Raw genomic sequence first — 254,331 nt, forward strand, 5'->3', positions numbered from 1 at the left:
GGGATTGTGGGAGGGATTGGCAGCCTTCTCCACCACCTGTCCAGCTTCTTCCTGGTCAGGGCTGGGACCCCAAGGAATATTATGTTGCTCTGTGTGTGTGTGTGTGTATGTCTCCTTTTAGGGAGCAGGAGTGCATCTGGTAATTGAGGGCGGATGTTGGGTGTACTGGGGAGGGGTCCTTCTGTTTGGTGCTACCCTTGTCTACTCTGCCCCTGGATGGTACGGGGTGCTTTCTCCACCCCCACACTCCCTGCTCAGCTCCTCATGCTGCCCTGCATGCCCAGGCTGGTGAGCCAAGCTGCTTTTCAGGGCAGGGAGTGGCAGCAGGTAGGAGGGGTTACCCGTCAGCCCTTGCAAGTCCCCCACTCAGGCCTCTGGAAGGTCCGGGAATGGACTCTGATGAGAGGGTAAAAGATGCTCAGGGAAACACAGGCCTCAGCTGCCTAGAGGACCCTCCCCCTGCCTTGCAGTGGGCTGGGGTAGAGCAGTATCAGGAGCTAGGGGTGTCTGCTGCCCACATTCCTGCTTTTTGGGGTATCTAACTGCTAAGGAGGGAGTTGGCATCCCCCTTCTGACTCATGTGTCTGACACCAACAACATGGTCTCTGTCCCTCTCCCTGTCTTTTTTTTTTTTTTTTTTTTTGAGACGGAGTCTCGCTGTGTCGCCCAGGCTGGAGTGCAGTGGCCGGATCTCAGCTCACTGCAAGCTCTGCCTCCCGGGTTTTTACGCCATTCTCCTGCCTCAGCCTCCCGAGTAGCCGGGACTACAGGCGCCCGCCACCTCGCCCAGCTAGTTTTTTGTATTTTTTAGTAGAGACGGGGTTTCACCGTGTTAGCCAGGATGGTCTCGAACTCCTGACCTCGTGATCCGCCCGTCTCGGCCTCCCAAAGTGCTGGGATTACAGGCTTGAGCCACCGCGCCCGGCCTCCCTCACCCTGTCTTGACTCCTCCTTTGTCCTCCCCATAGAGCTGGGATGGGGTGGATCCCTATACCTGGGGCAGGCAGCCCCAAAGTGGGGGAGGGGGATGGCGGAGACTGTAAAGGCGCCACCGGACTCTGGCAAGGCCTTTATTACCTCTGCTCCCCTCCCTCCCATCACCAGCCTCAAGGCCTGAGGGGTGCAGGGGCTCCTGGCAGCTACTGGGTGAGGTTTCCTGGCACAGCCTCACCCTTCTTTCTGGCACCACCTCTTTCCCTTTTGAAGAGGCAGCAATAGCAGTAGCAAAAGCAGCTGCTGTTCCTGCTATGAGGGTGTATATATTTTTTACCCAAAGTTCTGGAATTGTACATTTATTTTTTAAAACTCAAAGAGGGAAAGAGCCTTGTATCATATGTGAACATTGTATCATAGGTAATGTTGTACAGACCCTTTTATACAGTGATCTGTCTTGTTCCTGTGGCAAAAATCCTCTATGAACATAGGCAGGCGCTGTGCCCCATGCCCTCTTGCCCTGACAGTGTCCCATGGGCCCCTTCCTGTTCCCTGCCCCCTCCCTGCTACTGCTGATGCACTCTCCTCTCCCTGCGGCCCCCAGCTTCCCAGCCTTCCTCCTGACCCCTTCCAGCAGCCTTGGAACTCCAGCTGCCACCACCCTCTGGGTCGAATGCTGGGACACACTGGCCCAGTCTTTGCTGCTGCTCACCCCAACCTTGATGCCTGCCCAGGGACCCCCCAGCCCCCTCCCCTTGCCCTGCAGCTTTAACAGAGTGAACCATGTGTATTGTACAGGCGCGGTTGTCATTGCAGAAACTGCTGGGTGGAAAAGAAGCCGATAAAGTCTATGAATCAACCTGTCTGCTGTTCTCCATTCTGTTTTCTTTGAGGCTGTGGAAGGGCTGAGGGAGGGGAGAGGGGATGACCCCCCAGTGCTGCCAGGAGCAGGGCTGTTTTGGAGAGACTTTGAAAATGTGGGTGGCTGGGTACAGTGGCTCATGCTTGCTTGTAATCCCAGCACTTTGGGAGGCCGAGGCGGGCAGATCACCTGAGGTCAGGAGTTCGAGACCAGCCTGGCCAACATGGTGAAACGCTGTCTCTACTAAAAATACAAAAATTAGCCAGGTGTGGTGGTGCACTCCTGTAATCCCAGCTACTTGGGAGGCTGAGGCAGGAGACTAGCTTGAACTCAGGAGGCGGAGGTTGCAAGGCTCAATAGCACTCCAGCCTGGGCAACAGAGCAAGGCTCTGCCTAAAAAAAAAAAAAAGAAAAGAAAGAAAATGTGGGTGAGAGGAAAAGAGGCCAACCTCACGACATGTCACATAATGCCTGGAACTCAGAAGAGGGGATGTTTTAGTTCATACATGTTCCAGGTGGCATAAATAGATCACGTTTAATTCTAATCCTGTGAGGTAGAAGATGGAGGCAGAACAGTCCCAGAATAATTACTAGTGAGGGCACTGGCCCCCTAACCCAGGTCTGTCCCTGCAGACAGCATGCACTGTTCACACAACCAATATTTACCAGTACTACTAAGAGTATAGGGCGCAGAGAGCCTAGCGTTAGGCTCAAATGATAGCCTGAGTTCCAGAAGACATCATACACTCAAATAGCTATGCCTGGGCCCTCAATCTTCCGCATTCACATCTGTTTCTGCCTCAATCTTCTGCATCTCAGAAAAATGGTCCTCTCATCCACCCAGGTTTTCTCGCTCTGTTGCCAAAGCTGGAGTGCAATCTTGGCTCACTGCAACCTCTGCCTCCCAGGTTCAAGTGATCCTCCTGCCTCCGCCTCCTGAGTAGCTGGGATTACAGGCACAGGCCACCACACCCGGCTAATTTTTGTATTTTTAATGGAGACAAGGTTTCACCATGTTGGCCAGGCTGATCTCAAACTCCTAACCTCAAGTGATCCACCCACCTTGGCCTCCCAAAGTGCTGGGATTACAGGTGTGCGCCACTGCCCAGCCACCCGCCAAAGTTTTCTTTTCTTTTTTTTTTTTTGAGATGGAGTTTTGCTCTTGTTGCCCAGGCTGGAGTGCAATGGCGTGCTCTCCGGCTCACCACAACCTCCGCCTCCTGAGTTCAAGCAATTCTCCTGCCTCAGCCTCCCTAGCAGCTGGGATTACAGGCCACCACACCCAGCTAATTTTGTATTTTTCGTAGAGACGGGGTTTCTCCATGTTGGTCAGGCTGGTCTTGAACTCCCAACCTCAGGTGATCCGCCTGCCTCAGCCTCCTAAAGTGCTGGGATTACAGACGTGAGCCACCGCGCCCAGCCCACGCACCCAAGTTTTCAAGGCAAAAATATAGGACTCATCATTGGTGCCTCTTTCTCCCACCCCTCATTCATCTCAGCCAGTCGCATCAGCTACAATTCCAGAGCATTTTCTGAGTGATCCACTTCTCTGTGACTCCCCTGTGACCACACTAGTCCAAACCACCTTCATATGTTCCCAGCCTCCTACGTGGTCTGTCAGCTTCCTCTCTCCGATCCATCCCTACCTGCCACCAGTGTGATTTCCACATGGCAGCCAGGGTGTTCTTTCAAAAGCAACAATCACGCTGGGCATGGTGGCTCAAGCCCATAATCCTAGCACTTTGGGAGGCTGAGGCAGGAGGATCGCTTGAGCCCAGGAGTTCAAGACCAGCTTGGGCAACATAGTGAGACCCTGTCTCTACAAAAAAAAAAAAAAAAAAAAATTAATGAGGCTGCAGTGAGCTGTGATGGCACCACTACACTGCAGCCTGAGCAACAGAGTGAGACCCTGTTTCAAAAAATGTTTCCAAAAAAAAAAGAAAGAGAGAGAGAAGGAAGGAGGGAGGGAGGGAGGGAGGGAGGGGGGAAGGAAGGAAGGAAGGAAGGAAGGAAGGAAGGAAGGAAGGAAGGAAGGAAGGAAGGAAGGAAGGAAGGAAGGAAGGGAAGGAAAAAAACAAAAAAAAACAAAAAAAACCCCAGCGTCCTTCAACACATGAATGGACAAATACACTGGGGCATATTCTTATGGTGGAATACTATACAGCAAGAAAAAAGAACAAATTATTAATACGTGCATGAATGAATCTCACAGACTTAATGTTAATTAAAGGAAGCCAGACACAGGCTGGGCATGTTGGCTCACACCTCTAATTTGAGCACTTTGGGGGCCTGAAGTAGGAGGATCTCTTAAGCCCAGGAGTTCAAGACCAGTCTGGCCAACATAGTGAGACCCCCATCTCTACAAAAACTAAAAAATGTAGCTGAGCATGGTGTCTTGTGCCTCTAATCCCAGCACTTTGGGAGGTTGAGGCAGAAGAATCACTTGAGTCCAGGAGTTTGAGACCAACTCAGGCAACATAGGGAGACCTTGTCTCTAAAAAAAAATTAAAAAGAGGTCGGGCGTGGTGGCTCACGCCTGTAATTCCAGCACTTTGGGAGGCCGAGGTGGGCGGATCACCTGAGGTCAGGAGTTCGAGACCAGCCTGACCAGCATGGAGAAACTCTACTGAAAATATAAAATTAGCCGGGCGTGGTGGCACATGCCTGTAATCCCAGCCACTCAGGAGGCTGAGGCAGGAGAACCGCTTGAACCCAGGAGGCAGAGGTTGCGGTGAGCTGAGATCACACCACTGAACTCCAGCCTGGGCAACAAGAGTGAAACTCCACCTCAAAAAAAAAAAAAAAAAAGAGTGAGCAGGGTGACTCATACCTGTAATTCCCAACACTTTGGGAGGCCGAGACCTGTGGATCACGGGGTCAGGAGTGCAAGACCAGCCTGGCCAAGATGGTGGAACCCCATCTCTACTAAAAAATACAAAAGTTAGCTGGGCATGGTGGCGGGCACCCATGTAATCCCAGCTACTCGGGAGGCTGAGGCAGAGAATTGCTTGAACCTGGGAGCCAGAGGTTGCAGTGAGCCGAGATTGTGCCACTGCACTCCAGCCTGGGCGATAGAGTAAGACTCCATCTCAGAAAAAAAAAAGAAAGAAAGAAAGAAGAAGAAAAAGTTCAAGAACAGGCTAAGTTAATCTATGGAGATAGAAATAAAAATATTGCCTACTCGATAGGGTAGGGGGAAGTATTGACCAGGAAGGGGCATGAAGAAGTCCTGTGGGGCGAAAGAAATATTCCATATCGGCCGGGCGCGGTGGCTGTCGCCTTTAATCTCAGCACTTTGGGAGGCCGAGGTGGGCAGATTGCCTGACCTCGGGAGTTTGAAACCAGCCTGGGCAACATGGCGAAACCCTGTCTCTATTAAAAATACAAAAATTAGCCGGATGTGGTGGCGCATGCCTGTAATCCCAGCTACTCAGGAGGCTGAGGCAGGAGAATAGCTTGAACCCAGGAGGTGGAGGTTGCAGTGAGCTGAGATCACACCACTGCACTCTAGCCTGGGCAACAGAGTGAGGAATAAATAAATAAATAAATAAATAAATAAATAAATAAAAGAAATGTTCCATGTCATGACCTGGGGATGGTATACAAGTGTGTGTGTCCAGCACGTTGAGTTGGTCATGTGAGATTCGTACGTGTTATCATAGCTACATTGCACCATAAAGCAATTCAGATTCTGACAGTCTCCTGTTTTTAATAACAGATTTTTTTTTTTTTTTTGAGACAGAGTCTAGCTCTGTCGCACAGGCTGGAGTGGCATGATCTCAGCTCACTGCCAACCTCCGCCTCCCAGGTTCACGCCATCCTCCCGCCTCAGCCTCCCGAGTAACTGGGACTACAGGCGCCTGCCACCACGCCCAGCTAATTTTTTGTACTTTTTTTTTTAGTAGAGACGGGGTTTCACCATGTTAGCCAGAATGGTCTCGATCTCCTGACCTCATGATCCACCCACCTCGGCCTCCCAAAGTGCTGGGATTACAGGCGTGAGCCACCACACCTGGCGATAACAGTTTTAAAATAAAAAAATGCTCCCTTCCTGGCCAGGCATGGTGGCTCACACCTGTAATCCCAGGACTTTGGGAGACCAAGGCAGGCAGATCACTTGAGGTCAGGAGTTCAAGACCAGCCTGGCCAATATGGTGAAAGCCTGTCTCTACTAAATATACAAAAACTAGGCGGGTGTGGTGGCAGTCACTTGTAGTCCCAGGTACTCAGGGGACTGAGGAAGGAGAATCACTTGAACCCAGTAGGCGGAAGTTGCAGTGAGCCGAGATCCCGACACTGCATTCAAGCCTGGGTGACAGACCGAGGCTCTGTCTCAAAAATAAATAAAGGGCCGGGCGCGGTGGCTCAAGCCTGTAATCCCAGCACTTTGGGAGGCCGAGACGGGCGGATCACGAGGTCAGGAGATCGAGACCATCCTGGCTAACACGGTGAAACCCCGTCTCTACTAAAAAATACAAAAAACTAGCCAGGTGAGGTGGCGGGCGCCTGTAGTCCCAGCTACTCGGGAGGCTGAGGCAGGAGAATGGCGTAAACCCGGGAGGCGGAGCTTGCAGTGAGCCGAGATCGCGCCACTGCACTCCAGCCTGGGTGACAGAGCCAGACTCCGTCTCAAAAAAAAAAAAAAATAATAATAATAATAAATAAATAAATAAATAAATAAATAAATAAATAAGGTGTCCTCTTGATGAGGTGTGCTGTGTGCAGTGAAGAATTTAAGCAGTGCCCTTTGAATCCACTAGGTGTCACCACCAAGATTGTTTTCTCAACCTGCCTGGGGATGGGGGAGGAGGCTACAGAGTACAGAGGAGGATAGGGCCTTGCTTGGGGTAATATTGAATCCTTCTGAGAGGGTCTCTCCCTAGGTATAAGTCATATTTGACCGGAAGAACTTGTTTCTTCAGTCTCTCCCTCTCTATGAGCTCTTTCATCTTTAGCGTTTAAACCCTCTCAAGCCTCCATTTTAAAAAACACTTTCCTTCTGTAGTCCTAGCGGGAGGATCACTTGAGCCTAGAAGTTTGAGGCTGTAGTGAGCTATGGTCACACCAGTGCACGCCAGCCTTGTAAACAGACCAAGAACCTGTCTCAAAAATAAATAGGCCGTGTGCAGTGGCTCATGCCTGTAATCCTAGAACTTTGGGAGGCTGAGGCAGGAGGATTGCTCGAGCTCAGGGGTTCGAGACCAGCCTAGGCAACATAGTGAGACCCCCCCCATCTCTACTAGAAAAAAAAATAGGCAGGTGTGGTGGCATATGCCTGTAATCCCAGCTACTCGGAAGGCTGAGGCATGAGAATTTTTGAACCCGGGAGGCGGAGGTTGCAGTGTGTGGAGACTGAACCATTGCACTCCAGCCTGGGTAACAAAGTGAGACTGTCTCAAAACAAACAAACAAACAACAACAACAAAAAGAATCCTAATATTTGGGGGAAAAAAGAGAAAACATTATGTTTAAATGTGTTGTGTAATATTTCAATCATACGAAATGTTTGAAGACTAATATATTGAGCACTTGAGTCTGCACCTCCCAACTTAAGAAATGAAACCTTGGCCGGACGCCGTGGCTCACTCCTGTAATCCCAGCACTTGGGGAGGCCGAGGTGGGCAGATCATGAGGTCAGGAGATCGAGACCATCCTGGTTAACACAGTGAAACCCCATCTCTACTAAAAATACAAAAAAATTAGCCGGGCAGGCCGGCAGGCGCCTGTAGTCCCAGGTATTTGGGAGGCTGAGGCAGGAGAATCACTTGAACCTGGGAGGCGGAGGTTGCAGTGAGCCGAGATCGTGCCACCACACTCCAGCCTGGGCGACAGAGAGAGACTTTGTCTCAAAAAACGAAAAAAAAAAAAAGGAAAAAGAAATGAAACCCTACCCTCCAGCTGAACCTGGTACCTGTCCCCAGTCGCATCCTCTGTCTTTCTTTCCAGAACTACCCTTCTGAGTATGGTATCGTGACACAAAGTAGCAAACGTAAGGAGCCACTTGTGTTAATTCTGCTCGCCAGCAGAATTTCACCAATTCCCTTGGCAGCAGAATTTCACAAAGCCCCTGACTCAGTGTAAGCACAGTCCCCAGCCCAGAAGAATGCCCTGAAAATGATAAGCAGGATAGGGCACAGCTTCCTGTGTCTCTTGCCAAAGTCACTGCAATTTCCGAAAAGATAAGTTCAGTGATCCTGGCCTTTGCTTCTTCCTGTACGTAAAACAATGTGACGAATTAATGATTATACCTCTGTGATCTATAACCAGATGTATCTTCGCACCCAAACTTTGATGAGATTTTGCTCTAATGTAACTTCTGAGCACATACACAACCCCGACCACCTGTGTCTTCACTGTTCTGGAGCGAGTGTTTACTGAAACTCTCTGAAAGTCTCCTCCCAGGTTGGGCGCAGTGGCTCATGCCTGTAATCCCAACACTTTGGAGGCTGAAGCAGGTGGATCACCTGAGATCAGGAGTTTGAGACCAGCCTGGCCAACATGGTGAAACCTCATCTCTGTTAAAAATACAAAAAAAATTAGCCAGGCGTGATAGCGGGCGCCTGTAGTCCCAGCTGCTCGGGAGGCTGAGGCAGGAGAATGGCGTGAGCCCGGGAGGCGGAGGTTGCAGTGAGCCGAGATCGCGCCACTGCACTCCAGCCTGGGCGACAGAGCAAGACTCTGTCTCAAACAAAACAAAACAAAACAAAACAAAACAAAAACCACACACACACACACACACACACAAATGGCTGGGCGCAGTGGTTCACACCTGTAATCCCAGCACTTGGGAGGCCTGAGGCGGGCGGGTCACAAAGTCAAGAGATGGAGAACATATTGGCCAACATGGTGAAACTCCGTCTCTACTAAAAATACAAAAATTAGCTGGGCATGGTGGCGCATGCCTATAATCACAGCAACTCGTGAGGCTGAGGCAGGAGAATTGCTTGAACCAGGGAGTCAGAGGTTGCAGTGAGCTGAGATCGCGGAGCCTGGCAGCAGAACGAGACTCTGTCTCAAAAAAAAACAAAAACAAAAATAGCTGGGCGTGGTGATGGAGGCCTGTAATCCCAGCTACTCGGGAGTCTGAGGCAGGAAAATCTCTTGAACCTGGGAGGCGGAGGTTGCAGTGAGCCAAGGTCGTGCCATTGCATTCTAGCCTGGGCAACAGAGTGAGACTCTGTCTAAAAAAAAAAAAAAAGTAAAGAAAAAAGAAAGAAGAAAGAAAAAAGAAAACAGAAAGTCTCCTCCCAGATCGCAATCCTCAGTGAAACTCTGCATAAAACTAATTTTTATTCTTTAAATGCTTGGTTTCTCCTTTCTTCCTTCCTTCCTTCCTTCCTTCCTTCCTTCCTTCCTTCCTTCCTTCCTTCCCTTTATTTCCTTCCTTCCCTTTCCTTCTTTCCTTCCTTCCTTCCTTCCTTCCTTCTTCTTTTTTTTTTTGGCAGGATCTTACTGTGTCGCTCAGGCTAGAGTGCAGTGGTGCAATCACAGCTAACTGCAACCTTGACCTCCTGGACTCCAGTGATCCTCCCACCTCAGCCTCTCAAGTACCTGGGACCGCAGGCATGCACCACCATACTCGGCTAATTTTTTAATTGTTTGTAGAGATAGGATTTTGCCATGTTGCCCAGGCTGGTCTCAAACTCCTGGGCTCAAGGAATCTTCCCATCTCAGCATCTCAAGTGCTGGGGTTACAGGCTTGAGTCACTGTTTCCAGCCAAAAGCTCAATTTTTCTTTCATCAACAGTATAACATTCCTGTAAACTTGTACTACATTTGTATACATCTCCAAATAGTGTGTTGAAATTTTGGGGATAACAGTTTTATTGAGATGTAGTTCACATACTATGTAATTCACCTAAAGTGTACAAATCAATGGTTTTTAGTATATTCACCAAGCTGTGCAACCATCACCACAGTTTTTTGTTTGAGATGGAGCCTTGCTCTGTCTCCCAGACTGGAGTGCAATGGTGCGATCTCAGCTCACTGCAACCTCTGCCTCCCAGGTTCAAGCAATTCTCCTGCCTCAGCCTCCCGAGTAGCTGGGATTACAGGCGCCCACCACCATGCCTGGCTAATTTTTGTATTTTTAGTAGAGATGGGGTTTCGCCATGTTGGCCAGGCTGGTCTCGAACTGCTGACCTCGTGATCCACTCGCCTTGGCCTCCCAAAGTGCTGGGATTACAGGCATGAGCCACTGCGCCTTGCCAATTTTAGAACATTTTCATTACCCCCCAAAGAAACCCCCTGTACAAGACTGTTCATAGCAACATTATTTGTAGTAGCCCAAAGTAGATAAACTAAAATGTGGTATATTCATAAGAATATTCATACTATTCCATCATGAAAAATAATGTATTTGTCCATTCTCACACTCCTATAAAAAACTACCTAAGGCCGGGTGCGGTGGCTCACACCTGTAATCCCAGCACTTTGGGAGGCCGAGGTAGGTGGATCACCTGAGGTCAGGAGTTCAAGACCAGCCTGACTAACATGGTGAAACCCCATCTGTATTAAAAATACAAAAACAGGCCGTGCGCGGTGGCTCAAGCCTGTAATCCCAGCACTTTGGGAGGCCGAGACGGGCGGATCACGAGGTCAGGAGATCGAGACCGTCCTGGCTAACACCGTGAAACCCCGTCTCTACTAAAAATACAAAAAACTAGCCGGGCGAGGTGGCGGGCGCCTGTAGTCCCAGCTACTCGGGAGGCTGAGGCAGGAGAATGGCGTAAACCCGGGAGGCGGAGCTTGCAGTGAGCTGAGATCCGGCCACTGCACTCCAGCCCGGGCTACAGAGCAAGACTCCGTCTCAAAAAATAAATAAATAAATAAATAAAAATAAAAAAATAAAAAAATACAAAAATACAAAAACATTAGCTGGGCATGGTGGCAGGTGCCTCTAATCCCAGCTACTTGGGAGGCTGAGGGAGGAGAATCGCTTGAACCCAGGAGGTGGAGGTTGCAGTGAGCTAGATGGTGCCACTGAACTCCAGCCTGGGCAACAAGAGCAAAACTCCATCTCAAAAAAAAAAAAAAAAAAAAAAAAAAAAAAAACAAATCAAAAACAAACAAACAAACAAAACTACCTGAGATTGGGTAATTTATAAAGAAAAGAGGTTTAGGCCGGGCGCGGTGGCTCACGCTTGTAGTCCCAGCACTTTGGGAGGTCGAGGTAGGTGGATCACGAGTTCAGAAGATCGAGACCATCCTAGCTAACATGGTGAAACCCCATCTCTACTAAAAATACAAAAAAATTAGCTGGGCATGGTGGTGGGTGCCTATAGTCCCAGCTACTCGGGAGGCTGAGGCAGGAGAATAGCGTGAACCCAGGAGGTGGAGCTTGCAGTGAGCCAAGATCGTGCCACTGCACTCCAGCCTGGGCGAGAGAGCGAGACTCTGTCTCAAAAAAAAAAAAAAAGAAAAGAAAAGAAAAGAGGTTTAGGCTGGGCGTGGTGGCTCACGCCTGTAATCACTACACTTTGGGATGCCAAGGCTAGCAGATCACAAGGTCAGACAATCGAGATCATCTCGTCCAACATGGTGAAACCCTGTCTCTACTAAAAATACAAAAAATTCACTGGGTGTGGTGGCACGTGCCTGTAGTCCTACCTACTTTGGAGGCTGAGGCAGGAGAATCACTTGAACCCAGGAGGCAGAGGTTGCAGTGAGCTGAGATGGCACCATTGCACTGCAGCCTGGACAACATAGCGAGACTCCATCTCAAGAAAGAAAAGCGGGGCAAGGTTTAATTGACTCGCAGGTCCACAGGACATACATGAGGCATGGCTGGGGAGGCCTCAGGAAACTTATAATTATGGCAGAAAGGCAAAGGGGAAGCAAGTAATCTTCACATGGGCAGGAGAGAGAGAGCAAAACGGGAGGTGGCACACACTTTTATTTATGTATGTATGTATGTATTTATTTATTTATTTTGAGACTCACTCTGTTGCCGAGGCTGGAGTACAATGATGTGATCTCAGCTCACTGCAATCTCTGCCTTCTGGGTTCAAGCGATTCTCCTGCCCCAGCCTCCTGAGTAGCTGGGATTATAGTCATGCGCCACCACACCTGGCTAATTTTTGTATTTTTGGTAGAGAAAAGGTTTCACTATGTTGGCCAGGTTGGTCTTGAACCCCTGACCTCAGGCAATCCACCCGCCTTGGTCTCCCAAATGCTGGGATTACAGGCGTGAGCCATGTGCCTGGCCAGTGCCACACACTTTTAAACAACCAGATCTCATGGGAACTCATTTATTATCACAGAATCAGCAAGGGGGAAATCTGCTCCCGTGATCCAGTCACCTCCTGCCAGGTCCCTCCTAACACTGGAAATTACAATTTGACATGAGATTTGGCGGGGGGACACAGAGTTAAACCATAGCAAGGAATGAAGTACTGATATATACTACAACATGGATGAATCTTGGAAAAACTGTGCTAAGAAACCAGACACAAAAGGCCTCATATTGTATGATTCCATTTATGTGAAATGTCCAGCATAGACAAATCCATAGAGACAGAAAGTAGATAGTGGTTGCCAGAGGCTGGGGCGAGAGCAGAATGGGGAGAGGCTATTAATGGGTATGGAGTTTCTTTTAGGGTGATGAAAATGTTTTGGAATTAGATAGTGGTGATGGCTGTACAACATTGTAAATATACTATATACTCACTCGGATACTTTAAAGTGGTTACAATGGTGAGTTTTATGTTATGTGAATTTTATTTGCTTGGCTTGTAGACTCATCACACCAATCTCTGCCTCCATCATTACAAGGCATTCTCCTCTGTGTGTGTCTCTCTGTGTTCTCTCTTCTTCTTTCTTTCTTTTCTTTTCTTTTTTCTTTGAGATAGAGTCTTACTCTTGTCACCCAGGCTGGAGTGCAGTGGCACGATCTCGGCTCACTGCCACCTCCGCTTCCTGGGTTGAAGCGATTATGCTGCCTCAGCCTCCTGAATAGCTGGGATTACAGAAGCCCGCCACAACGCCTGGCTAATTTTTTGTGTTTTTAGTAGAGACGGGGTTTCACCATGTTGGGCAGGTTGGTCTTGAACTCCTAACCTCAGGTGATCCGCCCACCTTAGCCTCCCAAGGTGCTGGGATTATAGGCATGAGCTACCATGCCCAACCTTTTTATATATTTTTATTTTTATTTTTGTCTGAGATGGAGTTTTGCTCTTGTTGCCCAGGCTGGAATGCAATGGCGCGATCTCGGCTCACCACAACCTCTGTCTCCTGGGTTCAAGCAATTCTCCTGCCTCAGCCTCCTGAGTAGCTGGGATTACAGACATGTGCCACCATGCCCAGCTAATTTTGTATTTTTAGTAGAGACAGGGTTTCACCTTGTTGGTCAGGCTGGTCTCGAACTCCTGACCTCATGATCCGCCCACCTCAGCCTCCCAAAGTGCTGGGATTACAGGCAGGACCCACTACACCCGGTCTATTTTTTGTATTTTTTATAGAAACAGAGTTTGGCCAGGTTTCCCAGGCTGATCTGGAACTCCTGGGCTCAAGCAATCTGCCTGCCTCACCCTCCCAAAGTGCTGGGATTACAGGGGTGAGCCACTGTGCCCAGCCCCCTCCCCTTCCCTCCCCTTCCCTCCCCTCCCCTCCCCTCCTCTTCCTTCCCCTGCCCTCCCCTCCCCTCCTCTTCCTTCCCCTCCCCTCCCCTTCCCTTCTTCCTTCCTTCCTTTCTTTTTCTTTTTTTTTTTTTTTTTTGAGACAGGGTCTTGCTATGTCACCCAGGCTGGAGTGCAGTGTCACGATCTCAGCTCACTGCAGCCTCTACCTCCTGGACTCAAGTGATCCTCTCACCTCAGCCTACTGAGTAGCTGGGACCACAGGCGTGCAGCACCAAGCACAGCTAATTTTTTTGGATTTTTAGTAGAGACAGGGTTTTTGTCATGTTGCCCAGGCTGGTCTCAAACGCTTGGCCTCAAGCAATCTGCCTGCCTCGGTCGGCCTCCCAAAGTGCTGGAATTACGGGTGTGAGCCACTACGCTTGGCCAATTTAATGTTTTTATATTTTGTATAAATATTATACTGGATGTGGTTCAGCAACTCCCCACGCACAACACTGTGCCTGTGAGGCTCATCCAGGTCAGCATGTAGAGTGTGGTTTGTTCAGTTTTGCTGTTCTGAGTTTCTCTTTGATTCTCAACCCAGTGCATCTGCCTTTCTCTGTCATCACTCACTGAAGCCGCCTGGGCCAAGAGTATCAATGACTTCCATGTTGCCAAATCCAAGAACACTTATCTTCCTATTGCCGGCATTTGATATTTCTGATCATTCTTCCTTCTGGAACACTTATTGCTGCTTCCAGGATGCTACATTCTCAGGATTTCCCTGTCTTCTCTTTCTCAGTCTTCCTTGCTGGCCTCTCCCTCAGCCTGGTCCTTGTATGTGGAGTGCCCTGGCTCTCTCTGGAGCCCTTTTTTCTTACCTCCATAATCCTGGGCTTAGATTTCATCGTTATATTTGTATTTGGTTATCTACGGCTGCATAACAAAAATTCCAAACTTAGTAGCTTAAAAACAACAACTTTGTTTTATTTTATTTATTTATTTTTTGAGACAGAGTCTTTCTCTGTCGCCCAGACTGGAGTGCGGTGGCATGATCTTGGCTCACTGCAACCTCCACCTCCTGGGTTTAAGCGATTCTTGTGCCTCAGCCTCCCAAATAGTTGGGATTACAGGCAAGTGCCACCATGCCCAGCTAATTTTTGTATTTTTAGTAGAGACAGGGTTTCAGTATGTTGCCCAGGCTGGTCTTGAACTCCTAACCTCAAGTGATCCACCTGCCTTGGCATCCCAAAGTGCTAGGATTACAGGTGTGAGCCACTGCATCCAGCCTAAAAACAACCACCATTTTATAACTTCTCATGATCCTCCGGGCTGATGGGAGTTTAGCTGGAAAATTCTTCTGGTCTCACTAGAGGTCTCTCTTGCTTCAGTCAGAAGGCCACTGGAGGGCCGGGCGCGGTGGCTCATACCTGTTATCCCAGCACTTTGGGAGGCTGAGGCGGGCGGATCACGTAAGGTCAGGAGTTTGAGACCAGCCTGGCCAGAGAGGCAAAACCCTATCTCTACTAAACATACAAAAATTAGTTGGGCATGGTGGCGGGTGCCTGTAATCCCAGCTACTCGGGAGGCTGAGGCAAGAGAATCGCTTGAACCCAGGAGATGGAGGTTGCAGTGAGCCGAGATCGCGCCACTGCACTCCAGCCTGACAAAGTGAGACTCAGTCTCAAAAACAAACAAACAAACAAAAAAAGTCACTGGAGCTAGCTAGGATACTAGCTCACATGTGCTGAGCCCTGGTGGGAACAAAGGGACCACAAGGATGGCTGGGCCTTTCTCTCCATGTCCAGGCCTCTCCCTCCAGGTGGTTTCTGCAGCAGAGTACACGATTTCTCACATGAGAGACGAGTCCCAAAACAAAAAAGTAGAAGCTGTCAAGTCTTTTTAAAATTTAGTCCTCCACCTGGTACAGCCTCACTTCTGCTGCATTCCACTGGTTAAGAGCAGTCACAGGCCAGCCCCACATTCAATAAATACCAGGACTCCTGGTTCACTGGGAACCATCTTTGAAAATTAGCTACCACGGTTTATGAGTCCCAAATTCCTAGGATTACTCTCCTAAGTTTCAGACCCAAATATCCAGTGATCTAAGGAATCTCTCTTCTTGGTCATTCCACTCTGCTCTTCAGGCTCCTCCAGTGCCCCAGCCCCTCCTCCTGCTCTACAACTGTTTCCAGCTAAATGTTAACATCACCTCCACACAAGAGTTCAAGTCAGAAGCTTAGCAATCATATTTGGATCCTCCCACTCTTTGGTCCCGCATTCCTTTTCTTTTCTTTTTTTTTTTTTTTTTGAGACAGAGTCTCGCTCTGTCGCCCAGGCTGGAGTGCAGTGGCGCGATCTCGGCTCACTGCAAGCTCCGCCTCCCAGGTTCACGCCATTCTCCTGCCTCAGCCTCCCGAGTAGCTGGGACTACAGGCGCCCACAACCACGCCCGGCTAATTTTTTGTATTTTTAGTAGAGACGGGGTTTCACCGTGGTCTCGATCTCCTGACCTTGTGATCCACCCGCCTCGGCCTCCCAAAGTGCTGGGATTACAGGCGTGAGCCACCGCGCCCGGCCCCGCATTCCTTTTCTTAAGTAACTCTAGACTTACTCCTCTCCATCTCTGTTGCTGATACTCTAATAGCAATCATGGCTAAGATTGGTGAGTGGTTTCCATGTGTGTAAACACTTGGGATGCATTCCATTTGGGCTTATCTGCTTATTTTGCAGAAGAGGAACCTGAGGCTGGTAGGGATTGGATAATTTGCCCAAAGTCTCACACTATTCAAGAGTGGGGAGAACGAAGAGGCCTTAGGCTCTGCAGGCAGACAGGCAGCCCTGCTTTCAGAGGTTTTGTGGCAAGCCGGTGTCCAGCTGCCACTCAGTGTAGCCAACTGTCATCTCTCAGTTGGCCTTTCCCAGCAGCCTCCCAACTGGCGTTCCTGCCTCCAGCCTGGCCCCATCTGATCCATCCTCCAGGCTGCAGTCAGAGGTAGCTTTCTAGACTACCAAGAGGATCCTGGTCTTCTCTGCTTAAGCCTTTCAATGGTTTCCCTTGAGATAAAATCTAACTTTTCCCAGTACGTAGTTAAGTCCTTCACAAATTGACCCCTGTCAGCTTGACAGTACAGCGTGGGGCAGTAGCTCTTCATGGCAGCATTTTGGAAATGCGATTGTCCATCTGTGACAATGGTAAGAACGTGCTATTGGCATTTGATGGTCAGTGGTCAGGGATACTGGAGTGCTATAATACAAGGGACACCTAACCAAGAATTATCCTTGGTTTCCACAAAACCCTTTTTTTTTTTTTTTTTTTTTTCCAAGAGTCTTGCTCTGTCACCCAGGCTGGAGTGCAGTGGCACAATCTTAGCTCACTGCAAGCTCTGCCTCCCGGGTTCAAGTGATTCTCCTGCCTCGGCCTGCTGAGTAGCTTGAATTATAGGTGCCCGCCACCACGTCTGGCTAATTTTTGTATTTTTTATTTTTGTTTTTTGAGACAGAGTCTGGCTCTATCACCCAGGCTGGAGTGCAGTGGTGCAATCTTGGCTCACTGCAAGTTCTGCCTCCCAGGTTCACGCCATTCTGCTGCCTCAGCCTCCCGAGTAGCTGGGACTACAGGCGCCCGCCACCATGCCCGGTTAATTTTACTGTATTTTTAGTAGAGACGGGGTTTCACCATGTTAGCCAGTATGGTCTCGATCTCCTGACCTTGTGATCCGCACGCCTCGGCCTCCCAAAGTGCTGGGATTACAGATGTGAGCCACTGTGCCCAGCCCTGTATCTTTTTAAAGTATATATTTTTTGAGATGGAGTCTCACTCTTTTGCCCAGGCTGGAGTGCAGTGTCACAATCTTGGCTCACTGCAACCTCTGCCTCCCGGGTTCAAGCCATTCTTCTGCCCCAACCTCCGGAGTACCTGGAATTACAGACACCTGCCATCATGTCCAGCTAATTTTCGTATTTTTAGTAGAGACGGGGTTTTACCACATTGGCCAGGCTGGTCTGGAACTCCTGCTCACAAGTGATCCACCTGCCTCAGCCTCCCAAAGTGCTGGAGTTATAGGCGTGAGTGGGCCCCATCTTTATGGAGGGGGAATCTCCTATTAAATTCCCCTCTGAAGACTGGGTGTGGTGGTTCACGCCTGTAATTCCAGCACTTTGGGAGGCAGAGGCCGGCAGATCACCAGGTCTAGAGATAGAGACCATCCTGGTCAACATGGTGAAACCCCGTCTCTACAAAAAATACGAAAAATTAGCTGGGCGTGGTGGCATGCGCCTATAGTCCCAACAGCTTGGGAGGCTGAAGCAGGAGAATCGCTTGAACCCCAGGAGGAGGAGGTTGCAGTGAGCCGAGACTGTGCCACTGTACTCTAGCCCGGCAACAGAGTGAGACTCCGTCTCAAAATAAAATAAAATAAAATAAAAAATAAATTTAAAATTCTCCTCTGAAGAGGTTTTGGGGTGTTTCCCTTTCCCATGAGACAATGACAAAAGTTCAGGTTCACCAGGTTAGTCAAGTGCCCTCGGAGTAAAAGCTTGTTTCAGTGTTCCACTGACCTCTGGCTGCATCCCCTGCCTTAACTTATTTTATTTTGCCCTGAAAATTCCTTACTTTTTCAGCAGCTCATCAAAGCATTTACAATTTTTAAAAAATTAGGCTGGGCCGGGCGCGGTGGCTCAAACCTGTAATCCCAGCACTTTGGGAGGCCGAGACGGGCGGATCACTAGGTCAGGAGATCGAGACCATCCTGGCGAACACGGTGAAACCCCGTCTCTACTAAAAAATACAAAAAACTAGCCGGGCGAGGCGGCGGGCGCCTGTAGTCCCAGCTACTCGGGAGGCTGAGGCAGGAGAATGGCGTAAACCCGGGGGGCGGAGCTTGCAGTGAGCTGAGATCCGGCCACTGCACTCCAGCCCGGGCGACAGAGCCAGACTCCGTCTCAAAAAAAAAAAAAAAAAAAAAAAAAAAAAAAAAAAATTAGGCTGGATATGGTGGCTCATGCCTGTAATCTCAACACTTTGCGAGGCTGAGGCAGGCAGATCACCTGAGATCGGGAGTTGGAGACCAGCCTGACCAACATGGAAAAACATCTCTAGTAAAAAAACACAAAATTAGCCGGGCATGGTGGTGTATGCCTGTAATCCCAGCTACTCGGGAGGCGGAGGCAGAATTGCTTGAACCCGGGAGGTGGAGGTTGTGGTGAGCCAAGGTGGCGCCATTGCACTCCTGCCTGGGCGACAGAACCAGACTCCATTTCAAAAAAGAAAAAAAAGAAAAAAAATTAGGCCGTGGGCGGTGGCTCATGCTTGTAATCCTAGCACTTTGGGAGGCCAAGGCAGGCAGATCACGAGGCCAGGAGATTGAGACCATCCTAGCTAACATGGTGAAACCCTATCTCTACTAAAAATACAAAAAATTAGCCGGGCGTGGTGGTGCATGCCTGTAGTCCCAGCTACTCGGGAGGCTGAGGCAACAGAATCGCTTGAACCCAGGAGGCGGAGGTTGCAGTGAGCCGAGATTCTGCCACCACACTCTAGCCTGGGTGAGAGAGCGAAACTCCGCCTAAAAAAAAAATAAAAAATAAAATAATAATAATTGTTATCTGGGATTTTTAGTTGTTTTTTGGGGAGACAGAGTCTTCCAGGTACTTGGCCTGGCAGAGGAAGGCATAAACATGAAATACCTTTGCATGTATTTAGTGTGACTTGGTTTTTTCCAAGAATGCAACTATGTAAATTGTTTTATATTGTTCAGAACTTTATCAAAAGTTGTTTACTATTTTGGAAAATAGTAACACTAATGGCGATGCTGTTCTATACAACACCCTTAGGTAAGTCTGCATTTATCTCTACCACATTCTTAGTGATTCTAGGTATGGATGCAAGTATCTGACTACTTTATCTTCCAGTGTAATGGTGCCTGGGTATTTGCATATTGAATCGCCATCCTTCTATTTGTCTTTTTTTTTTTTTTTTTTGAGACGGAGTTTCAATCTTGTTGCCCAGGCTGGAGTGCAATGGCACACTCGCACACTCTCAGCTCACTGCAACCTCTGCTTCCCGGGTTCAAGCGATTCTCCTGCCTCTGCCTCCAGGGTAGCTGGGATTAAAGGTGCCCACCACCACGCCTGGCTAATTCTTTGTATTTTTAGTAGAGATGAGATTTTACCATGTTGGCCAGGCTGGTCTCAAACTCCTAACCTCAGGTAATCCACCTGCCTCCGCCTCCCAAAGTGCCAGGATTACAAGTGTGAGCCACCATGTCCGGCCTAGTTGTCTTTTTTATAATCAAGACATCATATTGATTTGTTTTTTGAAATCATGTGTCCAGGCAGGCTATACTATCTGTTAATTTCACTCTGGGATATTAGTGTTGCAAAATGTTTGTTATAAGAAAGGAACATTGGGGCTGGGTGTGGTGGCTTGCACATGTAATCCCAGCACTCTAGGAGGCTAAGGCAGGAGGATCACTTGAACCTAGGCATTCCAGACCAGCCTGGGTAACACAGTGAGACCTCGTCTCTACTAAAAACAAACAAAAAAAATTAGCTGGGCGTGGTGGTGTGGGCCTGTAGTCACAGCTGTTTGGGAAGCTGTGGCAGGAGGATTGCTTGAACCTAGGAGCTCCAAGTTGCAGGTACCTATGATTGTGCCACTGTATTCCAGCCTGGGTGACGGAGCAAGACTGTCTCAGAAAAGAAAAAAAAGAAAGTGACATTGGATCTGTTAGGGTGCAGTCACTGGCAAGGACATTAAGAATACAGACTCAGCCAGGCGTGGTGACTCATGCCTGTAATCCCAGCCCTTTGGGGAGGCTGAGGCAGGTAGATCACGAGATCAGGAGTTCGAGACCAGCCTGGCTAACATAGTGAAACTGTTTCTAAAAAAATGCAAAAATTAGCCAAGTGTGGTGGTGCACGCCTGTAGTCCCAGCTACTCAGAAGGCTGAGGCAGGAGAATTGCTTGAACCCAGGAGGTGGAGGTTGCAGTGAGCCGAGGTCGCGCCATTGCACTCAAGCCTCGGTGACAGAGTGAGAATCCGTCTCAAAAAAAAGAAAAAAAGAGAAAAAGAACACATGCTCAGCTCAGCGGGGTGCGGTGGCTCACGCCTGTAATCCCAGCACTTTGGGAGTCCGAGGCGGGTGGATCATAAGGTCAGGAGTTCCAGACCAGGCTGGCCAACATGGTGAAACCCCGTCTTTACTAAAAAATACAAAAATTAGCCAGGTGTGGTGGAGCACCCCTGTAATTCCAGGTACTCAGGAGGCTGGGGCAGGAGAATTGCTTGAACCCAGGAGGCAGAGCTTGCAGTGAACTGAGATCATGCCACTGCTCTCTAGCCTGGGTGACAGAGCAAGATGTGTCTCAAAAAAAAAAAAAAAAAAAAAAGGGCCGGGCGCAGTGGCACATGTCTCTAAAATTCCAGCACTTTGGGAGGCCGAGGCTGGTGGATCACCCGAGGTCGGGAGTTCAAGACCAGCCTGACCAACATGGAGAAACCCCATCTCTACTAAAAATACAAAATTAGCTGGGCATGGTGGCGCATGCCTGTAATCCCAGCTACTTGGGAGGCTGAGGCAGGAGAATGGTTTGAACCCAGGAGGCAGAGGTTGTGGTGAGCCGAGATCGTGCCATTGCACTCCAGTCTGGGCAACAAGAGTGAAACTCCGTCTCAAAAAAATAAAAAATAAAAAACAAAAGGACCAGTGCGGTGTCTCACACCTGTAATCCCAGCACTTTAGGAGGCCGAGGCAGGTGGATTGCTTGAAGTCAGGAATTCAAGACCAGCCTGGCAAATACGATGAAATCCCATTTCTACTAAAAATACAAAAATTAGCCGGGTGTGCTGGTGTGTGCCTGCAATCCCAGCTACTTGGGAGGCTGAGGCAGAAGAATTGCTTGAACCCGGGAGGCGGAGGTTGCAGTGAGCCGAGATTGTGCCATTGCAATTCAGCCTGGGCAACAGAGCAAGACTCTGTCTCAAACAAACAAACAAATAAACAAACAAACAAACAAAAAACACAGACCCTGGAGATACTTCTACTTTTGCTACTTACAGGTATGTGACTTTGAGCAAGATGGTTAACCTTGCTGTGTCTGTTTCTCCATCTGTCAAATGGGCTTCCAAATACCTGCCTCAGAAAGTTACTGTGAGGATTAAATGAGTTATGTGAGGTTTTGACAGTGCCTGGCACATGGTAAGTGTTACTAAATGTCAAACCTAACCTATGATGACTTCTGTAACCTAATTTCTTGCCTCCCCCAGAAGTTCTAACTCTAACCTTATCAACATGCTTTATGGGCCAGGTGAGGTGGCACACGTCTGTAATTCTAACACTTTGGGAGGCCCAAGTAGGAGGCTCACTTGAGGCCAGGAGTTCCAGACCACCTGGGTGACAAAGGGAGATGCTGTGTCTTTGAAAAGAAAAAAATTGGCTGGGTGCAGTGGCTCACGCCTGTAATTCCAGCACTTTGGGAGACCGAGGCGGGTGGATCATGAGGTCAGGAGATCAAGACCATCCTGGCTAACATGGTGAAACCCCATCTCTACTAAAAATACAAAAAATTAGCCGGGTATGGTGGTGGGCGTTTCTAGGCCCAGTTACTCAGGAGGCTGAGGCAGGAGAATGGTGTGAACCTGGGAAGCAGAGCTTGCAGTGAGCTGATATTGTGCCACTGCACTCCAGCCTGGGTGACAGAGCAAGACTCTGTCTCAAAAAAAAAAGAAAAAAAAATTTAAAAATTAGCTGCGCGTGGCCACCAGTGCCTGCAGTCCTAAATAGCAGGCTGAGGCAGAAGGATTACTTAAGCCCAGAAGTTCAAGACTACAGGCCGGGCGCAGTAGCTCATGCCTATAATTCCAGCACTTTGGGAGGCCAAGGTGGGTGGATCATCTGAGATGAGGAGTTTGAGACCAGCCTGGCCAAGTTGGTGAAACCCCATCTCTATTAAGAATACAAAAATTAGGGCTGGGCGCAGTGGCTCACGCCTGTAATCCCAGCACTTTGGAAGGCCGAGGCAGGTGGATCACCTGAGGTCTGGAGTTTGAGACCAGCCTGGCCAACATGGTGAAACCCCATCTCTACTAAAAATACAAAAAATTAGCTGGGCATGTTGGCAAGCACCTGTAATCCCAGCCACTTGGGAGGCTGAGGCAGGAGAATTGCTTGAACCTGGGAGGTGAGCTGAGATTGCGCCATTGCACTCCAGCCTGGGCAATAAGAGTGAAACTCTGTCTCAAAACAACAACAACAACAACAACAACAACAACAACGAAAACCAAAAATTAGACAGGCGTGGTGGCAAGTGCCTGTAGTCCCAGCTACTCGGGAGGCTGAGGCAGGAGAATGGCGTGAACCCAGGAGCTGGAGGTTGCAATGAGCTGAGATCGCACCACTGCACTCCAGCCTGAGCAACAGAGTGAGACTCATTCTCAAAAAAAAGAAAAAAGAAAAAGACTGTAGTGAGCCATTACTGTGCCACTGCACTGCAGCCTGTCTCTAAAAGACCCTGTCTCTTAAAAAAAAAAAATGTGTGTTATTGGAATGTGCCATGATTCTTCTTGCTTTGCACAACTTCTCCCTACAATGCTTTTCCCTCACTTCTTCCCTGGTCAATTCCTACCTGTCCCTCAAGTCTCACTTAGAATTTGGGTATGGCCTCACTTAGTTACTTTTTGTTTTCTTTCTTGAGACAGGGTTTCACTCTATTGCTCAGCCTGGACTGTATTGGCACAATCATGGCTCAGCCCAGCCTTCATCTCCCAGGCTTAAGTGATCCTGCCACAGCAGCCTCCCAAGTAACTGGAACTACAGGCTCACGCCACCGGGCCCAGCTAATTTTTTTTTTTTTTTTTTTTGAGACAGAGTCTCACTCTTGTTGCTCGGGCTGGACTGCAATGGCATGATCTTGGCTCCGCAACCTCCACCTCCTGGGTTCAAGTGATTCTCCTGCCTCAGCCTCCTAAGTACCTGGGATTACAGGCATGCACCAACACACCTGGCTAATTTTGTATTTTTAGTAGAGACGGGGTTTCACCATGTTGGTCAGGCTAGTCTCGAACTCCCGACCTCACATGATCTGCCCGCCTTGGACTCCCAAAGTCCTGGGATTACAGGCATGAGCCACCACGCCCAGCCATATCCGGGTAATTTTTGTAGTAACAAGGTTTCACCATGTTTCCCAGGCTGGTCTTGAACTTCTGGGCTCAAGTGATCCCCGCCCCCGCCCCCGCCCCGCTCAGCCTCCTAAAGTGCTGGGATTACAGGCGTGAGCCACCGCACTTGGGCCAGTTAGTTACTTTTTTCCTGAAGCCTATATCACTATCTCCCCAAGTCTGGGTGAGATGTCCCTATATTTATCCCAGTGGCTGCCCTTATCATACAGTGTAAGTGTTATAGAGCATGAGGGTTTACAGTGGGCAGTGAATGCCCTGAGGAAGAAGCATTTGCAGTAAGGCTTGAAAAATGAGGAAGAGGCAGAGGATAGCTTGTACAAAGTCCCTGAGGTGGGAACTGCCGAATGGGGTACACTGCAGTGAGTGAGGAGGGGACAGGCAGGGGACTAGGTTGAAGAGCTGGGAGGCTCTGGTAAAGTGTTTAGATGCATCATCTCCCTGGCTCCATTGCTCCACCTATGGCCATGCAGGATGTGGACAGCTGAAAATCTTTACCTTGTGTCCCTGATCCCTATGCCTGCAATGTTCCCTGCCTTCTCTGATTAATAATAAAATTCCATTCATCCTTCAAGGCCCAGGTCCAAACTATTTACGAAACCTCCTTCCATTCTTTAGCAGGAATTAATTGCTCCCTTGTCTGAAGTCCACAGCACTAATCACATGCTGACTTGTATCTCAGCTAGCTGTTTATGCCAGTCTGCCCACCAACGTAGAGAGTTCCCTGAGGGCAAAGGCTCTTAGTCACCTCTGTAGCCATCTCCTGGTGTTTAGCAGGTACTCAATGTGACATTTACTTGACTAGTGGGTGGTGCTTAGTACTACTCATGGCAGAATAGAAGGAAAACAAAAATAGTAACAATTTATGCTCTATCACGTTTCCCCATTCATTACCTGATTTCGGCCTTCCAACAACTCTATGAGACAGATGGGACAGGCACTATTAGACCCATTTTACAGATAGGGTAGCTGAGGCCCTATGGCACACAGCTTGTAAGTAATGTGGACTAAGTCTCAAACTTGTCCCCTTACTTCGGATTCTGTGCTAGGAATGGAATTAAACCAAACAGTATTTTGAAGCCATAATGGAAAGCGCTTTTCTGGGTGGACTAGGGAGAGATCTTTAGTCAGCTGTCAGGGGTTAACAGCAGCTCCATCAAGGAGGGCACAAGATTTCTCTCTCTGGCCCAAGCAGCTGGAGGAGTCCACAGCACCATCCTACAGCCCTGGAAGCTGGAGGAAACCCCAGCCCGAGAAAGAAGAGACTGGTGTTCGGGTCAGGTGGGTAAGATGACGTAAATGATGACTTGTGAGCAGAGGCCTGCCTCTGTTGCTATGACAACTGGAGCATGACTACTTGGCCTTTGCAAGGTTGGCTGAGGCGGGTTCTTCGTTAATTCGAGATTAAGGAAGGATATTTAGCGGGGAAAGTGTGTGTGTGTGGGGCGGATTAAAGACGAAAGGAGTATATTCAACAATGACTGTTTAGCTCAGTGTTCTCCACCTTGGCAACACGTTACAATCACCTGCCACAATTTCCTGATGCCTAGGCTGCACCCCAGAATTAAATTAGAATTTCCAGGAGTGGGAACCAGGCATCATAGTTATTTAAATCTGCCAGGTGATTCCAATTGCAGCTAAAGTTGCAAACCCAGGTTTTAACTGGTAAGCGGCATTCTTGTGACCTTCCCAAGATGGCGGCCACTCAACCGCTTCCGCTTTACGTGGGCAGGCAGGGGGCGGGCTTCCCAGGGGCGCATGCGTCCCGCGTCTCTTCGCTCCCTGCTCCCTCCTCCTTTTTCCCCCGCCTCCATTTTGTTCGCGGACGCTGGGGACGGTGGGAGCAGATCCATTTCCGGGTTGGCAAAAGGGGCGGCGGCGGCGGCGAGAAAGAGAGCTTGCCGGGGGGCGAGCAGGGCAGGACGAAGCCGGAGCGTAGGCGGCGGAGGATTCGCTCCCAGAGCAGCTGTGGCCAGGTCGGAAAGAGGCCGGGGCGGCTGGGTCAGTCGCTGAAATGACCTGCGGACCTGAGTGGGAGGAAAGCCGGGGGGAGGGGGACTGGGGGCGGGGCTTGAGAAGAGAGGGGGGCATTAGAGGAGGAGCCGGAGGGAGAGAGGGGTCTTGGGGGCGGGGCCTGAGGGGCGGGGGGCCTGGGGACTGAATCGGAAGAACCTGGAGGAGAGAGGGCGTGGGGAATCTGGGGAGGAGTGGTCGGGTATTGGTATGGGGCTAGCGCGGACTGGGAAAATGGGGAGGAAGGTTTTTGAGAGACAGGTAATAAGGGCTCCTGAAGGATTGGGTGAGGTAAGGCGGCAGCTCAGGGTGAGGAACGAGGTAATCGTGCGCAAAGAGGGAGACGGGAACGGAAGACCTGTTGGGAACAGCTGATTAGCAGGATGCTGTGAGTGAGGAGTCCAGTGTGACATTTTGGGGATTGAGTTAAGTGGAAGCTAGCGTTTGGGAAGATGGCTCGGGAAACTGCTTACACCAGAGGGAATCTTGAGAACATTCGTTGAAAAGGAATCAGAATCGAGTTAAAGGTCGGATTGAGAATGTTGAGAAACGCATTGGAACGTCTGGAGTTGAGGGTTCATGTTGAAGTGGTGTGAAGTGAGGGAAGATGGAATATTTTTTTTTTTTAAAGGTGGGGTCTGGCTATGTTGCTCAGACTGGTCGTCTTGAACTCCTGGGCTCAAGCGATCTTCCCACCTTGGCCTCCCAGAGTGCTGGCATTACAGGTGTGAGCCACTGCGCCCGGCCAAGATGGAAATCTTAAAGTGTTCAGCATGAGTGTGTATGGTCGAGTTTTTGATCAGGAAGGAAAGTTCTTAAAGATAACATTGGGGCAAGGAACTGGTGTGTGATGGAATTTTTTTTTTTTTTTTTTTCTTTTAAGAGACGTGGTCTCACTCTGTCGTCCAGGCTGGAGTGCAGTGGCATGATCATGGCTTCTTGAAACCTTGACCTCCCGGGCTCAAAGTGATCCTCCCACCTCAGTCTCTCCAATAGCTGGGACCACAGGTGTGGCCACTACTCCTGCCTAACATATGTGTGTGTGTGTGTGTGTGTATATATATGTGTGTGTGTGTGTGTGTGTGTTTTATTGTTGTTGTTGGAGACAGAGTCTTGCTCTGTTGTCCAGACTGGTCTAGAATTCCTGGGCTCAAGTGATCCTCCTGCCTTGGCCTCCCAAAGTGCTGGGATTACAGGTATGAGCCACTGTGCCTGGCCCAGAATTCGTTTTTGTTTTTTTTTTTTTTTGAGACAGAGTCTTGCTCAGTTGCTCAGGCTGGAGTGCAGTGGTGCGATCTCAGCTCACTACAAGCTCTGCCTCCTGGGTTCACAGCCATTCTTCTACCTCAGCCTCCTGAGTAGCTGGGACTACAGGCGCCTACCACCACACCCAGCTAATTTTTCTTTTTGTATTTTTGGTAGGGACGGGGTTTCACCGTGTTAGCCAGGCTGGTCTCTATCTCCTGACCTCGTGATCCGCCCACCTCGGCCTCCCAAAGTGCTGGGATTACAGGCATGAGCCACCATGCTCAGCCAGAATTCATATGTTTTTTTTGTTGTTGTTGAGACAGAGTCTCGCTTTGTCGCCCAGACTGGAGTGCAGTGGCCGGATCTCAGCTCACTGCAAGCTCCACCTCCCGGGTTCACGCCATTCTCCTGCCTCAGCCTCCGAGTAGCTGGGACTACAGACGCCTGCCACCTCGCCCGGCTAGGTTTTTGTATTTTTTAGTAGAGACGGGGTTTCACCGTGTTAGCCAGGATGGTCTCGATCTCCTGACCTTGTGATCCGCCCGTCTCGGCCTCCCAAAGTGCTGGGATTACAGGCTTGAGCCACCGCGCCCAGCCCAGAATTCATATTTTTTAAAGGACTTGAATAATTTGTTATTGCTTTGGGCTCTCCCAGGGTCCCCATCCTTTTTCATGCTGTTATTTTTGCCTTACGGTTTTGGTTTTTGACTGTCTTACTGAATGTTTTTGGCTATTCTGTTCTCCTTTTACAAATCAGAAGAGAACTTCAGGGAGTAAGGACAGTTTTAGCCTACCTATGGATTTAGTAAATAACTTCAAGGCAAATTATTAAACTCTCATTTTTTTCCCCTTTGAAATATAGGTCTCATCTGTCCCTGCCTCTAAAAGTTTGTGTTAACACATGGGATCTTTAAAGTGGTTGCATAGAAGTGATGTCTGAAAACGAGACTGTGATATTGATATTTAGAAGACACACAATGGTACACCTGTCTGTAATCCCAGCTGCTTGGGAGGCTGAGGCAGGAGGATTGTTTGAGCCTAAGAGTTCAAGACCACTCTGGGCAACATAGCAAGACCCCGTCTCCCTCTCTCTCTTTTTTTGTTTTTAAGATAGAGTCTCGCTCTCTTGCCCAGGCTGGAGTGCAGTGGCGTGATTTCAGCTCACTGCAACCTCCGCCTCCCAGGTTCAAGCGAATCTTCTGCCTCAACCACCTGAGTATCTGGGATTACAGGCATGTGCCACAACGCCCAGCTAATTTTTATATTTTTAGTAGAGACAGGGTTTCACCATATTGGCCAGGCTGTCTCGAACTCCTGACTTTGTGATCCGCCCACCTCAGCCTCCCAAAGTACTGGGATAACAGGCGTGTGCCACCGTACCTGGCCGACCTGTCTCTTAAAGAAAAACAAGACCGGGCATGCTGGCTCATGCCGATAATCCCAGCACTTTGGGAGGCCAAGGCGGTGGATCTCCTGAGGTCAGGAGTTCGAGACCAGCCTGACCAACATGGTGAAACCCGGTCTGTACTAAAATACAAAAATTAGCTGAGCATGGTGGTGGGCCCCTGTAATCTCAGCTACCTGGGAGGCTGAGGCAGGGAATTGCTTGAACCTGGGGAGGTGGAGTTTACAGTGAGCTGAGATCGTGCCACCGCACTCCAGCCTGGGCAACAAGAACAAAACTCCACCTCAACAACAACAACAAAGACAAAAAAAGGAAACATGAGTTTCTTCCTCTCAGCCTTGCTGCTGCTGCTGTGTGTGTGTGTGTGTGTGTGTGTGTGTGTGTGTGTCTGCATGCCAGCCAGGGAAGAACTGGTTTTGATTTGATGCATGTTCAGTGTTTTTTTTTTTTTTTTTGAGACAGAGTTTCAGTCCTGTTGCCCAGGCTGGAGTGGAATGGCACAATCTTGGCTCACTGCAACCTCCGCCTCCCGGATTCAAGTGATTCCCCTGCCTCAGTCCCCCAAGTAACTGGGACTGTAGGCATGCACCACCATGCCTGGCTAATGTTTTGTATTTTAGTAGAGATGGGGTTTTACTACCTTGGTCAGGCTGGTCTTGAACTCCTGACTTCAGGTGATCCACCCGCCTCGGCCTCCCAAAGCATTGGGATTACAGGCATGAGCCACCACACCTGGCTGCATGTTCAGTTTTTAAATTCTTACTAGTGTCAACTTTTAAAAGTAAAAATTTCATATTGTGTTACATTGTGTTGGTTGCCATCAAGATGAAGATAGGGAAGTTAAGAGTTGGGGAAGGTGGAGATGAATGAAGTCAATTGATGGAGACTAGTAGAATGCAGTGTTTTTATTTATTTATTTTGAGACAGAGTCTCACTATATTGCCCAGGCTGGAGTGCAGTGGCGCAATCTTGGCTCACTGCAGCCTTCGTCTCCTGGGTTCAAGCAATTCTCCTGGCTCAGCCTCCCAAGTAGGTGGGATTACAGGCATGCACCACTGGGCCTGGCTAATTTTTGTATTTTTAGTAGAGACGGGGTTTTGCCACGTTGGCCAGGCTGGTCATTTACTAATTCCACCTTACACTTGATACTAGAGTAGTGTTTACCCTAGCTGGTACTGATAAGTTATGTGATAGCACCAAGGTGAAATGCAGGGGAGGTGTGAACATTGGAGTTTTCAGATTTTACTGATGGCTTTTACGAAGGGAAGAGACTCTAGACTCACTAGGTGTTTTTAGAAAAAAAAAAAAAAAAAGGCCAGAGACAGAAGTCTTGTTCTGTTGAAGAGAAAATTATTGGGCCGGGCGCGGTGGCTTAAGCCTGTAATCCCAGCACTTTGGGAGGCCGAGGCGGGTGGATCACACGGTCAGGAGATCGAGACTATCCTGGCTAACATGGTGAAACCCCGTCTCTACTAAAAATACAAAAAAAACTAGCCGGGCGTGGTGGCGGGCGCCTGTAGTCTCAGCTACTTGGGAGGCTGAGGCGGGAGAATGGCGTGAACCCGGGAGGCAGAGCTTGCAGTGAGCCGAGTTCACACCACTGCACTCCAGCCTGGGAGACACAGCGAGACTCCGTCTCAAAAAAAAAAAAAAAAAAAAAAAATTATTAAATGTTCTTTTCTTCTCTGATTGGGAGAGTGACCTGGTATGCTTTAGTCTGTTTTCCTGCTCTGAAATAACAGCAGAATTCATGGCTCTTGGTTTAGGCAGCTTCAGGGTAAAAACCTGCTTAATATTATGCTATTTCAACCTACAGTGTACCTTTTTGGTTTTTTTTTTTTTTTTTTGAGACACTTTTTCTCTTGTTGCCCAGGCTGGAGTGCAGTGGCACAATCTCGACTCACCGCAACCTCTGCCTCCTGGGTTCAAGCAGTCCTCCTGCCTCAGCCTCCCGAGTAACTGGGATTACAGTAACGTCATGAGTTCCCATTTTTCCTATCCTGTCCCAGTTTTCCATTGCTCTGCTTGAGCCAGTCCTGTGTGGAAAATGACAAATTACATATTTTTTCTCCCCTTTCAGTCTCTGGTGGACATCTTGTCTGTGTCACAGTTTGATACTGCCAAATTGAAAGGATTCTTCACTGCTTCAGATGGGGAGGGTGACAGAAGCTGAGCTGTTTCCTGGGTCAGAGAATGGACTGTGTCAAAGCAAAGAATAGTTGTAGAGACACAAACTGGGCCCTTAAAGCTGTGACTAACATTTTGGCAACATGCATCCCTTTGCCAAATAACTTCTTTTCTTCTTGAGTGTGATTGTTGATCTCCTTCTCAAAGTAGGCTCTTGTTGCTACTGTTCTTCACACAACTCCCAAGCAAAAGTTGGCAGAGTTCCGGTTGACTGACTGTGTCTTGAGGGATATGCCCTGGATTAGAGTGGATGGGGCGTTCCATGTCAAAATGAGGTTCATTGGCAGATCCTGAGAGCTGCTCTGCAAAGAAATAGAGGCAGTACTCTTTACTGAATGTTCTTGCAGTCCTTTATCTTTCTTCTAAATTCAAGCCTGTTTCTTATTCATCTAGTGATTAAATGCGGAATCATTGCCTTTGCCTAGCTTCGTGGGCATGGTGGAAGAGAAGACAGTATTTCCAACTATTTTTTTTCTTGTCTCATTTTCTTTTTTTTTTTTTTCTTTTTTTTTTTTTTTGAGACGGAGTCTTGCTCTGTAGCCCGGGCTTGAGTGCAGTGGCCGGATCTCAGCTCACTGCAAGCTCCGCCTCCCGGGTTTACGCCATTCTCCTGCCTCAGCCTCCCAAGTAGCTGGGACTACAGGCGCCCGCCACCTCGCCCGGCTAGTTTTTTGTATTTTTCAGTAGAGACGGGGTTTCACCATGTTAGCCAGGATGGTCTCGATCTCCTGACCTCGTGATCCGCCCATCTCGGCCTCCCAAAGTGCTGGGATTACAGGCTTGAGCCACCGCGCCCGGCTCTTGTCTCATTTTCAAGCCATTGAGCCTGAGGAACTACAGGCTAAATTTATGAGCATTTCTTCATATTATTTATGGAGGGCTACTAAAAAAAGTGCTGAATAGACCTTTATGGGGAACAACAATGTTAATAGGAAAAGAAGGTGATGTGTTTGCTAATGTACTATGTCAGTCTTAACTCTCTTTTTTTTTTTTTTGAGACGGAGTCTCGCTCTGTCGCCCAGGCTGGAGTGCAGTGGCTGGATCTCAGCTCACTGCAAGCTCCGCCTCCCGGGTTCGGGCCATTCTCCTGTCTCAGCCTCCTGAGTAGCTGGGACTACAGGCGCCCGCCACCTCGCCCGGCTAGTTTTTTGTATTTTTCAGTAGAGACGGGGTTTCACCGTGTTAGCCAGGATGGTCTCGATCTCCTGACCTCGTGATCCGCCCGTCTCGGCCTCCCAAAGTGCTGGGATTACAGGCTTGAGCCACCGCGCCCGGCCTCAGTCTTAACTCTCTTAAGATGTTGGCTTAGTTTGGCTTAAGAGCCTGCAGAAGTATGTAAGTTATCAAATAGGAGAGCCAGGAATTGGTTTCTTCTTGCCATTTAGGCTTGGCAAAGTTAGAGCAATTTGGAATAGCTGTCCAATAATGTGTTCTACTTAGTAAATACGCTCTTGTTTTTCAGGGAATAGTTAGCTAGGGAATAGTTAGCTAAGGTAGGGTTATCTCCAATATGTTTTGGGATGGATTGTGAAGATCATTCCGTTTTTATTTTGAGACAGGATCTCTCTCTGTTGCCCAGGCTGGAGTGCAGCGGTACGATCTGTAGCCTCGACCTCCCCAGACTCAGGCTCAGGTGTTCTTCCCACTTCAGCCTCCTGTGTAGCTGGGACTACAGGCGCACGCCACCATGCCTCACTAATTTTTATTTTTTGTAGAGATGGGGTTTTGCCATGTTCCCCAGCCTGGTCTTGAACTTCTGGACTCAAGCAATTCGCCGGCCTCCTCGGCCTCCCAGAGTGCTGGGATTATAGGTGTGAGCCACCGGGCTCAGCCATTATAATTGATTTTCAAAAAAATTTTAGTTTCTTAAGTTTCATGGGTTCAAATTTAGTGCCATTTGGATTTTGAGGCCCCTCAGTGGAAATAATTTGTTTTTAGCAAGTAATTATGATATTTCTAAAGTACAAATTCACTGACCTACTTTCTATGCTTCTGGAAATGCTGAATCGAATAATCCTTTTTTTTTTTTCCTTCCAATAATCCCTCTGTGAAAACATTCTCCATATGTATTCAGATTGGGATAGTTGGTTAAGGGTTAAAAAAAAAAAAAAAAAAGAATTTTCTTTTTTTTTTTTTTTTTTGAGATGGAGTCTCATGCTGTTGCCCAGGCTGGAGTGCAGTGGCACCATCCCAGCTCACTGCAACCTTCGCCTCCTGGGTTCATGGGATTCTCCTGCCTCAGCCTCCCGAGTAGCTGGGACAACAGGCGCCCACCACCATGCCTGGCTAAATTTTTTTTTTGTATTTTTAGTGGAGATGGGGTTTCACCATGTTGGCCAGAATGGTCTCGAACTCTTGACCTCGTGATCCGCCCACCTCAGCCCCCCAAAGTGCTGGGATTACAGGCGTGAGCCACTGTACCCAGCCTTTGGAATTTTCTTCTAAGGTAGTATGCTAGTATGGGATGCAATGTCTGAGATTTGTGGATAAGTGAGTTTTCCATCTTCCATTTCTGCCCTCCCAGTGATCAGCCAGTAGGGAGGATGTTTATCATTTAAGATCCAGGTGTGAGACATTTAAACTGTTTCTTTCCCTGTCTTAGAAATAAGGACAGGCCGGGCGCGGTGGCTCAAGCCTGTAATCCCAGCACTTTGGGAGGCCGAGACGGGCGGATCACGAGGTCAGGAGATCGAGACCATCCTGGCTAACACGGTGAAACCCCGTCTCTACTGAAAAATACAAAAAACTAGCCAGGCGAGGTGGCGGGCGTCTGTAGTCCCAGCTACTCGGGAGGCTGAGGCAGGAGAATGGCGTAAACCCGGGAGGCGGAGCTTGCAGTGAGCTGAGATCCGGCCACTGCACTCCAGCCTGGGTGACAGAGCGAGACTCTGTCTCAAAAAAAAAAAAAAAAAAAAGACAGAACTGTTTTTAGCAAATTTTATTTTTTTCATTTTTTAAATTTATTATTGTTATTATTATTATTATTTTTGAGACTGAGTCTTGCTGTGTCGCCCAGGCTGGAGTGCAGTGGCACAATCGCATCTCATTGCAGCCTCTGCCTCCTGGGTTCAAGCGATTCTGCTGCCTCAGCCTTTCGAGTAGCTGAGATTACAGGCGCACGCCACCACGCCCAGCTAATTTTTGTATTTTTTAGTAGAGACGGGGTTTCACCATGTTGGCCAGGCTAGTCTTGAACCCCTTACCTAGTGATCTGCCCGCTTTGGCCTCCCAAAGTGCTGGGATTACAGGTGTAAACTACCACGCTCAGCCTATTAATTTTTTTTTTCAGACAGAGTCTCGCTCTGTCAGCCATGCTGGAGTACAGTGGCACGATCTGGGCTCACTGCATGCTCCGCCTCCCAGACTCAAGCAATTCTCCTGCCTCACCCTCCTGAGTAGCTGGGATTACTGGCGTACGCCACCATGCCCGACTAATTTTTGTATTTTAATAAGATGGGGTTTCACCATGTTGGCCAGGCTGGTCTCAAACTCCTGACCTCGTGATTGCCTGCCGCACCCTCCCAAAGTGCTGGGATTACAGGCGTGAGCCACCGCGCCTGACCACAAATTTTGTATTTTAAATAAATAATACAAAATTTAAAAGACAAAAAAGTATGTAAGGAGGATGGCGGCCATGGAAGTCAGAATCCACTAAGGAGTATGTATCAAGTCACCTGATAAGAAAAAGAAAGTATATAGTGAATGCGCTTGGAAACATCTACGTTTGTCTTCCTGTCAATTCAGTTCATCTTCCTAGAGGCAACTCATATTATTATTTTCTTAAGATCTGTTCAAGGCCGGGTGCGGTGGCTCACGCCTGTGATCCCAGCATTTTGGGAGATCAAGGCGGGCGGATCACCTGAGGTCAGGAGTTTGAGACCAGCCTGACCAACATGGTGAAACCATGTCTCTGCTAAGAATATAAAAATTAGCGGGGCATGGTGGTGTGCGCCTGTAATCCCAGTTACTCGGGAGGCTAAGGCACAAGAATCGCTTGAACCTGGGAGGCAGAACGGTGAGCTGAAATTGTGCCACTGCACTCCAGCCTGGGTGACAGAGTGAGACCTTGTCTCAAAACAAAACAAAACAAGTAACAAAAACAAATTTGTTCCAGAGATACCAGGTACATATAAAGCAAATATATATATTTCTTGCATTTTTAAAAAATAGGCCAGGCACGGTGGCTCAAGCCTGTAATCCCAGCACTTTGGGAGGCCGAGACGGGCGGATCACGAGGTCAGGAGATCGAGACCATCCTGCTAACACGGTGAAACCCCGTCTCTACTAAAAAATACAAAAAACTAGCCGGGCGAGGTGGCGGGCGCCTGTAGTCCCAGCTACTTGGGAGGCTGAGGCAGGAGAATGGCGTAAACCCGGGAGGGGGAGCTTGCAGTGAGCTGAGATCCGGCCACTGCACTCCAGCCTGGGCGACAGAGCGAGACTCCGTCTCAAAAAAAAAAAAAAAAGTAGCACACTGTTAATATTATCTATGTCTTTTGCGTTTTTTTTTTTGTTTGTTTTGCTTTTTTTAAATTGTTTTTGAGATAGAGTTTCACTGTTGTTGCCCAGGCTGGAGTGCAGTAGCGTGATCTCTGCTCATTGCAACCTCCGCCTCCAGGTTTCAAGCGATTTTCCTCCCTCAGCCTCCTGAATAGCTGGGATTATAGGCATGTACCACCGTGCCTGGCTAATTTTGTAGTTTTAGTAGGGATGGGGTTTCTCCATGTTGGTCAGGCTGGTCACGAACTCCCGACCTTGGGTGATCCGCCTGCCTCTGCCTCCCAAAATGCTGGGATTACAGGTGTGAGCCACTGCGCCTGGCCCTTTTGCTTGTTTTTATGCCTCTTTTGGTGGTTACTCCATATCAGCAATAAAGATACTTGGCACCTACCCTACACTGATAGGATAGTGTTTCCAGTCTTTTACTATTGCAAACTATGCCCCAGTGAAGAAGCATATACACTTGGCTCTTTGCATGTATGACTGTATCTGTAGGGTTAATTCTTAGAAGTAGAATTGCTGAAGCTGATTTTCTTTGATGTTTGTTATTCATTTATTCAACAAGAACTTTTGAGTTCCTGCTGTGTGCCAAGTACTGTGGTAGGGGATGCAGGGGATGCAGATAGGGCAGTGAACAAATTTTCTCGGTCTTTTTTTTGTTTTTTTTTTTTGAGACAGAATCTCACTCTGTCATCCAGGCTGGAATTTAGTGGTGCACACATGGTTCATTGTAGCCTTGATTTTCTTTTTTTTCTTTTTTTTTTTTTTTTTGAGATGGAGTCTCGCTCTGTTACCCAGGCTGGACTGCAGTGGCCGGATCTCAGCTCGCTGCAACCTCCGCCTCCCGGGTTTACACCATTCTCCTGCCTCAGCCTCCCGAGTAGCTGGGACTACAGGCGCTCGCCACCTCGCCCGGCTAGATTTTTGTATTTTTTAGTAGAGACGGGGTTTCACCGTGTTAGCCAGGATGGTCTCGATCTCCTGACCTCGTGATCCGCCCGTCTCGGCCTCCCAAAGTGCTGGGATTACAGGCTTGAGCCACCGCGCCTGGCCGTAGCCTTGATTTTCTGGGCTCAAGCAATCTTCCCACCTCAGCCTCTTGTGTAGCTGGGACCACAGGTGTGTGCACAACGTCTGGCTAATTTTTAAAATTTTTTGTAGACATGAGGTCTCACTTTGTTGCCCAAGCTGGTATGGAATTCCTGGCCTGAGGTAGGAGGATCACTTGAGTCCCAGGAGAGGGAGGTTGCTGTGAGATGTTGCAGTAGCACTGCACTCCAGCCTCGGAGACAGAGTGAGACCCTGTTTCAAAAAACAACTAAAAGAGTAATAGCATAGTGAATTTTGAGGTCAGCCTCTAGAGCTTTTTTTTTTTTTTTTTCCCCTTTCAGTTCTTTTTTTTTTCGAGATGGAGTCTTGCTGGAATGCAGTGGTACGATCTCGGCTCACTGCAACCTCCGCCCCCCAGGTTCAAGCAATTCTCCTGCCTCAGCCTCCTGAGTAGCTGGGATTACAGGTGCCTGCCACCATGCCCAGCTAATTTTTGTATTTTTAGTAGAGACGGGGTTTCACCATGTTGGTCAGGCTGGTCTCAAACTCCTGACCTCATGATCCACCCACCTTGGCCTCCCAAAGTGCTGGGATTACAGGCGTGAGTCACCACGCCTGGCCCATCCTTTCAGTTCTTTAATTTACTAGATGATGAGACCATCAGTATCATAAAGAAGTCTGATGCTTGTGCAGTGAAACAGTTTTTACAAGAACTTTCCTGGATAAAACCTATTCCTTTAGTCTTGATTTCTCTTAGGTCCTGCAAATCAAACTTGGATGGCTGGATTAGCTCTTAAAATTTTAGGATCTTAGAAATTGTTTGGAGATTAGGATTATTGGGGAACAATTCTTAGATTATGGGGGATGATGGGATTATTAGTTTACCAGACTTACTATTTAGGAAACAGAAAACCAATTTACTTTTAGGGGGAGGAGCAGGGAGGAGTGTTTAAAAAAAAAAAGACTTTGGGAAGCTGTGGCGGGCGGATCACGAGGTCAGGAGATGGAGACCATCATGGCTAGCACGGTGAAACCCCGTCTCTACTAAAAATACAAAAAATTAGCCGGGCGTGATGGCGGGCGCCTGTAGTCCCAGCTACTCGGGAGGCTGAGGCAGGAGAATGGCGTGAACCCGGGAGGCGGCGCTTGCAGTGAGCCGAGATCGTACCACTGCACTCCAGCCTGGGCGACAGTGAGAGTCTGTCTCCAAAAAAAAAAGAAAAAACCTATTTACTGTTAGGGAATGTTGACTGTTTTAAAAATAATCTTCATGGTGCTAGAGAGAGAACAGATGTTCTTATTTTGAACCGATGAATATAGTATTCTGTCATACCCATCATCTAGACCATATGTCTTAGCACGACATGTAAGTCTTGTTGGGCACACAAGGTAGCCCAAGGGCCATTATAATTCTGAGTATATGAAAGCGTTTTTTACCTGCAAGTACATTGACTTTTGTTCAGAAATCACAGTACTCAAAACCCAGATGGTCCTGTTTGATTTAGTATCTTTCTTGTTTAATGGGATTAGCTTGCCCTGTTTTTATAACTTAAAGTAGACTCTTGACTTAGCAGCATATCACTAGTAATCAAGGGACGGAAATGTGCAAATTTTCTAGCATTTCAGCAAGGAGCATCTGTGTTTCTGATGGCTTAAGGGTATTAGAATGCAAGAGAAGAGACTCCTTGACAATGGAAGTCACAGCTTTGTTATTAGATTATCTGTGGTGAGTTGGGACTTAATATATTATCTTTGAAATGAGGCATGACACTTCTCTCCATGTGAAGTCTGGATCAGCATTTTATGGAGCATCTGTTTAAGTTTTCTTTCAGGCCTTTTCTTAGTGGAGACTGTCATCACTGGATTTTCCTTCTATCTGACTGTTCTGTCTGTGCTTTTCTTTTTTTTCTTTTTTTTTTTTTTGAGACGGAGTCTTGCTCTGTCGCCCAGGCTGGAGTGCAGTGGCCGGATCTCAGCTCACTGCAAGTCCTGCCTCCTGGGTTTACGCCATTCTCCTGCCTCAGCCTCCCAAGTAGCTGGGACTATAGGCGCCCGCCACCTTGCCCGGTTAATTTTTTGTATTTTTTAGTAGAGACGGTATTTCACCGTGTTAGCCAGGATGGTCTTGATCTCCTGACCTCGTGATCCGCCCGTCTCGGCTTCCCAAAGTGCTGGGATTACAGGCTTGAGCCACCGCGCCCGGCCTCTGTGTGTGCTTTTCTACTTTTATATATGGAATGTGCAGATGAAGGCAGGCTCCTGGAAGTTGGGAGCTAGTAATATGGGATACGGCTAGCTTAAAATCTGAGAAGAGCTCTTTTTTTAGTCATCAATGACTAGGTTTCAGCCTGCCTTGTGATTGTATTTTAAGTCTAAATAACAGTTTCTTAGAACAGATTCTTTGATTTTTTATTTTTTAGCAGTTAGTGGCATTACATTGAAAACAAGACCTAAAAAGAGAGTTAAGGTAATTGATTTTACTTTTTTTTTTTTTTTTTTTTTGAGACAGGATCTGGCTCTGTCACCTAGGCTCGAGTGCAGTGGTGCGATCTCTGCTCACTACAACCTCTGCCTCCTAGGCTCAAGCAATCTTCCCACCTCAGCATCCGGAGTAGCTGGGATTGCAGGCACATGCCACCACGCCTGGCTAATTTTTTTTTTTGAAACAGGGTCTCGCTCTATTGCCCAGACTAGAGTGCAGTGGCATGATCTTAGCTCATTGCAATCTCTGGCTCCTGGGTTCAAGCAATTCTCATGCTTCAGCCTCTGGAGTAGCTGGAATCACAGGTGCACGCCACCACACCCAGCTAATTTTTGCAGTTTTAGTAGGGACAGGGTTTCATCATGTTGGCCAGGCTGGTCTTGAACTCCTGACTTCAAGCAGTCCACCTGCCTTGGCCTCCCGAAGTGCTGGGATTACAGGCATGAGCCACCATTCCTGGCCTAATTTTTGTGTTTTTGTAGATGATTTCATCATGTTGCCCAGGCTGGTCTCAAATTCCTGAGCTCAGGTGATCCACCCACCTCGGCCTCCCAAAGTAATGGGATTACAGGTATGAGGCACCGTGCCCAGCCGGTAATTGATTTTAAGATTCATTTCTCTCTCTTTTTTTTTTTAATTTGAAGTAGAGTTTCGCTCTTGTTGCCCAGGCTGGAGTGCAATGGCGTGATTCAGGTCACTGCAACCTCCGCCTCCCAGGTTCAAGCGATTCTCCTGCCTCAGCCTCCTGAATAGCTGGAATTACAGGCGTGCGACACCATGCCTGACTAATTTTGCATTTTTAGTAGAGACAGGGTTTCACCATGTTGGTCAGGTTGGTCTGGAACTCCCGACCTCAAGTGATCCGCCCGCCTCGGCTTCCCAAAGTGTTCGGATTACAGGTGCGAACCACAGTGCCCGGCCGAATTTTGTATTTTTAGTAGAGACAGGGTTTCACTGTGTTGGCCAGGCTGGTCTCAAACTCCCAACCTCAGGCCTTGGCCTCCTGATCACAAGGTCAGGAGATTGAGACCATTCTGGCCAACATGGTGAAACCCCTTCTCTACTAAAAATACAAAAAGTAGCTGGGTGTGGTGGCACATGCCTGTAGTCCCAGCTACTGGGGAGGCTGAGGCAGAAGAATTGCTTGAGCCTGGGAGGTGGAGGTTGCAGTGAGCCGAGATCACACCACTGCACTCCAGCCTGGTGACAGAGTGAGACTCCGTCTCCAACGACAACAACAACAACAATAATAACATCAGCAAAAAGCAAAATTATCTGGGTATGGTGGCACACGCCTGTAGTTCCAGCTATTTGGGAGGCTTGAGAGGTAGGAGCACTTGAACTGGGTAGGTCAAGGCTGCATGCAGTAAGCCATGATCACACCACTGCACTCCAGCCTGGGTGACAGAGCGAGACTCTTTCTTCAAAAAAAAAAAGAAAAGAAAAACCATTTTTGGTATTTCAAAGAGGATATTTTAGATGTTTACAAGACCAGTGGAGGGCTGGAAGAGCATAGGTCAGGGAAACCTCGTTGCAGGAATTTTAAGAAATTGCTTCCGTTAATAATCTTAGCTGCATTAAGCACCAAAACAGGCAGTTTGCAGAAAATTAGAAATGGCTGCAAACCACATGTCTTCCATCTGTCCGAGGCCACACACGCTCTCATTGCTACTGGAGAAGCAATAATGGCATCTACCCTTCTTCCATTGTGCAAATCTTAAGTGTTGGTAGAATTAAAACCACAATGGCATTGATGGAGGATTCTGATAAATGTAGTTCCCAGGCCTCCAACTTCTCCCCAACGCCAGATAAATCCAGAAGGAAGTAGAAGTGAAAGTTACAGAGGAAAAAAAATTTAGCGCCCAGTATCATGACTGTATCATTCGTTACCTTTGCTTCCTTGTGTAGTTTTTCCCTAGATATAGTAATTGTCATTCTTTTCCTTCCTTGCTTTTTTGTTTTCTGCTTATTTTACGGAAAGTCACTAATTCATCCCTAAACTCTGACAGGTAAAAATCTCTTCTCATCATTGAAGCACATTAGTGGAGCACCTCTTCCAGAGGCTTTATGAAATGAGTCTTTGGAGAGAGAGACTTTTTTTTGAGATGGAGTTTCGCTTTTGTTGCCCAGGCTGGAGTGCAATGGCACGATCTCAGCTCACTGCAGCATCCACCTCCTGAGTTCAAGCGATTCTCCTACTTCAGCCTCCGAAGTAGCTGGGATTACAGGCATGCCTTACCATGCCAGGCTAATTTTGTATTTTTATAGAGACCGGGTTTCTTCCATTTTGGTCTCGAATTCCCGATCTCAGGTGATCCACCTGCCTTGGCCTCCCAAAGTGCTGGGATTACAGGCATGAGCCACTGCGCCTGGCCTCTGGAGAGTGGGACTTTTTTGAGGCCTTGCATATCTGAATTTTCTCCTTTCTGCCTTCATGCTTGGCAGTTTGACTGGATTTAATTTTTTTTTTTTTTTTTAGATGGAGTCTTGCTCTGTCACCCAGGCTGGAGTGCAGTGATGTGATCTCAGCTCACTGCAACCTCTGCCTCCTGGATTCAAGAGATTCTCCTGCCTTAGCCCCGCCCCGAGTTGCTGGGATTATAGGCATCCGTCACCATGCCTGGCTAATTTTTTGTATTTTTAGTAACGAAAGGGTTTCATTCACCATGTTGGCCATGCTGGTCTCGAACTCCTGACCTCAGGGTGATCCGCCCACCTCAGCCTCCCAAAGGGCTGGGATTACAGGCATGAGCCAACTATGCCCAGCCTAGATATAAAATTTTCTACTGGAGATTATGTTTCTTTGGAAATTATAAACCCTTGCTTTGTGGTCTTCTAACCCTTTTTTTCTTTTGAGACAGAGAATTGCTCTGTTGCCCAGGCTGGAGTGCAGTGGTGCAATCTTGGCTCACTGTAACCTCCACCTCCCGGTTCAAGCGATTCTTTTGCTTCAGCCTCCTGAGTAGCTGAAACTGCAGGCACGTGTAGAGATTTAGTTTTGCCATGTTAGCCAGGCTGCTCTGGAACTCCTAGCCTCAACCGATCCTTCTGGCTTAGCCTCCCAAAGTGCTAGGATTACAGGCATGAGCCACCCCACTCAGCCTGTCTTTGTTTTTTTTTGTTTTTTGAGACAGAGTCTCACTCTGTCCCCCAGGCTGAAGTGCAGTGGCGCCATCTCAGCTCACTGCAACCTCCATCTCCCCGGGTTCAAGCAGTTCCCTGCCTCAGCCTCCCGAGTAGCTGAGATTACAGGCACCTACCATCAAGCCCGGCTAATTTTTGTATTTTTAGTAGAAATGGGGTTTTACCATCTTGGCCAGGCTGGTCTTCAATTCCTGATCTCGTGATACACCTGCCTCAGCCTCCCAATGTTTCTAACTTTTAATAGTGGCATTATGAAGTTTGATGCTGTTTTGACTCTAGATTCTTTGTATGGGATCTATTTTTCCTCTGGAAGACTTTAGGATCTTGCCTATATCCCTGGCATTCTGAAATGCAACCATGTTGTGCCTTGGTGTGGATATTTAAAAATTCATCACACTCAGCATTCAGTGGACCTTTTCAGTCTGGAAGCTTATTTCAGTCTATCCTGGGAAATTTTTTTGTATTATTTCTTGTATTGATAATGTATTCTCACTTTGATAATTATTTATCTCCTCTGTCTTTCTGGGAACTCAGATGGTGAAACTCCTAGGTTGGTATTCTTAATACCAACTAGGTTTTTTTTCCTAGTCAACTTTTTTTTTTTTTGAGGCAGAGTCTCACTTTGTCGTCCCAGCTGGAGTGCAGTGGTGCGATCTTGGCTCACCGCGGTCTCTGCCTCCTGGGTTCAAGGGATTCCCCTGCCTCAGCCTCCTAAGTAGCTAGGATTACAGGCGCGTGCCACAACACCCGCCTGATTTTTGTATTTTTAGTAGAGACAGTCTTACCATGTTGGCCAGGCTGGTCTCAAACTCCTGACCTCAAATGATCTGCCTGCCTTGCCCTCCCAAAGTGCTTCAGATAACAGGTGTGAGCTACCACGCCTGATCCTAATTTTCCATTTTTTTTCCTTCATTCAATTTTTGTGAGATTTCCTTAGCTGTTCTTCCAACTCTCTATTATCTTTTAAATTCCTGTTATCAGTTTGTTTAAGTTCCAAGGGCTTTTTTTTTTTTTTTTTTTTTTTTTTTTTTTTTTAGATGAAGTCTCACTCTGTCGCCCAGGCTGGAGTGCAGTGGCGTGATCTTGGCTCACTGCAAGCTCCGCCTCCTGGGTTCAAATGATTCTGCTGTCTCAGCCTCCTGAGTAGCTGGGATTACAGGCGCGCACCACCACGCCCAGCTAATTTTTGTATTTTTAGTAAAGATGGGGTTTCACCTGTTGGTCAGACTGGTCTCAAACTCCTAACCCTGTCTCTGTTAAAAAAAAAAAAAAAAAGCCAGGTGTGATGACGTGCACCTGTAATCCCAGCTACTCGGGAGGCTGAGGCAGAATTGCTTGAACCCGGGAGGTGGAGGTTGCAGTGAGCCAAGGTGGTGCCATTGCACTCCAGCCTGGCAACAGAGGGAGACTCTGTCTCAAAAGAAAAAAAAATAAAAAAAAACTCTTGATCTTGTGATCCACCTACCTTGGCCTCCCAATGTCCTGGAATTACAGGTGTGAGCCACCACCGCCGGCTCCAAGGGCTCTTTTTATTATCTGAATTTTACATGTATTTTTGGACATTGTCAGAAATTCTGTTTTATTTGCTTTGATTCTTTCGTGTTAGAGATCTTCTTCAGTTGTCTGAAATTCTTAGCTGCTTATTCAATTTTTATTATTTATTTATTTGAGATGGAGTCTGGCTCTGTTGCCCAGGCTGAAGTACAATGGCATGATCTTGGCTCATCTGCCTTCCTGGTTCAAGCAATTCTCCTGCCTCAGCCTCCCAAGTAGCTGGGATTACAGGCACCAGCCATCATGCCCGGCTAATTTTTGTAGTTTTGTAGAGACAGTTTCACCATGTTGACCAGGCTGGTCTTGAACTCCTGACCTCAAGTGATCTGCCTGCCTTGGCCTCCCAAAGTGCTGGGATTATAGGTGTGAGCCACCGCACCTGGCCTTATTTATTTATTTACTATTTATTTTTTGAGACAGAATCTCACTCTGTTGCCCAGGCTGGAGTGCAGTGGCATGATCTCGGCTCACTGCAAACCGCCGCCTCCTGGGTTCAAGCGATTCTCCTGCCTCAGCCTCCCAAGTAGCTGGGATTACAGGCGCGTGCCATCACACCTGGCTAATTTTTGTAGAGATGGGGTTAGTAGAGATGGGGTTTCACCACCTTGGCCAGGCTGGTCTCAAACTCCTTACCTCGTGATCTGCCCGCCTCGGCCTCTCAAAGTGCTGGGATTACAGACACGAGCCACCGTGCCCGGCCATTTATTTTTTAAGAGATGGGGTTTTGCTGTGGGGCCCAGGCTGGACTCAAACTCCTGGGCTCAAGTTATACCTCCAGGTAGCTGAGACTACAGGCTCATGTCACTGTGTCTGGCTTCTTTTTAAAAATGAGACACTAAGAAGTTCATCAAGTGGTGGACACTGCTATAGGGTATTGGGATTACAGGCAGGCTGGTAAAAGGACTCCTCCAGTCCCCTGCCTAGAGAGTATAAACCAGTGGCAGGTGTTTGAGTATAAGTCTGGCTGCCAATGTTTTTGGAGCCAAGTGAGAGAAAAGAGCTGGGGACGGAGGAGAGGTCTCACTGTTGACTTATTAGGCTTTCCACTTGACACCCTTATTTCAGTCACGGCCCTTAGCTGTGACTTAATTCCTTTGGACTCTTTGGGTCAGCTTTTCTTTCTTTCTTTCTTTCTTTCTTTTTTTTTTTTTGAGATGGAGTCTATCGTCTAGGCTGGAGTGCAGTGGCGCTATCTTGGCCCACTGCAACCTCTGCCACCCGGGTTCAAACGATTCTCCTGCCTCAGCCTCCCAAGTAGCTGGGATTACAGGCCTGCCACTGCACCCGGCTAGTTTTTGTATTTTTAGTAGAGACGGGGTTTCACCATGTTGGCCAGGCTGGTCTTGAATTTCTGACGTCAGGTGTGCCACCTGCCTCGGCCTCCCAAAGTGCTGAGATTACAGGCGTGAGCGCTCGCGCCCAGCCTGGTTCAACTTTTCTAATTTGCTTGGCAGCATGGGGAAAGATGAAGGAATCCATTTTTTTTAATTTTATTTATTTATTTATTTATTTTTTTAGACTGAGTCTGGCTGGAGTGCAGTGGCCGGATCTCAGCTCACTGCAAGCTCTGCCTCCCGGGTTTACGCCATTCTCCTGCCTCAGCCTCCCGAGTAGCTGGGACCACAGGCGCCCGCCACCTCACCCGGCTAGTTTTTTTTGTATTTTTTTTAGTAGAGATGGGGTTTCACCGTGTTAGCCAGGATGGTCTCGATCTCCTGACCTCGTGATCCGCCCGTCTCGGCCTCCCAAAGTGCTGGGATTACAGGCTTGAGCCACCGCGCCCGGCCGGGAATCCATTTGTTATACAGACTTTCTGGGTTTTTTTTTTTTTTTTTTTTTTTGAGATGGAGTCTTTGTCGCCCAGGCTGAGATCGCAGTGGTGTGATCTCAGCTCACTGCAACCTCCACCTCCCAGGTTCAGGTGATTCTCCTGCCTCAGCCTCCCAAGTAGCTGGGAACTACAGGCATGAGCCACCACACCCGGCTAATTTTTTTGTATGTTTAGTAGAGATGGGGTTTTGCCAGGTTGGCCAGGCTGGTCTAGAACTCTTGAGCTCAAGTAATCCGCCTGTCTCGGCTTCCCAGACTTCTGGGATTACAGGCATGAGCCACAGCGCCAGGCCCAGACTTTCAACCAGTCCTCCTGTTTAGCCCCTTCTACACTATCACCCCCTCTTCCCGAGGTACCAGGTGTCTCTAATTTCTGAGACACTGCAATGTTTATTTTTTTTACTTTTGTGAAGTTATTTATCACTAGTGCATTTGCTTTTTACCTTGCAAAACTTTGTTGACATCTCTCTCTCTGCTGTCTCCTTTCCTAGTTTTTTTGCTTGTTGTTTGGTTTATGTCTTTATAAAAAAAAAATCCCTTTGCTGTAATTTTAATGGTGTTTTATGATGGAACATTGATTAATGCATGCAATCTATTATGTTTAACATGTTATTCAACATATTCATCAGCTTTTCCTTGCCAGTATCCATTCAGACACCATAATGTCTTTATAGTTCATTACTAATACTCCTTTAGAATAGTGTTTTCTAGACTTCTCTAACACCAAGAATCACTCAAAGTGCTTTTTGGATATACAGATTACCAGATCATTCTCCTGGAAAACTTCTGATTATAGTTGGTTTAGATCAGTACCCAGGGATCTTTTTTTTAAAGTGTGTTTGTTTTTCAACAAATGCCCTAAATGTATCTTATCTTCAGGCAAGTTTGGAAATCCTGCTTTAGAAGGATTCTTTTTAAACCATTAATGCCATCTTATATCTCCATGGCAAACTCCTTAGCCTTCCCCTAATACTGCTTTTGTATTCAGACTTTGTTTTAGCCTGTCTAGCTTTGGTCTGGATTTCCAAATTAGCATGTGTGTCTTTCATCTGATTAACTCCCCTCTTAATATTAAATGCTGGCTGATGGTAATAACTTTGGCCTTGTGTGACTTCATGTTTTTTAGTCAGAGTCTCTAAACCCACTGGTTCCTGGGATGTATAGGGGAGGAAATACTAGTTAGGAACATTGAACCACTCTGCATCAATTCACTAAGTCCAGGAATCAGTGTTTTTGGTGAAATGGAAAATTGACTCAGGCTTTGAAAACAGATGGCCTAATCATCTGCCTTGGGTTTATGCAGCATCATTTTTGGAGATGTTGAAGCACTGTGAAGTTTGTTTTTAACTTTACAATCAAAAGGACACAATTCTCCCTTTTGTATTATAGATTCCTAGGCCTAGAAAGGAAAAAGGGTTGTATCATTTCCTGCCAGTCTGTAAAGCATCTGGAAATGTGTTTGCAGCTGCTCCTTGGTTGTTGTGAATTGCTTAGAGGTTAAAAGCCAAGCCAAATAGTACTTGTCCTAGTAATGTTGCAGAGGCAAACTGTGGTACCCTAGTCTCAGTTCTTGGAAATCTTGTGGCTGTTATTACCTAAAATACAGCTGAGGAGGCCGTGTTGGCTCTGACGTAGAGTTGATTCGCATTCAAAGATGAGCAGCTCTATAGAAATAGCTCTAATACATTTTTACAACTTCCATTGAAACAGTTTTTTGGAAGGCTAAGGCAGGAGGATTGTTTAAGGTCAGGAGTTTGAGATCAGCCTAAGCAACATAGTGAGATCCTGTCTCTGCAAAAAAAAATAAATAAATAAAACAATTAGCCAGATGTGGTAGTCCCAGCTACTCAGGAGGCTGCGGTGGGAAGATTGCTTGAGCCTGGGAGGTTAAGGCTGCAGTGAGCTGGGATTGTGCAACTTGCACTGCAATCTGGGCTGTAGGGTGAGACCCTTTTTCAAGGAAGAAAGAAAGAAAAAAAAGCAAGAAACAGTTTTTTTGTTGTTGTTTGTTTGTTTGTTTGTTTGAGACGATTCTCGCTCTGTCCCCCAGGCTGGAGTGCAGTGGTGCAATCTTGGCTCACTGCAAGCTCTGCCTCCCGGGTTCACACCATTCTCCCGCCTCAGCCTCCCGAGTAGCTGGGACTACAGGCACCCACCACCATGCCCGGCTCATTTTTTGTATTTTTTAGTAGAGATGGGGTTTCACCATGTTAGCCAGGATAGTCTCGATCTCCTGACTTCATGATCTGCCTGCCTCGGCCTCCTGAAGTGCTGGGATTACACGCGTGAGCCACCGCGCCCGGCCTGTTTGTTTTTTGAGACAGAGTCTCACTCTGTTGCCCAAGCTGGAGTGCAGTGGCACCATCTCAGCTCGCTGCAACCTCCGTCTCCTGAGCTCAAGTGATTCTGTAGCTTGAGCATCCCGAGTAGCTGGGATTACAGGCACCTGCCACTACCCCTGGCTAATTTTTTTGTATTTTTAATAGAGATGGGGTTTCACCATGTTGGCCAGGCCGGTCTCGAACTCCTGACCTTAGGTAATCCACCTGCCTCGGCCTTCCAAAGTGCTGGGATTACAGGCGTGAGCCACTGTGCCTGGCCAAGAAACAGTTTTGATGAACAGAGTCACAAAAACAAAGCTACATCATAAGTGTTATTGTCTCATTGGTTGTTGATCACTGGCTGTATTATAAGGCATGACTTTGATCTATTCCTGATTTACTGCAATTGACTGTTTTCTGTATATGTCCCCATATCTCCCAGTGCTGTACTTCAGTGCTTTCAGGATAATGAGATTTTCTCTTTGCCTTGAGGGGTTGGGCGTGAGGTCATTCCCTGATACCTGTTTCGAATGATTTTCAGATATTTAATTTACATTGCTTTTGCATTACTTATTGCTAGTCATCTTTTTAAATGAAGCTTTCTTTGCAGCTCTGGTTATTTAATTGAACATAGGAGTAGACTTCTCATTGATTTGTTATCATTTTAGATGACAGAATTCAGCTCCTGGGCTGCCCTGTATCTGGGAATAACCCATAGTATCTATTATTTACCACATAAGGTAGTATATGAAGGTAGACTTCCAAATTTACATTTTTAGGGCTTTAAAAAAATAATCTGGGACTCGTCTGATGGCAGTGGGTTATCAGAGCTTCTTAACATTAGTGTCACTGCAGTTGGTATACAAACGCCCACTGCTAAATTTGACTGACTTTAAAAAAATTCTGGGGGAAGAGGAAAGAGTCACATTAGTGGGGAAAGCTGCGTTTTGGGGATGCGTTATGTTTTTGTTAAAGAAAATATGTTTGAAAGAATTTCATCATTCAGTAGTTAAATCTTTCTTCTTCATTTTCTCTTTCGGGGGGAGTAAAACATCAAGGTTTCATTTGTTGTAGAAGTCCTAGGATTTTTCAGGTTTTTTTTTTTTTTTTTTTTTTTTTTTACGGAGTCTTGCTCTGTTTGTTGCCCAGGCTGGAGTGCGATGGTGCCATCTCGGCTCACTGCAACCTCCGCTTCCCGGGTTCAAGCAGTTCTTCTGCCTCAGCCTCCTGAGTACCTGGAATTACAGGCATGTGCCACCACACCCAGCTAATTTTGTATTTTTTCAGTAGAGTCGGGATTTCTCCTTGTTGGCCAGGCTGGTCTCAAACTCCTGACCTCAGATGATCCACCCACCTCGGCCTCCCAAAGTGCTGGGATTACAGGCATGAGCCATTGTGCCCGGCCTGATTTTTCAGTTTTAATATTCATGATGGTTATGTGATTTTTTTTATTACTTGTTGGATCAGTCAGATTTGCTGCATAGTTGAATTTCTGTGATGAAAATTTCTGTAGTTGAAAAAAATTTTTTCCCTTAAGTAACCTTGGAATTTTAATTAATTCCATCTCTACATGTGATAGAAATCTGTTTCACCAGAGGTTTGACTGAATTGAATTTCAAGAAGTGGTAGCACTTTCTCCATTGAGAGGAGAGGGCTGTGAGCTATAGAAAAAGCCTTTTTTTGGAGTGGTAGTGGTAAAATATGTGTGACATGAATATTATTCTAGTCTGTTTCCTTGTACTTTAGAGAAACCAGAAACGCTTTAGTGGAAACCCTCTGCTGTAGTCTGTCCTCGAACACATGGAGGCAAGTTCTTCATTCCTCTTGACATTATTCCCTGTGTAATTATAGGAACCTGTTTGGCTCCTGCCGTCGGTGGCTCCTGGAGTGGCATGTGAATACTCTTAGGCAGCTCCTGGCTCTTTTCTCATTTTGGGGTTCTTTGGCCTGGGGACTGGATGCCATTATGCCATTGTAGTAATGAGCTCCTACCTCCCAGGCTGGATTGCTTTTCAGGAACAAAGCTGAAGGACAGGTGAACAGGTGGGCAGGTTACCAGCAGGTGACTTTTAACCCTGGAAGGCTTTCCGTTAGTACTGAGTCTCTGGATGAGATTAAGCCTGGAGATCAAGTGTAGTCTGTGGGATTAATGAGATAACCGATCGAACTTCTGGTTTGAGTGTGAAACCATTGGTTCGTTCAGGTTTCTTTGGTATTACAGTGTTGGCATATTGGACAGAGAGGGAGACCACTTTTGGATTTGGAGGATGGCCTATATATAAAGCCTCAGGTTTCATCTCTTCTCACTCTGTTCTAGCTATCCTGGCCTTTTTACTAGTTCTCTAACACACCAACCACATTCCCATGTCAGGATTGTTTTGCTTGCTGTTATTTGTTTTTGACATGCTCTTTCCCAGATGTTTACATGGCATGCTCTGCTCATGGAGAGACTTCCTGGGAGAGCCAGATACTCTCCCCCAGTGGCCCTTTCCTTGTGACTCTATTATTTTATCATTATTATTACTATTTTGTTGTTGTTGTGGTTAAATTCTCCTGGATCCCGAAGCCTGCAACCCTATCTAAAGGAAGACTCTAACCTGGGCACCTGTAGTCCCAGCTACTGGGGAGACTGAGGCTGGAGGATTGCTTAAGCCCAGATGTTCAAGACCAGCTTAGGCAACATAGTCTGGACAACCTGTCTCTAAAAAATAAATAAATAAAGCAAAAGAACATTCCAGTCTATTCCTATACTCTACCTTTATGATTCTCTGTTTTTTTTTACTCCTTTTCTCAGTAACTGTGATACTGAGATTTTATTTCTACCCTGTCTCTTACACTAGGTGTAAGCTCCAGGATAGTAGACGTTTGTCTTGCTTATCTTCTAGTACAGGGCTTAGCAACCTCAGCACTGTTGACATTGTAGACCAGATAATTCGTTTTTTGTTTTTGTTTTTTTTGAGGTAGAGGCCCATTCTGTCACCCAGGCTGGAGTGCAGTGGCACGATCTCGGCTTACTGTAACCTGCACCTCCTGGGTTCAAGTGATTCTCCTGCCTCAGCCTCCTGAGTGGCTGAGATTACAGGCGCCCGCCACCATGCTTGTCTAATTTTTGTATTTTTAGTAGAGACGGGGTTTCACGATGTTGGCCAGGTTGGTCTCGAACTACTGACCTCAAGTGATCCGTCCACCTCGGCCTCCCAAAGTGTTGGGATTACAGGTGTGAGCCACCACACCTGTCCTGACCAGATAATTCTTTATTGTGGGTGGCTGTCTTATGCGTTGGAGGATGTTTAGCAGCATCCATGTTTTCTATCCACTAGATGCCAGGAGCACTCCCTACCCTAGTTGTGACAAATATGTCTCTAGACATTGTCAATGACTCTGGGGAACAAAATCCCTCCTGGTTGACAGCCATTGTTCTAGAAAAATACTTTGGCACTCAGTGGGTGCTTCAATATTTATTAAGTGGATTAAGTGGTGGATACTTAATTGGATGATGGATGCATGAGTGCATTCAGCATATTAAAAATTTTTGGAGCATTGAACAACATGTATAGCCTTGTGTTCTTCCTTTCCTCTTTTCATAGATATCTCCATTCTTCTGTCTCTTTTCTGTTTCTGGCATGTTGATCCATCCTTTGCTGCATTTTCCTCCACCCACATTTGATTGCTCTTTTAGACAGTGCTACTCTTTTTTTTTTTTTTTTTTTTTAAGTCTCACTGTCGCCCAGGCTGGAGTACAGTGGCATGATCTCGGCTCACTGCAACATCTTCCTCCTGGATTCAAGCAATTCTCCTGCCCCAGACTCCCAAGTAGCTGGTATTACAGGCGCGCACCACCACACTCAGCTAATTTTTGTATTTTAGTAGAGACGGGGGTTTCACCATGTTGGCCAGGCTGGTCTCAAGCTCCAGACCTTAAGTGATCTGTCTGCCTCGGCCTCCCAAAGTGCTGGGATTATAGGCGTGAGTCACCGTGCCCTGCCTGTGTTGCTCTTTTTTTTTTTTTTTTTTTTTTTTTTTTGAGACTGAGTTTCGTTCTTGTTGCCCAGTCTGGAGTGCAATGGCATGGTCTCGGCTCACTGCAACCTCCACCTCCTGGGTTCAACGACTTTCCTGCCTCAGCCCCCCAGTAGCTGGGATAACAGGTGCCTGCCACCACGCCCAACCAATTTTTGTATTTTTAGTAGAGATGGGGTTTTACCATGTTGTCCAGGTTGGTCTCAAACTCCTGACCTCAAATGATCCACCCACCTCAGCCTCCCAAAGTGCTGGGATTATAGGTGTGAGCCACTGTGCCCCGGCTAGACCTGTGCTACTCTTATATTTACTTTTGTTCAATTCAGCAAGTGACTCCTGAGCAGCTATGGTATGCTGTAGAATAATGAGAGAGAACCCTAGAAAGATATGGTACTGTCTGTGCTTAACATCTCATTTGTTGGCCGGGTGTGGCGGCTCAGGCCTGTAATCCCAGCACTTTGGGAGGCTGAGGTGGACGGATCACGACATCAGTAGTTCCAGTCCGGTCTGGCCAACATAGTGCAACCCCGTCTCTACTAAAAATACAAGAAATTAGCCGGGTGTGGTGGTGGGCGCCTGTAATCCCAGCTACTCAGAAGGCTGAGGCAGGAGAATCGTGTGAACCTGAGAGGTGCAGGTTGTGGTGAGCCGAGATCGCGCCATTGCACTGCAACCTGGGCGACAGTGCGAGACTCCGTCTCAAAACAAAACAAAAAAACAAAAAAACCCCCAACTCATTTGTTAAAATGGACATAGGTGTATGAAATGTTCCTCCAAATTTTAATTCTTATTTCAAGGTTTTTTGTTTGTTTGTTTGTTTTGAGACAGGATCTTGCTATGTCGCTCAGGCTGGAGTGCAGTGGCACAATCTCGGCTCACTGCAACCTCTGGCTCCCGGATTCAAGCGATTCTCCTGCTTCAGCCTCCCAAGGTAGCTAGGGTTACAGGCGTGTGCCACTAAACCTGGCTAATTTTTGTATTTTTAGTAGAGTTGGGGTTTCACCATGTTGGCCAGGCTAGTCTTGAACTTCTGACCTCAAGTGATCCGCCTGCCTCGACCTCCCAAAGTGCTGGGATTACAGGCAAGAGCCACTGCCTCTGGCCTTGTTTTTACTTTTTTTGAGACAGAGTCTTACTCCTTCACCCAGGCTGGAGTGCAGTGGTGCAATCTCAGCTAACTGCAACTTCCGCCTCCTGGGTTCAGGTGATTCTTGTGCCTCAGCCTCCCAAGTAGCTGGAATTACAAGCGTTTGCCACCATGCCCAGCTAAGTTTTGTATTTTTAGTAGAGATGGGGTTCACCAACTTGGTCAGGCTAGTCTCAAACTCTTAATCTCAAGCAGTCCACCCCGCTTGGCCTCCCAAAGTGCTGGGATTACAGGCATGAGCCACTGCGCCCAGCCTCAGGATATTTAAATTGATATTAATGGGCCACCGTAGGGTTGAGTTAGTAATTGTTAAGTACTTATCAGAATGGGTGAAATTGCTGTCGAATTTAAAATCCAATTTTAACAAAACCTACCCATTCAATTTTTACTTATTTTCATTTGTTGCAATTGTCTTTGGTTTCTTGCTATTAATTCTGTTTTTGTCTAAAACCTGGTTGAAAAATATACAAAGTGGCCTTGGTAATTTTGAACTTCTTGTTCGTTGTGAATGTTCTTGGGGTGGGTTGTTGTATTGAAAGGTTGTGAACAGCTGATACATCAGTTTTTTTTTTTTTTTTTTTGAGACAGAGTCTTGCTCTGTCGCCCAGGCTGGGGCGCAGTGGCCGGATCTCGGCTCACTGCAAGCTCCGCCTCCCGGGTTTACGCCATTCTCCTGCCTCAGCCTCCCGAGTAGCTGGGACTACAGGCTCCCGCCACCTCGCCCGGCTAGTTTTTTTATTTTTTAGTAGAGACGGGGTTTCACTGTGTTAGCCAGGATGGTCTCGATCTCCTGACCTCGTGATCTGCCCGTCTCGGCCTCCCAAAGTGCTGGGATTACAGTCTTGAGCCACCGCACCCGGCCAATCAGTTTTTATTTTTTTATTTATTTTTCTTTTTTTATTTATTATTATTATTTTTTTTGAGACGGAGTCTCGCTCTGTCGCCCAGGCTGGAGTGCAGTGGCCGGATCTCAGCTCACTGCAAGCTCCGCCTCCCGGGTTCACGCCATTCTCCTGCCTCAGCCTCCCGAGTAGCTGGGACTACAGGCGCTTGCCACCTCGCCCGGCTAGTTTTTTGTATTTTTTAGTAGAGACGGGGTTTCACCGTGTTAGCCAAGATAGTCTCGATCTCCTGACCTCGTGATCCACCCGTCTCGGCCTCCCAAAGTGCTGGGATTACAGGCTTGAGCCACCGCGCCCGGCCGATACATCAGTTTTTAAATAAAAATTTAAAAATTCTTTTTTTTTTTTGAGACGGAGTCTCGCTCTGTAGCCCAGGCTGGAGTGCAGTGGCCGGATCTCAGCTCACTGCAAGCTCTGCCTCCTGGGTTCACGCCATTCTCCTGCCTCAGCCTCCCGAGTAGCTGGGACTACAGGCGCCCGCCACCTCGCCTGGCTAGTTTTTGTATTTTTTAGTAGAGATGGGGTTTCACCATGTTAGCCAGGATGGTCTCGATCTCTTGACCTTGTGATCCACCCGTCTCAGCCTCCCAAAGTGCTGGGATTACAGGCTTGAGCCACCGTGCCCGGCCTTTTTTTTTTTTTTTTTTTTTTGAGGTGGAGTCTCTCTCTGTTGCCCAGGCTGGAGTGCTGTGGCGCAATCTCGGCTCACTGCAACTTCCGCCTCCCGGGTTCAAGTGATTCTGGCACTTCAGCCTCCCGAGTAGCTGGGATTACAAGCACCTGCCACCATGCCTGGCTAATTTTTTTTTGTAATTTTAGTAGAGATGGGGGTTCCACCGTGTTGGCCAGTCTGGTCTCAAACTCCCGACCTCAAGAGATCCGTCTGCCTCCCAAAGTGCTGGGATTATAGGCGTAAGCCATTGCGCCTAGCCTAAAAGATACTTCTTATTAAATAGAGACAAGTTCTCACTTTGTTACCCAGGCTGGTCTCTTAAGCACAGGCGATCCTCCTGCCTCAGCCTCTCAAAGTGTTGGGATAGCAGGCTTGAGCCATAATGCCCTGCCTGACTCTCTTTCTACCAAACATTTATGTTTCATCTCTGATACTGTTAGAGAGATTTCATTTGATTTGAACTATGGGATGAGAAGAATTCCATTAGGGAGGAGTGTCTGGAATCTTTTTCTTTTGAAGACACAACTGTCTTCTCCTTAGATTATCTGGGAGATAGAGTAGACAAAGCTATTGTGGTTTTTTCAGAGAGGATCCTGAAATTTGTTTTACCTATCTCTGTTTCTTTGTGTTGATAAATGGTTTATTAGGATATTAAATAATTAAACATACATTTAAGAAAAAAAAAGATGATTTTCTTGTTGATGTCTCAGATTCCTATTCATATGACTGATTCTTGTAAGGAAGAACTGGGACCTTAAGATTTTGCTGAGTGAGGGAGGTGGCCTGTTTTTTTAAGGTCAGTTTTTTCCTCTTGTGGGATTTTGTTCAGTGCTTTGATACAAAAACTGTAATTTACTTTGTAGTCAAAACTGACATCAAAGGAAAGTACTGTTACCTGAGGCATGAAAATAGAAGATAGCATTAAGATTTAGAATTTTTCTTGATTTTCGTGTCTTTTTAAAATAACTTGCAATTGAAACCTGAGTTTTAGAGCAGCAGAATGCCATTTGAATAAAGGCCCCAGATTGTAGTGGTAACTAGGATACCTCTTAGATAATTTTAAGTGTACGAGAAAAGCAACAACTAAACTGGATTCTTCATTTATCACATGTAAAAGGTAGTAGTTGGTGTTTTTGTACTAAGGAAGTCTCCTGTTTTTCAAATGTAGGAATATTTGGAGTGAAACATTAGGAAATTGAAGAGAAAAATAGGCTTTGTCATTTTAAAGACGAATAGAAGGAAGCATTTTTTTTTTTTTTTTTTTTGAGATGGATCTTCGCTCTTGTTGCCCAGGCTGGAGTGCGGTGGCGCAGTCTTGGCTCACTGCAACCTCTGCCTGCGTCCTGGGTTCAAGCAGTTCTCCTGCCTCAGCCTCCTGAGTAGGTGGGATTACAGGCATGCGCCACCAGGCCCGGCTAATTTTGTATTTTTAGTAGAGACAGGGTTTCTCCATGTTTGTCAGGCTGTTCTCAAACTCCTGACCTCAGGTGATCCGCCTGCCTCGGCCTCCCAAAGTGCTGGGGTTACAGGTGTGAACCACTGCACCTTGCCAGGAAGCAATTTTTAAAAGTGCATTACTTGAGTTTTATCAAGACTTATTTCTGAATTCTATGATGAATTTGACATCAGGAAGATTTTTTTTTATTTTTATTTTTTGAGATGGAGTCTCGCACTGTCGCCTGGGCTAGAGCACAGTGGCGTGATCTCAGCTAACTGCAACCTCTGCCTACTGGGTCAAGAGATTCTCCTGCCTCAGCCTCTAGCGTAGCTGGGACTATAGGCACCTGCCACCACGCCTGGCTAATTTTTTGTATTTTTAGTAGAGGCAGGGTTTCACCATGTTGGCCAGGCTGGTCTCGATCTCCTGACCTTGTGATCTGCCCGCCTCAGCCCCCCCCAAAGTGCTGGGATTATAGGCCTGAGCCACCCTGCCCAGCTGGACATCAGGAAGATTTTAAATAATATTCTCTGGTGTTTATTTTTAAGATATTGACTCCTGAGGTTGTGAAAATCTTGTTTTATCTGTTTTTTTTTTTTTTTTTCGAGACAGAGTCTGGCTCTGTTGCCCAGGCTGGAGTGTAGTGGCGCAGTCTCGGCTCACTGCAAGCTCCGCCTCCCGGGTTCATGCCATTCTCCTGCCTCAGCCTCCCAAGTAGCTGGGACTACAGGCACCCGCCACCATGCCTGGCTAATTTTTTGGAATTTTTTTTTTTTTTAGTAGGGATGGGGTTTCACCATGTTAGCCAGGATGGTCTTGATCTCCTGACCTCGTGATCCACCTGCCTCGGCCTCCCAAAGTGCTGGGATTGTTACAGGTGTGAGCCACCGCGCCTGGCCTTTATCATGGTTTTTAAGATGGAAGGGCTTAAGAAAGGAATGAGAATTACTGTGTTGCTGAACTTGAGGCAGCCTCAAGATGTTTCTGAAAATCAAGGTCTCTGAAGAACACAGATGGTGAGGTTTGTAGTTCTAATTTAATAGATCAGAAAGGAAATACTTAAAATTCTGTAGAGAACCTTCTTGTTCTTTTCTAAATTTAATCTCAGGTTTAACCTCAAGGCTGTTAGATCCTTAGCTGCATGTGGTGGTGTTCACTTGTAGTCCTGACTTCTCGGGAGGCTGAGGCAGGAGGATCACTGGAGCCCAGGAGTTTGAGGTTACAGTGAGCTATGATGGTGCCAGTGCTCTTTAGCCTGGGAGACAGAATGAGACCCTGACTCAAAAAAAAAGCTATTAGATTCTTTTTTTTTTTTTTTTTTTGAGACAGAGTCTCGCTCTGTCACCCAGGCTGGAGTGCAGTGGCGCGATCTCGGCTCACTGCAAGCTCCGCCTCCCGGGTTCACGCCATTCTCCTGCCTCAGCTTCCCGAGTAGCTGGGACTATAGGCGCCCACCACATCCAGCTAATTTTTTGTATTTTTTAGTAGAGACAGAGTTTCACCGTGTTAGCCAGGATGGTCTCAGTCTCCTGATCTCGTGATCCGCCCACCTCAGCCTCCCAAAGTGCTGGGATTACAGGCATGAGCCACCGTGCGTAGCCTGTTTGTATTCTGTCACTAAGAAATCTGGAATGAGTTAAATTTCATTTGGGGAAAAATAGAAAATTGCTAAACCACACTAATTTCTAGGGGAGTTTTTTGTTTTCTCCATAGTGATTAGTGAAAAGGAAGAAGTCAGGAGACCTGGATATGAGGCCTAACTCTGCACTTTACTCCTGAGTGATCTTGGGCAGTTGCCCTTTGATGAGTCAGTTTTTCTCATGTACATATAGGCACTCCCACTCCTGGGACTTCAGTGTCCTCACCCATAAAATGGGAAGGATAATGCATCATTATGTAATAAATGGCATTGATAGGAGTGTGTCATGCATACAGTCCCTGTGGAGCCAGAAGAAAGCTTGAGAGCCACTGTTGGTAGTCAACACTAAAGTCAGTCACTTGATAAAGATGATGTTTCTTTGACTTTTTTTATGCATTTAATTTTTTAAAGGGGTCCTCCTATGTTGCCCAGGCTGGACTGAAACTCAGAGGCTGAAGTGATCCTCCCTCCTTGGCCCCTTGAATAGCTGGAATTATAGGCAAGCGCCACTGATGAATCTATTTTTCAGTTAGAGTTTGAATTGAGTCTATTTTAGGAAGGCATCTTTAACTGTATAATATATTGCTTTAAAAAAAAATTGCCATGCTAGAGAATTCCTGCTTTGCTTAAATAAGTGGAGCACACTGACAGGCATAAGGCTGTTTTCTTTAGGTCATTATTCACCTTGTAGCATGTAGATTGGATCACCTATGGACATGGAAAGAGTAAAGGACTTGTCTGAATCTTTTTTGGGTCATTCTAGGGGATCCTTTCAATTATCACAATGGCCAATGGCTGATAGAACTAGAAACCCAGGCCGGATACAGTGGCCGATGCCTGTAATCCAAGCACTTTTGGAGGCCGAGGTAAGAGGATCACTTGAGGTCAGGAGTTTGAGACCAGCCTGGCTAACTTGGTGAAACCCCGTCTCTACTAAAAATACAAAAATTAGCCAGGTGTGGTGGCATGCGCCTGTAGTGCCAGCTATTTGGGAGGCTGAGGCAGGAGAATCGCTTGAACCTGGGAGGAAGAGGTTGCAGTGAGCTGAGATGATGCCGCTGTAGTACTCCAGCCTGGGCAACCAAAAAAAAAAAAAAGAAAGAAAGAAAATAGAAACCCCCTCAAAAAGGCAGGACCTCTGGTGACTGGAATTAGTTGAAAATGTTTGTTTCTGAATCAACTGTTATTTTCCCTGTTTTTTGTTTGTTTGTTTTTTGTTTTGAGATGGAGTCTTGCTCTGTTGCCCAGGCTATAGTACAGTGGCCCAGTCTCGGCTCACTGCAAGCTCCGCCTCCCAGGTTCATGCCATTTTCCTGCCTCAGCCTCCCCAGTAGCTGGGACTATAGGCATCTGCTACCATGCCTAGCTAATTTTTTGTATTTTTAGTAGAGATGGGGTTTCGCCGTGTTAGCCAGGATGGTCTCGATCTCCTGACCTTGTGATCTGCCCACCTTGGCCTCCCAAAGTGCTGGGATTACAGGTGTGAGCCACCGCGCCCAGCCTGTTTTCCCGCTTGTTTCCTACTAGCTTTCTTTGATAATGCTGTGGGCACTTTGGAGTGGAATGGTCACAGTAAACCCAGGGGATTCAAAGAAAAGAAAGGTTTTTGTTTGTTTGTTTGTTTTTCTACTTCTTGTGTTTTCTTTCTTTTAAATTCCTTTCCCTCACCTGGTGATAAATGTTCTGCTTATGATTTACTGTTTTGATCAATTTTTAAAGCCTCATATGTTAAACGACTGGCAAGGCAAGACTGCTCTTAGTTTTGAAAGCAGAAATGAGAAGGTATTTCCCTTGGAGGGAATTTATCGGCTTATTTCTTGAAGTGAGTGCAGACACCGTTCCCCATGGGAACCACCTAGCCTGAGTGCTGTCCAGTTCTTTGTGGTTAGAGCAAATAGCTCTATTGGGCAGCCAGCCTATAGTGGCATCACACTGGCAGGAGTTGGGACTTTGAAGACTTTTACAGTCTCGTTTCTGATCAAATTCTACTCTCCTGCAGTAGTTTTTGGTTTTATAGAACTTTCGGAAAAATTTCCCTTTCCTTTAATCATTCCCAGAGCATTGAGAGAAGTATTAAATTACTCCATTATTGACGGAGAGGTTTTAGTCACCCATGTAAGGAGTTCAGAACCAGACCTTCCCAGTGAGCTGCCATGCTGGTTTGATTTTTTTTTTTTTTTTTTTTTTTTTTTGAGACAAAGTGTCACTCTGTTACCCAGGCTGGAGTGCAGTGGTGCGTTCTCGGCTCACTGCAACCTCCGCCTCCTGGGTTCAAGCAATTCTCCTGCCTGAGCCTTCCAGGTAACTGGGATTACAGGCGTGCACAACCATGCCGGGCTAATTTTTGTATTTTTAGTAGAGATGGGATTTCACCATGTTGCCCAGACTGGTCTTGAACTCCTGGGCTCAAGCCGTCTTCCTGTCTCGGCCTCCCAAAGTGTTGGGATTATAGGCATGAGCCACCACGCCTGGCCTCCTAATCTTATTGGTCACCTTGCTTAGAAGCAGTTCTTCCATGGATTGATTGGTGAGGTTGGTTACCCTCTTGAACCTTTCTTGTCATCTGTAAGTTGTACTCATGGTGACCGTCTTATTTGGCTTCCATTTTTTGGGGGGAGGGGGTAAAAAAATGGGATTTCCTTAAAATGGCTTTGTGGGGGTATTGTTCTTGAGTTCTGGTTTTAGTCTGATCTGTAAAATGAGGATTACTCACAGACTGTAATAGAGGGACAACTATATAGTTTTTGAGTGTTAAAGTGTTTGGTGACCTGATAAATGGCTATCAGATTCCAGGGATGTGACTATACCAGATGTTGGTAAACTGTGGCCCATAAGTTAACTCTGGTCTACAGCCTGTTTTTTTGTGGCCCATAAACTAAGAATGATTTTTCCTTTTTTTTTTTGAGATGGAGTTTCACCCTGTTGCCTAGGCTGCAGGGCAGTAGCACGATCTTGGCTCACTGCACCTCCGCCTCCTGGGTTCAAGCAATTCTGTTTCAGCCTCCTGAGTAGCTGGGACTACCGGCACACGTCGTCATGCCTGGCTAATTTTTGTATTTTTAGTAGACACAGGGTTTCACCATATTGGTCAGGCTGGTCTCGAACTCCTGACCTCAGGTGATTCACCTGCCCACCTCGGCCTCCCAAAGTGCTGGGATTACAGGCGTGAGGCACCGCGCCTGGCCTGATTTTTACATTTTTAAGAGGTTATAAAAATCAAGAAAATGAGAAGATAAACCGCAGACTGGGAGAAAATACTACTTGCAGAAGATATATCTGTTAAAGGACTGTTATACAGAATATACAAAGAGCTTTTAAAACTCAACAATAAAAAAGTAAAAACAACCCAATTAAAAATACAACAATAAATACAACAATAAAAAAGTAAAAACAACCCAGCCAGGCATGGTTCCTCACACCTGTAATCCCAGCTGGGAGGCTGAAGTGAGATGATTGCTTGAGGCCAGGAGTTGGAGACAAGCCTGGGCAATATAGTGAGCACCCATCTCTGATTTTTTTTTTTTTGAGACAGAGTTTCGCTGTTGTTGCCCGGGCTGGAGTGCAGTGGCGCAATCTCAGCTCACCCCAACGACCTCTGCCTCCCAGGTTCAGGTGATTCTCCTGCCTCAGCCTCCGCAGTAGCTGGGATTATAGGCATGCGCCACCACACCCAGTTAATTTTATATTTTTAGTAGAGACAGGGTTTCTCCATGTTGGTCAGGCTGGTCTTGAACTCCCAATCTCAGGTCATCTGCCCGCCTTGGCCTCCCAAAGTGCTGGGATTACAGGTGTGACCCACCGTGCCCGGCCTAAATTTATTTATTTATTTATTTATTTATTTATTTATTCTTTTTTTTTTTTTTTTGAGACGGAGTCTCGCTCTGTTGCCCAGGCAGTAGTGGGAGTGCGGTGGCCAGATCTCAGCTCACTGCAAACTCCACCTCTGGGTTTACACCATTCTCCTGCCTCAGCCTCCTGAGTAGCTGGGACTACAGGCGCCCGCCACCTCGCCTGGCTAATTTTTTGTATTTTTTAGTAGAGACGGGGTTTCACCGTGTTAGCCAGGATGGTCTCGATCTCCTGACCTCGTGATCTGCCTGTCTCGGCCTCCCAAAGTGCTGGGATTACAGGCTTGAGCCACCGCGCCCGGCCCTAAATTTATTTGTTTATTTATTTGTTTTTTGAGACGGAGTCTTGCTCTGTTGCCCAGGCTGGAGTGCAGTGGCCGGATCTCAGCTCACTGCAAGCTCTGCCTCCTGGGTTTACGCCATTCTCCTGCCTCAGCCTCCCGAGTAGCTGGGACTACAGGCGCCCGCCACCTTGCCCAGCTAATTTTTTGTATTTTTAGTAGAGACAAGGTTTCACTGTGTTAGCCAGGATGGTCTTGATCTCCTGACTTCGTGATCCACCCGCCTCAGCCTCCCAAAGTGCTGGGATTACAGGCGTAAGCCACCATGCCCGGTCCGAAAATTTTTTTTTAATTAGGTGGGCGTAATGGCGTGTGCCTGTAGTCCCAGCTACTCGAGAGGCTGAGGTGGGAGGATTGCTGGAGCTCAGGAGTTCTAGGCTGTAGTGAGCCATGATTGTGCCACTGTGCTTCAGCCTGGGCAATGGAGAGAAACCCAGTCTCTTTAAAAAAAAAAAAAAAAAGGACAGAAGTCCTGGACACCTTACCAGAGAAGAAAAACAGATGACAAGTAAGCATATGAAAAGCATATGAAAAGATGTTCAGCATCATAAGTCATTAGGAAATTGCAAATTAAAACAATTGATTTAAACAGATTTGCCAGGCTCTGGACTGTATCACAGTGGAACTAGAAGATGAGGTGTGCAGTCTCTTTCAGTTGTCATGCCCAGTTCTCTTGTTCTCCTGGGCACTTGTATCTAATGGTAAAGCTGTTGTTATTAATTTGTTTCATTTGCAGGTATATGAATGACCTAAAGCTACAAATAAAGACGGAGAGAGAACAGTGCCAACTGGGAGCAGGGCAAGAATGCCAATTCCTCCTCCCCCGCCACCCCCACCTGGCCCTCCTCCACCTCCCACGTTTCATCAGGTAGGTAGTCCTTCCATCAGGCTATCTCAAAACCTTTGAGTAAATAAGTTGGTGGTCCTCACATATTACTATTATTTTTTAACCCCTTTGGTTAAAATTTCTAGATTTTCCTACCCGTAGCATTCCTATTCTTTCATTCTGTTTTTAACATTCCAGATTGTTATTCCTAGCATTAAAGGATACATAGGGCTTCCTTGTACAAGACATAGTGTATAATCAATGACATGTGGTATAGGAAGGTGGAGAATAAACAAGTCCATCTTCTTCAGCTGGTTCTGATTCCTGAGATGTCCTCTTAGGACCATAATGGCATGTCTGCTTTCCTTGTCCTGGTTCACTCTAAATGGAGATTTGGACAGGTGGCATTGGAGTAGGAGCTAGTGTTTTCCCCTAAAACTATTTGCTGTATAAAAGTTAGTTTGTTGTTCCTTTGGCATTTTTGAGAAAAAAGTGGTGAGGAATCTTTTTTTTTTTTTTTTTGAGATGGAGTCTTGCTCTGTCGCCCAGGCTGGAGTGCAGTGGCCGGATCTCAGCTCACTGCAAGCTCTGCCTCCTGGGTTCAGGCCATTCTCCTGTCTCAGCCTCCCGAGTAGCTGGGACTACAGGCACCCGCCACCTCGCCCGGCTAATTTTTTTGTATTTTTTAGTAGAGACGGGGTTTCACCTTGTTAGCCAGGATGGTCTCGATCTCCTGACCTCGTGATCCGCCCGTCTCGGCCTCCCAAAGTGCTGGGATTACAGGCCTGAGCCACCGCGCCCGGCCTTTTTTTTTTTTTTTTTTTGAGACAGTCTCGCTCTGTTGCCTAGGCTGGAGTGCAGTGGCGCGGTCTCGGCTCACTGCAACCTCCACCTCCTGGGTTCAAGAGATTCTCCTGCCTCACCTCCTAAGTAGCTGGGATTACAGGCATGCACCACCACACCCGGCTAATTTTTGTATTTTTAGTAGAGATGGGATTTTACCATGTTGGCCAGGCTGGTCTTGAACTCATGACCTCGTGATCCTCCCGCCTCGGCCTCCGAAAGTGCTGGGTTTGCAGGCGTGAGCCCCCGCACTCGGCCTGAGGATTCTTAGTGGTTGTCTCTTGATACCACTTCATCATCTTTTCTATTCAAAATCAGTTCATTTTAAAGCCAAGTCCATCAAGTCCAACACCTTATCAAGAAGGAAAGGAGTTTTGAAATGTGTTGGTTCAAAGACCGAAAGATTCAATAATAGGAAAAAAAGCAGTGTGGTTTTTGAACCAAACAGGAAGCTACTTTAACCATACCTGGATTGTGATACCTGGTTTCACATGAGAAAGAGGGAACCTGAGGCCAGGCGCGGTGGCTCACACCTGTAATCCCAACACTTTGGGAGGCTGAGATAGGCGAATTGCTTGAGGTCAGGAGTTCGCAACCAGCCTGGCCAACATGGTGAAGTCATGTTTCTGCTAAAAATACAAAAATTAGCCAGGTATGGTGGCAGGCGCATGTAATCCCAGCCACTCAGGAGGCTGAAGCAGGAGAATTGCTTGAACCCAGGAGGTGGAGGTTGCAGTGAGCTGAGATCACGCCACACTCTGGCCTGGGTGACAGAGCGAGACTTCGTCTCAAAAAAAAAAAGGCGTGGGGGTGCTGGGCGCAGTGGTTCATGCCTGTAATCCCAGCACTTTGGGAGGCCGAGGCGGGCGGATCACGAGGTCAGGAGATTGAGACTGTCCTGGCTAACACGGTGAAACCCAGTCTCTACTAAAAAATACAAAAAATTAGCCGGGCGTGGTGGCAGGCTCCTGTAGTCCCAGCTACTTGGAAGGCTCAGGCAGGAGAACGGCGTGAACCTGGGAGGCAGAGCTTGCAGTGAGCGGATATCATGCCACTGCTTTCCAGCGTGGGCGACAGAGCGAGACTCCGTCTCAAAAAAAAGGAACCAAAGGAACCTGTATGCATTCTATTTTTGTAAAATTTGGAAGTAAAAGTAACTTCAGAGAAGAGTAGGCCACGGGTGTGTGTATGCGTGCATGCATAGGTGTGTATGTGTGTTTATGTGTGTATGTTAAGTGTTTAACAGTTGAGAAATTGTACCCTGAAGAGGAAAAGTGACTTGCCTATCTAATTTGTTTCAGAACTAGAACTAGAGTTCAGGTTTACCCACTTCTGTTTGTTTTCATAACCTGTAGTTTTTAGACATTTTGTTTTAAGAATATGTATGAACCGCCTTTTAGATGAAGTTTTGTGTGGAAGCCCAATAAATGAAGTAGATAAAAGCAGAGCTTGGCCGGGCGTGGTGGCTCACACCTGTAGTCCCAGCACTCTGGGAGGCCGAGGCGGGTGGATCAGTTGACGTCAGAAGTTTGAGACCAGCCTGGCCAACACGGCGAAACCCCATCTCTACTCCCATCTCTACTGAAAATACAAAAATTAGCTGAGTGTGGTGGTTGGGAGCCAGTAATCCCAGCTGCTTGGAAGGCTGAGGCAGGTGAATCACTTGAACCCTAGAGGCAGAGATTGCACCCAGCACTTTGGGAGGCCAAGACGTGCAGATCACAAGGTCAGGAGATCGAGACCATCCTGGCCAACGTGGTGAAACCCCATCTCTACTAAAAATACAAAAATTAGCTGTGCGTGGTGGCATTTGCCTGTAATCCCAGTTACTTGGGAGGCTGAGGCAGGAGAATCGCTTGAACTAGGGAGTCAGAGGTTGCAGTGAGCTGAGATCACGCCGCTGCACTCCAGCCTGGGTGACAGAGTGAGACTCTGTCTCAAAAAAATAAAGCAGAGCTTGTATGGTTATAGTCAGGGTAGAAAGAGGAGGCAGTCAATGAAGGCTTTTAGGTAGGTGGTGATACTTGAGCTGAGTCTTAAACCATGAGTAGAGCTTAGCCAGAAAGAAAGGAGGGAGGGAGGGCACTTGAAGCTGAGGAAGCAGCATGTGGAAAGATACTGATTTGGTGTTAATTAATTAATGAATGAGACAGGGTCTCACTGTGTTGCTGGAGTGCAGTGGTTCTGATCATAACTCACTGCAGCCTCTAATTCCTGGGCTCAGTGATCTGCTTGCCTCAGCCTCCTAAGTAGAGGGGACTACATGTGCATGACACTGCACGTAGCTAATTTAAAAAAAATTTTTTTTAGGCTGGGTGCAGTGGCTCATGCCTGTAATCCCAGCACTTGAACCTCTGTCTCAAAAAAAAAAAAATTTTTTTTTTTTTTTGTAAAGGCAGAGTCTCACTTTGTTGCCTAGACTGGTCTTGAACTCCTGGTTTCAAGTGATCCTCTTGCCTGGGCCTCCCAAAGTGCTGGGATTACAGGTGTGGGCCACTGTGCCGGCCTCGTGCTGATTTGTAAGAAAGCATATAGAGGTTTAGATTATTGCTTGAGGGGATGTGGTAGCAGATGCAGCTGGAGATGTACGCTGAGGGTTTAGATTTTTCTTCTGACCATCATGAGGAGTTGTTGAAATATTTTCAGCAGCAAGAGTAACCTGTTTTTGCACCTTTCCAATACAGTTTGGGGGACTGGGGTTGGGGTCGAGCCTGGAGACAGAGGCCTGTTGCCATTGAAAATTTAGGTCTAAGGCTGGGCACAGTGGCACATGCCTGTAATCCCAGCACTATGGCAGGCTGAGGCGGGCGAATCACCTGAGGTCAGGAGTTCAGGACCAGCCTGGCCAACATAATGACAGCCCATCTCTATAAAAATACAAAAAAAGTTAGCCAGGCATGATGGTGGGTGCCTATAATCCCAGCTACCAGGGAGGCTGAGTTGGGAGAATCACTTGAACCCAGGAGGTGGAGGTTGCAGTGAGTGGAGATCGCACTATTACACTCCTGCCTGGGCGACATCCCCCCCCCCAAAAAAAAGAAAAAGAAAAAGAAAATTTAGGTCTAAACTAAAGCTATCAGCATGGATAGTGGAGTCGAGATATTTAGAGGGAGGCCGGACACGGTGGCTCATGCCTATAATCCTAGCACTTTGGGAGGCCGAGGCAAGCGGATCACGAGGTCAGGAGATCGAGACCATCCTGGCTAAGATGGTGAAACCCCGTCTCTACTAAAAATAGAAAAAATTAGCTGGGCATGGTGGTGGGCACCTGTAGTCCCAGCCACTCGGAGGCTGAATCAGGAGAATGGCGTAAACCCAGGAGGCGGAGCTTGCAGTGAGCCGAGATTGCACCACTACACTCCAGCCTGGGCAACAGAGCGAGACTCCATCTAAAAAAAAATAATGTTATTTAGAGGCCAGGTGTGGTGGCTCACGCCTGTAATCCCAGCACTTTGGGAGACTGAGGCGGATGGATCACAAGGTCAGGAGTTTGAGACCAGCCTGGCCAACATAGTGAAACCCTGTCTCTACTAAAAATACAAAAATTTGCCAGTCAGAGTGAGACTGTGTCTCAAAAAAAAAAAAGATATTCAGAAAGTGAAATCTTTTTTCTTTTTTTTTTTTTTTTTTTGTGAGACAGGATCTCACTGTCACCCAGGCTGGAGTACAGTGGCATGATCTTAGCCCACTGCAGCCTCCGCCTCCCGGGTTCAAGTGATTCTCATGCCTCAGCCACACGAGTGGCTGGGACTTCAGGTGTTCACCACTATGTCTAGCTAACTTTTGTATTTTTTTTTTTTTTTTTTTTTTTGAGACGGAGTCTCGCTCTGTCGCCCAGGCTGGAGTGCAGTGGCCGGATCTCAGCTCACTAGCTCACTGCAAGCTCCGCCTCCCAGGTTTACGCCATTCTCCTGCCTCAGCCTCCCCAGTAGCTGGGACTACAGGCGCCCGCCACCTCGCCTGGCTAGTTTTTTGTATTTTTTAGTAGAGACGGGGTTTCACCGGGTTAGCCAGGATGGTCTCGATCTCCTGACCTCGTGATCCGCCCGTCTCGGCCTCCCAAAGTGCTGGGATTACAGGCTTGAGCCACCGCGCCCGGCCAACTTTTGTATTTTTAGTACAGACGGGGTTTCACCAAGTTGGCCAGGCTGGTCTTGAACTCATGACCTCAGATGATCCACCTACCTCAGTTTCCCAGAGTATTGGGATTATAAGTGTGAGCCACCACACCAGGTCATATGTATTGTTTTTCAAAATGTTTTACTTGACGAGGCCAGGTGCAGTGGCCACACTTTGAGAGGCCAAGGTAGGTGGATCACCTGAGGTCAGGAGTTTGAGACCAGCCTGGCCAACATGACGAAACCCCATCTCTTCTAAAAACAAACAAAAAAAATAGCCATATGTGGTGGCATACGCCTGTTGTCGCAGCTACTTGGGAGGCTGAGGCACTAGAATCTCTCGAATCTGGGAGGCAGAGCTTGCAGTGAGCCGAGATCACACCACTGCACTCTGGCCTGAGCAAGAGAGGGAGAGTCTGTCTCCAAAAAAAAAAAAAAAAGATTGTGTCAAACATTATTGCTATAAAAAGATACTTACTTTTAAATATTTGAGAGCTTAATTGGCATCCATTGTATGCTTATATTATCATTGTTTCTTCTGATTTAGCTTTTAGATTATTTTCAGTTTTATGCCATTAGAAATAGTTTATTGCTATTATTAGCATCTTTGTGCACTTGTCTAGTTTTTTTTTTTTTTTTTTTTTTTTTTGTGTGTGTGTGATGGAGTCTCGCTCTGTCGCCCAGGCTGGAGTGCAATGGCCGGATCTCAGCTCACTGCAAGCTCCACCTCCCAAGTTTACGCCATTCTCCTGTCTCAGCCTCCCGAGTAGCTGAGACTACAGGCGCCTGCCACCTCGCCCAGCTAGTTTTTTGTTTTATTTTTTAGTAGAGACGGGATTTCACTGTGTTAGCCAGGATGGTCTCAATCTCCCGACCTCGCGATCCACCCGTCTCGGCCTCCCAAAGTGCTGGGATTACAGGCTTGAGCCACCATGCCCGGCCTGTCCAGTTGTTTTCTTTTTTTTTTTTTTCTTTTTTTTTTTTTTTAGAGACGGAGTCTCGCTCTGTCGCCCAGGCTGGAGTGCAGTGGCCGGATCTCCGCTCGCTGCAAGCTCCGCCTCCCGGGTTCACGCCATTCTCCTGCCTCAGCCTCCCGAGTAGCTGGGACTACAGGCGCCCGCCACCTCGCCCGGCTAGTTTTTTGTATTTTTTAGTAGAGACGGGGTTTCACTGTGTTAGCCAGGATGGTCTTGATCTCCTGACCTCGTGATCCGCCCGTCTCGGCCTCCCAAAGTGCTGGGATTACAGGCTTGAGCCACCGCGCCCGGCCCCAGTTGTTTTCTTAAAATGAATTCCTAGAAGTAGAATTCTTGTGCCACACATGTTCAAGCCTTTTTTTTTTTTTTGAGATGGAGTTTTGCTCTTGTCCCCTAGAGTGCGATGGCACGATCTCAGCTCAGTGCAACCTCTGCCTCCCGGGTTCAAGCGAGTCTCCTGCCTTAGCCTCCCAAGTAGCTGGAACTACAGGCATGTGCCACTATGCTTGGCTAATTTTATGTTTTTAGCAGAGACAGGGTTACATTATGTTGGCCAGGCTGGTCTCAAACTCCTGACCTCAGGTGATCTGCCTGCCTCGGCCTCCTAAAGTGCTGGGATTACAGGCATGAGCCACTGCACCTGGCCTGGACATTTTTAAGGCTTTTCATACATATTGTTAAATTGCTTTCTAGAAAGATTATACCAATTTATCTTACCCTAGGTAGTATAAAAATTCCCTTTTCCCTGAATCCTTACGACTACCATACTTATTCATCCTGTGTATTTAATTTTCATTTTTTAATTTTATTTACTTATTTATTTTTTGAAACAGAGTCTTGCTCTGTCAGCCAGGCTAGAGTACAGTGGTGTGATCTCGCCTCACTGCAACCTCTGCCTCCCAGGTTCAAACGATTCTTCTGCCTCAGCCTCCCAAGTAGCTGAGATTACAGGCATGCACCACCATGCCAGGCTGATTTTTTTTTTTTTTTTTTTTTTTTGAGACGGAGTCTCGCCCTGTCGCCCTGGCTGGAGTGCAGTGGCACAATCTCGGCTCACTGCAAGCTCCGCTCTGCCTCCCGGGTTCACGCCATTCTCCTGCCTCAGCTTCCCAAGTAGCTGGGACTACAGGCGCACGCCACCACGCCCGGCTAATTTTTTGTAATTTTTAGTAGAGACGGGGTTTCACCATGTTAGCCAGGATGGTCTCGAACTCCTGACCTCATGATCCACCCGCCTTGGCCTCCCAAAGTGCTGGGATTACAGACGTGAGCCACTGTGCCCGGCCACCAGGCTGATTTTTGTATTTTTAGTATAGACGGGGTTTCGCCATGTTGGCCAGGCTGGTCTCGAACTCCTGACCTCATAATCCACCCACCTCGGTCTCCAAAAGTGCTGGGATTACAGGTGTGAGCCACCACGCCCGGCCCATCCTGCGCATTTTTTGAGCTTCCTCTCTGTGCCAGGCACTCTGCAGCAGTGAGTGGTGTGGTTCCTGCCTTCATGAACCCTGCCTTCCGTAAGTTTTTACAGTCTCTTTAGTAAAAAAAAAAATTTTTTTTTTTTTTTGAGGCGGAGTCTCGCTCTGTCACCCAGGCTGGAGTGCAGTGGTGCGATCTCAGCTTACTGCAACCTCCGCCTCCCAGGTTCAAGCAAATCTCCTACCTCAACCTCCTGAGTAGCTGGGACTGCAGGCGCATGCCACCACGCCTGGCTAATTTTTGTATTTTTAGTAGAGATGGGGTTTCAGCATGTTGGCCAGGATGGTCTCGGTCTCCTGACCTCTTGATCCACCGCCTTGGCCTCCCAAAGTGCTGGGATTGTAGGCGTGAGCCACCATGCCTGGCCTTCTGATTTTAACCTTTACCAGTTGGTAGTTACTATGTTTTAACTTGCATCTTTATTTTTATTTTTTGAGATGGAGCTTTGCTCTTGTTGCCTAGGCTGGAGTACAATGTTGGGATCTTGGCTCACCGCAGCCTATGCCTCCTGGGTTCAGGCAATTCTCCTGGCTCAGCCTTCCAAGTAACTGGGATTACAGGCCTGTGCCACCATGCCAGGCTAATTTTTGTATTTTTAATAAAGACGGGGTTTCTCCATGTTGGTCAGGCTGGTCCTGAACTCCCAACCTCAGGTGATCCACCTGCCTCAGCCTCCCAAAGTGTTGGAATTACAGGCATGAGCCACCGCGCCCGGCCGCATGCATGACTTTTTTTTTTTTTTAAATCTTGAAGCGATGTCTCACTCTGTCACCAGGCTGGAGTGCAGTGGCGTGATCTCGGCTTACTTCAGTCTCTGCCTCCCAGGTTCAAGTGATTCTCCTGCCTCAGCCTCCTGAGTAGCTGGGATTACAGGCATGTGCCACCGCACCCGGCTAAATTTTTTATATTTTTAGTAGAGATGGGGTTTCACCATGTTGGCCAGGATGGTCTCGATCTCTCAACCTCACAATCCGCCCGCCTCGGCCTCCCAAAGTACTGGGATTACAGGCGTGAGCCACTGCGCCCAGCCGCATGCATCATTTTTTATACTGCAGTGTATGAAGTTCAGGTCAGAGGCATGAGGACGAGATACACATATTTGAAGTTTGGGGAGTTATGGTGGCAATCAAGCCCTGGGACGGGGTGGGTGTGCCCAGGAGCATTTGAATAGAGGCTGAGGATAGAACTCTGGGAAATGAGGTTTAAGAGGTAAGTGGAAGATGAAGAACCTGAAAAGAACCATGTTGTTGAAAGGTTACAAAAATTAGCCAAATGTGGTGGCATGTACCTGTAGTTCCAGCTACTTGGGAGGCTGAAGTGAGAGGATCACTTGGGCCTGGGAAATTGAGGCTGCAGTGAGCAGTGATCGTGCCACTGCACTCCAGCCTGGATGACAGAATAAGACCCTGTCTCAAAAATAAAAAAAAGCAAAAACAAAAAAAGCAATCAGAGAATAGAAAACGCCTGGGGCTTCGAGACAATCAGAGCATTCAAATCTTGGCTGTTTGTTTATTAATGATGTGACATTACCTTTATTTCCTCATCTTTGGAATGAGAATAATATAGTTTACTTTATAACTTTATTTAGAGGTTAAATTGAAGTAATAGGGAGACAGTAGGGTATGTTAGTTGAGATAGGATATGAGTTTTTAGTGTCACTGTTGGAGTTTGGACTCTTGTTTTATCGTTTATTAGTTGCATGACCTTAGATAGCTATTCAGCGTCTGGCCCACCCTTTCCAAATGGCGACAATGATAATAATACCTTTCTCATGGGAAGGTTTCGAGATTTAAATCAGCTAAGGCAAATATTGTGCTTACCACAGTGCCTAAGTCATAGTAGGGACTAAATTTTGCCTTGATGGTGATGATACACATTAACATACATACATAGTGTCTCACATGCAGACTAGCACAAAGATAACTAAGTATTACTGCAGGCCTCCCATCAGAAGCTTCTGAATAAGAAGGAAATGGAGCTCCTTCACAGAAGATAGAACAGGAGGGAAAAAACTGAAAAGGATGATGCACATTGATATTGCTCTTTGGTATATATATCTAATGACGTTAGACAGATATTTCAAGGAATCCGTTTTGCTTTAAGTCATTTATCCCAAGCTTGTGATAAAGGGAACTTTTTTTTTTTTCTTGCAGACGCATTCTCGCCCTGTTGCCCAGGCTGGAGTGCAGTGGTGTGATCTCGGCTCACTGCAACCTCCAACTCCCGAGTTCAAGTGATTCTCCTGTCTCAGCCTCCCGAGTAGCTGGGATTACAGCATGTGCCACCATGCCTGGCTAATTTTTTGTATTTTTAGTAGAGACGGGGTTTCACCATGTTGGCCAGGATGGTCTCGAACTCCTGACCTCAAGTGATCCACCTGCCTTGGCCTCCCAAAGTGTTGGGATTACAGGTGTGAGCCACTGCACCTGGCCGATAAAGGGAACTATTTAGGGTGAACTTACATTTCTCTTATCCTCCAGGCAAACACAGAGCAGCCCAAGCTGAGTAGAGATGAGCAGCGGGGTCGAGGCGCCCTCTTACAGGACATTTGCAAAGGGACCAAGCTGAAGAAGGTGACCAACATTAATGATCGGAGTGCTCCCATCCTCGAGAGTGAGTCTGAGCTTCATTTCCTAGTGAACCGGCAGGATCCCAGGAGTGACTTGAAGACTTGGCTGTGTTGTTATTTTTATTGGGGCTTGAGTGGGAGAGTTTTGTCCTGGGATGTGCTTTGGCTCTCTTCTCATTCTTCTGAACCTTAGAAGTTTCTTCTTGACTCTTGGAGAGCATCTCAGGTTTAAGGTTACCATCTCACTGGGCGTGGTGGCTCATGCCTGTAAGCCAAATACTTTGGGAGGTCAAGGTGGAAAGATTGCATGAGCCTAGAAGTTCGAGGCTGCAGTGAGCTGTGATCACGTCACTGCGCCACTGCACTCCAGCCTGGGCAACAGAGCAAGACTCTGTCTCTCAAAAAGGAAAAGAAAAAAAAAAAAGAAGGCTGCCGTCTCTTATTGTAACTAATACTCATCAGGGCACATCCTTGACTGTCCTTTGAGGATACTGCCACATTCCTATAAACCTCTTGACTGAAACCAAGGTTGATTTTATGATTGCTACAAGTGTCCGTTCCTGTAGGCCTCTGGAGAGTGCTCACATATTGGTCCCTGATCCCTTAACTTTCTATCTATCATCTGAGATGTGGAGAGGAGAGTCCAGATAACTATGTTGCACTTTTTTTTTTTTAGCCTGAGTTTTGCTCTTGTTGCCCAGGCTGGAGTGCAGTGGCGTGGCCTCAGCTCACTGCAACGTCTGCCTCCTGGGTTCAGATGATTCTCGTGCCTCAACCTCCCAAGTAGCTGGGATTACAGGTGCGTGCCACCACGCCTGTCTAATTTTTTGTATTTTTAGTAGAGACGGGGGGGGGGTCTCACCGTGTTGACCAGGCTGGTCTTGAACTCCTGACCTCAGGTGGTCCACCTGCTCGGCCTCCCAAAGTGCTGGGATTACAGGCATGAGCCACTGCGCCTGGCCCCCCAAACATTTATTTAACCCCCTTATCCCTTTGCCCTAAATAAAGGAAGATCAGCCACTTGTTCTTTTTTTTTTTTCTTTTGAGACAGAGTCTCACTCTGTCACCCAGGCTGGAGTGCAGTGGCACAATCTCAGCTCACTGCAAGCTCCACCTCCCGGGTTCACACCATTCTCCTGCCTCAGCCTCCCAAGTAGCTGGGACTACAGGCACCCGCCACCACGCCCGACTAATTTTTTGTATTTCTAGTAGAGACGGGGTTTCACCGTAGTCTCTATCTCCTGACCTCGTGATCCGCCCACCTCGGCCTCCCACAGTACTGGCATTACAGGTGTGAGCCACTGCGCCCAGCCTCACTTGTTCTTTCTCTTTCATCACAACAAAGAGTTTCATCCCTACACAAAGCTGTGGAGCAGAGACGCCTAGCTTTCCCTTCTTTTCTTTTCTCTCTCTCTCTTTTTTTTTTTCTGAAACAGGGTCTTGCTCTGTCTGTCGCTCAGGCTGGAGTGCAGTGGTACGATCATGGTTCACTGCCACCTCGACCTCCCAGGCTCAATCAGTCCTCCCATCTCAGCCTCCCAAGTATATAGGCATGCATCACCATGCCTGGGTAATTTTTGAAATTTTTTGTAGAGACAGGGTCCTACTATGTTGCCCAGGCTGCTCTCAAACTCCTGAACTTAAGTGATCCTCCCATCTTGGCCTCCCAAAATGCTGGGATTAATGACATGAGCCACTGTACCAGGCCTGCTTTTTTAAATAGAAGGGCAAAAACAAGACTGGTTTGTTTGCAACCGATAGCCCAGACAGAGGAGGGGTTTCCCCTCATGATTGACTTGGTCATCAGCTGAGAGCATGTGAAATGAAAACCCTACTGGTATGCTTTCCAGAGCCCAAAGGAAGCAGTGGTGGCTATGGCTCTGGAGGAGCTGCCCTGCAGCCCAAGGGAGGTCTGTTCCAAGGAGGAGTGCCGAAGCTTCGACCTGTGGGAGCCAAGGACGGTTCAGGTATCTGATGAGTACTTTCCCAGGATATTTCCCTGGTGTGTTAATTTCTGATGTCCCAAGTGGGCCATCTCAAGTTGAGGAGTGTGGTAAAGGTCGGGGGCAGAAAGACTTGGGAGCAGGGGAGGAGTTATACAGTAGAATACAGCAAAAGCTGAGGGATTAAATGAAAGCGGATGCAATTTAGATAAAGAAAATGTGGTATATATACACTAGAATACTATTTAGCCTTAGAAAAGAAGGAAACTTCTGTCATTTCTGATAATACGGATGAACTTGGAGGAAATTATACTAAGTGAAATAAGCCAGGTACAAAAACACAAATACTGCATGATCTCATTTATATGTGGGATCTGAAACAGTTGAACTCATTCATAGAAGTAGAGAGTGAAACGTTGGTTACTAGAGGCTGAGGGCAGTAGGTGTTGGGATGGAGAAAGGGGAGATGTTGGTCAAAGGGTACAAAGTTTCAGTTAGACAGGAGGGATAAGTTTTAGTGATCTATTGCAGCAGTCCCCAGTCTTTTAGGCACCAGGAACTGGTTTCATGGAAGACAATTTTTCCATGGATGGTGGTCGGGGATGGTTTCGGGATGAAACTGTTCCACCTTAGATCATCAGGCGTTAGTTAGATTCTCATAAGGGGCATGCAACCTAGATCCCTCACATGGGCGGTTCACAGTGGAGTTCGCCCTCCTATGAGAATCTAATGCTGCTGCTCTTCTGACAGGAGGCGGAGCTCAGGCGGTAATGCTTGCTCTCTCACCTTCTGTGTGCCCCGTTCCTAACAGGTCACTGACCTGTACAGGTGCGTGGCCCCAGGGGTATAATCAGACGACCCCTGATTATACTTGATGTATATTTGAAAATTGCTAAAAGAGTTTTATTTTATTTATTCTTTTCTTTTTTTTCCTCCTGAGATGGAGTCTTGCTCTGGCCCAGCCTGGAGTGCAGTGGCGCCATCTTGGCTCACTGCAACTTCCCCCTCCTGGGTTCAAGCCATTCTCCTGCCTCAGCCTCCCAAGTAGGTGGGATTACAGGCACAGGCCACCACACCTGGCTAATTTTTGTAGTTTTAGTAGAGATGGGGTTTCGCCATGTTGGCCAGGCTGGTCTCAAACTTCTGACCTCAAGTGATCCACCTGCCTTGGCCTCCCAAAGTGCTGGGATTACAGGCATGAGCCACTGCGCCTGTTGTAGAGTAGATTTTAAGTGTTTTCACCATAAAAAGAAAAATAGGTGATGGATATGTTAGTTTGATTTAATCATTCCACAATGTATACATATAACAAGGCATTGTATCCCATAAATACATAAAATCATTACTTGTCAAAAATAAAGTAAAATTTAAAAATAAATAACAATTTATCCTGAGCCTGAAACCATATTAAAACCTAGAACTAGGCCGGACGTGGTGGCTCACGCCTGTAATCCCAGCACTTTGGGAGGCCGAGGTGGGTGGATCACCTGAGATTAGGATTTTGAGACCAGCCTGGCCAACATGGGGAAACCCCATCTCTACTAAAAATACAAAAATTAGCCGGGTGTGGTGGTGCGCGCCTGTAATCCCAGCTACTCAGGGGTCTGAGGCAGGAGAATCACTTGAACCCATGAGGCAGAGGTTGCGGTGAGCTGAGATCATGCCATTACACTCCAGCCTGGGCAACAACAGCAAAACTTTGTCACACACACAAAAAAGCAAAAACCCAGAACTATGCAAGTCCTTTCCCTGCTACCATGCAGGTTGCACTAAGGAGCTGAGTCAAGTAGAGATACTGACCAGTATCTGTCTAGCTCTGTTGACCCCGTGTTTGTGTATTTGTAGAGAACCTAGCTGGTAAGCCGGCCCTGCAAGTCCCCAGTTCTCGAGCTGCTGCCCCAAGGCCTCCAGTATCTGCAGCCAGCGGGCGTCCTCAGGATGATACAGACAGCAGCCGGGCCTCACTCCCAGAACTGCCCCGGATGCAGAGACCCTCTTTACCGGACCTCTCTCGGCCTAATACCACCAGCAGTACGGGCATGAAGCACAGCTCCTCTGCCCCTCCCCCGCCACCCCCAGGGCGGCGTGCCAACGCACCCCCCACACCTCTGCCTATGCACAGCAACAAAGCGCCCGCCTACAACAGAGAGAAACCCTTGCCGCCGACGCCTGGACAGAGGCTTCACCCTGGTCGAGAGGGACCTCCTGCTCCACCCCCAGTCAAACCACCTCCTTCCCCTGTGAATATCAGAACGGGACCAAGTGGCCAGTCTCTGGCTCCTCCTCCTCCGCCTTACCGCCAGCCTCCTGGGGTCCCCAATGGACCCTCTAGCCCCACTAATGAGTCAGCCCCTGAGCTGCCACAGAGACACAATTCTTTGCATAGGAAGACACCAGGGCCTGTCAGAGGCCTAGCACCTCCTCCGCCCACCTCAGCCTCCTCCTCTTTACTGAGTAATAGGCCACCTCCCCCAGCCCGAGACCCTCCCAGTCGGGGAGCAGGTAAGTGCTTGGAAGCACCTTTTTCCCTATCGTGCTGTGAATTGATTTTATCTTTTCCCCAGAGCACTGCTTGAAGACAGTAATTCATTTATTCATTCAATGGGTTTATTGAGTACCTTTTTATGCGTCAGATCTGTTGGTAGGGAAATAGCAATAAATAGAAAAGACAAAAAGTTCTTGTTTTGGACAGTCAAACTAGTAAAATATATAAATACATAGTATGTAGTATGCTTTAGAGAATTACAAAGCAGAGGAGAGGAATAAGATGTACTGGGGCGGAGGTCGGATGATGATAAATTGGAGCAGTAGGGAGAGAGTCAAGACAGTCCTTACTGATAAGGTGAAAATTTGACAAAGACCTGAAGAAAGTGACGAGTAAGCTTACTAGTTATCTAGGAGAACAGCTGTTGCAGGCAGTGGGAACAACAAATGTAGAGGACATAAGGTAGAAGTATTCTTGAAACATTTTGGGGACAGCAAGAGGGCCTTTGTGGCAAGACTAGAAAGACTGAGGGAGGGAAGAGTGGTAGGACTTAGAGGTTGGAAAGCTGGAGCTGCAGGGGAGAACACTGCAGGACTTTGCAAAGACCTTGAATTTAACTTTGTGAGATGGGAAGCCACTGGAGAGTTTTAAACAGAGAAGTAGTATGATTTGACTCACCTTTTAAAAAGATCACTAGCACCTATGTTGATAACAGACTGCAGTAGGACAAAGGTGACAAAAAGAGACCAGTTACTGGGCTGTTGCAGTAAATGGCCAGATGGTTAGGAGTACTGCGAATTTGTGGGAAGATAGGTGTTTGGTTTGAGACAAGTGTGAGATGCCTATTAGGTACTCAAGAAGAGATAATGAATTGGTACTTGGCTATCAGACTCCAAAGTTGAGGGGAGAGGTCTCGACTAGAGAGACACATTTGAATGGTATTGAAAACCACATGCTAGATGAAGTCACCTAAGGAGTGAGTATAGATAAGAAGAGTCCTAGGAGGCTGAGGCAGGAGAATTGCTTGAACTCAGGAGGCAGAGGTTGCAGTGAGCCAAGATCACGCCACTGCACTCCAGCCTGGGTGACAGAGTGACGCTCTGTTTCAAAAAAAAAAAAAAAAGATGAGGGCTAAGCCCTCGCCCTCCTACATTAGAGGCAAGAGAGATAAAGAATACCCAGTGGAGGAAACAGAAAAGCTTCTAGTGAGGATGGAAGGAGAAAAACCAAGAATGTGATGGAGAAACTCCAAGGTAGAGTAAGTGGTCAGCTGTGCCCAGTGCTGCAGATGGGTCGGGTAAGTTAAAGGCCAAGAACTGGCATTGGTCATGGGACCCTTTGGAGTAGTTTCAGTGGAGTGGTGGAGGGCGAAAGTGAAAGCTTAATTGGAGTGGGTTCAAGAATGCAGGAATAGGAGGAGAGAAATTGGAGATAGCAATATAGAAATATCTTAAAGAGTTTGCTGTAAAGTCCAGGAGAGAGGGGTGAAGAGAAGTGAAGTGAATGTTGGAGGAAGATGTGGGGTTGAGAGTTGGTTTTTTCCCATCCCAAGATGGGAGACCTATTTGTATGCTGATGGAATGAGTAGCATGAAACTTAGGAGAGAGGGAAAAAATTGAATCAGAGGAGAGGGAACAGATTGCCTGAATAATGACCTTAGGAGGCCAGAGGAGAGAGAATGTGATCCACAGATAAAAGGTTGGCCTTAGATAGAAATGTGGTTCTTCCGTAGTAACAAGAGGGGAGGCAGAGCATATAGGCTTAGAAGCAAGTGGGTAGGTGGGTGTAGTGGTAGAAGCAAGTGGAAAGTTTATTCTAATTTGCTTCTGTTTTCTCAGTGAAATGGAAAGCAAGAGCATCAGCTGTGATTGAGGCGAGGGAAGGAGAAGGCGAGTTGAGGAGAGAGAAGTGGCATGAAATGGTCATCTGGAGCATGGGAGTATGGGTGGATTAGGGAAATGTGCTCAGATAGGCAACCACGCGAAGGGCCCACTTGAGATTATGGGCCATACATTTCATGTGAGATTAATTAGTCTCATGTGTGTTCAACTGTGATTTGCAGGTACAAAATAAGAGTAGAGCTCTGTTTAACCAGTGTTAGCATGTTTTAGGCATGTGCGACTCTAAGGGAGAGTGAGGCAGGAAGGAAAGGGTGTATGTGAGGGAGCGATTGCAATAATGAAGCCTAAGCTGGGTAAGGAGGAAATTCAGGAACCCTGGAAAAAGAAGAGGTTGTGTAATCTCCTTATAATTAGCATAATTGAAATTTTAGAGTGAGGGGAGACCATGACAGCTCTCTGGGGCCTTATTGGACCTGGGAATTTTGGCTCCCATATCCTTGTATCATTAGACTTTGAGATATACCCTCCCCAAACAGCTTATCCTTTATTTATTTATTTGTTTGTTTGTGTTTTGAGACAGAGTCTTGCTCTGTCATCCAGGCTGGAGTGCAGTGGTACGATCTCTGCTCACTGCAACCTCCGCCTCCTAGGTTCAAGTGATTGTTATGTTTCAGCCTCCCAAGTAGCTGGAATTACAGGCAAGTGCCACCATACCTGGCTAATTTTTGTATTTTTAGTAGAGACGGGTTTTCACCATGTTGGCCAGGCTGGTCTCAAACTCCTGACCTCAAGTGAGCCACTGCGCCCAGCCCTTAGCTTTTATTTTAAAGTCAGTTTCTGTAGGTATAGAACATTGATTAAGGAGTTATGTCATGGAGTCTGGGCATGATGGCTCGTGCCTGTAATCCCAGCACTTGGGATTGGGGAGGTTGAGGCCGGCAGTTCACTTAAGCCCAGGAGTTCGAGACCAGCCTGGGCAACATAGCAAAACCCTGTCTCTACAAAAAATAATTTTAAAAAATTAGCCTGGCATGGTGGTGCATGCCTGTAGTCTCAGCTACTCGAGAGGCTGAGGTTGGAAGACCACTTGAGCCTGGGAGGTGGAGGTTGCAGTGAGCCGTGATAGTGCCACTGCACTTCAGCCTGGGCAACACAGTAAGACCTTGCCTCAAAGGAAAAAAAAAATGGTAAAGGTTATATTATTAAGTAACAAGGCATTAAAAGCCTATTAACCTGTGTGCAGCTGCTTTATTTGGTACACACAGATTTGTACTCTGGCAGCTGGCCATCTAACATAGGGCAGCCAAACAGTGGCCTGCTGCATTCCTGATCCCATATCTCCCTAGCTTTAGCCATAAGGAGGTAGTCCTAAGGTGGACCTTGATTCTGTAAAGTTCAGGTTTGACTTTTTTTTTTAACTTAGGGATTTTACAAAAGACTCTTACTAGGGATTTTACAAAGGACTCTTTGTCTGAGCAAAGCTCATATCTTTCTGACCTCATCCAGGAATAGAAGAAGAGAAAAATGCAATTTCCGTGGGTTGAACTGAGTACTGTTAAATGTCTGCAGGCTTTCTTGCTTCCCACTTTTCCATTCCTTCTCTGTGATAGCTAGGGCTACAGGGTTGTTGCCACCATGTCTGGCTCATTAATTTTTTTTTTTTTTTTTTTTTTAAGATGAGGTCTGTGTTGCCCAGGCTGGACTCAAACTCTTGGGCTCAAGCCATCTTCCCACCTTGGCCTCCCGAAGCCCTGAGATTACAGATGTGAGCAATTGTACCTGGCTAGAGCAGCAATTCTTAAGAGCGATAAACTGGAAAAAAATTGAGGTATTTTAGTCAGAGATCATTTGAGTATTGCCTCAATTTGTTGTGTGACATTGCACAGATCGCTGATTCTCTCTTTTCTCATCTGTAAAATGTACATTTGAAAAGTACAGTGGGGGTAAGGCACAGAGGCTCACACCCGTAATCCTAGTGCTTTGGGAGGCTGAGGCAGGAGGATCGCTTGAGACTGGAGTTCAAGACCAGCCTGGGCAACATGGTGAAACCCCATTTCTACAAAAAATAAAAAAAGTAGGCCGGGTGCAGTGGCTCACGCCTATAATCTTAGCATTTTGGGAGGCTGAGACAGGCAGATCACCTGAGGTGGGGAGTTCAAGACCAGCCTGGCCAACATGGTGAAACCTCGTCTGTCTACTAAAATACAAAAATTAGCCGGGCATGATGGCGGGTGCCTGTAATCCCAGCTACTCGAGAGGCTGAGATAGGAGAATCGCTTGAACCTGGGAGATTGTGGTTGCAGTGAACTGAGATCGCACCACTACACTCCAGCATGGGTGGCTGAGCGAGACTCTGTCTCAAAAAATAATAATAAATAAAAATAAATTTTAAAAACCTAGCCAGGTGTGGCAGCGTGTGCCTGTGGTCCCAGCTACTTGGGAGGCTAGGATGGGAGGATCACTTGAACCCAGGAGGCAGAAGCTGCAGAGAGCTGAGATCACACCACTGCACTCCAGCCTAGGCAGCAGAGCAAGACCCTGTCTCAAAAAAAAATCCTAAAACCACAAAAACTAGTATTATTGGTTTATAGAGTTTGTTTCAAGAATTTTTTCTTTGCAGAGTAAAACACTGTCCATTTTTAAGGGAATTAAAAAAAAAATTGAAACCATCATACTTTTCTCAAAATTAGGGTTAATCTTGGATTACAAAAGTCTGTCTCCCATCCCAGGACTTCTTTTGCAAATTGTTTTTTTAGGGACTGGAGTTCTGGCTCTGTCACTTGAAACAGTCTTAAAACTGGATCTGGGGCCAGGCGCGGTGGTTCAAGCCTGTAATCCCAGCACTTTGGGAGGCTGAGACGGGCGGATCACGAGGTCAGGAGATCGAGACCATCCTGGCGAACACGGTGAAACCCCGTCTCTACTAAAAATACAAAAAATTAGCCGGGCATGGCAACGGGTGCCTGTAGTCCCAGCTACTCGGGAGGCTGAGGTAGGAGAATGGCGTGAACCCAGGAGGCGGAGCTTGCAGTGAGCCAAGATCGCGCCACTGCACTCCAGCCTGGGGGACAGAGTGAGACTCCATCTCAAAAACAAACAAACAAACAAAAAAACAACTGGATCTGACAAAGAACCCAGAAGCTTATTGGAGATAGCAGAACCTGGCTGGGATGAGGGAGGGAGCTGGAGGAGCCAAACAGATCACTCTTATCCTGCTCTATTTTGCCATTCCAGGTCATCTCATCAGTGTCACCTGCCTGGTGTCTAGCTGGTGCCAGTGTCCTTGTGAACCTGGCTAACCCTGTCTACCTTGCTGCCCTGGCCCGGGAGTAGATACAAATTCTCAGGGCCTTGAGGAATCTGGGTTTTCAGGAATATTTTTCGGGGCTTAAAGAAGCTTCTCTTAAAGAGCTTTGGTTTGAGTAGGTTTGGAATGAAAACAAGGCTCAGGCCAGGCGCGGTGGCTCACGCCTATAATCCCAGCACTTTGGGAGGCCGAGGCGGGCAGATCATGAGGTCAGGAGATCGAGACCATCCTGGATAACTGGTGAAACCCCGTCTCTACTAAAAATACAAAAAAATTAGCCAGGCGTAGTGGCGGTACCTGTAGTCCCAGCTACTCGGGAGGCTGAGGCAGGAGAATGGCATGAACTCGGGAGGCGGAGCTTGCAGTGAGCCAAGATCATGCCACCACACTCCAGGCTGGGCAACAGAGCGAAACTCCGTCTCAAAAAAAAGAAAAAAGGCTCAGAGATCTGCTGGGAGGTATAAGATTTATCTTTAATTATTGCATCTAGTGTCCCCTGTTTCTACTTGAACAAAGCTTGGAAACAGTGAGGAAGAGTTGACATTCTGAGTGTGTCTTATGGGAAGCAAAAACATTTATTGGGCTTATTCTGCCAGCTTGTGTGTGTGTGTGTGTGTGTGTGTTCGTTCCATTACCGTGTTACATGCTTAGCTATAGTCACTACAGAAATTCTGACAGTAAGCAGGAGGAATAATAGGACAGTTTTTTCTTCAAGACAGTCTTGCTCTGTCACCAGGCTGGAGTGCAGTGGTGCGATGTTGGCTTCTTGCAACCTCCACCTCCCAGGTTCAAGCTCCTCCCACCTCAGGCTCCAGAATATCTGGGATTGCAGGCATGCGCCACCACGCTTGGCTAATTTTTGTACCTTTTTTTTAAATTAGAGGTGGGGTTTCATCATGTTGCCCGGGCTGATCTCGAACTCCTGGCATCAAGCGTTCTGCCTGCCTCAGCCTCCCAGAGTGCTGGGATTACAAATGTGAGCTACTGTGCCCGGCCAAGATACCGTTTTATTACTAAAAACAGTTTTGTCTGTTAAGCTGAGTAGTCTCTTCACGTACTATTTAGTTAACAACTGTTTATCAGGCCACGTGCTGTGGCACATGCCTATAATCCCAGCCCTTTGCTGAGGCTGGAGCATTACTTGAGCCCAGGAGTTTGAAGCTGCAGTGAGCTGTGATTCCACCACTGCACTTTAACCTGGGTGACACAGTGAGACCCTGTCTCTTTAAAAAAAAAAAAAAAAAAAATTGAACATGGCCCAGATACCAAAAGATGCACTTCCAAACCACTGAATTGTAAATCTGGTTGGAAAGACACTATGCAGAATACTGGGAGTTATGAAAAGCAGTGTGGGAGAGTAGAAAGAGCAGACATGTGCCTTGCCTGTTTTTATTTGATCTGCGACCTTAATCAGATCAAATAAAATGACAAATGAGAGTCCCAGTTTTCTCATTTGTGAAATGGGGATAATACTACATTCTTTGCAGGTGTGGCTATAAGACTTTTTAAAGATTTAATACACCTAAAATGCCTGGAACATAATAGATACCCAATAAATGGTAGCTGCTATTATTGTTAGTTAATACAGAGCACAGGAGTAAGACAACTTAAACACATTAGAATCTATTGTATTCCAGTCATATTGCCATGTCTTCACACATGCTTTTGACGTTACCTTCTACTTGGTGGCAAATTTTCATTTTTTAAGAGTGAATTTTATTTTTGGAAATGACCAAAAAGCAGATTCAGACACAGGTATGAATATTTTCTTTTTTTTTTTTTGAGGCAGAGTTTTGCTCTTGTTGCCCAGGCTGGAGTGCAATGGCACAATCTCGGCTCACTGCAACCTCCGCCTCCTAGGTTCAAGCAGTTCTCCTGCCTCAGCCTCCCGAGTAGCTGGGATTACAGGCATGCGCCACCACTCCCGGCTAATTTTTGTATTTTTAGTAGAGACTGGGTTTCTCCATGTTGATTAGGCTGGTCTTGAACTCCCAACCTCAGGTGATCCTCCCGCCTCGACCTCCCAAAGTGCTGGGATTACAGGTGTGAGCCACCATGCCCGGCATAGGTATAAATATTTTCATTGGTGGTGGGACGACCTCAGAAATGAAATGTGACCATCATATAATAGTGTTTATAGCTCTGATAAACTTGCTTTGGAGGTAGTTCCAAAAGAGGTGTTTGCAATGTTTGAGCAATGAGACTGTTACTGGACATTTGTAACTTCCCACAATGAATCTGCTGTATATATTTTGAAAGTCGCTCATTGATATTAGAGTAAGTGACATAGCCTGTATATGCTGTGGGAGAGCAGAGGTGGAGGGACTCAGAAGAAAATGGATTGCTTTGGGAAAGCCTTGAGAAGATGGGACTTGGATTGAACCTTGAAGGATAGGGAGGATTTGGTAGTAAGGGAAGGGGGGATATCAGAATATTGTGAGGGGAGTCACAAGAGCAAAGCATGTAATTCAGTTTATTCAGCAGACATTGATTGAACACCTGCTGTGTGCTGTACTTGAGAACCCAGAAGGAGGAACTGCTCTGACATCAAGGGGTACACAGTATACTGGGGGAAGAGTACACAGAAGAAATAATTATAACAGTCTATTCAAGTGGTAGGTACGCACAAGCTGCAGTGGAAGTGCAGAAAAGGGCTCCTGACCTAGCCTAGCAATAAGAACGGAAGAGGAGAAGCCAAACTCAGGCTGATAGGCACGGTAGGTTACTATGTAAGCAAAGGCTTTGAGACTTTATTTATTTATTACTTATGTATTTGAGATGCAGTCTCGCTCTGTTGCCCAGGCTGGAGTGCAGTGGCACAATCTGGGCTCACTGCAGCCTCCACCTCCCAGGTTCAAGTGATTCTTGTGCCTCAGCCTCCTGAGAAGCTGGGACTACAGGCACATGCCACCGCACTGGGCTGATTTTTTGTATTTTTAGTAGAGATGGGGTTTCATCATGTTGCCCAGGCTGGTCTCGAACTGCTGAGCTCAGGCAATTCCTCCCACCTTGGCCTCCCAGAGTGCTAGGATTATAGACGTGAGCCATCATAGCCAGCCACGGTTTCAGACTTTATGATTTAGGCAGTGCAAAGGCTTTGAAAAAATTGGATCAAGTTTTTAGGGAGATTAGTGAGTTGGTGTTATTCAAAATGAATTTGGAGGGGTAATAGACGAAGCAAGGAGAACATTCGGAAGGCTTTGCAGTGGAACAGGCTAAATATAAGGAAGACTTGAATTAGAATTGTGGAGGAAGGCATGGAAAAGCATAAAAAAAATCAAGAACAGATAGAGTTCTTGACTGACTGGTACGAAATGTAAAAAGGTCATACATTTATTCTGAATATTGGTATCTGGAAGAATGGTGATACTATTCAAGTAATAAGGACAAAGGGGGACCAGGCACTGTGAGCGTCTGTGGGACGTGTTATTCTCTTTTTTTTTTTTTTTTTTTTTTTTTGAGACGGAGTCTCGCTGTGTCGCCCAGGCTGTAGTACAGTGGCCAGATCTCAGCTCACCGCAAGCCCCACCTCCCGGGTTTACGCCATTCTCCTGCCTCAGCCTCCCGAGTAGCTGGGACTATAGGCGCCCGCCACCTCACCCGGCTAGTTTTTTGTATTTTTTAGTAGAGACGGGGTTTCACCGGGTTAGCCAGGATGGTCTCGATCTCCTGACCTCATGATCCGCCCGTCTCGGCCTCCCAAAGTGCTGGGATTACAGGCTTGAGCCACCGCGCCTGGCCAGGACGTGTTATTCTTTTAGCTCATGTGTTTCAAGTCATTCTACCGCTTGCCATCTCCACATCCAAACCTAACTACTTTGGATTTTAATTGCAGCTCCTCCACCCCCACCACCCGTGATCCGAAATGGTGCCCGGGATGCTCCCCCTCCCCCACCACCATACCGAATGCATGGGTCAGAACCCCCGAGCCGAGGAAAGCCCCCACCTCCACCCTCAAGGACGCCAGCTGGGCCACCCCCTCCTCCTCCGCCACCCCTGAGGAATGGCCACAGAGATTCTATCACCACTGTCCGGTCTTTCTTGGGTGAGTAGCTAGCTATCTGTAGTCTCATGGTTCCTGCGGTGACTTCACCCACTCCACTGCCATGGCTGCCAGATGGCCACCGTAGAGCGGGAATGGCCACATGGGATCCTTTGTTCACAATAGTTCTCCTCCTGACTTTATCCTCAGACTTACGGGCTGTGTTCATTGACTTCCTTATCTTGATGTGAATTCTAAGCATGGATGCTTTGGAATAGATTGAAGTAAGATCAGCAAGTATTATGCTAGCTTAACTCTAAAGCCACTCCAAAGATCAGTTTCTGTAGCTCGCTTTTAGGTCAGAGACTCTGTATCTTCTTTAGGATTATTCAGACAGGACTTACATATTCTCCTAGGAAGGAGTGTTCCTTTCTAGCTCTTCAAAAACAAAACATTTGATTGTTCTTGGAATTACTTTTTCAAATTATTTTTTATAGAGACCGGGTCTCACTCTGTTGCCCAGGCTGCTGTCAAACTCCTGGGCTCAAGCAGTCCTCCAACCTCTGCCTCCCAAAGTGCTGGGATTACACATGTGAGCCGTCACACCCAGCCTCACGGCCCCTCCTTGGAATTCTTGGGGGGAAAAAAAAAAAAAAAAAAGTCCCATGTCACATTGCCTGGAAAGAAACAAGAAGAAAGAATAACAAAAAATATTAAAGAAAAAAGGATTGGCCGGGCGCGGTGGCTCAAGCCTGTAATCCCAGCACTTTGGGAGGCTGAGACGGGCGGATCACGAGGTCAAGAGATCGAGACCATCCTGGCTAACACAGGGAAACCCCATCTCTACTAAAAATACAAAAAACTAGCCGGGCGAGGTGGTGGGCGCCTGTAGTCCCAGCTACTCGTGAGGCTGAGGCAGGAGAATGGCGTAAACCCGGGAGGCCGAGCTTGCAGTGAGCTGAGATCCGGCCACTGCACTCCAGCCCCAGCGGCAGAGTGAGACTCTGTCTCAAAAAAAAAAAAAAAAAAAAAAAAAGAAAAAAGGATTGGGTGCGGTGGCTCATGCCTGTAATCCCAGCACTTTGGGAGGCCAAGGTGGGAGGATTGCTTTGAGCCCAGGAACTCAAGACCAGCCTGGGCAACATGGTGAAACTTCATCTCTCTGAAAAATACAAAAATTAGCTGGGTGTGGTGGCACATGCCTGTGGTCCGAGCTACTCAGGAGGATTGCCTAAGTCCAGGGAGGTTGAGGCTGCAGCAAGCCATGATCGCACCACTGCACCCCAGCCTGGACAACAGAGCGAGACTCTGTCTCAAAAAAAAAATCAGCTGGGTGTGGTGGCTCATACCTGTAATCCCAGCACATTGGGAGGCCGAGGCAGGCAGATCACCTGAGGTCAGGAGTTTGAGACCAGCCTGGCCAACATAGTGAAACCCCATCTCTACTAAAAATATAAAAAATTAGCGTGGCATACCCCCGTAATCCCAGCTACTCAGAAGGCTGAGGTAGGAGAATCGCTTGAACCCAGGAGGTGGAGGTTGCAGTGAGTCAAGATCGTGCCACTGCACTCCAACCTGGTGACAGAGCAAGACTCTGTCTTAAAAAAAAAAAAAAACGAAACCCAAAACATACACATTAATCCAAAGCCACTAACCAGCAGTGTTATTTTGAGGAAGTCACATTACTCCTTGGGGCCTCACTTCCCTTATTTTGTAAAATTAGGTTGACTAGATGAGAAGTGTATCAGATTAACTTTTCCAAGATTATAAATGTTGGGGGGCTCTACCTAAGAGATTCCAATTCCTTGGTTCTGGGATGTAACCATAAGTAAAGGTTGTCCAGAGGCTATTGTTAGACCCCTCTGTTGAGGACCCCTGGAAAAAATCTCTGTAAGGTCCCTTGCAGGCCTAACACTCTAGATTCTTTTTTTTTTTTTCTTTTTCTTTGAGATAGCGTCTTGCTTTGTCATCCAGGCTGGAGTGCAGTAGCACAATCACGGCTCACCGCAGCCTCGACCTCCCAAGCTCAAGCAATCCTCCCATCTCTCAGCCTTCCAAGTGGCTGGGACCAGAGGCGTGCATCACCATGCTTGGCTAATTTTGTATTTTTTTTGTAGGGATGAGGTTTTGCCATGTTGCCCAGACTGGTCTCAAACTCCTGGGCTCAAGCTACCTGCCCACCTCGGCCTCCCAAAGTGCTGGGATTACAGGCATGAGCCACCATGCCCAGCTTCTAGATTCTTTAATGGTTGCTGTCTTTACCCCCTGTCCTCCATGTTCTGTTCTATTCCTATTAGGCATGCCAGGGTTTTTGCTTTTAAAGATATATCCTTATTGTAGAAACCTTTGGGATGTGATCAAGCCACACTTACAGAAAATTTGAGCCTTCTTATCGAGGGGCCATAGAAAATAGGAGTAGAAGCCATGTTGGCTGTCCCAACTATGTAAGTGAAGGTAACATGGGCTGAAAGGGAATTATCTGCTCATATCTCTCACTAGCCATAGACAAATATTCCCATTTTAAATTAATTTCTACTGATTTCTGGATTTAGATCAGTTGTTTTGCCATGGCGACAGTCCCTAAGATGTTATTAAAACACAGAATCGGCTGGGCCTGGTGGCTCACACCTGTAATCCCAGCACTTTGGGAGGCCGAGGAAGGTGGATCACCTGGGGTCAGGAGTTCAAGGCTAGCCTGGCCAATATGGTGAAACCCTGTCTCTACTAAAATTACAAAAATTAGCCAGGTGTGGTGGTGCACGCCTGTAATCCCAGGGATGCTGAGCAGGAGAATTGCTTGAACCTGGGAGGTGGAGGTTGCAGTGAGCCAAGATCACGCCACCGCACCTCAGCCTGGGCAACAGAGTGAGACTCCATCTCAAAAAAAAAATTTCTTTCTGCTAATTCAGAAAGAATTATATTTCTTCCTGCTACCATGCAAACAACTGGGCTCCTGTCCTGTTCTGTGTCTGACTTGATGGAAAGGTTTAAAGAATCGGCTCAGGCTAGGCACGGTGGCTCACACCTATAATCCCAGCACTTTGGGAGGTCAGGTGGGCAGATTGAGCTCAGGAGTTCGAGACTAGCCTGGGCAATATGGCGAAACCCCGTCTCTACTAAAAATACAAAAAACTAGCCGGGCGAGGTGGTGGGCACCACTGCACTCCAGTCTGGGTGACAGAGTGAGAGTGTTAAAAATATATATATATATATAAAAAATGAGCTCAAAGATGCACTACTTAGTACAGAGAGGTTTCGAATACATGCTCTGTGCATGCAAGGCGCGTGGGGTGATGCTGCTGCTGTTCTCAGGGTCGTTAGTTTGGTGGCGCAGTAGGTCTTCACGGTACCTCAGAGTGCCTGAGAGATTAGTAAGTGGGGAGGGTTGAAGTGGTCAGAGGCCTTGGGAGCACAAGCAAGGATGATAGGAATTAATATTCTGTTCTTTTTGCAGATGATTTTGAGTCAAAGTATTCCTTCCATCCAGTAGAAGACTTTCCTGCTCCAGAAGAATATAAACACTTTCAGAGGATATATCCCAGCAAAACAAACCGAGGTGAGAATAATAAAAAAGTTTTTCCATAATTGCATAAAATGTAGAATTTGTGTGTTTTCTTGAGTTACAATTTGCTTCTCTCTGGACGCAGTGGCTCACACCTATAATCCCAGCACTTTGGGAGGCCGAGGTGGACGGATGACAAGATCAGGAATTCGAGACCAGCCTGACCAACATAGTGAAATCCTGTCTCTACTAAAAATACAAAATTAGTCTGGGCGCGGTGGCTCACCCCTGTAATCCCAGCACTTTGGGAGGCTGAGGCAGGCGGATCATGAGGTCAGGAGATCAAGACCATCCTGGCTAACACAGTGAAACCCCATCTCTACTAAAAATACAAAAAATTAGCCAGGTGTGGTGGCAGGTGCCTGTAGTCTCAGCTACTCGGGAGGCCAAGGCAGGAAAACTGTTTAAACCCAGGAGGTGGAGGTTGCAGTGAGCCAAGATCACGCTACTGTACTCTAGCCTGGGCGACAGAGAGAGACTCCGTCTCAAAAAAAAAAAAAAAATTGCTTCTTGTCATCTTCATTGACTTTTTTTTTTTGAGATGGAGTCTCCCTCTCATCGCCCAGGCTGGAGTACAGTTCTTGGCTCAACCCAACCTCTGCCTCCCAGGTTCAAGTGATTCTCCTACCTAAGCCTCCCAAGTAGCTAGGATTATAGGCATGTGCTACCATGCCTGGATTATTTTTGTAATTTTAGTAGAGACTGGGTTTTGCCTTGTTGGCCAGGCTGGTCTCAAACTCCTGACCTCAGGTGATCCACCTGCCTTGGCCTCCCAAAGTGCTGGTATTACAGGCGTGAGCCACTGTACCTGGCCTCTCATCTTCATTTTCTTAAGCAAAACAACAATAAAACTTAGTCCCCAGATTTTAAAGATTAGCTTAAAGAACCTGTCTTTCATTTTAGAAATGTGTGGGTTGTTCCGATTCTGGTGGGTGACCTGTATGTGTGTGGTTTTTATTTTGTTTTTTTTCAGCTGCCCGTGGAGCCCCACCTCTGCCACCCATTCTCAGGTGAAGCCTGGCTTGGTCCTGTTCCTCAGGAAAAGGATGGACCTTCTCTTCTTCTCAGATGGTCCCTTCCATTCCCCTGAAACCCGCATGAGAGCTCCTAACATGTTTCTCCAATGCAACCAACCCCTAGACTCCAAGTGTCCTCCCAGCTCACCTCCATCTATGCATCTCGTCTCTGGATTTGGTGATCAGACTCTTTATATTGACAGTAGGATCTCAAACCCTGCATCCATCCTTCCTCCAGCAAGCCCTGCTAAGCCACATGAGGAACAAGTTTCCGTGTCTCCTGCCTTCCTCTTGGGGAAAGGTGCCTTGTTGTGATGAATTAACTCACTGTTGGGGCAGGGTGGGGAATGGTACTCCTTCCTTCTCCTGTCCACGGTAGGGGAAGCTTGGCAGGTATATTATATTTCATCATTTAGGAGGCTGACATGACCAGGACTTATGGGTGGGAGGGGAGCATTTTTAGTGAAGCAAGAAAGGAGTTTGCCAAGAGGTGATCTGTTTTAAAGGTCATATTTGGAGAAAGGGCAAGGAATTGGGTCTGCTTTATTTTAGGGGTATTTTGTTTTTGTTCTTACCTGCTGCCTGCCCCCACCACCCCAGGGATAAATTGGATATAAACACTAAATACTAATCAGTTGAACTTAACATTTAATAAAAAGAGAGGGTGAAATAAACTGAGGACCATTTTAGAACTAGTCAGTTCTCTGCAGCAAAGGGACCAGGAGCCATTTGAACCCTCTGGGACCCCTCACCCCACTGCTTCACGGTGCTAGGCTGAGGGATGTTTTTCCTCCCCCTTACCACCCATGCCCTTGAAGGAAATGTCACTTTTTGTGGAGGGCATCATTCATTCCTGATTCACAAACCCCAAAAACCTCTGGTGGGAGAGAGGAAGATAGGGCATGGGCCTAGGCCTTAACCTCAATCTTGAGTCTGCCTCAGTCTTTTCTGACTGGCCCCGAAGTTGTCAGTGGCTCTTTCTGTCCTTCAGCCCCTGGAAGGTGCTCCAGGATAACAAAGAAGGGCAGGTTGAAGCCCCTCATGGAAGGAACTGGCTTTGTGGCGCTGCAAAGGACTTTTAAGTCCTGCATGTACTGAAGTTCACAGCCCACCTGACTGAGCAGACTCTTCCTGTTCCTTTCTCTACCACCCTTGCCTTCCCAGGACTGCACGATTTAACACAGCAGAGTACAGAAGGGTGAAGAAGTGAGCAGAGGCTTATGAGGATATTCAGATACTCCTCTATGCCAGGAAGCACAAAGACTTTGTTGAGTTTTGCCTCAGTTCAGTAGATCTTCCTTGGCAGCCAGCCATAGGTTGTTTCTTTGTCTTCCAGATCCCAAAGAGCACAGAGAAAAATGGAGGTCCCCAGTCTAGGTAGGAACTGTCGTTGGCTGATTGGATGAGGACTTCTTTTTTTCCAACAGCAGGATGGGGCTTCTGGGCTTGACACACCAGATGCTTTGGTTTTCTACAACTGTTGCTACGTGTAGAGGCTGTTCAGAGCGTGGCATGAGAGCAAGGAGACCATGGCTACTCTTTGAAATGGATGGGGAAAATTAGCTTAAAAATTTAATCACACACATCACAGGCTTAAACTGTCTTAGGGACCTTTCCAGTTGATTGGATTACAGGCTAGAGATCTGTGCATGGTGTCAGGTGAAACCCAAGTCTCCCCAGTGCTAGGTGAGGGAGGGCTCAGCAGGGGTAATGTGTATGGGGTCTGCTGTCCTTTGCCATCCCCTAGACCACATTAACTCTGGGACAGACCATGATTAGGTCTGTCACCAAACTTTTCCCAATAATTTTTTATATATCATTCCTCTTTCTAATCTGTTAGCAGTTATCTCCCAGAAGTATCCCTAGCATCCTTAAGTAAACAGAACTGCCGGACCTGGTGGCTTACGCCTGTAATCTCAGCAATCTGGGAGGCCAAGGCGGGTGGATCACCTGAAGTCAGAAGTTCGAGACCAGCCTGTCCAACATGGCGAAACCCTGTTTCTACTAAAAATACAAAAATTAGCTGGGCATGATGGCACGTGCCTGTAGTCCCAGCTACTGGGGAGGCTGAGGCATGAGAATCGCTTGAACCCAGGAGGCGGAGGTTGCAGTGAGTAGAGATGGTGCCACTGCGCTCCAGCCTGGGTGACAGAGTGAAACTCCGTCTCAAAAAACAAACAAAAAAACAGAACTGAGAGAGGGGATGCTAGTGGAGGGAAAAGGAGAGAGTATAAGAATTCATACTGCAGCAGAGTTCCAGGGCAGATACTGACAAGTGACTAAACTTTGACTGTGAAGTCTTCCCATTTATTTTTGAAATGGGAGTCGATGCCTTTTGTACGTTATCAAAGTGTCTTTTTTTTTTTCCCTCCTTTACTCACACAGAGCATCAAAATATCACGAGTAAAGCCAAACCTCCGTTTTTCACTGGGGCTGATACCTTCCTCCCCATGGCCCGCTGCCCCTCAAATTCCTCAGCACTTGGACTGTGTCACATGGATATTGATTGTGTACTTGTTGTCTCCGCCTCATGCAAAAAGGCCTGGGTCTAGATCTAGTCAGATGGGTTTTTTTCAGAGCATGTTGATGATACAACACCTGTTTCAATGTCTTTGCCTTATACATTATTTGGTCCCGCTGTTAATAATAGATTTATTACTATGTATATTTACTATTGAAGATGGGAATGTGATCTGCATAGTTATCGGTCTACTTTCTATGTTGTAAAAAGCTTCTAATATGGGGTTTAAGGTGGGCTGGCTACAAGAACACTAAAACTCCTCACCTTTTAAACTGCTCTTTTTATCTGCTTGTGGGAATGTCGTCTCTTCCATGGAAGATTGGGTGGTCTCATGTTGAGGCTGTTGCCCAGTCCCATTAACTCCCTTGTCCCCCCGCAGAAGGAAGAGACATTTCCCAGCTAAGCACCAGGAAGCTGTGTTAAAAGCCCTTGTATGGGTTTGGTTTTGTGATGTTCTTCCCTAATGGGAAAAACTTTATAGTTGTTTCTTACTGCCCTGTGTGGGAAGCAGGGCGGTGGCCTCCAGGCTTTTAAATGAGCTAGATGTCCCTCTTCCCCTTCTCTGGTCACTGAACCTGGACCAAAGCACTTTGATATTCCAGGTGTGATTTTCTCTGTCATGGGATTTGCTCCAGCTGCAGAGCCCCATCATTTTCACAGCCTAGGCCAACAGAGTGAGAACCTAGGGCTACCCTAGCTGATGGATGTGAGGCTGCTGTCTCCAGGAGCTCATCCCAGCCCTGCTAACTGGCAGCGGCAAGGATACTCGTCACCGGCCATTGCACTGGGGAACTGCCTCACCCCATGGCTTCCCAACTTGAAACCCAGATTTACCTCCAGGGAGAGGTGAGAAAAAAAGTTTAAATAGACTTGCTACAGAGCAACTCAGGGTTGGGGTGTGTTTTAATTCTCCTGATCACTTGAAATAATCTGTAGGCTGAGTGCTTATGGGGGTGGGAGAGAAGGGCGACTCCAGGGTCCTTCCCTTTTACGAAGCTCTGGGGGTGGAGTGTGGGCATCTGAGGCCCTATGATGGCACTACACTGAGCTGTCTATCCTTCTGGAAACCCATCCTGCAATCAACTGCAAATCAAATTCTTCACATTCCAGCTACAGTCTTTTTTTCCCCATTGAATCTCAGTCCCTGGCCATGTGGTCAAGGTGGCTTTCTGTTAAGCTATCCTAATTTTGGGAATGGGAGGGGAGAGAGGAGGGCCATTACAACTCTGCCTTGAAGGCTCATCTCTTCAAAACAAAACAAAACTACAACCACCATCAAAACCACATGAAAAAAAAAAAAAAAAGATTAACTGAAGGGAGGGTTTGGTTCCATTCAACTCCACATTCATTGTGCCTTTACTTGTGTTAGATTTCTGTGCTTTCTTCCTCTCCCTCTTTGAAGCAATTAAAATCTTCCTTGATAACTGCTGTTTCTTTCTACTCTTGTTTCTGGCAACTTGGTGGGTTCCTTCCCTAGTTGTCTTAAATCTCATTCCACTGGTGGCAAGAGGGGGCCTAGCCTTCTTTTCTCATGTCTAATCTTTGTCCTTTCTCATGGTGCCCTGCATGGAAGTCACAGTCAACACTGAATAAATGACTAGAATGACATGTGTGCGTGCGTGTGTGTGTGTGTGTGTGCGCGCATCTGTCTGTATGTGGATCAATTTCTTTTGGAAAATAATTTATTGTATGATTTATTTTGGAGTTATATTCTGATTACAGTGCTCCCTCTCCCAAATAGCATTGATTTGTTTCCCCCCTCTAAAATGTATAATCTGGTCTCAGGTTGGATTCTTTGGTACATTTCTTTCTTCTGGATGCCGTGCAGTGTAATTAAACCTTGCTTAAAAACAAAAAGTGAAAAATGTGTACTCTTGTGTGGAATACCGCCTCAAGTGGTGGCACAGAGAGGGGAGAAAACCTTTGCCTCATAATTTGGGTAAATGTAGTGGTTTGATTCCAGGTCTTTTGAAAAGGTAGATCTGCTGACTTGGGCAGACTCATCTACAGCTTCCTGAGGGTCTTCTCTCCTCCCCTCCAGCTGTATTTTGAAAATTACAGTTCTAGTTGGCCGGGCGTGATGGTCCAGCGCCTGTAATCCCAGCACTTCGGGAGGCCAAGGTGGGTGGATCACTTAAGGTCAGGAGTTCGAGACCAGCTTGGCCAACATGGTGAAACCCCGTCTCTACTGCAAATACAGAAATTAGCCGGTGTCGTAGCGCATGCCTGTAGTCCCAGCTACTCGAGAAGCCGAGGCAGGAGAATCGCTTGAACCCAGGAGGCAGAGGTTGCACTGAGCTGAGATCATGCCACTGCACTCAAAAAAAAAAAAAAAAAAAAAAAAAATTACAGTTCTAGAGTTCTAGTTACCCTTCCTGGGAGATTCTGATAGACTTTATTTTATTATTTTTTATTATTTTTTATTATTTTTTTGAGACAGGATCTTGCTCTGGAGTGCAGTGGTGTGATCATAGCTCACTGCAGCCTCCAACTCCCAAGCTCAAGTGATCCTCCCACCTAAGCCTCCTGTGTAGCTGGGACCACAGGTGTGTAACTGTGCCTGGCTAATTTTGAAAATTTTATTGTAAAGATGAGGTCTCTCTATGTTGCTCAATCTGGTCTCAAATTCCTGGGCTCAAGTGATCGTCCCATTTCGGCTTCTCAAAGTGCTGGGATTACAGGCATGAGACACCACACCCAACCAGTCCTTGTTTTATATTTCTACCTAACTCCCCTTTGCGCATGATTTCAGGGAACCTAAGAGGCTTCCTGGCCTTGTGACCTTTTCCTTGAATCTCTTACAATTCTTTCTACCTGTGTTACACAGCAGATTCTCAAATTGAGGCTAAAGGAAAGAAGGGTGGGGACAAAGCATACAGAATGTGTGTATCTGTTTTTATATGGGTGTTGGCTGTTTTTCCTCACTGCTTTTTAAGCTGAATCTTAGCTGGTTTTCTTGAACTTTGCCTTTAGGTGTAAAAATTCAACCAGACACTCTCTCCTTACTGTGGTCAGCTGACATCATAACCACTAAGGCTTAATGAGCTTAACTTGCACTTTGATCACTAGCAAAGGTCTTGAAGTTATTTCTCTTCCTGATTCATAATGGGTGTGTGTATGAATCACTCTCACATAATTTAGATATAAAAACCTATGAGGATGAGGGAGGGAGGAGAGAAAAAAAGGACTCCTTTCATTTTCATCTGTACTTCCCAGATGGGCTGAATCCCTGATTATTTGACCCATCATTGTTATTAATATGGTTAATAAACTACTTGTTTATTGATTGAATTGTTCCTCCGATTTGAAATAGCCTGCAAATGGAGTTTGCCTAAATGACCTTCGACTTCCTAACCCTATAATTCATTCTGTCTTATTGTGATAGTATTGCTAGTACGTGTGTGTGTATGTCTACACACACACACAAAAGGATACCAGACAGGTTCTTCCAGTGTGATTTGATTCCTTATCCATGATACTGTGTATGAGTTAGCAGGTGATAAGGACACTAGTTTCCTCCCTCCATTACTGAGGCAGAGCTGCTTGCCATGAATGTGCCTCTTAAGTATTTCCCAACCCAATCTAACCATGAACTGAGTGACCCACTGGAAGGAAGCTGCCTGTCTCCAACTTCCTAGTACTCTGCAAAGAGAGGTAAAGGAACTGTGGAAAATGAACTAGAACTAGAAATATGTTAACCTCAGGATTCTGACTGCCCCAGAGGATAACTGGGGATATGCTTTGCCTCTGACATCACTGGAGCCCAGTCTGGATCGTTCTCACACATAATTGAATTCATTCTCCACTCCTAGGCGTAAGGGTGTGAGACTTAAAGGAGTATATGCTCTCCAGCCACAAGTGTTTATGCAAAGGGTAGATGTCCACTTGGCAAGAATGTCCTTTCCATTCCTTCAGCAAGCACTTATTGTACACTTTACTGTGTACCAGGCGTCTATGAAGATGAAAAGTCTTTTTTTGCCGGGCATGGTGGCTCATACCTGTAATTCTAGCACTTTGGGAGGCTGAGGCAGGTGGATCACCTGAGGTCAGGAGTTCGAGACCAGCCTGACCAATATGGTGAAACCCTGTCTCTACTAAAAATATGGGCGCCTGTAATCCCAGCTACTCAGGAGGCTGAGGCAGGAGGGTTGCTTGAACCCCGGGGCATGGGGGCGGCAGAGGTTGCAGTGAGCTGAGATTGCGCCACTGCACTCCAGCCTGGGTGACAGAGTGAGACTCCATGTCAAAAAAAAAAAATTTTTTTTTTTGTTTTTTCCAGTTTGGAGATGGGGTCTCGCTATGTTGCTCAGGCTGTCCTCAAACTAGGCTCAAGGGATCCTCCCACCTCAGCCTCCTGAGTAGCTGGAATTACAGATGCATGCCACTATGCAAGGCTAAGACATGGTCTTTGACTCCAAGGAACTCATAGTAGACTTCAGGATAACTACCAGGAGAAGCCTATGCAGGGTATTAAAAGGCTTTATGAGAGTTAGCCAGGGAAGATGGAAGGTGAGTGACATTCCAGACACAGGAAACAGCAAAAACAAACGCAAGAAACAAGAAGCAAGAAGCAAGAAACAATATGATGTGTACCCATCACGTTGCTGGAGGATCATTATTAGTGCAAAGGAAAAGCTTCAAGTAGATAACTTTTCAGTCCTGACATTCTGTGATTATTTGCCTGCTTCCACGGTGGTCATTTACGCCTGTAGGCTTTTCTTGGACCACTGCTATGTTTCCTGGTTTTTTTTTTTTTTTTTTTTGAGACGGAGTCTCGCTCTGTCGCCCAGGCTGGAGTGCAGTGGCGCTATCTCGGCTCACTGCAAGCTCCGCCTCCCGGGTTTACGCCATTCTCCTGCCTCAGCCTCCCGAGTAGCTGGGACTACAGGCGTCCGCCACCTCGCCCGGCTAATTTTTTTGTATTTTTAGTAGAGACGGGGTTTCATTGTGTTAGCCAGGATGGTCTCGATCTCCTGACCTCGTGATCCGCCCGTCTCGGCCTCCCAAAGTGCTGGGATTACAGGCTTGAGCCACCGCGCCCGGCCGTTTCCTGGTGTTTTCTTTCTTTTCCTTTTTTTTTTTTTTTCTTGAGGCAGACTCTTGCTCTCTCCCCCAGGCTGGAGTGCAGTGGCGTGGCCTGATCTGCGCTCAGTGCAAGCTCCACCTTCCGAGTTCACACCATTCTCCTGCCACAGCCTCCCAGGTAGCTGGAACTACAGGCGCCCGCCACCACCATGCCCGGCAAATTTTTGTATTTTAGTAGAGACGGGTTTCACTGTGTTAGCCAGGATGGTCTTGATCTCCTGACCTCATGATCCACCCGCCTCGGCCTCCCAAAGTGTGGGGATTACAGGCGTGAGCCACTGCACCCAGCCGTTTCCTGGTGTTTTCATAGGCTCCAATATGCATGCTAAGTACTCATAGCTGCCTCTGCTTTCTCCTTGTAACCGAGGTAGGTTGTTTACCATAACCACCCCTTAAACCTGGCTGTGCACACGTTACCATTTCAGGTTATTAAGGGCAATTCTTAGATGCCCATGTTATAAAAATATGAACAGTGAAGGTTGCTTCCTGAGTTCTGTTGTCCTACTAAGACATCAGAAATACCATCTAGTCCTTTTAAAATCTTCCATTGTGTCCAGGAGCGGTGGCTCACGCCTGTAATCCCAGCACTGTAGGAGGCTGAGGTGGGTGGATCACGAGGTCAGGAGTTTGAGATCAACCTGGCTACCATAGTGAAACCCCCTCTACTAAAAATACAAAAATTAGCCAGGCGTGGTGGCTCGTGCCTATAGTCCTGGCTACTCAGGAGGGTGAGGCAGGAGAATGGCTTGAACCCAGGAGGTGGAGCACTCCAGCATGAGTGACAGAATGAGATTCTGTCTCAGAAGAAGAAGAAAAAAAGCTTCCATTGTGTGGTAACTTTCTCCATTCCTGACAGCCCATTCTCTTCACTTTTGGAGTTTTCAGCTGCTAAAAAGCCTTCACAAAATGTACTCCACCATCTCTTCCTGTTTAGAATCTGAATCTGTCTAATCATCCCCCTATGATAACGTGGTCAAGAGTTTGATGTTCTGTCAGAGTTCAGAGTTAAAATTCTAGCTTTTCCACTTACTAGTTGTGTGACCTTGGGCAAGTTTTCTCAACTCCCCTCTACTGTAGTTCCCTCATTTGTAAAATGAAATAACACCAGCTTCGTGGGGGTGCTTGTGAAGATTAATAAGCTGATGTAGGTAAAATACTGAGCACAGTCCCTGGCATACACTTAAGCACTCAATATTGCCTCTCTTCATGAACTAGGTACCAATTAACTGATGATCGTAATATTGTTGCTTTCCTCTTTCTAGGCTTTATGGCTCTATTTTATTTGTTACTGAGAGGTAAAAGATAAATGTTTACCATCACCTAGAATTGGGTTCTGGCCTCGAAAGGAGCCTGAGGCTTAGATGAGTTATTGGCTTTGGAAGCTGGCCTCCAAATTACTGCGCTAATTTATATTTTTCATTAAAAACTCAGCTTGCCTCTTCTATATAGCTGTCTTCCCTGGCCCTGAAACCCTGGTGTTTCGCCATAAAAGATTTTAAAATTAAGGGGTCATGATTCTCTCCCCACGATGTGTGGATTAATGGTAAGAATGTGCACAGAACATAATATTCTTACGTTGAACGAAATAAAAGCAAAGATTTGGCTGTTTCTCATCTTTGAAGCACGAATCAAGAGATACTATGATGAAGCATAGTTTTTCTTTATATAGGTGTGTAGAACTTTACCAAAAAAATCACTAGTTCAGCCATCAGTAGATCTGGATCCTAGGCTTTTCGCTGTCACCAAGATGCTGTGACCTCTAACCTTGTATACAGGTTTGCTTTGTACCTTGCGAGGTTGAGCATTAGAGAATTAAGTAAAGTGCCTAGCATCATACCTGGTGCACAGAACCCAAAACGGTAGGTATCATGTAGCAGTTCTGAAAATCTAGCCCATCAGGATGATGCAAATGGGTGCGTTCGGCAGTGAGATGGGGAACCACATCTTGACACATCCAGTCGAAGGAAGAGCGCGGAAGTAGAGTCGCGCGGCAGCAAAGACTACGCCTCCCACCGTGCTTTGCGGCGGGGCCGGCCCGTCTTGCCCAGAATCGCCCTGCAGCGATCGCGCGTCTTTCCACCGAGGCCCCGGATGTAGAGTCCCTCCCACCCGTTCAGTGGTCATGGCCTCACAGTGACGCTAAGACTTGGGGCTCTCTCATTGGCTGTAACTCTTCTACTGGATTGGAAGCAAAAAAAGAGGCGGTGCACAAGGCGAACGGCGCCTGTGACTACAGCCAATCAGAAGCGAGGCCGGGCTTTGGCGGGAGGTGGGAACACTGTGGCCATTCGAATTTGGCGCGAGCGCGGCTGTATTTTGCTGCTGCCGGTGTGCAGTTTGTTCAGGGGCTTGTGGTGGTGAGTCCCTGAGCCTGCGTGTGAGAGACTTGAGAAGGATCCTGCACTGAGGAGGTGGGAAGGAGAGGATTGCTCGAGGAGGCCTGGGGTTTGTGAGGCAGCGGAGTTGCGTGAAGGCTGCGGGTTCCGGCGAGGCCCGAGGTAAAGTGAAGGTAAAAGAGCTGAGCTCGCTGGCGGTCTGAGGTCAGGATCAGGGAAAGGGCAGGTGCCCTCAGGGTAGTTATAGCAGTTGTGCGTGGTATGAAGGAGCTGAAAGTTGTAGGAAGGAAATATTCTGGGGTGCGTTGAGAGCTGCCTAGAATGAGGACTGAGTGCAGAGGCGGAGAGAACTGAGGGAAGACTGAACTGTAGTGTGAGGACTTGGGAGAGAAGAGACTAAATGTGGCGGATGCTGGGCTGAACTGGTGATAAAGACACCCCGCGTTCCTGGAGAGAGGGAATTAGAAGTTCTATATAAATCAATTCATGTAACTGTTTTTTTTTTTTTTTTTTTTTTTTTGAGACGGAGTCTCGCGCTGTCACCCAGGCTGGAGTGCAGTGGCCGGATCTCAGCTCACTGCAAGCTCCGCCTCCCGGGTTCACGCCATTCTCCTGCCTCAGCCTCCCTAGTAGCTGGGACTACAGGCGTCCGCCACCTCGCCCGGCTAGTTTTTTGTATTTTTTTTTTTAGTAGAGACGGGGTTTCACCATGTTAACCAGGATGGTCTCGATCTCCTGACCTCGTGATCCGCCCGTCTCGGCCTCCCAAAGTGCTGGGATTACAGGCTTGAGCCACCGCGCCCGGCCTGTTTTGTTTTTTTGAGACGGGGTCTCCCTCTCGTCGCCCAGGCTGGAATGCAGTGGCGCGATCTCCGCTCACTGACTGCAACCGCTCACTGACTGCAACCTCCGCCTCCCGGGTTCAAGCGATACTCCTGCCTCAGCCTCTCGAATAGCTGATACTAGAGGCGCCCGCCACCACGCCCGGCTAATTTTTTTTTTTGAGACGGAGTCTCGCCCTGTCGCCCAGGCTGGAGTGCAGTGGCACGATCTCGGCTCACTGCAAGCTCTGCCTCCTGGGTTCACGCCATTCTCCTGCCTCAGCCTCCCGAGTAGCTGGTACTACAGGCGCCCGCCACCACGCCCGGCTAATTTTTTGCATTTTTAGTAGAGAAGGGATTTCACCGTGTTAGCCAGGATGGTCTCGATCTCCTGACCTCGTGATCCACCCGCCTCGGCCTCCCAAAGTGCTGGGATTACAGGCGTGAGCCACCGCAGCCAGCCGTAATTTTTGTATTTTTACTAGAGACGGGGTTTCACCATGTTGGCCAGGCTGGTCTCGCTCGAACTCCTGACCTCAGGTGATTCGCCCGCCTCGGCCTCCCAAAGTGCTGGGATTACAGGCGTGAGCCACCACGCCCGGCCTATTTCAGGTAACTTCTTATTGCATCGCTCAGTTGGTTAAGAACTTGGGCTCTGGCGCCAGAATGCCTGGGGTTACATACCTGTTTTTCTGTGACTTTGGGCCACTGTTTATCTCAGTTTTCTCATGTGTAAAATAAAGGCTAATAGTAGTACCTACCTCTTTAAGATAGTTGTTAAACGAATTGGTACCTAAAGTGTTTATAACAGCGGCTTCCACGTAGTAGGTAGACAACAAATGTCAGTTGTTCTTGCATAGATTTGGATGTGAAGCAAAACTGAATGCTAAAATATTGTGATAACATAATTTACTTAAGAAATAAGTGTTAATCATCAGTATAAATTTATTTATTCTCTTCACTTTCACATATTGACTAGTTGTCCTGTTATTTTTTTTTAATCTAGCTGTGCTGCCATCATGCCTCAAACCCGATCCCAGGCACAGGCTACAATCAGTTTTCCAAAAAAGAAGCTGTCTCGGGCATTGAACAAAACTAAAAACTCAAGTGATGCCAAACCAGAACCGACAAATGTTCAAGCTGTAACCTGTTCTCCTCGTGTAAAAGCCCTGCCTCTCAGCCCCAGGAAACGTCTGGGTAAACCATCCATTATATCACTTTTTCACTAGCAGCTCGTGACCTTTCTTTTCTCAGTAAGATGTGTGTCCTTTGAAGGAGCTTTCTAAGTTCAGTTAAGACTTTTTTTTTTCTTTTTTTGAGACAGTCTTGCTCCATCTCCCATCCTGGAGTGCAATGGTGCGATCTCAGCTCCCTGCAACCTCTGCCTCCCAGGTTCAAGCGATTCTCCTGCCTCAGCCTCCCAAGTAGCTGGGATTACAGGCGCCCACCACCACGCCTGGCTAATTTTTTTTTTTTTTAGTAGAGACAGGGTTTCGCTATGTTGGCCAATCTGGTCTCTGACCTCCTGATCTCAGGTGATCCACCTGCCTCGGAGTGCTGGGATTACAGGCGTGAGCTACCGCTCCTGACCCTAAGACTACTCTTCATTTTAGTTATTTTCAGAATGGTTGCTAAGTGCTTACCAAACTCCAGAGTTAAGCCACTTACTGAGGTCACTTTCTGAACTACTTAATAGGTCTGATCTTCAATTCCTTAATACTGAACTTAGTTCTGTCAGTGTTTTAAGTTACCTTGTAGTTACACGGTATTATGAAATTTAACCTCAATATTTGTGAAATTAAAACAAAAAGGTGACATGCTGGATATTTTCCGTCCTTTAGAACAGTGGTTGGTAATTCTTTCTTGTTTTGGAACATTTGTTTTTAAATGGAGGGGTGATTTGGTTGTTTCTGGAGACAAGTTTGGTTGTTACAGCTGGGTGTTGCTACTGGCATAGTGGGTAGAGGCCAGGGATGCTGCTAAACATTACAATGCACAGGACAGCTCCTTGACAATGAAGAATCATTTGGTTCAAGATGTCAGTGGTGCCAACATTGAGAAAACCTGTTTCAAAACAGCCTTACAATTTCATCCTGGTAAAACCCGTTTGGTTTCTACTAAATGCAGTAGTCCTCACTTATCTATGGGGGATACATTCCAAGACCCCCAGTGGATGCCTGCAATTGAGGATAGTACCAAACCCTACGTATACTGTGTTTTTGATCTGATAACCAAGTCAGCTACTAAGTGACTAGTGGGTAGATAGCATATACAGTGTGGATATGCTGGCTGAAGGGATGATTCATGTCTCTGGTAGGATGGTGTGGGATTTCATCATGGTACTAAACTGCATGCAATTTAAAACTTGTCAATTGTTTATTTCTGGAATTTTCCATTTAGTATTTTCAGACTGAGGGTAACTAGAACGGTGGATAAGGGCACTACTGTAGTAAGATCAGTGGTGCCATCTGGTGGCCAATATTTGCTGCTAAGTGAGAAGGCATTTTATGTTGGTGGTTCTAAGGTAGAAATTCACCTCTTTCTGGGAGAGGCAGAGGTCTTGCACATCCTTTTACTATCCAATGCTATGACTGACTACATTTTGATTTTATTATGTTTCAGGTGATGACAACCTATGCAACACTCCCCATTTACCTCCTTGTTCTCCACCAAAGCAAGGCAAGAAAGAGAATGGTCCCCCTCACTCACGTACACTTAAAGGACGAAGACTGGTATTTGACAATCAGCTGACAATTAAGTCTCCTAGCAAAAGAGAACAAGCCAAAGTTGACCACAACAAAATACTTTCTTCAGTTAGAAAAAGTCAAGAGATCACAACAAATTCTGAGCAGAGATGCATATTGGAGAAAGAATCTGCATGTGTGAGACTATTCAAGCAAGAAGGTTTGTTCTTCCATGGCAACTGTTAGTGCAGCCATTGTAACCAAGGCTGATGACTCCAAATGAACCACCCAGTGGGTCTTCTCAGTCACCTTCTGTTGTGTCTAATTGACCTTTTATGTCTGGCACAGGCACTTGCTACCAGCAAGCAAAGCTGGTCCTGAACACAGCTGTCCCAGATCGGCTGCCCGCCAGGGAAAGGGAGATGGATGTCATCAGGAATTTCCTGAGGGAACACATCTGTGGGAAAAAAGCTGGAAGCCTTTACCTTTCTGGTGCTCCTGGAACTGGAAAAACTGCCTGCTTAAGCCGGATTCTGCAAGACCTCAAGGTACATTGAGAGTCTGAATTATGATGCTCTTGGTAAATGATATTTGGGTGTTTTGTTTTTGAAACAGGGTCTCACTCTCTTGTCCAAGCTGGAGTGCAGTGGTGTGATCTCGGCTCACTGCAGCCATGACCTCTTGGGCTCAGGTGATCCTCCCACCTCGACCTCCTGGATAACTGGGACTACTGGCACTCACCACTACTCCCAGCTAATTTTTTGTAGAGCAGGGTTTCACCATGTTGCCCAGACTTGTCCTGAACTCCTGAGCTCAAGCAATCGGCCTGCTTCAGCCTCCAAAGTGCTGGGATTACAGGTGTAAGCCACTGTGCCTGGCCAGCACTTAGTTTTTAAGAGTTAAGAAAGAGGGCTAGGCACAGTGGCTCACACCTGTAATCCCAGCACTTTGGGAGGCCGAGGTGGGCGGATCACCTGAGGTCAGGAGTTCGAGACCACCTTGGTCAACATGGTGAAACCCTGTCTCTACCAATAATAGAAAAAAAAAAAATTAGCCGGGTATGGTGGCAGGTGCCTATAATCCCAGCTACTTGGGAGGCTGAGGCAGGAGGATCACTTGAACTTGGGAAGCAGAGGTTGCAGTGAACTGAGATTGCACCACTGTACTCCAGCCTGGGTGACACAGCAAGACTCCATTTCAAAAGAAAAAGGAAAAAAAAGAGTTAAGAAAGAGTAGGCCTGGTGTGGTGGCTCACGCCTGTAATTCCAACACTTTGGGAGGCTGATGCGGGTGGATCACCTGAGGTCAGGAGTTCAAGACCAGCCTGGCCAACAGGGCAAAACCCCATCTCTACTAAAAATACAAAAATTAGCTGGGTGTGGTGGTGTATCCCTGTAATCCCAGCTACTTGGGAGACTGAGGCAGGAGAATCACTTGAACCTGGGAGGCAGAGGTTGCAGTAAGTTGAGATTGTGCCATTGCATTTCAGCCTGGGCAACAGAGTGAGACTCTGTCTCCAAAAGAAAAGAAAAGAGAGTAGAAGTTTCGAAGATTGAAGGTTTCTTTAAAACAAGACATTTGTAATTTCATTGTTTAAATCTTTCCAAATGAAAGTAGAGCTTCCTTACGCGCTGTTAGCTCTTCAAAGACATTTTAGGCTCTATCAGATCTTTATTTTCTGAGGCCAAAATAACTACCATGTTTGCATTTTTTTTCCAGAAGGAACTGAAAGGCTTTAAAACTATCATGCTGAATTGCATGTCCTTGAGGAGTGCCCAGGCTGTATTCCCAGCTATTGCTCAGGAGATTTGTCAGGAAGAGGTATCCAAGCCAGCTGGGAAGGACATGATGAGGAAATTAGAAAAACATATGACTGCAGACAAGGGCCCCATGATGTAAGTATTGTTCTGCTTCATGTTGCTCTGTGAAAATCTGCAAGGTCTGTTGCCCATAAAAAGTACATTTTGTATATTTGCTCTCTGAAGAATAGTTACATAAGTTTAAAGGGAAAGAAGAGAAGGAAGATACACCTAATTTTAAATTGGATTACTTGTAGATGATGTGGAGTATCCTTGTAACAGTAACTAGAGATAGGATAGATTATGATCTTTAAACTGGTCTGAGCTTTAGGAAAGTGACCTGAAGACAGCCTATACCAAACATTAGAGGGTTAGGAAGGTGAATATGGATTCTAACTGTTTCTCTTTTTATAGTGTGTTGGTATTGGATGAGATGGATCAACTGGACAGCAAAGGCCAGGATGTATTGTACACACTATTTGAATGGCCATGGCTGAGCAATTCTCGCTTGGTGCTGATTGGTTAGTGCTCAATTGTTAATGTTACGTGGTGGTTTTAAAGTTTTTTTTTTTTTAAATATATATTCAGCTTATTTATCAACTATTTTATCTTAAACCAGCTTTCTGCCTTGTCAAAATAGAAAGTTAAATGACTAGGTATATCTTACCTAATAGATATATCTTATCAATTGGGATGGGGTAGGAGACAGCTGTGAAGCAACATTAAGACGCTAGATTCTATAACTGGAAATTTATTTAGCTTTCAGAGGATTTAGTTTTCCCTTTAGGATAATGTAACCAATGATCAATGTTGTTGATCTCTTCCTTAGGTATTGCTAATACCCTGGATCTCACAGATAGAATTCTGCCTAGGCTTCAAGCTAGAGAAAACTGTAAGCCACAGCTGTTGAACTTCCCACCTTATACCAGAAATCAGATAGTCGCTATTTTGCAAGATCGACTTACTCAGGTCAGTCAGTGCCAACTATTTTGCCAAATTATGTGTTTCTTGGATCACCTGTGCTAGGAAAATTTAACAATAGTTTTAAAATATTTTTGCCTTAATTGCTTTATTAATGGAGCAAGAAGTTCCTGTGGACCATAGAGAGAACATTTTTATGTGAATTTCTGCTTCATTCATTTACTGGATGTCTCAGTGTTGAAATAAAATCAGGAGTTAGAGGAATTTTGAGATGGAGTTTTGCTCTTGTAGCCCAGGCTGGAATGCAATGGCATGATCTCGGCTCTCTACAACCTCTGCCTCCCGGGTTCAAGCAATTCTTCTGCCTCAGCCTCCCGAGTAACTGGGGTTACAGCACCCGCCACCACGCCCAGCTAATTGTTATATTTTTAGTAGAGCTCGGGTTTCACCATGTTGGCCAGGCTGGTCTCGAACTCCTAACCTCAGGTGATATGCCTGTCTCGGCCTCCAAAGTGCTCAGATTACAGGTGTGAGCCACTGTACCCGGCCTCAAGTGCTTTCTTTAATGACTTTTAAAAAATAGGGCCTATGAAAAAACTTTTTCTGTTGAAAGTAACTAAATAGATATTTTATTTTTGCTAATTTCAGTTCTGATTGCTTTTTTTCCATTTATGAACTTCTACCACATCCATACAAAATGCTTAAATGTGTGAAAACTCTCAAATATCTCCATTATTTATGAGAAGAAAAGGCATCTTTTTGACCCTAAGGAGTTGCCAATCAAGTTTAGGGTTAAATGTGAAAATATTTATGCTTGGGACATAAATTACCGAGGGAGAATCTTATAGTTCAAACTGTCATATTCTATGTCTTGTCTTAAGGTATCTAGAGATCAGGTTCTGGACAATGCTGCAATTCAATTCTGTGCCCGCAAAGTCTCTGCTGTTTCAGGAGATGTTCGCAAAGCACTAGATGTTTGCAGGTGAGTTATGGCACTGTTGCCTCCTTTTATTAAAAAAAAAAAAGAAATGCTGTTAATTGTCTCATGTAACTCAAGTGAATGTGGCTTAAGAGGCTCTGTTCTGCTACTTTTTTACGCTCAGAAAGGAGGACTTGTTTCTCAGTGGGGAGCTCTGGATTTCCACCGTGTTAATGTCTGAAACATTATCAGTCCATTACCTACAGAGGGAGAAACAAATGAGATGTTGCTGGCACTCCCTGTGGTGATTATAGATTGGTTAATTACATTTGTATTAAAAAAGACTCCAGTTTACTTTTCCATTAGCTGGTCTCAAGCAGGTTTATTTATGGACCTGAACCATCTTTGCCTTTAGACTTTTTTCCTTCCTTTCCTTTTGTGAGCACCCCTTCTTCCCTCCAGTTGGTGGTCCCCCATAGTTGTACTCCAGACCTCTTTCTCCCTTCCCATCCCCCTGCCCCTCCTGCTGGGGAAAGCCTCTGTGCTGACTGATGAAATTTCTTCCTTCCCAGTAGGGACGCTGGGTCCATTAAAATGATACTTGCTGTGCTGGCCTGCTGGTCCAACCTCCCCCTATTGCCATGCAGAAGACCCAGGTCTGGCTTATGGCTTCCTGTGGGCAAAGTACTTTGGAGAGAGCAGTGGGAGAGTAAGCTCTTCCTATTGCTAGATTGCATGATCCTGAATTTGAAAGTTTCCCCTAATCAGCAAACTACTTGGGTAAAGACTGCAACTATGAGCAATAGTCATGTAGGCTAGGGTGGTTTAGCCTACACATATCCTATGTATTTATAACTGAAGATATCTCTTTTAGGTTTGGTGTGTATGGGTGGTGCTGGCTCCCTTTAGTTAGTCACCCACACTACATATCCTCTCTCCTACCCATGACATTTTCTCCTCATCCAAGATGTTATCATTGGCTTAATGTATGATGACCTACTTGGCATCTATTAGGAGGAAACCATTGAAGTTTCTCAAATCTGACGTCCATGAATTATTTCAAAGCAATTAAGTCCCCTTATCTGAGAAATAACCCAGTTTTGTTTGGGGGCTTTAAAATTACAAAACATCATAATTTTAAAGTTAGACATAGGATATGTATAGGCTAAACCATGTTAGCCTACATGACCATTGTTCATAGTTGCAGTCTTTAAGCAATAGTCATTAATGTGCCTGCTTTTGAGGCTGGTGATTTGGTATGGTGTTTGGTTTGGCTCACACTAAATTAATTTTAGAAATTTTTTTTATAGGAGAGCTATTGAAATTGTAGAGTCAGATGTCAAAAGCCAGACTGTTCTCAAACCACTGTCTGAATGTAAGTAGTTTATCTTCTTCTTGTCTTCCTTTGTAACTGGAAGCTTAGCTTTTCTGAGGAAAGAGGTAAAAAGATGAAATGAACATAGTTAAATCCAAAATCACCCATTTTTGTGTGTGTCTGTGTTTTTAGTCTGTTTCATCTACTTTATTTCAATCTTGCCTGCCAGTACTATAGTTCATGCATTACTGGAAATGAGTTCCCAGGGTATTGCATAAATGGCTGGGACAGAGTAAGTTTTCTTTCCAAGCTCTAAAAATGAAACTTGTAGACAATGAGGTTGGATCAGCTCTCTAGGTGCTTATGTTGCGTGCACTTTAGGTCTCAATATAGGTGAAAGCAAAGCCTGATAAATAAGGGAGAATTGGGTAAAAGAATTGTGAGGCCGGCCGGGCGCGGTGGCTCAAGCCTGTAATCCCAGCACTTTGGGAGGCCGAGACGGGCGGATCACGAGGTCAGGAGATCGAGACCATCCTGGTTAACACGGTGAAACCCCGTCTCTACTAAAAAATACAAAAAACTAGCCGGCCGAGGTGGCGGACGCCTGTAGTCCCAGCTACTCGGAAGGCGGAGGCAGGAGAATGGCGTGAACCCGGGAGGCGGAGCTTGCAGTGAGCTGAGATCCGGCCACTGCACTCCAGCCTGGGTGACAGCGCGAGACTCCGTCTCAAAAAAAAAAAAAAAAAAAAGAAAAAAAAAAAAAGAATTGTGAGGCCAGAGGCCCGGCGCGGTGGCTCAAGCCTGTAATCCCAGCACTTTGGGAGGCCGAGACGGGCGGATCACGAGGTCAGGAGATCGAGACCATCCTGGCTAATACGGTGAAACCCCGTCTTTACTAAAAAAATACAAAAAACTAGCCCGGTGAGGTGGCGGGCGCCTATAGTCCCAGCTACCCGAGAGGCTGAGGCAGGAGAATGGCGTAAACCCGGGAGGCGGAGCTTGCGGTGAGCTGAGATCCGGCCACTGCACTCCAGCCTGGGCGACAGAGCGAGACTCCGTCTCAAAAAAAAAAAAAAAAGAATTGTGAGGCTAGGTGTGGTGGTTCACACCTGTAATCCCAGCACTTTGGGAGGCCAAGGCAGGAGGATCGCTTGAGCCCAGGATTGTGAGACCAGCCTGGGCAATATAGTGAGACCTTGTTTCTACAACAAAATTTTAAAAATTTTGCAGCCATTAGAAATATGAGTTCATATCCTTTTTAGGGACATGGATGAAGCTGGAAACCATCATTCTTCAGCAGAGTAACACAGGAACAGAAAACCAAATACCACATGTTCTCACTCATAAGTGGGAGTTGAACAATGAGAACACATGGATGCAGGGAGGGGAACATCACATGCCGGAGCCTGTCAGGGGTGAGGGCCAAAGGGAGGGAGAGCATGCGGGACTTAAAACCTAGATGAGGGGTTGATGAGTGCAGCAGGCCATCATGGCACATGTATACCTATGTAACAAACCTGCACATTCTGCACATGTATCCCAGAACTTAAAGTTAAAAAAAAAAAATTAGACAAGCATGGCGTGTGCCTATAGTCCTAGCTACTTGGGAGGGTGAGACAGGAGAATCACTTGAGCCGGAAAGGCAGTGGTTGCAGTGAGCTGAGATCGTGCCACTGCACTGCCAGCCTGGGCAACAAAGTGAGACTCTGTCTCAAAAGAATAATAAGAAGAAAAATTATAAGTTCAACTTGGGATAGATATCTCAAGCTTTTAAAGAAGTCTAGAGGGTAGAGGTAAAAATATCATACTGCTACAGTAAGCTACACGCTATCACAAATGACAAAACTAATTTTCCATTCCCTCAGCCCTGTTGTTTCGGTTGTGGCAAATGTAAAATGGCCATGAACTACATATCTTACAGTATTTGATATCCAGTGTTAGTCTTTATAAACAGAATAGTAAGATTTGATTGTTTCTTTTTCACTCCTACACTAGCTGGGAGTTAGTAAAATTGTTTCTGGCATTATAGTTCTGCATGAAATTCTTTCTTTTTTTCATCAATTTGCTGAAATAAAATAAAAATATTTCAGAAGTGGCCAAAAATAGTGCTTAGGCTAATAGTAGGCAATATATACCAATGTATAGACTTAGATACTGGTTTCTTCTTCCATTTCAACTTTTCAGATTATTCTCTTTTCCTCCTTTTTCCCCACCAGTAACATTTAGGCTTGTCACTGGCCCCTGTGAGCACCACTAGCACAAACATAATTAAAAGAGGTAAAGAGGTTGTAAGTTCTATCTTTTGACTTCGGGTTTGTGTGGGATTGGCTTTTTTCTTTTTCTTTTTTTTTTTTTTTCTTTTTTCTTTTTGTGTGAGACAAAATCTTGCTCTGTCTCCCAGGCTGGAGTCCAGTGTGCAATTATGGCTGGTGCGATCATGGCTCACTGCAGCTGCAGCCTCCCAGGCCCAAGCAGTCCTCTCACCTCAGCCTCCCCAGCTCCAGCTACTGCTAATTTTAAAATTTTTGTAGAGTCAATGGGTGGAGGAGTCTCCTTATGTTGCCCGGGCTGGTCTCAAACTCCTGGGATGAAGTGATTCTCCTGCCTCAGCCTACCACAGCTTTGGAATTACAGGCATGAGCCACCATACCAGGTTGAGATTGGCTTTTAATGGCTCCAGAAAGCTACAGGGAGAATGACTTCAACTAAATATAAGAAGAAAATTTCTAATAACTAGAACTAACTGGGCTTCCTTGAAACATAGTGGGTTCTCCAGCATTGAAGATATTCAGACAAAAGCTGGATAGATGCCACTTGTTGAGATTGTTTTAGAGAGGACTCAGCCATTGGGTAGGGAGTAAAAATAGACTTCTAAATTCCTTTCAGTTTTAAGATTCTTTTACTTGATCTGTGATCTCCGGTTTCTCCATTAGTCCTCTGCAGCATCCCTTTGTGGTAATATAATATTATAGAAGTAAATTGTTGTGGGACAACTGCAAGTGATTTCAGGAAGTAACTTCAGGCAAAGGTTGTTACAGAGCACGTTTCTCTGTCTTGAAATTCATGCATCTCCAAAACGATGAGGCCATAGTCTTTTTTTTTTTTTTTGAGACAGGGTCTTGCTCTGTCACCCAGGCTGGAGTACAGTGGCGTGATCTTGGCTCACTGCAACCTCCTCCTCCCAGGCTCAAGCCATCCTGCCACCCCAGCCTCCTGAGTAGCTGGGACCACAGGCACACACCACCACACCCCGCTGTTTTTTTGTATTTTTAGTAGAGATGGGGTTTCACCTTGTTGCCCAGGCTGGTCATGAATTCCTGAGCTCAAGCCATTAGTTATTTTTCCTGATCCTCTCCCTCTACCCTCCTATAGGCCCCAGTGTGTGTTGTCCCCTCTGTGTGTCTATGTGTTCTCATCATTTAGCTCCCACTTAGAAGTGAGAACATGTGGTATGTGGTTTTCTGTTCCTGCAGTAGTTTGCTAAGGATATAGTCTTATGCAGCTTATTGGCAATTTCCCAACCCCTGGCTTTTATTAAGATGATGATATCTGACCAGGCATGGTGGCTCACGCCCATAATCTCAGCGCTTTGGGAGGCGGAGGAGGGCAGATTGCTTGAGCTAAGGAGTTCAAGACCAGCCAGGGCAACATGATGAAACCCCATCTCTACAAAAAATACCAAAAAAAAAAAGATGGTGCTATCTGCTAGCATATCTAGTGACATTTTCTCAAGTGTTGCTCTACTGCTGATCAGCTTGGGCAAGTGAACCAAACCTCAAAGGTCATTTGGGGAAGCCCTCTGAAGGACTGATATGGCAGTGACTTCACTCGCCACATTTAGCCGCTCATTTGATCCAAAATATTAGGGAATTTTCCAACTTTTTTTTTTCCTTTTTTTTGAGACGGAGTCTGGCTCTGTTGCCCAGGCTGGAGTGCAGTGGCTGGATCTCAGCTCACTGCAAGCTCCGCCTCCTGGGTTTACGCCGTTCTCCTGCCTCAGCCTCCCGAGTAGCTGGGACTACAGGCGCCCGCCATCAGGCCCAGCTAGTTTTTTGTATTTTTTTTAGTAGAGACGGGGTTTCACCGTGTTAGCCAGGATGGTCTCGATCTCCTGACCTCGTGATCCACCCGTCTCGGCCTCCCAAAGTGCTGGGATTATAGGCTTGAGCCACCGCGCCCGGCCTTTTTTTTTTTTTTTTTTCCAAGACGGAGTTTCACTCTCCCGCCCAGGCTGGAGTGCAGTGGCACGATCTCGGCTCACTGCAACCTCTGCCTCCCGGGTTTAAGTGATTCTTCTGCCTCAGCCTCCCAAGTAGCTGGGATTATAGGCACCCGCCACCACACCCAGCTAATTTTTTGTGTTTTTAGTAGAGACGGGGTTTCACTGTGTTGGGCAGGCTGGTCTCAAACTCCTGACCTCAGGTGATCTGCCCACCTTGGTCTCCCAAAGTGCCGGGATTACAGGCATGAGCCACTGCACCCAGCCTTTTTTTTTCTTTCCTTTCTTAATTACCAAGCACAGTCACCATATTTGCTTCAAGGTTCTGTTATTCTGTACCTCTGAGATACTAGGAACTAGCCTGGCGTGGTGGCATGCACCTGTAATCCTAGCTACACAGGAGGCTGAGACGGGAGGATCACTTGAGCCCAGGAAGCCAAGGCTGCAGTGAGCCATGCTAGTGCCACTGCACTCCAGCCTGAGCGACAGAGATCCTGTCCCCGCCCCCACGCCCCACCCCCGCCAAAAAAAAAAAAAAAAAGTTCTCTGGTCCTTTCATGAGGTGGGTTTTGTCCCTCTGACATTAAATTACATTCCATAAGACAAAATAGCTCACTATTTGGCCCAGAGAAAGGGTAACCCTACTTTTCAAGTCATCCCACATTATTTTGACATCTTTAAGAGAATAGCGTTATCTCTCATCCTTTGGCCTCTGGTTAGAGAGAACCTCTGCTTTGCCACCATGTGACCGTACTTGAATTTCCTTTAGCTCAAACTTAGTATCATCCGTCTCATCATGCATACACACACACAATATTTTAGAAAACGAATTAAGCTTGACTTATTTACTTTATAGGTAAATCACCTTCTGAGCCTCTGATTCCCAAAAGGGTTGGTCTTATTCACATATCCCAAGTCATGTCAGAAGTTGATGGTAATAGGATGACCTTGAGCCAAGGAGCACAGGATTCCTTCCCTCTTCAGCAGAAGATCTTGGTCTGCTCTTTGATGCTCTTGATCAGGCAGTTGAAAATCAAAGAGGTCACTCTGGGGAAGGTAAGTTGGGATGGAGCAGACAGAGCGGAGGCAGAGATCAGAATCTGCTTTGCAGAGCAGGTATTTTCCAAAAGGCCTATGATATTTCAGCTGATATGAATTTAAAATGGATTTTAACAGTAAGAATTAATACTGGTACTCTATAAAAGGCACCTATTTCCCTTGGGTTGTGGTTGAGAGTTTACCATTAATCTTTTCCCCATACTCCCCTTCATTTCTGCATCTCTCTATGAAATACATAAAGCCCCTTTCCTACATTACTGTATAGGTTTTCGGGAATATCTACAGAAGCCTGTTCAAGGATTTTTTTTTTTTTTTTTTTTTTGACGCGGAGTCTTGCTCTGTGCCCCAGGCTGGAGTGCAGTGGCGCGATCTCGGCTCACTGCAAGCTCCGCTCCCCCGGGTTCACGCCATTCTCCTGCCTCAGCCTCCCGAGTAGCTGGGACTACAGGCGCCCGCCACCTCGCCTGGCTAATTTTCTTGTATTTTTAGTAGAGACGGGGTTTCACCGTGTTAGCCAGGATGGTCTCGATCTCCTGACCTCATGATCCGCCCGTCTCGGCCTCCCAAAGTGCTGGGATCAAGGATTTTATTGAAAAGAGGAAGAAATAGGGTATTCAGATATGTTTTTGCAAACCTAGACTCAGGTTTCTTAAATGATTAAAGGCTATAAGCAATGTGACTATTAAGCAGCATTTGTTCTCCCTTGTTTCCTACCAGTTATATGAAGCCTACAGTAAAGTCTGTCGCAAACAGCAGGTGGCAGCTGTGGACCAGTCAGAGTGTTTGTCACTTTCAGGGCTCTTGGAAGCCAGGGGCATTTTAGGATTAAAGAGAAACAAGGAAACCCGTTTGACAAAGGTACAACTGCTTTTTTATGACAGTGTTTTTAATTGTTCTATTTTGTAGAGTGATGCTAAAGTAAAGGTTTATTGTTAAACGAGATGACCACAATTAGTTAAACAAGTCAATTTTTGTTAGGTAAGGTTTAAGGTGTATAAAGATGGGAGTGTGATATGAATATTTTTTCAGGCCATTGGAAAAAAAAAGTAGTAGAGACTTTTGTCTTTTGTGAGAAAAGTTTAATATGGTATAAGTTTGTGTACTGACAACTTTGCTTTTATGAGTTCTCCAGTGTGAAAAATCCTTTTCTTTTCTTTACAGGTGTTTTTCAAGATTGAAGAGAAGGAAATAGAGCATGCTCTGAAAGATAAAACTTTAATTGGAAATATCTTAGCTACTGGATTGCCTTAAATTCTTCTACACCCCACCTGAAAGTATTCAGCTGGCATTTAGAGAGCTACAGTCTTCATTTTAGTGCTTTACACATTCGGGCCTGAAAACAAATATGACCTTTTTTACTTGAAGCCAATGAATTTTAATCTATAGATTCTTTAATATTAGCACAGAATAATATCTTTGGGTCTTACTATTTTTACCCATAAAAGTGACCAGGTAGACCCTTTTTAATTACATTCACTACTTCTACCACTTGTGTATCTCTAGTCAATGTGCTTGCAAGTGTACAGATCTGTGTAGTGGAATGTGTATATATTTACCTCTTTGTTTGCTGAAACATGAGTGGGTATTTTTTTGTTTTTTGTTTTTGAGGCCGCATCTCACCCTGTTGCCCAGGCTAGAGTGCATTGGCGTGTTCTCTGCTCACTGCAGCATCCGCTTCCCAGGTTGAAGCGATTCTCTTGCCTCAGCCTCCCAAATAGCTGGGATTACAGGTGCCCACCACTGTGCCCAGCTAATTTTTGTATTTTTAGTAGAGACAGGGTTTTACCATGTTGGCCAGGCTGGTCTTGAACTCCTGACCCTCAAGTGATCCACCCACCTTGGCCTTCCAAAGTGCTGGGATTACAGGCGTGAGCCACCACGCCCAGCCATGAGTGTATTTTGTTAAGAACTTTGAGGTTAGGGTAAGAAGAATGAAAATGATCCAGAAAAATGCAAGCAAGTCCACATGGAGATTTGTAGGACACTGGTTAAAGAATTTCTTTCTTTTTGGAGTATACTATGTTCATGGTGCAGATACTATGACATTATGGCATTTTAAAGACTCGTTGAGTTTCTTGGGCACTCCCAAGGGCGTTGGGGTCATAAGGAGACTGTAACTCTACAGATTGTGAATATATTTATTTTCAAGTTGCATTCTTTGTCTTTTTAAGCAATCAGATTTCAAGAGAGCTCAAGCTTTCAGAAGTCAATGTGAAAATTCCTTCCTAGATTGTCCCACAGTCTTCGCTGCCCTTGGATGAAGCCACTTATTTCAAGATGCTTACTTTGGGATTGGGTTTTCATCTAAACACATTTTTCCAGTCTTATTAGATAAATTAGTCCATATGGTTGGTTAATCAAGAGTCTTCTGGGTTTGGTTTGGTGGCATTAAATGGCAATTTGTGACTGAGACACCAGAGGGCACCATTATAACATTGACTGCTTTGAAAGGGGATGCTTGAGGCTGAGGTAGTTTTGAGGGAAAGGGGGAAGTTCTAGTTTGATTTGTTTGGGAGATTGCTGTACTTTTATAACTCAAGCAAATGCTTGAAGTGTAAACCATGTGTGATACGAATGATCTGAGAGCCAGTGACCAAGTCTGCTTTTCCCAGAGCTCTCCTGCTGCCGCCTCTACCTTTCTGACATGGCCTTCCATTTGGGAACTTGATATGTGTACAAATGATATGTTGGCCACTGTTTCATTCATCCTGACCACTGTATCCTTGTAATGTGATCTGAACTACAACAGGTGGTATGGGATAGAGGCAGGGAAAGCAGAGAGAGCCCTCTGAAATGAACACTACCCACTGGTGTGTGTAGCACAAGATAGTCTGTAGGCATGAGCCTGAATGTTGTTCTCACACTCCTTTACTAGAGCATTCATTCCCTCTGAAGGCAGTTTGAACATGGAAACACAGTTCTATACCTAGAAGGTTGGAAAGTGTCTGGGAGTATAAGGGTTAACAGGCATAATTGCAAAGATTGTCCAAAGACTGATGGAGAGCAGAGACTGAATGGGATTGAGAACAGATGCGAAGCTTGATTTAAATTACATTTTATTGGATGCTGCAGCCTTAAGAGACGTGACTGCTTTACAGTTTGTTTCCACACTGTGGGCAGCTGCTGTCTGTTCTGTGTCCACAATAGGATCCTGCCCAATAAGGAGCAGCCTCCCCACCTCGTTGTGTTTGAGGCTTGGCGCCTTCGTCTTAACTGTAGGGCTTGAGTCAGGAACACGGCTTGACTCGCAGTGGGGCTGCTATGTATCCTCCCTGGCTTCCAGCCAAAATCACATTGGTAGATTCGAAGGGGCCAAATTTGTTTCCCCTCTATCTCCTTTCTCTTTCCCCTGGTTTTGGAAATAGGGTTTTCTGTCTACTGATTTGTTAGTTTCCTTTTCTTTACTTCTCCCCTCATTGTCAATTTCTAGGTCATTGCTGCTCTTAAGACTTTAGCAATTGGAACAGGATTGGTTCTGTCAATGATGCGTGAAGCAGACTTAGTGTCCCTGCTTGGCTTCCGCTGCCCTTGTGGGAGCAAAAACTGATATATGTTTGTCAGTAAAGTCTTAAGTGTAATTCAGACTGCTGAGGAAGAAAGCCCTTTCCTTGCTGGCTTTTCTCACTGAAGCTGAGAGCTACAGGAAGGTGGTAGGAGTTTTAGTGGGATGGGATGGGATGGGCTTGTGGTTAGCAGTTTTTGCCACGATTATAGGCTGCTTCACTTAGAGCAGTGGCAAAGATGCTGACCTACATTCTTCCTTTTGAAGGTGATGAAGTGTCTGTCTATATCCTGGTTTATCTCTCACCCCCACCCCAAGGAAGCTGATTAAGCTTCCATAGAGTATTGGATATTGCCATGGAAAGAGCATAGACAAAATAAATTGGTGTGTATTTCAACCCCAGAGCTGCCACAGACATTTCTGGCTCAATGGAGACTTGCTTGTGGCTAGCTAACTGCAAGAATGTGTGAGGTCCAGGCTGGGCGTGGTGGCTCACGCCTGTAATCCCAGTACTTTGGGAGGCCGAGGCAGGTGGATCATCTGAGGTCAGGAGTTTGAGACGAATCTGGCCAACATGGCGAAACCCTGTCTCTACTAAAATAAAGTAGCCAGGCATGGTGGCGTGTTCCTGTCATTCCAGCTACTGGAAGGCTGAGGCAGGAGAATGACTACAACCCGGGAGGCAGAGGTTGCAGTGAGCCGAGATAGCACCATTGCACTCCAGCTTGGGCGACAGAGTGAGACTGTCTCAGAAAAAAAAAAAAATGCCGGGTGCAGTGGCTCACGCCTGTAATCCCAGCACTTTGTGGGGCCAAGGCAGGCGGATCACTTGAGGGTCAGGAGTTCAAGACCAGCCTGGCCAACATGGCGAAACCCTGTCTTTACTAGAAGTACAAAAATTAACCTGGCACCGTGGTACACACCTAAAATCACAGCTACTCGGGAGACTGAGGCAGGAGAATTGCTTGAGCCTGGGAGGTGGAGATTGCAGTGAGATGAGATCATGCCACTGTACTCCAGACTGGGTGACAGAGTAAGACTGTCAAAAAATAATGTGTGAAGTCCAATCTACCCAGGGATCAAAAAGTTGGCAGAGCCTTATTCTCTCTGAGCCCCCCGTTTGCATTCCTCCCTATCTTTACTAAGTGTCCCTTTGAATATACATCAGGCCAGGTGTGGTGGCTCATGCCTGTAATGCCAACACTTTGGGAGGAGGCAGCAGCGGGAGGATTACTTGAAGTCAGGAGCTTGAGACCAGCTTGGGCCACATAGTGAGACCCCCCCCTTACCCTTCTCTACCAAAAAAATCTTAAAAATTAGCTGGGCATGGTGGCATGCACCTGTAGTCCTAGCTACTCGGGAAGCTGAGGTGGGAGGATGCTTTGAGCCCAGGAGTTCAACTCGGCATGGGCTGTGATCACACCACTGCATTACAGCCTGGGTGACAGAGTGAGACCCTGTCTCTAAAAGTAAAAGACAGAAAGCAGATACACCAATAAGAATGAGAAGTTGGGAATAAGATGTGACTTTGTGACTTCGGTTTTATATATATATATATATATATATATATTTTTTTTTTTTTTTTTTTGTAAGACTGAGTCTCGCTCTGTCACCCAGGCTGGAGCAGTGGTGCGATCTCTGCTCACTGAAAGCTCCACCTCCCAGGTTCACGCCATTCTCCTGCCTCAGCCTCCTGAGTAGCTGGGACTACAGGTGCTCACCACCACGCCCGGCTAATTTTTTCTGTATTTTTAGTAGAGACGGGGCTTCACTGTGTTAACCAGGATGATCTCGATCTCCTGACCTCGTGATCCGCCCGCCTCGGCCTCCCAAAGTGCTGGGATTACAGGCTTGAGCCACCATGCCTGGCTGGTTATATATTTTTTAAATATCTTGAGAGGTGTTAACCTTGACTGCTGAGGGAGAACAAAAGAGAGCCAAGATTGAAATTTCATTTACATTTGTATCTGTCCCTAGCAATTAGCGTAGTGCCTAATACCTGGTAGGTACTCAATAGTTGCTGAACAGATAAATTAACCAAATAAGATGCTGCCTTTTCCTCCATGTTGAGAACAGTTCTTTTTTTTTTTTTTTTTTTTTTTTTTTTTTTTTTTTTGAGACGGAGTCTCACGCTGTTGCCCAGGCTGGAGTGCAGTGGAGCGATCTCGGCTCACTGCAAGCTCCGCCTGCTGGGTTCACGCCATTCTCCTGCCTCAGCCTCCTGAGTAGCTGGGACTACAGGCGCCCGCCACCGCGCCCGGCTAATTTTTTTTGTATTTTTAGTAGAGACGGGGTTTCACTGTGGTCTCGATCTCCTGACCTTGTGATCCGCCCGCCTCGGCCTCCCAAAGTGCTGGGATTACAGGCTTGAGCCACCGCGCCCGGCTCTTTTTTTTTTTTTTTTTTTTTTTGAGACGGAGTCTCGCTCTGTCGCCCAGGCGGAGTGCTGTGGCCGGATCTCAGCTCACTGCAAGCTCCGCCTCCCGGGTTCACGCCATTCTCCTGCCTCAGCCTCCCGAGTAGCTGGGACTACAGGCGCCCGCCACCTCACCCGGCTAGTTTTTTGTATTTTTTAGTAGAGACGGGGTTTCACCGTGTTAGCCAGGATGGTCTCGATTTCCTGACCTCGTGATCCACCCGTCTCGGCCTCCCAAAGTGCCGGGATTACAGGCATGAGCCACCGCGCCCGGCCTGAGAACAGTTCTAAGGTGAAGGTAAATGTTGGTACTTTTGCACAAAGGTGGAGCAGGCCTCTGCATAACAAGGGTGCTCTGTCTTAGAAAATGTGTCTTGGCACAGTTTTGGAGCATTAGCCTCACAGATGCATTCCAATCACTCCCTCTGATGTAGTGGCATTTTGCTTGAGGCAACTTCCATGTTGCTGGTGGGACGCTTTGGCTGTGCGGGGAAGAGTCTCACCTACAGGCTGGCAAGAGAGCTGCCTGTCTGGATGTTACGCAGTGTGGCTAGATTGGCTAGAAGTTGGGTCTCTAGGCAAGGGTTTAGGGAGAAGCCCATCTTTGATGTCCCACTTTTTTTTTTTTTTTTTTTTTTTGAGACGGAGTCTTGCTCTGTGGCCCAGGCTGGAGTACACTGGTGCGATCTCGACTCACTGCAAGCTCCGCCTCCCGGGTTCGCGCCATTCTCCTGCTTCAGCCTCCCGAGTAGCTGGGACTACAGGTGCCTGCCACCACGCCCGGCTAATTTTTTGTATTTTTAGTAGAGACGGGGTTTCACCGTGTTAGCCAGGATGGTCTCGATCTCCTGACCTTGTGATCCGCCCGTCTTGGCCTCCCAAAGTGCTGGGATTACAGGCGTGAGCCACTGTGCCCTGCCTGATATCCCACTTTTTAACTTGGGGAAAGTTGTGATCTCAGGTTCCTCCTGAAAAGATAAGGTACTTTCTAAGATACCTTCTCTTAAGCTACAAACAGTGCAGGTCTTCCTCTTGGAAGCAGTGTGTTCTGTAAGGGGAGAAGGTGTGCCCTCTGGCCTCCCCTTGATTTTCAACCCCAAGGCACTGGCAGTGGAAGTTAATTGGGTGCAAGGGGCTTGGGTAAAGGCTGAAGACTGGCAAAAGGAGAGAGCCAGCTTCGTTTTTTAAAAAGCTCTAATTGAGTTCTGAATCAGCCTCACTCCCTTTGATCCCTCCTCTGTTTCCCACACTGCCTGAAAGAGCTAGATCAGCACTTTATAACAAGGGTGCGCCTGCTCCCCGCACCGCCCCCCTCTCCTGACGCTCTCTGCTGCCGCCATCCACTGCTTGTCTCCTTCAGTTAAGATAATGAAGATGCTGAGAGATAAAATGTGTATTTAATAAGTGTGGGGGTAGGGAGGCGGAAAGGGGCAACCAGGGCCTTCCCTAGTTTGGGGCCTCGCCAAGACTTAAGCTGAAAGCAAAGCTAGAGTAAGACTTGGCCCCAGGGTGTGGGGGTTTCTGGGCCTCAATCCAGCTGACTTCACTGCCTGCTGTTTGCCCTAAATTCCCCCACCTCCACCCTCTCACCCCCACACTGCTTTCTTCTTGCTCCCAATGGGAAAAAGGACTCTTGCTTCGACTTTCTTTTCAGCTGGTAACTTGGCCTTTGGTGCGGTGCCCCCCACCCCAGTGTCAGCTGCAAGGTCGGGCTAGGGCAGCCCCCTCTAGCCTAGGCCTGTAGAAGCTGTGGGTTCACAGTGGGGGGTGAAAAAGCTGGAGTTAATGAAGACCAGCTGCTAGTCTGAGTTCTGCCTACAGCTAGCTGGAGGCCGGCCTTTGGTGGTGGTTGATGGGGGGTGGGGTGACCTCCATCCATGGGCACAAGGATATCCTGTGGCAGCTAGGCTTGTGCTTCTCTCTGAGCTTAGTTTTATCCTTAGTCTGTAAGAGAGTAGTCTGTTTTCTTCTTCCCCTACTTCTCTCCTCCCCAAATAACACTCAGCTCTTATTGAACTTTATAACTGTAGTGGTGGCCCAGCTGAGATCTGAGGATCTCCAAACCCTTTTGTAAACACTCATTAACTGCCTGGGAAGAACGAAGAGCCCTGTTTAACAGCTGGGAGAGAACTGAGGCACATTAGGGTGAAAGGCTTGACCTAAACTCACCCCATGGACTCCACCCTGGGGCCTTCCATCCTTAGTCCAGCTCCTTTACTCAGTTCTTCCTGCAAGACAGAAAGAGGTGGAGGCATTGCTGGTGTCTTCTCCCCTTCTAGGCAAAGGCCATGCCCTCTCCCCTCAAGTCTGTCCCTGACTTCCTCTGGCCCTTCCCCTGATGACATTTTCCCTGCTCTGCTGCTAGAGATATGTGCAACTCTCCTTGCAAAATGTTCTCAATCCACAACTTCAGAATTCTTATCCACCTTTCTCTTGCCCATGTAGCCCACCAAACCTGAATTCTCCCTTTTGAGCTACTGAGAAGACTGGCTATACTAAACCGAATCACTGACCTTGAAGTTGATCTGTTGTATTGAAGTCCCTCTGCCCCTAGATTTATCCTAAATGGTATCTAGGAAAATATTCTCTCTTTAACTTGTTTATTCTGGTCATAAAGATTCGGGACATTACTAAGGGCTGGGTAGGGGCACTAGTTGACCTCTAGATTCTGCATCCTGTTCTTCCACTGCCAGTCACCATTTCCAGTAATAGATGTAACCCAAAGTCCTTTTTTGTTTTTTTCTCCTTCCCTAACCCCACCTGTTTATACTCTTGCCTATATATGTACATTTGCAGACCCCACACATTCCCAGGTACACATACATTGGTCCTACCTTTTCCCCCCTGTTTCCAGCTGCCATCTAAGTGAGCCTGCACTTTTTACATGCTGAAAATCTGTTTTCTTTTCCCCCTGGATGGCATCCTAGGCACTTGGGAATAACTGGGAGGGATGAAGGGACTCCTGCAGTCCATGAGGAAGAGGACAAAAGTGAGCGCCCAACCAAACGAATGCTCCCTTCCCAAAACCTCTAGCCGAATGCCTTAGCAGGAGTGGCAGGGAAAGAGATCTTAACCCCACCTCCAGCACCAAAACCTAAATCCATCTGTTCAGGGCAGGCAGGAAGAAATGTCTACTTTCTCCTGTTTCATGCCATCCTATCCTCAAGTTGTCCATATGCTGTGTATTTGAGACAGGGAACTGTTCCTGTCCCCAGCCGACGACCAGACGCCCATCTTTCTTCCAGTGGGTTATTTCTTCCCAATCAGTCCTCCGCTCTGCGCCGGCTGACCCAGTGGAAGAGGGCGGGGAGAGCCTTCTGCTTGACGAGTGGGCTTTAGGACCCAACGGGAACCCGTGCCTCTTGCAGCAGCCTAACCCAGAAGCAGGGGGGAATCCTGAATCGAGCTGAGAGGGCTTCCCCGGTTCTCCTGGGAACCCCATCGCCCCCCTGCCAGCACACACCTGAGCAGGTAGGACCATGCACACCCCTTCCCAATTCTTCTTTGGCCGCCTTTGACCCTGGCCTCTGCTTCTGATCTAGCCGTTTCCCTCTCGCCAGTTCTGGCTTTCCCCATCCCTCCTCTCCCGTCGCTCACTGTAGTCCTGGGAGGTGGGAGCCTGGGAACAGTGGGGTGTCTGAAAGCTCAGAGCCCCCTGCACCCTCCTCCTGAGGCAGTTCCCGGTCTCTAGCTAAGAGTGGGGAGTAGGGGGAAGGTCTGCCCAGGCCCCACGCCCTTGCACCCTCCTTTGCAGTATTGCCTAATACCCCTTCCCCCACCTCACCTAGACTGGAGAATTGGCAAGTGCTGGGGTAACAGAGGAGAGAGCCAGAGAGAGACCTGAGCTTTCCCCGAGGGATTTCTTTCTTGCTTCCTCGCCCAAAGAACTCAGGACTTTGCCCCCACTCCCTACTCACCTTGTAGGGGAACTAATGTCCCCTTCCAGGTTCATCTCACACTTGGGTGGCTAAAGGCTTTGCTGGAGGGTAGTGGAGGTTGTGAGCATTTTGGTGACCTTTTCCTCTAGGAAAGTTCTTTCAGCTTAGAGCCCCCATCGCTGTCAACATCTCAACACCTGCTGCAGAAGCCCCCACCCCACCCGTGTGTGTGTGTGTGTGTGTGTGTGTGTGTGTGTGTGTGTGTGTAGAGACAATGTGGTTGTAAGAGCTAGAAGCTTTGGATAGAGGTGGCTGCATGCATTGAAGGGGAGGGATACCAGAGTGTGGCCCAGGCCAGAACAGGCTCAGTCCAGATGGCTAGGGAAGGGAGTGTAGACCAGATTGAGGAGGTCACCCAGCCTTGCCAGCTTCCTGAGCTCCTTGGCTTTCAGAATCCCAGGCTCCTGGTGTTTCTCTAGAGCTACGAGGTCCCCAAGCTTCTGCCCCACTACAGGCTCTCTGGGAGAGGGCTAGATGGCACCTACTGTTTACAGTGGCTTATTTTTCTCTCCTGTGGTGGGCAGACAGGCCCTGCTCTCTGAAGATCTAGGGCATGTCATTCTGGTTTGGTGGGTTTACAGGAAGGGTGTACATCTTGTATGAGTTACCATGTGTGAGTGTGTATCTTGCTTCTGGGGGTAGTAGACTGGGGAGGGGGTGATAGAAGAGACTGGTCACACTGAGGGAACTCCTCTAGCTCTCAGTGTGTGGTAGGAGTGGGTGGCATGTCCCCATCTGGTAGCTCTGTCTAGGTGTGGGGTGTGCTCTGCATTCTTCCATGACTCCCTGGGTCCCCTAAAGGTTGGTTTTGGAGGACACGGTGGATAATGGAGTGGCTTCAGACTTCCCTCTGGTCTTGATCCAAGAAGGAAAGTAGAGATTCTGACTGCGAGCAGTGGACTGGGAATCAGAGGACTGAACTGGAGACTTAGCCTGGTTACTTAACTATGTGTGTTTATATATGTCTTCCCCTTTGCTAAGCCTCAGTTTCTTCATTTGTAAAAATGGCTATCAGTAGCAAGCAGGGACATTGCCACCAAGACCATACAGAGAATGTATCATAAAGCTCACTGCAAACGGTAGTAATGGCTGGGGGGATCTAGGATGGAATCCTCTTCCTAAATCTAGGTCAATCTCTCTGCCTTCAGTTTTCTTCCCCCATCCTTTGCCCATCTGGGGGATGGAGGAACCAGGCAGGGCTATTGCCCTGGGTACTGCAGAATTCCCCTAATGCAGGTTGTAGCTGTTGCCAGAGCACCTGTGGTCACAGAGTACAGATCTCTCCACCAGGCATTTCTTCCTCTGGGGCCCCATACTTGCTCCCCTGAGCCATGTCTCCACCTTCCTTCTGCCATCCCTGCTTGGCGTCCTTGTCTCTCTCTCCCCTGCCCAGTGGCCTCCTTGTCCGGCTCACTGGGCAGGAGCCCTAATCGGATTCGACAGCTGAGATATGTGTGGCGGCTAAGAGCAGGCGGGAGGGAAGCCAGTGGGAGGATGGTATGAGGACTGCCCCTGGCACTGCCCCGGCCTCCCGAGCACCACCTTGGGCCTGCTGATTTCTTACTTGGCTTGGCCCCAAGGAAGGGGTGCCAGAGGAAGCTCAGGAATGAACAGGCTGAGGTCTGGAGACTAGGAGAGGAGGAAACACACCAAGGTCCTGAGGACCTGGTTGATATTTGATGACCTTAATGTCAGTGTCTCTGACTCTGACAAGGAGGAAAGGACAGCGATGAGCCAGGCTGACCCCCGCCACCCCATTCCCATAGCCCCACTTTCTTCTCTCTTCTTGTTCAGAAATGTGTTCACTTTGCCTCCTCTAGACCCTTTGGCCAGTACCTCCTTGTGGGTCACATCTGGGAGCTTCTGGGGTGCCACATGTCTGCCTCAATCTGGGCTGTTTCCTCCCCTCCAAGGTATTTCACTCTCTCTGGGCTGGGCGCCAGGACTCCTGGGTTTCCCACCCGCCTGTGGTGCAGGGCTCCCCTGCAGGGCTCCAGAGAGTCGCTTAGCTGGTTTCCTTCCTTCTGTGTGGGGAGGGCCTTCCCCTAGGGCTGGGAGGTGTCAGAAATCCCAGGTGGGACAGGGGTGGGGGCACAGTAGCCTCTGGCACTGTAGCACCCCAGCTTCTCCCTCCTAGCCTCTGACTCAGCTTGAGGGCAGCACATGCCCAGCCTGGCAGGCATGGCCCATTCTTGCCTCCAGGCTTCTGTCTTTACAGAAGCCTACATCTCCTGCTCTCATTTTTTAGCTTGTGTTCCCCATGATATCTGGGGGTGGCTATCGAAATCCCTGGTTTTGGGGAGCAAGGGACTAACATAATTGAGGCTGGGGCACTATTTTGTCTTCCCTCCATTTGGGCCAGGATGAAGGAAACTGTCACAAACTTCCCCACGCCAATTCTTCCTGCCCTCAAAAGACCAGTCAGTGGAGCCAGGCCCTGCCCTCTGGGTGCCCACAATGTGGTTGGCACTGATTTGTCAGAAATTGGGAAGGTTTCCCTCTAGACCGCTTGCCTCCTTTCTCCTCCTCCCACAGGGTAGGGGCAGCTCTGTGATTGCAGGCACTTATGGGCAGGCCTCCCCCTAGGGAAGGGGTGTGGGATGCCCCCAGGATGGCCAAGTTGGCACTAGCCCCAGGCTGGAGTGCTGGACAAGATTCTGACCTGGGAGTTAGTTGGGGGAAGGCAGGGCATGGGCCTCCCTGCCCCCCTCGTTTCCTGCTCTTTGGGCAGCTGTGGGCGAGAAAGGCTGCAGGGACTATTTTTAGTTGGTCAGTCCCCTGGCAGGAGGGACGTGCAGAGCAGCACGGGGCAGGCAGAGGGGCTTGCCAAGGTGAGGGTAAGCAGGCAGGCAGAGGTGTGAGGAAGGGCCAGAGGGGCAGAAGACAGAACAAGGAGGCATGGGGAGCAGGGGCAAGACCTTACCCAGAGGGACCTGACCCAGGTAGATGGGCCGGGCTGGGCTGGAGTGGGTGGAAGAGTCCTGGCACCCTTCAGGGCTTTCTTTATCCAACTGGACTCAGAGCTGGAAGAGGTTTTAGGGGCTACCTAGGCAATCCCTTCCCCTTTCAGAGAAGGAAACTGAGGCCTAGAGAGGACACTCAATCAGTCACTGGCTGTGTTGAGACCTGAACCTAGGCCCTCCCTTTGCACCATTTTTCTGTTGTCATGGTTCCTCACTACACCTCAGTGTGCTTCCTTCCCCTACTGCAGCAAGGAGGACCATGAGCCAGGCACACCTGGTCCATTTTCCCCTCTGCTTGTTTGTGCAGGGTCTCTGTAAATCCCAGCTTGGTTTGTTTATAAGTCTCCATGTGGAGAGAGTCTGTGTCCAGGCTGGAAGGAGGTCAGAGTTGGGTTTGTTTGGGTGGCCTGTGGCCACTGGTGTGAATGGAGATACTGGACAGGCTCCAGCAGGCTCACAGGCTGGTGAGCTGTGGGGCTAGGAGACACCTTACAGAAGGGACGTCCAGACTTCCTAGAGCCCTTTGTGAGCCCTCTTCCTACCCTGCCCAGGACCTGTGGGTCATGGTGGCTGTTTGCCAATCTCCCCAGCAAAAAAAGGGAGCAGGGTTGAGGAGTGGGAAGATTACTACTGGCTTCTGATCACTAGTCAGAAGGGGGCCCCCTCTGAGGCCTGGAGGCAGGGAAAGTTGGGGCAAGTTGGGGTGTATATAGGGAGAAAACGTAGTGGAGAATTGTGGTCCCTCAGAATTCAGTCTGCTTTCTGTCTTCTGCCTTAGGCTCTCCCCAAGGGCCACCATGTTGCACAGCTGCAGGGGGAACCATTCCATAGATTATGATGCGAATGGCACCCCCTGGGGTTGTTCAAGGCCCTGCCTGTGTAGCCACACATGGTGCATCTGTCCCCCACGTTCTTCCTTCAAATTAGTTCAGACCCAGCTGGAAGGAGGTGTTCCAGACAGGCATTACACCCTCTCCCTCTCCCCTACCCTGCCTCATGCCACTCAACATCTCCTATTCCTCTGCTGCCCACCCCCAATGCACCAAGCAGGTCATGGTGCACCACCATTTGTATTGTAGGAGCCCCTCCCCTTCTCTCCACTCAGTTTCTGTGTCTCTGGGGGGCTGATTTATCATGCCCCCCATCAGGCCTACTGTGGTGTGTGAGAAATCAATAGTGCAAATGGATTGAGGCTGTTTAGCCTGTCAACTCCCCTTGGGCCCCACCAACTCTTCTGGGACTTGTGGAGTTGCTCAGCCCCCTTCTGGCTCAACATACACATATTTAGTGGTTGTAGCCAGAGCACTGAGCACAGGAATTACTCTTTCTGTTCGTCTCTGTCTCATTCTCTCTCTCTCATATACTGGGCTGGTCTTAGCATGACAAATACTCTTGAACATTTATTTTCTAGCTTAGGTGGAGGGGCTTAAAGGGCAGTAGGCTGCCAGCCAGAGGTGGGGAGGGAGGCAGGTGGGTGAGGGAGACTGTGGGTAGAGGGGTGGGGTGGGGGTGGAGACTAGCTGGGGAAGGGATTGGGTGACAGCCCACCCCATCAGCTCTGGTAACTCAATCCCTGCACCCCACCCTCCCAATTTCCCTCCTGCTCAACAACTTCAGCAGCTGCTGGCAGAAACAAGGCTGGCAGAAGTGTGTATGAGTGCATGTGTGTATGGGGGGAGAGGGTGAGAGGGGCTGTGGGGGCAGGGAGTTTTGCCAGGACATGTTAAAGGAGACTCACAGCCTGGGTACAACTTGGGTGGCAGGAGGAGGTGGGGCAGGTGGGAGAGTGGGTGGTGAGTGATGGGCAGGCTGCAGTGGGGGCAGGGCAGCCCAGGGGTCTCACAAAACTTGTTGGCACTGGAGCAGGGCCTGGTGTGGTGGGGGTGGGCAGTGGTGAGGGGGCAGGGGCTGGCACAGACATTGCTGGCCCCAAAATGCTGAGGCCCATTCTTCACCAGGGGGCGCATGTAACCACGGAGGGACAGTCTGCCCCTGTCTCCAATCCTTGGGCCGTGCCTGCTGGGCATCACAGTCTCGGTGGTGACTAAGTCACTTCTGTCCTGGGGCTGGCAAGGTGCCAGGCTCAGCTCTTCTCGGTAGGTGAGTCACTGCCCTGGCATCTCCCCCGGATGCAGCTGAGTCACCCAGCCATGCCTGCTAGGCAGGTGGGCACCACGTTTTGGTGGGGGTGGAGGGCTATGTGTGCTGCCCCCAGTGTCTTCTCCGATCTCCCTCTGGCATGTCCCGGCCCCACCCATAAACCTGCAGAGCCAGGCAAGGATGGCGCTTCTCCCTTGTGATCCACTGAGGGGTGAAGGAAGAGGTAGCAGGGCACAGAGTGGAGTGATAGATATTTGATTTAGAGTAAGTAGGGGAAGGGAGAGTTGAGGAGGGAACATTGATTGGGATATATATATATATTTTTTTTAACAAAAAAGAGACAGGGTCTTGCTATGTTGCCCAGACAGGTCTTGAACTCCTGGACTCAAGCAACTGTCCCATCTTGGCCTCCCAAAGTGCTAGGATTAAAGGTGTGAGCCACCATACCTGGCCTGGGTTTGAATCCCAGCCCTGCTATTGACAAGCTGTATGACCTTGAGGAAGGCAATTTTCTTTTTGAGCCTCAGTTTTCTCATCTGTACAATGGCAACAGGAGCCTGCCCCTTCAGGACTGTGAGAATCAAATGGAGTGGGACTATTAAGGTACTTGTGGGAGGAGCTGCTTTTGGGATGAGCTAGGAGGCTTGGGAGGGGAAGAGGAGTCAGCTGGAGCTGGTTCCAACAAACTCCCGCACCATCCTGGTGGTCTTGGAGGGCCAATTGCTTCTCATCCTCTCTTTGGACTATCACTTAATGCTGTTCTTCAGGAGTTTCCACAGGCTGTAAAGGACAGCCTTGTTGTACTAGAAGTGTGGGCCCTCCTAGGGTGTCTCAGAGCTATATTTTATCTTTTTTGACTACTGAGAACTGCCACTGGCCTTGGTACCTGTCCAGACTCTTCCTTCGCTTCCTCTAGTTTGAAGAGGGATCCTTTTCTTGGGAAACCAGTGGCTCAGGCTCCTCCCCCAGCCTATCTCCTGTGTGCAGGGAAATAGTAGGCCCCAAGGAGTGTCCTTCCTAAAGAGTGAGGCGCCCCTGAGCATGTGGCTTTTCTCTCTCTGCTAGTTTCCTGCTGCTCCCTGGGTACCCTTCTGCATCAGGGTCCCTGGTGGGAGGGGGTGGTGGAAGCCCTGTTATGAGCCCAGCACAGCTGGAGTTCAGCTGCTGCTGCAGATTGAAGACTCCTGATCCCCCACCTGGGGACCTCTCCTGCCTTCTGCAGTCAAGCTTGAGTAGGGCTGGGCCTTGGACAGGTGGTACTTGTTGCCCTGGGCAGGAAGGAAATGCCCCAAAGATGTGCATGCTGTGTGTTTGTACACATGGGTGCTGGTCTTGTTTGAGTGTCTGACCCCTGCGGGGGGTGGGTTTGTGTGTATGAATTTGTTCTCTCATCCACACATGGGGCTACTTCTGTGCCTGTGTAGAAGTGTGCCCCACCCTCTGCTTCATGCCCTTGTCTGTGCACAAATGTGTTTGAATGTACTTGTTCATGCGTGGATGTGCATACATGCGTCGGGGGTGTACACATCCCTGCCCTGAATGTGCACGTGGAAATGCATTTGTACCAGGATGCCTGACCCTATGATGGCAGGTGTACCTGAAGGTCGTCCCACTTGGGAGGCAGTGTAGCTATGTGCATGCATGTTTGCATTCTTGTGTCCATGAGCCTTCCCCTCTAGCCTCAAGGAAGGAAGACCGGTAGGATCTAGGTTGGGAGATGCCTGTGGGCACTGGGGGTGGGCTGGCGCTGACTCCAGTCCTGGGCTGGTTCTCACCTGGGCAGAGCTCCCTGCTGTTGTCGGGGCTCAGGCTGGAAGGCCCTTGGGGGAGCGCGGCTGGGGGGTAAGGGGTTAAGCGGTGGCGTCCACATCTGGGAGCCATTGGCGCATTCCTGCCGGCTGAGCGCATGTTTGCGGATGAATCTGGACAGGACAGGGCGGGAGGGGCTGGGCGGGAGGTTCGCACCGGCAGACGGAAATCCAGACGGGAGCGGGAGACAGCTCCGGCCCAGCGGGCGGGAAGGGGCCTGGGGAAGCGCGGCCCAGCACTGCTGGGGCAGTTTCCCGTGCGCCGGCCCTCAGGGCAGAGCGTCCCGCCATCCTGGCTTGTCCTACCTTACCACGGCTCTTGGGCTAAAGCCAGGGACAATCAGATACTTCAGTTCTAGACCCGGCTCTGCAACTGGTGCGACCGTAGACAAAACCCAGTGCCTGCTCTTGGCCTCTCTTTCCTCTGTAAAGCGGCGGCCGCCGTCGGACCAGTGGGTCTGAGAGCTCTGCCACCGAGTCAGGCTGAGAGTCTCCTCACTGGGCTGGAGGCCTGGGAGTGCAGCACTTCCGCTTCCAGTGGGAAGTTCTGTGGGGGCACTCGTGGCCACTTCTCTGCCTGGGAACAGGGCGAGAGGGGAGTATTCCCTAAGCGATTCTGCTTCCCCCTAAGCTCGCCAGTGGACTGCTAGCGATGGGGACAGGATCCTCCCAAACAGAGCAGCAGGCTGGGAGCGGGGTCATGACTGTGTTGGGGACTGGGGTCTCTCAGATGGAGGGTGATTCAGATCCTGTCCAGTTGGAATATGAACAAGAGCTTTCCTGGCTTCTCCAGACTTGTTCGGGAGAGAGAAGCTTGAGTCTGAGTCTTTGAGCACGGAGGGGTGCTCCTGGGCGCCCCTACTGGAAGATCCAAAAGTCTTGCCCTTTGAGAAGAGTACTTTAAGGGGGTTGGGGGGTTGGGGGGTTGGGTTGAGCCAGAGTTCCTAGGACCCACTGGAGCTGGAAAGGTGTTTGGGGAAAGAAGAGATGTACTTGCGGGAGATCTACTCCTGGACTCTTTTTTTTTTACTTCTTGCAGCTGAGATACTTAAGATCCAGGGAAGGGAAGTGACTTGGTCAAGGTCACACAGCTCTCAGTTCCAGCTGGTCCCTGGAAGAGGATTATAATTATAGGATTCAAGGGCTTGACAGCTAGGGCAGGAGTCACCGCACTCACTTCCATGTTACGCCGCCGCCTCACTTCTCGGGTTTAGGTGTGGGTGTGTGTGTGGTTGGGGGGAAAGGAGTGTAGGATACCACACGCTGCGGTCTTCTCCACCGAGCGCTATTTTCATTCTTTCCGCAGAACCTCACCCCCCCTGTCGCTCTGAATCTTCGGTTCTGGGTCTGAGGGAGGGATTCTCCCGGATTCCCACGGTCTAGTCTTCAGCTAGGAGCGGCTCCTTTAAGACTCGCCCTTCTCGGGGTCTATTAAGGAGAGGCGGGGGCGGGCGTGAGTCTGTAGATCCGCCCCTGACTGATGATTGGTCGGTGGGCGGGCAGGGGCGGGCCTGAGGGAGAGGGCCTCCCCCCACCTCTGCTCCGTACCCTCCGCCCCTTCAGTCTGGGGCTCCGGGTAAAGTTTCAGCCTCCGCACGTGACTCGCTATGGCCGCTGCCGTCGCCCCGCGCCCCTGAGCCGCGGCCCCCCGGACGGCTCCTCTCCCGGGACCCCGCACCCTGATGCCGAGCAGCACCAGGGCGCCGGGTTAGGGCAGACGCTGTGCTCGCGGGCACCCCGAACGGGTTGCGTCCCCGGCTGCGAGGTAACTCCTCCCCCGGGGATTTTGGGGAGCCCCTGGTTCCCACAGGCGTCGGGGCCCCATGTCCTGCCCCAGATTGGCGCTGCGGGAGGGGACTGGGTGCCGGGAGGCTTCCGACGGAACCCGGGGTTTCCTGGGCTTCCCAACTCGCTGCCGCCGTGTCCAGGGTGGGGGAGCCCCGTCTGTGCGTCTGCCTGCGCCGTGTCTTCGCGCGCAGCCTTGAGGTGTCTGTGGCCGTCTGCTGCGCGTGTCCCCCGCGCTCAAGCTGTTGCAGAACCACCGCTGGGAACTCCTGTTCTCTCTTTTTCTCTTTAAAAACAAGCAAAACAAAAAGGCTTTCAAACCTGTTTGGGGAGAGATCGGATGCTCAACGGACTAGCCCCCTCTCTTTTTCCCTCCTGTTATCTGAGCTGCCCTGTGGTTTGGGGAGAATCAGCCAGGGGGCCCACTCCCACCAGAGGGAGCCGGCCGGGGGCGGGGCCCGCTCAGCTGGTGTCCCCCGTGGAGTGAGGGGAACTCACTCAGAATTGGGTGCAGGAGCCAGTGCAGTATGTATGTAGGGGTGTTCCTGGGTCTTGTACCACCATGGGGTGTGGGAGCTTTTTGGGGTGAGGGAAAGACGGAATAGACTGGTGGACTTTGCTCTGCTGAGGGTGTCTGGGACCTGGTGCCACCCACGAGGCTTGGAAGCTGCTGGCCAGATGTGTGTGTGAGCCTGTTGTGGGGTTGGGGGGGCGGCTGGGATATGAGCTTGGCTATGTCCCCTCATCTTCTCTCTGGGCACTGCCCTATTGTCAGGCTGCTCCTTGCGAAGGACAGGCCTCCAATGTGTTAGGGTGGGGATGGGGACCAACTAATCCGGAAACCAGACAGAAGAGCTCCCCAGCCTTGGAGATGCTTCCGCACCCTCCATCCTGTCTTGGATCGGATGCCCAATGTGATGGCCTGGAAGGGTACCTCCTGCCCCCTCTGGCTCTGTCTTCTGTAACCAGGTTGCCTTCTGTCTGATGGCTGTGTGCACATATGTGTATGTATATATTCTTGGAAAGGATTGTTTCTGAGAACACCGCCCAACTCCCCACGCCCTGCTGCTTACCCCAAGGATCACTTCTGCCCTTGACACTCCCTCTCCTCACTTTCCTGGCCAGGACATTCTGGGATGTCTCTTATACCCTTCCCTGTCTGCAGTCTTCATAGGGCAAGATTGTTTTGGGGAAGTGGTTCTGTAAGGACCTTCCAGGTCTTGCTAGGAAATTGGACCTCAGGCCCCAAACTCTCCTACAGGGCTCGATGAGGAGGCTGTGCCGGGGAAGCCCCAGGTTGGAGTGGGGGTGGCTTGGAGCCTTGGGGCTTCCCCTGGAGTGGGCCGAGGGGGGGGGGGGGCGGGTGGAGATGAGGCTAGGGGGGAGGAACAAGAGAAAAAATATTTGGAGTTGGTTGTATGATGCTTCTTCCTGGAGGAAGAAGAGGGGGTGGTTGTGGAGTCTGGGAGTTTGTGGCTGTGAAAGATGGTATGCTAGGAGGAGCTGGGACATCAGTACTGCCTGGGAGTCTGGACCATGTGGTTTCCTGAAAGAGAGGTCAGGAGGGTCAGACTGGAGTAGCCTCTTGGGAGCTGAGGATCTTGGATTTGCAAGGATTTTGAGGGTATGAGTGAGTGTACATGAGGTGTCACTGCAGGGGTTTCACCATCAGACTGACAACGGTGGCACAGATGCAGTGGCAGTTCTGAGAAGATCCTGGGCTTGGAATGGCTTAATCCTGGCCACCTCCTCCTTCCTATAGCCCCTAAATCTCTAGCCCTTCAGTCTGACCCTAAATGCCCCAGCTGCCACCCTGGGACTCCTTTTTAGTCCCCTTCCTACTCCCAACCTTGAGGCAGCCTGGCAGGAAGCCAGCTGTGGGCAGCCCCATCCTGATCGCCCATGTGCCTCCCCCGCTGGGCATAGTCGCCCACATGTGCCATGACGTGGTTCCTGCCACCCCATCTAAGTATGGGGGAGAGGACATTGTCGGAGTGGCCCCTCAGTTCTGTTTTGGGGACATTCACCCAGACCCCAGCTAATGAGCACCCCTTCCCCTAAACCATTTAGTCTTGGAAGCTGACTCTTGCCCTCTGGGACCTTTCCTCCCAGGCCACTCCTTGCTCAGACTCCAGTCTCAGGTGGGATGGTCCTCAGAACTGTGTGATGTGAGGGTGGGGCCTGTCCCAAAATACAAACCCCAATGCCCAGTTTCCAGTCCTCTTGGAAGCATGAGCCGGATAGGACTTAGGCTGGGCTGGAGGGGTGGGTATGTTTTGGCCTCTGTGGGGTCTATTAATATTTGGGAGCACTGCCTGCGATCTGGGGTGATAGGCATCTGGGGATGGTAATCCTGTCCCTACGACAAATAAGCGGGGTAATCTCCGCTTGCTCAGTAGCCACCCCCATCTTGTGTTGGTAGTTTTGGGAGTGTGGGAAGCTGGCAGGGCCCCTGGCAAGATGACCATGGTTGTCTTGACTTACTGGGTTTTGGGAAAGGAGTATGGCAACTGATACCCCGGCTCCCAGGGCTGCACATTCTCCCTGACGCCTGCTGTCTTTCCTCCCTCTACTCCCCTCTCCACCCTCTGGCTGCTGTCTGGAGCCCACACGGTTTGTGGGGGGATGCGCGGTGAGGGGCAGGGCCTGGATCTCCGTGTGTGTCCATGGAGTATTCTGAGAATTGGCAGAATTGGCTAAGGGTGTCTGGGTGTCCCCACAGGGTGGGCAGCATGTGGGGACCTGGCCTAGTGTGAGAATGTGTCAGCGTTGGTGTGTCTGTCCCCAGTCTGGCTCGGGTGTGGGTGTCTCGGGTGTGGGTGTCTCTTGCTTCGTCTGGATCTTGCCTCCCGCTCCAGTCCCGCCCTCCCCTCGCTCCCCCCTAGCTGGGACCGCCTGCTTGCTCTCCCTCTCTCCCCACAACTGGAGCCTCCCTTGCCTGTTCCTGGAATTTGGAGAGGAGGAGGAGGAGGAAGAGGCAGGCAGACAGACCTCCCACACTCTAGCCCGCCCACCTGGCATCATGGGGAAATGAAATAGGTGCTATGGAACTACGTTTTCCCTGGCTTCCCTAGACCCTCCAGCACACATCATGAGGGCCAGCTCTTACGGAAGGGCCATGGGCTGCCCACCCCTCTGGCCAGTGACACCTCCTCCTACTTAACATCCTGCCCCAAAGGGCCACTGCTGGACCTCTAGGCACCACTGTCAGCCTGGGGAGCCAGTGGGGGGATTAGGCTGCTGCCAGGCTGGCCCGCACCTGTTGCCAACCCCAGCCCTATAACTGGAGCTTGCCTGGGAGGGGGCTGCAGAATGACAGGTGTAATTTCTGCAGCTAGGCAACTCCACCCCCCCAACTGGATATGCCTTTCCCTTCTGCCGGAACAAGGAAAGGCTTCCCCTTCGCCACGCCAAGTGTCAACCTGGTCTTATGGATGATGCCCCTGTCCTGCCCGATGACCCCCACCCCCATCTGTGGCTGCAGAGCTGGGCTGCCTTCCTTCAAGTTTTCAGAGCTGTGCTGCCCTGGCAGGACTGGGGGTGTGGGGGTGTGTAGATGGGGGTGGTTCTCTGTTAATGTTTTAATTGCCTAAAAACTGGGAGCTCAGCTCTGGGCCAGTGGGGAGTCTGGGTCTGGCTGGCCGCCCGGTTTGGGCTAAATATAGTCTGGGACATCTGCAGAGAAGGGGAGGGGGGTGGAGGGAGGTTCCATTCCCCCACCTTCAGCCAAGGTGCCCTCGTCTGGGCAGGCACCTTGGAGCAGTGAGGGGGATTCCTCAGCACAAAAGGCAGGGGAGAGGTGGCAGGGAAGAGGCGGCAGGGGAGAGGTGGCAGGGGCTGGGCACAGTGGGACCTTGCTTGCCTGGAGGCCAGTAGATGCCGGAGATGAACGTGGAGGCTCAGGACAGGGCAAGAATGGGGCACGCCGGGGCTGGGTCCTCTGGCTGTTCCCTCTCCCCCCAGAGTTACTTGAGGTCAGGCAGTCTCCATGTGTCATTGTACCCTGCAGGCGGTGTCACTGTGACCCACTCGCTGTGTGTCTGTGTGTACACACCTACCTTGGAGTGGCTTTATCCTGGCCCTTTCCCCGGAGCCTCTGTCCCCTGGGTCCTACTGCAGGTCCTCAGCCCTCCTTCCCTCTGTCCCTCACCCCACAGTGAAACCTTCAGCCCAGGAATCGAGACTTGAGAAGGGGAAGCTGCGGTGGGGAGTTCTCTGATCTCCAGTCACGGCAGGAAGTGGAAAAGAGGGGGGTTAAGGGGGGAACCCATGAGTGGCAGGCAGGAGGGAGAGCCCTGTCAGTCCTGTGATCCACTGTGCAGAGCAAGGGGGGGTTGGCCTCCTTCCTAGTGGTCCCCCTTCCCTCCAGCTCCAGGTAGGAGAAACCTGGGGACAGCTGATTCCCCAGGGGCTGCAAACAATCTTCATCACCCCCCAACACTGAGAAAAAAAATGTCTTCCTGTCACGTGGCTGTCACTTCCTGTCCCACTGTGGTTCCTGGGATGTTTGTTGTTGGTTGCCATGGTGATGTCTGCCATGGGCACTAGCCCTGGTTCTTGTGGGGAAGGAGCTACCCTTCCCTGCTAGGCTAGGGGGGTACTTGGGGGACTTGACTGGGGGGTCCTTTCAGGCTGAGTGTGTGTGGTCTCTGATGCTCCAGATTCCCCAGGACCCCCCAGACTTCTGTCTGTGGGGAGGAGTCACTGCCACCTACTCAGACTGAGTGCTGGGGAGACTGTGACCGCATCTGGCTGTGACTTTGTGAGTCTGACTGATTTTGCAGCCCTTGTCCACTCTGGCCAGGGTTCCTCTCGCTCATAGAGATGCCCATTCAGGAAACCTCTGTGCTCCCTATCTGTCCTCATACACAGTTATGGAGCCTGCTCCCATCCTGTGTTCCGATGGAAACCACCTTCCCCAGGGCGTTTCTGTGGCTTCCTGGACTCCAGGCTGGAGAGTCAAGGGGCTCTGGGGCAGGGTCCCAGGTTGCGTGTGTTTGGGGCTGGGGAGGTGGGGGCTCTGCAGACTATGCCTTCCCCTACACACACAGCCTGCACCCGCTTCTCCCTTGTCCGGCAGGCCCTCTTCTCTAAGGGAAGGCCATGGGGCTCTGTGACCTATTATCCCTACCCCACTGGGGGCTTCCCTGTTCAGCTGGGGATGGAGAGGGGAAGAGATTCCCCCTAGTTCTAGCCCCAACTTGAGTAGGCGGGTGTGGAGTAGGAAGTTGCTGGGGGGGGGTGGTCAATGGGTCGGAGGGGGGCTATGGGGCAGGGCACAGTCTGACTCAGGCCTGGTCTGGGGTCAGAGCCAAAAGGATATCCTGAGGCAGGACTGGGGGGGTGTATTCCTGGATTCCCTGCAGCGTGGGTCCCCAGGGTGGGATGCTGAGAGGGGGCTGGTACCATCTAGTCCAGCTGGCAGTTTGCCCTGGGACTCAGAATATGGCAGTTTCAGGGTTGGGCTGAGCTGAGGGGAGGGGCGGGGGCTGCTGCAGGCGATCTGCCCACCCTGGCCCTGCCTGTTTCTCTGTAAACTGTCCCCCCATTGTGAGAGTACTGTGTTTCCTGCTTGGTACCGTGGAGAGGAGGTAGTGGTGAGGGGGACAGCTGCCAAGGTGAGGGTGGGGAAAGCCCCGTGCCAGGCTGGATGTGAGGTCGGTGGTTTCCAAGCTAGGGGGTCCCCTTTTGTCTGTGCCCCTTTGGTCCCTCACCCGACAGAGCTGCCTGTGTATGGTCCACACATTTCTGTGGTCTGGCTGTGGCCTCGGTAGGCTCATCTCTTCCTCTTCCCATTTTTTTTCCTTCCCTGTGGGTGGGTCCCTCTTCTTGAGGCCTGAATTACCCCCTGCCCTTTCACCTACTCGCTGCTTGGAGTAGGGAGGCTTCAGTTCTGGTTCTAGGTGGACGTCTCAGACACCCTGGGCTTCAGAGGTCCTGAGCATGTCCCCCGGGGGATCTGGGGTATAGCCCCTGGGGATGGAGGAGTTGGGAGCACTACCCTGACCAGCAGAGACCCCCACTTCCTCCTCCTAAAACCTGGACTGCCCTGAGCTTGGATTGTCCAGTCGCCCTTCCTGCCTGGTATCCAGTCACTAGTGAGATTATGGCCTGTGGGGTCCTGCAGCTCTCTGTAGCTGGGGAATAACCCTGGGCTGAGTTATACAAGCTCTGGAGACACTGGACCTATTCTTTTGGGACAAGGCACTGTGTCTTGAGGCAGTGGGCAGTGGTAGCACCCGGAAGTGAGATACTGGGCTTCTTCCTTCCCCTGACTCCCAGGAGGACATGCTTATGGCCTGCACCGACTAGGGCAGATTTTCAAACCAGTCCTAGCTCTAGCAAGGCTGGCCTGGGGTTCTGTGGGGTTGGTGGGGAAGAGGCACCCTCCAGCTATCCCAGCCACCCCCAGGTGATCCTTCTCCAGCCCTCCTAGGGTAGCCTCTTTTAAAATGAGGCTGGGCTGGCTGGGCACGGTGGCTCACGCCTATAATCCCAGCACTTTGGGAGGCCAAGGTGGGCGGATCACAAGGTCAAGAGTTTGAGACCAGCCTGGCGAACATGGTGAAACCCCGTCTCTACTAAACATACAAAAATTAGCTGGGCATGGTGGCGGGTGCCTGTAATCCCAGCTACTTGGAAGGCTGAGGCAGGAGAATCCCTTGAACCAGGGAGACAGAGGTTGCAGTGAGCCGAGATTGTGCCATTGCACTCCAGCCTGGGTGACAGGGTGAGACTCCATCTCAAAATAAATACATAAATAAATAAAATATAAAAAATAAAAAATATAATGAGGCTTGGCTAACCGGGCTTCCTGCAGCCCAGACCCTGGTGAACAGACAGGAAACAGAGGACCCGAATGGCTGGATTGTAGGCTTGCCAGGGAGGAGAGGGGTGAGAGCCTTGGCCAGAGGAGACCCTTGAAAAAGCGGCGAGTAGTCATTGCTGCTCCCCAACCCCTGTCTGCAGATATGAGAAGCGCTGGGGAGGGGAGAGGTTGTGGCTTTGTATGTATGGGAGTGTGTTTTCCTGGAAAGTTTGTAAATGGTTCTAGTTTAGAATCTACCCTGTTCTGCCTGCTTGGCCAGCTCCTGGCGGGATAGGGGTCCAAAGGCGGCAGGGCTTTGTTTCTGCCAGGGCTGGAGTCCCTCCTGCCCGAGTTGAGCTTGAGCTCTGGGTGTCATTTGCATATGATTCACTAACTGTCTAGAATGCTTAGGAAACCCCCAGTCTCCCCTTCTTTTAAGCTCCCCAATCCTTTTCCCCTTCTCTCAGCCCCTCTGAGACTGCCTGACCTCTATTTCTTGGGAACCATTGTTTCGGGGGAGCCTGGAGAACAGAGAGAATGAATGAGGAAGGGAGGCTGGGGCCAGGCCCAGCTGGGTTTGGGGTCCCCTGCTTCTCTGTCCTGAGTATAGGGGAGGAAATGGTATATTTCTCTTCCCCTTCTCCCCTCCTCAAATCCAAAGGTTTCCCTTTTTTGGTTTGTGAAATGAAAGAAGGGAATTTGGAAAGGGTTGTGGTCAGGCCTCCACCCATACCCCGAATATCCCTTTCTCCACATCCCTCTGGTCCGTCTGAGGGAAGCAGGCCCTGGGAAATGGGTAACTCTCCCTCCTGGCCCTGTCAACAGATGTTGCCCTGGGTGGGGTGAGGCAAGGGACAGCAGGCCAAGTGCTGAGGGGCACCAAGGTGGTGGCAAGAGGTGTGGGGATGGAGGGCTCCAGTTGCCCGGGCCTCCCCTGTGCCAAGCTCTCGGCTGGGTGCTTTCCAGGACTTCCTGTCTGAAATCGCACAGCTTGTTGTTGAGGTAGACAGTTCACAGGCGAGTAAACAGTTGCTTAGAGAGGTTAAGAGACTTGCGTAAGGTCACCCAGAGTGGCAGAGCTGAGATTTGACCCTTCCGACTTCTGGTTCTTTCTCCCATCTTCGTGGCTCAGAAAGCTCTCACCTTTTTCTCTAGGTGTGTGACTCTGGGGTGTAACGTGTGGGCAGCTAGGCACGCTGATGCTGGGGAAGGGATCCTGGCACCTTCTGAGGGTGAGAGCGGCCCCAGTGGGCAGGGGTGTGGGGCTGGTTGCAGGTGCTCCAGCCCCCTACTCCTTTTTCTGCTGTGCTTAGGCTAGGCTCGGTATATTGGAGGTGTGGGCCTGTGGTTTTCTCTCTTTCAGGGGAGGGTGCCCGTGGGCAGTGGAGGTGGCTGGCATAGGGTGGAGGTTGGATGTGGGTAGTTTGTTTTCCCTCTCTTTGGTACTGGTTTCGATTCTCTGCCGAGGCCTTCTCCCCTGCTGGGGTGTCAGGGGCTGGGGCCCAGGTGTCTCTCTGAGGGTCATAGCTCCTGAAGGACCTTCTGAGGCAGAGCCTGTGCCCTTTCAGGCCCACCCTGGTCATCCCTGCCCTTGCCCATCCCTGTTCTCTGGTCTGTCTGGCCCTTGGCCCATTTCTGTGACCTTCAGTCTGTCCTGCAGCTCAAGGACCTCCCCAGGGAGCTGAGTAAATTTGCACTGAAGTTTGCAGGCAGAGCTGGGTTAGGCTTTTTAGAGGCTCTGATGGGGTCTGGGGAGGCCTTCCAGCCTTGCCCTGTAGTGTGTGTGGGTGGTGGGCTGAGGGGTGAGGTGGGGGTAGTGGGGATTGAAGTTTGGTTCAATTTCAAACTCCTCAGGGGCAGAGTTAATGTGGCTGTGGTTTTCTCTTCTCTGGGAGCAAGAGTGGGTTCCAGAGGGTCCAGGCTGGACTGACTGAACTGACCTCCCAATCCCCAAAGGCTGGGTCCGGATGCCTGGGATCTGGATGGCATTCTGGGCCTCAGCCTGGCTTATGGAGGCCTCACTTTGGGTTAGCTGCCCCTTGGGCCTCACCTTGAGAGAGGCAGGCCTCTGTGTGGCTGTGAATTCACCTGAGTGTTTGTGGACCTGGTGCATGGGCTGGGCCCACAGGGAGGACCTCAGAGCATCTTTTGGCAGAAGCAGCAGGTACAAGGGCCACCCTGGCTGTATGAGGTCCGAAGAATATACAGTCTGGGAGACTGTGGGGCTGTGGTTGTGTCTTTGGGGAGCTGTGTGCTGGGGCCCATGCATGCAGTTTCTGAGCTGTGTTCACTGTGTGGTAGAGCCCAGGTGTGGAGAGATGGTATCTCCAGGTTCCCTCTCCTCACATGCATGCCTGCACACACACAGGCTGGGGCTGCAGGCATGTTCTTGCCACCCAGATGTTTTCTGTAGACCTGCATGCATGAGTTTGTATGTGTATTTGTGTGTGAGGGTCCAACTATAGGAACTGATGAGGTTCCGCCAGCCTCTTCTTCCCTTGCATAGCTCCCCCAGCTCCAGTTCCCGTTGTGTGGGGCCCCACAGGAGTTGGGAGGGGGCCAGGGCGGCAGCTGGTCCAGTGGGTGGGGCCCCTGTTCCTCTGACATCAGCTCTGTCAGCCTCAGCCTAGGAGGGAATTGGCAGGGGCCTGGGGTAGGAAGGGGGTCTTTATTCAGGAGTGAGGAGAGAGGCCCTATGGTTGTCATAATGAGTAACAGTAAAACTCGTGGTCATTAGCAAGGTCCAGATTTTACTCCTGGGGCAGCCTCCCCTCCCTAGCCCGGTACCTGTCTCCTCCTGCCCTCTCTCCCTCAGGTCCACACAGGCTGGCTGGCTCAGCTGGGCCAGAAGTCCTGGCCTCTTCCACAGTGGCCTTGGCAGGAACTCCCCCTTCCCAGGCCTGGTCTTCAACCAAATGCTGGCCATGTCCTTGTCCCCTGGACTCCAGGTTTGAGGCTGGAGTCTGGAGCTCAGAGCCTGGAACCTACTGTAGCCTGAGCTTGGGGTGGAGTGGCAAGGGGTGTTGGAAAGGGACAGTCCTTATTTTGAGTCTCCGTGGCCCTGTTTCTTTCCTTTCTTCCCTCTTCTTTTTAAAACAGCTTTATTGAGATATAATTCACATACCATAAAATTTACCCATTCAGTGGTTTTAGTATATTCAGAATTGTGAAACTACCACCACAATCAATTTTAGAACATTTTCATTACCCCAAAAAGAGCCCCCATACCAGCAAGTCACTTCCCATCTTCCTCAAATCCACGCCCCAGCCCCTGGTAACCACAAGTCTGCTTTCTGTCTCTATGAATGTGCCTATCCTGGACATTTCATATAAATGGAATCCTACAATATATGGTCTTTGTAACTGGCATAATGTTTTCAAGGAATATCCACATCATAGTATCAGTACTTCATTCTTTTTTTTGGCAGAATAATATTCCGTTGTAGGGACATACAACATTTTATTTATTCATCAGTTGATGGACTTTTGGGTTGGTTCCACTTTTTGACTATTAGGAATAACGCTGCTGTGAATGTTCATGTGTAAGTCTTTTTGTGGACTTACGTTGTCATATCTCTTGGGTAGATACCTAGGAGTAGAATTGCTGGGTCATACGCTACCGCTGTGTTTAACCTTTTGAGGAACTGCCAAACTGTTTTCCAAAACAGCTATTCTATTTTACATTCCTACCAGCAATATATGAGGATTCAAATTTCTCCACATCCTCGCCAGTACTTGTTATTATCTGTCTTTCTTATTAGAGCTAGCCTAGTGGGTATGAAGTGGTATCTCATTGTGCTTTTTTTTTTTTTTTTTTTTTTTTGAGATGGAGTCTTACGCTGTTGCCCAGGCTGAAGTTCAGTGGTGCAGTCTCGGCTCATTGCCTCCTGGGTTCAAGCAATTCTCGTGCCTCAGCCTCCTGAGTAGCTGGGATTATAGGCATGTGCCACCACGCCTGGATAACTTTTGTATTTGTATTTTTTTTTTTTTTTTTTGAGACAGAGTCTTGCTCTGTTACCCATGCTGGAATGCAGTGGTGTGATCTCGGCTCACTGCAACCTCCGCCTCCCTGGTTCAAGCGATTCTCCTGCTTCACCCTCCCAATTAGCTGGAATTACAGGCGCCCGCCACCATGCCTGGATAATTTTTTAGTAGATTTTTGTATTTTTTAGTAGAGATGGGGTTTTACCATGTTGGCCAGACTGGTCTCAAACTCCTGACCTCAGGTGATCCCCCTGCCTCAGCCTCCCAAAGTGCTGGGATTATAGGTGTGAGCCACTGCACCCGGCTAACTTTTGTATTTTTAGTAGAGACAGGGTTTTGTTATGTTGGCCAGGCTGGTCTTGAACTCCTGACTCAGGTGATCTACCTGCCCCAGCCTCCCAAAGTGGTGGGATTACAGGCGTGAGCCACCACCCCCAGCTTCAATGTGCTTTTGATTGGCCATGTTTCTTTTTGTCTGTCTCTTTTCTTTTGTCTTTCATATATGTATTTTTCATATATAAATACATGCATATGTATTTATGTATAACCTATACCCAAAATGGATTTGAAACATCCTCTTGTCCTCTTGCGGATATGTTATTTGTGTTCTCTCTCTTTGCTCTTGTTGCTGCCTGTCTGTCTCACTGTGTTGTGGAATCTCTGGGTTCATCTCCGTCTCTCTGTCTACCCCATGGTATTATCTGTGTATATCCTCTGGTGCTAGCTGTTCAAACAGGGTGTGGATGTCTATTCACACTGGTGAAGGGGGCATCTGCCCTTTCATCTTCTGCCCACCTGCCATCCCACTTTATGTGTTTTGCTTCTGCAGTCAGAAGTATGTGGGTGAACCCTGAGATCAATCTCTGCTTCATTGCCTGGGGGTAGGAGGCTTCCTGGGCAGTCCTTGCCCTCCTACACATTGCCTACCCCTGGGCCATCCATGCTGTTAAGTGCTGGAGGTGATACCTAGGAGTCCTCAATTCCCATTTTCCTAGTAGTATGTATGTAAATGGGCCTCCTCCCAGGGCCTGTGGGACAAACCCGTCTGGGGTGCTGGGGCTTGGATCTAGGGGGGGAAGTGGTGTAAGAGGGGCCCCCTGGCTTAGGAGTCATTTTTCTGAGAAGTGCCAGTGCTTTAGGGAAGCGGCTTTTCCTCCCCCTCCTTCTTCCCCCACCCCCCCAGCACACGTTCTCTGCATCTTGACCTCAGGTAACCCTCACTAGGGGAAGGAGGGCCAGCTGCCCGCTTCTACTGCAGTGATCCCTTGAGGTGGCACTGTGGACCCTTTCCCCTCAGGACTGTGGGTGAGAGGCCCTCCAAGGCTCTGGGCTCTGTTCCTGTCTCCCCAGCCTGGCTGTGCTATCCTGCCACCCCCAGCAGTGTCTGGGCCCTGCTTCCAGGTCGTCTCTGCCAGCCAGGCATGGTGCCAGCTGTCTGCTCAGCTGGGTGCCACGGGAAAATCTCCGGCAGCCCAGGTTGGGGAGCTCCACGGGGAATGCCCGTGTGCCTGTTCTTCAGTGCCCACTCACCTATCTTTCTTCTTTCTGCAGCATCACAGGACATGGCCCCCTCAGCCACCTAGCTGGGGCCCATCTAGAAGTGGCATCCTTTTTGGTGCCCTGAAGGCCAGCTCTGGACCTTCCCAGGAAAAGTGCCAGCCCACAGAACTACTTGACCAAAGGACCGGCTCTTGAGACATCCCCCAACCCACCTGGCCCCCAGCTAGGGTGGGGGCTCCAGGAGACTGAGATTAGCCCGCCCTCTTTGGACAGCAGCTCCAGGACAGGGCGGGTGGGCTGACCACCCAAACCCCGTCTGGGCCCAGGCCCCATGCCCCGAGGAGGGGTGGTCTGAAGCCCACCAGAGACCCCTGCCAGACTGTCTGCCTCCCTTCTGACTGTGGCCGGTTGGCATGGCCAGCAACAGCAGCTCCTGCCCGACACCTGGGGGCGGGCACCTCAATGGGTACCCGGTGCCTCCCTACGCCTTCTTCTTCCCCCCTATGCTGGGTGGACTCTCTCCGCCAGGCGCTCTGACCACTCTCCAGCACCAGCTTCCAGTTAGTGGATATAGCACACCATCCCCAGCCAGTAAGTCTGGGTGTTGTGGGGTGGGGTGGGAGGGGACTGTGGAGGGCGGCAGGCCTCAGAGCTTGGGCTCTGGGCACATCTGTTCTGCCGTGAGCTGAAGGCACGGTGAGCGGCAAGGTCTTCTCCAGTTGGGGTGACCATCCTTTGAGGTCTTGAAAATGAAAGCCCTATGGCCTGTAGGCCAATCATGGTGGCTGTGTTTGAAGTTGGGGGTGGCAGAGGGGGAGATGAAACCATGCTGTTCTGGCCTGCAGTGGCCCTCGCACCCCTCTTCTGTGCTCTGCTGTTGGGGCCTTATAAATAGCTCCAAGGACTGGACACACAGGCTGGAGGTGGGTAAACAAACCTCTTGACATTTGATGGAAATGGCAGCTCTACCTAGAGTGAGAGCGGCACACCACCTACGCCCCACCCCCACTCAGTACCTCTGAGGGAACGGGCTTGAAGGAGCAGACCGAGGAAGGCTGGCTGGAACCCCACCTCTCCCCCTGCCAGCTCCACCCCCGGCCATGCTAGGATGTGCTTCCCTTTGTGGGGAGGATGAAAGGGAGGGGCCCGCAGTCTAGCTGGGTGGATAGGGTGAGTGTCCCAGGAGGGGACACTTGGCCTGGACTTTGGCCTCGGACGCATGCATGGTCTTGGCAGGGCCTGTGTTTTCTCTGCCTCCACCCTCTGCCATGGGGGTCACTCGTTAGCTGGGCAGGGGTCTCAGTACCCTTCGCCGCTGGCCGAGCCAGGTAGTGGGAGGTGGCGGCAGCTATGGCCAGCTGGCAGAGTCCAGGGCTGGGGCCTGCCAGGCCGCTTACAGTAACTCTGGCCCCCAGGGCCCAGCTGGGCGCCAGGCCAGGGCTGGGGGGAGGAGGGAGCTGGGGCCTGGCCTGGGACGGGAGGGGGTGGAAGCAGCAGAATGGGCCGTGGGCTGCTGGCTGGCTGGCCGGTCAGCTGCTGACCTGGGAAATGTGTCCCCACCTCTCCTGGCCAGCAGGGACTGCACACCCTGCCCTGGGCACCTACCACCCCTCTCATGGCTGCTGGCAAGCTGCCTGGCACCACTGCCCTATGTGCCTGACTGGGCTGGGTCAGTGCCCCCTTCTCAGTGTGGGGGCAGCACTCTGTCCCCGGAGCCAGGGAGTCTCTTTGTCCCTGGGGCAGGCCCTGGCTGGGCGCCTCACTGCCCGCACTGGCTGGCTGCCCACTGCCACCACTGCTTCCTGGATCGCCTCCTCTGGCTTAGCTGTGGCCCCCTCCCTCCCAGGCTCCAGCAGCCACCAGGAGCAGGGACTTTATGTCTGTACTTCTTTTTTTTTTTTTTTTTTTGTTTTTTTTTTTTTTTGAGACGGAGGCTCGCTCTATCGCCCAGGCTGGAGTGCAGTGGTGCGATCTCCACTCACTGCAAGCTCCGCCTCCCAGGTTCATGCCATTCTCCTGCCTCAGCCTCCCATGTAGCTGGGACTACAGGCGCCCGCCACTGTGACCGGCTAATTTTTGTATTTTTAGTAGAGACGGGGTTTCACCATGTTAGCCAGGGTGGTCTCGATCTCCTGACCTCGTGATCCGCCCGTCTCAGCCTCCCAAAGTGCTGGGATTACAGGCGTGAGCCACCGCGCCCGGCCATGTCTGTACTTCTTTATGTTCCCCACCCCTTATGCCCTGGGGCCAGGGGGCAGACAGGTGCGGCCTCAGTTTCTCCTGCCACCCCTTATCAAACCTTCGTCTTCTGGTTCTGCTGTCTCTTCTTTGCACCTCATATGGGAGTATGGGATGGGTGGAGTCTGGGGAGTCTGATTCTGGTCTGGTCCTGTAGTCTGTGTTAGTGATGGGGAGAGGCCAGCCTCTGGGCTTTGGGGCTGCTGGGGAATGTGTCGTTGTATCTTTGTAGACTATTCACTGCATTTAAAGGGACTGTGATTTATATTCTGGACTTGGATCACTGGAACTAGAAGAGTGTCTGCTTCCTGACAGGGTAGGGTTTTATTTTTATTTATTTATTTATTTTTTTGAGACAGAGTCTTGCTCTGTCGCCGAGGCTGGAGTGCAGTGGTGCGATCTTGGCTCTCTGCAACTTCCGCCTTCTAGGATCAAGCCACTCTCCCGCTTCAGCCTCCCGAGAAGCTGGGACTCCAGGCATACGCCATCATGCGTGGCTACTTTTGGTATTTTTAGCAGAGATGGGGGTTTCACCATATTGGTCAGGGTGGTCTTGAACTCCTGGCCTCATGATCCGCACGCCTCGGCCTCCCAAAGTGCTGGGATTATAGGCATGAGCCAACGTGCCTGGCCATTTTAATTTTTTTAAGATGAATTCTTGCTCTGTCGCCCAGGCTGGAGTGCAGTGGCACCATCTTGGCTTAATGCAATCTCCGCCTCCCAGCGATTCTCGTGCCTCAGCGTCCCAAGTAGCTGTGATTACAGGTGCATGTCACCACACCCAGCTAATTTTTTTTTTTGTATTTTTAGTAGAGATAGGGTTTTGCCATGTTGGCCAGGCCAGTCTTGAACTCCTGGCCTCAAGTCATCTGCCTGCCTCAGCTTCCCAAAGTGTTGGGATTACAGGCGTGAACCACCTAGCCCTGCTTTCTTTTTTTTTTTTTTTTTTTTTTTTTATCATAGGGTCTCACTCTGTCTCCCAGGCTGGAGTGCAGTGGCATGATCATAGCTCACTGCAGGCTTGAACTCTTGGGCTCAAGGCATCCTCCTGCCTCAGCCTCTTGAGTAGCTGGGACTACAGGTGCATGCCACCACACCAGACACCAGACTGATTTTTTGATTTTTCGTAGAGACAAGGTCTCACCATGTTGCCCAGGCTGGTCTCAAACTCCTGAGCTGAAGCAGTCCTCCTGTCTTGGCCTCCCAAAGTGCTGGAGATATGGGCATGTACCACCGCATCCAGCTCAGGGTAGGATTTTTGAAGGGGGAGGAGTTGGGAACCTGCGATCTGGTGCCTGTGAACAACTTGTCCTAACCCAGGTGATGGCAACAGAGTTCCCAGACACTCTGTCCATCTGGAGCCTGGTCTCATTGGAGGGTTGGAGGTGGGGGCTGGGGCATGGCCCCATCCTTGCCCATCCTGGCCAGAGGGAGCAAATGCTTTGCCCTCCCCTCCCCTCAATGTTGCAAGCCTCTTCCTCTTTCTCAGAGGTGGGTGGGGAAGGCTTCCCATCCTGGTAACCTTCTCCCCAAATGTGGGTGGGGTGCCCACATTTCGGGCAAGTGTAGCCTTCTTTGACTTTCTCCACCCAGGTTAGGCAATGCCCCCTTCCTGCCCCCTCCCTCTGGGAGCCTTTTGGTTTCCCTGCCCCTCCCCTCTCCCTGGTAAACAACAACAGCTTCTCTCCCTGCCCAGACCCTTAGCTTCTGGGCTTCTCGCTGACCTTCCTCATCTCTGGGACAAGGTGTGGCCATGGGTCTGAGGGAGCCTGGTATCTCCCTCCTGCAGAGCCGGGGCTGCCTGGTGGACAGAGCTTCTGAGCTTTGGGTAGAAAAGCATGGCAGATAAAAGTATCACATGCCTGGCCTCAGAGATGGAGGCAGTTTAGCCTTTCCTGCTCGCCTGGCCTTAGGGCTGGTGCTGAGGGTGAGGCAGTTTGCAGGAGAGGTGGCAATCCAGGGTCCTCCATTCCTGCAGGAGCAGTGGTACAGCCTGGTCCGCTCACACCCTTTTGGTAGGAATCCTTGCTGATGAGGCTTCCTCCTCCCATTCTCCACCAAACAAAGGTGTGGGGTCTCTCTTTCCCCTTCATCCCTTTCCCCAGGTGGGGAGGAGGCAGCACATTAGGTGGCCTGGGTGTGCCCTTTAGAGACCTAGTAGCCTATGGGACCAAAAGAAATCCTTTCCAGGTCACTGTGGGGAGGGCATTTGTCATGCTACAGCCAGGGTGGGAGCCCTAGAGATGGTCCAGCGATTCTCCCCACCCCCTAAACCGGCGCCTGGGGCTTGGTCTCTGAAGACTAGTGTTTACTGTGGAGGTTTGAGATTCTGTGTGCACTACGGGTCAGGGCTATGTGTGTTTTGGGGGTGGGGTCACGGTTGGGCGTGTGTTGGGAAGGGGATTAATGACTTGTGTGTATCGGGTGAGACGGTTAGAGAGCTGAGTGTGTTTTGGGGGAATTAAATCCAGAGCTGAGGAGGGAGAGTCAGCTTGTCTGTGTGTTGGGGCTGGGAGGGGGTGTGACTTAGGGCATAGAGTGTTTAAAGAGTAGTGGTCTTTGGTTTGGGTTCTTACCTTTCTTCTGGTTTGGAAGGGAGAACTGATCTGCCTTTTTTGTTCACTCTGGGAATTCCATGGGCAAAGGGGTCTGACTGGGGGCTGTGGAGAAGGCATTTAGTGCTGCGTTTAAAACTTGGACACTGGGCTGGGCGCGGTGGCTCATGCCTGTAATCCCAGCACTTTGGGAGGCCAAGGCGGGCAGATGACCTGAGGTCAGGAGTTTGAGACCAGCCTGGCCAACATGGTGAAACCCCATCTCTACTAAAAATGCAAAAATTAGCTGGGCGAGGTGGCATGTGTCTGTAATCCCAGCTACTTGGGAGTCTGAGGCAAGAAAATCGCTTGAACTCAGGAGGCGGAGGAGCCTAGGGGATAGAATGAGACTCTGTCGCCGAAAAAAAAGATAGTAAAATAAAACTTAGACACTGGCTGCGTGAAGTGGCGCATGCCTGAAATCCCAGCACTTTTGGAGGCCGAGGTAGGGCCTTGAGCCCAGGAGTTTGAGACCAGCCTGGGCAACATAGTGAGACCCTGCCTCTACCAAAGAGAAGAAATTAGCTAGGTGTGGTAGTGCGCCTGTAGTCTCAGCTACTCGGGAGGCTGAGGTGGGAGGATCACGTGAGCCTGAGAGGTTGAGGCTTCAGTAAGCTGTGATCACGCCACTACACTCCAGCTTGTTGGGTGACAGAGCAAGACCCTGTCTCAAAAACAACAACTTGGACATTTGTGTCACTTATGACTTGCTGATAACCTCTCTGAGCATGTTTCTTTTTTTTGTTTGTTTGTTTGTTTGTTTTGAGACAGAGTCCTGCTCTGTCACCCAGGCTGGAGTACAGTGGCGCAATCTCTCAGCTCACTGAAACCTCCGCCTCCCAGGTTGAAGTGATTCTCTTGCCTCGGTCTCCTGAGTAGCTGGGATTACAGGCATGCACCACCACACCCGGCTAATTTTTGTATTTTTAGTAGAGATGGGGTTTCTCTATGTTGAGGCTGGTCTTGAACTCCTGACCTCAGGTGATTCGCCTGCCTCGGCCTCCCAAAGTGCTGAGATTACAGGCGTAAGCCACCGCGCCCAGCCTATTGTTGTTTCTTTAATTTTTTTTTTTTTTTTTTTTGTGACGGAGTCTCGCTCTGTTGCCCAGGCTGGAGTGCAGTGGTGTGATCTTGGCTTACTGCAAGCTCCACCTCCCGGGTTCAAGCCATTCTCCTGCCTCAGCCTCCCGAGTAGCTGGGACTACAGGAGCCTGCCACCATGCCCGGCTATTTTTTTGTATTTTTAGTAGAGATGAGGTTTCACCATGTTAGCCAGGATGGTCTCGATCTCCTGACCTTGCGATCCGCCCGCCTCGGCCTCCCAAAGTGCTGGGATTACAGGCGTGAGCCACTGCACCTGGCTTGTTGTTGTTGTTGTTTTGTTTTGTTTTTGAGATGGAGTCTCACTCTGTCACCCGGGCTGGAGTGCAGTGGCGCGATCTTGGCTCACTGCAACCTCCGCCTTCTGGGTTCAAGCGATTCTCCTGCCTCAGCCTCCCAAGTAGCTGGGATTACAGGCACACACCACCACACCCAGCTAATTTTTGTATTTTTAGTAGAGACGGAGTTTCACCATGTTGGTTGGCCAGGACGGTCTTGATCTCTTGACCTTGTGATCCGCCCTCCTTGGCCTCCCAAAGTGCTGGGATTACAGGTGTCAGCCACTGCACCCAGCAGGCACCAGGCCCTTTGTAGGTGGGAGCTGGAGAGAATGGGATGTTAACATCTATAGAGCACCTACTGTGTGTCAGAGGCTTTGTCTGTGTTTTACAAATTTTAATCCCTGCAATCCTGGAAGAGGGACATTATCCCCACTTACACAGAGGACACAGTGCTGGGGGAGGTTAAAGTACTGCAGAATCATGACTGTAGGATTGTAAAGCCGGGCTGTTTTCCACCATCCAGATAGGCGGCTTTGAGAGGGGATTGTGGGGCACACTCTTGGGTATGGGAAGTGTGGGGGGTGGGGTTTAGTGCTGACTGAAAGCCCCTTCCCCACTGCGGAGGCCCTTTCTCTGCCTTAGAACCTACCTTTCCCCGGTAGGGGGCGTAGGAAGGCACAAGCCATACCCCCTCCTCTCTGTTTTGGATCCTGAGGGTTGGAGAGAAAGAAAGATAAGGGGCCTGGGCCAGATCTCGGTCCTGTCCTGGAAGCTGTGGATACAATCTGTTCACACCATCCCCACCCCCAAATCTGCCCGCTGTAGCCCACGAGAGTTTGCAGAACTCAGCGGGCACCCTCCCCCCCATCTCCAGACAGACACTGAAGGAACAAAGTGTAAAAGCCACAGTTCTTATTCTTAATTTGTTTCAATTTGTGGATGGAAGCAAAGAAGTTGCAAGCCATCAACAGAGGAGCTGAGGATGGGAGCCCTGAGAGGGTGGCTGCATATTTGCTTCATATGCCTAGAGACTGGAGAACGCCCGAGGGTCTGGGTGAGCCCAGAAAGGAGGAGGTTGTGTCCTTCCCTTCTTCCTATGCTCTGCCACTTCCTCCCTGTTGCAGTCTGTGCATCTTCCCAGCTTCCCACTCTTTCCCTGGACAATAGGAGGGACAGCCCAGGCGGAGGGACAGCCCAGGCAGAGGGAGTGCTGCCTAGCAATGCCTTTTTTGGAGTCTGAAATGTAGAGTCAGCCAAAAGACCATGACATGGAGTTTTTAATGAAAATGGGGTCCCTCACCTTTTATCTCCCAGCAAGGATAATGCACAGATTCCCTCTGGACAAGATCCCAGCATGGACAGGGGGAGGGGACTCAGGGAAGGAAGCCCATCTTCCTTTTAGGTGGGTCAGGGCCGAGGTATTGTGTCTACCCCATGCCAAGGGATGTGTCGCCTGTGGGGCTGTACCAGTGCAGGCCCGACTGCCCTTTGAGGGAGTAGTGTCTGTGGGAAGAGGAAGTGGTTCCCATCTCTAAGTCATTTTGGGGCAGTGCCTTCTTCCTCCTCCTCCTCTGTGGAGTTGGGGCACAGCCAAGGATTGGGCCTCCCAGGGTAGATTGGAGGCCACTCAACCTTTGGCTGTCAGAAATAGAGGTGCCCCCCTCCCCATTTTGACTTCTGGGTTGCTGGAAACCTCAACCAGCATACAGACCAAGGGCCCTCCATGGGCAGGAGTCTTAAAGCACAGTTCTTCCTGTGTGGCCTTGGGCAGGTCACCCAAGCTCTCTCCAAATGTTTCCTCCTCCTTAAAGCAACTTCTGGCTGGACACAGTGGCTCACACCTGTAATCCCAGCATTTTAGGAAGCAAAGGTGGGAGGATTGCTTGAGCATAGGAGTTCGAGACCACCCTTGGGCAACAGCAAAACCCCATCTCTACAGAATATACAAAAATTAGCTGGGCATGCTGGTGTGCACCTGTAATCCCAGCTACTTGGGAGGCTGAGGCATGAGAATTGCTTGAATCCGGGAGATGGAGGTTGCAGTGGGCCGAGATCACACCACTGCACTCTAGCCTGGGTGACAGAATGAGACTCTGTCTCAAATAAATAAATAAAAATTAAAAAAAAAAAGCAAAACTTCTAATCTCTCCCTGGCTGGGCGAGTTGCTGTGAGGCCATGGTTGCCCGCTTCCTGCTGAGGCCCTTGGTGAGTTTCACATACCCAGCAAGGCTGTGATAGTGAGGGGCAGGGTAGAGCTGGGCACTGTCTTGCGGGATGACACCACTCTGTACTGGGACCCAGTGTCCACCTGGCACTGGGCCTCATGATTTCCTGTTTGTTGTCCCCTCCAGATGGGGTTGGGGAAAGGAGGGGGCCCTGCCTGGCACAAGTGGGGGCCAGTTCAGCCCACACCTGCTGAGGGCTTACTAAATGCAAAGCCCTGAGAAGGAGCTGAGGGAGGGATAAGGCTGAGCAGGATGGGGCCCCAGGCCTGCAGACAGCTGCCACTGGAGGCCCCCAACCCCAGCTGCGGGCCAGAGCCTTCTTTGTTTCCCACTTCTCCCACTGCCCCAGGACACCGTGTTCTGCTCTGACCTGCCCCATGACCTTGCTGTTGCCCAGAACGGGCCTCTTGCCCTAACTTCTCTCCAGCTCCGGAAATCCTATCTATCCTTCAAGGAACATCTTGAATACCGCCTCTTCCCAGAAATCTTCACAGATGTTCCCCCTTCCTTGCCACACTCTGCCTCCCTACTTAGAATGCTTCTGCGTCCTTATTTATTTTTTAACAACACTCATCTCTCTACCATGAAGTTGCTTCTCCCGTTCCTGCCATGAGCTGTAACCATTTAGGACATCTTTTCCTGACCACAAGGTCTTTGATGGCAGGGACAGAGTCTTAAGTCCCTTAGCACCTTGCAGCTGTGAGCACAGGGCCTTGCTCCATCATTTGAAAGATCCCGAGGGCATAGAAGCACTCCGTCCTCTTCCCCATTAGTCTCATCCACTGTCAAGATTTGCATACCTGCCCCCAGATCCCAGCGTTCCATCTGCAGCCCTGACTGCACTTCAGGGCCCCACACCCACCTGTCCAGTAGCCCAGTGGACTTCTCTGCTTTGCAGTCTCAGGAACTTCATTGATGCATAAGCCACACAAAGTCTCTTTGCTACCTCTTTTCCCATACCCCCCTACCCCACTCCCGCATGTTGATTATACCACCTTTAAAATATCTATTGAATCCACCTTCCTCTGTCCATCAGCACTTCTAGTTTCCTAGGCCAAGTCGCCCTTGTCTGCTGCCTGGACTTCTGCAGTAGCTTTTACCTGGTCTCTCTTGCCCTCCTATAATCCATTCTTCACACAACTGCTGGAAAGATCTTTTCACACTGTAAATCTGATCTTACCTTTCCTTTGCTTGGAACCTTTCTATGGCTTTTCCTTGCATTTAGGATAAAATCCAAAAGCCTTATTGAGGCCTATAAGCCCCCCTGGTCTGGCCTGAGCCCACCTCTGCAGCCTGATCTTATGCACCTTTTCCTTTTGAATTTTATGCTCCATCATCCTAGCCTTCTGCCAGTTCTTTCGTGAACGCACCAGCTTCTGTAACCCCAAGGCCTTTGCACAGACTCACCCTTTAACTGGAACTACACTCCTTTCTATTCTTTGCCCGATTAACTTATAAACTTTCTCTTACGGTAGGTCTGTTTTATTTGAGTTCTTCCCTAATTTAGTTCAACCTAAATTAGGTACCTATGTTAATTCTCCAGAGCATAATACCATTTATCTCAGTTTGCAATTGTGTGTGTATATAGTGATTATTTGCCTAATGGCTGTTGCTCCCTAAGGTCTACAAGGGCACGTTCCCCAGGGTGTCCACATGGAAAGTGCTCAGAAAAATACCTTGAATCAGCCTAGCTTGGTAAGAACATGGGCTTTGGCAGCAGGAAGTTCAAATACCTGCTCTACTCTTTATTATTAGTAATGTGATCTTGGACAACCCACATAGCCTTGCTAAGACCTGTTTTATTTGTAAAACTTATCTCTTGGAGTTGCTGTGAGGATAAAATGACAACATATATAAAGAGCCAGGCTTCTTCTAGAAGAATATCCTTGGGTAGCATGTACATTTCCACGCTTCCTTTTAGAGAGTGGGGGTAATAGGATACCCGCTCCTCCAGGGGTATCCCCTCTTTCTAGGGACCTGCCCAAGCTAGGTCTTTCTTCCAGTGGAACGTGCATCCCGAGGGTTTCCAGGATGAAGCAGTCAACTGGAAGGCGACAGCTCCTCCTTTTCTCTCTCCAGAGCTGGACAGTGCACCAGGGGCCGATACTGGTTCCCCAGCTGGGAGACACCCTGGGCGGGGCTTTGCTCGCCGGAAGCACGCAGAGCGTGGGGAGGACAGCCCTCTCGGCTTGTGTTTGTGCCAACAGCACCCGCGCTGCCGCGTCGGGTTCCGGCGGCCGTAGTCACACATGATGTCACAGACAATGACACAAGCCGGTGTCTCATTCCGACACAGCGTCTGAGCTGCACAATGTCACACCCGGGTGCCAAACACTTGGCCCCGCGCGCCCCGGCCCTACGCCTCCCGCCGCCGCTCTCCACGTCTCCGGGGGAGGTGGCCCGGTCCGGCCGGGCAGGGGGCTGGCGAGCGGGTGATGTCACGGGCAGCGGTGGGTGGGTCACTCGGAGGTGAGGCGCCGCCAGGCGAGTTCAGCGAGAGTTCAGCCGCATTGCATTAGGCAAATGAGGCCCGGCTTGGGTGGGGGTGTGTGTTAAGGGGAGGACACCGGGACCACCCCCCTCTTCCCCGCCCCACCACCTCCTCCACCACGGCATCGCTCGGCCAGGGACTGACCAAACCTTGGGGGAGCCTGGGAGCCGGAACTGGGACAAGGGAAGACGCCCGTCTCTCTTCCGTCCTTGTCCCCCCCGCAGCCCCCTCCTCTCCCTGTACTCGGCCTCCCTCTGTACTCTGTGTACTCCTCCTCTGGTACCTTTCCTCCTTCTCCTCTCCTCTCCTCCCCCTTCCCAGGCTGCCCCTACTCGCCCGTCCACATGCCGCCTCTCCCTCTAGGTTCCCTGCGTTTCTCCCACTGCAGCCGGACCCGCTGGGAATGGGTTAAGCCAGGGGCGGTGCCTGGACGGGGCGGGGCGGAGGCAAGGGGGTGGTACCCGGAGGGGAGGGGGCGCGTAGAGCTAGGGTGGGGGGGCTGTGGCGCGCACCACCGGAGACCGAGCGAGCCGCCGGCTGCCCCTGGCCTGGAAGAGGTGGAACCGCGCGGGATCCCCACCCCCACCCGGAATCCTCGCCACGGAGAATCCCTGGAGAAGCCCCGGATCCCCGGCGGGGAGGAGGAAGTGCTCGTTGACCCCCGCCCCGCGCTGATCCCGCCCCCGGCCTGCGGACTTGGGGAGCCGCGGTACTCTGCCTCGGACGCCACGAGACTCTAGACGGGAGTCCCCTCGAGGTGAAGCCGCTAAGTTCCCGGGCCCCGCCAGGCTTCTCTGGGAGAGCCGAGGGACCCCCGCTCCCAGCACACACAACTTCCCAGCTTTTCACCGGGACTGGCGGAGCGGCCGGCGGACTTAGACGCGGGGACTTAAGGGCAGGGGGCGCCCCCCTGCCTGGGTCACCATTCGGGGCGAGGGGACGTCTCCTCGCCCCCAGCTGCTCTGCTCGGATGGCGCCGCCGGCTGAGTGACGGGGTCGGCGCACAGGACTTCCCAGCTCGGACCTCTTGCCTTCGAGGGGGAAGATGTACGAGAGTGTAGAAGTGGGGGGTCCCACCCCTAACCCCTTCCTAGTGGTGGATTTTTATAATCAGAACCGGGCCTGTTTGCTCCCAGAGAAGGGGCTCCCCGCCCCGGGTCCGTACTCCACCCCGCTCCGGACTCCGCTTTGGAATGGCTCAAACCACTGTACGTACCGGCCTCTCCCTCTGCTGTTGTAGGGGGTGGGAGTGGGCGGTAGGGCTTCCACTACTACTCGGGCGTGAGAGTCCCGGGGTGCAGTGGAGGTCTTGTCTCTACCTTTCACTTAATCCATGTTGCCCTTGCTGGACAACTGAACCCTGCCCCCAGCACTCCCCTCCCCAGTAACCCTGAGTGCAATTTCTGTTAGATTAGGGCTGAGAAACTTTGAGGGTTCCTTCTTTCAAGAAACATTCCTTCATCTCTTGTTTCACTTCTTCCGGGAGAAATGAAGCCCAAGCCCCTTGCCCGCAGTTTATATCTTCTTGCCTGGAATCCAGTAGCTTCACAGCAGGCTGGAGGGTGGGGTAAAGGTCCTGTCTGTGTGGGTTTGTCTGCTCCCGGGGGAGGGGCCGCCTCCCCAGATCCCACACTTGCCAAAGCCCGAGGGAGAGCCCCTTCCTGAGCGACAGCTGCTGCCCCCAGCCCTTGCTCTTGCGTCATTAAAGTGGGTGTCAGGGGAGCCCTCGATATCTTTGGTATTGACAGTAGGGTGTGGCAGAAAGGGGCAACTTCATCAGGCACCCGTCTGCCACCCAAACCTTCCATCTTGGCAAGGGGCACTGGGTCCTTGTGGGAGTGTTGTCCTGGCCCCAGACACTTGGCTGTCATCTTTGAGGCTTTCATCCCCAGGAGTGGAGGGGAGAAGCTGCTCTGGTGAGAAGAATCCTTCTCCCCCTAATCCTAATCCGGTTTGTTCTCTGGGGGATGAGTTTGTTTTTGTGGGTCTGGGGCTGCTCTGGAAATGAGGACTGCATCCCTTCCCAGCTCTGCCACCAAGTCCTTTTGTTACCCTGACTTCACTTGGGGATAGGGCCAGGTCCTGGGCTGTCCCTTCCTAAGAGGGGCACTGATGAGAATCCTAGCATCCTGGCAGCCTGGTCACCTGCTCTTCTTGTTGCCCCCTGCCTGGGTGCAAGCTCCTCTGGGAGGAAGGGCTCTGTGCACACGCAGGAGCTCGGCGCACCAGGGTGTACACCTGGGCATTTTCCTGCACAGCTGTGAGGCAGTGTACACTGGGTGGGCGGGAGCAGGCGCAAGGTGGGTTATTGTTAGATGGCTCAGGTTTCTTCCCCTACTGGGCTTTGGGCTCTTCACTGGAGGGGAAGCTCTTCCCTGGAGGATCTCCCACCTTCCCAGACCTGCTGCCTCCCTCCTGCCTGCCAGGGACGAGGGCTGGAGTGGGTCTCGAGGGGGCCTGGCAGATTGGAGAAGGTTGAAGGGCAAAGGACTTACCCCATCTGAAGCCCCTCTTGCTGGGAGAAGAGAGACCTGAGATGGACAGACAGCCCACCTCTGCCCTCCCAGAGCCACCTCTGTCCCAGCTTTTCCTATTGTCCTGCCCCCGACCTTTGCCTCCAGGGCTGAATCTGCTGTGTGGCTGTAGACACAGGAGGGAGGGTATCGACCGACCGTTGACTTTGGAGGAAGAGAGAGTGAGAGGATGACTCTAGGACCCTTTTTCTCATTCTCCCAGTGCTGGAGCAAGACCCCCCTCGCCTAGGGGGATAGTTGGGGCAGGGCTGCCAGAGTCACCCCTTCCACTGCCTTGGCCACCTTCTCCAGAGGGCTGGAGAGAAGCTGGGATCTGAGACCTTGGGCTCCAGCCCTTGTCTTTTCATAGCCCATGGGAACAGCTCAGCTCTTCCTGGCCCAGAACTGGAGGGGGAGGAGGATCACAGAGAGTAGGACAGGCAGTGTACTGGTGAGCCTTGCTTCCCCTAAACCACTGGACATGGGGAAGTGGAGTCCTGTCCCCACACCCGTGCTGGGGTGGGGTAGTAGACCTAGAGACCTGGGCTCCCAGTTCCCATAGTCTGAGCGTGGGTGTGCATGTAAGTCAGTGAGGTCTCAGTGGACTCGGGTCCTGAGGCTGTGGGGCTGGCAGTGATGGGGGTCTGGGGGCTTGCCTTGAAGCACAGGAAGGACCTGGAGTCTGAGGGTGGCAACTAGACTCCATCTAGAATATGTGGGGCCAACGCCCCCACCTTGGAAGGGACCCCTTGGGTGTGTGGAAGCCCTCTGGTGACTGGAGCCGCCTCCAGCCCCCTCTTGGGGAATGCTCCACTCCCCCTTCACTGCCACTGAAGGTGGGAAGAGCAGGTTGGCTGTGGGAGGAGGTGGCCTCCTGGGTTCTGCAGGGCCCTAGGGACCTTGCCTCCCTCCCCAGAGCCCCCATTTCGGTGCATTAGAGGACAAGGGGGGTGTACAGGATGTGGCTCCCCATCTGTCTCCCACCAATCTCCGCCACTCACACCTCCGCCCGCTCCCAGACGTCCAAGAATGTGAAGCACGTGGATGCCCGTAGTTGGGGGAGGGGGAGATGCTTATCAGGCGGCCGCTGGGCTAGGGGCCTTCTTCCGCTGCTGCGGTACAACCAGAGCTACCCCCGCCTCTCCCCGGGAGGAGGAAGGGCGGTACAGAGGGCCCTACGCCCCCTCCCCAACCGTCCCCAGGGGCTGCGAGTGGAGCTGCGGAGGAGCGGGCGCCAGCTGGATTGGGAGGGGAGCCGCTGGCCGGGGGCCCGGCTGATTTCCTGCTGATCTCCTCCAGGAAACCGGCCCCTTGTGCGGGCCTGCGAACGGCTCGGGGGCGTGGGGAATCCGGAGTGGAGCGCTCTGCGCCGCCCGCCCTACCAGAATGGGGAGCGAGGGAGGGGCACCCTGGCAGCGTCGGCGGGAGGGGACGCCTGGCTTCCTGGGTCAGTTCCAGTCCTCTGTGGGGCGCTGGAACTTTGAGCTGAGAAGGTGTGGTTCTCTAGCCTGAGTCCTTCTGCAGGAAGAGGAGAGATTGGTGGGCTGGGCCTCTGGGGAGGGAGGTCAGCAGGGAGGGGCCAGGCCCGGGCAATCCCTCCCACGTTGGTGTCCCTCCCGGCCCCACCTGTGTGTGCAGGGAGTTATGGCTGTGTCCTACCTCTTGCAGAGGTTGTGAGGATTCCGGAGTCCCCCACACCTCCGCCTTGATCCTTGTACCTCACCTCCTTGGGTTGCTGGCTGGAGGCCTGGGGAGGTGGGGCCTCGAGCTCTGGGCTCAAAGGGCAGAGCAGGGAAACCTCAGAGCTGGGTTACCTGGGTGACAGGTGGGGATGTGCTGGAGGGTAGGGGGCAGGCTTGTTACAGCCTCCAAGGCAGCCAAGCTGCCATTGGGTAGGCTAAAAGGAGGCCTTGCCTAGCCTAAACTGTAGTCCTCGCCTCTGGTCATCTCTCCCATTCTGCCAAAAAATGATTTTAAAAAGCACATTCTTTCAGTTCTGTAAACACCCTCTGTTGGACTTTGCTTTAGCTCCACGTTTTTATGGGTCTTTACCCTCTGGTCTGTCCCAGGCCTTGGAGCTGTTTACCCCTCCTTCTGGTATCCCCCATGACTCCCCATACCCTAGCTCCCCTCCTGACACCCCACTCTGTGCCCCAAACCTCCCTCAGTCCTTTCTCCCTTTCCAGTCTGTTTCATTTTAGAAGTGGGGCCTTGGGAGAGGCGGGGCCCAGGGCGAACGGTGGATTAGGAGGGGTGGGGAGGTCGGTGCCTTCTTCCTCTGCTGGTCGGAGTGCTCAGCGAGATTCTAGACCATGGTCCCCCCAGCCCTCCACATACCCCCTTGCCCTTGATCCCCCTCCCCCCGCCAGTCTGGATTGTCTATTGTTACTGCTTTTACGTCTTGGAAAAAGTTAGCACAACAAAGGGCTCCTTTGTGGCTCACCCCTTCTGCCTCCTGGCCTCACCCAGGCCCCCCAACCCCACCTCCCCCCAGCAGCTGTTCTCAGGCCTCTCAGCCTGTCTGATTTGCTTGTCTGGCCTGGGGAGAATGAGGTGGGAGAAAACCAGGCCAGGGCAGTTGGTGTTGGGGTGAGGAGCAGACGGGGGTGGGGGGTGGGCAGGGGGAGACGGGGGAGGTCAGGAGAGAATCTACTGGGCTGGGGGCAGTGTGGTCATCAACTGTCCCATTGCCGCAGGCTGGTCTGGGGCAGGGAAGGGGATGAGGGGCCATAGCAGTGCTGGTCAGCCAGGCTGGCCAGGAAGTGGTGCCCAGGTACTACTAAGAGCCAGGAAAGCCCTGCCGAGGTTGTTGGCCTAGTTCCCTGTCATCAGCCGCCTAGTAGCTCCCCCTGTGTCTGCAGGTAAGGGCAGAGGGTGGTAGCACAGAGTCAGCCCCTGGTGTTCCCATGCTTCCTTCCCCTGTGCCCCAACTTTAGGGCCATGTGATTTGGGGCCATGTGACTCATGTCTGTAAGGTACCTGGGCCAGGCGCTGTGGGCACCTTTAAATGCCAGCCAGTTTCATGTGCTGGAGTTTGGGGTAGGGCTCAGTAGGACTGTGGAATATGGGAGGAGGCAGGGATCTGTCTACTTGGCGAGGCATCCTCATCCATCCTTGGCCCTGGACAAGTGGACTTGAACGTGGTAGGCCTCAGGACGATGCTGGGTGGCCCCTTGGGAATCTGGGATTGCCTCAGTCATAGTTCTTATCTTGCACCCAACACCCTTAGCTGCCCAGGCTTTGGACACAGATAGCCCCTGCCCAACCCAGCCCTGTTCTGCCTACAGTGATGGGTGGCATGGAGCCAGGCACTGGGGAGGATTTGGCCAGTGAGGGCTGCCCCTGCTGTCTGGGTCACCCCTCCTGGCTGCCCTCTTGGAGCTGAATAACAGAAGGGGAGGGGTACTAACCCGGACATGGTATTGAGGCCAGACAGACAGAGCATTGATGGGAACAGACCCCCTTTGTCATGCCGTCTCTCCCCAGATGGGGGGTACCCAGAATGATGGGATTCTGGGGCCCTGGGGACTCTTCTCCCTGTATTCAGGGTGTCTCCCTGCCTATCTCAGGGAGACACCTCCTGCTCTGCCCAGCATTTGTGACTCTTGTTTGCACCCCCTGCCTTGGGTCCCTGGCCCTGGGATTGTTTGGGTGGAGGAGGGGCTGTGGCTGCTGGCAGAATGGGGTGGAGGGGGGAGCGGAAGCAGAGGGGGCGGGGGAGTGGCCAGCTTTGAATATCCTGTTGACCCCAGTTTCCTCTGCCCCCGGCTTGTGTCCTCTTCCCTCCCTCCTCTTCAAGCCTTAACTCCTTCCTAACTCGGGGGAGAACGGGGCCAGGCCGCCCAGGGGCAAGAGCTTTAGAATCAGGGTGACCCCCACCCCTACTCCCCAAGCACAGTCACGGCACACATACAAATCTGATGGTTTATCATTGTCTCTTTGTGGTTTTGAAGGTGTGGGTCCTAGGAATCCGGAGGAGTGATGGGGCGCTGGAGGCTTCATTGGCAGCCTCCTTCCCTGAGTCTGGCTGGGGAGTCCCAGTTTTCTTAAGACTTGAATCCTGCCAGCAGTGGTGAGGCTGGGAGAGGCTCTTAGGAGGGACTGTGAGGCAGGGTGGAGCTTGGTACTAAGGATGGCGGCCTAGGTCTCTAACTGCCCCTCCCCTCTTCTCTCTCTAGCCATTGAGACCCAGAGCAGCAGTTCTGAAGAGATAGTGCCCAGCCCTCCCTCGCCGCCCCCTCTACCCCGCATCTACAAGCCTTGCTTTGTCTGTCAGGACAAGTCCTCAGGCTACCACTATGGGGTCAGCGCCTGTGAGGGCTGCAAGGTGAGTTGAAGGGGTCATTGGGAAGGACAGCTTGATGAGGTCAGTGGGATATCCCCACTTCCGTGTCCTGGGAGTGTGCAGTTGGGGTGGGGGGTGTCCCTGAAGTTGCTGCTGTTGTTTTTCTGTGGAAGTTGGCAATAAGCAGGGACACCTACCATAGGTCCTGCCCCATAAATGTGCAGGGCTCCCTCAAACCAGAGGTCCCCTCCTGCCTCAGCTCCTTTCCCTTTCTCCATCCTCCAGCTGGCAGGGCGTATGCCTGCTCTGCCACCGCTGCCCAGGTTGCCATGGTGAGCTGGCTGCCGACTGGCTCTTGGCTGGGGACCCAGGAGGCCTCCCTCGGCGGCCCTGCCTGAACCTCACCATGGCAGCCTGGCAGGAGGCAGTTAGGAGCAGGCACCGTGCCTTGGCTTCCCCTTCAGGTGCCCGGGCTGTGGGCTCCCCGGTGTCTGGCTGAATTTCCCCACCCTCACGTTAGGTGCCAGGGTGCAGGTGTACCCGGTCCTTAGCAGCCCTGTGCCCAGCTTCTCCTCCTTTCCCCGGGGCCTGAGCCTCTGTGTGCATTTCTTCCTCCAGATATTGGGGCTCAGAATCTGCACAGGTTTGGGCCTTGCAGCTCTGGGCTGCTCTTCAGCCTGGAGTAGCTATCCCCAGGTGTGGGACAGAGGTCAAGGGCAAAGCGCAAGGCCTCAGGCTGTGTGTCTGCCTGTCCTGTCTGGTTGTTCCTGGTCTCTTCTTCATCTGTCCGCCTGTCTCTCTGGTCACCCTGTATGTGGAGCCCCTGGCCAGCCTGGGTTTGTCTGTGATGGGCCGGCGCACGCCTGTCTCGGTGAACTCGCATCTTTCTGCCTTGCTCCTGAGTGCATGTGTGTGTTCGCCTCCATTTCTCTGGCCAGCCCGTGTATCTGACTCCTGGCCTCTTCGGGCTTGTCTTCTCTTCCTGTGTTCTGAGTTCAGGGCTGTGGGTTCCAGATTCCTGGCTGTTTCCCAGTTAGCCCCATGTCTTCCTCTTTCTGACTCACCAGCAGCCCTGAGGTCCTTTCCCTGGAAGGGAGGAGTCAGATGTGTGCTGTGGGTTGGGGGAAGACTCCTGCCCATCCTGCGGCGTTGAGGCGGGTACTGGGATTCTCCTGAGGAGGATCCTTTTAGGTGAATCATTCTCCCCAGCTTTTCTGGCCTGCTCAGGTAGGCGATGGGCAAAGGCTTGGGGGTAGCAGCTGGCCTGGCCCTCCTCCCCTAGACTGAGACTATAGCCAGGCACTGCTGCCACTGTGGGTGTGGACAACCTGACTCCCTCCCCTCCATACCCAGGGCTTCTTCCGCCGCAGCATCCAGAAGAACATGGTGTACACGTGTCACCGGGACAAGAACTGCATCATCAACAAGGTGACCCGGAACCGCTGCCAGTACTGCCGACTGCAGAAGTGCTTCGAAGTGGGCATGTCCAAGGAGTGTGAGTGCCATGGGGCAAGAGCCGAGTCCCGCCTGAGCTGGGGCCTCAGGTGCTCCTAAAGACCAAGGGAGCAGGGCTCTGTGGATGTGTGTGCACATGCATGAACACGCATGCCGTGGTGTGCGGGCTCACGGTTGAGGATGGTTTGTGTGTAGCCGCAAGGACCTGTTTGCGAGTCTGGCTGGCTGTGTGTGCATGGGCAGGTCTGTGCTCCAGGACCGTGTGTGTGTAACCGTTCCTGTTTCTGCGCGTCTGGCTGTGTGTGCATGGGCAGGTCTGTGCTCCAGGACCGTGTGTGTGTAACCGTTCCTGTTTCTGCGCGTCTGGCTGTGTGTGCATGGGCAGGTCTGTGCTCCAGGACCGTGTGTGTGTAACCGTTCCTGTTTCTGCACGTCTGGCTGTGTGTGCATGGGCAGGTCTGTGCTCCAGGACCGTGTGTGTGTAACTGTTCCTGTTTCTGCGCGTCTGGCTGTGTGTGCATGGGCAGGTCTGTGCTCCAGGACCGTGTGTGTGTAACCGTTCCTGTTTCTGCGCGTCTGGCTGTGTGTGCATGGGCAGGTCTGTGCTCCAGGACCGTGTGTGTGTAACCGTTCCTGTTTCTGCACGTCTGGCTGTGTGTGCATGGGCAGGTCTGTGCTCCAGGACCGTGTGTGTGTAACCGTTCCTGTTTCTGCGCGTCTGGCTGTGTGTGCATGGGCAGGTCTGTGCTCCAGGACCGTGTGTGTGTAACTGTTCCTGTTTCTGCGCGTCTGGCTGTGTGTGCTTTTGCGCATGTGTGCATGTGTGTTTGCTCCAGGATGGCTTTCTTCCAGGCCTTGCTTGGCTTTGGGGTGGGGCTCAGAGGCATAGTTAGTCCCTTCTGATTGTGAGTCTTAGGGGAGGGGCTTGAATTCTGAGGGGTGCTTGGCTGGACTTATGTGTGTACGGGGGGGTGGAGGGGCTGGCACAAGGATCCAGAAGCCATTGTCTAGTTAAGCCTGGGATCCAGAGTTGGAAGAAAGAATTGGGACTTCTCAGATCCCAGAGGAAACGGGGTTTCCACTTTGGGCTCAGCTGAGGCCTGATGGAGGGAGGGAAGGAAAGGCTGGACAGGGAGACCCTCTTGTGTTGAATCATGGGTGTTGCCCTGGTGACCGGTGATTGATGATGTCAGAGATAAATGACGCTGACAGACGCCTCCTTGTCTGCGTGGCCGTTGCCATGGAGCCTGAGCCTTGGGGGATGGGATGGGGGAGGGGGCTGCAGGACCCCCAGCCCTTTGTGGGGAGGGTAGTGGGGAGGGGGCACGGGTGAGATGGTTCTGACTGTTGGACGAAGAGCCCCGGACAGGAAAGGAGGGGACTGGAGTGTCCTGCCACAGGAGGCTGGGGGTGCCTTGTCCTGAGCCCAGGAAGTGATGGGTCCTGCTGCAAGAGTGGGTGACAACTCGAGACCCACAAGCCTGGAACCCTTCGCTTAAGGGCTGTCACCTCCTCTTCGCTCTGTTTGTGCCACCTTCTGCTCTTTTCATGGCAGAAGGACCAGGGTGGGGACCCCGTCTCCCTCCCACCAACTCCCCTTCTCCCTCCCACCGCCAACTCCCCCTCTCCCGGCTGCTCTGTGCCCCGGAGCTGAGCAGCTGCCATTTCAATAGAATTAAAGCTTCCGAATGATAAACGTCTTGTCACAGCTGCAATTTTCTCTTCCCAAATTATCCCCCCACTCTCCCTCTCCCTCTCCCTTCTCTCCCCTGCACTTTATTGAATTTGCAGAATCGACATGAGTGATCTCCAAATTATGCCAGCTACCCCCTCCTCGCTACCCCCTCCCTGAGCCCCTCCCCCACCCTCCCTTCCTCCCGCGTCAGCAGCCACCACCACCAGCCCTGTGAGTGATTGTGTGTCTGGGATAATCGGCTGGTAACGACCCCATCGCTTCTTTAAAGCCGAGTGGTGTGTGCGGCTCAGCGCCCCTGGTGATTTGTCAGCTCCCCAACTAATGGGCCAAGAGATTCTTCCTGCCGGGCCCCCCACTCTCAGGCTGGGGAGCCCTACTCCCCACTTGCCCCAGGAGCTGCTCAGAGCCAGTCCCAAGGGACCCCCAGGGAGACTGCAGCTGGGAGGGCTGGGTGAGTGGAGGTGGGAGAAGGACCTTCCTGGGGAAAGAGGAGGCAGAGCACCGAGGAGGGAGACACCGGCGCCTGGAGTGTGAGCTGGAGTAGACGCGTGGGGGACAGCACTCGCCTGGCTGCGGGGGTGTGTGTGCAGGGCCACAGCTGTGCTCATAGGGCTTCTGGGGCCGAACTTGCTGTGTGGGTTGGGTGGGCATGGAGGGCTGGAGTGCGTGGCGATGCCTTGCCTGCCTGTGAATGCGTGCTGTGTGCGTGTGCTTACAAGCCGGGGTGACCTCCTCAGCAGCTGGCGGCTCTCTGTCAGGCTGGGGGTGGACGAGGCCCTAAGCAGCCTGCAGCTGCCCTCTAACCCCCTCTGCCCTCCACAGCTGTGAGAAATGACCGAAACAAGAAGAAGAAGGAGGTGCCCAAGCCTGAGTGCTCCGAGAGCTACACGCTGACGCCGGAGGTGGGGGAGCTCATTGAGAAGGTGCGCAAAGCGCACCAGGAAACCTTCCCTGCCCTCTGCCAGCTGGGCAAATACACTACGGTATGGCTTTCCCCTGGCCTGCAGGGAGGGATGTGCCCTGGGCCGCAGGGCCAGGACGGGCCCCTCTCAGACACCCCTTCTTGTGCCAGGCATTTCCTCCTCCCCCCTGGCTGGATCTCTTCGTCCTTCCCTTTCCCTCTCTTCTCCCTCCCGCTGCTGCCTCTTCCTAAGGAGCTCCCAGGAAGTGAAGGCTAGGTAGAGGGCAGGCCTGTGGGGGCTGGAGCCAGGCCGAGAAGGGGTGCCATACAGAAGAAGGCCCTCACTCTCCCTCCTCCCCCAGAACAACAGCTCAGAACAACGTGTCTCTCTGGACATTGACCTCTGGGACAAGTTCAGTGAACTCTCCACCAAGTGCATCATTAAGACTGTGGAGTTCGCCAAGCAGCTGCCCGGCTTCACCACCCTCACCATCGCCGACCAGATCACCCTCCTCAAGGCTGCCTGCCTGGACATCCTGGTGAGGGTCTGCACTCTGTCCCCCAGGCACTGCCCCTGTGTCCTGGGTAGATGGCCTTCCAGCCAGACAGCCACCATCCTACATGTGTGTCTGCAGTCAACCTGTCCAAATGCCCACTGTCCAAATGTCAGCCATTCCTCTCCCCATGTGTCCACCTGTCCACTCATCTCCCCGTCCACTCAGCCACCTAGCAGCCAGATGTGCAGGAGCTCACCTGTTCACCCACACACATATCCATCCATCCATCCATCTATCCATCCATCCAGTTAGCCAGCAATAAAGATTCACCTAGGAGCCAGGCGCAGTGGCTCATACCTGTAATCCCAGCACTTTGGGAGACCAAGTGAGGCAGGAGGATCGCTTGAGGCTGGAAGTTCAAGACCACCCTGGGCAACATAGTGAGACCTTGTTTCTGCAAAAAATTAGAAAGATTCACCTAGGATCCTCTGGCCAGTGTTCGAACTGGGTGTCGGGAACCCAGCGGTGAACGCGCCACCATCCCCACTCTTGAAAACCTTCCATGTGAGGCAAGAGATAAGTCAACAGAGGTTGCAAAACTGTGATCAATGCTACCTGGAGATGGGGGGAGGGCTCATGACTGCTTGGACCTGAAGGATGGTGTCTCAGAGGAGGTGACATCTAGGGGTTTGTAGAGGGGGAGGTGAGAGGGTAACCCTAACTCAGGAGCAAGAAGTGAAAGACTTGCTGCTGTGAGGCCGGGCTGAGCTCAGGGGACTGCTGGGCACTCAGTGAGCCCGAGGGTGGACTGGGCTGGAGGCTGGATGCAGGGGGTGGGGGCAGGAAGAGGCAGGGGGAACTGCCAAAGCCTAGGCTGGAGGGAGCGCTCTCCTTCCGGCTCTCCCTGACAAGGGCTCAAGTCCACCTGTTCCCTTTTGGTCACCTCCAGGGTGGGGAACCTGGGATTTGACGAGGCTATCATTTCCTTTTATTTTTTTCTTTTTTGAGACGGAGTTTCACTCTTGTCACCCAGGCTGGAGTGCAGTAGTACGATCTCGGCTCACTGCAGCCTGCCACCGCTGCCTTAAGCGATTCTCCTGCCTCAGCCTCCTGAGTAGCTGGGATTACAGGTGCCCGCCACCATGCCAGGCTAATTTTTGTGTTTTTAGTAGAGACGGGGTTTCACCATGTTGGCCAGGCCGGTCTCAAACTCCTGACCTCAGGTGATCCACCCATCTCGGCCTCCCAAAGTGTTGGGATTACAGGTGTGAGCCATGGCGCCTGGCAGACTGTCATTTCCCTGTGGATGCCTCTGAATGTTGAGGCGGGTGATGAGTGGGAGGTTTAGATTGTGCTGCCTGCAGGGGCTCTCATCCCCACGCCCTGGATGCAGGAGGCGCGGTCTGGGTTCCTGCAACATAGTTCAAGCCAATACACGTTTACTGAGCACCTGTTGTGTGCCCCATCCTGGGAGCTGTAGGCAGCAGCCCAGTGTTCCTAAATTCTCTGCATGGAGGCAGGATGACCTGGACCTGCACTGTCCAGTACAGTAGCTGCTTGCCACATGTGACTATTTAAATTTAAATTAATTAAAATTAAACTCAATTCAGTTCCTCAATTGCATTAGCCACATTTCAAGTACTCAATAGACGCATGTGGCTGGTGGCTGAGGTATTGGATGGTGCAGACATAGAACCTTTCCATCATTGTAGAAAATTCTATCAGACAGCTTTGCTCTGGCCGCCTGCCAGGTGGTCCTCTGGGAGTGCTGGTGCCGAGTGCTCGGAGTGGGTGGGGTTCAGTCCCTGAACCCGTGCATCCTCTGCACCCAGATCCTGCGGATCTGCACGCGGTACACACCCGAGCAGGACACCATGACCTTCTCGGACGGGCTGACCCTGAACCGGACCCAGATGCACAACGCTGGCTTCGGCCCCCTCACCGACCTGGTCTTTGCCTTCGCCAACCAGCTGCTGCCCCTGGAGATGGATGATGCGGAGACGGGGCTGCTCAGCGCCATCTGCCTCATCTGCGGAGGTGGGCAGGGGCCTGGGTCTAGGGGCTGGGCCTGGGGCAGGAGTGTAGCCCCGGAGTCTTCCAGGGAACTCTTTCCGGCCGCCTCTTGTCAGGCCTCTCTAGAGGGCAGGATCTGGTCTGCAGCTACACAGCAAGGGGGCTGTGTTCGGCTTGGACTCCTGTTCCTGATTTCTGGGCAACACCCCTTCTAGGGAGGTTGAGTGAGGGTTTGAGGGTCGGACCTCCCAGGGTCACTTCCTGGCTGATGCATGAGCCTGAGCAGGTTGCTGAACTTCTCTGGGCCTCCATTTCTGTACAGTGGGGGCAGGAACGGTCTCTAGCTCATGAGGTTGATGGGAAGATTACGGTGGTAACACCCTGTGCAGGTGCCAGAGCGAGCTCCAGTGCATGTTAGTTGCTATTTTATTGTGATTTCTGCCATTTCATCTGGTTTCCAGAATAACAGGTGGGAGTGGGAGCCTGCCTGGGAACCCTCTCCCTGCTTGGGGATGACACTGCCCATTTGGGGTCCCATCCCATGAACTGGGCTCATAGGGAGGGTTTGGGGCACCCCGCTACCCTCAGCCCGTTGCTCCCTTTTAAGGGGCTCTATCCCCTGCAGCAGCAGAGACCCGGTGCCCTGCCCTGTGTGGGGAGGCGCCTGCGAGCTGTCCTCTTCCATGGCCTGGGCAGGCACGCCCCCCGGTGGCCGAGGCTGGGGGTGCAGCTGTGTTCCCAGCTGCTCAGGGGGTGGCTCTGCTTCCTCAGACCGCCAGGACCTGGAGCAGCCTGACCGTGTGGACATGCTGCAGGAGCCGCTGCTGGAGGCGCTGAAGGTCTACGTGCGAAAGCGGAGGCCCAGCCGCCCCCACATGTTCCCCAAGATGCTGATGAAGATCACTGACCTGCGAAGCATCAGCGCCAAGGGTGAGGCTCCCAGACCTGGAGGGGTGCCGGCCCTCAAGGCCTGGCCCAGGCCCCCACATCCAAGCCAGCACCCTGTGTCTTTGTGCCAGGAGAATACGACACCTGTCCCCATCTGTGTCTAGGCTGAGGTCCCCTAGTGACTCCACTGTCCCCTAGTGACCTGCCTGTGTCACTCACCTTGTGGTAGTTCAGATCATGGTTCTGGAACCAGACACATGGGTGTGTGTCCTTGTGCGGGTCACTTAACAGCTCCGAGCTGCAGTTTCCCTTCTGAGGGGCAGGGATAACGATAGTGTTGACGGAGGAGTCAGGATAATCCCTAGCGCACAGCATAGAGGAAGGCAGGACTTGGTGTCCAGCCCAGGCTGGCAGTCTGGCCCTGGAACCAGAGTTCAGGACCACTTTGCCCCATTGCCACCAGCCTCTGGACTTGGGGGCTAAGAGAGCTGGCTCATGTCAAAGAACTGAATCCCAAGAAAGAGCTAGTATCAGTAGTATTGATCTTCCCACCTGGAGCCAGGCTTGCTGGGGCCGGGGGTGGGAGGGCTGGCCCGGTGTGCTGAGCTCTGCCCCTCCTTTCCCGCAGGGGCTGAGCGGGTGATCACGCTGAAGATGGAGATCCCGGGCTCCATGCCGCCTCTCATCCAGGAAATGCTGGAGAACTCAGAGGGCCTGGACACTCTGAGCGGACAGCCGGGGGGCGGGGGGCGGGACGGGGGTGGCCTGGCCCCCCCGCCAGGCAGCTGTAGCCCCAGCCTCAGCCCCAGCTCCAACAGAAGCAGCCCGGCCACCCACTCCCCGTGACCGCCCGCGCCACATGGACACAACCCTCGCCCTCCGCCCCGGCTTTTCTCTGCCTTTCTACCGACCATGTGACCCCTGCCAGCCCTGCCCCCACCTGTCCTCCCGGGCAGCACTGGGGACCTTCCCTGGGGGACGGGGAGGGAGGAGGCAGCAACTCCTTGGACAGAGGCCTGGGCCCTCAGTGGACTGCCTGCTCCCACAGCCTGGGCTGACGTCAGAGGCCGAGGCCGGGAACTGAGTGAGGCCCTGGTCCCGGGTCTCAGGATGGGTCCCCTGGGGGCCTCGTGTTCATCAGGACACCCCTCTGCCCAGCTCACCACATCTTCATCACCAGCAAATGCCAGGACTTGGCTCCCCCATCCTCAGAACTCACAAGCCATTGCTCCCCAGCTGGGGAACCTCAGCCTCCCCCCTGCCTTGGTTGGTGACAGAGGGGGTGGGACAGGGGCGGGGGGTTCCCCCTGTACATACCCTGCCGTACCAACCCCAGGTATTAATTCTCGCTGGTTTTGTTTTTATTTTAATTTTTTTGGTTTTGATTTTTTTTAATAAGAATTTTCATTTTAAGCACATTTATACTGAAGGAATTTGTGCTGTGTATTGGGGGGAGCTGGATCCAGAGCTGGAGGGGGTGGGTCCGGGGGAGGGAGTGGCTCAGAAGGGGCCCCCACTCTCCTTTCGTGTCCCTGTGCCCCCCAGTTCTCCTCCTCAGCCTTTTCCTCCTCAGTTTTCTCTTTAAAACTGTGAAGTACTAACTTTCCAAGACCTGCCTTCCCCTCCCTCGCGCTGGAGAAGCTGCCAGGCCCTTTCTCCTTCTGCCTGACCACTGGGTGTGGACGGTGTGGGGTGGCCTTGGAAGGACGGGCTCCTGGCCTTGGCAATTGCCTGCACCCACCATGAGCCATGGAGCAGGGGCCGAGCAGGGGCCCCAGGACACGGAGTTTTCACAGACCCAGCTCCTCGGCAGAGCTGCCTCCCGTCAGGGCCCACATCATCCAGGCCTCCCAGCCCCCACTGTGAAGGGGCTGGCCAGGGGCTTGAGCTGCCCCCACCCCCAGCCTCAGCCACCAGCACCCCCACAGGGCCCCGAGACACACCCACACACATGCGTGAGCGCACACAGACACACACACACAAACACACACACACACTGGACAGTAGATGGGCCGACACACACTTGGCCTGAGTTCCTCCATTTCCCTGGCCTGCCCCCCACCTCCCCCCTGTCCCATCCCCGTGCCCCCTCCTTACCCCGCAGGACGGGCCTACAGGGGGTCTCCCCTCACCCCTGCACCCCTGGCTGGGGGAGCCGGCTCTGCCCTGACCTCCACCAGGGGTTGGGGCCCTTCCCCTGGAGCCCGTGGGTGCACCTGTTACTGTTGGGCTTTCCACTGAGATCTACTGGATAAAGAATAAAGTTCTATTTATTCTACACATGCCTCCAGCCTTGCTGCCTCCACCCCCTCTTCTTGGCGTCTGGGCTGGGGGCTCGGAATAGGTTTCCTCATGTACTCTGGGCCTGTGATGGTCAGGAATGAGCACTGGGGCCAAGGGGCTGGCCAGGGCACCCTTCCAAGCTGCCTTCTGAGGCTTACCTTGTGCTGGGGTCTTTGGAGATGCTGAGAAGGAGAAGGTCCTGCCCCTTGGGAAGCCCTCAGTCTGGAGATCGCCACTGCCCATGTCAAGGAGCCCCAGTCTGGGAGTGGGAGGGGAGAGGAGGAAAGCTGCCCCCACCTTCAGGGAACCCCCAGTCTGAGGGAGGAAGCCGGACCCACCCCTAGACATTCCTGGTCCTTAGGAAGCCAGAAGCTGGGTCCAGCCTTGACCATCACAGCAGCAATGACAGATGGCACAGGAGCTGGGGTCAGGGACTCATACAAACCTAACAAGAGGCCAGACACAGTGGTTCACACCTGTAATTCCAGCACTTTGGGAGGCTGTGGGCGGATCACTTGAGGTCAGGAGTTCAAAACCAGCCTGGCCAACATGGTGAAACGCCGTCTCTACTAAAAATACAAAAAAAATTAGCTGGGCGTGGTGGTGGGCGCCTGTAATCCCAGCTATTCGGGAGGCTGAGGCAGAACCTGGGAGGCGGAGGTTGCAGTGAGCCGAGATCGCGCCACTGCACTCCAGCCTGGGCGACACAGCAGGATTCCATCTCAAAAAAGAGAAAGAAAGGGGAGAGAGAAGAAGAAGAAGAGAAGAGAGAGGAGAGAAAAAAAAAAGGAAAGAAGAAAGGAAAGAAGAAGAAAGAAAGGAAGGAAGAAGAAAAAGAAGAAAAGAAAGAAACCTAACAAGAACACAGGATTGGGATGGAAGCTTAGGAGCCCAGCCCTCTGCCTCCAAGTGGTGTGGGGGTCTGGAGGGGGTGGGGTAAGGCAAAGGGTTCCTTCTGCTAGGGGTTGCCTGCCATTTCTACGTTAACCACTAGGTGGCGGCAGCGCCTTGCTTGACTCAACGGCCGCGCCAGGCTGGAGGCAACCGTGTGGACCGAGGCGCTTTTCCTCCAGTAAATATTTTCTAACTTCTTTGAGTCTGAAATGATATTTAACATACTGTACCTGTACAAGTGATTTCACAAATCAATATGTTGTCACAACCGTATCATAAAGGATAAATTGAGGGGCAGTGCTATGTGTTTCAATACATTAATGCTTGCCCCTCTTTTGAATGACTACATTTAAATTTAAAAGAAGGTTGGAAGCCATTCTGTACAAGAAGCCCAGGAAGATTAAAGAGCATGGGTGGATGTTGGGATAAAAATCGACATGTTTGATTTATAATAAAACTATGCAAAAAAAGCCCAAACAAACAAAAAGTCCAAAAAAAGCCCAAAACATTACATGTAATGTTTTACATGTAAAATGAGATTTGGGCCCAGGTTTTTCACTTATGCCAATATCCAGTTGGACATTCTAAAGTTGTGTCTGAGGCCAGGTGCAGTGGCCCACGCCTGTAATCCCAGCACTTTGGGAGGCAGAGGCTGGCGGATCACTTGAGTCCTGGAGTTCAAGACCAGCCTGGGCAACATGATGAAACCCTGTCTCCACAAAAAAAAATACAAAAATTAGCATAGCCTGGTAGCGTGCGTCTGTGGTCCCAGCTACTTAGGCGGGCTCAAGTGGGAGAGTTGGTGGATCCCTGGAAGTTGAGGCTGCCGTGATAACACCACTGCAGTCTAGTCTGGGCAACAGACGGAGACCTGTCTCAAAAAATAAAAATAAAAATAAAGTCGTGCCTGGCAGGTTTTTATTTTGAGAGGATATCTTGACGTCCATAGCCCTTGCCTACTAAATGCCAATGGGGTCCCCCATCATTGTCAAAACAAAGCAGTGGCCCCCACATTTACAAAGTGCCCGCTGGGGTAGCGCCTTTGCTGTTGGGAACCCCTCTTGGGGTTGTTCTCAGTGCTCGACAGTTCACTGTTGTCGAGCAGAGCTGCTCAGCATCAGCACCAATGTGAAGATCTGAGCCAGGGTGTGGGGGCTGTCCTGTGCATTGCAGGATGCTAAGCAACATCTCCAACCTTCCGCCCGTGAAACCCTACTGGTGCTTCTCCCCCACCCCAGCTGTAACAACCAAATATGTCTCCAGACATTGCTAAATGTCCCCTTAGGGGACAAAATCACCCCCAGTTGAGATCCACTGCTGTGGAGTATGGTCCTCCAGGGCTGATGCGCTTTGCACTGAGCCAGGGCCCATCCTCCGCAGGGAGACTGAGCCAGAGGAAGGTGACCGGATGTCCCCTGGGCAGGGCTGCAACAGGCTTGACAGGCCTATGGGAGTGCAGGGCAGAGGCCCTGAACCAGGCCTGGGGCAGGGCTCAGACGCCTTCCAGGAAGAAGTGGCCCCTCTCAGCTAAGTCTCTTTTTAATTTAATTTAATTTATTTTGAGACGGAGTCTCCCGCTGTAGCCCAGGCTGGAGTGCAGGGGCACTATCTCGGCTCATTGCTAAATCTCTAGAGGAAAGAATTGGCTAGGTGGGTGCAGATTTGGAAGAATGAAAAAAAGAATGTAAACTATCTCCTTAATACTTTTTAATATCAATGAGGCATTAAGATGAAAATGTTTTGGATATACTAGGTTAAAGAAAATACAGGACTCAAATTAATTTCACTTGTTTCCTTTTACGTTTTTAATGTGGCTAATGAAAAAGTTGAAACTACATACATGGCTCACACGCTATTTCCATTGGATGATACTGATCTTGAACATCACTTGACACATAGTAGGTACTCTACAAATATTTGTTGAATGAATACATCTGGAAAACAGCCGCACAGCCCCATCTGAGTTTGTGTGGAGGGGTCTGGGCTGTGGACACAGAACTGTCATCAGAGAGATGGTGCTCACCATAGCATGGATAGTGTTCGGGCATGGCAATGGTGTAGGCCTGGGGACACCTTCAGTTTCTCATCCAACACATATTTAGTGAGCACATAACTACATGCCATGGAAGGGGAGAGAGCAATGCCATCCTGCAGGAGAAGTGCTCTCCCTAGGGAAGCAACAGGCATCCAGCTCTGTCTTAGGTTGGGGGCTACCAGGGAAGCCCTTTCCTTGAAGGTGTCTGTTTTCTTCCCAAGTGACAACAAAAGGTGGAGGGGCATTACCTAGGGGAGGAGAAGGCTGCAGGAAGCAGCGGCTGCTCTGGGCAAAGGAACAGCACGTTCAAACGCTTGGCAGCAAGCAGGCCTGGTGCTTGTTAGAACAGAAAATTCCCTATGGTTCTGAGCACACCTGGAAGCCGGTGCTGTGGGGTCGGAGGCCTGACGGGGGCAGGGCTTCAGAAGGAAGCCTTGTGAGGCGCTGGACTCACCTGAGGGCAGGGGTGCTGCCCCCAGCCCCGGGTTTAAGTAGCGGGGGAGCTATTCAGAAAGACCTCCCACTGCTGTGCGGGCACAAGAGGAGAGCTGAGAATGATGCCAGGAACTCAGAAGGACAGGGTGGGGTGATGGCGGGGAACGCACAGCCTGGTCGGCAGGATGCGGTGAGGCCCTCAAGGTGCAGTCCGATGATGGCCCCTGGATTTATCAGTTAGGTCCTGGGTGATCTCATGGAGAGCAGCCCACTGGCTGGTGAAGGTGGAGGGCAGACGGGAGGGGAGACACAGGAGGGGGATGCGCTGCATAGGCAGCGGTTCTTCCAATGCCCGCAAGGAAGAAGAAGGGGGTGGTCCGAAGGGAAGGCTGGGCCCGGAGCGCGTGTTTTGGGAGCTTTCTCCTGCGGACAGAAGAGACTTTCCCGTTTATAGCCTGGGGGAGAAGTAGCGGCGGGGAGGATGCAGATGGAGGAGGGAGGCATAACACATGTCTGGGTTGCCCTCTGGCCCGCCTCCCACCCCCACCCCACCTCCATGAAAGGGCCCAGCCCCCGCCTCGCTACAAGGCGGACAGTGAGGATGTGCTCATAGGCTCCCGAGGATCGAGGCCTGCCCTGGGAAGGCCTCCTCCTCTTCCCTCGCTGGGCGGGGTCTCTTGGGAGGAGGACAGACCTTCTGTGATGCCCCGGCAGGTGGGCTCGGTTAGGGTGGTAGGGAGGGAGCCATTGTGTCTGCTGCTGACATCGGACCCTGGCCACCCCTGCAGTGCATATCAGAGATCACACACACACGCGTGCACACACGGAGGTCACGCAGGATGTACACATGCACACATAGTGCACAAGGATGTTTCTGTGTACAGGTGTGCACACGCAGCCCAAGCAGGCTGCACATGTGCGTGTGTGCACAACGCACTCAAAGCTCACAAGGATGTGAGCACACAGCTCTCACGGGGCATACATGTGTCTATGTGCATGTGCACACAGCTCACCCGGAAGGGTTTCGTGTGTGTGCACAAGTGGGCCTCACGCAGGGTGTACGCATGCGCGCACATGCACAGTGTTCACACAGGGTGTACAGGTGCGCGTGCACACAGCTCGCAGTGCTTATGTGTCCGTGTGTGCACATTCACAGAGAGCCCACACGGGGACCACTCTCTGAACACAGAGAGTGCCTGAGAATGCTGGCATCACAGTTGTTTTTGTCCCCAGTAAAACAACCACCCTCCACCTTCCGCTCTGCTCTCCCCCTCCGGTCCACTCTCTCTCAGGGCCCTGGTCTCCTTCCTTTCCACCTGGGTGGTGGCATCCAGGACCCGCCTGAGTTCATTCTCCGCCCCCAGCTCGGCCTGCCCCAGGTGCTGCCGGCATCCACTGGGAGGCAGTACGAGGCAAGTGCGATGCCGCCCGCGGGCCGTCCCCACAGCGCGTCTCCTGCCAGGGCAAGTCCCACCACAGCTCTGGTGAAAGCAGCTTCCGGTTTCTGCGGTGCGGGCGGCGGAGGTGGCGGGGTCCGGCCCTCGCCGTCCAGCCCGCGCGAGGCGGGGCCCGCCCCTAGATGGCCAGGTCTCGGCGGCCGGTGGCCGGTGACGCCTTGCCGCGGCCGCTGCCGCCCTCGCGGTGGCTGGCTGGCGCCCGGTGCGCATAGGCGGGCGGGGCGCAGGACTCGGGGCCGGGGTGCCGGGAAGGCAGGGTCGGCAGCGGAGGTGGCGGCGGCGGCGGGAGCAGCTTCTGCGCCTCTTCGTGTGCACGGTTGCAGCGGTTGTCACGCTCCCCGGCGCGCGGGCGGCCCTTCCAGAGCAGGTGGCCCAGCTCAGCTAGGCTGAGCAGCGCCGACAGCAGCCCCACCGCGAAGTAGAAGAGCACGAAGACGGTCTTCTCGGTGGGCCGGCTCACGAAGCAGTCGACCGTGTGCGGGCAGGGCGGGCCGGCGCACGCGAAGTGCGGGACCACGCGGAAGCCGTAGAGCAGCGCCTGGCCGCCCAAGAAGGTCAGCTCGGCCAGCAGGCGCAGCGCCACGCTCAGCAGGTAGCAGCGGCGCGCGCGGCGGGCGCGCAGAGCGCATGGCGCGCACTGGGCCTCGGGCAGTCCAGGGGCGCACTGCGCCGCCGCCTGAGCGCCGCCAGCCTCCTTGCCGGCCCGGTGCATGGAGTAGACGACGAACAGCACCGGGGGCGCCGAGAGCAGCAGGATGTGGAAGAGCCAGAAGCGGTAGTGGGAGACCGGGAAGGCGCGATCGTAGCAGGTCTGGCGACAGCCCGGCTGCAGCGTGTTACATACGAACTCCTCTTGCTCGTCCTCGAACACTGCGCCGCCCACCGTGGCCAGCACCAGGATGCGGAAGATCAGCATGACCACCAGCCAGAGGCGGCCCACGAGCGGCGACTGCAGCTGCACGGCGTCCAGCAGCGAGCCCAGGAACGCCCACTCCCCCATGGCGCTGGGGACGCGGGGCGGGGAGTCAGGGGATGGGGCAGGTCAGAGACCCCCGCCCCTTCCGCGCCCATCGGGGTGGGGTCCGTTGGGCCTTCTCTGACTTCAGGGTGAGTAGTGGGGTGGGAGAGGCCCGGGTTTAACGATGAGACCAGTGTGAAAGGGAGGGCCACGGGAGGGCCCGAGGGGAGCAGGCGACGCTCAGCTATAGGTTCCCTTCTCTTTGGGGCCGATGGGTGCTGGGGAGGAGCCCCCATTTGCATTTTAGCCTCACCCCCTGTGCTGTCTCCGTTCGACCCTGGGATCCTCCAGATCCCAGATTCTTAGGAAGGACCTTGGAGATCAGCTGGGCCAGCCCCTGACTTGCCTTGTGGAAGCGGAAATCCAGCGGTGCCCTTAGCTGTCAAGGATGCTGTGGGAAGAGTGGAGCCTCGAACCCCGAGCCTCCAGACCCAATTTGGTGCCCCTGGGAGGAGTGGGAGTGGCGGAGGCAGTGAGACCACTCCTTTCTCGGCCCACCATTTCTCTCGCCATTTTCACTGCAGTGAACTCCTCTCAGTGTGGGGGGCTGGTACAGAGGCAACCCCACTTTCGTAACTGTCACAGGGTCCCTTGTCAGAGGTGTCCCTGCTCTCCTACCCCAGCGTGGTGGGAATGCGGAGCCAGGCCTCTCCCTCCTCCCCAGCCTCCTGTGCCTCCAGCCTCCACATCTCCTGAGACCCTCTCCACCCCACACTCACACAGGTCCCCACACACCGCTGGTGCCCCTAAACCATCACCCAACCCCACTCACCCTGGGGCCGGGACTGGGGTGTCAGAGCTGAGCCAGGGACCTTGGGAGGTGGCTGGGACCGGCGCCTCCTTCTCCCTCTTTCATTTTCCCTTTCGGATTTGGCCAGGATGGAGGACAGGACAGGATGGCTGAGAGGGGTTAGCGCTCCCCCTTCTCTTAAAGGAACAGGGTGACCCTGCTGACTGGCTCCGCCCTTGGGAACAGGCACGGGCCACGCCCCTTGCTGGGCTCTGTGGCCCTCACTTTTTGGCCCCCCACCCCATAGCTAAATTTCCATCTGGAAATGGGGGAGGGGGTTAACCAGAGCCACATCCTTTACGGAGGAAGCTGGGGGGTTCCTAGAAGCCCTTCCCAGAGAGACCCTCAGCCTGGAGCCTCGATCCACTATGCACTAACCATGCCCTGTGAAGATGGTCTTCGGGGACAGAGGGAGGTTTGCTGCTGGAGTTTAAGGGGCAGCAAACATCTAACAGCTTCTGGTTCCAGCTCTGCCACCGCTCACCTTGGACAAGTCATTCGGCGGTACTGAGCCAGGCTTTCCTGCCTTGTCAACCAAGGTGGCCAGACCAGCTGACCCCCAAGTTTCCTTCCAGCTCTACATCTTTTTTGGAACGGGGTCTCTCTAAGTAGCCCAGGTTGATCTTAAACTCCTGGCTTCAAGTGATCCTCACACCTCAGACTCCTGAGTAACTGGGATTCTCTACTTCTGAATATTGAGTTCCCAACCATATGACAGAGAACCAAAAAAACCCTCGTGCCTGAAAAAAAAAAAAAAAAATCCCATATGGAAAACCATTAAAATATCCCAAGTGCCTGGCTTTGGCAGTTAAATAAAATCTTTGGGTTCCTTCCCACTTTTCTGTAATTTCCAACTTTACTATAATGAACATGTTATTTATTTATTTATTTATTTTATTTGTTTTTTTGAGACAGCGTCTTGCTCTGTCGCCCAGGCTGGAGTGCAGTGGCACGATCTTGGCTGAATGCAACCTCTGCCTCCCAAGTTCAAGCGATTCTCCTGCCTCAGCCTCCCCAGTAGCTGGGATTACAGGCGCGTGCCACCACGCCTGGCTAATTTTTGTATTTTTAGTAGAGATGGGGTTTCGCCATGTTGGCCAGGCTGATCTCGAACTGCTGACCTTGTGATCCGCCCACCTCAGCCTCCCAAAGTGCTGGGATTACAGGCATGAGCCACCACACCCAGCCTAACATGTTATTTTATTATTTATTTATTTATTTTTCAAGACAGAGTTTTGCTCTTGTTGCCAGGCTGTAGTGCAATGGCGCGATCTCGGCTCACCGCAACCTCCGCCTCCCGGGTTCAAGCAATTCTCCTGCCTCAGCCTCCCCAGTAGCTGGGATTACAGGCATGCGCCACCACGCCCAGCTAATTTTGTATTTTCAGTAGAGACAGGGTTTCTCCATGTTGGTCAGGTTGGTCTTGAACTCCTGACCTCAGGTGATCCACCTGCCTCGGCCTCCCAAAGTGCTGGGATTACAGGTGTGAGTCACTACGCCCGGCCTTATGTTATTTTATAATGTGAAAAATAGAAGACTTCTTCCCCCCCAGGAGGCTCTGAATTGAGAGTTCCCTCCCACTGCCCCGGGTGGCAGGGGAAGCTCTTTTATAGAGAAAGGAGTAAGGGTGACCGACGGCAATCTGAGTGGTCAGGGAGGGCTCGCTCCCAGGCTGAGATGTTTGGTTGTCTGCTCTGCCTTCCTAGGGGTCCGCCTGAGTGCATAGCACAACCTTCCTCACCTATGCACCTGCCAGGCCAGGCCCTGTGTGGAGCCCCGTTAACTCCATATGCCAACGAGCTCATTCAATTCTCTGTCAATAGTGGCAGGAGGGCACTATTTACACCAGGGGAAACTGAGACTCAGAGGGTCTAAGCCACTTGCACGCTGTCGCGCAGCTGGTAAATAGCAGATCCAGCCTACACGAGGCCCAACTGGTTCTTGAGCCCAAGCTCTTGAGCCTTTCGTGGAATTGTCCTCCATCCAGCCTGGCTGGGCTTCCCAGGTGGTATCCCAGGGCCTGATAGTCCCCAGCAGGGGTTGCCTCTGTGCCAGCCTTGTGTGGGGCTGGTGGGTGTAGGCACTGGGGGGAGGTCATGCCTGTCCCTCTGAGGAAGGGTAGCAGGACTCACCTTCTTGGCCACACAGTTCCTCTCCCTGTCAGCCATGGGTGCCTGTGTGGTTTTCCATCTGCTGACGCAGACTCCCAGGCCCACTTTCAGGAAGGGGAAGGCATATACCCTTCACCCTCCACTCCCTCTGGCTCAGGGGCCCAGCTGTGCTGGAAAAACTCTAGGTGAACTCCTGCTTGCGTGGGGAACCCTCCTGCCCTCGTGCAGGCTTCCCTTGGGAGTGGGCCTGGGTGGGGGACGCTGCCCTGGAGAAAGTCCAAGGGAAAAAGCAATGCTGGGGCCCCAGATTCTGAAAACAGGATGTGGGTTGGGGGCGCTGCTGACCTCCCCCTCCCGACCTCCCTCTGCCCCCGGCAAAGCTGCTACCCGCCCCCTGCCCCCAGCCACAGGGGCTCAGGGTCACACCTCATCTCCCTCGACTGTCCAGGAATGGTCCCCACCCTGTCCTATCCTGTGGCTCCTGCTGGGTGAGGCCATTGGCGCCACCTGGAAAAAGCCCATCAGACCGCGTCTGCCTGCGGGAGTGGAAAGCAGCTGAGGTGGTGGGCCAGGGTGGGGCAGGAAGTGGAAAGCCCACAGTCACCCTGTGCTGTCTGCAGCCTGTGATGCCACAGGGCCAGGCCCAGAGACTACAACCTCAGGCCCCGTCGTCCTTCCCTGATAGCACCATCCAGCCTGAGTGTTGCTGACCCTGCTTAGATCTGGCAGCTGGCGGCCCCATTCGTGGCCATGCTTAAAGACAGGGGCCGGGCTGAGAGGCCAATCCTGCCTCGCTCCAGTCTGTTCCAGACACCTCTCCCTGGCCATCGGATTGTGGGGCCACTGCTCATGTCAGACACACATGGGTGCATGTATGTGTTTGTACCCAGTAACTATCAGCCATGGTCAACCCCACCATGTTCTTCAATATCGCCACTGACGGCGAGCCCTTGGGCCGTGTCGCCTTCGAGCTTTTGCAGACAAGTTTCCAAAGACAGCAGAACACTTTCATGCTCTGAGCACTGGAGATAAAGGGTTTGGTTATAAGGGTTCCTGCTTTCACAGAATTATTCCAGGGTTTATGGGTCAGGGTGGTGGCTTCACACGCCATAATGACACTGGTGGCAAGTTCATCTGCAGAGAGAAATGGGATGAGGAGAACTTCCTGAAGCGTACAGTCCTGGCATCTCGTCCCTGGCAAATGCTGGACCCAACACAAACAGTTCCCAGTTTTTCATCTGTACTGCCAAGACTGAGTGGTTGGATGGCAAGCGTGTGGTCTTTGGCAAGGTGAAAGAAGGCATGAATATTGCGGAGGCCATGGAGCGCTTTGGGTCCAGGAATGGCAAGACCAGCAAGATTAGCATTGCTGACTGTGGACAGCTCTCATGAGTTTGACTTGTGTTTTATCTTAACCACCAGCCCATTCCTTCTGTAGCTCAGGAGAGCACCCTCCACCCCATTTGCTCACAGTATCCTAGAATCTTTGTGCTCTCGCTCAGTTCCCTTTGGGTTCCATGTTTTCCTTGTTCCTTTCCATGCCTAGCTGGATTGCAGAATTAAGCTTATGAATATGAAATAAAAACTAACTAAATAAAAATAAATTATTTGTAAGGCCCGACATGGTGGTTTATGCCTGTAATCCCAGCACTTTGGGAGGCTGAGGCAGGCAGATCACCTGAGGTCAGGAGTTCGAGACCAGCCTGGCCAACATGGTGAAACCCCATCTCTACTAAAAAATACAAAAATTAGCTGGGCATGGTGGCACATGCCTGTAATCCCAGCTACTCAGGAGAATCGCTTGAACTCAGGAGGTGGAGGTTGCAGTGAGCTGAGATTGTGCCACTGCACACCAACCTGGGCGACAGAGGGAGACTCTATCTCAAAAAAAAAAAAATATATATATATATATATATATATGTGTGTGTGTGTGTGTGTGTGTATATATATTTGTAGAGATGAGGGTCTTGCCATGTTGCCCAGGCTGGCCTGGGACTCCTGGGCTCAATTGATCCGCTAGCCTTGGCCTCCCAAAGTGCTGGGATCACAAGCATGAGCCACCACACCTGGCCACTTATTTATTTTTATTGTTATTTATTTATTCTATTTACTGACATCCTTGAGCCATCACACTGCTGTTTTGTCTCCTGTGCCCTCCTAACATTTTAAAAAGTCCTTACAGAAATGCTGTCTTTTCGTGAGGCTTTCCCCAGCTGCCCTAGCAGAAATTTACCCCGTTCTTTCCTGTCCCTTCTCAGCTTTATTTCCTTTGTACTGACCACTACATAACTATACACACACACACACACACACACACACATTTTTTGAGACGGAGTCTTGCTCTGTCACCCAAGCTGGAGTGCAACCTCTGCCTCCCAGGTTCAAGCAGTTCTGCCTCAGCCTCCCAAGTAGCTGGGATTACAGGCGCCCACCACCATGCCCGGCGTATTTTTGTATTTTTAGTAGTGACGGGGTTTCACCGTGTTGGCCAGGCTGATCTCGAGCTCCTGACCTCAAATAATCCACCCACCTCAGCCTCCCAAAGTGCTGGGATTACAGGTGTGAGCCACCGCACCCTGCCAATGTTATCTTTTTCTTATGTATCCTGTTTAGCGTCCATGTCTCCCATTAGCACAGGCGATCCCCAGGGAAGGGATTTTTGGTCCTTTGCTTACTGTCCCATCCCCAGCACCTAGAATGGTTGGGGGCACACAGTGGATGCTCAGTAGATGTTTGTTGGGTGGATGAATGAATGAAGTGGGTGGAACTTTCTGCCCTAAGGTGGTAAGAATGCTGTGTATCTCAGGTCTCAACTGCTGACTCTGGTCTCCTCTAGGGCTGTGGGCATTTAAAGTGGCCAATGCAGTCTCAGGTCAGCAATCAGAATTTCCCATCCTCGACAGAAATAAGAACTCAAAAATAGATTCATGTTAAACATCTGCCTCCAGCTCTGCTGGCCTTGGGTCCGTGCCTGGGTGGGAGAGGGAAGGGGTGGAGGGTGGCAGAGTTGGCTCTTCTTGGTCCCTTCTAGTCCTTCTGCACCCTCCCCAACCTGCCTGCAGCTTCTGACCCTTTATATTCTTCCTAGTGCCCTGAAAACCCTCCAGACCAGATGACTTCTGCCGCCCCAGAGTGGCCCCACCTGCTGGCTCTTGCCTTGGAGCTTGCCTTTGGCTCCCTACAGACTCCTGGAGCCCTGCGTTTTCAACACCTGGGACCCGCCTTCACATCTAGCCTTTGCTCCCTCCTTTGGCTCCATGATTATTTAATATTAGGTTTGGGGCCGGGTGAGGTGGCTCACGCCTGTAATCTCAGCACTTTGGGAGGCTGAGGTGGGCGGATCACGAGGTCAGGAGATTGAGACCATCCTGGCTAACACACGGTAAAACCCTGTCTCTACTAAAAATACAAAAAATTAGCCAGGCGTGGTGGCGGGCACCTGTAGTCCCAGCTATTTGGGAGGCGAGGCAGGAGAATGGCATGAACCCGGGAGGCAGAGGTTGCAGTGAGCCGAGATTGCGCCACTGCACTCCAGTCTGGACCACAGAGTGAGACTCTATCTTAAAAAAAAAAAAAAAAAAAAGGCCGGGCGCGGTGGCTCACGCCTGTAATCCCAGCACTTTGGGAGGCCGAGGCGGGCGGATCACAAGGTCAGGAGATCGAGACCACGGTGAAACTCCGTCTCTACTAAAAATACAAAAAATTAGCCAGGCGTGGTGGCGGGCGCCTGTAGTCCCAGCTACTCAGGAGGCTGAGGCAGGAGAATGGCGGGAACTCGGGAGGTGGAGCTTGCAGTGAGCCGAGATTGCGTCACTGCACTGCAGCCTGGGCGACAGAGCAAGACTCCGCCTCAAAAAAAAAAAAAAAAAAAAAAGATAAAAAAGATTAGGTTTGGATGGAACAACGGTTCGAAACAGTGGCTTAAGCAAGAGAGAAGTTTGTTTCTCTCTCACATAAAAACTCTGCCTCAGCTGGGTGCGGTAGCTCACGCCTGTAATCCTAGCACTTTAGGAGGCCTAGAGGGGTGGATCACCTGAGGTCAAGAGTTCAAGACCAGCCCGGCCAACACGGTGAAACCCCATCTCTACCAAAAATACAAAAATTAGCCAGGCGTGGTAGTGCATACCTGTAATCCCAGCTACTCGGGAGGCTAAAGCAGGAGAATCACTTGAACCCGGGGGTGGAAGTTGCAGTGAGCCACGACATTGCACTCTAGCCTGGGTGACAGAGCAAAACACGGCCTTAAAAAAACAAAAAGGGCCAGGCACGGTGGCTCACACCTGAGGTCAGGAGTTCGAGACCAGCCTGGCCAACATAGTGAAACTTCGTCTCTACTAATAGTCGGGCGTGGTGGCGCGTGCCTGTAATCCCAGCTACTCGGGAGGCTGAGGCAGTTGCTTGAACTCAGAAGGCGGAGGTTGCAGTGCACCCAGATTGCAACACTGCACTCCAGCCTGGGCGACAAAGAGACACTCAAAATTTAAAAAAAAAATTAAAAAAAAAAGGAAAAAAAAGCTCTGCTCCACGGAGTCCTCAAGGGAGCGGGCACCTCGCGGCCCCGCTCACAGCCTGCCTCTCTCTCTCTCTCTCTCTATCTCGCTCTCTCTCCCCCCCTCCCCCTCCCTCTCCCCTCCCCCTCCCCTCCCCTCCTCCTCTATCCCCCCCACAACATCCCGCTGTCTCCCCCAAGTCCACCCCATCTCAGAAAAGGGCCAGGAAATGGCCACAGTTACCGATTTGCTCACATGTCATTGGGTAGGATGAGCTCCACGGCCACACCTATCCGCAAGGGATGCTGGGAAATGTAGTCTTTATTCTTGTGCCCAGGAGGGAGCAGGGAGACTCCCTCACTGTCATAGATCTGCTTCTGGCATTGGTCCCCCACGCTGACATGGGGCATTGGACGCACTGGGTTCCTCCCAAGTCTTTGCCCCCATTAGCTGCTCTGGAGGAAGAAGGAAGCCTCCACAGTCTTGCCTGTCACCTTGTCCCTAGGCCCTTCCAAACCATTGCACCTCTGGGCTGTCCTTCACACCCCTCTGCCAAGCCTCATCCCTTCTTTACCGTCCTTGGGCAGATGGGTCATTTCCTCCAAGGGGAGCCCCTGAGTTTTCACCCATTTTTAGGTTGCACATGTAGCAACCTTGCTCTGGAAAGACAATGACTGGACCTGAAGGTGGCTGGGGACTGCAGTAGCCTCTTCTTAGAGACCAAGGGGCTTGGGAGTCCCTCTCTTCCTTTCCTTGAAAGCCCTTCTTTTTCTTGAAAGAGTGAACTGACAGGTGAGAGAAACTGCTTTGGGATTGGGGTTGGGGCAGGGGAAGGATTTGAGTCAACAAGAGGCATTTTTCAGAGTCCCTCCCCTGCACCCCCCACCCCCACCCCTTTGCCGTGCAGCTCTGAATGGCCTGTGTTTTTGTACATGTCAAGATGTGTAAGCATTCACTATCACTGCCTGTAGCCTGGGAGCCCGACCCTCTTTCCATCACCCCAGCCTCATGATCCTGGACTTGGGCTGGATAGAGTACTTTGAGGTCCCTTCCCTTCCAGAGCCTCTCAAGGGGGACTGAGCAGGTCAGTAGTGCAATCAGGTCAGCTCAAGATCAGTGGACCCACAGACCATTGAAGCTCCCTCCCTGAAAGCAGTTCTGGACCCAAAGGGCTGTGCTTGGCACAGGACCTGGAAAGTTACTAGGGGCAGAAGACAAGGTCATCTATGGATGGAGCTTCCTTTCTTCCACCTAAAAACTGTCAAGCGCATTCGTGTGAAGAGACCACCAACAGGCTTTGTGTGAACAACAAGGGTGTTTATTCACTTGGGTGCAATGGGCTGAGTCCAAAAAGAGAGTCAGCGAAGAGAGATGGGGAAGGGGTTGCTTTGTAGGAGTTGGGTAGATAATGGAAAATTACAGTAAAAGGTGGCTATCTATTGTTAGCAGAAGAGAGGGTCACAAGGTACATGGCGGGGAGATCATAAGACTCATTGTCCAGAAAAGTGTCACAAGGTCGATTGATCAGTTAAGGTAGGGCAGGGACAAGTCAAAATGGTGGAATGTTGTAATGTTGGTTAATCAGTTAAGGCAGGAACTGGCTGTTTTACCTCTTTTGTGGTTTTTCAGCTGCCCCAGACTTCTTGGCTCCTGCAGGCCATCTGGACGTGTATGTGCAGGTCACGGGTTATGATGGCTGAGCTTCGGCTCAGAGGCCTGACAAAAACGACATTTATGGGTATAATATCTTTTTACACTCACCATGATATATTGGAGCTACCTTGAGCCTAATGAAGATATCGTCTGTAATGGTTAATACTGAGTGTCAACTTGATTGGATTGAAGGAATCAATCCTGGGTGTGTCTGTGAGGGTGTTGCCAAAGGAGATTAACATTTGAGTCGGTGGGCTGGGAAAGGCAGACCCATCCTTAATCTGAGTGGGTACAATCTAATTAGCTGCCAGCGCAGCTAGAATATGAGCAGGCAGAAAAATGTGAAAAGAGCGGTTGGCTTAGCCTCCCAGCCTACATCTTTCTCCCATGCTGGATGCTTCCTGTCCCGCAACTCCAAGTTCTTCCGTTTTGGAACTTGGACTGGCTCTCCTTGCTCCTCAGCCTGCAGATATGACCTATTGTGGGAACTTGTGATCATGTGAGTAAATACTTAATAAACTTCCCTTTATATATATCTATTCCATGAGTTCTGTCCCTCTAGAGAACCGTGACTAATACATTGTCTTACCCAAGAGAACACAAATCTGACTCCTGACAGTACCAAGCAAGTAAGAGGGAATGTACCGTGATGCAACTGCTTTGAAAACCAGCTCCTCAATTTCTTATGAAGCTAAACATACACTTAACATGTAACTCGACAATTCCACTCCTATGTGTCTACCCAAGAGAAATGACAAGTTATGTCTAGAAAAGGATATGTACTCTAATGCTCATTGCAGCTTTATTGATAATGATCCCAAACTGGAAACAGCCCAGATGTCCATCAACAGCTGAATGGAGAAACAAGATGATACCATGGAATAATATTCAGCAATAAAAAAAGAAGGGCCGGGGTGGTGGCTCACGCCTGTAATCCCAGCACTTTGGGAGGCTTAGGCAGGCGGATCACGAGGTCAGGAGTTTGAGACCAGCCTGATCAACATGGTGAAACCCTGTCTCTACTAAAAATACAAAAATTAGCTGGGTGTGGTGGCACATGCCTGTAATCCCAGCTACTTAGGAGGCTATGGCAGGAGAATTGCTTGAACTTGGGAGGTGGAGATTGCAGTGAGCCGAGATTGCACCATGGCACTCCAGCCTGGGCAACAGAGCGAGACTCTGTCTCAAAAATAAAGAAGGGCCAGGTGTGGTGGCTCACGCCTGTAATCACAACACTTTGGGAGGCCGAGGCTGGCAGATCACGAGGTCAGGAGATCGAGACCATCCTGGCTAACACGGCAAAACCCCGTCTCTACTAAAAATACAAAAAAATTAGCTGGGCGTGGTGGCGGGTGCCTGTAATCCCAGCTACTTGGGAGGCTGAGGCAGGAGAATGGCTTGAACCCGGGAGGCAGAGTTTATAGTGAGCCGAGATCACGCCACTGCACTCCAGCCTGGGCAACAGAGTGAGACTCTGTCTCAAAAAAAAAAAAAAAAAAAAAAAAAAAAAGAAGGAACGATTGATACATGCAACAACACGGATGCATTTCCTTTTCTTTTTCTTTTTTTTTTTTTTTGAGACAGAGTCTCGCTCTGTCGCCCAGGCTGGAGTGCAGTGGTGACATCTCAGCTCACTGCAGGCTCTGCCTCCCAGGTTCACGCCATTCTCCTGCCTCAGCCTCCCGAGTAGCTGGGATTACAGGCACCCGCCACCATGCCCGGCTAATTTTTTGTAATTTTAGTAGAGACGGGGTTTCACCGTCTTAGCCAGATGGTCTCGATCTCCTGCCCTTGTGATCTGCCCGCCTTGGTCTCCCAAAGTGCTGGGATTACAGGCATGAGCCACTGCGCCCGGCCAACATGGATGCATTTCTAAAACATGCTGAATGAAAGAAGCCAGACACAAAAGCATACGTACTGTGATTTCATGTATATGAAGTTCTAGAATAGGTGAATGTAATCTGTAATGCTGGAAACCGAATTAGTGTTTTTCTGGGGCAGGGGTTGAAGAGGCACATAAGAACTTTTTTTTTTTTTTGAAACGAAGTCTGGCTCTGTCGCCCAGGCTGGAGTGCAGTGGCCGGAACTCAGCTCACTGCAAGCTCCGCCTCCCGGGTTTACGCCATTCTCCTGCCTCAGCCTCCCGAGTAGCTGGGACTACAGGCGCCCGCCACCTGGCCCGGCTAGTTTTTTTGTATTTTTTAGTAGAGACGGGGTTTCACCGTGTTAGCCAGGATGGTCTCATCTCCTGACCTCGTGATCCGCCCGTCTCGGCCTTCCAAAGTGCTGGGATTACAGGCTTGAGCCATCGCGCCCGGCCCATAAGAACTTTTTAGGGTGATAGAAATGCTTTATATCTTGATTGTGATTGTGGTTATTCAAGTGGATACATTTATTGTTTACAGCCATACCATCCTGCACTTGGAAGCTAAGCAGAGTTGGGCCTAGTTAGCACTTGAAAGGGAGGAGTTTACCTTTGCCAAAAAGTCATCAATCTCTACACTTGGAATGAGTGCATTTTATGGCCGGGCGCGGTGGCTCATGCCTGTAATCCCAGCACTTTGGGAGGCTGAGGTGGGCGGATCACCTGAGGTAAGGAGTTCAAGACTAGCCTGGCCAACGTGGTGAAAGCCCATCTCCATTGAAAATACAAAAATTAGCCAGGTGTGGTGGCGGGTGCCTGTGGTCCGAGCTACTCGGGAGGCTGAAGCAGGAGAATTGCTTGAACCCGAGAGGCAGAGGTTGCAGTAAGCTGAGATCCCACCACTGCACTCCAGCCTGGGCAACAGAGTGAGACTCCGTCTCCCCCGATCCCCCAACACACAAAATAATAATAAATAAGAATAATAAAAATAGGCCGGGCGCGGTGGCTCAAGCCTGTAATCCCAGCACTTTGGGAGGCCGAGACGGGCGGATCACGAGGTCAGGAGATCGAGACCATCCTGGCTAACACGGTGAAACCCCGTCTCTACTAAAAATACAAAAAACTAGCCGGGCGAGGTGGCAGGCGCCTGTAGTCCCAGCTACTCCGGAGGCTGAGGCAGGAGAATGGCCTAAACCCGGGAGGCGGAGCTTGCAGTGAGCTGAGATCCGGCCACTGCACTCCAGCCTGGGCTACAGAGCAAGACTCCGTCTCAAAAAAAAAAAAAAAAAAAAAAAGAATAATAAAAATAAGAATACTCACTTTCATGCATTATTTAAGTTTTAATTATCTCACACTTTTGAGAAGTCAAATTTGCCTAAGCAATGAACACCTAATTGATTACATTTCTAAACACTTCTAATGCCTGATGGGACAGACGTGCAACTCTAACAAAATAATATCTTCCTACGCATTGAAACAAATCTTGTAAACCGAATAAACCAAATTTACAAATTTAGTAATCCACATTCCTTTTTCTTTTTTGAGATGGAGTAGTCTCACTCTGTTGCCCAGGCTGAAGTGCAGTGGCACAATTTCAGCTCACTGCAACCTCCGCCACCAGGGTTCAAGTGATTCTCCTACCTCATCCTCCCAAGTAGCTGGGACCACAGGCATGAGCCACCATGCCCGGCTAATTTTTTGTATCTTTAGTAGAGATGGGGTTTCACCATGTTGGCCAGGCTGGTCTCGAACTCCTGACCTCAAGTGATCCTCCCGCCTCGGCCTCCCAAAGTGCTGGGATTACAGGCGTGAGCCACCGTACCGTACCCTGCCCTAATTCAGTTCTTTTAAATTTTACAATAATGTTATAATGTTTACAAATTTAATCAAATTCCTTAAGCCTTCCAATGTAAAATCATACCTACAAAATTGTGCATTTAAATTGAAAAAAACAGCTGGGTTACAAGATTTGAGGGAGAGTCAAAACCAAAACCAAAACAAATAGCTGGGTGTAGGCGTGGTGGCATGTGCCTGTAGTCCCACCTACACAGGAGGCCTAGGTGAGAGGATCACTTGAGCCCAGGTACTAGAGGCTGCAGTGAGCCATAGTTGTGCCATTGCATTCCAGCCCGGGTGACAGAGCAAGACTCTGTCTCTTAAAAAAAAAAATTGAAATTACAAGACAAATCTGAAAGATTCTCTAATGTGACGGGTTGAAAGAATGTTACATTCTCTTAAACATTAGGGACATTTAAAATATGCAATACAGACACATTATCCTGATGACTTTTAACACTAAACTGTAAATATTATGGGTTTGATTACCTTATCATTTCCATATTATTTCTTTATCCTCAAGGATGTAAAGTCATCTACCCCACTCTAAACAGTTTGACTGTGTCAGGTGGACTGAGGATTTCTACATTAAAAATAAATGAAGGCTGAGATTTAGGGTTAGTGATTCAAGGCTGAGATTTGGGACCAGGTTACTTTTTTTTTTTGAGATGGAGTCTTGCTCTGTTGCCCAGGCTGGAGTGCAATGGTGCAATCTTGGCTCACTGCAACTTCCGCCTCTTGGGTTCAAGCGATTCTCCTGCCTCAGCCTCCTGAGCAACTGGGATTACAGGCATGTGCCACCACGGCTGGTTAATTTTTTTTTTTTTTTTAAGTAGAGATGGGGTTTCACCATATTGGCCAGGCTGGTCTTGAACTCCTGACCTTGTGATCTGCCCACCTCAGGCTCCTAAAGCACTGGGATTACAGGTGTGAGCCACTGCACCCGGCCCAGATTGTTTCTTTTCTTGTAGTTGAGCCTGTCTGTTTTATCAGCAGCAGTCCCCAAGTTCACCCCTTTCAGTGGGAATTTGTTTTATAACTCAATTTGTCTAATTGTTCACTCATGATCAGGTTCAAGTTAAGTCTTTTTGGCAAGGATACTCCATGAGCAATGATGTACGCTTCCCATTGCATCACATCAGGAGCACATTATGGCATTTGGTCTCATTACTGGTGTGCCAAGTTTGATCACTTAGTTAATGTGGTGTCTGCCAGAGCGCTCCACCTTTTCACTTTGTAATTTATCAAAGATAGGTTTTTATGTTCTCGTTTTTAGTCTTTTCATAGACTCTTGTGTGGCAGAGACAATTATAAAGCACATAATTTGAGTTTGCACTCCCTGGATTCTACAGCCACACAGATGGTAAGGCAACCATTTTTCCATCCAGCTCAAGCTCCTCTATTTCATCCGGCAAGAAAAGATACATTGGTGGTTTTCTTTCTCCTTCCTTCCTTCCTTCCTTCCTCCCTCCCTCCCTCCCTCCCTCCCTCCCTCCCTCCCTTCCTCCCTTCCTCCCTTCCTCCCTTCCTCCCTTCCTCCCTTCCTTCCTTCCTTCCTTCCTTCCTTCCTTCCTTCCTTCCTTCCTTTCCTTTCTTTCCTTTCTTTCCTTTCTTTCCTTTCCTTTTTCCTTTCCTTTCTTCTTTCCTTTCTTCTTTCCTTTCTTTTCTTCTTTCCTTTTCTTTCCTTTCTTTCTTTCCTTTCTTTTTTCTTTCCTTTCTTTTCCTTTCTTTCCTTTCCTTTCTTTCCTTTCCTTCTCCCCCTTCCCTTCCCTTCCCTCCCCTCCCCTCCCTTCCCCTCCCCTCCCCTCCCCTCCCCTCCCTTCCCTTCCATTCCCTTCCCTTCCCTTTCCTTCCTTCCTTTCTTTCTTTCTTTCGAGACGGAGTCTCCCTCTGTTGCCCAGGCTGGAGTGCAGTGGTGCAGTCTCAGCTCACTGCAACCTCCACCTTCTGGGTCCAAGCGATTCTTCTGCCTCAGCCTCCCAAGTAGCTGGGACTACCGGCATGTGCCACCATGCCCGACTAATTTTTGTATTTTTAGTAGAGATAGGTTTCACCATATTGGCCAGGCTGGTCTTGAACTCCTGACCTCGTGATCCGCCTGCCTCAGCCTCCCAAAGTGCTGGGATTATAGGTGTGAGCCACCGCGCCCGGCACCTTGGTGGTTTTCATATGTTTAGGAGAGACAGGGTTTCACCATCTTGGCCGAGTTGGTTTCAATCTTTTGACCTCAAGTGATCCACCTGCCTCAGTCTCCCAAAGTGCTGGGATTACAGGAGTGAGCCACTGTGCCTGGCCAAAACTTCTTTCTCTCTCTTTTTTTTTTGAGATGGAGTCTCGCTATGCTGCCCAGGCTGGAGTGCAGTGGCACAATCTCAGCTCACTGCAACCTCTGCCTCCCACGTTCAAGTGATTCTCCTGCCTCAGCCTCCTGAGTAGCTGGGACTACAGGCATGTGCCACCATGCCCAGCTAATTTTTGTAGTTTTAGTAGAGAAAGGGTTTCATCGTTGGCCAGGCTGGTCTTGAACTCCTGACCTCAAGTGATCCTCCTGCCTTGGCCTCCCAAAGTGCTGGGATTACAGGCGTGAGCCACCACGTTTGGCCACACTGGTGGTTTTCATGGAGACTCTTGAAGGCTGGATAGATAGTTCTCCCATGGTGATTCAAAAGTCTCTCCTCACTACCCCCAGTATATGTTCTCGTGAATCCCAGATCACATTGGTAGGTGACATTTTTAGTTCTGTCTTGTGAGTTTCTTGCATAAAAACACAAGCGTCTGAGATCACAACAGTTGTAATACTGGGGTCAGAGTATCACCTTCTATTTTTCTTTTTTTTTTGAGACGGAGTCTCGCTCTGTCGCCCAAGCTGGAGTGCAGTGGCGTGATCTTGGCTCACTGCCAGCTCTGTCTCCAGGGTTCACACTATTCTCCTGCCTCAGCCTCCCAAGTAGCTGGGACTACAGGTGCCTGCCACCACGCCTGGCTAATTTTTTGTATTTTTAGTAGAGATGGGTTTTCATCGTGTTAGCCAGGATGGTCTCGATCTCCTGACCTCGTGATCTGCCTGCCTCGGCCTCCCAAAGTGCTGGTATTACAGGCGTGAACCACCACGCCCGGCCGGAAAAATGTGACTTCTAATGGCTGTACAATACATTGTAGGTAAGGATGTTAAAGTTTAACCAATTCTTCTATTTATTTATTTATTTTTGAGAGAGCCTGTGCTGTCGCCCAGGATGGAGTATAGTGGTGCAATCGTGGCTCACTACAACCTCCACTTCCTGGGTTTAAGCGATTCTTGTGCCTCAACCTCCCAAGTAGCTGAGACTACAGGTGTGCTCCACCACACTCAGGTAATTTTTGTATTTTTAGTAGAGACAGGGTTTCGACATGTTGCCCAGGTTGGTCTCCTGAGCTCAGGCCATCTGCCTGCCTAGGCCTCCCAAAGTGCTGGGATTGTAGGCATGAGCCACTGTGCCCGTCCCAGTTCAACAAATTCTTCTATTGTGAGACATCTATGTTGTTTCCAATTTCTCACCAGTGTAAATAATGCTTCAGTGAATGCTTTTGGACTTAAATGTTTTCGTTTGGACTTTAACATACTTTTTCCACAGCTAAATTACTAAGGAAAGGGTACTGGAGAGGCAAGAACAGGTATTCATTACTCAAGAATAAAAAGTTAATGAATTAAATTTTTTCTGTTTGGGTTTCAGGAAAAATGGCTAGAAATCATTAAAAAAAAAAATCCATTGCAGCAGAAACAGTGGGATGCAACGTATCTTAAAAACAAAAAGGGTCAGGTTGGGCATGGTGGCTCATACCTGTAATCCCAGCACTTTGGGAGGCTGAGATGGGTGGATCACCTGAGGTCAGGAGTTCGAGACCAGCCCAGCCAAACTGGTAAAACCCTGTCTCTACTAAAAATACAAAAATTAGCTGGGTGTGTGGTGGCGTGTACCTATAATCCCAGGTACTCGGGAGGCTGAGGCAGGAGAATCGCTTGAACCCGGGAGGTGGAGTTTGCAGTGAGCCGAGGCTGTGCCATTCCACTCCAGCCAGGGCATCAGAGCGAGACTCAATCTTAAAAAAAAAAAAAACATAGCCGGGAGTGGTAGCAGGCACCTGTAATCCTAGCTACTTGGGAGGCTAAGGCAGGAGAATTGCTTGAATCCCGGAGGTGGAGGTTGCAGTGACCTGAGATGGTGCCACTGCACTCTAGCCTGGGCAGCAGAGCAAGACTCCATCTCATGAAAAAAAAGAAAGAAGACTCAGTAAACTTATTGTTGGATTCTTTACCAATTAATGCAACTTTTGAATCTTTTCTCAATAACCATTCTTTTGTAATTCATAACTTATGTAATACGTATTTAAGGAATGTTTCATACACATAGGAAATAACCACATTCTATAAAGGGTCTAAATACATAAAACCATCACGTTTATTAGCAAATCTTTATCTCCTTGAATGTGTCAGTAGCTTAAGAAATAATGAAGGCCGAAGGCCGGGCCCAGTGGCTCACACCTGTAATCCCAGCACTTTTTGAGTCCGAGGTGGGTGGATCACGAGGTCAGGAGATTGAGACCATCCTGGCTAACACGGTGAAACCCCATCTCTACTAAAAATACAAAAAAATTAGCCAGGCATAGTGGCGGGCACCTGTAGTCCTAGCTACTCGGGAGGCTGAGGCGGGAGAATTGCTTGAACCCAGGAGGCAGAGGTTGCAGTGAGCCGAGATCGCGCCACTGCACTCCAGCTTGGGCAACAGAGTGAGACGCTGTCTCCGAAAAAAAAAAAAAGAAAAAAAAGAAATAATGAGGGCCGGGCACGGTGGCTCACACCTGTAATCTGAGCACTTTGGTAGGCTGAGGCGGGCGGATCTCTTGAGGTCAGGAGTTTCAGACCAGCCTGGCCAACATGGTGAAACCCTGTCTTTCCTAAAAATACAAAAATTAGGACATGGTCGCGCGTGCCTGTAATCCCAGCTACTCGGGAGGCAGGGGGATGAGAATCACTTGAACCTGGAGGCAGAGGTTGCAGTGAGCTGAGATTGTGCCACTGCACTCCAGCCTGGGGGACAGAGTCAGATTCCATTTAAAAAAAAAAAAAAAAGAAATAAAACAAACAAACAAAAAAGAAGTAATGAATAGGCCTGGCATGGTGGCTCATGCCTGTAATCCCAGCTGTTTGGGAGGTTGAGGCAGGTGGATCACTTGAGCCCAGGAGTTCCAGATCAGCCTGGGCAACATAATGAGACCCTGTCTCTACCAAAAATACAAAAATTAGCCAGATGTGGTGGCGTGTACCTGTGGTCCCAGCTATTTGGGAGGTTGAGGCAGGAGGATCGCTTGAGTCCAGGAGGCAGAGGTTGCAGTGAGCCGAGATGGAGCCACTGCATTCCAGCCTGGATGATAGAGTGAGACCCTGTCTCAAAAAAAAAAAAAAAAAAGAAAGAATAAAAAAAAAAGAGTCAAGGAAATGTTATCTACTTTTAGTTAGCAAGGTGTTTACTCATCAGGAAATGTAAAACTTCTACTTTAAAAAAGAACTATTGGCTGGGCGCGGTGGCTCAGGCCTGTAATCTCAGCACTTTGGGAAGCCGAGGCAGAAGGATTGCCTGAGCTCAGGAGACCAGCCTGGGCAACATGGTGAAACTCCATCTCTACTAAAAATGTAAAAAATTTAAGCTGGGCGTGGTGGCTCATGCCTGTAATCCCAGAACTTTGGGAGTCTGAAGTGGGACGATCACTTGAGGTCAGGAGTTTGAGACCAGCCTGGGCAACATGGTGAAACCCCATCTCTACTAAAAATACAAAAATTAGCTGGGCATGGCGGCACACTCCTGTAATCCCAGCCACTTGGGAGGCTGAGGCATGAGAATCACTTGAACCAGGTAGGCAGAGTATAGTGAGCCAAGATCACGCAACTGCACTCTCCAGCCTGGATGACAGAGCAAGACAAGACTCTATCCCCCCAAAAACCAAAAACCCCAGAAAAACCCACAAATAAAAATACAAAAAATTAGCCAGGCATGGTGGCAGGCGCCTGTAGTCCCAGCTACTTGGGAGGCTGAGGCATGAGAATTGCTTGACCTTGGAAGGCAGAAAGCAGAGAATTGCAGTGAGCTGAGATCGTACCACTGCACTCCAGTCTGGGTGACAAATCGAGATTCTATCTCCAAAAAAAAAAAAAAGGAAAAATATTTGATTCTTTTACTTTCTAAAAAGGATTTACATACTTTCCTCCCACTCCAGATGGGGATTTCATCTTCGATTTGTAGCTGCTTTTTTCTACTTGGCAATGTCGTGATCATCTATCTTTTCATGTCAATAAACAGTATACATGATCATTCTTTTTTTTGTTTTTGAGACAGTCTTGCTCTGTTGCCCAGACTGGAGTGCAGTGCCATCATGGCTCACTGCAGCCTCCTGGGCTCAAGCAATACTCCTGCCTCAGCCTTCCAAGTAGCTGGGACCACAGGCACGCACCACCATGTCCAGTTGATTTTTACTTTTTTTTTTGTAGAGATGGGGATCTCACTATGTTGCCCAGGCTAGTCTCAAACTCCTGAACTCAAGCAATCTTCCCACTTCAGCCTCCCAAAGTGCTAGGAATACAGGTATGAGCCACTGTGCCTGGCCTACCTGACGGTTTTTTTTTTTTTTTTTTTTTCCTTCTTGATGGAGTTTCACTTTTGTTGCCCAGGCTGGAGTGCAATGGCACGATCTTGGCTCACTGCAACCTCCACCTCCCGGGTTCAAGTGATTCTCCTGCCTCAGCCTCCTGAGTAGTTGGGATTACAGGCGCACGCCAACATGCCTGGCTAATTTTTGTATTTTTAGTAGAGACGGGGTTTCACCATGTTGGCCAGGCTGGTCTCAAACTCCTGACCTCGTGATCCGCTTGCCTTGGCCCCCCAAAGTGCTGGGATTACAGGTGTGAGCCACTGCGCCTGGCCTACATGATCATTCCTATTCCTAATAGGCACCTGGTATTCCATATTTACCATTTTAACCTTTTGGACATTTAGGTTATTTTAAAATATAAAGTTTATTATTACAGAAACTTTAATAAGCATCTTTGCATGTGGTTTTGTTTTGGGATAATTGTACATTCAGGTAGTTTTAAGAAATGGATCAGGCCGGGTGCGGTGGCTCACACCTGTAATCCCAGCACTTTGGGAGGCTGAGGTGGGCGGATCATGAGGTCAGGAGTTTGAGACCAGCCTGGCCAACATGGTGAAACCCTGTCTCTACTAAAAATACAAAAATTAGCTGGGCGTGGTGTCATGCACCTATAATGCCAGCTACTTGGGAGGCTGAGGCAGGAGAATCGTTTGAACCAGGGAGGCAGAAGTTGCAATGAGTCAAGATTGCGCCATTGCACCCCAGCCTGGGCAACAGAGCCAGACTCTGTCTCAAAAAAAGAAATGGATCAGAAGCAAGGACTCTTTCTGAAAGGAAAAAATAAAAGGATGGAAATCCATTGTATACTTTGCCCATTTCCCAATTTTGCGAAGTTATATAGTAACCAGAATATTTACATTGAAACAACCCACTGATTTTATTCAGATTTACTTGTACTCATATTTGTGTGTTTACATAGTTTTTTGCACATGTCTGATTCTTCTGTCAAATGAAATTCCTTTTTTTTTTTTTTTGAGATAGGGACTTGTTCTGTTGCCCAGGCTGGAGTGCAGTGGCACAATCTCTGGTCACCATAACCTCTGCCTCCCGGGCTCGAGCAATCTTCCCTCCTTGGCCTCCCAAACTGTTGGGATTACAGGTGTGAGCCACCACTCCTGGCCCAGATTTCTTTGAAAGGGCTAATTCCTCCATATCTTTGTCAACACTACTCTTGGGTTTAGTTTAGTTTATCTCTCTGTAACTCAAGATTACTTTTTTTATAGTTTTAAATAGTTTTTGACATTTAAATATTTCATCTATTTGAGCTTAATTTTGGTGTAAGGTGTGAAGAGATCTGATTTTTTTTCTAAATGGATTAGCCAGTTGCCTCAATATATCTTACTAATACCATGAAGTAGTTGACTAGGTTATCAATATAGTTGTTAAAGGAAGGTATCATTAAAAAAAAAGATACATGCATATTTACTGATCAAGTGTGGTGCAGATGAAGAACTTAGTACTCATGTATAAAATCTCAGGAAAGAGCCTTATTGGCCTTAATTAGGTCATAATGCCTATCTCTTGGACCTATTACCATAGCCAGAGGCTGTAAGGTCTGTCAGAATATGATTGGAATGCTTCTGAAAGGGAAGTGAAGACTATATTTTAGAATAAGGAAAAGGGTGTAGTGTGTGTTTTAAAAGAGGCATTCTATGGGTTGCAATGTTTAGAACATTTTATTAAAGTACAAAATTGTTGGAATTTAGCTAATAGAAAAACATAGTAAATATTTACAAAAACACTGATAACATTACTCAAGTCACACACATGTAACAATGTAGACAGGTCTTAACAAAGTTTACAAATTGAAATTATGGAGATTTCCCAAAATAAATCTAATAGCTCATTGCTGAGCATGGTTATCAATATAACATTTAAGATCTTGGAGCAAATGTTGTCCCCAAGTCTTCTGCAATCCAGTGCCCCTTAAAATTGGTTTCTCTCTTTGGGAGATTCAGACTCAGAGGCAGCCAGAGGGGACAGGTCAAGAGCTGAAATAATCACCTAACTAGTCTAATTTTCTTCATTCTATTGACTGTGTCAAGTTATAGACACAGTCAAAGTGTTTTCCTTCAGCCTCTGATGATTTGAGAAGATGAAGAACGTGAGCAATTTCTCATTGCTTAAAGAAAAACTTAGCACATAAGAGGCTGAGTGTAGAGTATCTATACTAGAACCATAAAGTTCTCTCTGATGGTAAATTATGTATAAAACTAAGATAAAACAGAGAATTATGCTCTATCTCATATTTACTGAAAGTAGGAAAGGAAGAAGAGTGACACTTTTAAATCAAACTGCTCTAGTTTTAGCACAGTGGATGGTTAATAAACACACTGCTTTATGCTGAAGTGACCAGATAACTATTTCTATAACTTAAAATCAGGTTTTAAAGACCAAAGAAAGCAGACTCAAAACACCGACAAAGCAGAGAAGAAAACAATGCCCATGAGATGGTCACTATTTAGACAGTATTATAAAAAGCTAAAGAACACTTGGGCTTTACTTCACTTTGATGGTCTTGTACTAAAAACACCTTCCCCAAACTAAATTCAGAGGGGAGGAAGTTAAGAGCTTCAGGTAACTTTAAAACCAGTCTTGGGCTCAGTAAGATAATTACTTAAAATAATCACCTCACATTTTAAAACAGATCATCTTCATCTGACTCTTCCAGGTACTTTATAGGTTTCTTTGCCCGCACAGATTTTGCCCGAGGAGCCACAGCTGAGTCAAAGTCCATATGGAAGTCATCACTCTCCCCCCTGGATTTCTAAAAGAGAAAAGCCCAGGTAACTTGTACAATGTAAATCTGACGACATAATAGTAATGTTAAAAAAATGTATCAAGACACTACATTCAAGGAGTTTTCTACTTTCTACTAAGTAATAAAAAGCAGATCTAAAGCCAACTCTTCCATTGCCCAAATAAGTGACATTATTTAACTTTGTTAAAACTAAATATGTACAGTAAAAGCTAACAGATTATGAGAGTTAATTTTCTTAAAGACATGCCAAATTATTAAGAGCAATGGCTTAGTTACGTGTTTCAGAACACCTACAGCAAAAGGACTGACTAGAATCAACACTCACCTTGCTTGTGACTGCTTTCGAAACAATTTTCTCAAAATTAGAGTCAGAATCATCAGAAGTGGATGGCTTCCTTTTGCGGCGAATCTTGGTTTTGGCAGGATCAGGCTTTTGAGAGATACCAGAATTCAAAGCTGGTTCCTTTTTAGTTCCTTTAGGGGCAGCCCTTTTTTTGGCACCGGTAGTGGAGGTGGAAGACTGACCTGCAATTCAATACAGGCATTTGTTACAGCCGCTCTTTTTTTGAGATGGGGTCTCACTCTATCGCCCAGGCTGGAGTGCAATGGCATTATCTTGGCTCACTGCAACCTCTGCCTCCTGGGTTCAAGCGATTCTCCTGCCTCAGCCTCCTGAGTAGCTGGGATTACAGGCACGTGCCACCACACCTGGCTAATTTTTTGTATTTTTAGTAGAGATGGTGTTCTACCATGTTGGTCAAGCTGGTCTCAAACTCCTGACCTCAGGTGATCCACTTGCCTTGGGCTCCCAAAGTGCTGGGATTACAGGCATGAGCCACTGCGCCCAACCTAGTCACAGCCACTCTTAGATGAATTGTTCTCATTGTGAACTTTCTTCAGCAATGTGATGACTGTGTATATTTAACATAGGAAAAGACAATCTAAGAGAGGTGAAAATAGAGAATCAAAGTATTCTTAAACATTCTATTTTTTTTTTTTTTTTTTTTTTTTTGAGATAGCGTCTTGCTCTATCTCGCCCAGGTTGGAATGCAGTGGCACGATCTCAGCTCACTGTAGCCTCTGCCTCCTGGGTTCAAGCGATTCTCCCGTTTCAGCCTCCCGAGTAGCTGACTACAGGCATGTGCCACCACACCTGGCTAATTTTGTATTCTTAGTAGAGACGAGGTTTCACTATATTGGCCAGGCTAGTCTCGAAATCCTGACCTCAGGTGATCCACCCACCTTGGCCTCCCAAAATGCTGGGATTACAGGCATGAACCACTGCATCCAGCCTTAAACATTCAATTTTAAGAATATGTTTTACATTAAACATTTGCAATTGCTTATAAATCCTATCCTTGTCATAGAAATGAACTAGATGAAGCCTGGTACTGAGAGAAACACGCTGATTTTAAACATTTGGACTACCTTATTTTTGGAGACAGGGTCTCACTCTCTCACTCAGGCTGGAGTGCAGTGGCTTGATCATAGCTCACTGCAGCCTTGAACTCCTGGCCTCAAGCGATCCTCTTGCTTTAGCCTCCCAAAGCGCTGGGATTACAGGTATGAGCCACTCTGCCTGGCTTTTGTTTTGTTTTGTGTTTTGACTAGTCAAGTGCAGTAGTGAGAAGGAGGGAAAAGAGTAGAACAAGGAGTTTGATCTGTAACTGAATGAACAATCAGGACCAGCCTTGACTACTAATTTTGATTATAAAGATCTAAAAGAAATTGCTTCCATTTGGAAAAGGTTTAATTTGTAATATCAACAGTAAGTTTTGGCAATAAAAAATTGAAATTGCCACGTGAAAACCAGTTAGTTAATTGCAACATTAACCCATCTCAAAGATTTAGGCTTACTTTTTGCTGCTGTCTTCTTCACTGTCACATTCTTTTTAGGAACTGTGTTTGTAATTTCAGTTTCATTTGGGAAATGTGTAGCAGGAGGGCTTGAAGACAGTGGTACACTGTCCTTAGCATCATCAGCTTCAAGATCTATCATTTCAAATGGAAAGGAAAATAGTACATTTAAGCCAACACATGAAAATCCATTTTCTGCTTTGTGCTTGGTATGAATTCCTATTTAAACACCAAATATGTGACTTTTCTGGAATATTTAAAACATACTTTTTTTTTTATTTTTTGAGATGGAGTCTTGCTCTGTTGCCCAGGCTGGAGTGCAGTGGCTTGATCTCGGCTCACTGCAAGCTCCGCCTCCCGGGTTCACACCATTCTCCTGCCTCAGCCTCCCGAGTAGCTGGGACTACAGGTGCCCGCCATCACGCCTGGCTAATTTTTTGTATTTTTAGTAGAGGCGGGGTTTCACTGTGTTAGCCAGGCTTGTCACGAACTCCTGACCTCAGGTGATCCACCCACCTCAGCCTCCCAAAGTGCTGGGATTACAGGTGTGAGCCACCATGCCCAGCCTAAAACATACTCTTAAAACTTTGTTCTAATTTCTGAATTTTTTATCAGCAAGAACAGTTTTTATTTTTTGTATCTCTAGCACCTAGCAAAGTACCTGGCAAGCACTATGATTACTTTTAGTATACTGAATGCAGTGCCTATTTACATGTGAAACTAAACCCAACGAACAGTGTCAACATAATGTTATTAAGAACTCAAATTTATTTCCAAAGGAAGTACTTGGATAATGTAGCCAGGATTAGAACCCAGTTGGATCTGAGTGTCCCAGTAAGGCAGATGTCTCACTGCTTTTACTTAGATACATACCTGACATAGCCCTTTTCTGTGGTTTCAGATCTCTGTTAGTAAGTCTAGAATTAAAAAAAAAAAAATCCTGACAACCAATTCTAAAGGTGTTAAGCAAAAAACAATATATTAGAAACAATCATGACAAAAACCCATATTAGAAAAGATACTTACTTTGGGGAAGTTTTGGTCTTAGGTGGACTAGCATCTGATGGGACAAAATCTTCATCATCAGTTTTTTCATCAAAATCTGAGAAATCGTCATCTGAATCCAAATCCACTGTGAATTTGGTTTTTGCTAGTAAAAAAAATATACAAAAAATCAGAGGGTAGTAGGAGAAACACTTAATTCATAGGTCGATATAACATTTCATGAATATTTTAGTTTTTAATCTCCTGAAAGATGCTTCAGTGTTTCAAAGCTTTAACTTACTTTAATTTACTGCTCTATTAAGACACAGTAATTTCTGGGGCAAAGTACCCTGAAGTATATTGGCCATTCCACTCTTACAGCTTAGCTATAATGTTCTTTAGTTTTCCTTACTTGCTGCTCTTCGTGGCTCTGTTTCTCGTGGAGGGACATCAAAATTACTTTCGTCACTGCTCCTATCTGATTCTGAATCAGACCAGGGATTTCTCTTCTTTCCTTTTTTGATTGGCTTAAATGGCAATGTAGTTTGTTTCTTTGTCTTTGTACCTAGAGGAGAGATAGAAATCAACCACCTTTATATATTCTGAGACTCACTTTTCTCCATCTATCATCCATCTATGCTTCAAATTTATTAACTGCTGTGATAGTTCTGAGAATACAATCGTGAAAAGAAACAGATATGGTCCCTGTTTTTGTGGTGCATATAGCTTGGTCACTTAATCTTATAAATAAATACAATGTGGCCAGGCACAGTGGCTCATGCCTGTAATCCCAACACTTTGGGAGGCTGGGGCAGGAGGATTACTTGAGCCCAGGGGTTTGAGATCAGCTGGGGTAAGATACAAGACCCTGTCTTAGCTGGGTGTGGTGGCTCACACTTACAATCTCAGCACTTTGGGAGGGTGAGGTAGGTGCATCGCTTGAGCGCAGGAGCTCAAGACCAGCCTAGACAACATGGCCAAACCCCATCTCTACAAAAAATACAGACATTAGTGGGCATAGTGGAGTGTGCCTGTGGTTCTAGCCACTAGGGAGGCTGAGGTGGGAGGACTGTTTGAGCCTAGGAAGTCGAGGCTACAGTGGGCTATGATCATGCCACTATACTGCAGCCTGGGAGACAGAGTGAGATCTTGTCTCAAAAAAAGAAAAAAAGAAAAAAAAAAGAAAAAAAGAAAAAAAAAGAAAAAAGGACTGTCTCTACAAAATACAAAAAATTTTTAGAAATTAGCCAGTCATGGTGGTGAGCACCTATAGTCTCAGCTCCTTGAGAGGCCGAGATAGAAGGATTGCTTGAGCCAGTATTTCAAGACCAGCCTGGGCAACAGAGTGAAACCCTGTCTCAAAAAAAGTAGATACTCAAGGACAGATACATAGCTCAGTCAATGGAACAGAATTGAGAGTCCATAAGTAAACCTTAACATTTATAGTCAATTGATTTTTGACAAGGGTGAAGACAAACATTGCAGAAAGAAGCCTTTTCAACATATGGTACTGAAATAATTGGATATCTACCTGCAAAGGAATCAGGTTGGACACCTTTACACCATATACAAAAACTAATTCAAAGTGGATCACAGACCTAAATGTAAGAGCTAAAACTATAAAATGCTTAGAATAAAACACAGAAGTCTACCTTCATGGGCTTAGCAAAATGGGAGGCCGAGGTGGGCGGATTGCTTGAGGTCAGGAGTTCTAGACCAGCCTGGCCAACTTGGTGAAATCCTGTTTCTACTAAAAATACAAAAATTAGCATGGTGGTGCGTGCCTGTAATCGTAGCTACTCGCGAGGCTGAGGCAGGAGAATTGCCTGAACCTAGCAGGTGGAGGTTGCAGTGAGCCGAGATCTCATTATTACTGCATGCCAGCCTGGGCGACAGAGCAAAATTCTGTCTCAAAAAAAAAAAAAAAGGAATGAAGTACTAATATATGGGCTACTACATGGGTTGCCCTTGAAAATATTATGTTAAGTAAATAAGTCATCTCCAAAAGACCACATATTATATGATTCAATTTGTAGGAAATGCCCCGAATAGGAAAATCTAGAGACAGCAGATTTTTAGTAGATTTTTAGTGGTTGCCTAGTGGGGCAAGGAGTTGGTGGCAAATGGCAAACGAATGTTAATGAGTTCAGTTTTCTTGGGGGGTGATAAATTGTACTAAAACTGTGTCTATACTAAAACCACTGAATGGCATACTTTACTTTTATTTTTTTTTGAGTTGGAGTCTTGCTCTGTCGCCCAGGCTGGAGTGCAATGGCACAGTCTTGGCTCTCTGCAACCTCTGTCTCCTGGGTTCAAGCGAAACTCATGCCTCAGCCTCTCGAGTACCTGGGACTATAGGCACACACACCACACCAAACTAATTTTTGTATTTTTAGTAGAGATGGGGTTTCACCATGTTGGCCAGGCTGGTCTCAAACTCCTGACCTCAAGTGATCCACCAGCCTCAGCCTCCTGAAGTGCTGGGATTAAGGCATAAGCCATGGCGCCCAGCCAAATGGCATACGTTAAATGGGCGAATATGGCATGTGAATATCTCAATAAAGATGTTTCAAAAAAAGTAGACAGTAAAGGCATTATCAAATGATTAAAAGAATTGTTAATTCTATTTAGTTCATTGAGTGAACATTACCTATATCTGAAGCATGATGTTGAACTCTAGAGATAATACAAACATGACTAATATGTGGTTACTTTCCTTAAGAAACTGTATACTAGAACCTCATAAGTGGCTAGAAAATGAAATCTAATAAACTGGGTATTTTCTAGATCCCAGTTCAGGAATTCAAATTAACGAACTACTTCATTACAAAATATTTTCTATAATGAATCAAATCCCAAGGACAGTATTAAAGAGGTCCAGGCCAGGTGCAGTGGCTCATGCCTATAATCCCAGCACTTTGGGAGGCGGAGGGGAGCGAATCACAAGGTCAGGAGTTCAAGACCAGCCTGACCAACATGGTGAAACCCCGTCTCTACTAAAAATACAAAAATTAGCCAGGCGTGATAGTGCATGCCTGTAATCCCAGTTACTCGGAAGGCTGGGGCAGGAGAATCCTTTGAACCCAGGAGATGAAGGATGCAGTGAGCCGAGATTGTGCCATTGCACTCCAGCCTGGACCACAAGAGCGAAACTCTGTCTCAAATAAAAAAAAGATGTCCAAGTAGAATTCAGATACAGTCCTCTTTCACATTTCTCAATTCAATTCAACAAAAAGGTTTTGAACATCTATGTGGAATGTACTAGGTAACAATTAATTTAATCTTCACTTTATACCATTTTCCTAAAAATGTTGTAATACCTGGTTCTCTTTTCTGTTTCTTTTCTAATCTTTGTTTTAGGCCTTCTAGTTCCATACCATCTTCTTGAGGGCTTCCTTCAGTATTTTCATTCTAAAAGATAGCAAAGTTAGGGTTGGATATAGAATAAATTCTGAACTATGGGATTAGAAATTTTATACATTTTTGGCCAGGAGCTGTGGCTCATGCCTGTAATCCCAATACTTTGGGAGGCTGGGGCGGGCAGATCTCTTGAGGTCAGGAGTTCGAGACCAGCCTGGCCAAGATAGTGAAACCCCACCTCTACTAAAAATACAAAAATTGGCCGGGCGCGGTGGCTCAAGCCTGTAATCCCAGCACTTTGGGAGGCCGAGACGGGCGGATCACGAGGTCAGGAGATCGAGACCATCCTGGCTAACCCGGTGAAACCCCGTCTCTACTAAAAAATACAAAAAAATAGCCGGGCGAGGTGGCGGGTGCCTGTAGTCCCAGCTACTCGGGAGGCTGAGGCAGGAGAATGGCGTAAACCCGGGAGGCGGAGCTTGCAGTGAGCCGAGATCTGGCCACTGCACTCCAGTCTCGGCGACAGAGCAAGACTTCGTCTCAAAAAAAAAAAAAAAAAAAAAAAAAAATTAGCTGGGTGTGGTGATGTGCCCCCAACTACTTGGGAGGCTGAGGCACGAGAATCGCTTGAATACGGGAGGTGGAAGTTACTGTAAGCTGAGATCCTGCCATTGTACTCCAGCCTGGGTGACACGGCGAGACTCTATCTCAAAAAAAAAAAAAAGTATACATTTTTTTTCAATTTTAAGTGGAGGTATGCATCAATATTTTATGCATAATGTTTTTGTTTTTTTTTTTTTGAGACGGAGTCTCGCTCTGTGGCCACCGCGTCCGGCTAATTTTTTCTATTTTTAGTAGAGATGGGGTTTCACCGTGGTCTCGATCTCTTGACCTTGTGATCCGCCCGCCTCGGCCTCCCAAAGTGCTGGGATTACAGGCATGAGCCACCGCGCCCGGCCTATGCATAATGTTTTTAAGACTATTACCATTTTTTTTTTTTTTTTTTGGAGACAGAGTTTCGCTCAGGCTGGAATGCAATGGTGTGACTTTGGCTCACTGCAACCTCCGCCTCTTGGGTTCAAGCAATTCTCCTGCCTCAGCCTCCCGAGTAGCTGGGATTACAGGCACCCGCCATCATGCCCGCCTAATTTTATTTTTGGTAGAGACAGGGTTTCACCATGTTGGCCAGGCTGGTCTTGAACCACTGACCTTGAGTGATCCACCCACCTTGGCCTCCCAAAGTGCTGGGATTACAGGTGTGAGCCACGGCGAGAGTATTACCTTAATTTTCTTTTTATTTTTCTTTTCTGCCTCTGCTTTCATTTCTATGGTTATTCGCGGAATGACTCTTTGACCACGTGGAGAAGGCAAAACTTCAGCCATTTGTGTTTTTTTCCCCTTGGCCTTCCCCCCTTTCCCAGGAAGTCCAACTTGTTCATCTTGTTTCTCCTTGGCTTCAACAGCCTACAGAAGGGATATAAGAAAGCAAGTTTATATGTTAACAAAAACATTACAGTATCTAAACGGTCAACAGTTAAACTGATTTCACTTTGTTACATCTTAAAACTTGTGATAAATTGCTCTATAACCTAGTATGCTATCAACAATAGTGAAGATGTAATTAAAGCACACCTTGAAAAGGAAGGTGTGGAGACAGAAGACTGGGTTTTATTCCTGGTTCTACCACTTAACCTTTTTGAGGAAAACAAAGGAGAAACTAAGAATAAAACATGTATATACATATATATTTGTAAACTCACATACAAAATATGAAAGGAAGTGATGCATACTTATCCAACCGACCGATTACAATCAGCTAGGCATCTATACTGAAGTGCAATAATACAAATTTGCTTGTTGAATTTAAGAAATAAGGTTTTTGGTGTTTTTTTTTTTGTTTTTTTGTTTTTTTGTTTTTTTTGAGACGGAGCCTCGCTCTGCCGCCCAGGCTGGAGTGCAGTGGCCAGATCTCAGCTCACTGCAAGCTCCGCCTCCCGGGTTCGGGCCATTCTCCTGTCTCAGCCTCCTGAGTAGCTGGGACTACAGGCGCCCGCCACCTCGCCCGGCTAGTGTTTTGTATTTTTTTTTTTTTTAGTAGAGATGGGGTTTCACCGTGTTAACCAGGATGGTCTCGATCTCCTGACCTAGTGATCCGCCCGTCTCGGAGACAGTTATGCTGTGTCACCCAGGCTGGAGTACAGTGGCATGTGATCATAGTTCACTGCAGCCTTGAACACCTGGTCTCAAGTGACCCTCCCACCTTGGCCTCTGGAGTAGCTGAGACTATAGGCCCATACCACCATGCCTGGCTATTTAAAAAAAATTTTTGTGGAGATTAGGTCTTCCTAGGTTGCCCAGGCTGGTTTTGAACTCCTAATCTCAAGTGATCCTCCTGCCTCAGCCTCCCAAAGCACACTGGGATTACAGGTGTGAGCCACAGTGCTGGCCTTTTTTCTTATGTTAAAATAATGTTGAGAAACAAATGTTATTAGGAAGATTTAAGTAACAAAGACTCTTCTGAAACCATCTGGATAGCCCTGCTTTCTCCTTTTTTTTTTTTTTTAGATGGAGTCTTGCTCTGTCACCCAGGCTGGAGTGCAGTGGCGCCATCTCAGCTCACTGCAACTTTGCCTCCTGGGTTCAAGCAATTTTCGTGCCTCAACCTCCTGAGTAGCTGGGATCACAGGCGGATGCCACCACGCCCAACTAAGTTTTGTATTTTTAGTAGAGACAGGGTTTCACCATGTTGGCCAGGCTGCTCTCGAACTCCTGATCTCAAGTGATCTGCCCACCTAAGCCTCCCAAAGTGCTGGGATTACAGGCATGAGCCACCATGCCCTGTGGCTTTGTTCTTTTTTTTTTTTTGGAGATGGAGTCTCACTCAGCTGCCCAGGCTATCTTGGCTCACCACAACCATCATCTCCTGGGTTCAAGCAATTCTCCCATCTCAGCCTCTCAAGCAGCTGGGATTACAGGCACCCACCATCATGCCCGGCTAATTTTTGTATTTTAGTAGAAACAGGGTTTCATCATATTGGCCAGGCTGGTCTTGAACTCCTGACCTCAGGTGATCCGCCTGCCTCGGCCTCCCAAAGTGCTAGGATTACAGGCATGAGCCACCATGCCCGGCCGGCTTTGTTCTTTTAAGTTGACTTGGGGGACTGGGTTGGTGGTCTTCTTCCACATTTAAGCTCTTTTTATCTTCTCAGTCCTAATATGTTCTTCCCTTTATCAAAAACCAACTCCTGCTCTTTCCTTTTTTTGTCCAAAAACGTCTGGGCAGTCTTCTGGTATCATTTACGGTATTCTAAATAGCATTATTTTTTGAGACGGAATTCCACTCTTGTTGCCCAGGCTGGAGTGCAATGGCGCAATCTCAGCTCAATGCAACCTCCGCCTCCTGGGTTCAAGTGATTCTCCTGCCTCAGCCTCCCAAGTAGCTGGCATTACAGGCATGTGCCACTACGCCTGGCTAATTTTGCAATTTTTGTAGAGACAGGGTTTCTTCATGTTGGTCAGGCTGGTCTCAAACTCCCAACCTCAGGTAATCGGCCCGCCTTGGCCTCCCAAAGTGCTGGGATTATAGGTGTGAGCCACCACGCCTGGCCTTGTATTCTAAGTAGTATTTAACAATCTGGACTTTTTTTTTTTTTGAGACAGAGTCTCGCTGTGTTGCCCAGGCTGGAGTGCAGTGGTGCGATCTCAGTTCACTGCAACTTCTGCCTCCTGGTGCAAGCAATTCTCCTGCCTCAGCTTCCTGAGTAGCTGGTATGCACCACCATGCCTGGCTAATTTTTGTGTTTTTAGTAGAAATGGGGTTTCACCATGTTGGCCAGGCTGGTCTTGAACTCCTGACCTCAAGTGATCTGCCCAACTCAGCCTCCCAAAATGTTGGGATTACTAGCGTGAGCCACCGTGCCTGGCCAATAATCTGTTCTTTTATATGTTATTTTGAATTTGTCCTTATGCCTCTCATTTTCTTTTTATTGCCAATTCTTAACTATGTTGACAAAGGTATTGCTGGAATATACTATTTCATTGATAAAAATTCTAACATGGGCATTATAAACTACACACCTCCAGTTCTTCAATAAATGTAGCCAAGTCTTCTTTCCACAAATCTGATGGACTCTTTCTCTTTAATGTGTCCAGCTCTTGTTCCTTCATAATTACAAAATTGAGTTAATATACGTACACAAGCAGCATTTTCATGCAATATACAAATTTTACTTTTACCATTAGAACAAAACTAAGCAGCATGTACCATCCTACCATCAACTCACTTTTTCATTTCTTAGTCTGCAGAGTTCATCTTTCTTTTCCTTGGTTAAATACCAAAGGGGCATATCAAGAAGATAGTTGAAGGTTGGTCCAGAATCTGTTACAGAGTCACTCTTTTCAGTTTCCTTTTCATTGTCACTCTCTTCATTTTCTTCTTCATCAGGAACCTAAAGGATGAATTAAAATCTAGCTTTATTAGAAAATGTGAAACATAAACATTATACAATACATAGTCTTTAACAATACAGAAAAGTGCCACTCAAGATTACCTTTTGCTGGGCTTCTTTCCAGGCCTTCACAGGATCCGAATCATATCCCCTCTGAATCAGAACTTTAATTAATTCTTTCTTAGGCTTATTTTCTATTTTAAAAAAAGTAAACAGAGATAATGATTTTGAGTAATATTTTAGGAAAGGGATAAGGTTTTACCACAAGTGAAAAGTTTAAAACTGGAAATTAAACTGTCTTGGTACTTGCATAAATTTGTATATCCTGGTATACAGGCAAGTCTCCCTAAACTACTGACAAATGTAAATTACCACAAGAGGGCAGTCAAATCATATATGAGGCTATGATCGAATCTTTTTTTTTTTTTGGAGACAGGGTCTCTCTCACTCTTGTGCCCAGGCTGGAGTGCAGCGGCACTACCTAGGCTCACTGCAGCCTTGACCTCCCCAGCACAAGTGCTGGGATTACAGGCATGAGCCATCGCATCCAGACAGTATAAGCCATTTGTAATCTTCCTGTTTTTTTTTTTTTTTTTTTTAAACCATCAGCCTTATTATCTATTCTCTCTTGGTCTCTTTTATTTTCTGTTCCTGTAAACATAATTGGTGTATCTATTCGCTTGATCAATCAGTTTATGCAAGGTCTTCTAGCTCTCTATTCTCATGTCTAATTGTCAACTAAATCTTGATTTCTCAAGATGCTCAGTCAAGGAAACACCATCTCTTTCAAACTATAAATACCTAATCAGATATTTAAAAGAAATGCTTGTATAAGTGACCAGGTGAATTAAATGGATTTTGCCTCTTTCTCCACCATTACCCTCACCAAAAATGTTTACAGAAAGTTTGGTGTAACTACAGTTTTAGTAAAGCAGTTATTATTCCCAAAACATACCAATGATTATTTTGCCATCTATTTTCTCTAAGATAAAGCGAGCCTGATTATTCAGTTTAGCAGATTCAGCACCAAGCATTCCTAGGAGCCATTCTTTTCTTAATCCATAATATTTAAGTCTGAGTTCAAAAAAGTCTCTTAGAATATCCAACACCGTGTCATATTTCTTTAAACAGCCTACGTGGTCAAAAAGCACCTGGAAAAGGAAAACAAGATTAGAGCCAAGAATAGACAAATTGGCTAAACTTTATAAAGGTAGACTAAGATATACTTTTAAAATTGATATTAATCTTTAATATAAATGGAAACATATGTACATCTCTCAAAACAAATACATACCATAGAGTTGCATGTGAGACTAGTTTGGAGTTTGAAGACTTTGTGTAGTCCAACTCTCTCTGCCTCTGCCAGTTTTTCTTCAGTCATCTTCACAACAAATTTCACAGTGGTATCTGTATGGTATTCCCTATAGTCTGTTATGAGAGGAGGTGTCTTCTCAGTGCCATTCAACATGGGTTCTAGAACTTGTTCTTTGTATGTCTAAAGAAAGAAATAATCCTGAAATTTCTAAAATACAGGCTCCTGAATAGTCAACAGCAATGGTACAAAAAGTGTTTCTTTTGATACAAAACTAAAAAAGAAATCCACAATTATTTACCTGGGTCCATGTTCTGATGGGAAGCTCTGAGATTTCAATGGTTGTGGAATTAAGAATAGCTACTTCACCACTAATCACATATTGATTTGGAGCCAGTTCTTCAATAGTACCCTTGAAGTTCTTGTAACTTGGAAGCTAAATTGGCATTTTAAAAAACAATGTTTTTTAAACGTGATACTAGACAGAAATCACAACAGCGTTTAACAAAAAATCTAAGTACAAAGTATGAAATTAAATTTTATGTTTGCATCCTCTTTATTCATACAGTCTACTCAATTGAAACCCAAGGAAAATTTAAGGCTCTTAACGCACACAGAATACTTACCATTGGCAAAGGTTCTTCTCCATCCATCAAACGCCTGATGTTATTTACAACTTCACGTACATCAAAGTTGGGGATTTTGCAGGACCACCCGGTACCAATTCCTTCAGCACCATTTATCAGCACCATGGGAATAATAGGAATGTACCATTCAGGCTCAACACGCTGGTTGTCGTCATATAAAAACTTCAATGTGTGATCATCTTTTGGTGGAAATAACAACCGAGCCAAAGAGCTAAATAAAGAAAAGAATCAAAGAATGTTATTTTATAAAAATACTGAATTTGACACTTAACTTTTATCGAAAGGACATGTGTTATACATGAAAATTATCTTGGTTTTACTTGCTGACTAATATTCATTTAACACTATTTATTGAGCACTTTCTATGTGTCAGGCACATGGACATAAAGTCTCAATCCTCAAGGAGCTCACATTCCAGTAGAGGTTTGACACTGAACATACATTTTGTTAGGTGGTGGGATAAACACTGAGAAGAAAAAGTAGGAAAGTGACTGAAGAGTTGCTAAGGAAAAGTAAGCCGTTTCTGATAGGATAACGTTTGAGCAGAGAAAAGAAACTGAGGGGGCCAGGTGCGGTGGCTCGCGCCTATAATCCCAGCACTTTGGGAGGCTGAGGCAGGTGGATCACCTGAGGGCAGGAGTTCAAGACCAGCCTGGCCAACATGGTGAAACCCCATATCTACTAAAAATATAAAATTAGCTGAGCATGGTGGCGTGCACCTGTAATCCCAGCTACACAGGAGGCTGAGGCAGGAGAATCACTTGAACCTAGGAGGCAGAGGTTGTAGTGAGCTAAAATCGTGCCACTGCATTCCAGCCTGGGCAAAAAGAGCGAAACTCCATCTCAAAAGAAAAAAAAAAAAGAAAAAAGAAACTGAGGGACTGAGCCATTTGGATGTCTAGAGAAAGAGCGTTGCAGGCAAAGGAACCAGTAAGTAAATGGCCCTGAAGAGAAAATGTGCTTGGTATAGTTGAGTATAGGCCGAGGACAGTGTGGCTGGAGAAGAGATGGTATGAGAAGGAATCAAAAGATATGGAAGGTGGGGACACGGATCACATAATGTCTAGTTAGCTAAAATAGGTCTTTAGATTTTACTCTGAGCAGTTGAAGGTTCTGAATCAGAGTGACTTATTTTTTAAAAAAATAATTGGCTGCTATAAAATGGTATATTACAATAGTTTAGATGAGATGGGGGTGGCTTAGTATTTTTCCAATGCAGATCCTATAGGATTGGCTGAGGAACTGGACGTAAGTATCGAGCAAAGGAGTCAAAGGTGACAAGGTTTTTAGCCTGAGCAGTTAGAAGGATGGTATTCCATTTACTGAGACAGGAAAACTAAGGATTTGGTTTTAGACTTATGTTTGAGATACTTAACTAGATATCCAAGTGGCAAATGTTGAGAGGGCAGTCAGACATAAAAGTTGAGAGTTCAGGGGAGAGATCAGGACTGGAGATTTAAAGGTATAGACCAGATGAATGGGAGATCATTTGGGAATTGAGTGTAGAGATATTGGAAAGAGATCTGACGAAGGAGTCCCAGAATGGGCCAGTATTTAGAGGTTGGGAAGGTGACAAGGACCCAGCAGAGACAGCTAATAAGGAAAGAGAGAACCAGAAGAGTCTACAGTCATAGAGTCTACAGTCATAGAGGCCAAATAGTTTCAAGAAGGATGGAGTGATTAGTAACTGTTTGAATGCCACTGAAAGGGTGACTGGGATGACAGCTGAAAATTGACCATTCATAATATACTTTCCATAGGCTTGTATAGGAGTAAAATTTCAATTGTGATATTTAGGAAGAATCAAAGACTCCTTTACTCAGTCCCAAGCTCTACATCAAGATTTCTCAACCTTAGCATAATCGACATGTTGCGCTGGATAATTCTTTTTGTTATGGCGGGGCTTTCCTGTATATGTTAGGGTATTTATAAGCCTCACCCCCGCCTCTGCCCACTAGATGCCAGTATCTTCTGATTAACTGAGTTTTTGTTTTTTTGGTCAACTAAATCTCACATTGTTTCAAAACTGGAATGGTGAAAGTGAAAGCATACCTACCTGAGCATTGTGAAGATGTATCGTGGACTAGCGGAATCCTTGCCACCATGTAGCCTGGTACCAAACTGACCAATGGGCTGCAAGAGGTTCAGATTATTGCTACCCACAAAATTCTGAGCCAAATTGATAATGGTCATCATTAGTGACATCTGTGGGGAAAAAAGATTCATTAAGTTGAGGCTTTTACCAATACAAATACATTATTATGACTTAATCTCACTATAATCCTGTAACATTTTGTGAGGTTTAGTTGTTTAGTGACTTTCCTCAGATTAATAGATGGCAGAAGTAGTACTTGAACCTACAACTTCTGGCTCCAAGTTTAGGGCTGCCGTCCAACAATTTCTACTAAGTCCCACTCAACTTTGAAGGCATAGCTCCTCTCCTTATCCTCAGCAAAACGAAATACTTCCTCCTTTGTGTTACAATGCTGTGCTCATTTCTATTCTAGCATGTATCACTTTATTCTATAGCTGTGTGTGTATTGGCCCTCTGGCTAAATTGTTATATCTTGGGGATAAGGAACATATTTTATTTTTATTTATCTTTGTATACCTGGTACATGGTAGGCATTCAACAAATGTTCGTTGGGTGAAAATTTATTGTATCCCTACTATATTTTGATTGAAAGCAACAAGACAACCATTATATTTAAAATTCTAGAAACCTGTAGGCAATCTAGTGCTTTAAAACTGTTTTACCTAATTAATGCAAAAAGCAATCACAAAACATTGGTGTAAAGTCAAACAATTCAGACACATATAAAAAGTGAAAGTTGCCTTTTCCAATTCCCAGGGGTAACTAAAGTGAACAATTTGGAACATATCCTTGTAGACGTTTTTAGTTATTGTTCTGCCTCTTTTTCTCCTCACCTGACAATAGACCATGAATATTCCTCAGTGTCAGTGTACACAGTTTTACTGAAGCTATAGCACTGATTCTATGCATACATGTGTCACAATTTATTATAACAATTTTCAAATCAGTGGAGGTCTAAATTTTGACATCACAAAGTTATAATAAACATACTAAGTATCTTTTAATGTAGACCTTTGCAGACTTATGAGTATCCCTGCAGGAATACTACTTTCAGAAATCAAAGAGCAAGCAGTTTTATTGTTTGACAGATTTTACCAACTTGTTCTTTACTATGAATATATGAGCTTATACTTTCACCAAATCTATTTTGAGAATGACTCTGCAGGGATTTCTGACATAATGCTTTCTGGAAACATGGATTGTATGTTTACCTCACCATGATGATAAGAAGACATTTCAGCCACTGATCCAGCTAACTGGGCAACCTTTACCTCTCGCTTGTCATTCCGTTTGAAGCAAGTAAACAAAACCTTTCTCTGACCTGGTTTCAAACCTTTAAAATGAAATAAGAGCAAAAACATAAGTATCTTCAATTTAACCATTTTTGGAATTTGATTTCCATCTTACAATGAAAACAGACGAACAAATTGGAACTCACCATCCACCATAGAAGGGATAGATCTCTCGTTATCAGAATTTGAGAACAAGATAAGTTCCTTGTTGATGAAGTCATTATATGTCAGATATGTGGTAGTTTGTCCATACAAGTAATCCTGAAGGACCAAATAGTATTACATGAGACCACCAGTCTTAACAATGCTCAACACAAAAATCAAACAGAAACCTTTCAGAACTAAGAATTATTTCTGTAATTCTTAAGTCTTAAAGAAATATTGAATAATACATAAATATTTTATGTTTTAAAGATAAAGCAAATTTAACTGCTGCACAATTCTATCATATCAAATTTTTTACTAAAATAACTATTCAGTAAGTTTAATTTGCTATAGTATCAATACAAAAAGGTCAGTCTAACAGTCCATTCTGTGGGATATATTTAATACTTTTACCTCAGGAAGTCCAAGTAACTTTCGTTGTCTTCTATCCTCCATGAAATTAGTTAACCATTCCTTTCGATCATCTATCTGTTTTTTGCTAAAGGCCTATAAATTAAAGGATGAAAAAGATGTCAGTGATACTAATAGGCTCCAAAATATCCTTCTACAAAGAAGGAACAAATAACAGAAAAACAACAAAAATCCTGTTTTCCTTTTTTTTTTTTTGAGACAGTTACTGCTGTCTTGCCCAGGCTGGAGTGCAATGGTATCATCTCGGCTCACTGCAACCTCCGCCACCTAGGTTCAAGCGATTCTCCTGCCTCAGCCTCACCAGCCCCTGGGATTATAGTTGCCCGCCACCACGCCCAGCTAATTTTTGTATTTTTGTATTTTTTTGAAACAGAGTTTCACTCTTGTTGCCCAGGCTGGAATGCAATGGTGCGATTTCGGCTCACCACAATCTCCACCTCCCGGGTTCAAGTGATTCTCCTGCCTCAGCCTCCCGTGTAGCTGGGGTACAGGCGCGCCCCACCACGCCTGGATAATTTTTTGTATTTTTAGTAGAGACGGGGTTTCTCCATGTTGGTGAGGCTGGTCTCGAACTCCCAAGCTCAGGTGATCCGCCTGCCTCGGCCTCCCAAAGTGCTAGGATTATAGGCGTGGGCCACTGCGCCCGACCTTTCTTTTCTTTTTTTTTTTTTTTGAGACGTAGTCTTGCTCTGTCGCCCAGGCTGGGGTGCAGTGAGTGGCGCAATCTCGGCTCACTGCAAGCTCCGCCTCCCGGGTTTGCGCCATTCTCCTGCCTCAGCCTCCAGAGTAGCTGGGACTACAGGCGCCCGCCACCTCGCCTGGCCAATGTTTTTTTTTGCTTTGTTTTGTTTTTTCTTTTGTATTTTTAGTAGAGACAGGGTTTCACTGTGTTAGCCTGGATAGTCTCAATCTCCTGACGTTGTGATCCACCCACCTTAGCCTTCTAAAGTGCTGGGATTACAGGCGTGAGCCACTGTGCCCGACCTTTCTTCTTTTACTTTTTTTTTGAGATGGTCTCACTCTGGTGTCCAGGCTGGAGAGCAGTGGCCTGATCTCGGCTCACTGCAACCTCTGCCTCCCGGGTTCAAGTGATTCTCCTGCCTTAGCTTCCTGAGTAGCTGGGACTACAGGCGCCCGCCACCACGCCTGGCTAATTTTATTTTATTTTTTTATTTTTAGTAGAGACGGGGTTTCACCGTGTTAGCCAGGATGGTCTCGATCTCCTGACGTTGTGATCCGCCCACCGCAGGCTTCCAAAGTGCTGGGATTACAGGCGTGAGCCACTGCGCCTGGCCTTTTTCTTTTTTTTGAGATGGAGTCTCACTCTGTTGCCCAGGCTGGAGAGCAGTGGCCTGATCTCGGTTCACTGCAACCTCTGCCTCCCTGGTTCAAGTGATTCTCCTGCCTCAGCTTCCCGAGTAGCTGGGACTACAAGCACCCGCCACCATGCCTGGCTAATTTTTTGTATTTTTAGTAGAGACAGGGTTTCACCGTGTTAGCCAGGATGGTTTAGATCTCCTGACCTCGTGATCTGCCCACCTTGGCCTCCCAAAGTGCTGGGATTACAGGCGCGAGCCACCATGCCTGGCCGAGACAGAGTCTTTTTTTTTTTTTTTTTTTTTTTTTTTTTTTTTTGAGACGGAGTCTCGCTCTGTCACCCAGGCTGGAGTGCGGTGGCCGGATCTCAGCTCACTGCAAGCTCCGCCTCCCGGGTTCACGCCATTCTCCTGCCTCAGCCTCCCGAGTAGCTGGGACTACAGGCGCCCACCACCTCGCCCGGCTAGTTTTTTGTATTTTTTAGTAGAGACGGGGTTTCACCGTGTTAGCCAGCATGGTCTCGATCTCCTGACCTCGTGATCCGCCCGTCTCGGCCTCCCAAAGTGCTGGGATTACAGGCGTGAGCCACCGCGCCCGGCCGAGACAGAGTCTTATATAAAAATGTAAATGTTTCAATTGACTAAAGTAATGATTTCTAAAATTAGAATGTATATATAAAATATAACTCAAACGTACCAGGCTGATAGCAGCATCATCTTCAGGACCAGAATATTTGAACTGGATACGATGTCTTTTCATATCTGCAAAATATTCTTTAGCTTCCTTTGATGTGCTGGTACCCAAACCTATAAAAGCAAGAATACCAAGTTCCCTCATATAGTCTTGTACAGGGTGTATAATAAAATGAGAAGTTCTATATGGGTTTCATTACAAACCTTTGTAATATTTGACTTTCCATTTTTTATAATTTGGAGTAGAACTCTTCCATTCTTCAAATTCAGGAAGGCTATAAAATGCCATTTCTTGCTTGTTTTTGGACACCTGTGATAAAAAACAATGACTGTGGCTTTGCACACTGTGGGGTCCCCTGTATACCTTTGCATGTGACTGGGCTTATATGTATATCCAGGTTTGAGGAGTAGGGCCTTAAAATATCCATGATGGTATCTTAGAAATTAGTGTACCTTCACAATGGGAGTGATAAATTCCTCCAGGAAACGATGTCGCAGAAGAGAGGGCCAGTTGTGATGGATAAAATTAATCAGCAAGCCTTTGATGTGGGAACCATCTTGGTCCTAGAAATATTTGAAAGCCAAAGGTCAAAAGAATTGTTAGGCTGGGCCTGGTAGCTCACACCTGTAATCCCAGCACTTTGGGAGGCCGAGGCAGGCGGATCACCTGAGGTCAGGCGTTCGAGACCAGCCTGGCCAACATAGTGAAACCCTGTCTCTACTAAAAATACAAAAATTAGTTGGGTGTGGTGGCATCCACCTGCAGTTCCAGTTACTCAGGAGGCTGAGGCAGGAGAATCGTTTGAACCCATGAGGCAGAGGTTGCAGTGAGCTAAGATTGTGCCATTGCACTCCAGCCTGGGCGACAAGGGCGAAAGTCCATCTCAAACAAACAAACAAAGAATTGTTTAGAAATTAAAAAAAAAAAAAAAAATTATGATTGACCTACTGGCAATTTGTCAAATTTTCTATGGGAATCAAAAAAGGTCTATTCAAATCCTGGCTCACTTAACCTGTATTTGTAACATACATATGATATAAGCTTATCTGATTAGATGTTGATTAGAGGTAATGAATAAAGCTCCTATTTAAATAATTTATTTTCATGGCAAAAAAACCACAATGCAATTAAATTAAGACATGCTTAATTTAGTTGAACAATCTAAAAATTTAATAACAAATCTGACCTGATCTGTCATAATCATTATCTTCCCATAACGAAGAGTCTTCAGTGAATCTTCATCTTCATAGTTTTTCTTGTACTGAAGACCCACAATCTTGATGATATTGTTAATCTCAGCATTTTCCATGATCTGAAATGGACATATACCAAAAAAAAGTGTCTTGTTTATAAATTTGAAAAGAACAAAGAAATGTATCAGTATATGTTGCTTGAATTTTCTTGAGCTCCAGTATTTTGAGCTATTAGCTTATAACTTATTACATCAGAAAGGTCTGTTAAAATAGGCTATAGTGTACCTAATTTCTCAAAATAATCACAAACTGTCTAAAATATATTTTAAAATGCCTAATGAGGGAATTAAATATAAGCATGAAGTCTTGTATTATAAACTAGATTTAGATTCCAGAGATAGTTTTATATTCTACCTGCTTATGAGAAGCTTCTCGAACATTGAGCATTTTTCCTCTCAGAGGGAAAACCCCATATTTGTCTCTCCCAACCACACCAAGGCCTGAAACAGCCAAAGTTTTGGCTGAGTCTCCCTCAGTCAGGATAAGTGTACAATCAGTGGAGTTTCGGCCCCCTAAAATAAAAATACACAAATTAATATTAGCTCATTCAGTTCAACCTCAAATATACTAACTTGGATATGCTGTTTATAGCCTTGTGATAAAACACAAATAATTTATTATATATCAAGTAAAATTATTTGTTAGGTAATAGATCATGATGTAAACATTATTGCTTTATACTCCAAAATAATCACCTCAATATTATTTATAACATGGAAATGACCTAAATGTTCCACAATAGGAAACAGGTTGATTTTTAACAAGTTATTCTGTTGAATATAGTTATTCTGTCAAGGGAAAAATAACTATCCATGGTATGCCATTAATGAATAAAATAACAACTATAAGACTTAAAGTTTGGAAACATTATTAAATATGTACCTGCATCATTGGCATCATCAAGTTTGGGAATTCCCTTGATTCTGTTATGTTTTACAGCTGAACACTTCTTGTTTAACTGGACTTGGGCCTTAAATTTCACCCAGTTTAGTATGCTTTCTACAATACCACAGCCAATTGCCTGAAAATGAGAAGATTCATATTAGAGAAGAAGGGATCTTCAGAAACCTAGAATACAAATGAGCCTCAATAAAAACGATTCAAAAATTAAAAAGATGTAGAACAATAATTTCTGGATAGAGGATGGCACATCTTTCCATGTCAGGTTATCACTGCTGAGGGAGCTGCTCCTTTTGGTTCATTCGTTCAATAAATATTTACTATGTACATATATTGTGCTAGCACTGAGCTACTTGTTGGAGATATAGTGGTTAAAAAAAATTAGGCCAGGCGCGGTGGGTCATGCCTATAATCCCAGCATTTTAGGAGGCCGAGGTGGGTGGAACACCTGAGGCCAGGAGTTTGAGACCAGCCTGGCCAACATGGCCAAACCCCATCTCTACTAAAAATACAAAAATTAGCTGGCATGGTGGTGGGCACCTGTAATTCCAGCTACTCGGGAGGCTGAGGCAGGATAATCGCTAGAACCCAGGAGGCAGAGGTTGCGAGTCAAGATCGCACCATTGCACTCCAGCCTGGGTGACAAAAGTGAAACTCCATCTCAAAAAAAAAAAAAAAAAAAAAAATTAGCCACGTGTGAAACGGCTGTAATCCCAGCTGTTTTGGAGGCTGAGGCAGGAGAATTGCTTGAATCTGGGAGGCGGGTGTTGCAGTGAGCTGAGATCAAGCCACGGCACTCCAGCCTGGGAAACAGTGAGAAGCTGTCTCAAAAACAAATTATAAATAAATAAATAAATAAATAAAATTAGACACAAATAAAACAAATTGAGACACTTGTCCTCATGAAGTTTAAGACACAACACAGAAGACAGACATAGGTGGGTGCGGTGGCTCATGCCTGTAATCACAGCACTTTAGGAGGCTAAGGATGGTGGATCAAGTGAGGCCGGGAGTTCAAGATCAGCCTGGCCAACATGGTGAAACCCCATCTCTAACTAAAAATACAAAAATTAGCTGGGCGTGGTGGTGCATGTCTGTAATCCCAGCTACTCAGGAGGCAAGGAGAATCGCTTAACCCTGGGAGGCAGAGATTCCAGTGATCCGGGATCACGTCACTGCACAGTAGCCTGGGCAATAGAGCTACTGTCTCAAAAGAGACCTGTCTCAAAAAAGACTGTCTCAAAAAAGACCGGGCATGGTGGCTCACAACTGTAATCCCAACACTTTGGAAGTCCGAGACGGGCGGATCATTTGAGGCCAGTAGTTTGAGACCAGCCTGACAAACATGGTGAAACTCTGTCTCTACTAAAAATACAACAACAAAAAAATTAGCCACGCCTGTAATCTCAGCTACTCAGGAGGCTGAGGCAAGAGAATCACTGAAACCCAGGAAGCCACTGCATTCCAGCCTGGGTGACAGAGCGAGACTCCGCCTAAAAAAAAGACAGAAATAAAATAAGTTACAGTGTTATAAGTGTTATGGATAAGCAAAAAGTTTGCTAATAAGGTATGTTCGATATTATATTGGAACCAACTTGGGTGGTGGGAAGGGTAGAAAGTAAAGGCTTTCCTGAGGAAAGGACAAGACCTAAAGTAGCCAGGTGAAAAGGATGTATTTCAGACAGAGGGATTAGCATGTGAACAAACTCTGAGGAGGGGAAGAGTACTGTGCTTTTCAGTAATTTAAAAGCAACAGGACCATACAGGAAAAACTGGCACTGAGATGAGTTGGAGAAGTAGGTATAATTAGATTACAGCCGATCTTTCTTGTTGGCCAAATTATGGAATTTGGACTTCCCCTGAGTGGAAGTCATTGAAAGATTTCAAATGAGAGTGAAGACAAAAATGTGTGCTTTAACACAAAAAGGTCACTCAAAAGCATTGCAAGGAAAGGACTTGACCAGTATGAAGGTTAAGAACCTACTGTAGCAAACCAAAAAAGAGATAATGGTGAGAAGCTACTGCGACATCCAAGAGATGATTCTTATTGACTGGATTAGAGAGGAGGGGAAATAAAGAGAAGGCTCCCAGCTTTGTTTACACAACCTAGAGGTTGGTTGGGGCTTTTTACAAAGATAGGAAGTTGTTTTTTTGTTGGAGCACGGGGAGCTGCTTGTATGGGCAAATCAGTGAGTATGGAGGTAAAGAATTCAATTTTAGATGTGGATGATTGAGAGCAAGTCTTAGGCATTTAAGTGAGGGTGTTTGTTGAACAGCTAGATTAATTCAAAAGTGATCTAAGCTTAATGGTGATATGTAATTGGGAAATACTGAAATATAGATGGTAATTAAGTCCTTGGTAAAATCAGTTAAAGAAAAGCCCTTTTTTACTTCCTTTTCAGATTGGGAAGACTTGGAGAAGTGCACTGTGGGAAGAATCATTGTTTCTGCAGAGCTGAGAAGTGCAATGGAAAATAAAGTCAGGTGTTTCTATTTTTATTTCCCTCTAAGTACTTACAGCTTTGATAAATTTTTCACTTAATTGGCATGTTGATCCAAAGCTCTTTGGTTGTAAGGTCATGTTTTCTTTTGTCTGAGAGTCAAAGGTTGGGTTTTCAATTAAGGCATTTACAAATATCCACATGTGATTTTTCACCTGCAATAAAAGTTGATAATAAGTCACTAAAAATGTACTCATGCTTTATTTATAGCCTTTCTCTTCTTCCTTGACTTTAGAAAAAGAAAACTGCCAAAAGCACATACCTGATGTGCTTTTACTGCAACACCACCCTTGTTCTTCTTCTTCACAACATCAACAAGTTTAGTCACAATCTGATCAGCTACATAATCAACATGTCTGCCACCCTAATAAAGAAAAACACCAAACCATAAAACTCAGTATCCTCAAAATTATAATCATCAAACATTAAAAAAAAACTAATTTAACCTCCTTTATACTAGCTAGCCAAATATTCAAGTCTACTTCATATGTTAAAAACAATAAGAACACATATATGTAAAGCTAAAACATGATTAATAATTTAAGAATAAAATTACCTTGGAAGTAGCAATGCTGTTGACAAAGCTAATTTGCTGAAAGCCTTTTTCACTCATGGTTAAACACACTTCCCACCTGTGGTTCACTTGTTCATGTATTACTTTCAATGGGTTACCAGTTTCATCCAACTTGTCCTTCAAATACATGTCCACATAACTACGAAATCCTTTTACCTGTACAAGAATTAAAGGTAATAGTATTAAGCAAGTTATTAAAAAATAGTTTCAATGATAGACTATGAGGACTTTCCAAAACCAATGCAATGATATTCACTGATAGGCATAAAAGAATGGTCATTAAAGGACACAGGCCGAGGTAGGTGGCTCACTTGAGCCCAGGAGTTCAAGACCAGCCTGGGCAACATAGTGAGATCCCCATCTCTATTTAAAAAAAAAAAAAAAAAAATTAGCTGGGCATGGTGTTGCTGCCTGTATTTCCAGCTACTCCAGAAGCTGAGGTGGGATGATTGCTTGAGCCTGGGAGGGCCAGGCTGTAGTAAGCCGTGATTGCATCACTGTACTCCAGCCTGGGTGACAGAATGAGAGGCTATCAAGAAAAGAAAAAAAAAGTAAAATTAAAAAAAGGACATGAAATATGTATTTTAGGTGTTTCTTTGAGAAAGAAATTCCTTCAATACATTTAAAATGAGCTGATTAAAAAATGTGGCATACCATTCTCTTTTCAAGAACATATGTGAGAAGTGGTAAGAAAATACATATGGTGGCGCCGGGTGCAGTGGCTCATGCCTGTAATCCCAGCACTTTGGGAGGCCAAGACAGGTGGATCATGAGGTCAGGTGTTCGAGACCAGACTGGCCAACATAGTGAAACCCCGTTTCTACTAAAAACATAAAAAATTAGCCGGGTGTGGTGGCGGGCGTGTTATCCCAGCTACTTGGGAGGCTGAGGCAGGAGAATCACTTGAACCTGGGAGGCAGTTTGTGCCACTGCACTCCAGCCTGGGCAACAGTGTGAGACTCTGTCTCAAAAAAAAAAAAAAACATATGCGAGGGGAAAAAAATCAATTTTGCATTTGACAATGATTACAAAATCCCTTATTATCGTTAACATCCAGGAAAATACTCACTGGCAGTTTATTTCCATTAAGAAAGACTTTGACATCTTTGGTGGATCCAGCAATGTCATATGCTCTTCTGACCATTAGTGCAACAATATCTTTGTCCAGGCTTTGCATTTTAAACTTAGACAAATCAGGCTGAAAGGTGATACATGTATAATCTTCTCCACTGAAGGGCTTGAGTTCCATCTCACCAGCTCTCCCCATATTATCCATCCATGTCTATGGAAGTAAAGAATAGGAAAGATGAAAAATTCAAGTCACCTCACAAACTAGAAGGAAATAACATAAATTTATGCATCCTAATAACCTAATATATGCTTATGAATAATTTTTCATACTTCAATAGCTTATAAATTATGTTAAATTAAACCGACCATTAATGCCATTATAAATGGCTATACTACTACCATTTATCATTAAGGTACAAGACACTTTTTTACTTGCCTGTTTGAACATTTTCTTGTATTCTCTACTGGCTGTTTCCACAGTAAATTTGGTACTGAATATGTTACACAATTTGGCTCCATAGCCATTTCGACCACCTGGGCAAACAAATATGAAACACTATTTTATTGTTATTATCTCATTGACAGCTTTATTTCTTAATCACTGGGAGAGAGCTATTCAATTATAGAGATTTATTTCCATATTTTTAACCCTCATGCCACAGACAGTCATTTAAAATACATATATTTTTAGTAACAAATATGTTATTTCCCCTCAATACTCTACCTGTCACTTTCTTTTCATCATCATCATAGTTACTAGAAGTTAGGAGCTGTCCAAATATGAGAGCTGGGACATACATCTTTTCAACTTTGTGTTCAACAACAGGAATACCTTTTCCATTATTCCATATACTAATTAAATTGTTTTCCCTAAGAAAACAAGATTGAGAATTGTATTGTACAACACATTAAACGAATGCTTACCATTTTAAAATATTTAAATACTATTATTTCTAAAATATGTATATTCAGGCTGGGCGCGGTGGCCTACACCTGTAATCCCAGCACTCTGGGAGGCTGAGGAGGGCGGATCACTTGAGGCCAGTTCTGGCCAACATGTTGAAACCGTCTCTACTAAAAATAAAAAAATTAGCCAGGCGTGGTAGCGCACGCCTGTGATTCCAGCTACTTGGGAGGCTGAGGCAGGAGAATTGCTCCAAGTCTTGGGATTATAGATGTGAGCCACCACGCCTATCCCTCAATTTTTTTTACTCTTTTCATATATACGTTCTGAAATTCAGCAGGAACAACATTTCCCACCATGCTCAGTTCCTGACATTCCTGAAATAGGAGTCAAGAGGAAAAAAAAAAACTTTTCCAACACCTGAATAGACACTGATAATGTTGAAAAAATATAAAATTTTAAAATGTTAGAATAAACAAAGGGAAATGATTTATGCCCAATGGAAAGAAAAGAACAATCTGGAAACATTATTATACACCACTCCCACTCCTTTTTTGAGACAGCATCTTGCTCTGTCACCCAGGTTGGAGTGCAATGGCAGGATCACAGCTCACTGAAGCCTTGACCTCCTGGGCTCAAGCAATCCTCCCACTTCAGCCTCCTGAATAGCTGGGACTACAGGCGTGCATCACTACATCTGGCTAATTTTTAAATTTTTTGTAGAGATGAGGTTCTCACTGTGTTGCCCAGGCTGGTCTCAAACTACTCCTGGGCTCAACTGATTCTCCCACTTTGGCCTCCCAAAGTGCTGGGATTACAGGAGTGAGCCACCATGCCTATTATACCCCTTTTAAGAGGATCATCTATACATCTCTTGTTCCCACCCAACAAAGTACATTGCAAAACAAACATAAAAGGGAAAACAGGCTGGGTGTGGTGGCTCATGCCTATAATCCCAGCAATCCCAGCACTTTGGGAGGCTGAGGCGGGCAGATCACCTGAGGTCAGGAGCTGGAGACCAGCCTGCCCAACTTTTGTTCAATTCAACAGGTGACTCCTGAGCAGCTATGGTATGCTGTAGAATAATGAGAGAGAACTCTAGAAAGATATGGTACTGTCTGTGCTTAAGAACTCATTTGCTGGCCGGGCGCGGTGGCTCAAGCCTGTAATCCCAGCACTTTGGGAGGCCGAGGCGGGCAGATCACAAGGTCAGGAGATCGAGACCACAGTGAAACCCCGTCTCTACTAAAAATACAAAAAATTAGCCAGGCGCGGTGGCGGGCGCCTGTAGTCCCAGCTACTCAGGAGGCTGAGGCAGGAGAATGGCGGGAACCCGGGAGGCGGAGCTTGCAGTGAGCCGAGATCGCGCCACTGCACTCCAGCCTGGGCAACAGCGTGAGACTCCGTCTCAAAAAAAAAAAAAAAAAAAAAAAAAGAACTCATTTGCTGCCGGGCGTGGTAGCTCACGCCTGTAATCCCAGCACTTTGGGAGGCCGAATCACGAGACCATCCTGGCTAACATGGTGAAACCCCATCTCTACTAAAAATACAAAAAAATTAGCCAGGCATGGTGGCGGGCGCCTGTAGTCCCAGCTACTCCGGAGGCTGAGGCAGGAGAATGGCGTGAACCCAAGAGGGGTAGCTTGCAGTGAGCCGAGATCACGCCACCGCACTCCAGCCTGGGCGACAGAGCAGACCCCGTCTCAAAAAAAAAAAAAAAAAAAAAAGAACTCATTTGTTGGCTGGGCGTGGTGGCTCATGCCTGTAATCCCAGCACTTTGGGAGGCCAAGGCAGACGGATCACGACATCAGTAGTTCCAGTCCAGTCTGGCCAACATAGTGAAATCCCGTTTCTATCAAAAAAATAAAAAATTAGCCGGGCGTGGTGGTGTGCACCTGTAATCCCAGCTACTCTGGAGGCTGAGGCAGGAGAATTGCTTGAACCCGGAAGGCGGGTTCAGCCTTGGGCAACAAGAGCAAAACTCTATCAATCATAAACTGCCTTGCTCTCAAATAAAATGCTGAAAACTTATTTGGACTTATTTCGGTTAATTCTTGGATGGTAATACATTTTAGTTAATAACTAGATATGCGTTATGGTTCTTGTTCTACATAGTACTTATTATCTATAAAAAAACTAATTAAAACTAGCTCAACATTTTTTAAAGACTGTGATATTGAGTTCTTAGGAAAATCCAGGTATACTTTGTCCTAATTAATCAGACTAACAAAAAAGTGAAATAAGCACCCTGATCTCCCACAAAGGGACACCCTGTATTTATAAGCAGAAATGTTAGATCAAATTATTCTCTACCACCACCTACTGGTTTACTGTTTGAATAGCGTCATGAGAAAAACTTAAAACTCTGGATGCCAGAATACTTAAGGCCATTACTGAAGGTGCTTGCTCAAATATTTAGGGATTAAGTGTCATAAGGCCTGTAATTTATTTTGAAATGATCCATAGCAAATAGGCTGGGTGCCATGGCACACACCCATAATGCCAACACTGGAGGATTGCTTCAGGCCAGGAGTTCAAAGACCAGCCCAGGCACTTCCTCAAAAAAAAAAAAAAAAAAAAAGAACTAATTAAAAAAAAGATGGAGAAAATATGGAAAAACGTTGGCAACTGTTGGATCTAGGTGGTGGGTATCCACAGGTTTTTCATTTTAGCATTCTGCTTTTGTGTACTTTTATGAACTTCTGTTTAAGAAAAACCAACTTCACCAGTAATCAAAATATATGCAACTAACAATAGCAATGAGCTACATAACAAACAAAAACTAAGCAAAAGACGTACGGATCAATTGTGACTCTAATACAAGACATTTTTGGGTCCCTTTGTTTGTTGTCCGCAGCATTAACTGAAAGAAAATAAAATATACATTTGTAAGAAATTAGTGTTTTAAAAAAAATTCTGTAACTCTAAGTAAGATATAGAAAAAAAAGTTCCTAAACAGCACAGGAGTGGCATTAATAAGGTGTTAATTTAGGAATTTTTGTTCATAGTACTGTTTCCAGGAGAAAGCTCAACCTCCTGGGCTCCAGGAAACTACCGCACCTTTGTCAACTAATTGAAATGACAGGAGCCCTGGCTACAGCAGGTTTGCTAGAAATGATACTTTTTTTTTTACTTTTATCTTTTTTTATTTTTATTTGGAATGATACTTCTTATGAAAGATTTGACCAGCAGATCTTTATGTTAAAGGATTTACTCACCTAGAATCTCATCAAAGATTTTGTACAAACCAGGAACAAAAGTGACTTCCCTATAGTTAATGCCAACATCTTCATCGTAAACCCACATTTGCTAGAAATAAGGCAAAGAAATACTGTTATTTTTACTCTATATTCATTGTTCTGTTATCACGATTACTGTCAAGTCTTCGTATTAAATATTACCATGTTTAGGCCAGTTCCAGTGACACTCAGTACCCAAGAGGTACAGAAAGAAGAGTATCCATTTCAACTACTAGGTAACTGCCTTTGATGAGCTTGATTTTACCTGGGTTACTAATTCCACAGAACCAATGTAGGTGTCTGGCCGAAGCAAAATATGTTCCAATTGTGTTTTCTTTTGATAGATTCTTTCAATAGACAGTCTTTTCTTAGCATCTTCATTTTTCTTTATTTTGTTGACTTGCATATTTTCATTTACAGGCTAGCAATTAAAAAAAGAGAGAGAGAGAAGAAAGGGGATTTTTAATCGTAAGTTTACCCCAAACTAGGAACAAAATGCCTACCATAGTGAGACGTCAACACACATTGCAATCTGTTAGTAGGTAGTGATGGGGTTGTGTACAAAGAGGACAATTTAAATTCGCTGCGGCCAGGTCCTCAGGTGTCAGGTTAAACAGACACATATTATCTCACCAAGTGGGTCTGTCTGGAAACCTCTTTTCTTGAGCAACGTGGTAGATGTCATCAATAAAATGCACACATTATTTACCGATTTCTTTCAGTTCCTGCACACATTATTTACCGAGTGCCTATTATTATAAACCACGGTGTCCCGAGCACACGACAGATTCTAGGTCGGCAGCAGCAGTTGGGGCGGCTATCAGTTCAATCCCTCGGCCACATGAGCCTTGCGAACTCAGGAAGGGGGCGCTTTTGGAAGCTGGCCGGCTGCTCCAGGGGAACACTGTGCCAGGCTCTGCCCTTTCCAAGATCGGGGACATTCAAGACCGTTTTCAAGCAGAGGGCAGAAGGGGAAAGCATCTGTCCGCGCGAGTCAATAACGTCGCACCCGGGCCGCTGTAACATGGATCTACTACGGGACCAACGGACTCCTGCCCCTAGAAACAGAGCAACAACGCACTACACCCTGGAAGCCGGATCATACTTCACTACTAGCACCAGAAGGGGCTTCCGCCTCTCTACGATCACCCCGGAACCGGGAGATGGAGAATATGGGCTCCCAAGCCTGTAGCAGGCCTGACCGCAGCCCCGGAGCTTCACTCGTCACGGGCGGCCAGAGAGATGCCCGGGCCGCGCTGAGGCTCCACCACCAGTCCCTCCCGCGAGCCGTACCTGCAATGGTGACACTTCCATGGTGACGGTCGTGAAGGGGCTCGAGAACCCTGAAAGCGACTAAACAGGTAGGACCCACGAGACCACCCCAGACCAAGCCGCTTCTCCACAGACGCGCGTCGGTTAGGAGAGCTCCACTTGAACCTTCCTTTAGCCCGCCCGAAGCAGACGAGCCAATCCCTGACTCGCTCTCACCGTCTCCGTCCAGGAGAACCAATCGTAACTGGTCTTTTATATCCACCTATGAACGGCTGAGTTGGCCCGGGGTTTGTTTGAATAAACCAATCAGGTTAGGGAGAGGCTTCAAAAGGCACCACTCGGCGTTGTAGCGGAGAGATTGACAGGGATTCTGGCCAATGACAAGGGCTCACTTGTTTTCTAGAGCAGAAAGCTTGAAAGAGATGGGCGTTGGAAGTGGGAAGGGGTTGCCTGAGGCAAAAGCGTGCAGGTGAAAAAAGGAAAGGATGTTTATTCTCAGGAACTGCCAATCTATTTAAGATCCCTCAAATCTAAAAACTGTCCTCTGTTCTGACGTTATTAGCGAGGGGAATGGGAGCCTTAGCTTCGTTTTCCTGAGGAAATTGAGTGCCGGCTTTCTGGACAGGCAGCCTGGTTGAAGCGAACGGATTCTGGCATCTGCCTCAACCCCGCCCCCTTTCCCCTGGAATTTATTTTTCAAAGAAATAAAAGTAGGCTGTGTGCGGTGGCTGGCGTCTGTATTCGCAGCACATTGGGAGGCTGAGGTGGGAGGATCGCTGGAGCCTAGGAGTTGGAGACCAGCCTGGGCAACATAGCGAGACCCCGTCTCTACCCAAAAAGGAAAAAAAAAAAAAAAAAATAGCCGGGCGAGGCGGTGCACCTCTGTAACTCCAGCTGTGGAGGCTGAGGAGGGAGGATCGCTTGAGCCCCGGAGATCGAGGTGCCTTGAACTGTGATCGCTCCACTGCACTCCAGCCTGAGTGACAGAGGGAGATCATATCAAGAGATAAATAAATAAATAATACAAATAATCAAAATAAAAGTGCTACAGTTGTGGTTTGGGGGTTCCATATAATGGAAGGATGTAGAAAGGCTTTGCAAAATGGAGGGCAGCAGCATTCGGGTCCCCAGTAGAGCCACGCTGGACTGCAGCTGGTAAGTGGAAAGGGATAACTTGTGGTCGTAGCCTCTTGAGCTGAGGGTGGGCTCAGCCGTCCGGGGCTGAAACCTTTTCCGCAGCCAGCTGGCCAGATGCCCTCCGACTGGCTACTTTTGCTCACCTCCGTGAACCATGCAGTCCAGAACAGCTCTTCCAATTTGACAAGGAAATGCCAAAGACTGAAAGTTTTTTATTTGTTTGTTTTTGTTGTTGTTGTTGTTGTTGTTTTGAGATGGAGTCTCATTCTGTTGTCCAGGCTGGAGTGCAATGGCACGATCTCGGCTCACTGCAACCTTCACCTCCCGGGTTCAAGCGATTCTTCTGCCTCAGCCTCCTGTGTAGCTGGAATTACAGGCGCCCGCCTGGCTAATTTTTGTATTGTTTAGTAGAGAGGGTTTTGCCATGTTGACCAGGTTGGTTTCAAACTTCTGACCTCAAGTGATCTGCCCGCCTCGGCCTCTCAAAGTGCTGGGATTACAGGTGTGAGTCACTGTGCCCGGCGGAGACTGAAGTTTTTAAATTACTCTTACATATAAATGTTTGAGTGGATTAAACAAAGTTACTGCCCTTACAAGATGCCTGGAAAACAAAACAAAACAAAACAAAACAAAACAAAACAAAACAAAACTGCACAATTTGAGTGCCTACTAATTCCAGCTGAGCCACCTCCTTCCATCCATTGCTTCCTTCCTCTACCTGGGTTTCAGTCCCACCTCAGCAATTTGCCATTCCTATCATTTCGATGGAGGAAGCCTCTCGGGCTTCGGTGGGGGGAGGGGAAAGATGCCACTCTCTGCAGGACACCCGAGGGCGCTGACAGAAACCAGCCACGCTGGCTTCTACCTCCTGAAACACACTGCCTCCAAGGTAGTGGGGATGGTGGGCATGCTTCCTCAAGAATGGCAGCTCAGTCTCTGCAGCTCCCGGCCTCCACCCTGTAGCTCATCCTAGCCTGCAGTGACCCACCTGGTGATGAGGCAACAGGAATTTAACAAGCAGCTCCAGCCCTATTTTTTTGGGGGCCCAGCTTTAAATCTCTGCTGCAGTTTAGCCTGATCCTGTGTGTCTTTGTTCCAAAAACCCAGAAGCAGTACTGTGGAGTCAAAAGGACTTTGGGGGCCAGGCGTGGTGGCTCATCCCTGTAATCCCAGCACTTTGGGAGGCCGAGGTGGGTGGATCACCTGAGTTCAGGAGTTTGAGACCAGACTGGTCAACTTGGTGAAACCCCATCTCTACAAAAATACAAAAAAAATTAGCCATGCCTAATGGCGGGTGCCTGTAATCCCAGCTACTTGGGAGGCTGAGGTGGGAGAATAGCTTGAACCCGGGAGGCGGAGTTTGCAGTGAGCTGAGATCGTACCATTGCACTCCAGCCTGGGCGACAGAGCAAGACCCTGTCTCAAACAAACAAACAAACACAAAAGGACTTTGGGGCCACACACACCTAAGTTAGAATTCTTCCTGGGTCTTTTGGTTTCCCCATGCCATTATCCTTCATCGAAGGCACAGAGGGCAAAATGAGATATGCAAGTGTCTGGGACAATCCTTTTCCAGCTCTCTAGCACAAGGTGGTCTTGCTCTGGCCCACCCCCCTTCTCTTCTGGGTACAAACTGTTTCTCTGCCAGCCCCTTCCTCTTCCCAGAGCCTATTGCAGGGGGTCCTGCAGGACTTGTGGGGACTATTGAAGAAAGAAGTGGGTGGGGGTCTGGGATGGGCGGGCCTGGAAGGCATCGTACACAAAGAGGGAACTGCAGATGCCTGCCAGACACTAGTCCTGGGAGGCAAGAAGGGGTTGGGGGTAATTCCAGGGGGCTGTGGTTTGGGGAGGGGAAAGATGCCATCCTCATTATCCACTCACCCTGCCCCCACTCTGCAGGGGCCCAAAGTAGCTACCTGGACATTACCCCCCTCCCTCCCCCAACCTGTACTTGAATATGTGGTTGAGTACTTAAGGCAGCCCCCTGACTAGGGTATTTGTTGGATATATGACCTTGGGCAAGTCACTCAGTCTCTCTGTGCCTCCATTTCTTCTCATCAAAAGACAAAATTACAAGTTGTAGATCAAATTGACTTTTATTGTGATTCATGAATTGGGGCAGCCCCCATTCTACAAAATAGAATGAAAGCTTCTACTGGGCAATAGCAGAATAGTGGGTTTTGTAAGGTGGGAACCAGGAAGCAGCAATAGAAAAAAACCTGATTGGTTAACATCAGGTACTTCAGGTTACTTTTTTGTGGAGTTAAAGCAGAGGGGACTTCCTTATTAAACTGACTTAGGTAGATTGGATTCCTGTTTTCAGGAAAAAGTGGTCCATTTTGGAATCTATCTGCTTCTTTAAAGTTTCAGTTGGATTATGTGGCATTTAGCATGAATGACTCCATCTTGGTTTGGTCTGGTCTTTTGGGGCCTAGTGCAGGAGCCCAGTTTAAAACAATGACCTCCATAATTTTTTTTTTTTTTTTAGACAGAATCTCACTCTGTTGCTCAGGTTGGAGTGCAGGGGTGCAGTCTCGGCTCACTGCAACCTCCGTCTCCCGGGCTCAAGCAATTCTCCTGCCTCAGCCTCTGGAGTCGCTGGGATTACTGGCATGCACCACAACGCTCAGATAATTTTTGTATTTTTAGTAGAAATGGGGTTTCACCATGTTGGCCAGGCTGGTCTTGAACTCCTGACCTCAAGTGATCAAGCCTGCCTTGGCCTCCCAAAGCGCTGGGATTACAGGTGTGAGCCACCGCGCCCAGCCAACCTCCCATAATTTTTAACAGTCTAAAATGGGGATAATGGGAGTACCTTCTCCTGCTCCTTATAGGGTGATATAACACAAAGTTCTTAGTGCATTGTCTGGCAAGTAATAAGTGCTCAAGACATGTTAGCAAAGACTACCTCTACTCCTTTCCAGGATCTTCTCTCCCTGCTAGTCCCACCAATTCCTTCTCCAAAACCAGTTCAGAATCATCCTCCCCAGGGAACCTTCTCTGACAGTCTTTTTCATTGAACCTCCTCAAGTCTTTTGAGGTATATTTGCATATGTGGATGAGCTCCTTTTATAAGTATTCTTTGGTTGTTTTCTCCTGGGTTGTGTGCTTCCGTTCTTTCTGCTCTTTGGCCGGGGGGTGGGGGGGTGGGGGTGGGGAAGGTCCTAGAGGCATAGTGTCCCTTTCTTGGATCTGGAAGGTCCCCTAGAAAGAGCAGCGTTTCTTCTCTTTTGCAGGCTTTCCTAGCAGAAGGAGGCTGGACTGAAACTGTGGCTCTGGATTTGGGGTTTGGAGCTGGCTAGACTGGACCCCACTGGGAATTCCTGGATGAGGCTGGGCCGGCGCCAGAGTACTCAGGTGGTTAGGGCTGGGCCAAGAAGCTCTGTTTACTTTGAGGTTGACAACTGGCAGAGTCTGGTCAGTTTATTTATTTATTTATGTTTATTTATTTATTTTCACCAGGGATACCAGCTTCCAGTTGGAGGAGGCCAAGAAAACCCAAAATGTCCCATAGAGCCCAGCCTATAGGTGGCCCCTGGCAAAGAAATGTGGACAAAGTTGGGAGGATAGCAAGGGAGGTTACAGAGGGCAGCAGCTCAGGACTAGAGATGAGTAATCCCTAAGTCTACACAGAAGTTCCCTAACCATCAAAAATTTAAAAGTGTACACACCTTGTAACTCAGCAGCTGAACTTCTAGGAATACTGAATTCAATCAATTCAAATCAGTTGTGGAATTGTGCAAAGATGTATGTACATATGTATAGGATTTTTGCAATGTTGGTGGTTTTCTTTTTCTTTTCTTTTTTCTTTTTTGTTTTTGAGACGGCGTCTCACTGGGTTGCCCAGGCTGGAGTGCAGTGGTACAATCTTGGCTCACTGCAACCTCCGCCTCCCAGGTTCAAGTGATTTTTCCTGGCTCAGCTTCCGAAGTAGCTGGGACTACAGGTGCCTGCCACCACGCCTGGCTAATTTTTGTATTTTTAGAAGAGATGAGGTTTCACCACATTGGCCAGGCTGGTCTCGAACTCCTGACTTCAAGTGATCCACCTGCCTTGGCCTCTCAAAGTGCTGGGATTACAGGTGTGAGCCACTGCACCCAGCCTATTTATCGCAATATTGTTTTTAATAGAAAATAACTGGCAGCAAGCTAATGGAATGAAATGATATGCAGCTATTAAAGAGATGGACGTTGGTCTAAGTGTACTGATATGGAGGTTTCTCTAAGAGATACCGTTAAGTTTTTTAAAAAGTGAGGCAAATACTGTGTAGAGCATAATTCCATTTGGGTAAATAAAATTATATATATATATATATACACACACACACACATATACACATATACATATATATATATGGATTGAGAATATCTGGAAGGAATTGTAAGGAGGTGGAGGGAAAAGGAAGACTTCTTTTCTTCTTTCTTTTTTTTCTGAGACACAGTCTCAGCTCTGTTGCCCAGACTGGAGTGTAGTGGCACCATCTTGACTCATTGCAGCCTCAAACTCCTGGCCTCAAGCGATTCTCCTGTCTCAGCCTCCCTAGTAGCTGGGACTACAGGCCTGTGCCACCAAGCCTGGCTGATTAAAAAAAAATTTTTTTTGGTAGAGACGAGATCTTGCTATGTTTCCCAGGCTGGTCTCCAACTCCTGGGCTCAAGTGGTCCTCCCAGTTCAGCCTCCCAAAGTGTTGGGATTACAGGTGTGACCACTGCACACAGCCAAGACTTGCTTTTTTGTATTTTTCCTCCTATTTGAAAATTTAAAAGGATGGTCACCCTTCTCACCCCTGTCACTTTCCCCCACCTCAGTGAAGGCAGGCATACCTGTCTATACAAGTCTGTGTGAGAATGTAATTTTTGTAGATAAAGATAGATTCTCAGTAGACTTGGGAACTCAGTGGTAAGAACTCTACAGAAAAATTAAATCTTTGGACCAAAGTAAGGGACACTGTGCTGTGGCGAGAAGTCCCAGCCCAGCTCTGCTGTCCCTAGTTGCGTGACCTTGGGTAAATCCCCTTCTCTCTCTAGTTTTCAGTTTCCCCATCTGTAAACTGAAGTTGAGGTACCCCAGTTAGAGGAGTGGGTTGCAAAATGCCTTCCTTACAGTCTTAGAGAGGTGACAGTGAGAGCACTTGGAGGAGGTGAGGCCCAGTTAACCAAACCAAAGATGAAGCCACACCTTCATCTTTTCATATTTTGGGTTCTGTGTAAGACTTCATTAAACACAGGGATCCACTGCTTAGAGTTTTTAAATTCATGGGTAAATGATTGTTAAGGGCTGTTCAGGTTCTGACACTGTAATTCCAAATATGACTTTTCATTTATTGAGTTGGTTTAAATCAGGGTATGCCTGCAGTTTTGTCTTCCTTTCCCCCGACAGAGCCCAGCCAGGCTGCAGAGGAACTCAAGCCCATTGGGGCTGAACCCTGGTATATGGGGAGGCAGAGCAGGGCCGCAGATTCTTTTCATTCTTTATGTGACATCCCTTCCCCATCTTCTGGCCTAGTGGTATGGCCGGGGCTCTGCCAGCTCCCTAAGACATCCCCATTGCCCCTCTCTGGCACCAGTGGCTGCTGATGGCAGCTGCTGGAACTGGATCTTGTCCTTAGTTTCATGCCTACTGGAGACTTGATCAGCAAGACCTGGGCAAACATAATGAGCCCCTTGCTGCTTCCTCGCCCCTAAACTCTCCAGCTCCCCACATCCTTCCTCTGTAGCCCACAGAATGGAAGTGGTAAAGTGGCCCTCCTATCTGACAGCAGAGGCCAGGGCTGGGCCTCTCTGTTCTCTCAGCTTTTCACACCAGGAAAGGGAGGCAGAACCAGACTGAGTATCTTGCTAGTCCTCAGGCTACTTGAATGGTCACCCCTAGTATGTTTTACTTGGTCACTGTGGAACACAGAAGGTCATCACTGAGGAACTTCTGCGTTGGAATCTTCTACCTTGGAAGAAGAATAAAAACGTACATCTCTGGAGTGTCTTCCCTCCATTATCCAACAGCTGTCCCCTCTGCTGCTATCTCCAAGGCAATCAGGGCCAGTTTATATCTGTAGGGGTCCCTTCACTGATGATCTGAGACACCAAGCAGTTTGGAAAGGGGCGGAGTGGTGCTAGGAGCAAATTATTCACATGAAGAAAATAGAAAGTTAGATCTTTCTGTTTAGGATTGAAGAAAATAATGATGTTTCCCAAAGGCCTGCAGTTAAGTTCTGCTTATGTGGTTTTCTGTCTTCCTTCCTGATCATGAAAGGAGAGAAGCTACAGGAGCAGGAAGATGGGAACCCTGACTGATACACACTCTATTTCCAACAATAGTTTTGCTGATGATAGTTTGTTGAATGCCAATTATAACGTTATGCCAAACATAACGTTTCCGCTAATCTTTACAACAATCCTTCAAACTGAGGCAACTCAGGCTTGCAAGAGTTAGGCAATGTCCCCAAGATTGTGAATTTCTACTGATCTTTCAAGACACAGATCCAATGTCACTTCCTTTAAAAAAAATTATTGACTTATTTATGAGATGGGGTCTTCTTATGTTGCTCAAGATGACCTCAAACTCCTGGGCTCAAGGATCCTCCTGTCTCAGCCTCCAGAGTAGCTGGGATTGTCACCCAACACACCCAGCTCAATATCACCTTCCTTTGAAGATTGCTCTAACCACCCTTGGTTTATCTTTGTTTTCTTGGCTTCCTGTGCATTTCTCTGTATTACACAGCGCTGTGTGTTAACCCACAAGTCTTCCACTTCAAACCACAAGCTATTCTAAAGGCAGGGATTTGCTTACTTCTTTGGTACCCTCAACACCTAGTACAATGCCCACCCATTGGAGGCCTTCTGTGAATGGTATTATTAGCACTATCATTGTCCACCTGGGGGCAGCACACCCAGCTACAGGCCCCTCGTGTAGGAAAGCCAGGTCTCTGGCTACGAGGCTGGGCTGTCAAACTCCTAAGTGAAGGGAAATGTCCACACAAGCCTCTGCTTATGCCCCGGTAGAAGCCAGGGATGACTGTATCAGCAGTTTGTTCCATCCTCTTGGGATTCAGTGGAAGGTACAGTACTCATTGCTGACATCAGCTGGGCTGTCCTTGTGGACACTGGGGCTATGAAGGAACATCTGTACCTTGGACTCAAAGACCCAGGGCTATGGTTTGAATGTGTCCCTCAAAAAGCATGTGTGGAAATTTAACACCCAATGCAACAGTGTTGGAAGGTGGGGCCTAATGGGAGGTTTGTAGGTCATGAACTCCCCCCTCATGAATGGATTAATTACAATTATAAAAGGAGTTGAGGCTGCAAGTGTGATGTCTTGCTCTCTTGTCCTTTTGCCTTCTGTCATGGGATGACACAGCATGAAGGCCCTCACCAGATGAAGGCCCCCGGATCTTGGACTTCCCAGTCTCTAGAACTATAAGAAATAAATCCATGTTTTAAATAAATTACCCAATCTCAGGTATTCTGTTATAGCAGCATGAAACAGACTAAGACACCCAGTGAGAAAGCTGCAGGAAAGAAAACCCAGAAGGGGCAGAAGGGGTCAGTTGCAAGGGTCTCAGAGAAAGCTTCTCTTGAGTAGGGCTGCATCTCATAGGTAAAAGGGGAAAGGAATTCTCCACTAGAGCTAATGAACCCTGCTCCTAGCTGGGAAGTGGATAAAGTGTCAGCAGGGGTCTGATTGAGGAACCAGGTTATGTCTGTCCTCTGGAAGCGGAGGCAAAACAGTCACAGGGGATAGTGACAGAGTGTCTCTGTAGACACCTTCCTTCTTCTGTTACCAGGGGAACACCTGGAGGCAGAAGGTGCTAGGGGTAATGATGGTAGCATTAGAGGCAGTAGGGAGGAGGGAGAGCATCCACTTCTGCCAGAGAACTTTGAGAGAAGGGGAGCAGATGAAACAATGAGGGGAGTGGCAGGGTATGGCCAATGACTTAAATTATGAACAGATAGGTGAGAGAAGAGAGGGCAGGGGAGGCATCTGGCATCTGGAATTATTTATTCTGAGAAGAGAAAGACATTTTCTTCTTCTTTTTTTTTTTTTTGAGACAGCGTCGCTCTGTCACCCAGGCTGGAGTGCAGTGGTGTGATCTCAGCTCACTGCAAGCTCCGCCTCCCTGGTTCATGCCGTTCTCCTGCTTCAGCCTCCCAAGTAGCTGGGACTACAGGCGTCTGCCACCATGCCTGGCTAATTTTTTGCATTTTTTAGTAGAGACGGGATTTCACCATGTTGGCCAGGATGGTCTCGATCTCCCAACCTCATGATCCGCCTCCCAGAGTGCTGGGATTACAGGTGTGAGCCACCGCGCCCGGTCGAGAAACACATTCTCATAGGCTTCACTGACATATGAGAATTGACATGTGTGGCTGGGCACGGTGCCCACACCGAGTCAGGGAGCTCAGCTCCCTCCATGTCGACTGACATCTGGTCCCAGACGGGGCACCCCACAGTCACCGCCGGTGTGGGCTGAGCAATGGTGCATCAGTACAGCTGCCTTCCTGCCCACCAGGGTGCCATACTTGGAGAGGCCGGATCAGGAGAGCCAGGATCTCCACAGAGACAACACAGTGCAAAAGGAGGCCTGATCCAGCCCAGTCCCAGACTGTGGAGCCTGGGTCCTTCCCTGGGCACACATGGTTCCAGAGGTGAACACCCAGGCAAGACATGGGGAGGGGAGGGGAGAGCCATCCGCAGCTGGGCTGGCCAGGATCTGGTTTCATATCTCCAGGCCATCCTGCTCAGCTGCTTACCAGTTTTGTGACTACTTCCTGTTCCTCAGCTTCAGCTTGGCCATCTGTAAAATGGGGGAAGGCAACTCACTGAACTGTGAAGTCCCTTCCAGCTGTGGCAATCTAGGAATCTAGGACCTCCGGATGATTCCTTTTGCATGGTCCAAGGCCCCATGCTGGCATGGCTTCCAACGCTCCAGAGCCTGCAATGCTTCCAGGCCAATTGGCACCAACAGGAGCGCTTTCTCATTGTCCAAAGCCTAAGCAGGAGACAAGCCAAGTGAATGATGTTGGGCCCTATGAGCGTTCTGTCACCATTCTGAGAAGTGATGAGGCTAACCCAAGAGTGTACAGCTAGGGTTAGCCAAGACTTGTGCCAAATACAATTACTGCCTCCTACAATTTTAGCCTTCTTTGACCGGGAGCTATGAACTCAGAACTCGAGAAAGATGGGGGTATGGGCAGAAGAAGAAAGTGCAACCTGGGAAAATCTTGCAGAGAACATTTGCAAAAGCAATGACACACAGGGGACTCTGAGCAGAGAGAGAGCCAGAGATTGGGCTGGGAAATCGTTTGCCCTGCTTCCCCTGATGCTTGTTGAGTCAAAGGGCAGGTGGCCTGACAGATCGGAGATCCAGAATCAGAGCAGACACCCTGTCCAAATTTCCTAGAGGGCCTCCAGGCCCTGACTCCTGCTTCCCCAACCCTGGGGAAAAAAGTGCCACCTTCCCCTTAGGAAATCCTAAAGAGACCAAGGGACCTCTGAACGCAGAGAGTCCTCCAAAAGGGCTTTAGGCTTAGAGACGCCCCCACAGAGGGGGCATAAGACTTTAGATTCGGTAAGGCCCTAGAGTTTGCTGGACCTTCAGAGTGATGTCCAACACCCATACACACAGGGACTTACCCCCCAGCTTCATGCCTCCCCCTTTCCCCACCAGCAGTAGGAGCTCACAGATAGCATCAGTCATGCCTTCTGCATATGCCCAGACTCTCTTCTGTCCCCATCATTCCATCGCCAGAGCCAGGATCCTTCATGCCAGCGTCTATGCCTCATCCTTTCTCTCCTCCTTACCCCTGCCCACTTCCTCTTCTCCCTTCCCAGAAGAACATCCTGGCCTGAGGGGCCTCTCAAGATTGGTGGTGACGGCCGGGCGCGGTGGCTCAAGCCTGTAATCCCAGCACTTTGGGAGGCCGAGACGGGCGGATCACGAGGTCAGGAGATCGAGACCATCCTGGCTAACACGGTGAAACCCCGTCTCTACTAAAAAAAATACAAAAAAAACTAGCCGGGCGAGGTGGCGGGCGCCTGTAGTCCCAGCTACTCGGGAGGCTGAGGCAGGAGAATGGCGTGAACCCGGGAGGCGGAGCTTGCAGTGAGCTGAGATCCGGCCACTGCACTCCAGCCTGGGCGACAGAGCGAGACTCCGTCTCAAAAAAAAAAAAAAAAAAAAAAAAAAAAAGATTGGTGGTGACCAGACATCCCAATCCCACTTGGAAAAGTAGGGAAGGGCCTCCAGGAAAGGTGAGGGGATTACAAGAGAGGAAAGGCATGCCTCCATTTCCTCATCTGCGGAATACGCAGTGCATGGGATTGTTATGAGAAACTGTACAGAGTGGGTGGTAAGAGTGCCTGCTTCCGATTATGTCTCATTTAATAAATACATACGGAAAAACATAATGGGAAACCACTCCATACCCACCAAATGGGTAAAAAATTAAAATACTGACGATACCAGAATGTGGAATAAGGGGATTCTCATATAATGCTGGTAAGAAAACAAATTTGTACAACCACTGAGAAGCAACCAATAATTCCACCCCTAGATATATACCCAGCAGAAATGTGTGCGTGTGTGTGTGTGTATTCCAAAACATATGTTCAAGAGTGTCATAGCAGCACTCTTCAGAATAGCCAAAAAAGGAACCAATAGTAGAATAGTTAAGTCTCGACTTGAATATGCTGTTGATACATCCAACAATATAGACAAATCATATGTTAGCAAAAGATTACTACTGTATCACTCTATATAATCTCAAAAACAGGCAAAACTAATGCTACGGTTTGAATGTCTCCTCCAAAACTCACGTTGAAATGTAATCACCGTTGTGACAGTATTAAGAAGTGGGGCCTTTAAGAGATGATTAGGTCATGGGGGCTCTACTCTCATGAATGGATTCATACTGTTATCACAGGAGTGGGTTAGTTATCACAGGAGTGGGTTAGTTATCACAGGAGTGGGCTCCTGATAAAAGGATGAAGTTTACACCGTAATCTCAGCACTTTGGGAGGCCAAGACAGGAGGATCACTTGAGCCCAAGAGCTTGAGACCATCCTGGGAAACATGACGAAACCCAGTCCCTACAAAAAATACAAAAATTAGCTGGGTGTGGTGGTGTGCACCTATAGTCCTAGCTACTCAGGAGGCTGAGGTGGGGGAATCACCACCTGAACCTGAGGAGGTGGAGGCTGTAGTGAGCTGTGATTGCACCACTGCACTCCATCCTGGGCAACAGAGTAAGACCTGGTCTCAAAAAAACAAAAAGGTGCTGGGTGCAGAGGCTTATGCCTGTAATCCCAGCACTTTGGGAGGCTGAGGCGGGTGGATCAGCTGAGGTCAGGAGTTCGAGACCAGCCTGGCCAACATGGCAAAACCCGTCTCTACTAAAAGTACAAAAATTAGCCAGGCATGGTGGCACATGCCTGTAGTCCCAGCTGCTTGGGAGGCTGAGGCAGGAGGATCACTTGAATCCTAGAGATGGAGGTTGCAGTGAGCTGAGATCATGCCACTGCACTCTAGCCTGGGTGACAGCAAGATTCCATCTCAAAAAGAAAAAAAAAAAAAGATGAAGTTTGGCCTCCTTCTCTGTCTCACACACTTCTTGCTTCTGCCCTTCTGCCTTCCACCATGGGAGGACCCTTGCCAGATCCCAGTCCAATGCTCTTGGACTTTGCAGCCTCCAAAACCATATGCCAAATAAACTTTTATTGTTTATAAATTACCCAGTCTGTGGTATTCTGTTGTAAGAGTAGAAAACAGACTAAGACAACTAATCTATGTTTTTAGAAATCAAGATAAAGTTTACATGTGGGGAGAGGAGTGGAGGTAGCCTTTTGGGGTACAGGTAGTATTATTTAGTTACAACCTCACTAAGTGAACATTTATTAAGCTAGACATTTCTCATTTCTGCACTTTTCTGTATGCATGTTATACTTCCATTTTTACTGGGAAAAAAAAAGGCTTTTCCTGTTTATTTTTTTCAAAGAGTGCTGGCTCTCAAGTCAGCCTGCCTGGGCTGGATTCCTGGCAGCAGAAACTGGGATAAGTTAGCCTGTGCCTCAGTGTCCTCATTCTTCGTATTAAATGAATATTATTATAGTGTGGCTATGATGACTAAATGAATGAATCTGCATAAAACACTGAGAGTGCTGCCTGCCAAACATTAAGTGCCCAATGAGTGTTAGTTATTAGCCATGACCAGCCAAGTGAGTGAGATTAAGAGCCTGGAGCCAAAAGTCCTGCACTGAATCCTGGATTTGCCATTTACTAGCTCTGTGACTTTGGCAAAGTGGCATCCTCCCTCTTATCCTCAAATGCCCTCAGTTGTAAGAGAGATAATGCCAGCCCAACCCAATAGGGCTGTGCAGAAACCTACTTAGACAATGTGCGTAAAGCACTAAACACAGTGCCTGGCATGGAGTGAGGCTCAATGCCTGTTATTATGATCATTGATCACCATGGTAACCCTATAAACCCATTTTATAGATGGGGCTCAAGGTAGTAAAAACATGGGCTTAAGGTCACATGCAACTAAATGTCATTCAAACTTATTTTTAGGACAACAGAGCCTGTGTTCCATTCACACCCAGCCTCTAATTGGCACCTCCCCCTCCCCACCTCCAGAGGCAGCACAGCCTTGGAGACTTTTCTCCCAAATCAGCACCTTTTCCTCCTGTCCAGTGGTCCTGCTACCCACTGAAGCCCTTGTCTTTCCAACTCCAGTTGCCAGATTCTGGGTGCCCAGAGGGGGTTGTGTCTTCCCTGCTGGCCCAGCTGTTGCACCAACCTGAGAGTTCTGGTGCCCTCAGTCAGGGTGCATCCCGGGCCCCAGATCTAACCTCAGCTGTGGGAAGAGAGGATCCCAGAGGGAAGCCACAGTGCCCAGCAGGCTTTCCATACCAGGGGCCTCTTTCACTGCAGTCTCCTTTTGTCTTTGGCCTGAGAGAGGTAAAGATGACTGGTGACGGCTGGGGAGAACTTGATGGTAGAGGAACAGGGCTGGGTAGGCCCAGCAACAGGGCCTGTCACGCCTGGAACTCCTAATCCACAGAGCCTCCGTGTCCTCTCCTGAAGCCTGGATTCACTCCCTTGGCCTGCACCATTTTCAGAGACTTGATGTTTGGAGCCAGTCATCTTTGAGATCTGTGCAGGCTGTTCCTTACCCCCACCCAGTCATGATGATCTAAAGAGCAGCAGAAGCTGGGCCCCAAGCCAGGGAAAGCCAGACAGCCTGAAATGGAAAAGAGCTTTGCTCCCAGCTTGGGATGCACAAACTGTGGGGCAGTCTGCACTGGTCCTGCAGTCTGAGCCAAGGGTTCAGATCCCAGCTCTGCCCTTATTAGCTGTGGGCTTGTCTCTTCACCACTGTGAACCTCAGTTTCCTTATCTGCAAACTGGAGATGCTATTCCCTACTTCACTCCAGCAGGCTGTTAAGGAAGATCAAATGAGGCTGTCTATAAAAATGACAGGCTTGTATACCAGAAAGCAGGTTACAAATTGATGGTGTCCTTATTATGACCCTCTTGGATCTTTTTTGATGCTAAGATTCTATGATGATTTGGAGTGAAAGGATAGAGAGAAGAGGAGGGAGTACTAGCAAGTGAAAAACCAAGAGAGGGAGGGGCTGAAACAGTGGAACAGGACAGAGAGACGGAAAGGCAGAGAAGGATGAATAGATGTGATGAAATGAAAAACTTGGAGAGATGGGAGAGATTTAGAAACAGATATGAAATCAAAGATCCCGGTCCAAACTCTTCCTCTTCATTCATTTGTTCATTCTTCAGAGGAAAGAATGAGGTAGTAGCTGTCAAGCTAGACCAAGTCTCAGAGCCCACATCTACCCATCAGACTTGCTCCCAGCATCACCCAAGAGCCCTCTGAGGGCAATGGACTGGAGGATGGGTTTCTGCAGTTCCTCAAGTCAGACCCCTGGGTTCTGAGTCCAAAGTCCGAGGCGGGGGTCAGCTACTTGGAATGCTGGTCCCCTGCCCCCACTCCCACCCTGACTCCCACTAATGAATGGGAGTTTCATTAGGCTCTTTCAGGCCACACTGATGTGTACCCCTCAGTACCTGGCTCCTACACAGGCAAACAAGTAAGCAGGCATGGGATAGAGGAGGGAGAGAAGGTGTAGAGCCTGAAAAGGTGAGATGGTCAGGGAAATAGATGGATGCCGGGTAGAGGCACACAGCACTCTACCCCATCCTACTCTTCTCTTCTTCAGCCCCACCCTAGTGCCTCCCAAGGACCTTATGTGGAATGTCAGAGCTAGGGAGAAAGTGACAGATTCAGGTGACCCTATTCCCCACCACATTAGGAGGCATCGCTGGCTTTCTCACCGCATCCCCCAGGTCAGCTTGCTGCCCCATTGCAGTCATCTACGGTTACACTTCTCTCTGGGCCTTAGTTTTCCCATTTGTACAATGGGGAGGTGGGACTTAGTAATCTAAAAGCCAGCCTGATTCTAACCTCTCTTCCATGCCTATCTCATCCTGCTCCCAACTCACCTTCTGGATGTGCCTGCCCTGCTGGGCCCCCTGAATGTCAATAAGTGCCACCTTGGGTGAGAAATCTCTGGGCCTTTGGGATGCCCTGGGTTGGCAGTGGAGGGGAGGTGGGTGAACAAAAGGAAGACTAAGGAGCTGGAGTGAGACAGAAAACCCTCTCCTCCCTGCTTCCATCTCTACTGCTTGCCCCGTTTGTTCCAGCAGGGAAAGCAGGGGCAGAGGAGTGCCCCAGGACAGAATGGGCCCCTGGCTTTCCTGGTGAAAGGGAGCTTTAGGGAACTCAAGATCCCCTGCTCCTTAGGAACTCCCCAGGGGACCCCCAGACCCTCCTCAGAGACCCTGGCCTCCCAGTACCCTCTGTGGCCCCCGATTAGCACTATCTTTGGAGGGAGCAGCTAGACCAGAGCTGAGGGTGGGTGGTATGCAGTTGGTAGGAAGTGGGTGGTGAGTTGACAGTGGGCAGACAAATGGGTGGATGGTGAGTGGGTGGGGAGGAGGGTGAATGGTGGATGGGGCTGAATGAATAGTGGGTGGGTAATAAGTAGGTGGTGGGTGAATGACAGGTGATGGCATTATTTGGGTAGAAGGGTGGTTGAAGGTCCTGTGAATTAAGGGTCTGGGGTAAAGGTGGTGACAGGAGTCTCAAGCTAAGAAACCATATTGTCTCTAACTATAGAGACAATCTCTATATTTACACTCAAGTGCTGGGATAGGTCCTGGAACCCAGTAGCCCCACCCCCAGGACCATCTTGGATTTCCCTAAGTGATCTCAGGGCCATGGGCACTTTCCTGTGTGCATGCTCTAGTCCCAGCAGGGTTCCCAGGCTTGGCCCCACTGACTGCCCCTATAAGAGACTCCCAACTTCGAATACACACCCCTACTTCTGTGGTTCACATCCACTGCTCCAGCCTCTTCTTCCAGTTGCAAGGTAGAATTGGGCCTCTGGACCTCCTGGCAGCCCAGGATCTCTATGACCCCTAGGACCTTAGGTCTACTCTGGCCATGAGGGCCCCAGGACCACCCTGGATGCCCAGGAACTTAGGGGCTGCCAGGAACCCTGTGGACACTGGGCCTTTCAGGGTTGCCCAGCCCAGATAAACTCCTAAGAATCCATGGAGTTCAAGGACCAGTGAAGCCTCTGGGCCAGGGTTTACTCAAGGACAACCAGGCCAGCCAGGTCTATAGGTGAGAAGAAGCCACCTACCCTGCCAACCCACTCCTCTGTCCCAAGCCCTCCTGAAACCTTGACACCCCCCTTTTAACTTCTCTCAGGTGACTGCTCACTTATCACTGAGCTTTTTAGCCACCCTTTCTCTAGATGTCCGATTGCCACAACTAGAGTATGAGTTAAGAGACACTGACGGCCGGGCGCGGTGCCTCACACCTGTAATCCCAGCACTTTGGGAGGCTGAGGCGGGAGTATCATGAGGTCAGGAGATCGAGACCATCCTGGCGAACATGGTAAAACCCCATCTCTACTAAAAATACAAAAAATTAGCTGGGCATGGTGGCACATGCCTGTAGTCGCAGCTATTTGGGAGGCTGAGACATGAGAATAGCTTGAACTTGGGAGCAGAGGTTGCAGTTCATGCCACCACTGCACTCCAGCCTGGGCGACAGAGTGAGACTCCGTCTCAAAAAAAAAAAAAAAAAAAAAAAGATTTAACAACTGCGTCTTTCTTTCTTCCCCTTCCCTTTGTTTCTTCAGTCTCTTCCTTCCTTCTCTTTCTTTAGCACCCCATCCCCCATCCTTCCCTACATGTTTTCCTACAACAAATGCTGCCTACTTGGTTGACACTGTGTCCTACACAACCCTGTGTGGTCAGAAACTGAAGCTTAATAGATGCTCAGTAATGCCTATTGGCTCACTCCCCTAGGATCTCCCCCTGGGGGGTTCTCCAGGGGCTGGAGACCTCATCTTATCCAGTATTCTACCCGCCTTCCAAATATAGGGTAGAAGAGAGAGCAAGGCTTGCATAGTGGGAGAGGCTTGCAGGGGCCTCCTGGAGCCTCTAGTCCATCTGAAAAGGTGATCTATGCTCAGGTGGGTCTCCCTGAGAGAACAGAAGAGGCCTGTGTCCCTTTCTTCATGGCTGCCCTTTCCTCTTTCTCTTTTACCTCCTTGTGATGGTTAGTACTGAGTGTCAACTTGATTGGATTGAAAGATGCAAAGTATTGATCCTGGGTATGTCCATGAGGGTGTTGCCAAAGGAGATTAACATTTGAGTCAGTGGGCTGGGAAAGGCAGACCCACCCTTAATCTGGGTGGACACAATCTAATCAACTGCCAGTGCGGCTAGGATAAAAGCAGGCAGAAGAATGTGAAAATACTAGACTGGCTTAGCCTCCCAGCCTACATCTTTCTCCCATGCTGGATGCTTCCTGCCCTCAAACATCGGACTCCAAGTTCTTCAGCTTTGGGACTCGAACTGACTTCCTTTCTCCTCAGCTTGCAGATGGACTATTGTGGGACCTTGTGATCATGTGAGTTTAATATTCCTTAATAAACTCATATATATAAAATATATGATATATATATCTGATATTATATATGATTGATATATGATATATGATATATATAACATATATATAATATATACCATTAAGGATTAATTCTCTTGGCTTTGAGGAAGCAGTGTGTACAGTAGAACATCCAATAGATCAGGAATTGTGATCTTACACGTCAATTTTTTTTTTTTTTTGAGACGGAGTCTCACTCTATCACCCAGGCTGGAGTGCGATCTTGGCTCCCTGCAAGCTCTGCCTCCTGGCTGGGTTCATGCCATTCTCCTGCCTCGGCCTCCCGAGTAGCTGGGATTACAGGTGCCCACCACCATGCCCGGCTAATTTATTTTATTTTTAGTAGAGACGGGGTTTCACCCTGTTAGCCAGGATGGTCTTGATCTCCTGACCTCGTGATCCACCTTCCTCGGCCTCCCAAAGTGCTGGGATTACAGGCGTGAGCCACTGTATTCGGCCACTCTGCCTCCAGGTTCACGCCATTCTACTGTCCTGTCTCAGCCTCTTGAGAAGCTGGGATTACAGGCGTCTGCCACCATGCCCGGCTAATTTTTTGTATTTTTAGTAGAGATGGGGTTTCACCGTGTTAGCCAGGATGGTCTCGATCTCCTGACCTCAAGTGATCCACTTGCCTGGGCCTCCTAAAGTGCTGGGATTACAGGCATGAGCCACCGCGCCTGGCCTAACTTTCATTATTACATAAGGTTTGCCTACTCAATCAGACAAGATGATCCCTAGGGCAAGCCCATTAACTCAGGGGTTCCCTCAGGGCAGAACTGTGTCTTTCCCCCGAGAACTGAGCTTGCTTTTTTCCTATCTATTCTGTCTCTCTTTTTTTTTTTTTTTTTTTGAGACGGAGTCTTGCTCTGTTGCCCAGGCTGCAGTGCAGTGGTGCTCTCTCTGCTCACTGCAACCTCTGCTGCTCAGGTTCAAGCAATTTTCGTGCCTCAGCCTCCTGAGTAGCTGAGATTATAGGCACCTGCCACCATGCTTGACTAATTTTTGTATTTTTAGTAGAGATGGGATTTCACCATATTGGCCAGGCTGGTCTCGAACCCCTAACCTCAAATGATCCGCCCGCCTTGGCCTCCCAAAGTGCTGGGATTACAGGCGTGAGCCACCTCACCCGGCCTCTTCCTATCTATTCTCTAAGACGCCCAGCCTGAATGCTGCAGAGGTTGGAAATTGTACAAACAAGGAAGCCAGTGAGACCTTCTAAGTAACAAGCTGGCTAGGGTGGGAGGTAGAGGAGGCTGGGAGGGAGTAGTCATTTTCTTCATCCATTCATCAGGAGGAGTGTCTTCCCAGTCCTTAGGGTACCCAGGAGGCAGGAGCAGACAATGATGCTGTGGGAGAGGAGGTTTCATTTTCTGGTAGAGCCCTGGGCTGAGAAAGATGTCAGGGAAGGAGGGCCAGATTTCTGCCTTGGAGAGGGTCCTAGTCAGAGCTCCCAAAGTGCTGGGATTACAGGCGTGAGCCACTGCGCCCGGCTGCTCTTTTTAGAAACAATTTTATATTTTATTTTTAAGAGACCAGGTCTCTTTCTGTTCTCCAGGCTGGGATGCAGTGGCACTCATAGTTCACTGCAGCCTTGAACCCTTGGGCTCAAGGGATCCTCCTGCTTCATCAGCCTCCTGAATAGCTAGGACTATAGGCACATGCTACCATAGCTGGCTAATTTTTTTTTTGAGACAGGGTTTCACTCTGTTGCCCAGGCTGGAGTGCAGTAAGCTATCTTGGCTCACTGCAACCTTGACTTCCTGGGCTCAACTGATTCTGCTACCTCAGCCTCCCGAGTAGCTAGGACCATAGGTGCATGCCACCACGCCTGACTAGATTTTGTATTTTTTTTGCAGAGACAATGTTTTGCCATGTTGCCCAGGCTGGTCTTGAACTCCTGTGCTCAAGCGATCCACCTGCCTTGGCCTCCCGAAGTGCTGCGATTACAGATGTGAGCCACCGTGCCTGGCCCCATGCTCTTTATATAGCCTCTCCCAGACACCACACTTGCAGGCTGAAGGCGGACACTAAATCCAGTCTTCCGAGAGCCTCTAGTTCAGTGGGGGAGACACAGGTCTTGCCACCAGGGACTCTCAGCCATGTGGAGAAGTTACAGTTCCCAGCAGAAGAGGGGTAGGAGGGAGCAAACACTTGGTGCTTACTACGTGCCAGGCACTTTGGATAGGTCTCTCTCTTTCTTGCTGCAAAGTCCCATTTTCCAGATAAGGCCTAAAGCTCAGAGAGCTAAAGCAACTTGTTTTAGGTTTCCTAGTGAGCCCAGTGAGCCTAGTGAGCACAGCTGGGGTCAGAATCCAGGTCATCCTGACGCTCGCACTGTGCTGATTCTTGTAGCACGGAGGGCCAATGGCTCAAGGATCATCTTTCTCTTTTAATTTTTTTATGGTAAAAAGATACACATATATTTAGAATTAGCCAGCTGGATTCAGTTTAGATGATCCCAATTTTGTTGGCAACATCCAAAGCATCGTAATCAGGAGCCAGTCCAACATATGCCTTCTCTCCATCAGGCTGAATCAGGGTGTTGACCTGGGCCACATCAGTGTCATAGAGCTTCTTCATAGCCTGTTTGATCTGCTGCTTGTTGGTTTTAACATCCACAATGAACACAAGTGTGTTGTTGTCTTCTATCTTCATGGCGGACTCAGCGGTCAGCAGAAACTTGGTGATGGCATAGTAGTCAAGCTTGTTTCTCCTGGGGGAGTCTTCCGAGGATATTTGGGCTGCCTCTGGAGTTGCAGTGTCTTGGGCCACCGCAAGGTGGGTGACCTGCGGATCTTTTTTTTGTGTGGCTGTGGACACCTTTCAACACTACCTTCTTGAGTTCGGCTTTAGAAGGGGCAGGAGCTTCCTTCTTCGCCTTCAGTGCCATCTTGTGAAAAAGGATCATCTCTAATGAAGGCTTTCAGCCTGTATGCCCTGAATGTAGAACTGACCACCTGTGGCTCTGGATCCCCATTGTGCCCCATATGAACATCTCCCAGGGCACCTGCACACTTCTCAGATTTATTTTATTTACATACTATCTTCCCTCATTAGGCAGTGAGCTCCTTGAGGACAGGGGGTGATCTTGGTCATCTCTGCCTCCCTGGTATGTAGCATAAAGCCTGTGCATATTAGGTATTCAGTAAATGTGTGTTGCATGAATGGTGGGAGGTGCTTGGAAGGCCTCTTCCTGTGCATCTTCCTGCCTCCTTGGAATTAACCCAATGATGAGGGGTAGAGGGACACCAGAGGATGGACTGAGGGGCTGGGGTTGAGGTGTGGGAATGTCTTGTCTGGCAGCCTTTCCAGATTCCCACACTCACCTGCACTCACGCTTCATCCCAGGCATGCTGCATGACATTGTCCAGCCTCTCCTGCACTCCTGCCTCTATGTCCCGGCACCTTTTCTCCTCTTGGGTTTGCTGACCAGGGGACATGTCTGGCATTGGGAGCAGAACTATTCTTTTCCATTCCATTTTATTCTCACAAGAGCTTCATGAGGTAGGATGGGTGGAGATGCTCTGCCTCCATGTTACAGCTAAGATGAGTCAAACTCCAAGTTCACACAAGTTGGTGGTAGAACAGGGTCCAGTGATGATGGGGTGGGGGCAGTTTTCTTTCCTTTTCTTCTTTTCTCTTTTCTTTCTTTCTTTTTTTTTCTTTTTTGAAATGGAGTCTTGCTCTGTCGACCAGGCTGGAGTGCAGTGGCGCAATCTCAGCTCACTGCAACTTCCGCCTTCCAGGTTCAAGTGATTCTCGTGCCTCAGCCTCCCCAGTAGCTGGGACTACAGGCGCGTGCCACCACGCCCGGCTAATTTTTTGTGTCTTTAGTAGAGATGAGGTTTCACCATGTTAGCTACGATGGTCTCGATCTCCTTACCTCGTGATGCGCCTGCCTTGGCCTCCCAAAGTGCTAGAATTACAAGCGTGAGCCACCGTGCCTGGCCTGGGGGCAGTTTTCTGAATCAGGCACAGGCTGGGCTTCCCCAGGGACTTGAGGAAGCTGGTTCTGTTTGCCCTTCTCCAAGGCATATGGGGCAAAAGGGTCCCCACTTCATCTCTGAGATGGAATGGAGAGAACCCCAGAATCTTGGCCCCTTCACTTTCCAGCCCTTCTGCAGTCTTGATGGTTGCCAGTAGGTGCCGTCAGTTTGCAACTTTTTGGTCTGTCCTGCAGGTCCGGCTGCCAGTCCCAATCTCCCTGCAATCATCTCTCAGTCTGCACTTGCAGGAAGTAGGAGATAGCCCAACCCCCATGAGGCTGAAAGACTCCTGTCCTGGGGAAGCAGGAAGGGGGTCTCTGAACTGCATTTCAGCTTGGTTGACCTGCAGCTTTCCAGGCCAAGACAAAAACAAACAAACAAACAAACCAACCACGGTGGGTTACTGATTATTCCTGGACAGGTACCCTTATCCTGAAACCAGCTCCAGTACAGCAGAAACCTTTGTAGGGGAGGATGGGTGGGAATTAGGGGGGTCCTGAAAGGGAACCTAGGAGATGGGTCTTTGCTCCAAATGCTACTGCAGGGCTCTTCTCAATTTGGGCAGGATTGGGCAAGGTTGGGGGAATAGGGGCATCAATAGGACTTCACAGAGGGTCAAGCCAGGCCCAACACTAGCCCAAGTAGCAACACTGGGTGAATTAAAAAAGCATCCCTTCCTTAAAATTCTTTTTTTTTTTTTTTTTTTTGAGACAGAGTCTTGCTCTGTCACCCGGGCTGGAGTGCAGTGGTGCGATCTCAGCTCACTATAACCTCCTCCTCCTGGGGTTCAAGCGATTCTCCTGCCTCAGTCTCCCAAGTAGCTGGGATTACAGGCATGCGCCAGCATGCCTAGCTAATTTTTGTATTTTTAGTAGAGATGAGGTTTCACCATGTTGGCCAGACTGGTCTCGAACTCCTGACCTCAGGTGATCTGCCCACCTTGGCTTCCCAAAGGGCTAGGATTATAGGCATGAGCCACCACGCCCGACCTTCTTTTACCTTCCTTCCTTCCTTCCCTCCCTCCCTCCCTCCCTTTCTTTCTTTTTTTTTTTTTTTTTTTTTTTTGAGGCGGAGTCTCGCTCTGTCGCCCAGGCTGGAGTGCAGTGGCCGGATCTCAGCTCACTGCAAGCTCCGCCTCCCGGGTTCCCGCCATTCTCCTGCCTCAGCCTCCCGTGTAGCTGGGACTACAGGCGCCGCCACCACGCCCGGCTAATTTTTTGTATTTTTAGTAGAGACGGGGTTTCACTGTGTTAGCCAGGATGGTCTCGATCTCCTGACCTCGTGATCCGCCCGTCTCGGCCTCCCAAAGTGCTGGGATTACAGGCTTGAGCCACCGCGCCCGGCCAACCTTTCTTTCTTTCTTGACAGAGTTTCCTTCTTTCACCTAGGCTGGTGTGCAGTGGCATAATTCTAGCTCACTGCAGCCTCCAACTCCTCGGCTGATTCTCCTGCCTCAGGCTCCCGAGTACCAGGGACCACAGGCGAACGCCACCACACCCGGCTAATTTTACAATTTTTTTTATAGAGACAAGGTCTCACTACATTGCCCAGACTGGTCTTGAACTCCTGGGCTCAAGTGATCCTCCAGCCTCAGCCTCCAAAATGCAGGGATTACAGGTGTGAGCCACTGCTGCAGGCCCCTCAAAAATCCTTCACTGCCATCTGGGAAATAATCACAACAGCTCTAC

The 254,331-nt window shown here is 48.7% G+C and overlaps 6 protein-coding genes, 1 long non-coding RNA gene and 1 pseudogene across 30 annotated transcripts in view; 5 read left to right on the forward strand and 3 right to left on the reverse strand.

Moving 5' to 3' along the window:
- Window positions 1–1,792, forward strand: part of RAPGEFL1 (Rap guanine nucleotide exchange factor like 1) — an 18,243-nt gene extending 16,451 nt beyond the window's left edge. For both annotated transcript variants that reach the window (XM_005584079.5, XM_005584080.5), the window contains exon 15: window positions 1–1,792. This exon is cut by the window's left edge and continues 477 nt beyond it. The gene's annotated coding sequence lies outside the window, so the exon portion shown is untranslated.
- Window positions 1,793–25,343: 23,551 nt separating this feature from the next.
- Window positions 25,344–94,599, forward strand: WIPF2 (WAS/WASL interacting protein family member 2). 8 transcript variants are annotated; one of them, XM_065531533.2, is made up of 9 exons: window positions 25,344–25,532; window positions 26,428–26,552; window positions 62,010–62,141; window positions 71,997–72,129; window positions 73,936–74,052; window positions 75,874–76,530; window positions 85,497–85,706; window positions 89,098–89,199; window positions 90,179–94,599. In XM_065531533.2, the coding sequence occupies exons 3-9, from the start codon at window positions 62,079–62,081 to the stop codon at window positions 90,217–90,219; spliced, it is 1,323 nt and encodes a 440-aa protein (XP_065387605.1). In that variant the 5' UTR covers window positions 25,344–25,532; window positions 26,428–26,552; window positions 62,010–62,078; the 3' UTR covers window positions 90,220–94,599. The 8 variants fall into 8 exon arrangements, with proteins under 8 accessions (XP_065387605.1, XP_065387604.1, XP_065387607.1 ...); XM_065531532.2 differs by having other exon boundaries at window positions 25,344–25,507; XM_065531535.2 differs by lacking the exon at window positions 26,428–26,552 and adding an exon at window positions 54,718–54,803 and having other exon boundaries at window positions 25,344–25,507.
- Window positions 92,367–99,814, reverse strand: LOC135967699 (uncharacterized). Its single transcript, XR_010581874.2, has 2 exons — window positions 99,665–99,814; window positions 92,367–95,054 (listed from the first exon to the last, which is right to left on the reverse strand). It is a non-coding gene; the product is annotated as an uncharacterized lncRNA (long non-coding RNA).
- A 303-nt stretch (window positions 99,815–100,117) lies between these two features.
- Window positions 100,118–116,054, forward strand: CDC6 (cell division cycle 6). 9 transcript variants are annotated; one of them, XM_005584088.4, is made up of 13 exons: window positions 100,118–100,336; window positions 101,991–102,181; window positions 103,607–103,888; window positions 104,017–104,216; window positions 105,388–105,563; window positions 105,882–105,988; window positions 106,297–106,436; window positions 107,270–107,370; window positions 107,492–107,611; window positions 108,618–108,682; window positions 113,698–113,897; window positions 114,618–114,758; window positions 115,062–116,054. In XM_005584088.4, exons 2-13 carry the CDS (start codon window positions 102,004–102,006, stop codon window positions 115,149–115,151), a joined length of 1,800 nt encoding a protein of 599 aa, XP_005584145.2. In that variant the 5' UTR covers window positions 100,118–100,336; window positions 101,991–102,003; the 3' UTR covers window positions 115,152–116,054. The 9 variants fall into 9 exon arrangements, with proteins under 9 accessions (XP_005584145.2, XP_005584144.2, XP_065387603.1 ...); XM_005584087.4 differs by having other exon boundaries at window positions 100,118–100,325; XM_065531531.1 differs by having other exon boundaries at window positions 100,118–100,325; window positions 105,391–105,563.
- Window positions 116,055–123,182: 7,128 nt separating this feature from the next.
- On the forward strand, window positions 123,183–172,161 carry RARA (retinoic acid receptor alpha). Of its 7 annotated transcripts, none has more exons than XM_005584091.4 (9): window positions 123,183–123,289; window positions 144,756–145,295; window positions 162,327–162,475; window positions 163,787–163,928; window positions 166,407–166,567; window positions 166,848–167,024; window positions 168,815–169,019; window positions 169,767–169,925; window positions 170,512–172,161. In XM_005584091.4, the coding sequence occupies exons 2-9, from the start codon at window positions 145,118–145,120 to the stop codon at window positions 170,727–170,729; spliced, it is 1,389 nt and encodes a 462-aa protein (XP_005584148.1). In that variant the 5' UTR covers window positions 123,183–123,289; window positions 144,756–145,117; the 3' UTR covers window positions 170,730–172,161. The 7 variants fall into 7 exon arrangements, with proteins under 7 accessions (XP_005584148.1, XP_005584149.1, XP_065387609.1 ...); XM_005584092.4 differs by lacking the exon at window positions 123,183–123,289 and adding an exon at window positions 132,189–132,392; XM_065531537.1 differs by lacking the exon at window positions 123,183–123,289 and adding an exon at window positions 140,293–140,375.
- A 2,680-nt stretch (window positions 172,162–174,841) lies between these two features.
- On the reverse strand, window positions 174,842–178,877 carry GJD3 (gap junction protein delta 3). 2 transcript variants are annotated; one of them, XM_045375980.3, is made up of 2 exons: window positions 178,778–178,877; window positions 174,842–177,991 (listed from the first exon to the last, which is right to left on the reverse strand). In XM_045375980.3, exon 2 carries the CDS (start codon window positions 177,985–177,987, stop codon window positions 177,106–177,108), a length of 882 nt encoding a protein of 293 aa, XP_045231915.1. In that variant the 5' UTR covers window positions 177,988–177,991; window positions 178,778–178,877; the 3' UTR covers window positions 174,842–177,105. The 2 variants fall into 2 exon arrangements, with proteins under 2 accessions (XP_045231915.1, XP_005584153.1); XM_005584096.5 differs by having other exon boundaries at window positions 174,842–178,450.
- A 2,735-nt stretch (window positions 178,878–181,612) lies between these two features.
- Window positions 181,613–182,510, forward strand: LOC141408814 (peptidyl-prolyl cis-trans isomerase A pseudogene; annotated as a pseudogene).
- A 16,577-nt stretch (window positions 182,511–199,087) lies between these two features.
- On the reverse strand, window positions 199,088–230,618 carry TOP2A (DNA topoisomerase II alpha). The gene is made up of 35 exons (XM_005584098.5): window positions 230,509–230,618; window positions 229,481–229,636; window positions 229,195–229,285; window positions 228,776–228,839; window positions 225,796–225,941; window positions 225,508–225,605; window positions 225,070–225,282; window positions 223,983–224,156; window positions 223,689–223,790; window positions 223,444–223,581; window positions 220,908–221,046; window positions 220,380–220,537; window positions 219,959–220,084; window positions 219,225–219,335; window positions 218,976–219,081; window positions 218,776–218,885; window positions 216,745–216,837; window positions 216,333–216,447; window positions 216,106–216,227; window positions 214,856–215,004; window positions 212,779–213,010; window positions 212,454–212,588; window positions 212,135–212,335; window positions 211,796–211,991; window positions 210,943–211,034; window positions 210,676–210,840; window positions 210,470–210,553; window positions 207,674–207,856; window positions 206,353–206,443; window positions 203,445–203,597; window positions 203,075–203,198; window positions 202,922–202,965; window positions 202,049–202,183; window positions 200,517–200,716; window positions 199,088–200,197 (listed from the first exon to the last, which is right to left on the reverse strand). Exons 1-35 carry the CDS (start codon window positions 230,527–230,529, stop codon window positions 200,069–200,071), a joined length of 4,596 nt encoding a protein of 1,531 aa, XP_005584155.2. The 5' UTR covers window positions 230,530–230,618; the 3' UTR covers window positions 199,088–200,068.
- Between the last annotated feature and the right edge of the window lie 23,713 nt (window positions 230,619–254,331).

This window comes from Macaca fascicularis, chromosome 16 (genome assembly GCF_037993035.2).
Source record: "Macaca fascicularis isolate 582-1 chromosome 16, T2T-MFA8v1.1".
NCBI classification, from domain to species: domain Eukaryota; kingdom Metazoa; phylum Chordata; class Mammalia; order Primates; family Cercopithecidae; genus Macaca; species Macaca fascicularis.

Bases quoted from the DNA above. Each gene is read 5' to 3' on its own strand.
- WIPF2 (XM_065531533.2), top strand. From the start codon at position 62,079: ATGCCAATTCCTCCTCCCCCGCCACCCCCACCTGGCCCTCCTCCACCT. The intron at 72,130-73,935 runs GTGAGTCTGAGC...TATGCTTTCCAG, and splicing joins GAGTGCTCCCATCCTCGAGA to AGCCCAAAGGAAGCAGTGGT. The intron at 85,707-89,097 runs GTGAGTAGCTAG...TTCTTTTTGCAG, and splicing joins CACTGTCCGGTCTTTCTTGG to ATGATTTTGAGTCAAAGTAT.
- CDC6 (XM_005584088.4), top strand. From the start codon at position 102,004: ATGCCTCAAACCCGATCCCAGGCACAGGCTACAATCAGTTTTCCAAAA. The intron at 102,182-103,606 runs GTAAACCATCCA...ATTATGTTTCAG, and splicing joins CAGCCCCAGGAAACGTCTGG to GTGATGACAACCTATGCAAC. The intron at 107,612-108,617 runs GTGATTATAGAT...TTTTTTTTATAG, and splicing joins TGTTGCTGGCACTCCCTGTG to GAGAGCTATTGAAATTGTAG.
- RARA (XM_005584091.4), top strand. From the start codon at position 145,118: ATGGCCAGCAACAGCAGCTCCTGCCCGACACCTGGGGGCGGGCACCTC. The intron at 145,296-162,326 runs GTAAGTCTGGGT...TTCTCTCTCTAG, and splicing joins TAGCACACCATCCCCAGCCA to CCATTGAGACCCAGAGCAGC. The intron at 166,568-166,847 runs GTATGGCTTTCC...CTCCTCCCCCAG, and splicing joins AGCTGGGCAAATACACTACG to AACAACAGCTCAGAACAACG.
- GJD3 (XM_045375980.3), bottom strand. From the start codon at position 177,987: ATGGGGGAGTGGGCGTTCCTGGGCTCGCTGCTGGACGCCGTGCAGCTG.
- TOP2A (XM_005584098.5), bottom strand. From the start codon at position 230,529: ATGGAAGTGTCACCATTGCAG. The intron at 225,606-225,795 runs GTAGAGTATTGA...TTGTTTGCCCAG, and splicing joins TGATGAAAAGAAAGTGACAG to GTGGTCGAAATGGCTATGGA. The intron at 202,184-202,921 runs GTATGTATCTAA...TTGAAATGATAG, and splicing joins ACAGAAAAGGGCTATGTCAG to ATCTTGAAGCTGATGATGCT.